The 239585-nt window shown below is 41.7% G+C and overlaps 1 protein-coding gene across 4 annotated transcripts; it reads left to right on the top strand.

Moving 5' to 3' along the window:
* The first annotated feature begins 69131 nt into the window (after positions 1–69131).
* BICC1 (BicC family RNA binding protein 1) lies at positions 69132–231413 on the top strand. 4 transcript variants are annotated; one of them, XM_069979074.1, is made up of 21 exons: positions 69132–69462; positions 141043–141089; positions 172199–172268; positions 201618–201697; positions 202220–202378; positions 206080–206133; positions 207946–208140; positions 209508–209759; positions 211570–211701; positions 212145–212319; positions 213546–213707; positions 215027–215223; positions 215934–216072; positions 217009–217165; positions 217252–217369; positions 220972–221011; positions 224005–224159; positions 224899–225052; positions 225802–225962; positions 227775–227874; positions 230675–231413. In XM_069979074.1, the coding sequence occupies exons 1-21, from the start codon at positions 69279–69281 to the stop codon at positions 230803–230805; spliced, it is 2862 nt and encodes a 953-aa protein (XP_069835175.1). In that variant the 5' UTR covers positions 69132–69278; the 3' UTR covers positions 230806–231413. The 4 variants fall into 4 exon arrangements, with proteins under 4 accessions (XP_069835175.1, XP_069835176.1, XP_069835174.1 ...); XM_069979075.1 differs by having other exon boundaries at positions 217249–217369; positions 225805–225962; XM_069979073.1 differs by having other exon boundaries at positions 217249–217369.
* The last annotated feature ends 8172 nt before the right edge of the window (positions 231414–239585 follow it).

Here is a 239585-nt window from a genome sequence, read left to right as displayed (position 1 = left end):
ATGTGACCAAATATAAAGATGTGATTCTTAAGCTAATATTACTGGCTAAGTTAACAGTGTTATAGAGCTGGATCACACCGAATCCACCATCATTTCTGGGACGGGAAAACCTTAAAGGACAACTCCGGCGGGCCCCCCCCCCCCCAAAAAAAACACAGACACACACAGACACCATACTCACCATCCCTCCGGTGACGATCGCCACTCCATTCGCCCGCCGTCCGCCTCACCGTCACCTGCGTCCGCCGTCCAGCGATGTCTCTTGCTTCCGGGTCCATGAGAGAGAAAAGGCTGCCAGTGCGCTTGCGCACCGGCAGCCTTTTCATTGGCTGAAGCGCATCACATGGCTTCCAGCAAGCTCAGCCAATCAGGCTGCTCCAGCAAGCTCAGCCAATCATGTGCACCAGCAGCCTTTTCTCTCCCATTCACTCTCAATGGAGACGCCGAAGAGGAAGAAGACCCGGACCGCCCCCAGCTCTGACGTCACCCGTCACCAGATGCCGCCCGGGAGAAGAGGACCGTGACGTCCGTAATAGGTAATGTATACATTCTTTAACTTCCGGGGTGGGGGGTCGGGGGTCAGAAAGTGGGGGAAGGGGCCAGACCGGGTATTTAACCACATTACAAAGTTATATAACTTTGGAAAGTGTGTTAAATAAGCAAAAAAAAAATTTCGCCGGAGTTGTCCTTTTAAGACAATACATGTCAAACACAGTATTTTTGCTCAGTATTTTGGTCAGTATTTTGCAACCAAAACCAGGAGTGGATTGATTTAAAAGTATTAAGTTTTTTGTATATGAAACATAAAAAACAGAGGCCTTTCTGTGTTTTCAATCCACTCCTGGTTTTGGTTTTAAAAAAATTAGCAAAAATACTTTGTGGGAACATAGCCAAAGGGTGTACTATAAGAGCAGCATTACCGCAACGCTGCCTGATCCTTACTGGACTGGTAAGTATATAATCTTTATTATTTTCTACATAAAGCAAGGGCTGCATGGATATTGCTAACAATGACTGTACAGCCTTAGCCACTTCATAATCGAGCCATATAAGAAGCGCTGTAAACGAGTGCCGATCTAGCAAAACGGCATTCACTTACCCTGCTAATTTGGCCTTCTAATACAGTCCATACCCAGAAGGAAGATAGTAAGGTTAAGGTCTTAAAGGGGTTATCCAGCGCTACAAAAAACATGGCCACTTTTCCCCTCTCTTGTCTGAAGTTCAGGTGTGGTTTGCAATTAAATAGGATGAACCATCAGGTACATACTCTTTAATCTGACCCAGGAATAGAACGGCACTGTCACAGGGAAGCCAGTGCCGCAGTCCGTTTTTTTAACCGCGGCCCGGTTCCCGTGTACAGCGCCGTTCTATCCAAGGGTACCGGGTCGGGGCTGAAGCACAGGAGGCGGGCCGTCTAATGAAGCCGCGTCATAGAGGTGAGGGAATTCCATCCTACTATCCGTGGGTCAGAATAAAGAGGATGTACATGATGGTACATCATCTTTAAGCTCCATTTACTTCAATGGAACTGAGTTTGAAACCCCACCCAATCTGGAGACAAGAAAGGGGGAAAAGTGGACATGTTTTTGTAGCTCTGGAGAACCCCTTTAAGGTAACCTTAGGCTATGTTCACAGCTGCATCGAAGGCTATGTTGGCTTTGGAGTCTGTCATAGACTCCATCCAAAATAGCAAACCTTTACTCCTTACTCCCCAATTACACACCTACCCTACATGTACAGTGGATGTCATCTTGGGTTTAGGTGTACATTACATAAAAGTGGAACGGTACAATTTTTAAATCTAAAAAACAACTGAATGCTTGGGGATGCATTCACATGTGACTTTGGAGAGCCATACTACTATTATAATGCAGCAATGCCAGACATAAATTCTTATCATTATAAGGTTATAACGGCATAGTACCAACATGTTACATTTGACATGTCAATGTGAAACTGAATGCAGAACAGCTCCAAACTACCATTTCATGTTAATGGATAAGTAATGCTGTCCTAATAATAAATAGAATATATAGGTGACTAGGGATCTGCAGGCAAAGGAGTTCTATTTAAAGATATACAGTACATTCATCATACTAAGAAATGTAAAGAAATAATAGTATTTCATGATGTATGTATGCACAATATTTTTTTGGGAAAATATACATTTTTCATTTTACAAGTTTATACAGTATTTCTTCAATATTTCAGAACCTGTATACATATATTAGCTCTGCGTATTGTATACTGCCATCCGGAGCACTCCATTAAGCCATAGACAATGACCATGTAAGTCACTAGACTATTGTGTTCTTCATAGCAAACCCTTTCTGCTCTCTTTCTACATTGTCATCCAGTGAAATAAGGCATTTTTGGCCTGTGCCTCTGCTTATCTTCATAGCAGGACATTAAGCCTTCAGAATTACATAGAAGACCAATTGTACTTTTTTGAATCTGTTCCAAGTTTCCAGTGTATTTTTAACTAGTGACCTCTTAAAATATTGATGTAACATAGTATTATTTGGATTGAAAGGTGTTTGCACAACAGATGTGCTACAGACATTGTGATCTATAAATTTGACTCCAAAAATACTAGTTTTGGCATTGTGTTAATGCTCTTACTAGAATACATTGATTCAGTGTTTCATTCCACGGATCCATTTCCGCTGTTTCATATTTAAAGTAAATCTGTCAAGTAGCAGGCTGATATTTTAGTATTTCGTTATTGAGTAAATCCCTAATTTGTAGATTTGGGTCGGTGCCATATAGTTTCTAGACAATTATTACTTATTCTGCTCTCCCACATGTTTTGCACGGGTTTCTGCTGGGTGCTCCAGTTTCCTCCCACACTCCATAGACATACTGATACTGGATAATTTAGAAATTAGACTGTGAACTGGAGATAGGGACTAATATAGTGATGACAAGCCTTTACAGTGCTAAGGAATAAGATGGCACTATAGAAGCGTAAAAATATAGGGGGTGATTTATGAAACATTGTGTAAAGTGAAACTGGCTCAGTTGCCCCTAGCAACCAATCAGATTCCACCTTTCATTCCTCACAGACTCTTTGGAAAATGAAAGGTGGAATCTGATTGGTTGCTAGGGGCAACTGAGCCGGTTTTACTTTACTCCATGTTTGATAAATCTCCCCCATAATGTTATTATATGCAGGATTTGGTCTTGTGACAAGAGGATTGTTCCTTCTTTGGACAATGTATTATTGGCATTTTATTCGACCTCCAGCGATCTCCATATCAGGCCCCGGCTCCCTTGTTTTAAGTACAGCCGTGAGTCGCCAGAGAACCCTTTTTAATACTTTCAGTCCATTGAAATCTGTGCACAGGTATTCTGCAGCGTACTGTTGTGCAGGTTTGTCAATATATACCATGGACTTGTATTATTTTCAGATGTAAAATAGAAATTTCACATTGTGGTTTTAACATGTATAGATCACTAAACAACAAGCCCTGATCAACTGCGGAACCTTTACACAAGCCAGTTATTAAGGAATTGGAAGTGCTTGGATGAACGTGCCTAATGCTGCATTTACACGGAACAATTATCAATTATTATCAATCAATTATCGAATTCGAACAATAATCGTACGTGTAAATGCAGCGAACAATCAAACGACGAGCGAGAAATCGTTCATTTTGATCTTACAACATGTTCTTAAATCGTCGTTCGCAAAAAATTCGCAGATCGTTCCGTGCAAACAGTCGTTCAACGGTTTACCCCTATGTGCGAGATACACTTAAGCGATTGCAAAACGATCGCAAAACGATTTTTCCGTACGATATATCGTTCCGTCTAAACGCTGATCGTTACAAAAAAAATTGCTACTTTGAAATTGTTAATCGTACGATCGGGCCAATTATCGCTCCGTGTAAACGCAGCATTACGGCGCTTACTTGATCTTGGTCCAACACAACGTTAAGTTAGTTATTCTTTTTTTTTTTGCACAACTTCTAAAAGACAAATACAATGCATTTCACATCCACACAGATTCTTCCTCAGGTAGCAGTGCAATGCGAACAGTTGAAACAAGATTTTTAAACAGAACCACCTAAATCACACAAGGTCAATGGTCATTGAAGTTGGTCAATTTTTAAAAAGTAACTGGTTTCAACTGTTCACCCTGCACTGGGAAGAATCTGGTTTGTCTTTAAAGATCTGCAAAATGTTTGGGAAAAAATAAAATAAATGGGCAGCCCAGCAATAAAAAGTATTTTAAATCAACTGGTGTCAGGAAGTTATACAAATTTGTAAACTACTTCTCTAAAAAATCTCACTCCTTCAAGTACTTGTCAGCTGCTGTATGTCCTGCAGGTAGTGGTGTTTTCCAGTCCGATATGGAGCTCTCTGATGCCACCTCTGTCCATAGCAGGACAGTTCTTTTTATAGGGATTTGCTACTGTTCCGGACATTTCCTGTCACGGACAGAGGGTGCAGCAGAGAGCACTGTGTCAGACTGCAAAGAAAATTTTTAAATTGACGTATCTTGAATATTCTCTTTTAAACTAGCAAATTAATAAAAGTTACATTTTATTATTTTATTAAGTTACAGTCCACAGAAATACTATTGGTAGTGGGAGTCATATAGATAGAGGGAGCCCTTGTGGGCTGATGGCCCTTTGTGTTTTGCAAGACTGCAAAGAAAACACCACTTACTGTAGAGCATACAGCAGATGATAACTACTGGATATATTGACTTTAATACAAGTAATTTACACATTTTTTATAACTTTCTGACACCAGCTAATCTGAAAACTTTTTTTTTTTACAGAGTACCCCTTTAAGAACTAACCCCACAGTGTATTAGAACATGATCAAGTAAGCGACAAGCACTTGTGATTAAGGCAAATTCATTGAAGTGTTCGAATTCCCTTAAGGTTTACTGGTGGGTAGTTGTCTAGCTGGAGAGGACCAGTGGCTGCTATTTAACCCCTTAAGGACAGAGCCTGAAATGGCCTTAATGACAGAGACAAATTTTATGAATATGACCAGTGTCACTTTATTCATTAATAACTTCGGGATGCTTTTACCTATCCGGCTGATTCTGAGACTGTTTTCTCGGGACATATTGTACTTTACATTTCTGGTAAATTAGAGTCGATACTCATAACAAATCTTTATGAAAAAAAACCAAATAATGTGAAAAAATGAATTTTTCCAACTTTGAAACTTTTTTGCGTATACAGAAAGTGGTTATACCACATAAATTATATATTAAATAGCATTAGCAACATGTCTACTTTATGTTGGCGGCATTTATTAAACTATCTTTCATTTTTTTTAGACGATAGGAAGCTTAAAACATTAGCAGCAAATTTCCAAATTTTCAGTAAAATTTCAAAATCAGATATTTTTAGGGACCTGTTCAGGTGTTAAAGTGTATTTGAGGGGCCTTTATGTTAGAAAGCCCCACAAAGCACCCCATTTCAGAAACTGCACCCCCCAAACTCTGCAAAAGCATATCCAGAAAGTGTTTTAACCCTTAAGGGGAGTCACAGAATTAAAAGCTAAATGTGTAAGGAATTTGAAAATTTTTATTTTCTGTGCAGAGACTTTATTGTAATCCAATATTTTTCATAATTATAAACCTATTACCAGAGAAATGCACCCCAATAATTATTGTCCCGTTTCTGCAGTTTATAGAAATACCCCATATGTGACCCTATTGCGCTATTTGACGCAACCATAAGCCTCCGTTATATTTGGTCATTTCTGACTGTACCACTTCAGGTTGGCAGAGGCGCTGGGGTGCCAAAACCTAAAAAACACCCCTAAAGGGACACCATTTAGAAAACTACACCCCTCAAGGAATGTAACAAAGGGTGCGGTGAGCATCTGGACCCCACAGGTGCTTCACAGATTTTCCGAACAATATGGCGTGAAAAAAGAAAAATTTATTTTTTACAGTAAAACGTTGTTCTAGCCTTCAATTTTTCATTTTCTTAAAGGGATAAGAGGCAAAAAAAGACACAAAATGTGTAGTGCAGTTTCTCCCGAGTACGGAAATACCCCACATGTGGCGATAAAGTGCCAAGGGGGCGCAGGACGAGCCTCCAAAGGGAAGGAGCGCCAATTGGCTTTTGGAAGCTGAATTTCACTGAAAAGGATTTCAAGGGCCATGTCGCATTTACAGAGCCCTCGTGCTGCCAAGACACTGGAAACCCCCCACAAGTGACCCCATTCTGGAAACTACACCCCTCAAGGAATCTAACAAGGGGGGCAGTGAGCATATGGACCCCACTGGTGACGGGCACAAATGTGGAACAATGTGACGTAAAAGTAAAAAATTTCATTTTTTCACTTTCATGGCACAAATGTGCCCGTCATCAAGGGGTCCATATCCTCACTGCACCCCTTGTTAGATTCCTTGAGGGGTGCAGTTTCCAGAATGGGGTCACTTGTGGGGGGTTTCCACTGTCTTGGCAGCACAGGGGCTCTGTAAATGCGACATGGCGTTCATCATCCAGTCTAGCCAAATCCAACCTCCAAAATCCAAATGGCGCTCCTTCCCTTTGGAGGCTTGCCCTGCGCCCACATGGCGCTTTATGTCCACATGTGGGGTATTTACGGACTCGGGGGAAATTGCTCTACACATTTTGTTTTTTTTTTCGTCTTTTAACCCCTTGTGAAAATGATAAATTCAAGGCTAAACCAACATTATAGTGTAAAAAATGTAATATTTCATTTTCACGCCACATTGTTCCACATTTGTGCCCGTCACCAGTGGGGTCCATATGCTCACTACACCCCTTGTTACATTCCTTGAGGGGTGCAGTTTCCATAATGGGGTCACTTGTGGGGGGTTTCAACTGTCTTGGCAACACAGGGGCCTTTTGAATGCAACATGGCCCCTCGAAATCCATTCCATCCAAATCCAGCCTTCAAAAACCAAATGGCGCTCCGTCCCTTCGGAGGCTTACCCTGCACCCGCATGGCGCTTTATGTACACATGTGGGGTATTTCCGTACTCAGGGGAAATTTCGCTACACATTAAATGTTTTTTTTTTATCTTTTAACCCCTTGTGAAAATGAAAAAATCATGACAAGATTAATGATTTAGAGTAAAAATTTTACAAAAATTACACTAAATGTTGGTCTAGCCTTGATTTTTTTCCATTTCCACAAGAGGTTAAAAAAGAAAATGAACACAAAACGTGTAGGGTAGTTTCCCCTGAGTACGAAAATACCCCACATGTGGGCATAATGTGCCATATGGGCACAGGGTAAGTCACCAAAGGGACAGAGCGCCATTTAGAGGCTGGAATGGAAGATGGAGGCCATGTCGCAATTACAAAGCTCCTGTGCTGCCAGGACAGTAGAAACCCCTGACAAGTGACCCCATTCTGGAAACTACACCCCATAAGGAATCTAACAAGGGGTGCAGTCAGCATATAGACCCCACTGGTGACAGGCACTTACGTAGAACATGTGCCGAAAAATAATAAATACAATTTTTTTCATTTTCACGTCCCAAATGTGGCCGTCACCAGGGGGCCATATCCCCACTGCCCCCCTTGTTATATTCCTTATGGGGTGTAGTTTCCAGAATGGGGTCACTTGTGGGGGGTTTCTAGTGTCCTGGCCGCACAGAGGCTTTGTAATTGCATCATGGCATCCTCTAATGGGAATGGCGGCCATACCTATTTAGCTGGGGAAAAGGGACAATTCTAATTTATTTGGGGGTATTAGGCCAATTATTGGTTTATAAGGTTGAAAATGACAGGTGTCCATCAAACTCAACCTGTGTTGATCCAGAGGAAGGCAAAAACCCCTCGTGAGGCAGACGACAGTAGCCTCATCACTGGGAAAAATTCCTTTCCGACTCCATAATGGCGATCAGAATAATCCCTAGACCAACGTGACCCCTGAAATAGGAAAAAGGAACAGAATTTAGACAATGTAGAACCCCAATGATGTGTGATGCGCCTTGAAGCGATCCAGTATGCAGAGGTCGGGGGGATCAGGACAGGTGTCACACTGGTAAATGGTGTCCTTCCTGATCCCCCTGTTACGCCACACTCTGCACTTCTTCTGGGGTCTCCTGTTCTCCAGTGTGGGGGACGTCACCTGGAAAATGTTGTCCTGGTGCGATACGGGGTCCCTCACATCCAGAAGCGCTGGGTCCGCTCCATGGCTGCTAAATATTAGGGCTCTATTACTGCTTCTGATATTTTCGGATCGTGCCGCAAGCTACAGTAGCTCAGGCAGCGAGGAACCGGAAGAGGGGGTGCTGGTATAAAAGATATCACCGTACAGGTGGTATGCTTTATCCAGCAGTGGGAAGATCAGTTCCCGGACGATCTTCCCACTAGTTTCGAGGATGGGGGGGGGGGGGGGGGGGGGAGGGGGCATCTGGGGGCTGCATTCGGGTGTCCCTTCCTACATACACTCTAAGGGTACGTGCACACTGCGGAATCGCGACAGATAACCCTTCTTGCATTCCGCAGTTGGCACCCTCCGGCGGACTGATGCAGGCGCACGTCTCCACACGTGTCATAGACTCCATTCTATGCACGGGCGGATTCCGCTCTCCGTCCAACGTGTTCATTCTTTGGATGGACGACGGATTCCGCCCGTGCATAGAATGGAGTCTATGACACGGGTAGAGACATGCGCCCGCATCAGTCCGCCGGCGGGTGCCAGCTGCGGAATGCACGAAGAGTTATCCTTTGCCATTCCGCAGTGTGCACGTACCCGAAATCTGTAAGAGTACCCAGAGGTATGCTCACAGAGTTTGTAGAATTTCACACCATACCGTGATCTCTTATTGGGACGGTACTGGCGGAAAAGACGTGTCTGGGGGGCAGCGTACGCTACGCTACCCCCAGACACGTCACTGGATGATGAGGATGAATGGAGGAAAGAAGGATCCCCCCCATTCATCCTCACTGGCTGTTTCGGTGTCGGAGGCAATAATAACGTATGCGTCCGACGCCGAAAACACCCTGGGGGCCATCTTTATACGGGGATTGGCATATGGGGTATGTAGTGGTGTAGTGTCAAACTTTATTCAATGTAGTGTGGTGTAATGTAGTGTTTTTTACTGTTTTTTTTTACAGTAAGTATAAAAAAAAAAAACTACGCCAACAAAGGAGTTGCTGATAAATGCCGCACTTATAAGCAGACCGTGGCAGTAGAATATAGAAAAAAAAACACCCTACGCCAAAAAGGAGGAGTTGCTGATTAGCAGCGCACTTTCGTGCGATGCTGATCAACACTCAGCGGCGATAGGGTGCGGAAAATAGAAAAAAAAAAATTTAAAAAAAAAAAAAAAACTTTTTCTACATTCTGAACATCCCTGTAGCTGCTGATAAGTGTATTACACATATCAGCCGCTAGAGGGCAGCAGAGCGCAAAATACGGAAAAAAGCCGACGCTGGAGCCGAAAATAGTCGAGAGAAGCCGAACGTGACGTCACGGAGGAAGCCGAAGACCTGAACGAACACGAGGACACCGCGAACCCGGAAGACGCCGATCAGGAGCCCGGGACAGGTGAGTAATGTACAAATACCTGCTGTGGACCCCTCGGCTACCTAGCTGAGGGGTCCAGGGCAGGTATTTACTATTTTGTGGGACTCTGATCGCCGTGCCACCGGCCCGATCGCCATGAACGGCCGGCCGGTACCGGACAGCCGTTCACGGCGATCGGGCCGGTGGCACGGTGACCACCATTACTTTTTACAGTAATGGCGGTCGGTGCCGTCCTCGGACAGCACTGACCGCCATTTTTTTCCGGGTCATCGGGTCACCGATGACCCAGAAAGGTTCCGATCGCCGCTATTGGCTGATCTGAATTGATCAGCCTATAGCGGCGATCGTAAGCAAGGGGGGTGTTAACCACCCCCCGTGCCGTGAAGCTAAGATGGCCTGCTATGATTTATAGCAGGCCATCTTCCCCGATCGCTGTGTGCGAACATGCAGCGATCAGGGAAACATCGGGCGTAAATTTACGCCCTGATGCGCCAAGTACCAGGGCGCGAGGGCGTAAGTTTACGCCCGATGTCGTTGAGGGGTTAATGGCCGAATAGGGTGATGTGCTCTAAGAGCCAATTGGATAGGTGAGTGCAACTGTACCCTTAGGAAGATTTTCAATTAATATCGCATCCTAAAGATGGAGTGTTCTCTGCTGTTTTATCGTTAGTATAAACAATATAATTATGGAGAGTAAATGGCCACATGAATAAATGACCAGGTAATGTGGCCATTCATTTTTTAATTACTATGGGTAGCACATTCCCTTTTTACCAGGGGATTCTGCCATATGTAAAGCATAATAACATCTTATTCTTACTGTACCTTTACATGCTCCTTGTTGTTCCGCATCTTATCCAGGTCGCTGACTGCTGCCGTCGCCATTTTCGGAGACAAACTCGTCTCTGCAGTGATAGTTCGCTCAGCCAAACACTGCCTGCGGTGTTGTCCCATCTCAGCCAGTGATTGGTTGTCACTGTCGAGTGACAGATGACTGAAAAAAGATAAAATGCCACATCAAACACTTGGTCTGTTTTCTTACAGGATTCTGTAGATAAGTTTGCTGTAGATAAGTGGGGCGCTGTTTTTGCCAAAAAGTAGCTTTTCTAATCCTGGATGTCCCCTTTAAATAAGGTGACAGTAACAAGACCACCATGGAGATTATGAATGAATGAATATATATATATATATATATATATATATATATAATCTGTTTGGTTTTAGGAGGGAAGTGCATCATTTTCTCTTACATTTTAGGCAAAAGAGCTATCAAACTAGAGGTTCCCTCTATTGTAAAAGGAGCACTTTTGGGCTTACCTGTTCTTCTATATATATATATGAACAAACATCTTTTATGGAGTTGGGTTAGTGTATAGATCAAGGGTCCATAACCGGCGGACCACTGTCTGAACCAGGGCCACGGAGGCCAGCTGTCTGGACCCCTGCTGCAGCTGCGCTCTGCACAATAATTATGAGCGCTTGTAGTGAGCGCTCATAGTTACCGTGCAGCAGCACTGACCGAGAGGGGGCCATCGGCTTCCTCCCTGTCAGTCAGCCCCTCACCAGCCGCAGCGGTCACAGGAGGCCGCTCTCTGTCTCTCGTGTTGGCGCTCGAGTCACGTCACTGCGCTAGGGCCAGGGCAAGGGGAGAGCGGCCTCTTGTGACCTCTGCAGTGCGGCTACAAAAGGGAAGACAAAAGGAGACGACGGACCCAGGTAAGTATAAGCAGTGTCGGACTGGGGTACCTTGGGCCGACCAGGGAGTTTAATTCTAGGTGCCCATCCTACATATACCAGATATAACCAAACCTTTGCACAGCGCTGTGTATGTGAACAGCAATGCTGGCTCACTGCTGGTAACTTGTCAGTCACTCTATGCAAACAGTATAGGATGCCACATAAGTATCTTGAAAGGAGAAGTCCCATTAAAGGGGAACTCCAGGTAGAGGTTAAAAAAATGAAACTTCCGCAGAAGCATAAAGCATTACTTACCTATCTATTCCATTTTTGAAACTACCAAAAATCCATTTGTTTTGGGGGGTTTTGTTCTGTTTTGCGTTTCTGCACTTCCTGGTTTATCAGTTGTACACAGTACTACAGGTTCCAGAATGCAATGCTTTCCCTCAGCTGTTCATCACAGTCCTCCAACCTGCCTATTCCCCGCCCAAAGCTGTTGCAGAACATCTAGGCTGTGTTCACACATTGCAGTTTCATTGTGTTACTGAATTATTTGCAGTAATTTATGATTTCATTGTGGTCCCACCCACACAGCACACAGTTACTACCTGTAACACCACACAGCACACTGTATTCTCTACCTGTAACACCACACAGCACACTGTATTCTCTACCTGTAACACCACACAGCACACTGTATTCTCTACCTGTAACACCACACAGCACACTGTATACTCTACCTGTAACACCACACAGCACGCTGTATTCACTACCTGTAACACCACACAGCACGCTGTATTCTCTACCTGTAACACCACACAGCACACTGTATTCTCTACCTATAACACCACACAGCATGCTGTATTCTCTACCTGTAACACCACACAGCACACTGTATTCTCTACCTATAACACCACACAGCACACTGTATTCTCTACCTGTAACACCACACAGCACACTGTATTCTCTACCTGTAACACCACACAGCACGCTGTATTCTCTACCTGTAACACCACACAGCACACTGTATTCTCTACCTATAACACCACACAGCACGCTGTATTCTCTACCTGTAACACTACACAGCAGGCTGTATTCTCTACCTGTAACACCACACAGCACACAGTATTCTCTACCTGTAACACCACACAGCACGCTGTATTCTCTACCTATAACACCACACAGCACACTGTATTCTCTACCTGTAACACCACACAGCACACTGTATTCTCTACCTGTAACACTACACAGCACACTGTATTCTCTACCTGTAACACCACACAGCACGCTGTATTCTCTACCTGTAACACCACACAGCACGCTGTATTCTCTACCTGTAACACCACACAGCACACTGTATTCTCTACCTGTAACACCACACAGCACACTGTATTCTCTACCTGTAACACCACACAGCACACTGTATTCTCTACCTGTAACACCACACAGCACACTGTATTCTCTACCTGTAACATCACACAGCATGCTGTATTCTCTACCTGTAACGCTGATATTGGAATAAAGTAAAGAACTTTTTGATTTTTTTTTTCTTTTCATTTCCACACACATATTATGATCAAGCATCTGTTATCTTTGAAGTTGAGCCCCACAATAAGGCTCTGATCCTCTCTGCCGTTTAGCATCATTTACTTGTGTTACTGCATCATTTTTGTGAATACGCTGCAGTACTGCAATGATACTCCAACATGTGTGAACACAGCCCTAATTTCACTGCACACTTCTGCACAATTAGAGAAATCAGTGCAACACCTGCTTCTGGACGGTCAGAGATGATGGATCACTCAAGGGATTGGGGGATCCAGCCAAGCCTCCTGGGACATCACGCCCTGCCCCCTGTCTGCATCATCAGCCTGATCTCAGCAAACACACACAATGTGAGACAGAGGCATGGATGATTTGTCTCCTAAGGGGACACTTCCTGGATTATTATCAGCTACCGGTGTGGCAGAACCATACAGATATGGTTATACATTGTATAGACACATATATTTAACTTTTAATGTATTTTTAATAGAAAACAAGTTTTTCTTATCCGGAGTCCCCCTTTAAACTGACAAATCTCAGGCAGGCAAAAACATAATACCCAAAGTATACTTACCTGTACCCGTGCCCTCGTATTTTTTTGCACTTACACTGTTTACTGTGCATGATCAGGAATGTAATAGTTTAATAGTTTGGGAGAATATGCAAGCGACGATACCAAATATGTTTATTTATTTGTATTCATAAAATAGAAAAAGGAGGGTGATTTTAAAAAAAGCAAGAATGGGAGGTATTTCAGTATGAATTTTGGGAGTCTATGTAGAACAGATGGTATAAAGTGGCCCCCATCATAATTATATGGGAAGGTATGGAGGTCATAGAGCAAAAAGAATAAAAACGTGGTGTGAACAAGACCTTAATATGGTGCATTTTTTTACACTGTCTAGTTTAAGTTTCCACTGTCAAGCTAATTAACTTTTTTATTTCATTTAAAGAGGTACTCTAGCAAAAACTTTTTTCTTCTCAAACCAACTGGTGTCTGAAAGTTATATAGATTTGTAAATTACTTCTATATAAAAGTCTTCCAGTACTTATCAGCTGCTGTATGTCCTCAGGAAGTGCTGTGTTCTTTCCAGGCTGACAGTGCACAGTCTCTGCTGCCACCTCTGTCCATGACAGAAACTCTCCGGAGCAGTAGGAAATCCCCATAGAAAACCTCTTCTACTCTGGACAGTTTGTGTCATGAACAGAGGTGGCAGCAGAGAACACTGAGTCAGACTGGAGAGAATACACCACTTCCTGCAGAACATACAGCAGCTGATAAGTACTGTTTTTTTTATATAAAAGTTAAATACAAATCTTTACACACCAGTTGATTTAAAAGAAAAAAAAAGTACCAATTTAATTCTACTGAATTCACTACAAATGTGAACTAAGATTAAGACTGTTGCACATCTTCCTGCTTTTTGGTTTTTTTTCTGGCACTTCTTCTGCTATGTTCTCATTTTAGTGTAAAGTTTAGTTCTAATTTTATCCCCTGTGGGTTTTTTTTTTGGTACAAGTCATGTGATTCCAGGTTTTATGTTGAAGAACTGGGAAAAAAACACTAATTTCCATATATACATGACAATATTCCCCCCTATAGAAGCTTGTGGCAAAACACAAAAAAACCACCATAGCAGAAAAATGTCCTATGGGTGTTGTGTTTCGATTTTCCCCACTGACTAACATCTGGTCCCTGCGTTTTTGAACCCCAAAAATGCCATATGACATATTTCTGAAAAACGCCTAGTCTGAGTCCAGCCATATAGTACATGAGAACATACCCCTCTCCTAGTTACTCACAGGATAAAGGATAACAAGACCTATAGAGAATTAATGGAGCACCATCCCCATTGGATATGTTTCCCACATTCTCATAACCACTGGGACCCCCAACAATCAGCTTGATATCCCCTATCCTGTGGATTTTGCAGGGGGGGGGGGGCAGCTACCTAGCCCACACCTGCATGTATGGGTGTGGGGGCACAATACTCTGCCTTGCCCGTGATCCTGCCCACACACACAAGAGCCACTGGGTTATGTATATACGATGTATATTTATGGTGGTGTCCCTGTTGCTATGATTGGTGTGACCCTGTCACTTGATAAAACCTTTTGCCAAGCCTTGTAGATGTAGGTATAAGCCTTGTGATACATGTTTTTGAGTGTTCCTTTAATCCAGGGATATGCACATACATGCAGGAGTTCCACCAGCCACCGCTCTATACTACTTTTGCGCATTGTGCAGGTGATAGATCTGTGTAGCAGGCAGATGTCCAGCTTTACGACTCTGCAATATGTGATGGACTCCCAACTCCCCCAAGTTAAACTAAAGAACACAAAATAAAGACACAACACATTGTAATCAGGTGTCAAAGGGTCCCAATTTTATTTAAAATTACATGACACTGAAAATGGCAGACCCCCGACTCACGAAGAGTCACCCTCCAGCACTCAGGTGAGGAAAAACCCCCTGTGGGGGAAACCTCGAGGAAGCCATGGCTGGAGAGCTGCCCCTCCCCTGGGCTTAGAGGGTAATACCATACTATAAGTATAATAAACTGGATGTGAGAGAGATGAGGCTGCAATATCTGTCACCTTATTGATGGCTAGGCGGCTGTATCTCTTCTCCTTCACAGATCCAGGTCCCCTGCTAGAACCTCCAAATTTCATCAAGGGTAGGGGGCAGTAAATTAGTCAAGCTCAAGGTCCTCTGGCGCATCCAAGATGGCACTGATCAGGGCGCGGTGCATTGCTTTATGGAACCTTCTTTATGACATAAGCGCTTGTCATCATAGTGCATGGTTGCCATGGTTACAGCAGGTAAACACATCTGAAGCATTAACCCATTAATGACTGGCGATGTGCTTTACTGCAGAGGTCAGTAAACACACTTGTGACCAAGCAAACAGCCTATGGTGAGGCCACACTAAGGACACTAAATAATATAGTTTGATGTGGCCCATAGCAACCAATCACAGCTCAGCTTTCGTTTCTCAAATTACTCTGGTAAAATAAAAGCTGAACTGTGATTGGTTGCCATGCACAATTTGGACAGTCTAATCTGCCCATAACAACCAATCAAAGCTCAGCTTTAATTTTATAAGAGCTTGTTAATATATGAAAGGTGATTTGTGATTGGTTGCTATGGGGCGAATCAGATTGTGTTTTGTCTCTGGCAGATGGATAAAGCTGCTCCATTGCTGTAAAATCTTATGCTGATGATGATGACTGAAAACACATGACATCAAGCTTCCCCATAATGCTTTGCAGTCAGCCCTTTTTGGAGGGACACTTGTGGTTCACAGACATTTCTATACACAGTTTAGACAACCACTGGTATACAGTTATATACGGCAGATTTGTTAACATGAATGAGACAGCTGACAATCTGATTTCGTTGTATGTGGAAAGGGCGACTAAAGAGTATTACTACATTTCCCGGGCTGTCATAGGAAATCGGTGATCATCCTATATGTGTTAAACTCCGGCCGGGGATTTACGTAAGTTGCGGCCAGCTACGTACGGTCCGCGAACTTACGCCCATAGTCTACTTACGCTTCCCGAGCGACGTACGTAGCGATCTGACAGCGGTCTTTTACTTGGATATCTTCGGCTAGCCCCGGACACCCCACAGAACCTTTTGGATCGGCAAATCAAAGTGCAAAAATGAAGAAATCACCACTCCATACGGGACTGCATGTTACGCTACGGGCGTAAGTTACAGCATTTCCGTCCTGAAACAATGGTCTGGTTCATTTTTTACGGCGCCGCATACGATCAGGATGTAAGTTCTTACGTAGTGTGAACTGTGCAGCTGTAGATCGTATACTTTCCATTGTACGCAAACTATGTAAATCTACGGCTGCTTATTCATGGAAAGCGCTGCGGCTGGAAACTTACGTAGTGTGAACATAGCCTAAAAGTAAAATAGTCCACAGTATTAAAGTACTCCGGCAAAAAAAATATTTCAAATAAACTGGTGCCAGAAATTTGTACTTTACTTCTATCAAAAAAATCTCCAGTCTTCCAGTACTTATTAGCTACTGTATGTTCAGCAGGAAGTCGTTATTCTTTCCAGTTTGACACATTAATATCTGCAGCCAAAGTAAGTAACTGTCCAAAGTAAGTTCCTGGCATGGACAAAGGTGGAAGCAGAGAGCAATGTGTCAGACTGGAAAGAATACACCACTTCCTGCAGGACATACAGCAGCTGATAAGTACTCTAAGGCTTGAGGGTTTTTTGGGCCCACCTGGGAATTTGATTCTTTGGGGGGCAGGAACATAATAAAGAAAGTATACTTACCCATCCCTGTGCCCCTGAAGCTTTTTTTTTTATGTGCCCGCTCAGCCAATCACTGGGATGGATACCGCTGCAGTCACTGACTGGCTGAGCAGGCAATCCATCAGGCGAGTATGTGACATTGAATTGAGGCCGTGACATACACAGAATCTGTTCTAAAATGACTGAAAAACTTCCAGCAGCTGTGGGAGAGAGTGCGGTCCAGGGGCACAGGGACTGGTGAGTATAGTTTTTTATTATCTTCCCACACTCCACTGCCTGCCTATCATTTGTTACGAGACTTCTGTAAGCTGTAATTAGCGTTCCAAACTGCTGACACTGTTAGGTCAAGAAGACACATGGTACCTTACATATATTTGTCTGTGCTTCTATAGCATAGAAATTGTTTTTATTCTCTGGTAGAAAGAGTCAGACAGGTAGGCCCACCGGGGGATTCCCCTGTTCCCCTGTGGGCCAGTCCGAGCCTGAGTATAAGTGTTTATTTTTTATGCTCTATGAGAGGGAGAGAGTGCACAGGGGGGCTATATGGGAGGGAGAGAGCTCACAGGGGGGCTATATGGGAGGGAGAGAGCGGACAGGGAGCTATATGGGAGGCGGACATCAGACAGAGGGGCTATATACTACAGGAGGAGAGCACACAGGAGGCCATATAATACAGGGGGAGAGCGCACAGGGAGGCTATATAAGACAGGGGGAGAGAGCACAGAGGGGCTATATACTACTGGGGGAGAGCGCACAGGGGCTATATACTACTGGGGAGAGCACACAGGGGGGCTATATACTACTAGGCTATGTTCACACTCCGTAAGTCTCCAGACGTAGTGCGTTCCGTGAATAAGCGGACGGAGACTTACATAGTTTGCGTACAATGGAAAGTATACGATGTACGGCTGCACAGTTCACACTACGTAAGAACTTATGCCCGGATCGTACGTGATGCCGTAAAAAATGAACCAGACCATTGTTTGAGGATGAAAATGCCGTAACTTACGCCCGTAGCATTACATGCGGTCCCGTACATAGTGGTGATTTCTTCATTTTGCAAGCTTTTTGTGCCGATCCAAAAGGTTCTGTGGGGTGTCCGGGGCTAGGCGAAGATTTCCAAGTAAAAGACCGCTGTCAGATCGCTACATAGGGTGCTCGGGAAGCGTAAGTAGACTACAGGCGTAAGTTCGCGGTCCGTACGTAGCCGGCCGCAAATTGCGTAAATTTAACACGTATATGTCCGTCCGCGAAAATATGCGGCCGGACATATACGTAGTGTGAACATAGCCCTAGGGTGGGTGGATCACAGGGGGGCTATATACTACTGGGAGAGAGCAGACAGGGGGACTATATACTACTGGGGAGAGCGCACAGGGGGGCTATATACTACTGGGGGAGAGTGCACAGGAGTCTATATATTACTGGGGGAGCAACGGGGGGCTATATACTACTGGGGAGAGCACACAGGGGGGCTATATACTACTGGGGAGAGCACACAGGAGGGGCTATATACTACTGGAGGAGAGTGCACAGGCAGGGCCGTCTTACCCATTGGGCATGGTAGGCGGCTGCCCGGGGGCCCTTGCGTCCTAGGGGCGGGGTCCCCTAGGAGGCAGGGGTCCCCGGGCAGCCGCCTCCCATGCCCAATGGGTAAGACAGCCCTGCGCCCCCCCCTTCCCCTTCTCTTGCGACCACAAGCACTTTTTAGCTTGCGGTCGCAAGAGGAAATCCGGCCCCGGCTGATGCGTCGCTCCCCGGGGGATTCTCAGGGAGCGCACGCATCAGGAACCTCAGTGCGCGTCGCTGGGGCTTCCTGTACCGGAAGTCCCGGCCTGGGCGCACAGTGAGCTTCCGGATGTGTGCGCTCCCGGAGAATCCCCCGGGGAGCGACGCATAAGCCGGGGGCAGAAGAGGAGAGGAAGCAGCGACGGGGGAGCGCTGGTAGGTGAGTTGGGTGTTTGTTTGTTTTTATCTGCTGTGCAGGGCGGAGCCATCTATAAGGGGGGAATACGGGGGAGCCATCTATAGGGGGGTATACAGGGGGGGAGCCATCTATAGGGGGGGAAACAGGGGGGAGCCATCTATAGGGGGGGATACAGGGGGGAGCCATCTATAGGGGGGGATACAGGGGGGAGCCATCTATACGGGGGGATACAGGGGAGAGCCATCTATAGGGGGGGGATACAGGGGGGAGCCATCTATAGGGGGGGATACAGGGGGGAGCCATCTATAGGGGGGATACAGGGGGGAGCCATCTATAGGGGGGATACAGGGGGGAGCCATCTATAGGGGGGAGCCATCTATAGGGGGGATACAGGGGGGAGCCATCTATACAAGGGGGGAAAAACAGGGGGAGCCATCTATACAAGAGAGGGGGGGATACAGGGGGGAGCCATCTATAGGGGGGATACAGGGGGGAGCCATCTATACGAGGGGGGGGGATACAGGGGGGAGCCATCTAAAGGGGGGGATACAGGGGGGAGCCATCTATACGAGGGGGGGGGGGATACAGGGGGGAGCCATCTATAAGGGGGGATTACAGGGGAGCCATCTATAGGGGGGATACAGGGGGGAGCCATCTATAAGGGGGAATACGGGGGAGCCATCTATACGGGGGGGGGATACAGGGGGGAGCCATCTATACGGGGGGGATATAGGGGGGAGCCATCTATAAGGGGGTACTACAGGGGGAGCCATCTATAAGGGGGTAATACAGGGGGAGCCATCTATAAGGGGGTAATACAGGGGGGAGCCATCTATAAGAGGGTAATACAGGGGGGAGCCATCTATAAGGGGGTAATACAGGGGGAGCCATCTATAAGGGGGTAATACAGGGGGAGCCATCTATAAGGGGGTAATACAGGGGGGGAGCCATCTATAAGGGGGTAATACAGGGGGGAGCCATCTATAGGGGGGGGATACAGGGGGGAGCCATCTATAGGGGGGGGATACAGGGGGGAGCCATCTATAGGGGGGATACAGGGGGGAGCCATCTATAAGGGGGATACAGGGGGGAGCCATCTATAGGGGGGATACAGGGGGGAGCCATCTATAGGGGGGATACAGGGGGGAGCCATCTATAGGGGTGAGCCATCTATAGGGGGGATACAGGGGGGAGCCATCTATAGGGGGGGGGATACAGGGGGGAGCCATCTATAGGGGGGATACAGGGGGGAGCCATCTATAGGGGGGGATACAGGGGGGAGCCATCTATAGGGGGGATACAGGGGGGAGCCATCTATACAAGGGGGGAAAAACAGGGGGAGCCATCTATACAAGAGAGGGGGGGATACAGGGGGGAGCCATCTATACGAGGGGGGGGGATACAGGGGGGAGCCATCTATAGGGGGGGATACAGGGGGGAGCCATCTATACGAGGGGGGGGATACAGGGGGGAGCCATCTATAAGGGGGGAATACAGGGGGGAGCCATCTATAAGGGGGGAATACGGGGGAGCCATCTATACGGGGGGGGGGATACAGGGGGAGCCATCTATACGGGGGGGGATACAGGGGGGAGCCATCTATAAGGGGGTAATACAGGGGGAGCCATCTATAAGGGGGTAATACAGGGGGGAGCCATCTATAAGAGGGTAATACAGGGGGGAGCCATCTATAAGGGGGTAATACAGGGGGAGCCATCTATCTTTAAGGGGCCAATACAGATGTGCAGTGTGTAGAGAGATGAGGATGGTGTCAGTGTGAGGAGCCTAATATGTCTGTCTGGCAGATTCTGTGGATTCGTGGCTCGGAGAAGTTCTCATAACGGCACAGGGCAAATGGAAAAGAAGATGAAAAGGGAAGAACTCCGATCAGAGAAGACGTCCCATGTGAGTCACTTGATGTATCTGCACTTGAATGTATATGGTGTACAGAACCTGTGTAGAGCTGGGTACCTCTATATGACTGGATGAGGTGATAGTGATCTGTGTACAGTGGATTAGTCAGTAGCAGCGGTGGTGTTAGTCTGTATGCGGTGGTAATATTTGTTGCTTGTTATCTGGCATATATATAGAGAAGGTCAAAACAACATGTCTCATATAGACAGAGGAGCAACAACATGACTATTATATTATATATGAACCATGTTGTTCCCCTGTATTCTGTATACATGGAAACAACATGGTTCTCATATATAATATAATATAATAGTCATGTTGTTGCCCCTCTGTATATATGAGACATGTTGTTTTGCCCTTCTCTATATATAAGCCATGTTGTTTCCCTGTATATTGTATTATACAGTATACATACAGGGAGACAACATGGTTCTCATATATAATAGTCATGTTGCTGCCCCTTTGTATATATGAGACATGTTGCACTGGTGTGACAATAAACCCTGCAGATTGCTGTTGGAAGTGCTGTCTCCATTGTGTTTTTTGGATACTTTGAAGCCAACCTGGTCTGGTTTGGTGCGGCGCGCACGGTTATTTTTTGTTTTTGCGCTGCTGAAAGACTGTGTTGTGAATTAAAGTTTATGTTAACAATAATTTGTATTTTTTATTGTACGTAATTGTACTGGCTAGAAGCGGGGTTGCAAAGATGGGGGGGTTTTGATGGCGGCGGCCGCGGGGGCTGGGGCCCAATTCGCACCTCTGCCCAGGGGCCCATAATGCTGTTAAGACGGCCCTGTGCACAGGGGTCTATATATTACTGGGGGAGAAACAAGGGGGCTATATACTACTGGGGGAAGTCACCCCCTTTGTACCTAATTTCAAAGGGCCGGTGAGAGAGAAAAAAATGCCAGTTTTCCCACTAATAAGCATCAATTCTATATGTAAATAGTTCAACAACGTTTGTGAAAAGTTAACAAAACACGTTTACTACTGATGTTCAGCTCAGACCTTCACCTGACAATAGACCCCGGTAAGTGGACCTTCACTAAAAGTTGTTGAGTACCTCTGGTATAGAGTACTTTACACATGATATACAATGTTCTTCCCTTTGCCAGGAGCTCTCTGACTGATCCTATAAAACTTCCTAATATACAGTCTATGAGTGGCCGTTTTAATGCTCTGCCGGTTAGAACAACAATAGTCTTTGTACGAAGCTGCATAATATATTTACCCTCTATAGATCAGGACAAATATCTACTTAATTACCTCTAAAGCTGTATGTATGATAGATAGTCATGGTCACCACGGTCAGCTCTCCAGATGATACAGGCCTCATCATGAGTAGTACCCATCCCCACAGATACAAAAACACCATTATCTTATGCACCATTGTCCATTGATCAGGTATATGTTATACATGGATCCATTGAAAGGTGAAGGTTTAAAGAAAAAGGTTGGTAGGACAAAAGGATATTTTAGAGAGCAGGAAAATGCAGTGAAAGTACTCCAGATTTATTGCTGCCGTGATTGAAAGAAGGGGGTTTCTTGTAACAGCTCTGGAGTTCTTTTTTAATTTTTTTTTATTTTAATAATTTTGACCATTTTGTTCCATCAACATTTGGATGCATAAACCCCTAATGATGAAAGAGTTTAATCTAAAATTATATAAAGTGAGTGGGAGTACCTAAACCATAACTTGTATTGAAAGTATATAAAACACACCGAATTGTGAACCCATCGCCAAAACATGGGTAAATATAGTTCTAAAAATATACCCTGCAAGTTGTACACAATAGATGACCAATCATGGTCACAAATACCTCAAATTTGTATAGGCAGGCTATGGGTAGTACATCACTGTATCATGTACATAGGTAATCAGCAGTGGTATGATAACTTACCACAGAATACCCCATCAATTTCTCCAACGCGTTTCTGCTGCTGTGTCATCAGTTGACAATAGGCGATAAATTGTACAACCATAGGTTGTCTCTTTAGTTTAAAGTAAATGTGGGACACCTAATCTATAAAAATACCATTCCTTGGGATGTATAACAGGGGTGCAGGGATTAATGGTGGTACAAGGGGTAACCGTTAGGCAGTTAGACTGGATGAATCACTTGCAGGCCACTGTGTGGCTACCCACTGTTCCCCCTGGATTGTAAACAAACAATTGCAGTTGTGCAGCCTCGTACTGTCCAGTATATGCAGGGTTAAACAATAATAACAGGAGGGTCCTGCGTGTGTCAGCTTAGAGTAGCGATTCTGAAGTGGCAGAAGAACTGTATGACTACTTTCATTGGCCTTTATTGTAAGCTATTAACTATTACTGGCTGAATACCTACTTATTATTTATGCCCATTTTATGTGGTATATTATGCCTAGGATTGTCTGCCACTACAGGATACTACGATGGTACTAGCTGGTACTATGGCTTGTACTTTACCTATACATTGTATATATAGCAGATATTTTATATCCACCATAAAGCAGAAAATGTATGGTCGAGTTTCCTCTGAGTGCTCCGGTTTCCTCCCACGCTGCAAAAACACTTTTAGATTAACTGATTTTCTATGAAACTGAGTCTAATTCTATTTATACTATAATAGTAAGCATTCATAAGGCTGGGTTCACACCACTTTTTAAGGGTACATTGAAGGTATATGTCATTAACATGTTAAAAAGGTATGCTGATGTATACCGCAGCATACTGGCAGCCGGCCCATTGAGTTTAAAGGCTACGGGCACTGATATTTTTAATCCTGAATAAGGAAAAATGAAGCTCTTTTCTAATTTCTTGTAAGAAATTTAGATTGGATAAGTCTGTAAGAGTTGGTGGACTTTCTGCCCTGTCAGTGTGAGAGATGAGAGTAGGGATGGTAGATCATTGGTAGACAATGATAATAGACAGGCGGTAGAGAAACCAAGGATGACAGCTCACACATGCTAGATGCAGTCTGCTGGATAGAATTATATAGGTTGTCTACAAGTATAGAAAATAATCAGATGTCAATGAGCACACTGTAGTGGGTGCACAAGCAAAAGTAAGCAAACGTTTTAATAAAACCTATATTTTTGCATCATAACAGTTAAAATGGTTTTCCTTCTATATATTCATATAATGCCAGCAGAATCCTACATTGGGAATACATACTGCACTTGGGCAATTATACTGGGCCTATCTTCCTTTACTGGTGCAACTTTCTATCAGTTATTCTAATAATTAATAACTTAATAAATACAGCCTTTTTATTTTCTGTTTTATTATAAACTGTAATTTATTAATCTCTTGTTGGGGTGCCTAGTCATGTAATCTTCTGGAGTTGGCACTTACTGTTGGGCTCCAGGCCCTAAACGTGCCTGCTACATCACGTCCCAGAACTCAGAAGTGGCCACACACCAGGGACCAGAGCAGCAGAGTATGGGCAGTAGCACCGGAGCTATGGAGATAAGTGTTATTGTGTTATTATTTTATTTTTACCCACCCCCTCCCAGGGCATTCCGCAAAAAGGGGTCATGACCAGACTACCCCTTTATTAGGCTGAATTAAGTCAACCAGTGACTGCATTCTGTACACTTCTTGAATGTAAAGTTGTAGACAATGCTCAAGTCCATGAGTTTATGATGCAAAGTACACAAGTATAATTTTTTTGAACATCAGCATGAAGTTGTATGTTCTCGTGCTTGCATTAGTTTTCCAAGGTTCTCAGGTTTCCTTCCATACTTAAAAAACATACAAATGGTTAAGTGGCTTCCTATCAAATTGTGTATGAGGAATGGGAAATTAGATTGTGAGCTCCGCAGGACACAGAAAGTGAGAATAGGGATTACAATTTGTGTGGAACACAGAAACACTATATAAAAAACAATAAACATGACATAAATCTAGTTTATATATCTTAAAGTGGTATTTCCATGTCAACTAATATAGTTAAATTTAACTATTTTTGCAATTACATTTATTTAGCAAACTTACCTCCTTCTCCTGATATGCCTGTTTTTGTTTTGTTTTTGTTTTTTTTTACTTCTGTTGTTGACAGCTCATTGTCTAGGTAACTGACAACCACTCTGCTCTAAAACCAGTGGTCTAGATGGTGTATATATAGGTATAGTATACATATTTATATATATTATATAGTATATTTAAATTATATTTCTATATCTACATTTTCCTTATAAATACACCCACCAGACCACTGCTTTTAGAGCAGAGTGGTGGTCGGTAACCTGAACAACGAGCTGTCAGCAATGGGAGGGAAAGAGCAGTATATCGGGAGAAGGAGGAAAGTTTGCTAAATGAGAGCATTTGCAAAAATATTTAAATTTACATAGCCTACAAGTTTAAAGGACAACTCCGGCGCTGATAAAAAAAAAAAAAAAACTGAATTGAAGCTCCAGTTGGTGTCTTCATTTTTTCTTCACTTCCTGGTTTGGGCTTTCCCATGAAGCACTTTGTCTCCTGTGATGTCTGACTGACTCTGCAGAACTGTTGGATGGCTTACAGCTTTCTCAACCAATCAGAGCTGAGCAACCTGAGTCATCTGACAAAGGACAAATGACTGTTGACCCCAGGCAGCCATTTTGTGACAATTACATCATCAAGAGGGAGGCTGGTCTAAGCCCTGTTAAGCCAGCCTCCCTCTTGATGATGTCATTGTTACAAAATGGCTGCCTGGGGCAAACAGTCATTAGATAAGAATAAGTTTACTTCACTTCCTGGTGGAGGGTTGAGGGGGGAAAAATAGGGAAGGGGGGCAGATAGGTAGTTGAAGCATATTACACAGTTCTATAACTTTGTAATGTGTTTTAATTAATGGGGGGGGGGGAGGAATTCGCCAGAGTATCTCTTTAACTATATTAGTTGACATGGGAATACCCCATAGACCAGCCTCCCTCTTGATGATGTCATTGTCACAAAATGGCTGACTGTGGTCAACAGTCATTAGATAAGAATGAGTTTACTTCACTTCCTGGTGGAGGGTTGAGGGGGGAAAAATAGGGAAGGGGGGCAGATAGGTAGTTGAAGCATATTACACAGTTCTATAACTTTGTAATGTGTTTTAATTAATGGGGGGGGGGGGGGGGGGAGGAATTCGCCAGAGTATCTCTTTAACTATATTAGTTGACATGGGAATACCCCATAGACCAGCCTCCCTCTTGATGATGTCATTGTCACAAAATGGCTGACTGCGGTCAACAGTCATTAGATAAGAATGAGTTTACTTCACTTCCTGGTGGAGGGTTGAGGGGGGGAAAATAGGGAAGGGGGGCAGATAGGTGATTGAAGCATATTACAAAGTTATATAACTTTGTAATGTGTTTTAATTACTGGGAAAAAGCTTTTTGCCGGAGTATCCCTTACAACTATATTAGTTGACATGGGAATACCCCTTTATGTAGCCAACATAAACAGCGTAAAGAACTCCACAATTACCTAATGTCACAATTTTTTTATTACTCTAGTAGACCCCTTTCATAGTGACTTTGTCTTTGAACACCGTTTAATTCACTCTTAGACCATAATTTAGTTGTCCTGACTTTGCAAACATTACAGTAGTAAATGGTAGTTTTTGTATTTAGATTTTTTTTTTACATTTTGAAGAGAATTGTACAGCTGCAGCAACGTGGTGCTCAGAAAATGGTTACATATGTCTAATGGAATCATACTGGAAATAGAAGTATTGTCAGACAGATGTAAAGATCGATGGAAAACAAGAATCCAGCTATGTAAGTGCCTGAAGACATGGTCGTTCCTACTTAGGAAATGAATATTTGTCCAAGTCAAGGGCCACCTCTAAAAATATATTAGAACATTGCATAACACTGAATTCCCTAATATGTATATTTTTCTCCAGTTTCTCCCTTGCCAAATGAAAACAGTTGGATAATAGCAGAGAAATCCCTGGAAATGCCTCTCCCAAGCCAATACAGATAGGAGGGATGGCCGTGTGTTCTGACTTTCCATGTTACCACTAAAGGGTGGGTATCATTAATATGGAAAGTTTACATTTCTATGGATATTTTATTACACTTCACCTGACAGAAGTATTAGCAATGGCATAAACAGCAGATCTCTCATATATTGTTACTAATCCCTTAGGCTCTGAGGACATTTTCTATTAATCAAAAAATTTTTGCAAAATGAATGGAATGAGCATGCCTGGTATATCAGATGCTTACCATTAACCTTCACCTGTAAGAAGGATAAACCTTAAAAGGGTTTGCCGGAAGAAAATTACTTTTTTTTTTTTTTCAAGTCAACTAGTGTAGTTGTAAATTACTTCTATTTAAAAATAAAATCTCAAGCCTTCCAGTACTTATCAGCTGCTGTATGTCCTGCAGGAAGTGCTGTATGCTTTCCAGGCTGACACAGTGCTCTCTGTTGCCACCTCTGTCTATGACAGGAACTGTGCAGAAGAGCAAAGATTTTCTATTGGGATTTGCTGCTGCTCTGGAGAGTTCCTGATAGGGACAGAGGTAGAAGCAGAGAGCACTGTGTCAGACTGGAAAGAGTACACCACTTCCTGAGTACCCCTTGAAACTGTTAGAACATCCATTTTGCTTATTGTCAAAGTATCTCTGTCATTTCAAAGGTTTTTTTTTACACTTGCATAGATTTGTTAGATTAACCCTTCAGAGTGCTGACAAAGTTGACAAAGTGATATTAGTGCTCTCACTGCTGCTATTGAGCTCCTGAAAGCCCCCCTCCATGGTGCACAGTAATTTAATATTCTTCCCATTCTCAGGCGGCAAGACAAAAACTGGGCAGTTTGCCAGTAGTACACAGTAAGTTACTTCCTCTCTTAGTTGTCTAGTTGATCACAGATCATAAGCACAGCATTTATTCCCTGCCATGTCATAGTGCTGGTGAAAATGGGCTGGACTGAACAGGAACTGAACTGTATCCCTGTTTTCCAGGCGGTACTCGGGCTGTCTCCACCTTCCCCGCGGAACAGGAAGGCAGTGGGAGTCAAATGCAGATGGTTCGGGTTTGTACGAACCTGAACTTCGGCCTTGTTCGATCATCTCTATCCGTGATGCAGCACTTATAGGTTTACTTGCAGCCCGTACCAGGGAGGCAGGGGTTAAAGCTATTAACCCCATACCTCCATACCCCAGGCTGTGTCTTGAAGATGCAGACACAGAGGAGCTGCTTTCTCTCCCCTGTGCCTGTAACTTGCACTGCACCCAACCCAGGGAGCAAGGGAGAGGCCACTTAACCCCCTTCCTTGCTGGTATGGGCACAAAGTGAAATGACTGTCCCCCAGGGGGTTGAGTGTGGATGCGATGCATCCATACTTAACCCCTTGGGTGCCAGACTGCAAGCAGCTATCTGTAAAGATGCTGCTACTGTAAAGAGTAGAACACCTGTCACTCCTGCCTTTTTTGTGCATCTCTTTATTTTTGTTTTTCACATATCAGTATCCAAAGGATTAAATTGGATTCCATGGACTATGTCGAGGACCGTTTTTTCCCCCCTTTCAATAAGATGGTCAAAGAAGAGTTTAGGGGTGTTTTTTTTTTTAAATAAAAAATATTTATCAATTGTGGGTTTGTTTATTTTTTACATTACAGGCTTAGTAGTAGAAGCTGCTGGCAGCCATGATGGGAGTTGTAGTTTTGCAGTCTGTGTCTCTCCATGTTGCAGAACTACAACACCTATCATGTCCTGCTGACAGTTTATGATGGGAGATGTTGTTTTTCAGCTAATGAGTCAAAGATTGGGAAACATTGACTAAAGAATCAGTCCATTAATTATAGGGTACAATGGCACAGTACATGAGGGGGACACAGTGACACAATACAAGAGGTGGAGGCAGTAGCACAGTACATGAGGAGGACAGTGACAGTTCATTAGAATACGGTGGCACATTAGGTGGCACTTTTAGGAATGGAAAAGTTCAGGAAAGCAACAGAGGCAGGGAATAAACATATCTCACCTCTCCCTGTCCCGGCAATCCTTTTAATGCCATCACTAAGCTTTCAGAGCCATTATTAAATGAAGTATGCACAAGGTTTTTGCACATACTATGTCTGTCAGGTAATTGCTGCATCATCTTCTAAACCAATGGGCCAAGGGGGTACCCATTACACCTCCATTTTACCCCTCTTATACACCCATGCTTGTTCTTGTCTCAAAAAATAAATAAATAAATAATGAATGCACAACCACTTAATCTAACACATATTTTCGACTTTTATGTCCTCCTAGATTAAAATTACATAAAAGTAAAAATGGGCTCGTCTTCCATTAAAGGGGTTGGCCACTTTATAGTCAAATTGTTCAGGGTATGGTATCAGTAAGTGTACCCACAGCACTTACTGACAGTAGCTCCCTGTGTACCCCATAGAGCTAAAATCAGACTCCCCTCGAGGCTGTGCTGTCCTGCTCTGTCGTGATTCTGTCCATAGGATGTTCGACATGGAGAAGCATGTGACCGTGCCTCATCCCCTAGTGTCCACCACTGAGTCTGTATATGCCTATGGAGGATACTGGGGGTGGGGCATGGTCTCATGATCCTTCGTGTCGACCATCTTACGGACAGACTCATCACACAGCAGGGCAGCACAGCCTGGAGGAGGCTAGTCTGATTTTAGCTCTATGAGGTACACAGGAAGTTGCTGTCAGTAAGTGCTGTGAGTACAGTTACTAATACTGTACACTGTGAAATTTTACTATAAAGTGGCCAACCCCTTTAAGATCTGGTATGAAAGTATTTAAAGGATTGATTGCTGATACCCATGTTTACAAATACACAATAAAGGCAATTTGTGCAGAATGTACATTAACATATACAGCAACAATGGTGTGGTGCCCTAAGACTTTTATGGCCCCACCACCATTAACCAACTCTTGTAGAAGAGAATGGTGGCTTTTAATAACATTGAGTGGCATGTAGCAGAGGAACGATGGCAGCCTTATCCAGGCTTCTCATAGATGCCACAGCAGTAGCATTGGCTGCCTATATGTATAATGTACTGTACACATTCAGCCAACCAACACAAGACACGTAACAAGGTAATAGCTATAATAGCCTGAAGACAATATGATTGCGCCTTTAACAGATGTAATTGATGTTTATGTTAATCAGAAATTCCTGCGCCAGTCTTCAAAAACTAAAGCTTCCTTTTCCTTTAAAACTTTTCACTCAAAGTAGGAGTAAAATAATACAGATAATTTCCATTTTGCTTCCACATCCAAAAGTTACTCTTCCAAGAATTTCCATGACACGTGACTTTGTCTGGGGAATTTGTTTCGTTATTTCTTTCAATCCCAAAGTTTCAAATTACCAACAAGAAAACTGGCAGAGCTGCTCAATTACTTCTTATAAGTTCCAGTCAAGAACAATTTCAAGACACCGTGGAGAAAAGTGCCTGCAATAACAAGAACCTCTGACAAATTAAACTGTAAATAAAGTCTGAAGAACATTTACATATTATATCCAGAGAATTTTGTCTCACTGTACGAGATGTACTTGGAGCAGGAAATGTGCTTTTTCGGCAGACTACCAACACTTGTTTCAGCCATGATAAACTAACAGAAACACACTTTTAGTACAACGGCAAAACAATCACAACAGCAGGCTTGATAAATGGGCTTGATGGGTAGACGTTCCTTCAAGGTCTCTTCATGGGTTTACTCTAGTTCAATTTTTCTTTTCGTCACAGAGTATGATAATCAGGAGAAAGAGAGAATGTCCTTCTCCTCATTTAGTGTGTGAAAAAAATGGCAGGGTTGCTGGGTTGGAAGGAGAAGAGATGGTTTACTCCCTAATTTGAGAAAGTTCAGGGCTTGGGTTGTTTAATGGGTTTCATAGAAATACCAGATTTAGCATCTTAAAGGGGTATTCCAGAGCCTAAAAGTCCAATAAGTGAGCATCAAATAATCGGTTGGCCATCAGTTGTCTCTCCTGCCCTGTCAGAGAGCTCTTGCTGCAGCTTATTTCTCTCGAAACAAAGGGGTCAGCTGTGATTTTTCATCACCCCTTTCACCTCCAACATCATCTGTTAGTGGTTGTTCTGGAGGGCCCCATATACCTTAGTTTGATGGCCAAATCCATCATGAGTGGTGGTTTTGGCCGTCTAAAGTTTAAAGTGTCACTGTCGTTATAATCAACAGTAATAATCTAAATCAACAGTAGATGTGATATAAAGCAAGTTTGCAGTATACAGTGGTCCCTCAAGATACAATATCAATTGGTTCCAGGATGACCATTGTATGTTGAGACCAAAACTCTATGGAAAACTGGTAATTGGTCCTAAATGAGAAAAAAAAAATAATAATTTTAAAGGAAAATAAGCAGCTAACTAATATAGATACAGCAAGTCCTTACATACAAAAGTCACTGAGAAAAGACACGGAGAATGGGGACCTGGCAGGGGTTCTGTAGAGAGCATGCTGGCTGGTGTCCTTCCTCTACAGAGTCAAAAAAAGACCCTACACTTCCTCTACCCATATGACTTCCTACCTACAGCCCCTGTAAGGTGTGCTGTGAGTGGGTGAGGAGAGTGCGTGTATGAAGTAAAGAGAGAGATTATAGGATAAAAGAAGAACTCTCATTGGCCTACAGATCCATGTGACATACAAATAAACAATAACTGAATACACACACTTGCAATAGCAACATCTTGTGGTGAAACTTTGGTACTACTACATCACCACTTACACTGAAAAAGTACAGGCTTTTACGAAGGGTGTAACCAACAGCAACACCCTTAGTGGGACACCACACATACAGGAAGCTGAAAGCGTTGTACGTTCTCTAGTGGCTACTCTGGGTTACTGCAGCTATTTACTTCAGTAGAAGCTAAGTTGCAGTAACCCAGCCCAGCCGCTACACAATGTACATAGCTGTCTGCTTCCTTCAGCCAAGCCAAATTTTCAAGCGTTATGGAGGAATTGGGAGTGATAACTGTAAGTAAAACAAGTTTTGTAGGTATATAGCCACCTTAAGATTATGCGGAGACTGTCAGACTTTCTAAATATGAACAGCACCTACAGCCCCCAATGACAGAGTTCTTCTTCCCGTCTCTGTCTCCAGCCTCCCTTTCCCTCACATATCTCCTTTTATATATGGTATACAGGGTATTTTGACAATAGTGAATAAAAGTAAAAATGGGGGGGGGGGGTGGAGGGTGATCAGACAGACAATTTTAAATTTCAGTGAATTAAATTTTTGTAAATTTTAACCGATCCTTTTTCTGATTTATAATCAGTTGTTTCCTATGCACAGGATAGTGGAAAGGTATGAAATTGCAGGGGGTCAGACCACTGGGCCTCCCGGGGATCTCTAGACTATTCATTCCCTATGGAGATGTTTGGAGATAGCTGAGCGCTGTATTTGGATATCTCCAGCTGCTTCATAGAGAATGAATGGAGCTGTGGGTCAGGTGCTGACCTGTAGCTGCACTGAAATCAAAGGAGATGGGGTGCTGATCTAGAGATCCCCGGAGCATCTGGGGATCAGAACCCCGTAATCTCATAATTGTCCCCTTTTCTGTGCATAAGGTAATATTAAATCGGAAAACCCTTTTAATATTGTAAATAACAATCCATGCTTGACCAAACAAATGTGCTAATATCTATCATATGTGAGGCAGAAGTTATCAAAGGCATTCCCGCAGCAATATTTTGATACACTGTGAAAATATTTGAAACATTTGCGATAAATATTTAGAATACTGAAAAAGGTGTTAGTTGATCTGATCATTTCATCATTGCAGGAGTAACAGTGATGGGTGAAGGCTTTTGTGCTTCGTCTTCACATAAAACATTTTTATGAGACATGAAATATGTATTACTTATATTACTACATACGTAAACAAACAAAAGGAAAAATAATTACAGAATGATAAAAAGAAAGCAAATAAGATATCAAACTTCTAAAATTCCAATAGACACTTGTGCAGAGTGTATTGTATTACATAGAGTACACGTAGAACAGGGGCCTCCAACCACCAGGCTGTGGACCAATACCAGGCCATGGATGATTTGGTCCTGATCCACAGCTCGAGCTCAGCTTATGCAGCAATAATTAGATGTTTTCATTAATTGTTCATTTCCCTGCACATAAGATTGTTAGCATTTTAGCTTATTTCTTCATACAAAACAGCTTCATCTCTGCCATGTTGGTGGATTTTCTCCCATGAACTGCTCACTTCAGGTTCTTTCCTATTGAATTAAGGTCAGGACTTTGACTTGGCTGTTCCAAAACTTTGCCTATATTCTCCTCTAACCATTCTTTGGTAGAATGTTATAATAATAATAATAATAATAATAATGATGATAATAATAATAATAATAATAATAATAATAATAATAATAATTAGTACAGCCTACAGCAACCTAGAAGCCAAGCCTGCAAGAGACAAAGTATCCATTCAAATAGCAAATGTGCCAGCATGCTATACATGGTCATGATAAGTCTTGTGTATTGCCACCTTAAGGGTAAATTCACACGGGCGTCTCGCATAAAAAAACCGCAGCTAATCCGCAGCTAATCCGCAATACACGTATTAATAATAATAAGAATAATAAATGTATTGCGGATTAGCTGCTGTTTTTTTTATGCAAGACGCCCGTGTGAATTTACCCTTAAGCAACATTATAACCACAGACTATTCATTAATGTATTGTTTTTTTGTGTGGAAATGAATAAGACGACATAGACTGTTTGGTGTAGACCAGTTCCTCTAAAACCATGAAGTGACCTTACTGGTCAGACGTACCATAGAAGTCACTGACCTGTAACACACACATAAAAGCAACATCTATTTGGACATCCCATTATAAATCCATGGTATTTTGCAGGTATAACAGCTTTCACACTTCTGGGAAGATTTTCTACAACATTTTGGAGATGTCTTCACTATTAGAGCATTTGTGAGGTCAGACCCTGATGTCGCCTGGCTAGGTTAAGGCCAGAGCTTTGGGCACCAGTCAAGTTCCTCCACACTATACTCACCCAACTATGCTTTTCTAGACCATGCTTTGTGCACTGGGCACAGTGCTAGAACAGTTCCCCAAATTGTTCCCACAAAGTTGGAAGTATACAGTTGTCCCAAATGTCTTGGTCTGCTGAAGTACTAAGAATCTTTTTCAATGAAACTAAAGGGCCTAGGCCACCATCTGAAAAACAGTTTATTGCATTTCTCCTTCACCAAACTTTACACTGGCACTGTACAGTCAGGCAGGTAATGTTCTCCTGGCATTCACCAAGCCCAGACTCATCCATCACACTGCCAGACGGAGAAGTGTGATTCGTCACTCCACAGACCATAATTCGCCTACTCTAGAGTCTAGTGGCGGTGTGCTTTACACCATTCCATCCTACACTTGGCATAGTGCTTTGTGATGTAAGGTTTGCATTCAGCTGCTCAATCAGGGAAACCCATGCCATGAAGCCGCTGGCAAGCAAAGTTTTTGTACTGATTTTAATGTCAGATAAGGTTTGGAGCTCCTCAGTTATTGGGTCAGCAGAGGGTCAGCTTTATTTTCACTATGAGCGTCAGCACTTGCTAACCCCGCTCTGTAACATTACATGGCCTCCACTTGTTGCTGTGGTTCCTAAAAGTTTTCACTTCTCAATATTACCACTCACAAGTGATGGTGAAAGATTCAGGAGGGAAGACCTATTGTAGCAGTGATGTCCTATTACAGTACTACTCTAGAATTAAGTGATCTCTTTAGAACAACCCATCCTTTGACAAATGTTTGTAAAGGCATACTGCATTGGTGGCTGCTGGACTGTATACACCTATGGCAATGGGAATGAATGAAGCACCTTAATTCAATGACTAAAGCCATGTTGAAAGACAAACGACTTAAACGATCAGCCGACATGAACGATGTCGGCTGATTGTTGCCTCCTATTCCACGGGACGACTAACGGCCGATAATCGTTTCGTGGAATAGGGCCTTTAGGGTTGTCTCATGATGCTGTTGTTTATAAAGTGTAGCTGTGCTTATTTTTAAACTATGTTTTAAATATATTAATTGAATGTTTTTTGTTTGTTTTTATTACATTACGACTAGGTACCACCATGTTCTGGCTGTGAAAATGGGGAAAATACGCAATTCCTTCTCTAAATCGAACCTATGGCATTGACAATGGGAGGTACCTGTGCTACCCGTTAAGCTTCTATGTCCTCCATATAACTATAGTTCTAGAAAAACCACAGTGGGGGGATTTATGAAAGGGTGTAAATATACACCTGGTGTAAACTGCCCACATCAACAAATCAGAGTTCAGCTTTTAGCTCTGTTAAAATATAAGAGGAGCTGTGATTGGTTGCTGTGGGCAGTTTACACCAGGTGTATATTTACACCCTTTCATAAATCTCCCATGTGTCGGCTCCAACATGCCATCGTTTGCAAAACAATCAGAACTAGACTAGATTTTCTCTGATGTTCAATCCTCTTATTTTCTATATTTTTATCGGGGTCCTCTCCTACGGCAACAATAATGTTATATTTTAATAGAGCGGACAGTTCTGCATGACATGATATGTAATATGTTTATTTATTTAGTTTTTACATATTTTTATTTTTATCATGGGCAAGGAAGTAAATTAAACTTTTATTGGGGGGGGGGGGGGGGGGGTTATAAGGTTTTTTTTTTTAAATATACTGATCTATGCTATGCCATACTGTAGCATAGCACAGATCAGTGTTATCGGCGATCTGGGCATAGAGCCTGTCCGAGAGCAGACTCTATACACAGATCGCCCAGCCGACAGGACAGAGATAAGTGGCTTACCCCTGCCTGTCGGTATGAGTGATCATCGACCGGGTCCCGATCAGTCAGTGACAGGTGCTTAACCTACAAAAAAGAACAGAGTGGGGGGCGCCTCCTAGTGTAATATGTACAATGGGGTGCTCATTTAGGATGAGTGTGAGGTTAGAACCACTCACCATGTATATTCTACCGCAGCTCCTTCCGGGAGACACCGAGCCCCAGGCAAGGTGTATAGACAACGCAGTGATGAATCCAGAAGACCCGAGGACCTCATATTTCACGGATACAGCGGGCGCAGGTAGATTGAAGAAAAGGTTCCAATGCTGGGTATACACTGCGGGACATGTGAATGTAAGCTATTCCCATGGAATAAAGTGCAAAGTAGGGTTTTATTTCGTGCAACGCATTTCAGCCATTTAAATAAGAAGGGGCCTTTCTCAAGCTTACAAAACTGCTGTGTGGCATGGTTTAAAAAGGTTACATCAGATATCTAAGGTCACTTCCGGGTTCAAAGTCCCAATCAATACAGCTTTCATGTAGACAACAAACATTTCTAAATACTTCAATCATAATAAAATTTTTATTTTATATTTTATATATATATATATATATATATATATATATATATATACATATATATATATATATATATATATATATATATATAAAGATACTCTTACTTGTACTATATTGTCTACTCGGTAGTGTCTGTTTGAGACAAACCATATTCAGACGCTCTGCGGTCACTGATCTCCCCATGTTGCTAATGCTATCCATAGTGTACAGAGTCCAAACATATATAACAGAGTGAAGGGAGTAACGTCCGTCAGTGACCGCACCCTGTTTCGTGATACTATGTTCAAAACGAAGCATGGTATGAATGATATGATATGAATGAGTTCCTGACTTCCTTAAACTCCGCGATCGGCGTTTAAAGAGTCATTATCTCCAGCCTTGGCCACACTGATGGGTGCAGGACCGCTCTCACTGCAGCGGTCCCACACACATCTAAAGCCTATGAAGTCAGGAATGTTTATATATGTTCCTGCCACTTCATCTTCAGCAGGAACATATATAAACGTATTGCTGATGTGAAGGGGTTAATATTTAGTTTGTACAGATGGAACTTAAATGTTATGTTTTTTTATTCCATTGCACAGAGAGATAGTAAGTTAGAAGTTGGGTACAGCTGCTCTTGGCAACAAGTGACATTGATGGATGAGGAGATGCTTGGATGACTAAACTAATTCTCACTCGGAACCAACAGGACATGTGGTATCCAAGCAGCTGTCAGGTTAGATAAAGATCCTACTCAGTGAAGCCAGTAACATTTTGAGGCCATTGATCTCTGCTTACTTATAAATGGTTGATAAATGTTCTTTTGACATGTAGCGGGGGCGCATGAATTCAGAGGAGTATTAAATAGTAACATTGTAATGGTTTACAAAGATCTCTATAGTTACTATATTGAGTATTGAGTGAGTGGTTCATCGGGCACGTGCAGGTTTCAACGTAGCACAATTATTTGCTGAAAGGAAATTACTGGAAAAAGGTTACGCACATGTTGAGTGTAATGGGTCTATAAACTCAGAAGAGTTCCTGATTTATAAAGATTATTGATTCTTGGCTTTTCAAGTTAGTGGGGCTGATTTATTAACATGTTCCTGGCATCAAATTGAGTTTTTTTTTGTCTATTTTCCCTGTCGATTTAGTGTTCTGACATATTTACTAAAGGGGTGTGACACAATTTTTCCAAAAACCCCCAAAACCTGTAATTTTTGTTCAAAAGCCCAGGTGGACGTGTCGTGGATGTGTCATGGATAGGTCCTTTAAAATCCTTGACAACCTACATATTTATTAAGCACACCGTATATATATATATATATATATATATTTTTTTTTTTATTTTATTTTTTTTTTACGTGTTTTCTGTTCTAAAAATCTGCCATTTCTAGTGTAGTGGGATGGTCGGGCAATGGGACACCTTAGTGAATTTGACACTACCATCAGCAAAACTAAGTAAAATTGACGGACTGTTAGTAAATGGGCCCCAATGTCATTACACAGGTAAAACCATCAAATGTTGGCATGTATATGGTGATCTCCTGACCATCCCCCGAGAGCAGATGGGAAGTAGGGATCTGGCATGTTTGGGTGACAACTAATGGTCCTTTTAGACTTATCGATCTTTGCCGTCCTGAAACTTGTTTGCAGTGCCTTTAGAAGGAACAATGAATTGAGCAGCGGGGCTGCATGAACAATTACTGTATTGTTCTTGCGGCCATGTAAATGTATTGCTATCAGCTGCTCACCCCTTGTTCATACAGACTGATTATTGGCCAGAACAGCATTTTTGGCAATGCTCCTAGCTAAGAGCTGCCAGTGTAAAAGGGCCTTAAGAAGTATAGTCAGCTTTACCCCTATATCTCATATATGGAGGATCATACAAAAATAAGACCTGTTCCAGTAAAATAAAAAAAAACTATTTTCTGCTGTGGCCTTCTGTCTTTAAATGGGTTATCCAGTGGTACAAAAACATGGCCACTTTCTTTTAGAGACAACACGACTCTTGTCTCCATTTAAGGTGCGGTTTGCAATTAAGCTCCATTCACTTCAATGGAACTGAGCAGCAAAACCCTGCCCAAGCTAGAGACAAGAGCAGGGCTGTCTCTGGAAGAAAGTGGCCATGTTTTTGTAGCACTGGATAACCCCTTTAAGTATTTGATGAGTCTGCTGTGAGATTCTACAGACCCAATAACACTTTTACAAGTGGACAAGTATCACAGTGAATAAGCAAACCTCATAACTAAACAATTCTTACCAAGCTTTTTTCATTCCAAAAATTTACATGAATTGCCAAAGTGCTAAATAGAAAACATAAAAAAATGTAAAAACAAAAAGTAGTCTTTATTTCAGCAGTGTGTTAAATAACAGTATTGGTTGGTGGACTTGTGCCATAATAGACGTGTGGTAGATTATTACATGATTACTGACACATATTTGAGCAATAAATTGCCCAAATCCTGTTATTATCCTATCATATTCTACTTCAACACTGACCCAAAATACATAAGTTATAAGCCAGTGTCCCTAGGAGAACTCTAGGGCATGATAACCTGATCTAGCTTACAATTTTTCTCATACTTTTGTCTAGTAAATTGGTTTTCATCACTGGTGAAATGATGGAGAGTGTGTGGTAGGGTGAATAGTAGAGGCTTTATTTATTATTACGTAGGCTTTTATTTAACAATGGCTTGTGCACCCCTTGGTTTTTAACCTATTGTGCTACATTAAAACTAGAGATGAGTGAATCGCTCATCTAAGTGAATCGGTTGGTTTGATCAGCCGTCCGCTCATCATGTCACCGGCCTTTTAGCATTACTCCGATCCCTGCCGCTCCACCCTTGGGGCCGAGGAAAAGCTGGATCCAATTCTGGGAAACTGGGAGAAGTTTCCCAGGATTGGATACAGCTTTTCCTGGCCTTTCCGGTTGTATCACTGGATTGGATCCAGTGATACAACGGCCTTATCATACGGAGCACTACATTAAAACTGCACAGGAACGGCACCAAGGATAAAGATAAGAGTCATACCTTCATCCTCAGCAACCTGTGCACTCTAGGGAGCTATCAGCAGCTTAGATTCATCTAACCTGCTGATCGTTCCCTTTTAAGCAACTAACCAAACAATACCATGAACACCAAGGAGATCTCCAAACAAGTCAGGGACAAGGTTGTTAAAAAGTTCAAGTCAGGATTGAGTCATAAAAAATATCCAAATCTCTGATGATCCCTGGAGCACCATCAAATCAATTATTATCAAATGGAGAGAACATGGTACCACAACAAACCTGCCAAGAGAGGGCCGCCCATTAAAACTCTCAGACCAGGCAAAGAGGGCATTAATTAAAGAGGCAGCACAGAGACTGTAAACTCAAGAAGCTGAGACTCACTGAGACAAGAAGCTGTACACTCCTGTCTCTAGCGCAAAACCAACACATCTCATAGAACATCCCCAGAACACCATGCCCACAATGACACATGGTCGGGGCAGTATTATGCTGTGGGATTTTTTCTTACTAGCAGAGACTGGGAAGCTGGTCGGGGTTGGGGGGAAGATGGATGACAGGTTTTGAGGTAGCGAAACACAAAAAAATTCCAAGGCAGGTGAATACTTTTGCAAGCCACTATAGAAACATGGTTTTAGGTAAACAAAAAGACTCAGTTGCTTTAAACAGGTAAAGTGCACAGAATATTAGGCCAATATAATTGGTTAAAGGCACATGGGTGGCATGGTCCATGCATTTGCTCAGAGCCAAATAGTACCTGTGCTTACTGTATTGCACCGCCGGTTGCATAGATACTGTAGATTGTCGCTCCTTCACAAGTGCACAGGCTATGATTGCAGGAGGCCCATACATGACACTTTGTGGGCTGTCACATATAATAAAAAAAATAATAAAAATAATAACCCTTTCCCTTGGGCCAGGACTTGTTTTCATTCATGAAAAATAGAAAAGGGAGAATAGATCCCTGACACAAGTGTGAACTCTGGCTTGTTCCCTTACTAGCTTTAGCATGCCACCAAACTGTGCCTTGTGCCTCTCTATCTAAATTCCCCATTTTTTTGTTCCATATATTTGGTCAATCTTTGCAGCAAATAATGTTTGTTTAGTTAAATTGTCTCTCTGGTAATCAGTCACGCAGTCAAGTCCAAACGGCATTGAATACCGACCTCTAGGGGTCAGCAGTGTGCAGTGAACAGAGCAATGCTGGTAAGAAAACATTTACGAGAAAATTATTATTATTTTTTAAAAGGCATCTCAACTTTTGACATTTCTTAACTTTGGTCAGCCACAACACATCAGGACTCACTCAGGGCAATGCAGTGATCTTTGGTATAGTCCCAACCTAAGTAACTAAGGTATAAATCAAAAGGATTTTTAAACCCATTGAAAACAATGGACTTTTATTTCTTACTGGAAGATAGTGTGGCATGCACTGCACAAAAAAAAAAAAAAAAGGCTCCCTCAGATGCACTCCATCTCAAACCTTAGAGCCACCAGTCTATTTGACCTCATTTACACCACTTGTTTTTTGTTTTTCTTTTGCTTTCAGTGCATTATTTTTAGACACTTTTGGTAGCTCTTTGTGACTGCATGTCTAACATAGATTTCACAGAATTTTTTCAGGTCTTATAGAGCAGTGCTTTTCAAACTTTTTGTTCTCCGCTCTCACCAGGCGATCTATGTTGATGCTGGGGACTCACCAACAAACACATACTACTGTCCAGATACCGTCATGTTGTGCATATAATATCCCAGAACAGCGTCAAATCTGTTTCAAAGTGCAGAAATAAATAATGTTTCACCTGTAGTAACCCAACACCAAACTGAAGCAATAAATACTGCCCCCTGTAGTTGCCCAACACAGTAGTTACCTCATTATTTCCCCACAGTAGGTAATCCCCTAATAGTTCCTCATAAAGTAGTAGTTAATTTCCCCAATAGTACTCCACAAACAGTTCATTCCCCTTATAATGCCACAATAGTGCCCCACAAATAGTTAATTTCCCCTTAGTGCCCCACAAATAGTTAAGTCCCCCATTAGTGCCCCACAAATAGTTAAGTCCCTTATAAGTCTATTAGTGCCCCACAAATAGTTAAGTTACCCATAAATAGTTAAGCCCCATTATAGTGCCACAATAGCACCCCACAAATAGTTAGACTCCCTCACCAGTGCCAAATAGTTCCAGAATCACCTGCACATAAATAACACCCACATGACACCAGTAATCTGCCCAGTTGGAAAGATGGTTTGTCCAAGTCTGTTTACTGTAATACTCCTAGTACCCCTGAAGATGTTAGTTTGCTGCGAAACATGCAGGAGGTACTTCCTACTTTTAATGTGGTAAATTATTCTACCCTAGAAGATCCCACCATGCAGCATTTGTCAAAGCTACACTATTTCAATATTGCAACATCAGCTTATAACACAGAAGCTAGCATTACTGTATGTGAATACCAAATACACATTTCATTGGTCCATCATGTTGGCAATGCAGAGCTTTGGTCAGCTGATCATTATTTCAAATCACTATTCTAGACTTCTTTGTAAGCTTAAATTATGCTTTAAAGCGTAACTGTCATTTCAGGGTCATTTTTCTGAAAACAATAAATATCTATAGTACAAGCGATTTTAAGAAACTCTGTAATAGGTTTTATGTACTAAAAGAGTTTCCTTCTGGACTGAAAAAGCTATCTCCCAGCGTCCCCCCTCACATCAGATGAAGCAGGATTTCTGTGTCCATTATGTGGCTATGGAGAGGGGAGGGGCTGTTAGGAGTGACTAAGCACGGAGGATTTCTGCAAAGCACAACACCCTGCAATCTTCTCTCAGTAAGTTCATAGATAAGCACTGACCTTTCTGACCCCAAAATCCTGCGGTTTAGCTGCCCAGAGAGTCTACAAACAGCTGACCTTCATGTCACCTCTTCCTGCTCCCTCATCTCCCTCGGCCCCTCCCCCCTTTCATAGGCTTACAATGGAAAGAGCAGAACCCGTCTTCACTGGCTTCTCTGTAATGAAGACGTGTTTGCCTGATAATGCACAGATAAGAAGTCAGGGGGGAGGCTGGGAGATTGCTTCTTGAGTACAGAAAGAGGCTTTTTTGGCTGATGAAACCTTTTACAGAGTTTCTTAAAATCGCTTATACTACTGATTTCTACAATTAAAAAAATGTGACAGTTACGCTTTAAATTGAGTTGAAACAGGGGTCATACAATTTTGATTACTGTTAAAAGACTAAACCCTGATGAGACAGGAAGCAATGTTTATGATTGACAGATATGAAGTGATTTTTTTTTTACTGGGCACCTAAAATAGTTAAAACGGAAGAAAAACACTGTAAAATGTATTTCTTTGTGATGTATTAGGTTTCAAATGTTATTGCTAGGATCTGTAGCCCAGCCTTGATTCATACCATAATATCAATTGCATTGCCCATTCTATAATTGTATGTTATTCAGCTTTTTCCTGATCTAAAGGTGACTACACCTATAATTTAATAAAAATGTTATCTTACTCCAGTGGTTCCGAATATTTGCCAGTGACATTCTGGTGGAAATCCAATGTTATGTAAGATTTTAATAGATGAAATCATCTGTTGATGGTTATAAAAGGTAAATCTAAAAATCATTTGAGTTTCAAGGAAAACATCCTCAAAGAGTTAATGGACAACGAATTATAAAACATTAGAATTGTTATCACTCCTGGCTGAACCACCTGACCTCAATCTAAAGGCTTTCTTCAGTATTTTCTATGTTACAAGTTCGTTGTTTGTTCTCATGGAGTTATTACTTGTTTTACATCTGATTCTTGTCACCACTATTATCTTTCAAACATTTGGGGAGATTTGCAATTTTAATTTTGGTAACTTGTTTTCACTAGCTAAACAAATGTAATTGACAAGTCTGATAATGACATAAACTATGTACTAAATATACATAATACAAGTTCATTTTGTATGATAAACAATACAGGTGAGCGCAATTCGAGCATGTTGAAGTCCGATTTTTTGGCTGTGAATACTGGTGGCTAAATAAGTTGGATGCAGCCCTAGGGGTTTCAGGAAAACATGGATATGGCCATAGACTTGCACAGGGCACCATCCAATCAAAGGCCAAAACCTCTGATGGAAATTAAATATAGGTCTTTATTCTATTTTTTTTCTCATTATTGTATAATTTTTAAGGCTATGCTCCCATGCAGTATATTTGCTCAGTATTTTGCAACCAAAACCAGGAGTGGATTGAAAACACAGAAAGGCTATGTACACACACTGTTAAAATTGAGTGGATGACCGTCATTTAATGTCAAATAATGGCCATTGTTTTAAAATAACGGCAATTATTTGCCATTAAATGACAACCATCCACTCAATTTCAATGGTGTGTGAACATAGCCTTTCTGTATTTTGAATCCACTCCTGGTTTTGGCAAAATATGGAGCAAATATACTGCATAGGAGCATAGCCTTAAAAATGAGAAAAAATAAATAAAGACCTATATTCCATTTCCATCAGAGGATTTGAACCAAAGAATGAACTGCTGCTGGTCTCTAGACAGGTGAATTACCCCTAGACCACAGCTCCTACATATTTGGGCTCAGAGATTCAACTATATCTCAGTGTTTCTTTCACACATAAACTGCCTACAGAGAACATTAATTATTCATGAAGAAGAGGGAAGAGGAAGGAGTGGTGAGGTGTGCCAGAGTGAGGAAAAAACAACTCCTCTTTGACACTTCATTATAGTAGGAGACCTGAGATTACAACAGATTACAAAAAGGTACCATGCTTACTACTGGACTGCCAGCTACAGCACACTGGCAGCACCTCAGATAGGGCCTAGGTGCTAAAAGATTCTCTTTAAGGGTGCGTTCACACCTACAGGATCTGCAGCAGATTTGATGCTGTGTTCAGTTATTTAAATGAAATCTGCTGCAGAAAATCAGCTGCAGATCCTGTAGGTGTGAACGCACCATAAAGGGGTTTTCCCACCATTTAGTCTTATCCGCTCTGTCCACAGAATAGGGGCTAAGGGGGACATTTATGAAGTCCAGCGCTTTTTACACAAAAATACAGTTTGCAAATATTTTTACGCCAATTTGCCCCATCTGCGCCTAAAAAATGTCCGCCTAAGTGTATAAATGTGTGTGAGTAGGGGGTGGGGGGGGGGGGGTCTGACTGCTCAGACACCTTTACTTTACTATCTCTATCAGTTCCCATAGACAATGAATGGAGCAGCAATGTGCACACAACTTCATTCTGGTGGGGGACTTGAGTCCTTATTCTCAAGATTGCAAAAGGTCCCAGCAGTCAGACTCCACGCAATCATTCCTTAAACCAATATGTTAGTATAAAGGAAAGTGTTTATAAAATAAAGCATACACCTACAAAATAGGTGTAAAAACCAGTAAACAAGTAATGAAGCAGCAATTTATAGTGAAATACTGCACAATGGCCCCAGCGGCACACAGTGAATGCTGCTTACCAGAAAGCACAGCGCTCACAACCAACTAATTACTTTGCTAAAGAAAAAAACCTTTTATAGCTTTCATTAAAACACTGAAAAGAGCGGCCACTATGTCACTTATATTGGGGGAGAACACAATGGTCCGGCATTCCTTCAAGTGCATTTCTCAGAAAGTATTGTTTGTCCTCTTGGGCACTCTCATGATTCCGCTAAGTTAACTGCTGGAAAATCATTTTATTACATCATGTTGTTGATTATGAACAGAAATACGAGAAAATTAATGTGTACATAGTAGATGAGGTATACCACAAGTAAATGTGAGCTAAAACTGGTTAAAATAGGCAACTGTATCACTTTTCCTGACTGCCAGATTTGGTAAATGTGTGCTTGTAATTGTAAGGCTGGGTTCACACATCGCATGTTTGATGCAGTTTTCTTACATTTATGCAGTGATTTTGCTGATATTTCATAAAAAAATTTATATAAAAAAATTGAGATTTTACTGCAGTTGTGCAAATCACAGTAAAATAGCACATTTTTCATGAATGATGACACCAGGAACTTAGACGTCCATTGCATAGCACATTGTTCGTATTTGCAGACCATGCATGGAACATGTGCTCCCTAGCTCTGCATCTCACAGTTGTGATTTACTGATCATTACAGGTTACATCTGAACAAGCCTAAAGCCCGCCTGTAGTTCACAACCACGTGCACTGAATGCACTGCCGGTAGGTCCTGCTACTGGCAGTCTGTACTATAAACTGTGCTATAAACTATAATGATTGGGGAGCTCTTTTTTTATGTAGGGTACCTGCAGGACAAAGAAATATGACCTGGTGGCTATGGAATTTAATGGATGTTGGTGGTCCTAAACAGCTGTAAACCAAGCTTTATGTTGTTCTTAGCTCTGGGTACTAGAAAGGGATCTTGATCTTTCTATATTGGTTTTAAAATGAATTTAGGGTTGGTTCAAATGTTCTGAAATCGCAGTGGATTCATGCATTCCGCAGCGAAATCCGTGCGGTACTGTCAGTTTGAATAGGTTTATATATTTGCAGTAGATTTCTCATTCCACTGGGAGTATGTAAAGCACCATCCCCCTTAACCTGCTGCGGCCCGGTAAATACCTTACCCATCCGTGCTCCGGACAGCTCCTGTGGCTGCTGGCATCCAGACATCCTAATTGGCTAAACAGAGCCAACAGGCTGGAACACAGACGGGTAAAGTATTCACCGGGCCGCATCGGGTTAAGCGGGATGGCGCTTTACATACTCCCAGTGGGATGAAAACCCACTGCAAGGCTATGTTCACACAACGTGAGTTCAGTGGGAATCACGGCCGTTGTGCTGCCTTCTGAGGAAATCCCGACCGAAGTGTTTACACCTAGTATACACTCCCGGCTAGGATCCCTCATGGCGCCGTAGAAACTGACATGTCAGTTTTCTGCCGCCGCTATTCAGTGAATAGCGGCCACAGAAAACCCTATCAGGGCACACTATGGAGCAAGCGGCTCTGGACGCATGCTCCATAGTGTGTAGTGAGGAGTTCTGATGCGGCCACTCACAGATGCGCCTGCATCAGAACTCTGCGGGGCTAAAGATCATCTTTTCAGATCTTTTCAGAGACCGGCCTTTCCGTGACCTGGCCGGGTCACGGAATAGCCAGTCTCTTACAGAATGTGAACATAGCCCAAATATGTAAACCTATTCAAACTGACAGTACCGGGAATTGCAGCGGATTTTGCTGCAGGACTTGCAGGGATTGCACGGTACGGTATGTGTGAACCCACCTTTAAAATGAAAAATGAAACTTCTGTGTCTAGTCTTGATTAAAGTTCTCCAACCATCTCTATGGTTACAGACTGCAAACACTGGGCAGTCCAATCTCATAGTCCTACTCACTTGCACCTGTCCTAAGATTGTTGCTAATCTACATTCTGTATATACAAAAGTAGGTGAAAGATAGGGGGGAGTATAGCAGCAGGCTCAGACTACACAAGATGATCTAGTGTCACTGGTACTGGCATTGTATGGTTGATAAAACTTACTGAGAATTAAAAAAATAAATCAAGTGTAAATGCACGCACTGTAGATAGGGCAGTAGTTTGGTTGTTACATGGTATCAATACTTGTAAATCAAAGCCAAGATTGGGCCTAAAACAATGTAGAGTTGCACAATGTGCCTACGTTTAATATGTATAAAAAAGTATGTAAAAGTGTGTAGACTTTTTTGAAAAGTGCTGATATTGATATAGTGCTTCAGTTGCTATTTTTTATTCACTTTAGCTGGAGTTGGGCAACACCGCTAAACAATGAAAGGCACACAGTTTCCGACCCTATTCACTGAGTAGTGCGGGGAACCAAGCTGCTGATCAGCAAATAATGGCCAATCATGAGGACAGACAATGAACCATTTCAGCCAGGAAAACCTTTTTAAAGGTCACTTTATTAAAATAAGGATCACATAGACTGGTAATCATAGAAATAGCGTCACACTTGGCCTGTACCTTCTAACTTCTTAAAACAGACAAACCCCAAAACAGGGAAAGAGAAATGAGGCCCCATGATGCCCTATGGCTTGCATCCCACCTATTGAAGCACCCATACCAGTAAAGGCAACCCTGACATTTAGACTTACCCTTCTTTCCCTTGTTGCAGTGGAAAACAAATGAAAAATCCTTATGTCATGGCCGCCCGCTCTTACTGGCCAGCCCACTCCCCCTCCGGTGTCGCGGCCCCCGGCTCACTCGCCCGGTCCGTTGCGGCAGCCCCCACGTGTCCCCCCAGGCTGCTGCAGCTGTCTCCCCTCCGGCTCCTGTCTCCTGGTCTCTGCGCCGCAGCGTCCCGGCATCTCTGAGCCAACGCGACCTCTCTGCCTGTCCCTGACTACGTTCCTACCTTAAGTCCTTGTACTTCGCCTCTCCTCGCCACCAACACAAGCAAGTCGTGCCAGGGGTAACGACCTAGGGGTCGCCTGCCGGAGCAAGCCCATCCTGCCTTGCGGCGGGCTCTGGTGAAGACCAGCGGCCCCTTAGACTCCGCTCCCTGGTGCGGCTTTACCGCCATCGCTTGTGTGGGCTACGCGGATCCACTACCTCCGGTCATTACAGTTAGATCCGGCCATGGATCCCGGCAAGGTGCCAGACATCTGAAGCATCACCCGAGTGGTCGCTCAACAGAGCCAGCAGATCGCCCAGCAGTCCCAGCAGATGCAGCAACTTTCTGCCATGGTGCAGCGGCTTCTTGCGGCTCCACAGCCTCCAACTGCATCCGTGTCTCCACCTCCAGCGCAACTTGCAGCATCCGCCCTGGGGCCGAATCTTCGCCTGGCGCTCCCCTCTAAGTACGACAGGGATCCCAAGTTCTGCAGAGGCTTCGTGACACAGTGCTCCATGCACATTGAACTTATGGCCAACCAGCTTAATACCGAGCGTTCCAAGGTTGCGTTTATTATCAGCCTGCTCACCGGGAAGGCCTTGGCCTGGGCCACTCCTTTGTGGGACCGGGATGACCCCGTTATGGCCGACCTACAAGCCTTTGTGTCCGAATTTTGCGGTGTCTTTGAAGAGTCAGCCCGAGCTTCCTCCGCAGAGACTGCCCTCCTGAACTTGCGCCAGTGAAGATTTTCTGTAGGCGAATATGCAGTTCAGTTCCGAATCCTGGCAGCTGAGCTCGATTGGAACAATGCCGCTTTGGTCGCCACTTTTAAGAATGGGCTAGCCAGTCATGTCAAGGATGTGTTATCCAGCCGAGACTTGCCGTCCTCCTTGACTGATCTTATTCATCTGGCAACCTGTATTGACATAAGCTTCTCTGAGAGAGAAGATGAGGTTCGTCAAAAACGTGAATTGGCTCGTCCCCGTTAAACCTTCTGTTTGGCGCCAGCTTTCCAGAGACCTCTTTTTCCCTTGCCACAACCCTCAGCCGAGGAGCCTTTGCAAGTGGACTGAGTTCTCTTATCTCCGGAAGAGAGGACCCGTCGTCGGGAACACAACTTGTGCCTGTATTGTGCCAGTCCTGACCACTTTCGCCTGAACTGTCCCCAGCGCCCTCAGCATCCGGGAAATGCTCGTACCTAGGTTACAGGGGAGAGGCCATCCTAGGTGTGTGTACCACCTCTCCTCGTTTATCTCTACCAGCTGTGATTACCGTCCCTTCGGGTCGGCAGCATCAAGTCTCCGCTTTCCTGGATTCAGGCTCCGCTGGCAACTTCCTCTATGCTGATTTGGTCCGTAGGTGGCAAATAGCCATAGAACCCCTTGCCAAGGCTCTTAGCATCTCCTCTGTGACCAGAGAGCCTCTCTCGGAGACCATTAGTTTCCGCACTGTACCCGTCACCCTTCAAGTAGAGGCTCTACATAAGGAAGAAATTAAAATTTTCGTGTTGTCACACTCTTCTTCTTCTGACATCCTTCTGGGACTCTCGTGGCTTCAACAGCATGCGTCTACTCTGGACTGGAAGACAGGAGAGGTGTTACGTTGGGGACCTGTCTGCTTATCATGATATATACAGGTTCCTCGCCCCCGTGTCTCTCCTTCCACCCCTTCCACGGCTCTGCCTGGTTTACTTGCATCCTACCAGGATTTTGCTGACGTCTTTTCCAAGAAACAAGCCGAGACCCTTCCACCTCATCGACCTTTCGATTGCCCCATCGATCTGCTTCCTGGTTCTACTCCTCCTCGGGGTAGGGTGTACCCACTGTCTGTGCCTGAGACCCAGGCCATGTCAGACTATATCAAAGAAAATCTGCAGAGGGGCTTCATTTGTAAATCCCCTTCTCCCGCCGAAGAGGGTTTCTTCTTCGTGCAAAAAAAAGAACAGACCATGCATTGACTATAGAGGTCTCAACGAGATCACTCTAAAAAATAAGTATCCCCTTCCTCTGATCTCGGAGCTGTTTGATCGCTTCCAAGGGGCCAGAATTTTTTCCAAGCTCGATTTGCAAGGTGCCTATAAATTAATTCGCGTTTGTGAAGGAGATGAATGGAAGACGGCCTTTAATACTCGGGATGGCCACTATGAGTATTTGGTCATGCCCTTTGGACTCTGCAATGCCCCAGCTGTTTTTCAAGACTTTGTGAACAAGATATTTCGGGAACTGCTCTATTCCTGTGTGGTCATATATTTGGATGACATCCTCATCTTCTCTTTCAACATGGACTCTCATGTCAACCATGTCTTCCAGCATCTTCGGGAGAATCACCTGTATGCCAAGCTAGAAAAGTGTCTGTTTCATTAGTCTAGCCTCCCATTCCTAGGCTACATAGTCTCTGACAAAGGCCTACAAATGGACCCAGCCAATCTTTCTGCTGTTCTCCAGTGGCCTCGTCCCATTGGGCTGCGTGCCATCCAGCGCTTCCTTGGCTTTGCCAATTACCACCGGCAGTTCATACCACACTACACCACAGTGGTAGCACCCATTGTAGTGCTCACCCGGAAGACTGGCAATTCTAAAGTATGGCCCCCAGAGGCAGAAGAAGCATTTCAAAGGCTTAAAACGGCTTTTGCTTCTGCACCCATACTTTCACGCCCCGATCCTACCAAACCGTTCTCCTTGGAGGTAAATGCATCCTCACTCAGAAAGATGCGAAAGGGAAAATCGGAACCTGTGGTTTCTTTTCAAAAACCTTTTCGTCAGCGGAGAAGAATTACACCATTGGAGACCGAGAGCTCTTGGCTATCAAACTGGCCCTTGGAATGGCGCCATCAAGAATGGCGCCACCTGCTGGAAGGAGTTAGACATCCGGTAAACATCTTTACGGACCACAAGAATCTCCTGTATCTCCAGACGGCTCAACACCTCAACCCCAGTCAGGCTCGGTGGTCTCTCTTCTTTTCACGCTTTAATTTTTTTTATTCACTTCCGCCCTGCAGAAAAGAACATTAAGGCAGATGCCTTATCCCGTGCCTCTGATGTTATTGGCCAAGATATTACTCCTCGTCACATCGTACCACCCGAACGCTTGGTTCCTGTGGCTTCCGAGGATCTTCGCCGCTTACCCCCTGGGAAAACGTTTGTCCGACCTGCCCTCAGGAGACGGATCTTTAAGTGGGGGCATATTTCCTTACTGGCAGGACACCCTGGAGTGGATAAGTCTCTTTGCCTTATCTCCCGCTACTTCTGGTGGCCAACCCTGTTGAAGGATGTTAAAGACTTTGTGTCTTCCTGTGCTTCCTGTGCCCACAACAAACCGTCATGGCAGAAACCCCCGGGTCTACTCCTTCCATTGCCGGTGCCAGAAGCCCCTTGGTTGGATATTGCCATGGACTTTGTTACGGACCTGCCCTCCTCTGCAGGCAATTTGGGTAGTAACCGACCGATTCTCTAAAATGTCTCATTTTATTCCACTTCCTGGTCTTCCTTCTGCTCCTCGATTGGCTAACCTCTTCTTCCAACATATTTTTTGTCTGCATGGCCAACCCCTCAGCATTACATTTGATCGTGGGACTCAGTTTGTCTCTAGATTTTGGCGTGCCCTCTGCCACCGTCTCCAGGTGAAGTTGAACTTCTCCTCTGCCTATCACCCTCAGCCCAACGGGCAAGTTGAAAGAGTGAACCAGGTCCTGGGTTGTTACTTACGCCATTTTTTGTCAGCTCGTCAGGATGACTGGACCAGCCTGTTGCCTTAGGCATAGTTCTCATATAACCACCTAGGTTAGCTCCACAGGAAAATCACCATTTTACATCATGTATGGACTTCATCCTCGTCCACCTCTACCTCTGCACTCTCCTTCGGATGTTCCTGCTGTTGATGCACTGGTCCAAGACTTCTCAGCCATCTGGAAGGAAGTTCGCCACACCTTGCTGTAAGCCTCCACTCGTATGAAGGTTCAGGCAGACAAAAGGTGAAGACCCGCAGTTTCCTTTAACCCTGGGGACAAAGTATGGCTCTCCTCCAGGTACATTCGCCTGAAATTACCCAGCTACAAGCTGGGCCCTCGCTTCCTAGGTCCTTTTGTCGTAACAAAACGTATCAACCCTGTGGACTACAAACTCCGCTTGCCACCGTCCATGCGAATACCAAATTCTTTTCATGTTTCTCTTCTGAGACCGGTGGTCCTTAATCGCTACTCACGTGGACTTGTCTCTCCATCACCTCAAGTGGACACCACTGAGGTCTACATTGTTAAGGACATTCTTGCCACAAAGACCGTCCAAGGTAAACCCTACTTCTTGGTCGATTGGAGGGGTTTTGGTCCAGAGGAGAGATCCTGGGAGCCTGAAGGTAATATCCTAGACAAAAACCTTATTAAAAATTTCTTACAGGCCAGAAAGAAGGGGAGGCCAAAGGCGGGGTACTGTCATGGCCGCCCGCTCTTACCGGCCGGCCCGCTCCTCCTCCGGTGTCGCGGTCCCCACCTCCACTCGCCCGGTTCGTTGCGGCAGCCCCCACGTGTCCCCCCGGGCTGCTGCAGCTGTCTCCCCTCCGGCTCCTGTCTCCTGGTCTCTGCGCCGCAGCGCGTCCCAGCATCTCTGAGCCAACGCATGTCCCCGCCTCCTAGGGCACGCGCGCCGACTATGCTGTGCCTTAAAGGGACCACGTCCCAATTATTGGTTCTGGCCGTTCCCTGCCCCAATAAAGCTCAGCCCCTTCCTGTTCCCCTTGCCTGATCTATAGTGCCGGATCAGAGAAAGCGTTCCTCTAGTTACTGTGATTTCCAGTGTACCAGTTCTTTGCTCACGTTACCTGACTACGTCCTTGCCTGCCGCCTGCCCTAACCTCTCTGCCTTTCCATGACTACGTCCCTGCCTTACATCCTTGTACTTCGCCTATCCTCGCCACCAACAGAAGCAAGTCGCGCCAAGGGTAGTGACCTGGGGGTCCCCTGCCGCAGCAAGCCAATCCTGCCTTGCGGCGGGCTCTTGTGAAGACCAGCGGCCCCTTAGGCTCCACTCCCTGGTGCGGCTTTACCGCCATCGCTTGTGTGGGCTACGCAGATCCACTACCTCCGGTCATTACACCTTATTCCCCTCCAAGTGTGGGTGAGGAATAGGCAAAGAATTGGAGAGGAATCCACTCCTAATTTCCGCTTGAAATTCCTCCCGTAAAATATGAACAGAGCAATGTCCCATTGTGTTCAATGGAATTTCTGCTCTGTCAGTCACACTACAAAATTTCTTAGCAGAATTTTCTGCCGCAGATCAGCTTTCGGCCCAAAGAATTGACATGTCAATTCTTTGGACAGATTCTGTTAGAGGATTCCTATAGAAGTCAATGGAGGCTTAAATTATGCTTGAACTTTGCTCAAATTTTGCTCTTACTCTGTCAGAGCTGAATAGGTGAGGAATTTCAAGCAGAAAACTTTCCTCTTCAATTCCTCAGTGTGAACCTACCCCAAGAGTACAAAAAAACAAAAGCATTGGTATGACTGCCAACTAAGTACACTGTCATTATGCCCTTGACACCCCTACAAGATTTTTCATGTTTTGAACGCTGGGTTAAAAAAGGAGGCATTTTCATTTGTATTCAACAGAGACAAGAAGGGATAGTCTTCAGGTCAGGGTTGCCCTTTCTGGGATGGGTGCTCCGATACAACCCCTATTGCATTGCAGGACATATCTCCTTGCCCCATTTCTCCTCCCTTCTTGTGCTGGACTTACTCATTCTTGTATTTATATAATTAAAGACCCCAGATATTGTTGTGTATTGCAGTGGTCTAAGTAAAGACCTATAAAGAATTATGAGCAAGGTTGCCTTTTAAAGAGATTCTGTCAGTAGGTTTATGCTGCCTTGTCTAAGGGTAATATAAACTTGTAACAGAGAATAATGTATCACTTAAATTGTTCTGTGCAGCTCTTTCGTACATAACCTCCAAAATAACCTGGACTTTGAACACTGCACACTAGTCCTTATGTACATGTGCTCAGTTGTCCCCTATATATATGAGCCACAGCTCCTTCCTCGCACCATCTATACTGTGTACAGACAGATGGCTGTCAATCAGCAGATCATTAGATTGCATATACTGTTCATTGCTATGCCATTGTACAGCATTGATCAGTTCTATCAGTGATCTGCACATAGAGCCTGCCTGAGGCAGACTCTATTAGAAGATCACCAATCGAACCACACAAAGGTAAGTATAACTCCTTCACCAGTCAGGGAAAACGACTGGGACCCCAATAGTCACACTGCAGGGGTCCCAATCGGACAGTGAAAGGAGCGCAGCTCCTGTCACTAACAGATAAATGCCACTTAAATTACAGAATTTATGGATGTTTATGGCGGGCAGCAGGGCAGTTGCTAAGTCTTGTCATTAACAGTGACAACCCAGCTGCTGAGAGCAGACGGTCCTCACTTTCTATGAATCATGCTCAGCTCCTGAGCTCACTTCATAAAGCCCCTGCAAATTATGATGTACCTGCTTGTCATGATGCGCAGGGGTTGATATCTTTATATGCTATCAATATTCTGCTAATCAAATAAAAGCAAGTCATATTAAACAAACAAACAAAAACGAAATACCCCTCTCCCTAAGCTAAAAATGGAACATGACTTCCTAGTCTCGTTTTGTTCCTCAAAAATTATTAAAGGGTAGCTTCACACGTACCGGATTCGCAGCAGTTTTCACACTGCAAGTTTGCAGCAAAATCCGCTGTGAATCGTTGTACTGTGAAGTTCAATGGGGTTACATACCTGCAGTGGAATTTTCATTCTGCTGCAAGTATGTAACCCGGCCCCTTTAACCAACCACCGCCCGCAGCATACATTACCTGCTCAGTGCCACGGCTGCATGTGAGGCTCCCGGTTCCCGTTGGTCCCACTCAGCCAATCAGTGCTGCCGTGCACTGATTGGCTAAGCGGAACAATGGGAGTCGGTAGCCTCACATGCACCGTGGCACTGAGCAGGTAATGTATGCTGCGGGCGGTGGTTGGTTAAAGGGGCCGGGTTACATACTTGCAGCGGAGTAACCCCATTGAACTTCACAGGACAAGGATTCTCAGTGGATTTCGCTGCAAACTCTCAGCATGAAATCCTCTGCAAATCCAGTACCTGTGAAGCTAGCCTAAAAGATGATTACTATCACTTCACATCTCCATTTCGAAGGAGACTTTAATAGAAATAGTGTAATTTTCTCAGGTTTCCTGTTTGTAGTAACAAAATTTCACTAAATGCCCCATTTACACAACCTTATCGGGCAGATCCAGGAATGTCCTCGTCTACCACCCCGGAACAAATGGTTCAGTATAATTATTCATCAATTTACACAGTGGTTCTGCAAAATATAAAGAGCTTTTATTTCACAAAAATGTGAAACAGTCTTTTCCAAAAAGCTTGATTGTATCGTACTATGATCTAAAAATATACAGAAAAAGCTAATTTTGTGCATGGAACTTGATCTGGATCTCGCCTCTGGTACTGGGTGTGGGCCAGGACCTCCTCTCCTTATTCATCTGTTTCCATGATGAATTCAGACCAATGCAGATCTTTATCCCTAAACACACCTAGAGCATCTTATTGCTTTGAGAGTCTTGTGCTATTTAAAATGCAAAAAAAAAAAAAAAAAATAACAATGCACCCAGATGGAAATGTCAGATTGCTGAAAAACTCATGGAAGATATGTAATGATACAGGTGTGGGCTGATTAGACACTGGATAGAGAGGGCTGTTTGATCCATTGACAAACCCAAGGAGATCCCACCATCCTTACACATCTCTGTCTCTGCTCCATCTCTGAAGGAAGTTTGGGGTTCTAGCGCCCATTACATGTCCTGCCATTGACAGCCAGCTACTATTACCATTATTCGGAGAGGTGTGGTGTACAAGAAGCCTGGACTGTTATAGACTGGAACCATATGGTCTTTAGCAACATATCCAGGTTCTGTTTTGGATCCACAGAGGTCTCTTAACCCCTTTGGGACCAGGCTAATTTTCGTTTTTGCGTTTTTGTTTTTTCCTCCTTGTGCTTAAAAGGCCATAGCACTTGCATTTTTACAATGCATTTTATAAATTTTTGCATAAAGTATACCACGAAACCAGAAAAAAATTCAAAGTGTGGTGAATTTGAAAAAAAAAAAAACGCATTTCTTTTATTTGGGGGGAATGTGTTTTTACGCCGTTCACCCTATGGTAAAACGGACTTTTTATGCATGTTCCTCAAGTCGTTACGATTAAAACGATATATAACATGTATAACTTATATTGTATCTGATGGCCTGTAAAAAATTCAAACCATTGTTAACAAATATACGTTCCTTAAAATTGCTCTATTCCCAGGCTTATAGCGCTTTTATCCTTTGGTCTATGGGGCTTTATGAGGTGTCACTTTTTGCACCATGATGTTTACTTTCTATCGATACCTTGATTGCGCATATCCGACTTTTTGATCACTTTTTATTACATTTTCTCTGGATTTGATGCAACCAAAAATGCGCAATTTTGCACTTTGGGATTTTTTTGCGCTGACGCCGTTTACCATACGAGATCAGGAATGTGATTAATTTATAGTTGGGGCGATTACGCACGCGGCGATATCAAACATGTTTATTTATTTGTTTACTTTTATTTATAACCTGGGAAAAGGGGGGTGATTCAGACTTTTATTAGGGGAGGGGGCTTTTTACTATAAACAACACTTTTTTGTTTTTTTACACATATACTAGAAGCCCCCCTGGGGGACTTCTAGTATATACACTTTGATCTCTTATTGAGATCTTTGCTGTATAGATAAACAGCAAAGATCAATGAGATCGGCACTCGTTTGCTTTCGGGTGCCGAGCTGGGGACGGCGCCATCTTGGACGAGTCCCCGGCTGGCATCAGACAGGGAGATCGCTCCTCCGGGACAACGTCCCGGAGGAGCGATCTCCGCCACTAGACACCAGGAAACGGCTGTATCCGGTAATCGGATGCAGCTGTCATGTTTGACGGCTGCATCTGATTACTGTATTAGCGGGCATGGCGATCGGACTGTGCCCGCTAATACCGGCGGTCCCGGGCTACAAGCGGCACCCGGGACCACCGCGGTTCAGAGCGGGGTCGCCGCGCAGCCCCGCTCTGAACGCCCGCACCCGCGCAAGGACGTACAGTTACGTCCTCGTGCGGGAAAGGGTTAAGGGTACAAACACACACACCGTATATGCAGCAGATACGCAGCAAATACGCAGCAGATCTGCAGCAGATTTGATGGTGCAGATTTGATTCTGTGTTCAGTTATTTAGATCTAATCACTGCGTATCTGCTGCGTATTACCGGGGTTTGTGATCCTATGCAGTAATGCCGATGCCGATGCCTCTCATGGTTAATATATTTAATTAATAAAACACATTTTCGTTGTTATAAAGTCCCTTTCGTTGTTCAATAATTAAATTTAAACGAATCCATCATTGTGCAATTAAATATACTGTTAAAATAAATATATATATAAATAAATGTATATTTATATATATATATATTTATTTTTTGACAGTATATTTAATTGCACAATGATGGATTCGTTTAAATTAAATTATTGAACAACGAAACTGATTTTATTACAACAAAAATGTGTTTTATTAATTAAGAATTAATTAGTACAGGAAGCTCCATTAAGCCGTTAATTCATATTCCCGGTAAATAGAGCATTCTGTACTAATCAACACTTTACTTTAATAAAAACATCAAATGTTTCTTCTAATTATGTTATCACAATAGCATTATTAGAAGAAACATTTGGAATTATATGTGCGCTCAGCTGATTGGCTGAGCGCACATATAATGAGCCGGTCCGCAGCACAGTGACTTCATTGTGCTGCGGACCAGCGAAGAGGACACATCGGGGTGAGTATACAGCTCTCCCCACCCCCTCCCCAGCAATGCACCCATCCCAGTAAGAAAGGGGGGTCACTTAACCCCTTCCTTGCTGGGATGGGTGCAGTCTGACATCAGTCTGGCCCCCAAGGGGTTAAGGGGGATGCAATACATCCTCCCTTAACCCCTTGGGGGCCAGACTGTAAGCAGCGATCTGTAAAGATGCTGCATACTGTAAGGTGCACAACACCGCTCACAATGATGGGTGTTGTGTTCCTGTTTGTGTGTTTTTTGTGTGTTTTTCCCTTTTTGTTTTTCAGATATCAGTATCCTGTGGATTACGTCGGATTCGGTGGACTACGTCGATGACCAGCGGTTGTTTGGTGTGTTTTTTTTTATAAAATGGTCAATGAGGGGTGTGGGGGTGTTTTTATTTCAATAAAAAAAAAAATTTCCACTTGTGTCTTGTCTTTATTTCCTAACTTTATAGACTTAGTAGTGGAAGCCGTCTAATAGACGGAATCCATTACTAAGTCGGGGCCTAGTGTTAGCCGGTATAAAATGGCTAACACTAATCCCCTGTCACGGCCGCGGCGGCTTCCCGCGTTCCGGGTCGCCGCCGCGACCGCCTCCTGTCCCATGCAGCCGCCGGGGTCCTTGTGTAGGGACCCGGCGCTGCTGCTAGTTCGGCCCCTGGGGCGCCTCACCTCTCCTCCGTTCCTGTCTCGGTCTGTGCCGGCCGGCGCGCGCGTCCCCGCCTCCTAGGGAGCGCGCGCGCCGGCTGTCTCAGATTTAAAGGGCCAGTCCGCCCTTAATTGGTTAGTTGCACCAATCACTCCCCTATAAATCCCAGCATGCCCTGTCCTTTGTGTTGGAGCCTCTACATGCTTCCCATAGCGTTTGGCCCAGCTCCCTGTTGTTCCTGACCTTAGTCCTTGTCCCTGGTTCCTGTCCTTAGTCCTTGTCCCTATCATTGCCCGCTGCCTTCCCATTGTTCCTGAGTCCTGTCCGCCACCTGCAAGCACGCCTTCTGTCCTCTGCCTGCACGATCTCCTGCCTACTGCTCCTGCCACGCCTCGCCTGCCGTCACCAGCAACCAAGCCAGGGGTAGCGACCTGGGGGTCGCCTGCCGCAGCAAGTCCATCCCGCCTTGCGGGGTGAAAACCAGCGGCCCCTTAGACTCCGCTCCCTGGTGAGGTTAGTGCCATCGCTGGTGACGGTCCAGTGGATCCACTACTCCAGGCGTTACAGTAGGCTCCAACCATGGATCCCGGCGAGGTGCCTGATCTCCGTGACGTCGCCAGAGTGGTCGCTCAACAGGCTCAGCAAATCCAGCAATTGACTGCCGCCCTACAGCAGCATACTACAGCCCAGCGCCTATCACCACCTGCAGCTACCTCGAGACTTCTACTGGCTCTCCCAAGCAAATACTCTGGTGACTCCAAGTTGTGCAGAGGATTCCTGACTCAATGCACTATGTATATCCAACTTCTAAGCAATCAGTTTCCCACTGAGCGCTCTAAAGTGGCTTTCATCATCAGCCTATTAGAGGGTAGAGCTCTGGCCTGGGCCACGCCGCTGTGGGACCGAGATGACCCTGCTGCTGCCAATCTCCGAACCTTCTTATTCGAGTTTCGCTCCGTCTTTGAGGAACCTGCCCGTGCTTCTTCAGCTGAAACTGCTCTCCTCAACCTCTCTCAAGGGAGCTCCTCTGTTGGCGATTACGCCATCCAGTTCCGTACCCTGGCGGCTGAATTGGACTGCAATGAAGCCGCTCTAATAGCCACCTTCAAGAAGGGCCTGTCTAGTCGGGTGAGAGACGTGCTTTCCGCCCGAGACCTACCCACCTCCCTGAACGAACTCATCCTACTGGCCACCAGAGTTGATACTCGTTTTTCGGAGAGGGAGGAGGAGGTTCGGCAAGAACATCTACTAGGCTTGCCCCGTCGCCATCACCAGCTGGCGCCGGTTTTCCAGAATCCTGACTTTCCGGTGCCCCAGCCCTCTCCTGAGATTCCCATGCAGGTGGAACGGGCTCACCTGACGCCTGATGAAAGAATTCGTCGTCTGGAGCTGAATCTCTGCCTCTACTGCGGTGGTTCGGATCACTTTCGGCTGAGATGTCCCCTACGTCCCCAAACGTCCGGGAAATGCTCGCACCTAGGTCCGGTGGGACAGGTGTCCCTAGGTGTGAACGCTACCTTTCCAAGTTTGTCTATGCCGGTTTCCATCCAGACACCCTCAGGACAAAATCACCAGACTACTGCCTTTCTCGATTCTGGGTCAGCAGGCAGTTTTATTGCGGCAACATTGGTCCAAAGATGGCGGCTACCCGTGATCCAACTAGCCAGGCCCTTGACTATCTCCTCGGTCACGGGCGAGATTCTTACCGACCAGATATATTTCCAGACCGCACCTCTAGTCCTCCAGGTGGGTCCTTTACATCAGGAAAAGATATCCTTCTACGTCCTGCCCCATTCATCCCCCGCCATCCTCCTGGGACTCCCTTGGCTGCAATTACATGCTCCTAAGCTGGACTGGAGAACCGGGGAGATTATCAGTTGGGGTCAGGACTGTTCCAACCAGTGTCTCAAGTCACCTCAGACCAAGTACTCGGTGTCGTCACCTGACCCCGCCAAGCCTCTATCCGGCCTACCGGCAGAAGACCAAGACTTGGCGGATGCCTTCTCTGCCGAGAAGGATCTCATCCACAAACCCACATCCCCTCGCCACAGTATACCTCCTGATCGCCTAGTACCAGTCGTCACCTCTACTCTTCAGAGAATACCCCCCGGAAAGACCCATGTTCACCCTGCGCTTCGAAGAGGGATTTTGAAGTGGGGACATTCCTCATTGGAGGCCGGGCACCCTGGAGTCCGAAAGACCGGGCAACGGATCTCCCGCCACTACTGGTGGCCCAGTTTGTTCCAAGATGTCAAAGACTTTGTGGCTTCCTGTGCCATTTGCAGGCAAGAAAGAGGGGGAGGCCAAAGGGGGGGGTACTGTCACGGCCGCGGCGGCTTCCCGCGTTCCGGGTCGCCGCCGCGACCGCCTCCTGTCCCATGCAGCCGCCGGGGTCCTTGTGTAGGGACCCGGCGCTGCTGCTAGTTCGGCCCCTGGGGCGCCTCACCTCTCCTCCGTTCCTGTCTCAGTCTGTGCCGGCCGGCGCGCGCGTCCCCGCCTCCTAGGGCGCGCGCGCGCCGGCTGTCTCAGTTTTAAAGGGCCAGTCCGCCCTTAATTGGTTAGTTGCACCAATCACTCCCCTATAAATCCCAGCATGCCCTGTCCTTTGTGTTGGAGCCTCTACATGCTTTCCATAGCGTTTGGCCCAGCTCCCTGTTGTTCCTGACCTTAGTCCTTGTCCCTGGTTCCTGTCCTTAGTCCTTGTCCCTATCCTTGCCCGCTGCCTTCCCATTGTTCCTGAGTCCTGTCCGCCACCTGCGAGCACGCCTTCTGTCCTCTGCCTGCACGATCTCCTGCCTACTGCTCCTGCCACGCCTCGCCTGCCGTCACCAGCAACCAAGCCAGGGGTAGCGACCTGGGGGTCGCCTGCCGCAGCAAGTCCATCCCGGGCTCTGGTGAAAACCAGCGGCCCCTTAGACTCCGCTCTCTGGTGAGGTTAGTGCCATCGCTGGTGACGGTCCAGTGGATCCACTACTCCAGGCGTTACATCCCCCCATTATTACCCCAGTACCCAATGCCACCAGGGGTACTGGGAAGAGCCGTGTGCCAGTGGTCCCGGAGCATCAAAATTGGCGCTCCTGGACTGGGGCGGCAGCAGGCTGGTAAGATTTAGGCTGGGGAGGGCCTAAACCAATGGCTCTTCCCACCCTGGTGTTACCAGGCTGCTTTTGCTTGGTTTTTAACCCGGCTTGTTATAAAAATAGGGGGGACCCTATGCGGGTTTTTTTTTAAATAAATAAATAATTTTAAAAAAACGCATAGGGTCCCCCCTATTTTTATAACCAGCCGGGTTAAAAACCAAGCAACAGCAGCCTGGTAACATCAGGGTGGGAAGAGCCATTGGTTTAGGCCCTCCCCAGCCTAAATCTTACCAGCCTGCTGCCGCCCCAGTCCAGGAGCGCCAATTTTGACGCTCCGGGACCACTGGCACCCGGCTCTTCCCAGTACCCCTGGTGGCATTGGGTACTGGGGTAATAATGGGGGGATAGTGTTAGCCATTTTATACCGGCTAACACTAGGCCCCAACTTAGTAATGGATTCCGTCTATTAGACGGCTTCCACTACTAAGTCTATAAAGTAAAGAAATAAAGACAAGACACAAGTGAAATTTTTTTTTAATTTAAATAAAAACACCCCCACACCCCTTATTGATCATTTTATTAAAAAAAAAAACACCAAACAACCGCTGGTCATCGTCGTAGTCCATGGAATCCGACGTAATCCACAGGATACCGATATCTGAAAAACAAAAAGGGAGAAACACACAAATAGGAGCACAACACCCATCATTGTGAGCGGTGTTGTGCACCTTACAGTATGCAGCATCTTTACAGATCGCTGCTTACAGTCTGGCCCCCAAGGGGTTAAGGGAGGATGCATTGCATCCCCCTTAACCCCTTGGGGGCCAGACTGATGTCAGACTGCACCCATCCCAGCAAGGAAGGGGTTACGTGACCCCCCTTCCTTGCTGGGATGGGTGCAGTGCTGGGGAGGGGGTGGGGAGATCTTTATACTCACCATCCGATGTCCCGATGTGTCCTCTACACTGGTCTGCAGCACAATAAAGTCACTGTGCTGCGGACCGGCTCATTATATGTGCGTTCAGCCGATCAGCCAATCAGCTGAGCGCACATATAATTCAAAATGTTTCTTCTAATAATGCTATTGTCATAACATAATTAGAAGAAACATTTGATGTTTTCATTAAAGTAAAGTGATGATTAGTACAGAAAGCTCTATTGCCGGGAATATGAATTACCGGCTTATAGAGCTTCCTGTACAAATTAATATTTAATTAATAAAACACATTTTTGTTGTAATAAAATCAGTTTCGTTGTTCAATAATTTAATTTAAACAAATCCATCATTGTGCAATAAATATACTGTCAAAAAATAAATATATATATAAATATACATATATTTATATATATATTTATTTTAACAGTATATTTAATTGCAAAATGATGGATTCGTTTAAATTTAATTATTAAACAACGTAAGGGACTTTATTACAAAGAAAATGTGTTTTATTAATTAAATATATTAACTATGAGAGGCATCGGCATTACTGCAGAGGATCGCAAACCCCGATAATAGCGATTCATGTAAACTGTTTCCCTGCTTTCCCAGATGCATCCAGAGGTGTTTGCATCACTTTCAAAAGATTTTATTTGTTATTTTTAGTTGAACCAGATTTCCAAGTAAATGACCGTATGTTTTCAGCCGCATGTCTATTTTTTCCCACGGCCGTAGTTTCAGCCGCACATTTTCAGCCGCACATTTCCAGCCGCGTAAAAACTACAGCCACACAGATACATAGTGTGAACATACCCTCAAAGGGGAAATTTTATTTCAATATGAGAAAATATATTATTGGTGGGTGCAAAACTACAACTTCCATCATGCTAAAGCCTTGGCTGTTCAAGCATGTTGGGAATTGTAGTTTTGCAACAGCTGGAGAGCCAAGGTTTCCTACCCCTGCTCTAAAGTATTCCAACTGTAACCGTGCAATAGGAATACATTTGATTGAATTAATTGGTGGTAGAAACAATATCTATCTATCTATCTATCTATCTATCTATCTATCTATCTATCTATCTATCTATCTATCTATCTATCAGAGAATGTGACATCAGAATACCATGAACATCTCACCAGGCCAAAGGCCGTTAGTGTCACTGCACTGAGCACAGTGGGCTTTTGTTCTGCAGATCAATGAGTGTCCTAGAACTTGTGAAAAGGTAAATTTTCTGTCTATTTCAGACTTCAGACTTAGAAATACAAAAGAAAAAAAAACATAGACGCTTCAGGTTTCCTCTTTTAGTTTGTGAAGTGATACCATGTACCATGTACTGAAACCAGCTAATGAAGTGTTTAGTATGGTTATTACCTTGACACATGGTATGTAGCTATAGTACCTGCAGGAATGCCATCATTAGCATATGAAGGTGCTAGCTCTTGGATGCCTATGTCCCAGTCTTGGGACTGTTAGGTCTAAGTAAAACAACTGTGTAAACAGAAGTAGACTTAGGATAGTAATGTAGTTGAGTAATGCTCCATCACCTCAACAGAAAGTGTTCCTTTCTTGACAGAGCGGCACCATACATGTAATCGGAATGAAACTGGTTGTTATTGGCGACAATGCAAACATTCCAACTGAACCTTGCCTCCCAGATCAACATTATAACCCTATTCAGAACCTGAAAGGTCACAAGTGCTTGCATTTAACCCTAATATCCCATTCCAGCCCTGTCCCACTCACAGGGGTTCAGTTCAGGAACCTTATATACGGGGAGAGCTGTTGTGTTACAACTATGTAATTTGCTCCATAAATAGTTATCACCTAATGTCTGACTATGTAAGGTTTAGGGTGGATTTACATATTTCACAAAATTATGGCCACAGTTTGTACAAACAGCTGACTGGCAGGGGTGCCAGGTGTCTACAACCCAATGACCAAATACTGAGCACAGGCCATCAAATTCTGAAATTGGAGAATCCATTAAAGTTGTGGTGATTCCTCACTCTGTGGGTCCATTTACACAGAAAGATTATCTGACAGATTATCTGCCAAAGATTTGAAGCCAAAGCCAGGAATGGATTTGAAAAGAGAAGAAATCTCAGGCTTTCCTTTATGACCTGATCTCTGTTTATAGTCTGTTTCTGGCTTTGGCTTCAAATCTTTGGCAGATAATCTGTCAGATAATCTTTCTGTGTGAATGGACCCTAGGTCACACCAATTTAATCACCAATAAGTTAGGTTGCTGATGCTTTGGACACATGATATGCTTATATGCCTTTTCTATGTAATGAACCTTAGCGATATCCGTGACTTCTTCCATTACACCTATAAAAGATGCTTAAAAAAACACAAACTTAATAAAATCATGACAACCTATGATAAAATGCACAAGGTTCTTAAAATATTATTTGCCTGCATTTAAAAACACATAAAAAGCAAAAAAAACTGGCCATACATATTGGATAAGTGTCTGATGAACCCACCAGTTTTAATGGGACCACCTAAACATCTAATGTGTATAGAGGCTTCCCGACTCCCCAACAGCAGAGAGTAGAGAAGGATTGGGCATGTTGGATTCTGACTGTCTGATGCTTTTGTTCTTAAAGGGATTATCCAGCGCTACAAAAACATGGCCACTGTCTTCCAGAGACAGCCTTACTCTTGTCTCCAGCTTGGGCGACGTTTTGCTACTCAGTTCCATTGAAGTGAATACAGCTTAATTGCAAACCGCGCCTGAACTGGAGACAAGAGTCGTGTTGTCTCTAAAACAAAGTGCCCAAGTTTTTGTAGCACTAAATAACCCCTGACGCATGACGTGCCTGAGAGACAACCTAGGATAGCTATTCCAAGCCAGTGGCTGCAGCCTCACGATGTAGACAACTTGGAGTAGATTTGCGCTATGCAGTAGAGATGAGCGAACCTCGTTCGAACCCAAAATTTCTGCATATGATTACTGGTGGCCGAAGACGTTGGATGCAGCAGAGCGCTTGGTTTGGTCAAATCTAAATGTGTTTCAGGTTCATTCATCTTTACTAAGCCGCCACCAGCTATTAGTCATCGGGGCGGTTGCAGAGCTTAGAGGCAGGCAGAATAACAAGTGTCAGTCCTGGTGGGATTTGGCATTTTATTTGTTTGGAAGAAGCATTACCCCCCATATACATAAAATGAGTGCACTGTGGACTGCATGTCAGGACGTGGCTAATAACAATCATTTATCAGTGTGTATTTTAGAGATAATAGTGGTTTGGTCGGCCATAAGTCCCCTGGCAGTCTTGGGTCTTGGGCGCTCAAACAAACTCCTCATATTTTTTGTAAGTCTTATAGTAAGTACACTGGAACGATAAGTAAGTACACTGGAAAGAGTTGACATCTCCAGTAAATAAAACATAATGCTGGGTTGGAAAGCTGACACTGCAGTTTTTGAGGTAAAGCCAGAAGTGGATCCAAATGGGATGGAAAATATAAAGAGAGGACTTGTACTTCACTTACCAGTTGGATCCATTTCTGGTTTTGGCACAAAAACTGTAGTGGCAGTATTCCAAATAACTGCATTGTGTGATTCCAGCATAAGAAAATTTTTATTCTGTGATTATCTTTTTTTCCCCTCAAAAGCCACCTGTAAACAAGACAGAATTTAAAGAAATACGATTGCCTTCCATCATTTACATTCACACAAAGACAGGCATAAATTAGATTTTTTATGTTGCAACTAGGACTCTGTTTTACAAGTTACATTCCAGCATGTAAAATATATTTATCATTTCCATTTTGTTTAACCTGGTACCAGGCAAGGAAGTGTCTATTTGCAGGTATCTGGAAATCTATGTAAAAAACAAAGTCTATGTATAGTGTATGGGAATGTTCCTGGTGTCTAGGCCTGAAGCATTTTTTTTGTATAAATGCTGAAAAGTTATTGGGGGTGTATGAAGCCTAAAAGTAGCCCCTGTGACTCAGACCTTTTGGGATCTAACCTAACTGTTAGAGTGACTGAGGAAAGAATTAGTGCTGTCTCTAGGTCCATAGGCTAGTAATTTGATGAAAATACATAATATTTCAGCAGCATTACATTGTAAGTTAATATACTTTTAAATCTCATTTGATAATGGTGAGTTATTTAAGGTTTTAAAAGTAGATTCACTTTAAAGGGGTTTAAAAATAAAATAAAGTTACTCTCTACTCCAGGTGTCTGTCGAATGGTGTCATCTTGCTTCCAATGCTGACAATGAATTTGGGCATGAGCGCCCTATGGAACCAAGCGATCGGACTCAAGCATGTTTGAGTGGCGCTCATTTCTACTGACAACCCCACCCATCTCAGTAAACAGGGGAGAAGGGCTGTGGTAAAAGAGGTGACTAAGAACCCCATGGCCAGTCTGGCTGACCCCCAAACATTCTGCATGCAGATTGGAGAAACTTCCAGAAGGTCTACTATTATTGCAGCCTCCCCCAAATTGGGCTTTATGGCACAGCGGCAAGAAGGAAGCCTCTCCACAGTAAAAGACACATGCAAGCATGTCTATAGTTTGCAAAAAATACCTAAGGGACTCTCAGTATTGGCTTCAATATCAAACATCATATGTAGCGCATAACCTGCCCGATAGCATCCTTACAGTGAAAACCGGTGAACTAGTGGTGGCAGCATCATGCTCTATGGGGATTTTTTCATGGGAGACAGGTTTGAGGGAAAGCTAAATTGAGCAAAGTACACTGGCTGGGGGGTCGTTGTTAAGGGGGCTGCTTTTTACATACTCTGCTGCGAGTATGGAATACTATTGAAAGTGACAGTTAAAGAAGAAGTCCAGCGAAAATTTTTATTAAAGTATTGTACTTCCCCCCCGAAAAGTTATACAAATCACCAATATACTGTACACTTATATTGGTGATTTGTATAACTTTTGGGCGGCAATACAATACTTTAATAAAATATTTTTGCCAGACTTCTCCTTAAAGAAAACTTCCAGAGTGCCCAGGACCTCAGAATGGAAGGGCTTCACCTCCCAACAAGGCAACGAGCCTAACCACACAGCCAAGACAAAAGAGGAGCAGCTTAGGGACAAATCTGTGGATATCCTTTTAGTAGCCCACTCAGAACCCTGACTTAAACACAATAGAACATCTGTGGGGAGACCTGAAAATGGCTCCACTGAGGGTCCCTATTCAGGGTTTATTAGGGTACCTATTAAGAGGCTCTGTGGAGAGAAATGCAAAAAAAGGATCCAGATATGCAAACCTTGTGGCATCAGGCTGGAATCACTGCCAAAGATGCCTCAGGTACTGAGGAAAGTCCTTTGTCATTGTGGGATATTGAGTGCAGAATGATGGGGAAAATGTTTTTTTTTTCTTATTATTATTATTTTTAGAGATGAGCGAACCAGGTTCGGGTTCGAGTCCATCCGAACCTGATCGTTCGGCATTTGATTAGCTGGGGCTGCTGAACTTGGATAAAGCTCTAAGGTTGTCTGGAAAACATGGATGCAGCCAATGACTATATCAATGATTTCCACATAGCCTTAGGGCTTTATCCAACTTCAGCAGCCACCGCTAATCAAATGCCGAAAGTTCGGGTTCGGATCGACTCGAGCATGCTCCAGGTTCGCTCATCTCTAATTATTTTAGTACAAGGCTGAAACATAAAGGGGGGATTTATGAAGACCCTGCCACCTTTCCCCCAGCAGGATTCACTAAGAGGCGCACGGGGCCGGGACGCCCATAGAGAATGACAGCTCCAGTCTTTCGCGGCTTCGGACGGGGATATCTCTGTGGCGGGATGGGCTCTGAGGCCGGGACTTTGTGGAAGCAGTAAGTTCATGTGTCTGCACCGCAGGGTCGGCTGGGCTCTGCCTCAGCACGGGGGGGGGGGGGTGACAGGTTCTCTTTAAATTAATAATGAAGCGCTTCATTAGAGATGAGCAAACCGGGTTCGGGTTCGAGTCGATCCGAACCCGAACGTTCGGTATTTGATTAGCTGGGGCTGCTGAACTTGGATAAAGCTCTAAGGTTGTCTGGAAAACATGGAGACAGCCAATGACTATATCCATGTTTTCCACATAGCCTTAGGGCTTTATCCAACTTCAGCAGCCACCGCTAATCAAATGCCGAAAGTTCGGGTTCGGATCGACTCGAGCATGCTCCAGGTTCGCTCATCTCTATGCTCCGCTCATCTCTACGCAATCCGCTCATCAGCCAGCTGCCTTCTAACTCACTGCTGCTCTGTGCCGCTCCTCCCCGGGTGCTGGGAAAAGCTGGATCCAGAAACTGTTAGAAATTTCCCAGGACTGTATCCAGCTTTTCCGGGCATTTAGAGAGGAGCGGCAATTAGTTGAAAGGCAGCAGGCTAATGAGCGGATTGCTGAGATATTACTTTATTACTGTAAGTTTGCTCATCTCTAGATGCACACTATGCATGCCTCTATAGGATTTGAATGATTTCACTATGTATCTGGACACTTTGGGATCTATTATATAAAAGTGTAAGTGTGCACCATGTTCTCTCTAGAAAAAGGTTTATACAGAAACGCGGCCTGGTGTAAATAACAGGGGGCTTCTGTCGGATAACCAGAGCTGACAACCTTTGGGTCACGGCTTGCGGCGGTTGCATGTTTGCAAAAATGCAGCTATTGGCTATGTTCACACATAGCATCTTTTTTCAATCAAAACCAGGAGTGGGTTGAAATCACAAAAGCTGTACACATCTTTCCATTATCATTTTGCCCTGTCATTCCAGCTCCTGGTTTTGGTTGAGAAAAGACTGATGGAAATACTTTGTGTGAACATGGCCATATTATGTGGACCCTAGGTCTACCTTGTTTGCCTTCTATAGCCCACTTTCAGGAAATTCCCCAGAAAATAAGTTGCACCAGTTGTGTATAGCTATTACATGGCTGTCACTCACAGTAAGTGATTAACCAACTTTTCCTCTGCTCCCTTGTCTGAGGAGAAGTGAGTGCGGCGGCTGTGACGTCATCCGCGGGTGAGCGCACATGTGTGCCTGCCCTCAGCGAGCGCTCCATGTGAAGTGCGGCCGGTGACGTCAGCAGAGCTCCCTCTGGAAGTTGTCTGTGTGTGTGTGAGTGTGTCAGCAGCCAGAGAGGGAGCTGAGTGAGCGCTCACAGCCTGCAGCTCGTCTCCCGTCCTGCAGCTAGCGGTCCCGGGCGCCCTCCGTGCAGCCGCCGCTCCGTGTATATGCTCGGACGCTGGAGGCGCTGACTGTAGCGCATTTACCCTGCGGCACCATGGCAGCTCAGTGCGACTCCATGAGCGGATACATGAACCAGTCAGACCCGGGCTCCAACAGCGAGAGAAGCACCGACTCCCCGCTACCGGGCTCCGAGGACGACTCTCCCGCCCCCCACGACCCGGAGTGGGGAGAAGAGAGGTTCCGAGTGGATAGGAAGAAGCTGGAGACCATGTTACAAGGTAACGGAGAACTTCAGCGAACAATGCAGCCCGGAGCCCCGTATACCGCGAGCGGCTGACTCATCCCCCTCACTACAGCGCTCACCGACCACTGACTATAGAGAGCTCAGAGAGGGGACCACTGACTATAGAGAGCTCAGAGAGGGGACCACTGACTATAGAGAGCTCACTACAGGGACCACTGACTATAGAGCGCTCAGAGAGGGGACCACTGACTATAGAGAGCTCACTACGGGGACCACTGACTATAGAGAGCTCACTACGGGGACCACTGACTATAGAGAGCACAGAGAGGGGACCACTGACTATAGAGAGCTCAGAGAGGGGACCGCTGACTATAGAGAGCTCAGAGAGGGGACCACTGACTATAGAGAGCTCAGAGAGGGGACCACTGACTATAGAGAGCTCAGAGAGGGGACCACTGACTATAGAGAGCTCAGAGAGGGGACCACTGACTATAGAGAGCTCACTACGGGGACCACTGACTATAGAGAGCTCACTACGGGGACCACTGACTATACAGCGCTCACAGCGGGGACCACTGACTATACAGCGCTCACAGCGGGGACCACTGACTATACAGCGCTCAGAGAGGGGACCACTGACTATAGAGAGCTCACAGCGGGGACCACTGACTATAGAGAGCTCAGAGAGGGGACCACTGACTATACAGCGCTCACAGCGGGGACCACTGACTATAGAGCGCTCAGAGAGGGGACCACTGACTATAGAGCGCTCACAGCGGGGACCACTGACTATACAGCGCTCAGAGAGGGGACTATAGAGAGCACACTACGGGGACCACTGACTATAGAGCGCTCAGAGAGGGGACCACTGACTATAGAGAGCTCAGAGAGGGGACCACTGACTATAGAGAGCTCAGAGAGGGGACCACTGACTATAGAGAGCTCAGAGAGGGGACCACTGACTATAGAGAGCTCACTACGGGGACCACTGACTATAGAGAGCTCACTACGGGGACCACTGACTATAGAGAGCTCACTACGGGGAATATAGAGAGCTCACAGCGGGGACCACTGACTATAGAGAGCTCACAGTGGGCACCACTGACTATAGAGAGCTCAGAGAGGGGACCACTGACTATAGAGATCTCAGAGAGGGGACCACTGACTATAGAGAGCTCAGAGAGGGGACCACTGACTATAGAGAGCTCACTACGGGCACTATAGAGAGCTCACAGCAGGGACCACTGACTATAGAGAGTTCACTACGGGGAGTCGGGACTATACAGCGCTCACAGCGGGGACCACTGACTATACAGCGCTCACAGCGGGGACCACTGACTATACAGCGCTCACAGTCGGGACCACTGACTATACAGCGCTCACAGCGGGGACCACCCTATATAGAGCGCTTACTACGGGGACCACTGAAGTCATTATAGGGGTCACGACTGTTTACCACTATAGGGAAGACTCACTAGATATATACTACTTTAGTCACTAGAAGAGACTCGCTAAAGGGACCACCGCATTCACTCCAGAGAGAACACACTATATAGAGACCTCACTATATGGACCTCTTTATTTACAATACAACCTCACCATCTAGGACCCTATGCATTCACTATGGAGACCCCCTGTGTATTTACTCTAGTCCCTGTCAGCGGTGACCATTTAGACCGGAGGTTCCTGGTAAAGTATTTCATAGCTTTAATAGCATAAGTATCAGGTGATGTGGATGCGGCTAATGTGTAACGGCCAATGTTTCCAAAAAGAGGTAATGTACTTGTATACAGTCCAGTGCTGGTGTAAGAACCTGAGCCAGGAGCCTATGGCCAATGATATGGTTCTTAGCCCAATGTCATCTGGTTTGATCCTGCTGTCAGATGTGACACCTGTAGTACCATGTGTAGCTTGCAGCAGCTAGAGAGCGACATGGGTCTGAGAGTCCTGTGAGTGGTTTCCAAGCTAATGTATGGAAGACGTTACTGTATCATCTAGGGAATAAAAATGGATGGCTGCTAGTCCAATGACTTTGGCACCTGTCAGTATAGTGCTGAGTTCCCTTTATAACCAGTGGGCAGTCTCACTGATGTGCACTATAATCCCATCGCTGCTGTTACTTTGACATTCTTGTTTGTTTCTATTCTGGTCGTCTATGATTTCCTTATTGCTTATACTAAGCGTACAGATGAGTATACATTAGCAGTGTGACATCACTTACAATCTGCCTCAGCTTCCTCTCCGTAGGTCAGTGAGACTTCAGGTACCTGGCATTGAATTGCCATGTGGTTCCAAGTACCTGAGACACCTCTGGCAATGAAAACAATTCTTTTTTATGTTATGTAAACATGGCTTTACTTAAAGGGGTATTCCACTCAAACATAACTTTTGATATTTTGCTTCCCATGGTGAGACTTACAATTCCTTCCCTACTTGTAATCTATTCAGTCTCCTTCCCCAGTTCTGAGCTGCTGCTTTCTGATGAAGACACATAAATCTGTGTGTAAGCTTTTCTTTCTCCCCCTCCCTCCCTTTCTTCTGAGACAATTGATGTATTTAAGTCCCTGGCAGGCTTTATCTGCAACATTGTAGCTTCTTTGTAATACTGGGAGGGATAATCACAGTAAGTTCATCTGCAACTTGACCTCAGAGTAACCCTCCCAGCATTACAAAGAAGATACAATGTAGCAGATAAAGCCTGCCAGGAACTGTTTACATCAGATGTCTCAGAAGGGAGGGGGAGGAGGGGTAGACAGCGAGAAAAGCTCACACAGATTATTGTCATGAGCAGAAAGCAGCAGCTCAGAACTGGGGGAAGGAGACTGAATAGATAACAAGTATGGAAGGAATTTTTAGTATCACCCTGGGCAGCAACATATCAAAAGTTATGTTTGAGTGGACTACCCCTTTAAGGGATATCTAGTTGGGAGGCTTTATACATGAACTTGTTGTCTGGACAACCCCTGACTATTTGCTCTATTAGGACGTTTAAATGACTGCATGCAACGCTAAGGGTGCGTTTACACAGAGATTTATCTGACAGATTTTTGAAGCCAAAGCCATGAATGGATCTGAAAAAAAGAAAAATCTCAGTCTTTCCTTTGTGACTGGTTCTCTGTTTAGTCCGTTCCTGGCTTTGGTTTCAAAAATCTGCCAGATAAATCTGTGTAAAGCCCCCCCCCCCCCCCCCCCCCCCCCAGAGGACTTTGCTGGGGAAATTAACAGGCAATGAAAACTTCCTCTGTGAAGATGAGCTGTTTACTAGGAGTCATCTGATCACTAAAGGTAGGGATGGTCCGAAACTGACGAGGTTCGGGTTTGTATGAACCCGAACGCTCGACATCAGATTCCCGCTGTCTGCCCGCTTCGTGCAGCGTGTGGATACAGCGGGAGGAACGCCTGGAAAACTGGCATACAGCCTATGGCTATGGCTGTATCCCACTTTTCCAGGTGGTCCTCCCGCTGGATCCGCCAGCTGCATGGAGTGGGCAGACAGCGGGAATCTTTGGCGAGAGTTTGGGTTCGTACGAACCCGAACCGAACTCTGTTTGGACCATCCCTAACTAAAGGCCCTATTCCACGGAACGTGGAATAGAAGGCAGCGATCAGACGACATTGTTCATGTCGGCTGATTGTTGCAGTCGTTTGTCCTTCAGCCATGTTGAAAAACAAACGACTGTGATAGCAGCGATCTGCTGCCGTCGGAATAGGAGCAGTAGCAGCAGACCACCACTATCCCCTATGGGCTGCCCGTACAATCTAGCAATCACTCGTGCAGCCGCCCCCGCACTCACCCACTTGCTGCTGCTGTGTGTAATAGTGGTGACAGCGAGCAGGGAACGAGGAGCAAACAAGCGCTGACAGCTTTAGGGTAGCTTCACACACACCGTATCGCAGCAGATTTGATCTAAATAACTGAACACAGCATCAAATCTGCTGCGGAGTGTGTGAAGGCAGGAGGGGGGGGGGGGTGTTGTGAAGGCACCCTTAAAGGGGTTATCCAGCGCCACTTTCCCCCTACTGTTGTCTCCAGTTTGGGTGGAGTTTTGAAAGTAAATGGAGCTTAATTGCAAACCGCACCTGAACTGGAGACAACAGTAGGGGGGAAAAGTGGCCATGTTTTTGTAGCGCTGGCTAACCCCTTTAATCCGCACTAATAGTAAGGTCAGGGCTGCAAGGGGACTTTGGCCATGCAACATGAAGATCGCAGTGCCATATTTTGACATTGCATTAATGATGTGGTCGTCTTGTGACTCATTGTGACCTTTTAGGTTTGCATGGGACCCTTGACAGTAGCAGAAATTCCCTATGTCCTAGATAAATTTTGTATAGAATTCTTCAACCCAATGACTATAGTGCACTTTGTGACCTGAAAGTGTTTGTGATCCTGTAGTTGCAAGATATTGGGTTACAGTGTGCCCCCCCAATGCCCTCACACTGACTGCTATGCAGCGTTATCATTGTATGGGGACCAGACAATCCTTGGTTGCATAGCCCTGTCCTCAGGATTACAATATACATAATCTCCATCACAGTTGTAGTACAATGGTAATTTATTTCCTGTATTCATGTTTGGACATAAGGACGTTGTGTAAACTGTATCTGTTATACAGGCAAAGAATAGAATCGATACATTTAAGTGACCTTGTATGATAAAGACTAAGAGGAATATTTATTAAACATGGTGTAAAGTAGAACTGGCTCAGTTGCCCCTAGCAACCAATCAGATTCCACTTTTCATTCCTCACAGACTCTTTGGAAAATGAAAGGTGGAATCTGATTGGTTGCTAGGGACAACTGAGCCAGTTTTACTTTACACCATGTTTTATAAATCTCCCCCTTAAGTGATTTTCTGTAGCTATAATCAACTTTATTTCCCTAATAAACAGTTTGCAGCAGTTCTGTTCCTTAGCGCAGGTCGCTGCAGTAACCTTGGTCTCCATTGCTTTCTCTTCTATTCATGTTAATATATTTCTGGAGAATCCTTTTAGTGCATAGAGCAGCCTCTTCAGATATAGTAGAGAGGAACAAGGTTGGGAAGAAAAATATTTTTACATGAATGTGGTTGTTGGGACCCAAGAAATCTATTCACCATAACCTCATTTACAAAATGAAGAACATCTGCTTTCAAGCTAGGAGCTTGGAGCGAGCGAAGGAAAGAATGCAGCCTGTTTCAGAGCTTTGCTGAGCACAGATGAGAAAGAAAATGACTTATGTTACAAAGGAGCTCGGCTAAAATGTGAGTATTTATATAAAAGTGCAAGTTGTGGGGGTGGCGGGAGACGTAACAAAGACGGATCTTAAGTGTTACCACTGTCAGGAAGACTGAGGCTTGCTGGGAGTTGAGTGAATCATTTTGCCTGCCTATATTGTGTGATTTGAGGCTGGAAAAGGGATGAATAATCTTCCTCTGAGCCGCCAGAGTCTGGAAGGAAAATCTCCTCGTTTCAAACTGAAGAACTTCCTGTATTGCGACCTCCTCAACCCTGATCCAAGTTGTGCTGTAGTTCAGGCAGTGTTGTGCGGATGTTGTGGCTGCTGATTTCTCCATCAGTCGGGATTGTTTCTAAATAGTTATTTATTAAGTTGTCTTGATGAAGAACTTTAAACAGTGTGTGTGTGTGTGTATGTATGTGTGTGTGTAATATATATATATATATATATATATATATATATATATATATAATATAAATTGAGTTATGTTGGTGCTAATTAATAGTGGGGATCCTGACGTTCAAGACTCTCAAGCGAAAATCTTTTTCCTTTAAATCAACAGATATCAGAAAGTTATGTAGATTTGTAATTTACTTCTATTAAAAAATCTCAAATCTACTTTTTAGCTGCTGTATGTCCTGCAGGAAGTGGTGTTTTCTTTTCAGTCTGACACTGTGCTCTCTGCTGACATCTCTGGCCGAGACAGGAACTCTGTCTTGGTTTTCTATGAATCCTAATAGACAACCTCTCCTGCTCTGGACAGTTCCTGTCTCGGCCAGAGATGTCGGCAGAGAGCACTGTGTCAGATTGAAAATAAAACAACATTTCCTGCATGGCATACAGCAGCTAATAAGTATGGGAAGACTTGAGATTTTTTAATAGAAGTAAATTACTAAACTATGTAACTTTCTCACACCAGTTGACTTGAAAGAAAAAGATTTTTACTGGATAACCCCTTTAATTCTCTGAGGCCATTGACCATTGTCAGTCACTGTTGTGGTGGTTTTTTTTTGTATTTGTATACCATTAAGGAGCTGATAGGCATTAAGATATCTTGAGTTTTATACTATGCAGTGAGAGACCTAAGCAGTGCAGATCCGTTCCTGCTACAGTCAGGACAGTAAAGAGTGTAGTATTGTGATGTTGAACATAACTTTGTATTAAAACATTTCAAATATGTGACCGATTCTTTGCAGATTCTTGGTTATCCTGCTGTGTGCATATGATATAGGTGGGATCCAGGGTTCCTCTTCTTACACTGATCTGTTTAGTTTAAATATCAGAAAATAAAAGTTTTTCTGAGAGAATCTTCTTGCTGTTGACTTTGAAATGCTCAGTGGAAGGTCACCAAAAGAACTCCATTGTTCTACTTTTTGCTTTTGCTGTGAATCCTGTAAAACCTTTACTTTTGCAATAAGCCCTTCACTGAGTGCCCCCCCCCCCAAAGTCCTGTTGAAAAAAAGATACATGGTGCTGCACACATTTTTCCGCCAAAAAAGTGGAAAGTACTTTAATAAAAAAGAAAATTTATTCTGATTTTGGTAAAATACTGACGTAAAAGAGGCTTAAAAGGCTCTCAGAAGGCCCCTTGCACCCTGTCGTGTTCAGTCTGTGAAACACAATCTGCATGCTGGGGTACTTCGAGAGGTACTCTGGCCCTTATATTTTCTTATATAGAACATAATAAAGAGCCCTTTCTTACCTCACCACATTCCCCGGGATCCTCCTGTGGCGTCTTCAGGATCCCTGATATTGCCGCCACTTCTGAGACTGACTTATTTCTGCAGTGACAACCTGCTCAGCCAATCACTGGGCACGGAGCCGCCCCTCTTCAGTCAGTGAAAAACTGTCACTGCTGAGAGAAGTCTGTTAGAAGCGGCAATGGGATAACAACATAGGACCATGGTTAGGTAATATTAGGCTCTTATGTTCTATATATGCCGCGATATATATATATATATATATATATATATATATATATATATATATATATATATATATATATATATATATATATATATATATATATATATATATAGGCCGGGCTACCCCTGTAATGTATCCCTATGAATAGGATTCGCTGCATTGAAATGAATTATGATGAATGACTGATTGACATGACTTTTTGAAATGCAACCAGCATATGTTCAGTGCATCACGGATTGAACACGACAATGTGCAAGGGGCCCGAGTCTTACGTTGTGAAATTGGTTTTCAAAGAGTTTTATTAATTTTTCAGTATAGGTATGCATACAAATAGCCTAACATAGGCGAACTCAAGGCCAAACAGTAGGCCAACAAGAAAAAAATCAAGGCAGAAGCCGCAACAGTAATAAAGTGTAAAGCAACAATGAACATGCACTCATTCATTCAAGACACCAACAATCATAAAACAAGGGAAGGGGGAAAAAAAGGGGGGAGAGAGATCTCATCACTAATGCCTCATTCCACCAAATGTAGGATCCAAGTATGACATCCAGGGCTGCCAAACCTTGCCAAATAACTCCTCTTTATTGTTAAGGATAGAATGGAGGCGATCATTAACCACTATCCAGTTTAATTTGGATTTAACCAAATCTAGGGGTACCATCGCCTTTTTCCATGTGGTGGCGATAGCTGTTTTAGCAGCTAAGAATAAAAAAGAAGCAAATCATTGGGAGGTTTTTCACGTTAAGAAATTGGGATGGAAACACTTGCAGATTCATAACGGAAATTTTTTTTTTTTTTGTCAAACAGTGTTATAGAAACATAACTTTACATTCTGGAGATGTATAAATCAATAATGGCTTTTGCGGTCTTTAGGCCACTTTTGCAGCTTGTCCTCTCTCCCCTATGGTCTAAATTTGTGCATTTTTCAATGCATTTTTTTTTTTTTTGGGGGGGGGGGGGGGTTATATGTGTAAAGATGAGCACAGCTAGAGCATGCTACATGTGTCCATGTTCTCCGCGACTCCCTAGGGCTGCATCCAACTGCTTCAGCCACCGGTTATGTAATGTTGATGATCAGACTCAAGCATGTTCTAGTTGTGATCATCTCTAGTCATCTGTTGGAGCTTGCAATGTGAAACAAAGGTCCAGCTTTAGGGTGCGTTCACACCTACAGGATCTGCAGCAGATTTGATGCGGTGTTCAGTTATTTAAATGAAATCTGCAGCAGAAAATCGGCTGCAGATCCTGTAGGTGTGAACGCACCATTAAGGTGGTATTCTGTATTGTTTTTAGATGCTTGGAGGGTATCTTGGTCCTTGTGTTCAGTAGTTTCAGTAAGTTTGGTGTTTGCTTTTATATATATAATATATAAAATAGAATATAAATCTATCCATACCATGTGTACATCTGCAAAAGTAGTTCCATCACGGCAAAGAGGGAAAGCACAGGTCCCGAGTGACCACGATTGGATGATACTTGGACAAAGCTGCTGAGAGCTGTTTTCATCATCACACCACCTCTTGTTAATTTTAACACTTTGAACAATATATCACTTTCTATACCGTGCTGGATCTCAACCTTTTGTATAAAATATGGGTTTTACTTAGGGTACAATTTAGCTGGGCACCTTTATATTTCTTTGCATTTTAGTTGTTCATCATTGTGAATACAGCCTTTATCTATGGAGGCTATTTGGAGCACAAGTTTCTTTTTTTAAGTATTACGTAACAGCTGTAGTTTGGAGGAATTGTGTCCAACTCAGTCCTCCACTTGTACTGCAGCTCTTACTCCAAAGTTAAAATTGGAAAGTTAACCTACAAAAACTCTCCACATGGCTTTAGAGATAATCATGCACAATGCTTTTATTATGTTTATTAAAGGGGAGCTCCAGCTAAAATGAAAATTCAGCTGCAGGCAGGGGGGGTGCAGAAACATAATAAAGAACTTTTACTTACCCATCCCTGTACCCCTGCAGTGCCATGTCACAGGCTTACTGACCACTGCTGGGCTTCAGTTTCTCCCTTGTTCTGTTGTCGTCACGACCCGGTGGAAAGAGCCGCCCCACTGACTGGCTCAGCAGACATTTCTGAGCCCGGGTCATGACATTCCAGCAGCCCGGTGGGGTCTAGGAGCCCTTAGGGTGTGTTCACATGTACAGGATTTGCAGTAGATTTGATGGCGCAGATTTGAAGTTGCAGATTCAAAGGAAATCAAATCTGGGCTATCCCATCTGCTGTGGATCTGTGCACACTATGAAACCCCGGCGGTTCACCCCCCATGGATCCCGCAGCTTGCCCCTGCTCGCGTCTCTGCCTGTGCCGTAGATTTCCCCTTCATTCTTCGGGTAGATGGCGGAATCTGTCTGACCATAGAAGGGAATCTATGGTACAGTTAGAGATGTGTGCGGCCGCGAGCTGGGGGTGAGCTGCAGAATACGCAGTCGGTGATCCGCCCGGGTTTTGTAGTGTGCACATACCCTTAAAGTGAACCTGTCACCTAGAAATTAAGTACTAAAGTACATAGTTCTTGGGAAGAGGATGCACATTACCTTTCCAAGTGCCTGGCACTTCACTGCTGCATGAATCACACATTTTATTGAAGCCCACTGCAGTCAGAAGGAGGTGTAGCCCAGGCAGTTCAGGGCTCTGATCGTCCTGGGCCACTCCTTTTTGGCATTTTACAGCAGCATAAAACCATGTTGTTTTTTTTTTTTTTTTTTTTAGCACATTGCAGTCACAGACAGCTAAACGAAATAACAAATAAATGTATGTTCTTTCCCCTATAATCATGTAACATTGTCAGAACTTTGGTACTCAATTTCTAGGTGATATATTCACTTTAACTTCCTTTGAAGCATTGGTTCTAGGGAAATAAAACTCTTATGTGGCAGCTGATGAGACATTCCACAGCAGCACATGGTATTCATGTATGCCTATAATATAGAGCCACCACTATACATCCTCTGCCATGTGCGAGAACTACATACAGGCAGCCACACGTCCTAAAACAGTAGCTATGGTGAGCGCAATACCTCATCCAGACTCGTGCTGTTTGGGGGCGACCTTCTCTGCCGGCGGTGCTGGCCGGGTTTTGGTGTGGCATTTTTGGGTCTGGTCCTGTGATATGGGGGTCGCAGGGCCGTTCCGTGGCCTCCCTTCCCTGACTGTGCATGCCTGCGGGGGTGGTGGTCACTGACCGGCACAGTGTGGACTTAGTGTACGGACCCATGCGGATCAGATACCTGCACGCGGTACATGGGGCAGTGTGGCTTGATCAATTCATACACAAAATTCTGATGTTTTTTATGCAGCCGAGAGGCACTAGTGTCAGCCGTAGGTGTGAGGTGCAGCACTCTTTTCTCTCCTGTATTGCATGTCCTACAACACCTGCAGCTTTGCAGAACTGAATGTGGATCACCATAGTGCTATAGTCATCTAGTTTCTGTATGATCTTAAAGGGGTTACCCAGCACTACAAAAACATGGCCACTTTCTTCCAGAGACATCCCCTCTATTGTCCCCAGCTTGGGCGGGGTTTTGCTGCTCAGTTCCATTGAAGTGAGTGGAGCTTAATTGCAAACCACACCTGAACTGGAGACAAGAGTCGTGTTGTCTCTGAAAGAAAGTGGTTTTTGTAGCACTGGATAACCCCTTTAACACCCCCTGTCCTCTCTTCATCTAACTCCATTTCATCTAACTCCATATTATAAGTTCAGAGGAACCCTATAGTTTAAGTGAGTGATATCACGGTTGTCTATGCGCTTTGTGGTTCTACACAATGACAACATTCTACTGCAGTAAACTGAGAACGATGCAAAACCTAATTGTTTCCCCTTCAGAGCAAAGTTACGCCATGGCCGCAGAAACATCTAACTTTTCTGCAGCCAGCAGTCGCTCCCGGCTTTAACAGTTCAAAGAAGATACGCGGCCACTCCATGTATTAGATATGAGGCTTGTTAAAGGTTTGCACGCCCTGATTGTTTTCAAGTAACTATATGAGGCACACAGAGATGGTCTCATTGTGTCTCTTTGTCTGTTGGTTCTTCTCCTGTGTTGTTGTTCATTGAAAAGCCAGATCAGTTGTCTAGGTGTCAGTCTTGTATACAGAAGCATCTGAGTTGGGTTCCAGCTGCAGCAGCTGAGATTTATTGTGCTTCCTAAGACAATGGAGAGCAGCTGAAATGTCAAGTCTCTAAACTTCATTGGAAAGAAACAGCAATTAATATGCCCCTAAGTAACATTGACTGTATCCTTAAAGGGGTTGTCTGGGTAGCACTATACATACACTTATGTAAGTTAACCTTTCTTGCTCCTGCGTCACCACCTATATTATAGAACTCCAGTCCCAACTGTGCAGTGCTTCCGGGTTGAGGAAAGTGACGTCACAGGTCTGCTTATCCAGGCAATGGGCACAGTGTTGTCCCTTCTCAGCTACTGATTGGCTTAGTGGGCCTGTGATGTCACTTCCCTAAACATGGGACTGCTGCACAGTGGAGCCCAGAGACCCAAGATACAAATGTCAGCACAAAAGTGAGTAACATGGACAGAGGTGGCAGCAGGGAGCAGTGTTTTGCACTGCAAAGGACTAGCTTTGCTTTGGCTGTCCAGGCGAGATGGGAGTTGTAGTTTTAAGAGAAACAGATCGCTGATCTCAGGGAGACCAGCCAAACTAGAATACTGCCAGCTGTTAGTGAAAGCGCTCAATGAAGTGAAATCCTAGGTGCATTACCCCTTGGGAAACATGAATATGCAAAAGAAAAGCCCGTGGAGCCTCATTTAAGATTCTCGAAACATAGGACTAGCCAGATATCCCTCCGGGAAGGACCCAGCCAAGGGGTGGCTCCTGTAAGGAAACCACCAAAACCACCATATTAAGTGGCCCTATAAGTCAATGTAATGACAAAAGAAAAACCAAGGCCAGTTATTTATCCACAGACAGCTGTTTCGGGGTGTTGCCCCTCATCAGTGTGGAGCAGGATTCTGGCTAGGTGGGAGCAATGCCTAGTACAGCCATAAGAGAAACAGATTGCTGATCTCAGGGAGACCAGCCAAACAATAATACTGTCTGCTGCTAGTGAAAGTGCTCAATGCAGTAAAATCCTAGGTGCATTGCCCCCTGAGTCCTTACCCCTGCTCTAGGGCTTTATTTTACTTTATTTTATTTATTTACTTTTAGTTTTTTGTTTTTTTTATTGCAGTAACTTGTTGGCGGCTATTTTTTATTTTTTCAGTTTTTTTTCTTTAGAATACCCCTTGTTTTATTTTTTACAGGTGAATCTAAATTGGTTCAATTCTAACTTTTTTTTTTTAAAGGGTAGCTTGTAGAATCTTGCTGTACTATAGCAACTCCTACAGTAATGTATAGTATGACTGCTATTTAGAATTCCCTAATATTTTTAACATGTAGGACGCTGGAGCTTTGCTTTAACAGTTTTGTGCCACGCATGTATACAGCAATTAGTATTGTATATATCTACTCTGCTTAATAGTCTCAAGTTAGCTGTAAACATTGCGAAACATCTGCGGATTGTTAGATAACAGGTGCAATGGAAAACAGAAGAGGAATGTCACAGGAGCTTAGAATAAACCAGATGTATCACAGAATAAATCAGACTTTTACAGATGACTAAAGACTTGTTGCCATTGCTTATATTTAGCTCTTGCATTTTACTATTATGATTCCCCCCCACCAAAAATAAGTGTGTATTTAAAGGGGCGAGCTTGATATGTTAAAATGATGACCTGCTAGACGTATTTATTTATTTGTTTTTTAAGCACCCTTGGTTCCAGAGCGCTATACAAGGGGTAGGAGGTGACAAACAGTACATTACAAAGTCAAAACATGTTACATGAAAAAGGTAAATGGCAGACTGGTACATAGGGGTAGAGGACCCAGCCGGCGAGGGCTTATAGTTGTACAGTAAGTGGAGGGAGACAGAAGGTAAAGGGCTGGAGGGATAAACTAATAAAATTCAATGGTGCCTTGGATTGCGAGCCTAATTCGTTCTGGGACTGTGCTTTTAATCCAAATTCCCACTTAATCCAAAGCAAATTTTCTCATAAATTATTGGAAAGAAGACAATTTGTTCCACACCCCAAAAATAATAATTTATTCTGAATAGCATGTAAAACAAATTAAACATTTAGAAACAGCTGAATATGTCATAGTATAGTATAAGTTACTATACAGTATAGGAATCAGCATGTGGAATATAATGTATAGTATGTGCATAAACCTGGAAAAACAATAGCAGTTTGTATATACAGGATGGAGGTGCAGATCCCCATAATGCAGTAGTGGAGTACAACAGGCTAGAATAGAAAAGCAGGGCTGCTGTCAGAGGTCTGTGTGGTCACATGACTGCAATGGGGAAGGTGGGGTGTGTTAAGCCTGGACCAATCAGGAAGTGAGAATCAGAGTTATGCAGGAGGACAGTGACAGAAACTTTATATACAGCAGTGTGAATGGCTGAGTGTAAGTGCATGCACATCATCAAAGCAGTGTATACAGCTGAGTGTAAGTGCAGACACATAGCAGCAGTGTGTATAGCTGAGTGTAAGTGCAGGAATAGAGAGGATGGGAAACTCAAGGGCTGACAGACTGCAGGGAGCATGAAGATTTTAGCAGGACATATGGGTGCACAGTATAGCGGCACCCTCTCTGTCCGGACATTGAGATTGTGCCACTGCAGGGGAGGAGAGTAGGCTTCTTTGGAAAGAAGGTGGGTAAGGTTTATACAGGAATCAAGAGGCTAGAGATGGTATAAATACAGCACTTTGTGAGATATATAGATAGATAGATATATACCTATCCTCCAAGAATTCTGCAGCACACCGAATAGTGAGAAAAATCAAAGCGTTTATTCCATATTGGTAGAAAATTCCATGCAACGTTGCATGGAATTTTCTACCAATATGGAATAAACACTTTTTTTTTTTTTTTCTCACTATGGTGTGCTGCAGAATTCTTGCAGTATTGACGGGGAGACGTGGATTCGGTCTCCAGCTGCTGGCACCCTATTTACTGTTTGAACAGAGTGCACTCCATTGTGGAAGTTTTATATATAATATGAGAAATAGTTCCCTATGTATGCACACCTTTTTATTTTTTTACTATTTGGGTGGGGTTGCTGTAAAAATAAGACATACTTACCTGCCCCAATCCACTGGCTGTTCTGAATGGCTGCTTCCTGTGATATGTTGACCCCTACAGGAACAGCCCACTCAACCAATCATGGAAGGATCAGCGAGGACTGGGAGCTGTTAGAGCAGCTAACTCTGATAACTATGGCTGCTATCTATCTATTTATTGATACCATTTACAGTATGAAGCACTGTTGTTGCCGAGTCATCTATCTGATAATGGCATTTATTGTATACACAGTCTTTCTTTTGCTAAGTTTATTTTACTTGAATAAAGTGAGTAACTAAACTTCTCCCTGTCTACCTACCAGGTCGTCATACAATGTAACAAGAGGAATCCATTTTCTTCTTTGCACTGTCACTTTTTGTGCAGATGTCTCTCGGTTTGTGTGAGGACATGATGTTGAACAAGCTTATCCCTCTGTTTTGCTGACTAGGTTTCTGAAGTATGTGTTTTAATTGCAAATTTAATAAAATGTAACATAAACCTAAAAGTTGCACTGGTGACCAGTGTTAGCAGAGCTGGGTTTTTGGCATCTTGTCTTGGCACTGGGTTTGTAAGATTATATTCAACTTTGCTATTTAACCTACATGAATTAAGTTTTTCCCTAGTAGAAGCTTTAGCAAGGAATTGTACATCATGGGGCGTTCTATTGTTCCAGTGGATGGAATTTATGTATGGAACAAAGCAAATTACCAGTATAGCACATGTACATATCTTTTCTCCAATCCTATCTGTATGAACCTAAAACCATAGGAGAACAAGAGGGGTGACATAATAAAGTGACTGCATATGGCATCACAGGGACGTATACCTATTGTGGGGCTTTGTACAAACTGCTATAAAAGACAGTCATTCATTGTGATGATATGTATAGGAATCCTGTAACAGTGTAATATTCTAATAACATGTAAACTGTACAGCCAACAATATAGAAGATTTGTACATTACATATGTCTTGCATTTCTTTCTCCAGCCTTCGGTGTTTTTGAGCAGTTAGATAAAAAAAAAAAACATCATCATCAGATATGTGCCTTGTGACTGTTCTCTGGACCCACTTACACCATTTTTACAACTCTGAGACATTGATCAATCTGTCCTCTGTTTTGTGACCCTGAAAATGCTCTTTTATGGCCCCTTTTGTTTGTTGTGCTGTGTACTAATGGGTTGGAGCTTTCTGCTTGCTTTGTGTTGGGTTTGGTGGTCCGGCTATTGTCTGAGCTATTCATGGCATGTGAAGGAATCCAGGAGTATGGAGCAGTTGTTCGTGAATTGATAGGTGGCTCGCCATCACCATGGTACTTTATTGACTACAGAAGCATTGTACTCGGGGGTTACGCCGGCAACACAAATATGACCGTAAAGGATTTTATTACTGTGTGGCAACAAGCATAGGTGCCGCGTTTGCCATTTTTGCTTCAGTAAGGAGAACGTTTTCTATTTGGTCCTTGGGAAAGGGGGAGGAGTATTATCGGTGATTGCACTTCTAACTTCTCAGGAAATCTTATTTTTATAGAAGATATAACAATGATAGATTTGTTTCTGTTCATGGTGGTCCTGCCCAGGTTTTTCGTTCTCTTTTGATAGAACATATCATTATCGTTAGAGATGTCCATGCAGCTCTTGCTTTAAAGTTTACCTTTCCACACTCCCTGGTGTTCTCCTAGCTCCTGCCTGCTGTCTGCAGCCTCAGATGCAATTTCAGAGCCGGTTTCTGAAGTAACAGACCGCTCAGCCAGTCACTGGCCATAGTGCTCTTGTCCCAGCCAGTGATTGGCTGAGCAGCCTGTAACTTTAGAGACTGGCTCTGAAGTTGTAAAGGAGGCTGTGGGCAGGAGTGAAGAGAGCACCAGAGAGCGTGGAGAGTTATTGTGTGTATAATTGTCGTCAGCCGTCTGCCACGCATCGCTATTACACGTAGCGATGTGCACATGGCGACCGATGATTCTAGGTCTGGACCTAAAGACATGATCAGCCAATGATCGTTGTCTTCCGCCAATTGTTGTCTTTATTACACGGAGTAGTGATCTGCTGACTTGGCCTGTATTGGCAGATTATCGTTCTGTGTAAAAGGGCCTGTACTGATTGTTTTCAAGCTGAAGAGCCACGGCCATACACAATACTCATCAATAAATGGGTGACCAAATATTGGGTGACCTTATACTTTACTTTGTAAACCTCCCACCCACTGACTAATTTACTATTACTTGCACCAGAAAAGGGCACAAACTATAGGACACTTCTGTCTACTCATAACTGGTGTATGTTTGCAGCCTCTTTGGGGGGTTGTGTGCCAGTAAAGCAAAGTGTGCAAATTAACTTTTCTTATGTGGGCATGTAATCCTCTCTGAACTCGGAAGTGTTCAGTGGTTTTATAGAGAATGAATGGTGTGCTGAATGCTCCATTCACTGCAGGAGGATTGGGTATTCATTTTCAGGATTGGTGGGGATCTTGTAATGTTGGAGCCCCAGTGATTAGCTTGTTATCTCTTGGCCTATGAATAGGGGATTATGTGCCCAGATAAGAATAACCACTTTAATAATCATTCCCCCACCACCACCTTTCCCCATGAGTTTAGAATGCGGTCTTCAGTATTCTATAACACTGTTTTCAGCTTCAGTTTTTTTCAATCAGTAGTGGTCTCTGCATCTGGATCCTCTCCTCTGCAGTCCTTAGGCTGCATCCATCAAATACCGGTAGTTTGGCTTTATGTCAGCCCAAACTTAAAGTAAATTCGCCTTTCTCTAATGGTTAGATTTATTTGACAGATTTTTTATGCCAAAGCCAGGAATAGATTCGAAAAAGAGGAGAAATCTCAGTCTTTCCTTTATGGCCTGTTCCCTGTTTATACAGTCATGGCCAAAAGTTTTGAGAATGATACAAATATAAATTTTTTACCAAGTCTACTGCTTCAGTTTTTAAAATGGCAATTTGCATATACTCCAGAATGTTATAAAGAGTGATCAGCTTAACAGCAATTACTTGTAAAGTGAATATTTGCCTAGAAAATGAACTTCATCCCCCAAAACACATTTCAACATAATTGCAGCCCTGCCTTAAAAGGACCAGATAACGTCGTGTCGGTGATTGCTCCATTAACACAGGTGTGGGTGTTAATGAGGACAGGGCTGGAGATCAATCTGTCATGATTAAGTAAGAATGACACCACTGGACACTTTAAAAGGAGGCTGGTGCTTGGCATCATTGTTTCTCTTCTGTCAACCATGGTTATGTCTAAAGAAACACGTGCAGTCATCATTGCACTGCACAAAAATGGCTTAACAGGGAAGAGTATCGCAGCTACAAAGATTGCACCTCAGTCAACAATTTATCGCATCATCAAGAACTTCAAGGAGGGAGGTTCCATTGTTGCCAAAAAGGCTCCAGGGTGCCCAAGAAAGACCAACAAGCGCCAGGATCGTCTCTTAAAAGTGATTCGGCTGCGGGATTGGGCTACCAGCAGTGCAGAGCTTGCTCAGGAATGGCAGCTTGCAGGTGTGAGTGCATCTGCACGCACTGTGAGGTGAAGACTCTTGGAGCAAGGCCTGATCTCAAGGAGGGCAGCAAAGAAGCCACTTCTCTCCAGAAAAAAAATAAGGGGCAGACGGATATTTTGCAAAAGGTACAGGGAGTGGACTGCTGAGGACTGGGGTAAAGTCATTTTCTCTGATGAAACCCTTTTTTCGATTGTTTGGGACATCTGGAAAACTGCTTGTTCGGAGAAGACAAGGTGAGCGCTACCACTAGTCTTGTCTCATGCCAACTGTAAAGTATCCTGAAACCATTCATGTGTGGGGTTGCTTCTTAGTCAAGGGAATCAACTCTCTCACAGTCTTGCCTAAAAACACAGCCATGAATAAAGAATGGTACCAGAATGTCCTCCAAGAGCAACTTCTCCCAACTGTCCAAGAGCAGTTTGGCGATCAACAATGCCTTTTCCAGCATGATGGAGCACCTTGCCATAAAGCAAAGGTGATAACTAAATGGCTCAGGGAACAAAACAGAGATTTTGGGTCCATGGCCTTGAAACTCCCCAGATCTTATTCTCATTGAGAACTTGTGGTCAATCATCAAGAGATGGGTGGACAAACAAAAACCAACAAATTCTGACAAAATGCAATCATTGGTTGTGCAAGGATGGACTGCTATTAGGTCCAGAAGTTGATTGAGAGCATGCCAGGGAAAATTGCAGAGGTCCTGAAGAAGGGTCAATATATAAGGGGCAAATATTGACTTGCTGCTTTAACTCTCAGGCGACCCTGGATGTACTCGTATGTCCAGGGCCGCCTCACCGCGTTCAGAGCGGGGCCGCGGTCCCAGGTGCCGCTCGTAGCCCGGGACCACAGTTATTAGCGGGCACGGTCCAATCGCCGTGCCCGCTAATACAGTAATCGGATGCAGCTGTCAAAGTTGACAGCTGCATCCGATTACCTAATGCAGCCGTTCCCTGGTGTCTAGTGGGGAGGATCGCTCCTCCGGGACGTTGTCCTGGAGGAGCAATCCACACATCTTACCCCTTCCGGGGTCAGTGCCGTAATGGCGCTGATCCCGGCTCAGCACTCGATTGCTTCCGGCTGCAGCAGCGGGAAGCAATCAATGTGCCTATCTCATGGATCTGTGCTGCAAATCTATGCAGCACAGATCTCAATGAGAGATCAGTGCACTTATACTAGAAGTCCCCCAGGGGTGCTTCTAGTATAAGTGTAAAAGTTAAAATAAAAGTGTGGTTATTAGTAAAAAGCCCCCTCCCCTAATAAAAGTCTGAATCACCCCTCTTTTCCCATGTTATAAATAAAAATAAACAAATAAATAAACATGTTTGCTATCGCCATGTGCGTAATCGCCCGAACTATTAATAAATCACATTACTGATCTCACATGGTAAACGGCGTAAGCGCAAACAAATCCCAAAGTGCAAAATTGTGCATTTTTGGTCGCATCAAATCCAGAAAAATTGTAATAAGTGATCAAAAAGTTGTATATGCGCAATCAAGGTACCAATAGAAAGAACACATCATGGCGCAAAAAATGACACCATCATACAGCCCCATAGACCAAAGGATAAAAGCGCTATAAGCCTGGGAATGGAGCGATTTTTAGGAACATATATTTGTTAACAATGCTTTGGATTTTTTACAGGCCATCAGATAAAAGAAAAGTTATACATGTTACATATCTTCATAATCGTAACGACTTGAGGAACATATATAACAAGTCAGTTTTACCCCAGGGCAAACTGCGTAAAAACGAACCCCCCCCCCCCCCCCCCAAATAAAAGTGTACTTTATGCCAAAATTCAGCCTGTCATTGCAAAGTACAATTAGTGACGCAAAAAATAAGGGCTCATGTGGGTTTCTAGGTGGAAAAATGCAAGTGCTATGGCCTTTTAAGCACAAGGAGGGAAAAACGAAAATGCTAAAATTTAAATTGGCCCGGTCCTGTAAGGGTTAACTCATTCTAACTGTCAATATAAGCTTTTGTTACTCATAATATGATTGCAATTATATTTCTGCATGTGATAAAAACATCTGACAAACACACATAAAAACCAGAGGGCAACAGCTCATGTGAAAAATATGTCATTCTCAAAACTTTTGGCCATGACTATAGTCTGTTCCTGGCTTTGGCTTAAAAAATCTGTCAGATAAATCTGTGTAAACGCACCAGTAGGGAGACACCATCTACAGAGAATTACATTATAGCTGGATACTATGCAATTGCAGATTTACAATTTATTATTTTTTAGGAAATCTGCAGTGACAGTCCAAACAATTTCATGTGGATTTTAGTTGGAATTACTGCAGAAACTTTTCAGTACAATTTCATCTTTCAACTGCACAGACAAATTGAATCAAATGTGTTTATGACCAAGGCTTGTAAGTATGTTGTTATATTATTATTTCTGTCTAACTCTTTACTTACAAGCATATAGCCTTTAGCAGGTATAGAGTATGCTCTGTATTGCCTGGTGATTAGAAGCTGTGGAATTTGCCTGAAATGAGCAGTCTGCTGGGGGTCAGTTAATCTTTAATAGATCTGTATTTTTGCTTGCTGCAGGATTTTTACTTATATAAGGGGTGGTATATACCGCCAAATAGCTTGTTTTTCTACATCCTTTTGTCTTCACCTACTACAGTCCATCATTAGAGATGAGTGAATTTACAGTAAGCCCAGGTTTGCGTAAATCCGAACACTCTCTCTTTAAATTCCGGTGGCTAAAGAAGATGGATGCCGCCATATGCTGTGAACTCATTGCTCTCTCATCATCATCTGCCTTGCTGGTAAATCAATTTAGAAAATGAGAAAATGTAAGGGCCGTCAGAGGTTTACACAGAACTTGCATCAGTTCATTCGTGGGTATACAGTAATTTTGTATGCGATATAAAGAGAGCGTTTGCATTTAGGTTCACACAAATTTTTATTTATTTTATTTTGCTTTGTCATTGGTATATTACAGAATGGTATATTACAGTAACCAATTGCAGCTCAGCTTTCATTTCATACTGACACACACGGGCACAGGGGCCAAACTGTGGCCCTCCAGATGTTGCTTAATTATAATTCCCATCATTCCCGGACAGCTAAAGCTTTGGCTGTCCAGACCTAATGGGAATTGTAGTTTAGCAACAGCTGGAGGGCTGGGAGAGTTTGACACCCCTGCGCTAGGGCATCATATTCTCTTATGCCTATCTACATACTCTAAGGAGCAGCAACAGCACTGAAGACATTATAGAGCAGTTACCCATCAGTGTTCATATCAGGGCTGATATGACACCTTCTACAAGCTGCTGCAACCTCTCAATGTGTGTGTTCTTCTTCTGTCCTCAGCCATTTCCCTTCCCCCTCCTTCTCCCCTCTCCATACAGAGTAAGTAAAAAGTTTTGATGGGGGGAGGAAAGGTATATTTAAAATCAGAGAAAAATGCCTCTTAAGGCTTTCTTACATTTGCTTGTACTATAGATTTATGCAAAGTTTCTGTTAGATTTTCTGTACAGAAGCTTGGGTTGCATTTATTAAAAAGCCAAATGTCTAGTCAGGATTCTCCAGTGGTAGTATTTTTGTATTCCACAATCATGGCTGAAGTATGGCCATGTACATGGCGCTTTAGGGTTATACTAAATAATACAATAATGGATTTTAGCGTTATTATATTGGTATGAAGAGGGTCCGCCTCTGAAAACTAATGCTAGTCCTCTCAGTAGCTACCAGGTCTGCAAATGATTCTGTGTTTTGAGGAGTTTATCCGAGTGATCTTGATGAAAGTCTAGACTTTTCTGGCAGATGTTTAACTCTAAATAAATGTAGTGGCATTTTTTTTCCTGTTTAATTTAAAAAAAAAAATCTTTTTATCTTTTTTTTTAAATAAATTCTATGGAGAAGCAATTCGTCTGACACTAGAACTAACCCTTCAGGTTCTTCAGCTGTTCTTCCACAGATTTCTATCAGGGAAAATATTTATTTTATGCCCCAGAAGTTTTAGTGGCCAGTGAAAGCTTGCCAATGCGTTTTATTAGTTTAATATGAGTTTATTTTTGCGGCATCACTGCAAGGTTTATTCACTTTAAAATTTCACTGTTTTGAATATGGTAGGTGGAGATATGAAATCTAGATCTTGTTACACTAAAATCTTTTGTAAAGTATTTTCACTTGGGGTTTTGGTGCAGATTTAAGATGTATTTAAAATCTTCTCTGCAAAAAACAAAAATATATAGATAACACTGCTGTTTTATCACAGGGGTTTCTCATCGAATCAATAAAGTAAAATCCACAGCATAATCTGACATTTCTAATCCAGATTTATAATCTGCACAACAGGTCATTTTCCCCACAAATGTTTTGTAGGTTTTTACACATTCCATCCACTTTTCTGGAGTTTTTCCAGGAGTTAATACACAGCTAAAAATTTGCAGAACATATTGTACAGTTCAACTCTGTAGCCCTCTGTACATCTTGTAAGTATTTTTTGAGATGGAAAGGGGGTTTACCAGTTGTGATTACCATATGGCGGGGAAACTAAGCCCAAGTAGTGACCAATACTTGGTCAGCACCAAGCACAATGTTGCCGATGTGATTTCCTGTAGCTGTTGGTCATGATGGTTACTGTCTAGATGAATGCTCGGACTGATTGTTTTCTAGAATATCACACAACCTCTGTGGGCATACCTTCTCACAGTGCTTCCTGGTGCTACACATCTGGCCATCCATATTATTCAGAAGATGGATGGGAAGAAAAGAAAATGTTTCTTTACACCAGGGCACCCATTTCCCTTGTTCCACAGTCCAGTTCTTATGTTGCCCATTCTAGGCAATATCGGTGGAAGACTGGGGTCAGCATGAATACTTACTACTTTCGCTATACAGTCTCATATACCCCTATACTTTATGTGCTCTGACACTTATTCATCATGGCCACCATTAAAGGGGTTATCCAGCATTACAAAAACATGGCCACTTTTCCCCCTACTGTTGTCTCCAGTTCAGGTGCAGTTTGCAATTAAGCTCCATTTACTTCAATGGAGTTTCAAAACCCCACCCAATCTGGAGACAACAGTAGGGGGAAAGTGGCCATGTTTTTGTAGCGCCGGATAACCCCTTTTAACTTTCTTTAGAAATTTGGGTCACAATAGCTCTTTTGCCAGATAAAAGCAGACAAAGTTTTTGCTCCTCGTATGCAGGAGTCTGCCTTGGGGGCCATTTCCACTTTCCTTTTCTAAACCACTTTTATTTGGTACAAACGGTTTCCCAGAAATGCCACACAGGACCTGCCACTTTAGAGATGCCCTCATCCAGTTGCCTAGCCATATTTGATCCTACCCAAAGTCACTCAGATGCTTACACTTGTCCATTTTCCTGATCTTAACACGTTAAATGTCACCTGATCATTACTGTGTTTTCATTTAAACTTTTGTTCAATATTTTAAATGACTCCTTCCTATTTTCTGCATTAAGTATGAACATTGCACAACACTGGCACATTCAGCACTATCAAAGATCTGTAACTCTTATTTTTAAGTGCATCTGGCTTTAAGTGGTTCTACCAGACCTTCATAAAGTACTTATTTCTCCATAGAACAAAGCAGCACCTGTTAAACCCCTGGCCGCAGGGCAGATGCTCAATTTGGCCTCCATGGTCCCTATTTGCATTTCTTGTAGTGTTGGCTTGATCGAAGTCATGTGACAAATGCATCCAATCTCTAGCATGTACTGCGCAAAAAGGCTAAGGCCAGTGATTGGTTGCATGGGGCTCCATGTACATTTACTGTCAGACCACTTGTATAAGAAGCATATGTGCCAGTTATGCTCTGCGTGTGCATAATTATTTGGATAATTACATTGAGTTAACCAGAGCAGAGCACACATGGAGAAAGTATATACAAAATAAATGCTCGCCTGTCAAATGAAGCCAGACGTGCCGTCCAATTATGTCCAGTTAACTCTCTTGGCACAATGCAGGGCACGTTGCACATTCAGCAAACAGCTTACGCAATTTCAGGTTCTTATCTCATGCTATGCTCCATCCAAGATGGCTCTAAACCAAGGAAATGTACCAATTGACAGATAAAATGAAAAATGAGCATCCTCGTGGAATTTTTACATCATTAGCATTGGGAAAAGAAATATGCTAACACAAAGCTGTTTTTAACAAATAGTCTTGCGTTTTAGAGCACATTTGTCTCCCACATCCAAAATGCTGATTGGAGTATTGGATAACAAACTTTCTGGACTGATTATCTTAGCAGAAAGTGAGTGGGAGATGGATCTGGATCCACTAAGTGTTCTGTGGAATGTGTTTCTGGAGTAAATGTACAGTATTAGTACTGGAAACAATGTCTTTATAGCTCCAAACAACCCAAGTGTTATGTAGATTAGGAGTGTAATTTCTTTGTTACACTGGCTTTGCCAGGTCATATGTGTTGTGTTTGCGCATTGATGTAATAGAAAATGTATAAAATAAAAATTCCTATAACTTTGAAGTTAAAGACAAGCGCTTTTTGAATTAAAGTCTCCCAGTAGATCCAGTTTCTCTAAACTCCGTTCTAAACGATCAGTAACATTAATTGATGGAGTGGGGGAAGAGGGGGGAGTTTGTCAGTAATTTAGCTGAATGTTTCAGTGAAATAGCCAAACAAGTTGTGCTTTTCTCTCGCCATCAATTTATGCAACTTTTCCTTGTGATTTTGTCTTTTTTAGGTGCTGCTTTTATTTGTAGTAATTTTTCACACATAATAAAATATACACAACAAATCCATTACTTCCCTGTCCATAATGTCCGCAAAATTCTAGACAGGTGAATGCAGCCTAACTTTTGACATTTCTGATGACATGTCAAAAGGTACTACGCATGACAGTGTAAAAGGTGAGAAAAAAACAACAACCTGTGCTTACTAACCCAGAGCCTCGATTGACGCCTTGCCTCTGCTGCGCTCTGCTTCCTGCTTGCTTGAGACATTGCTGCTTTGGCGGGACCCCACTGCGGCCAGTGATTTGGCTAAGGGACAGTGTCCCATGCCAGCAACAGAGTAGAGCACAGCAGAGGCCAGGTGCTGGGGCAGCAGAGGTTGTGGGGGAGTGAGGCTCTTTTCCCCTCTCATTTCATAGCCTGGACACATGAATGTCACAACTCAAAATACATTCAGGTCTTTAAAAAAATCCTTTTAAAGTGGAAACCTTAAAATGTTTTTTTTTTTTTTCTTTCATGTGTAAGCACCAAAAGCTTTGCAGATACTATCGGATGTGGAGGTTGTGCGCTGGTGGGCGACCGCACTGTGCATGCTTTACTATTATTGGCGGTGAGCCAGCAGCTAAATGATTGATGCTAGCATACGTACATTTTTGTATATATTTATGTAACTGGTGTAGCCATTTCCCGCTGTTGAACATGAAGTCAAATCTCTATTTTTATTATCCCTAATTTTTTTTCTCTGCTTTAGCTAATTTATTGACTGTCTGATAAATGAACTTTTAACTCATTGATGCCTCGAACACGAATAATTTACAACCTTGACTGTGTGCTCGCGTAACAGCTTATGAGAAGGTAGAAAACATTTCTTGAAAACACTTGTCTGTAATAGCAGGAGTAGATCAAAGATTTCTGCTTAATTTTCATAATAGAAATCTATTAATTCAAGCTCAAGTTGCAAATGTCTGGAACACCTGCTAAACATGAATTTGAGCTGTATTAGACCCGCCAAGCTGTTTTTATATGTACTGCTCAGTCATTGTGAAGGCAGGGCTACATAAACAGTTTTTGCCATCATTCTTTCTAGGTCCTCTACTTTTTTTTTTTCACTTTATCCACCCCCTATTGGATTGGCAGTAGATCTGGCTCTCAGTACAATTTCTACACTTATCTGTTTTGGCAGCACCCTTAAATGGTCACTGTCATTTCTTGAGTATACTCATGTCAGCAGCAAATTCAGCTGTTAGTATGGGGGTGTGTGGGGCTCTTCCGACCATTCACCTACAAAAGATGTTGGAGATAGGGGTCAGGCGTGGTGGAATATTGCTGACCAATGCTGTTCTTTTGCAAGAGAGCTCTCTCTGGCTGTGGCTTAAAGGGCTAATCCATGGAAAATCAATAAATTAGCTATGGAAAGGGTTAACACTTTCCTGATATACTTGTGTGTCCTTAGTTAGCTGACCATGGCGATCACCGGTCCGGTCATGTGATCTTTTGGCTGCCGATATTCTTACTTCCTGTGACATCCCAGATCCCCTCTCCGTCTGGTCCGGTGACGTAACCATATCTATACTGTACCTATGCTCAGTTCTCCATCTTCTCCTTGTCATCAGAGCACTGAACCCTTATAGGCTGGCTAGTGCAGGCTAGCCGGTCAGGGTTCAGTACTCTGTTGCCAATGAGAAAGAGAGCCAGGTGCAGTAATGGTACAGTGACGTCACACACGTCACCGTACCCGGAAAATGTCATTAATTCTGGAAAACCCCTTTAAGCTAACTGCTTAATGATGGACCATCAGTTATTGTAGGTTTCTGGGAACCTTTTAGTGCTTAGCGTTTTTTGGGTTCAGTGATTGCTTTTACTCTGCTGATACTTTAATTTCTGCTCACATGGCACCTTGCAAAGCCAGTGCATTAGTAATTTCTTGGGGCGCGTTCACACTACCACATGTCGTCATTTGTTTGGATTTTGTATTGTGAATGCCACCCTAATGACGCTGACTAGAGATAAGCAAACTTATCAAAAATTTGGGTTTGCATGAACCCAAACAATTGCCATTTGATTCCCCACTGCCTGGAGAAGGCAGATGCCAGATAACTTTTTTTTTGATACTTAGAGAAAAAGTTATTTTGCTACCAAATTTATTAAACACTCAGAAAACCAGTCGTAGATGGAAAATAAGTCTATGCAATGGATCATAGCACTAAATACCCTGTGTTACTTGGCTAAATATTTTTCTCCCCCCTCATGCAGCACTCACCTAAAATGCGACTGCAAAACCTAATGGAGAAACTGTCTAATATTCTGTTACACATCTCTTGCTTGTCCATGGGAAAAAAATAAATCGCTGCCCAAAACCTGAGAGTGAGAACTTGTAAAATGGCGAAAGTAAACAGTGGTCTCAATCTTAGGAAAAATCCGAAACTCTGATTCATGAAAGTTATTTTTTTTTCTTCTTTCCAGTAGTAATCCAAAATTGCAGTGCTGAACATAGATTACCAGTGTTGGCATTTATCCTCAGGCCTTGTGTTGGAGCGCCTGATTTATGATATATACAGGATTCTTGGCCCCTCTGCTTTTAACTTATACCTAACCTTTCATACAATTTCTGACATGAAATCGTGACAAGTTAGAAGTTGTAGATGGGTATCCAGATTATAAGACCTCTACCAAATAGAATAACTAAGTGTTTTATCTTTTTTTTTTTTTTTTTTTAATTCTGTCCTTACTTCCTTAAGTCAAACGCATGGAGTATAAACAACTTGGCTGTGTCCATGTATCTCGTAGACTGTCCTGGTGTCTGTACTCAGGACCTCTGGTGCATTTCTATGACATGTCACAAGTTGTATGAAAGTTTAGATACTCTTTTAATAGAGCAGTGCTGTGAATTTCCTAATTGATATTGATGATCTTTTAGTCGTGTTCTAATAATGTGGAACAAGGCAATTCAAATCAATTTTGGGGGCTTAAAGGGGTAGTGCGGTGTAAGACATTTTTTCACTAAATAACACACATTACAAAGTTATACAACATTGTAATGTGTCTTATTTAAGTGAATGGCCCCCACCCCTGGCCATGAACCCGGAAGTGTGATAGAGTATACTTACGGAATCACTGTTGACCCCGGCCGCCATCTTGGGACGATCATGTCATCTTCAAGAGACCGGCCTGACTGCTCCAGGCCTCCCTCATGCCGGCCCCCCTCCAACGCGTCATCAGCTGCTCAGCTGCGATTGGCTGAGCTCTGTTATACTCAGCCAATCACGGCTGAGCAGCTGATGACGTGTGAGGGAGGGCCGGAGTAGTTAGGCCTGCCTCCTGAAGATGACATGATCGTCCAAAGATGGTGGGCGGGGTCTACAGTGATTCCGTAAGTATACTCTCTCACTTCGGGTTCACGGCCGGGGGTGGTGGTGGTTGGGGGGGGGGGGGGGTTGAGGGAAACATTGGGAAGGGGGCCATTCACTTAAATAACACACATTACAATGTTGTATAACTTTGTAATGTGTGTTATTTGTTTTACACCACACTACCCCTTTAATTTGTTGCAGTGCTGCACTGTTTTATTTACATGGTACTTAATAGACCCTATAATAGTTAATCAAGGTCCCGCAGATGCTGGTGTCCTGCCATGGAACAGTGGATTGCAGTATCTGATTATGATAGAACCCACATTGTTTTAAGGTGGCGGTATATAACTTTAATAGTTGTCAGTGGGGATCAGATGGCGGTTATCTTTTGTCTTCCCCATACAAATACACGAGTGGCGGTATGGAAGCGAAATCATTGTTGCACTGAAGGAACTGTAGTTAACTCCCCCCAACACACACACACACACACACACACACACACATACATACATACATACATACATACATACATACATACATACATACATACATACACAAACACATTTGTCTGTGACTTATTGGGACATATAGATTATCATACAGACACTTTTGTGACACTGATTCCCCATCAGAAACAATGGGAAGGGGAATGCACATGTTTTTCATACAGATTCAGAACTGAAATTGACATGAAGAAAAAAACTTGTGCTTTACCTTTGCCTTCATTCTCAATGCCCCATACGCTACCTGCTGCTAGCTTCCCTTTAAGTTTGTATTCTGTTTGTTTGTAAGGGTACAAACCCACTTGACGTATTTGCGTGAATCAGTCTTAAAAATAAGCAGGCAAAACGCAGGTTGGCTTTATACGATTGTTCTGCGTTAAAATACGCAATTGCGTATTTTTGAAGCCTGAAGCTTGTTGTTAGCAAAGCATCAGTTGTTAACAACCTGTGCGAAAAACGCATGTAGCTTCATGCTTCAAAAATACGCAATTGCGTATTTTAACACAGAACAATTGTATAAAGCCAACCTGCGTTTTGCCTGCTTATTTTTAAGACTGATTCACGCAGCAAATACGTCAAGTGGGTTTGTACCCTAAGTCTGTAATTTTTAGGCCTTTGGATATAAACTAGTGCATTGACCACAAGCAACAATCCATGAAAACTTGAAATTGGAGAAATAAAAAAATAATTGGAAGCATGGCTAGTTTCTCATTATACAGGTTGAGTCTCTATTTGTATAATTTTATATCACCCCTTGAAGTGCACTGTAGGGCTTTGCCCTGAGTCTCTATACAGGTCCTCTTTTCGGTTGCTTCAATGATTTAGTCATAAGCAGAAAACTCTTTTAAAACTTCAGAGAAAACATGTAAGACAAAATAAATTAAACCACTTTCATTGAACCAAGGCCACTAGCTAGGGATTTTACTCCATCTACTTAGTGCAAGTTTTTTCATCTGAGGATTTCGCCAGTTTATAAAGTCTGCCCCCTGTTTATAGTTGAACCATTTGTCCAAGCAAACAACGAGCAGTCAAGGTATTTCAGACTTTCTATTATGTTATTCATTCTTAGGAACGCTATGGGAGGTAATCATAACTGGCCACATGTATATGCTGAGAGAGAAATTTCTCTGGTCAGTCTAAACATTTAACCACCATATAATATCCCTTGTCCATGTTTGATATAACAAGTCCTTTTCATAAACTATTAAGTAATTCAGTAAGTAATTCTTGATTGATAATAGCAATGTGATTAGTCTTATGCTACTTTATTCCAGTTTGAGTCATTCTGCATTGTGTATTTTTAGGAATGTAACCATATTGCAGAATGGCAAAAGGGTTTTATTACAAATAAACATTGATGGGCTAGCGCGCCACAGCCAGTGATTGCCTTGGCGGCCTGTCACTTCAAAGACTGGTGTAGAAGTTTCAGTAGCGGCAAGCGGGCAGAAGCGAAAGGGTGCAGGGGAAACTTGGACAGGTATGGATAAAGTAAATTATTTCTTTTAACAGTCATCAACCATCGGTCGCGCATCGCTATAACAAGTAGTGATGCGTGGTCTGCAGCCAATGATTTTTAGGCAGGACCAAAAGACACAATCAGTCAATCGTTGTCTTTATTACACGGCGTGGCTTTGTTTAATAGGGCTATAAGAGGGCACTGCTAGATGTTTATCCATTAGGATTAGACTCTCATTGATGAAATTAATAGGTCACACATTTTATAGTTAGTATACCCTTGTCATTGTCAGATGTCTTTCAATGGTTCTTGGTGCATTCTTGATAGCCAATAAGTACATCTAGTATGATAAATATTGGCACCAGATTTCCAGACCCCAACAGTCTGCCCCTGGTCACATACTTTGAGGTCACCACAATCACCCATGGCGATTGCTTTCTGCTGTGCAGAGAAAGAGATCAGCACATTACTACTGCATACTACGGAATACGCACGGAATACAACAATTTTTTAATTGATCAATCATTCTCTTTAGGAACAGCTGTCACCTAACGTTACGTGAACAGTAAGGGTATGTGCACAGTACAGAATATGCGCAGAGACTTCAAGTGGATTTTGCCAAGTGGCCACCGCGTGAAGTTCCACCCATCCCATAGACTCAATTCACCTCGCAATTCTTTGGGCGGACAGCGGAATTCACTGGTGAGTTTTATTGAGTCTATAGGACAGACGTGACTTCAAGTCGATTCCACCGCGTGGCCTCCACTTGAAGTCTCTGCGCGTATTCCGTAGTGTGCACATACCCTTACTGTTTACGTAATGGTAGGTGCCAGCTGTTCTTAAAGAATGTGATATGTCTACAACCTTTATATTTGAATGCACAAACGTCTCTCCTAGCATTTGAAATGTTACTCATAAGTCATTTTGATATGCCATAACATAAGTTAGGAATACCCCTTTAAGTGTGTGTTTTTATCATGGCAAAGTAAAACATTGTTCCATTAACAGGAAATAGGTATTTTATTACATTAAATGAACTGTTTGAGGTATACGTGGTAAAGTGCTCTTCCTCTGAAATGTAGTTTTTTCTTCCAGGATCGAGCTCTGTTTTTCATCTGGGTGACGTCTACAGTCTTTAAACTTTACAATTTTTTCGTCTGAAATTCCTTACGTGTCTTGCATTAAACAAGTACTGATGCTGTCAGCCTTACACTGTTGTATATTCCAGAGCTGCAAACAAACTTCAGCGACCTTTAGCAGGCCTGTATAAGAGAAGTAATCGAATTCATGATTTGGCGTAATGGATGCCAGCCAGAAGTTGGTGTAAAAAGAAAAAACTTTCTAAAATGTTAAAGGTGTCTTGCATTGGGATGGTCATGGTTGGGCTATCCCCAGGATAGGCTACTAATAGCTGATCAGCAAGGTGCTAACATCGTTCAGCTACTGGAAGTAAACCATGTACTGGAGCTAGAAGTGCTGGTAATGTGGCATACTACTATCCTTATGGCTGATTGATGATGCCGTAAGTGCTGCACATGACCACTGAGGCTACCGATTGGCTGCAGTGGTCACATGTTAGCTACTAGTAAACTGAGACTGGGGTGCCCACCAGAGCTGCTGTGTTGAATCGGACATGTCTGATGCTTTACATTTTTTCAAAGGGTAAATAACCCCTTTTAATTCCCCTAAATATACCCTTAATCCATGAATTAGACACCTGCAGAAATACAGACCCCCCCTTATTTCTGAATTTATATTGTGTTGAGCTGTACTCGTTGCTGTAACCTTTATTATATCTCACCACCGACTATACCGCCTAGTGAATTTTTTTTTGTCTATGCAAGTACAAAGTGTTTGATGTCTATACATTTAATAACTGTAAATCCCTTTATATGCTGAGTCAACAATCACAACAAAAATGTTAAGTGGCTTTGTAGGATTGAAGGTTAAGTAAAATCCTCCATTTTCCCCCCACTTATCCTTGCACAACAATTGTAAATAATCACACTTCCTTGAATTTCAGGGCAGAAATAACTGCACTGTGCTATCATGGTTTGGCCCCAGCATCCAGGTTAAATATTGCTGCTTAGCACATTCCACTTGGTTACATTGTAATCCTTTCTTCCAGTGGAAAGTTTGCCACTTCTATACATGTCTCCGAGTCTGTCTGCTTCTGTCCTCCATGCTAGTTTAGCACTGATACAAAAGAATGTGTGTTTCTCATTTTCATTGACACATGTATTTATTTTATCGGGAAGTAAAGACCTTTTACGTCGCTTGACCTCTGTGCATATGTGCAAGTTTCTTTTCTTAACATATCCTGCTTTCTTATAAACCACACAGATTCTTGTATGTGCATATGTTACATTAGAAATGGGGAAGTGGCCTGCTTCTATAGTAATGATGGGCAATGTGGTTATTCTACCCATGTCCTTGGGTAGAAAAAGTGACAGCAAATTGTCTTGAAGAATAAGCTCTGTTTTTCCTTTCCTAAGTGTATGCGTTCTTGATGATATCCTTTTTTTTTTTTTTTTGTATTTTTAACAAATGTAACACTTCGATCAGGATAGAGTTTATGGAGGCATCCATAGTATATTGCAATAACCGTAGAGACTGATGTACACAACATACATGATGTAGGCTATATTGGACTTCTTAGAGGATTGGAATTTCGGTTTTATTAACCACAGGCTTATAACATACATTTTTATGTTTGTAATGCCTTGTTCTCTAGAACACTTTAAAGCACCTAACCCTATTACAGAATGAAATACTTAAGGTACCATCTTGGCAACTCCCTATTACACTAAATGATCATCTGCCTCACTAGTCCGATTACTCAGCTAATAGTCGTTACGTGTAATAGCACATCTAGAAAGGCAACGATCAGCCAGCATGCACAATGTCTGCTAATTGTGGTCTTTAAAACATTTTGAAAGATCATGATGTTGAGAGCGATGAGCTGCAGTATGTCACTCCATGTAATGGGAGTGGTGGCAGCAGACCACTTATGACTGCAATGGGCCATCCAAACGATGTAAGCATTGTTTGGCCCCTCCCACTGCACCCCACATGCTGTCTGTAAGTGAAATAGCACAGCGCAGTGTGCGGGAAGTGAGTTCAGAGCTGCGCTCGCCTCACCGACACACAGGGTGGTGTAATATGGCCCTTAGTCTGCACAACAGTTTTGGCTGTGACAAAGATCGCTGTATTGGTCGTAGTGAATGAAGTTACATTGCAGATGCAACCTGCATCTGTGCTGCATATCTTGTGACTGGTTTCAGTCACTGCCACTCATTGTGACTCTTTACTGACCCTAGCTGTGATGCAGCACAGGCCACATTGTGCAGAATGGCAATTTTTTGTTGTGTGACAATCAAATCAATATAACCCTAGTCTTAAAAGATCAACATTGGTTGCTGCCGTGTTCACTACTGCCGGAGACTCTTATTGCATGCATTCGGGTGGAGTTGGGGTACTGGTGCTCACAGAGCAGGCTTTGCTGGAGTATGAAGACTTAGGGCCCTATTACACGGGATGTTTATCGTGTGAAAAATCGTTACATCGTTCAAATTTAAACTATAATCGTTCTGTGTAATTGCAGGCAATGATCGAAAAATCTTTCGTGTGTCCTTGTTTGTTGAATTAGATCTGAACCTAAAATTATCGTTCGCTGTAATATGGTAAAGCAATATGGTGAATATCGTTTGCAATTGTTTGTTAGTCGTTAATTGTTAAAAAGCGCTCCGGGTCATAGGACCCTTAGTAGCAATGCTCCATGACAGAAGACAGATCAATTGCATCCACTCTTTCTAGTGTCATCCATAGGTAGTTAGGGCCCTATTACATGGGACGATTGTTGTGCGAAAAATCGTTAAATCATTTGAATTTAAACGATAATATTTCTGTGTAATTGCAGGCAACAATCGAAGAATCGTTTGAATGTCGTTGATCGTTGATTTAGTTCTGAACCTAAAATTATCGGTAATGGTTCGCTGTAATTCTACATTTGTTCACTAATGGTTCAGTGTAATTGCACATTGTTCATTGTTTTGCTGAGATCAGAAGGAATAAACGATCATAGTAATGATCACAATAACTATTCTAGTAACGATCGTAAATAACGATTATTCTGTGTAATATGGTGAATGATTTCAGGTTAACGATAAACAATCTCGTTTGCGGTCATTTATCATTAGTCGTTAATCGTTAAAAAACGCTCTGTGTAATAGTCAATGTCCAACCCATGTAGGAGAATTGACATGACTAAAGCTAGCTAACCAATACCAGCTCTATACTGATGAGGGGCAAAGACCCCTTAACATCAGGCTACACATTGGGTGCCATCTCCTTTTGAGAGGAGACTGTTTTGGCTGATATTCATAGTGTGTATCCCAAAAAATATAATTGGTATTAGCTAGGAATGTGGGCAACTTGAGCATGCTCGAGTCTGATCAGCATTTGAATACCAGTGACTGAAGAAGTTGGATGCTGCCTTGAACGTCCGGGAAACATGAATACCGCCATATTTTCCCAGATTCCCTAGGGCTGCATCCAGCTTCTTCAGCCGCCCAGGTTCAAATGCCAAACAATTTGACTTGAGCATGCTCGAGTTGTGCTTATCTCTAGTATTGGTTTTTCCTGTGGCTACGTTCCCACGCAGTATTTTTTTGTCCTGCGTTTCTGTCAGTATATGTAGACAAAATTAAGTGGAGCTATTAGGGAAAAACTATAATGTAAAGATTTGCAGAGTTTCTGTTCTGATCAAGATACTTTGTGGCAACATAGCCCTATAGTGGAATTGCAGTTTTGGATCTTTTAGATCAGCACTCCCTTAAAGCGACTCTGTACCCACAATCTGACCCCCCCAAACCACTTGTACCTTCAGATAGCTGCTTTTAATCCAAGATCTGTCTTGTGGTCCGTTCGGCAGGTGATGCAGTTATTGTCCTAATAACTCTTAAACTTGCAGCTCTGTGCCCTAACTTTGCACAACCGCTCTGTCCCTCCTCCCTACCCTCCTCATCATTAGGAATACTCCAGGCAGATTGCCTCCTATTCCCCACCTGTGTCAGCCTGACACATGGGCTGGATAGTTAAGCTGCCTGTGCAATGTTCAGTATGGAGAAAATGATCCAGTGGCATTCCTAATGATGAGGAGGGTGGGGAGGAGGGACGGAGGGGTGGTGCAAAGTTAGGGCACAGATACTCCCATTTGGCACAGGCTGAGAGTTTAAAAGTTGTCTTTTAGAACAATAACTGCATCACCTGCCGAACGGACCCCAGGACAGATCTTGGATTAAAAGCAGCTATCTGAAGGTACAAGCGGTTTGGGGGGGGGGGGGGGGGGTCAGATTGTGGCTACACAGTCACTTTAAAAAGTCAATTACAAGACTCCACTATCGTTCTGGCAGGGCTGCTCAATTGCTTGATCAACTCTTTGCCTCCCAAATTCACCTCACACACACATCCCCTATTACAGGGAAATGGCATGCAAATATGCATTTGGTCATTCATCGACTGATTGCTAAACCCATTACTCAGGGCAACATCAGCTTGTTTGGCCGATAATCACCCTGTGTTATAAGAACCTTAGATAGCAGAGATGAAAGAGGAAAAACAAATCCGCCAGAATTCTTTTAAATCTATTTTAAACTGGACCTGTCATAGTGATCTTAAAGCCAAAACACTCCTTTTGTATAGCCATATCCACAAATACTAAGAAGTGTATCGTTGGCTGCTTTTAGAGAATTAGTGACGTTCAGTAGAAATCAGTTTTATATTAAAATACCTAGATTTGATGCTAGTATGTACCAGACCTCAGAGTTCAGATCTGTAAATATTTAACATAGCGAGCAGGTTATGTACCATTGCCTGGGAAGATGCGAGTTTACATGTAGAAAGCCAAAAGTATTTTTAACCTTGAAACATGTTTGCGCAAGCCATGAGTAGTATTACTGTTGGGTTTAGCAGTATTAAGGGCTAAAAGTAATTCCCCTTCTAAAATAAAGGTTCCCTTCTTCGTTTTCCCTTGAGAATTTCTTATCATTCATTGTCTCAAAGACTACAAAAGCCAGGAACATTTACCAATCCTCATCCTAATCTGTTCTCATTTAGAGGGCCGGCCTCGTCTGTCCCCACTTTTGTTTTAGTTTTGTATTCAATAATATTAATTTCATCCATGAATGGTTTGGTCATACAATACTTATTCCTTATTTTATTGGAATGTTTCCAGCAATGATTAAAGCAGTTTTTAATGTTTTCCACAGAACGCAATGATAAATTGTGGAGATTTTATTGTAAGTCTGCTATAGAGGGTCATTCTAGGTTTTGAAAACCAGTAGACCTAAAGTATAAAGCTTATTACAGTAAAGCCATCTTCACACAGTGTTGTATACAAGTGAGTGGTTAGTGCAATATGAGCATGCTAAAGTTTGATCATTCCATTCGGCTTTGAATACCGTTGGGTGCAGCCCTAGGGAGTCTAGGAAAACATGGATACAGTTTGTTTTTCAGGGCTCCCTAGGGCTGCACCCAACAACCTCAGCCACCAGTACTCAAATGCCGAAAGATTGGACTCATCGCATGAAGCATGCTTGAGTTGCGATCATCTCTACTACTAGTGTTTAAGCCAGGGGTAAGAAACCTTGGCTCACCAGCTGTTGCAAAACTACAACTCCCATCATGCCTGGACATACATAGCTTTAGCATGATGTCCAGGCATGATGGGAGTTGTAGTTTTGCAACAGCTGGAGAGCCAAAGTTCCCTACCCCGGATTAAGGCAAAAAGGAGTAGAATTTACTGAAAAGAAATGAGTTAGGAAGATTAAACGGGTATTCTCAGAATATAACTTAATTAAAATATAAACACTTTTTTCTATGAATACGATCTACATTTCTGTAGCGGCAGTATGGTGCGATACAGGCCTCTCTACTGCCATTAACGTTTGTCAGGAACTGCAGGGCTGCTCAAGCCCTGCAGTTCCGAACCCCAGCTTTAAAGTGCCGCTATACAAAGCTGAGTCCCCTGCCCATCACTATACCACATCGCAGCAGCCTCTGCACAACAAGCGGTAATAGCAGCTAATTTAGGGTCCTTTTACACACATCTGGCAGGTTTTTGAAGCCAAAGCCAGGAATGGATTTGAAAAGAGAAGAAATTTCAATCTTAACTTTAATGACCTGTTCTCGGTTCATCTGACACTTTGAAGCCAAAGGACCCTTATTCTGCACTATATTCTTACAATTCCCTGTAATTTTGCTTATTCTTGCATTTTTTTTCTGACTGCTTTGTAAACCTGGGCTCTTTTTTTGGAACCGTATTAAAGGGTGAATTATATTCAGTAAATGTATATTCTATACTTCCCCCGGCTGCTCTGCCTCCAGTCTTGTGTATCTGGGATTGTAGGTTGTGCAGTTTCAAAAACTCCTTCAGTTACTAATACCTTGGCTTTATACATGTCTTCCCAAGCGTTACAATGTGTATTATAGAATTGGAATTGATGCATTGGTTCCAGGGCTTGAATGCTTCACTGATGTTTTTAAATAAAAAGTGAGGAAGCAGATATTATTGCAAAGATACAATTTCATTCTTCATTATTTTACTTCAGTCCGATTTTTAAGGAATCCCAATGGTTTTTATTGGCTTATAAGGGGGTCTGTCAGGTTTCTTTTGAGGGTGAGGGTTCTTGTATTATGGATTGGAAGAATTGAGCTAGAAGCCACTGCAGTCTTGCTATCAAAAATACCAGCCCAAAATAGGAAAAGTGTGAACAGAACCTTTCGGAATGTTATGGTTACACATTAAGTTTTTAACTCTAGCTCCAACGTACCCTGATATAGGAGTAAGCTGCAGTGTATTCTCAGGATCCATGTACAAGACAAATCTGATGAATGGCCTCTTTATGTATTTAAAAAAAAAAAGTTTCATTTAATATCAAGGTCACAGAATGAGCTGTAATCTAAATATAGAATATGGGGCAGATAGAACCATAGTTATGAATTCTGACAAAATAACTGAGCTTCCTATATAAACAAATATACTTCATGGCCTATATGCACGACTACATCTGCTTCAAATTACAGCATATGGTTTTTACGAGACTGATTTTGTATGTAGAAATCCATTTCTATTAGGAAAAGTTTTCACTTCATGATATAAATACATAAATACACTGTAAATTCCATCAATGACCCAGCTAAGACCCTTCTTAATGAAGATATTTAATTATAAACATAACTGTTCAATGTTCTGTCATGACTACCGGACCTCCATGTGACGCCACTGGTGGGCGGCCTGGACTTAACACATGAAAAACATTCCATCAAGAAATGTTGGTGTTTTTAATATCGACCTGTTAAAAACTTTTACCTTTCAGTTGAATCTGAGCGAACAAAAAGTATGATAATACCCTCAGGAGCCAAATTTCTAAATGTGTTTGTATAGTGAACAAAAAGGTGTGGAGGAGGTCATATATCTGACACCCCCTAACACCCATGGGTTCTGCCCATAGGATCATATGGGGGCATGGTCTGTCTTAGACTGTTTTATCGTTGAGTATGGTTGGCTGTGTAATGGGATTATGTAACAAGTTAGAATTCTTTTTTTTCTGGCTTGAGAGTTAGTGTTCTCATTATTTATTTATTTTTTTTATTCAAAATGGTGATCAGTGTTTGATCACAATTCTGATGCCATGAGTTTTCTGAAAGTGTGGGGCATTCACCAATGAGCCTAGAGTAAACGTACAGGTCTACATTTCTAATTGTAACTATCCTTAAAGGGAATCTGTCACTAGGTTTATGCTGTCTGACATGAGGGCAGCATAAACTAGCGACAAAAAATGCTAAATAGGACAATGTTTTACTTACATCATTCTGCTCAGCCATTCTCCTAATATGCAGGAGAATAGGATTGTTTCCACACCACTCCCCCTGCCCTCCAGCTGCTGATTGACAGTTTACTGCCTATACATACATGAATAAATAACTGCCGATGAGCAGCTGGTATGCAGAGTTTTCTGGTGCTCATGAATATCCAGGACTACTGGGCTCACGCACATAATTGAGAGGACAAATTATTGTCCATCTTATTCAGGAGGATATATCTGAACCAGCTGCACAGAACAATGTAAGTGATAAATCATTCTGTTCAAGCTACTCTGTACCTACAATCTGCCCCCCCCCCCAACCACTTGTACCTTCAGATAGCTTCTTTTAATCCAAGATCTGTCCTGGGGTCCATTTGGCAGGGGATGAAGTTATTGTCCTAAAAAAACAACTTTTAAACTGGCAGCCCCGTGCCCAGCGACCAGGGCTTAGATAGTGTATGCATTAGGCTGGCACAACCTCTCTGTCCCTCCTCCCCACTTCATCATTAGGAATGGCACTGGAGCATTTTCTCCTGTCTGAACGTTGCACAGGTGCCTTAATAATCCAGCCCATGTTCAGTATTCACACAGCTGATCAATCAGAGACAATCTGCCTGGAGCATTCCTAAAGATGAGGAGGGCCGGGAGGAGGGACGGAGAGGTGGTGCCAGCCTAATGCATACACAATCTAAGCCCTGGCCATTGGGCACGGGGCTGCCAGTTTAAAAGTTGTTTTTAAGGACAATAACTGCATCACCTGCCAAACGGACCCCAGGACAGATCTTGGATTAAAAGCAGCTATCCGAAGGTACAAGTGGTTTGAGGGGGTCAGATTGTGGGTACACTTTAATTGTCCTCGTCACTCGTTTATGCCACCCTAGGTGGACTACCAGCGGCTGTGTCAGTACACTAGTGCAAACTTTTAAACTGTTTAGGAGCTCCTGACATAATCATGATGCTTGGAGCTTTCAAGTTCAGTCTGCAGAACACCATTCGTGTATGGATGGAATTCTACAGACGTGTAAATGGACGCCTAAGTCTATGGGACTCTCTTGGTCATGCACACAGAGAGCAGGGTACAAAGCACTTGGCCACGCACTTCCTTCCCTTCTTGTTTTAGTAATTGGTCAGGGTCTGAACTCCCGAGTTGTATAACTTTCTTCTGGTTAACTTTTGTGATAAATGTAAACGGAGACATAGTTTTACGAAATTTAGGCTTCATTTTTCTATTTGTTTTAATGTAGTTATGTTGTTGGCTCTGTTCTACAGTATAGAGTATGAAATGAGCTTTGTCATTGCTGTAGCTGAGATTATTCTGTAAATCATTCTGGAGTGGCAGAGGGTTTAGTGTCGCTTGGCATCGCTGTGGATGTTGTCAGCTTATGTGCTATGTAAAGACAAGAGATTGGCCTATCGATTAATATATTATATGACCACGCTAGTAAGCATCTAAGCATCTGCTCCTCCATATGTTCACACTCTTTTTAAAATATTTGCATTTTAAAATATCAATTTCCTTAATTTCCGAACAGATATGGCGGCCACGTTTTATCCATGTTGGCAAACTTGGACAGGTGGTATTTATCGGCACTCCTGAAAAAAACAATTGACTTGTACTGTTAGTCTCAGTGCGTTCGAATGTGAAGATGAAGGCCATTTAGGGGCAATAAAATAGGCTTCTTATTTAGTCTATCAACATTGAAAGGCAGAATGATCCCGGGTGATCTGAGTGTTCACAGATGTTGTACTGTAACAGATGCTTCTAGCACATACTACAGTACAGGTGGCATTGGCTTCACAGTCATAGCCATCTTTATTGCTATTAGACAAAACAATATAACTTAATATTTTGAATGTTTTCCATTACTGTCATTATTGGCGCTACTTCGGTTTCTTCAGCGACACACATTTTTCACCATTAATCTAAATAAACTTTTCATACTATTCAGCATTTTAGTTCTTTACTACTTTTTTGGCATTGTGAGCACATCCACTCTATAAAGGGTCATGTAGGGTTGACATATAGATGCAAAAGGCAGCATTTGGGAATTTCAAGCCGTGTGTTCCACCAGTGCCTAAATGCACAGCTTGAGTTTCACGAGTGCTTCGTCGTGCATCTGTTTGTCTTTTATTGCATGGTCCAGGAGTGGTGGGATGTGCTCCAGGGCCTACAGGCCTGGTCATACATAATATTTTAAAGCGTGTTGCTACAAGTGGATTGATATGAATGGCGGAGGAGGACCAAGCAGCTGCATAATTTGGGGAGACTATTTAATAGGTGGTGTTATACTGGCTGGTATATATAATTCTATAGGCCTCAGGGCTCATGTACAGAGGCCATAAAGACCCTGTAAGCGGCCATATGTAGTTATATTGTTGCTCCCACTAGCCAGAATCCTACTCCACACTGATGAGGGGCAAATACCCCGAAACAGCTGTCTGGGGATGGATACCTTGCTTGGGTGGTTTCCTTGATTGGAAACATTACTTGGCTTGGTTGTTCCTTCCCGGAGGAAGGTCTGGCTAGTTCACGGACATCGAGACATGTGATGGTGTCTCTGCAGTCGTCTTTTGCATATGTAGTTATATCATCACAGACCACAAATTATGTAGTAACCACACTATTTTAGAATCGTCACTTCATAACACATATGCAGTTCAGATATGACCCAAAGCGATGTTTTAAAAACAGAGCATTCTTTCCTCAGGAGACTGCGGCCTTCAAACTAATTTTTTTCATTAATGTTTTTCCAAATCAAGTAGATAAAAAAATTTGGAATCCCTTAGTTGTAAAAGATTTAATGGAAGCACCTTGTAATTTGTATTTCCCAAATACTTCAAGTCTAAAAATAAATGAGTACAGTGTTGTGCTTACAGCAATTTATTCTGTATCAAATCCAGCTGTGGCTATTTACTCAATCTTTGTACAAAAATAGTGCAAACTGTTTAAAAACAAACAATAAAAATGACTATAAAGATGAAGTATTTTGAATAATTATATATTCGGAATAAGGGTCTGTATTACTGTATGGAATTTATGAATGATATGTTCATAAAGAAGTATTTGGACCTGCAAAACTCTTACATGCATCTCTAGGTGTCACATCTGTGTCTTGTTTAGGCCTCCATGCAGTCATATGGATGGCAGACAGACAAGCTATGGGAGAAAAATCTTCACTTTGCTGCATCTGCAACACGACATAACTTGTACGTATACTTGTTCCAAAGCTGGTGACTGTAACCATGCATATCCAGTGACTGTCACAAGGTGGCACACTTATGGTACAAGCTCCCAGCATCAGGTGCACACCAGTGCAAAGCCAAGGACGTCAGAGATTTTATTTCTTCTGTGATTTTTAGGAACATAAACTTTAGGCGTCTCAAATAAAATCTAATAATACTGGTGATACTGCATTTTGCTGAAAATAGTGAGGAAAGCTCAGATATGCTATGAACCATGCCTTTAAACTGTGTGCCCTGTTCTTGATGCCAGGGAACTCTCTCTACACACCCTACTGAGCACTTACGTAAATGATTGTGTTATAGACTGACTATACAATAATTTTTAATTATTTCTTAACGCTTGCTCATTGTATGTTAGCAAGTAGTTGGATGTTATCTGTTGCATCTAAGGGTACAAACACACACTGCATATACGCTGCATATTTACTGCTGCGATACGCAGCAGATATGCAGCTGATTAGATCTAAATAACTGAACACAGCATCAAATCTGCTGCTTATCTGCTGCGTATCTGCTGTGTGTGTTTGTAGCCTAAAAGCCTATTTTATTGCTCATCATCTTGAATGCTTTATTGTACTTTTGAGTCTATTGATTTGGGAAAACACAATCTTAAATAACCGTAAATATTTGTGTTCTGTAGTTAGGGGATGTAGTGGGATGCACACTATGGGATAGCTAGTTAAGGTCATCCTGACTGGGTAAGGCACGTGCTTGCCACGTTTAGCTGTGTTGTTTTGACCTAAGCTACATTTTAGAAATTTTAAATACCACGATTTATGAGAGAATCCCCGGTGGAGGGAAACTTGTGCATCTAGAGCTAGCCAAACATTACTCCCAGTGTATCCATATTACCTATTGTTGAGATGTTTATGTTGTAGAATAAATGTAGTTGCCAGATGACTAATTTGGTGGAAAGCGGTGGTATTGAAACTTGTTTTAGTGCTCACTTTTATTGGAAGTATTCAGTCACTGATATCCCAGAAGATTTTTTTTTTTTTTTTTATATTCAACTTTGTAGCCAAAACCTTTCTAATGAGAAGCACAACTTCAGAAGTGAGTCACGGCCTTACAGAATTTCATTATTGAAACAATAGTCTCTACAGTGACAGGAGGCTACAGGACTCAATTTGCCTGGTACTGTTCAATAGCTCATCGTTCCCATATTTGCACTGAAGATCTGGAACAAATATGTAATGTAACATTTTAGTTTTTGGCTTTGTTGTGATCAGACAGTCAGACAGGTTAAAGTGTCACTGTCGTTATAACTTTAAAAATCTAAATCAACAGTAGATGTGAAATTAAGCAAGTTTGCAATATACATTCATTTTGTTGTTATAGACTTGTGCTGTTGGGGAAAAAAAAAGACTAAACACAGGAATTCTGGCCAGTACAGAGAGTCATAGTTCAATGTGTCCATCAGTCACATGACTGCCTTGTCTCTGAGCACTCAGATGGTCTGGGATACACTAGACTTCATGTTTTCTGACAATTTCCTGCTCTTTAAGAAAAAAAAAAGAGAGAAAACAGAAAGTGCTGTGTTAAAAATGAAATAAAATAAAAAAATGTAAATTGCAAACTTGTATTTTTGGTTTAGATTTTGAAAGTTATAACGACGGGTACACTTCAAAGTAAATTTGTCAGCTGAAAAAGACACAAGGTAGCTTTCATATATTCGTCTGTACCTCCTAATGTGTAAAACTGCTTTTATTCTCCTGTGCAAAGTGTTAAAGGGGTACTTTTCTCTTTTAAATTAACTGGTGTCAGAAAATTATATACGTTTGTAAATGACTTCTATGTAAAAATGTCAAGTCTTCCAGTACTTATTAGCTGATGTATGCCCTGCAGGAAGTGGTGTTTTTTTCCAGTCTGACACAGTGCTCTCTGCTGCCACCTCTGTCCGAGACAGGAACTGTCCAAAGGAGGAGAGGTTTTCTATGGTTCTCCACTGCTTTGGACAATTCCTGACACAGACAGAGATGGCATCAGAGAGCACCATGTCAGACTAGAAAGATAACACCACTTTCCTTCCTACAGGACCTTTAGCAGCTAAAAAGTACTGTAAAGCTTGATGTTTAAAGGGGTTATCCAGCCCTACAAAACCATGGCCACTTTTCCCCCTACTGTTGTCTCCAGTTCAGGTGTAGTTTGCAATTAAGCTCCATTTACTTCAATGGAACTGAGTTTCAAAACCCCACCCAAACTGGAGACAACAGTAGGGGGAAGTGGCCATGTTTTTGTAGCGCTGGATAACCCCTTTAAATAGAAGTAAATTACAAATCTCTATAACTTTTTGACACAAGTTATTGTGAAAGAATTTGCTGTAGTACCCCTTGAAAGATGAAACGTCTGCTCGCTCCCCCTCCCTTCCCTGTTAAGTTTGAGCTGGAAGTTGAATCCTAAGCAGGAGAATAAAAGCTCATTTTTGCATTAGAAGGCACAGACTGACAAATGAGGGACAGAATGTGTCGTTATGCTCTAACAGTGTCAGCAGTTCGTTACGGAAATTAGCTGACGAGTTCTCTTTAAATATTCCTTTGCATGTAGAATTATTTTTTCTTGATAACTATTCAGCAAGTCAACACATTTTAATATATTTAAAGCATTTATGTCTAAACTTTTGATCAGTCTGGGTGTTCAGACCCAAATGATCAGAAGTCTGTGCTCAGTGTGTTCTCTCCTTGCATTGTCACATGACCTGTATGGTCATACAATGTAAGTCTATGGAGCCGTCCAGCTCAAACACACAGCGGGGAGTGGAGCACTGGTCCCTCCCTCTTGGTTTGCGATCTGAACACTCAGACCCCGACCAGTCAAAACTTTTGAGGTTTCTCTCTGACAGGAGAAAAAGTATAGTTTTAATGCACTGTTATAAACTCTCCTAGGGCATATGGGCCTCATAGAAGAATCTGTTCAGGAACCCAGTGAGAGAGAGCATGCAGCAATTCTGGTTTACCAGCTTGGCCATACATGACATGGCAAGCCATTCATTTATACCGAGTTATCGTCAAAGGTTGAAACTTGCTTTTTGCCTCAAACGTTATATTTTTGCATAATGTTACTATGTTCTTTCAGCAAATTGCTTTTTTCCATTTCAATGCCCTTCTGCCGTTGGTTTTGGAGAACCTGTTTTTAAGCTAAATACGTCACTTTTGAAGTGTTAGCAATAAATGTTTGTGGGAATGTTAGTGCATGAACTGTGTCTTCTACTAAAATTGTTAAGGCTTAAAATGTTTGAGTAGGCCCCTTTTTCTGACCGTTGTTTGTTAATTTTGTAATGAAGAATGAAAATCTGTTTTCAATCAGAGGTTCCGTGTGCAGAAAGTGCTGTCCTGGGCAAGATTTTTGAATACTTCAGAGCTTGATAAAACAAAACCTGAAAGTGCACATGTAAAATTTCTTTTCCGGAGTTTTGATAGAATATAAACGGGAAGAAAAAAGAAAATTGTTGAATCAGAAGTATGTGTTTTTTGGAACCTGGCAATGCCGAAAAGCTGCTGTTCTGTGTATTTTCTTTTTTCCCCCCACTTCTTTCTCCTTAACTCTTTTTAGGCAATATACAGTTCAGTTTATTTGTATTAATATTTGATAACATTGTGGGCCTTGAGACATTTTCAAGTCTGTACAGGCATAAATGTAAGACCACAAAATAATTATACAGATTGTAGCATGGAGGAAATTTATTTTTTGCACAAATATATGCAGCATGTATCTAGAAATGGTCGTAAAAAATTATAGTAGTCTGTCAAATTCTAAGTAAAATTAAAAGAAAAGCTAGGCAGACTAAAGTGTGCTGAAGATGATTGCCTATATGAACCTTTTATTGATCTTCTTACATCAGCTGTGCTGCGACTACAGTTTTCAGTTTGGATCTGCCATTACCGAGCTGAGCGAATTTACTGTAATAACTAAGCGAAGCATTTCGTTATCTCTGCAATCCGCTCATCAGCCGACTACGTTTAACTGACTGCCGCTCTGTGCTGGATACAGCCTGAGGACCGCCTGGAAAACTGGGATACAGCCTATGGCTATGGCTGTATCCCAATTTTCCAGGTGGTCCTCAGGCTGTATCCACCCTCTCCACGGAGTGGGCAGACAGCGGCAATCAGAAGCCGAGAGTTCAGGTTCATACAAACCCGAACCTCGGCCGATTCGCTCATCTCTAGTGGTCAGTAACCTAGACCAAGTGCTGTCAACAGTGCGAGGAAAAGAGCAGTATATCAGGAGGAGGCAATTTTTCCCCCCCCTTTTGGTATGTCCCCAGACGACCCCTTTTAATAGTATAGATGCAGGTAACATTATGTGAACAGCCCTTACAGAAAGTCAGTCCTCAAGTTTTTAAGCAAAATGCATGTGTGTGCCAGAGCTCAGGCTTTGTCGTTCTTCACTGTCAGTGAGTGTTCATGTGCAAAGAAGCTGGGAGAGGTGTTGTGGCCCAAGGCACCCTCTTTGACTCTTCAGACTGGCAAAAACAAAAACATGTTTGGGCCCAAGAATAATCAAACTACAGATAATATTACTCTAATTACCTCATTACCTTATTCTTACATTGTCATCAGTATATGGGTGTTGATGCCAAATGGAAGTTGAGCTGCAGTAACCTGGCATAGCTACTACACAGTAAATGGATTGTTCTACATCTGGCCCAATTTAGATCCAGTTGTGGTGCCTGTGCTGAACAGCTGATCAGCGGGAGTGCTGGGTGTTAGCTCCTCTCCAATGATCAATGATTTAACTAGGCCAAATCGTCCTCAATGTTAACCAGTGTTTGTCCTTGCATATTCCTTAAAGCCACAGTGTTGTCCCTTTAAAGTCACGTGGTTTTAGACCATTACCAATCCAATACTGATGGCCTGTCTGTAGTATAGATCATCTGTTGCATCGCTCTTTAGTAGATTATCAGATTTTAACACATTTTGGGGCAAGTTGAGAAGGAAATCTAAAAATGAAAAGGTAAAACCATGGCTGTGACCATCAAGAAGCTGCCAAAGGAATGATAAATGTAGAAGAAGAATTTGCTCATTTGGAAAGTGATTTCTGCTGATCTTGAGAGAAACCTTGCTTTTATTTCATTTTGTGCTGTATAGTGTTTTGGCGCATGGAGTTGATCCCAGTTTCATTTTGGCATAAGATAGAAGCACAATTATGACATGATGGATAAAATGCATACAGCGTGTCATTCTATAGCTTTCCATGATAACTTCCCTGGGCTGTTCTTGCCAGCTTTCTTAAATTAGAGATGGAGTTACACTTATCTACATATATTCTGAAACTATCTCTAAGCCTCCGGATTGTTGTGTGTTTCCACTATACAGTCTACTGGCGATAGAGTATCTCTCGAAGTTATCTATAAGTAGATTTTATTTAAGCCTCTGAATGAATCATTTAACCATCACCTCATATTGTGAAAATCAAAAGTTTACATACACGTCAGGCGCATTCAGTAAAACTCAGTTTTTCACAATTCTTGACGTTTAATCCTAGTGCAGATTCCTTCTCTTACGTTACATTTGAACACTGCTGTGTTATAAATTTGAAATGTCAGACTTTTACTAGAGACCATTTTTTATTTCAGCTTTTATTATTCTTATCATGTTCTGGTGGCTCATAAGTTTACATACACATGGTTGATATTGGGTAGATTTTCTTTTAAATTGTTTAGCTTTGGTTAAACTTTTTGGACAGGCTTCTTCAAGCTTTTCACAATATGTTGCTGAAACTTTGGCCCATCTTTTCTGATGTAACCATTAGGTTTGTAGGCCACCTTGCAGGCACACTCCTTTAGTTCTTCCTATTGATCATCTATAGAATTTAGGTCAGGGCTATTTAATGGCCATTATCCCTTGTCCATAAAGGGCTTTCCAGACTTAAATTATCCTCTGGATAGGTCAGCAATATCAGATTTTTGGGGTACCAACATAAGTATTGTGTTAAGGGGTGCTAAAAGCGGACTGGACTATTATTGAGTAGTGGCAGTGATGGGCTTCTGCAGCACAGCTCCCATCCATTTCATTGAGCGTTAAACTGCAGAAACCCAGCATGGTCATTGCACAATGTACAAATCTGTCTGCTGTCAGGTTGGTTCTTCATGTATATGGGCCCATGCACACTACGGAAATCACACTGTAAACTTTCCTTGGATTCCATGCGTGCTTCCGCTTGACTCTCTGCCAGTCCCATAGACTTCATTCTATGTTTGGGCGGATTCCGTCCACCCAAAGAATTGACATATCACTACTTTGGGTGGACAACTGAATCCTCCTGACCATAGAATGGAGCCTATGTGACCGGCGGAACTTCAAGCGGGGGTGGTGGGGAGGTGGGATCCATGGCAAGTTGTCCGTGTGATTTCATTTGCAAGGCTTTTGGCTTAAGTCTCACAGATAAGTCTCTGTGTAAAACGCACCATTAGTCTAAAGTCCCGTATTTTCTTACAGCAGGTTTTATCTGTTAATTGTTGCACTTATTTGTTTTCCTTTTGTTAGAGTATAATTTCCTCTGTACTTTCTTCTTTCGTAGCTACTTAATCTGCTGAAACACTTTGGCTCTATGAAACAGTAGAAGCACTTGAATGTTATGTTTCTTGAAGTAATGCGCCTATGCTCCATTTATGAATATGTCAAAGAGGTCATGATTCAAAGGCCATGTCCTTTATGGAGTGGTTGGGACATATGCACAGAACATGCTGAAGTAGACTGGAGCCGAAGCCTATTCATGTGGCCAGCTGGTTTCAGTTTACTGTGTATTAGATCTGTAATGTTTGGAAAGTCCACTATCCGGTTATAAAGTCAGATTGTGAAATTGCTTGGATTCGCAGTCAAATATGCAACAGTTCCTTTCTTAAACTGGGAAAACATAGTACAGGAGAGCCGTAACTCTATGAGGAGGAAGTGTTGGACGGCCCAGTCTTCACAATATTAAAACGTGTATGGTTTTGGAGCCACATTAGAGACAGAGTGTCTTCAGAGGATAAGTTGTCAGGAATCATTCGGATGTGTAAGGAATTTGTGAGATGTGGTATGATTAAGTTGATTAATTGGCCTGTATCCTGTAAGGAATAGAAAAGCTTTAACTAAATATTTGAACAAGCTTTGGTTTCCATTCTTGCTATTCCCAATTTAGCTCCGTAAGGCAATTAGCGCCGAGCGTCAGATGTCCGTGAAAATGATTCGCCTGCTCACCAGATTTTCCAAGCACACGTTTCCTCTTTAGTGCTCTCTTGCCTTCAAACTACATTTGTTCAGTGTTGCCTTACCAGTATTTATATACAGTATATGTTATATTTTTTTGTGTGGGTTTTCAAGAAGTTTTTAACTGCAACTTTTTATTACAAAACTGAGAATGGGTTTGAAAGAAGGTAAAGTCTCAACATTTTCTTTAGGCAAGTCTTAAAGGCGTTGTAAAGGGGCTGATTATCGCTGTGCAAGAAATGTTCCTGTGGCCGATCGGCCTAATGAAAAGTTAGTGTTCCTTGGCTGATTGTGTGTTTAGAGCAGGGAAACTGACAGCACAGATACACATATATCTATGGACATGAAGAGAAAGGAGCTGCTGCACCTCACACCTATGGCTGACACTAATGACACTAATGCCTCTCACTGCCGCTACTGTACATATAAAAACCAACGCCAGGATGTTGGTATATAATTTGATCAAACCATATTGCCTCATGTACCATGTGCGGGTCCCCTGGCCCACATGACCATATTGCCTCATGTACCATGTGCAGGTCCCCTGGCCCACATGAGTCCCTAAACTAAATCAACACTGTGTCAGTCAGCGACCACCCCACAAAGCGAGCGCAAGCAGGGAAGGGAGGCCACTGAATGTCCCTGTAACCCCACTGTCACAGGACCAAACCCCAAGGGCCCCCTAAAACCAAGAAGTCGCCGCTTGCATAGAAAGCAGCCACCAAGCAACACAAGTGTAAACTAGGTCTTAATGCTCAACACTGCACCGAAGGTAGAATGGAAGAACTAGGAGGTACTTCTTGCTAATTGGGGTCACATGGGTCTTACCAGGAGGAGTGCTAGCCACTCAGAAAAGGGAGAAAAGTAAAATACGGACAAAAAGAGAAAGGAGCCGCTGCACCTCACACCTACAGCTGACACCAATGCCTCTCGGCTATATCTATGTTGTCAGTTAACGTATCAGCATATCAGTACCGCTACTGCAACCTGGCATCCTATTCTCCTGCTCTCCTGTCTAGCCCTGTCTTCAGGCCCTGCCTCCTCAGACTGTCAGTCATTCTGAAGGAGGCGGGGCCTGAAGACACAGTAGCTGGACAGGAGAGTCGACGAAATGGGATGCCGAATTGCAGCAGTGATAAGTATGTACTGCTGTGTAATATGGTGACTGACTGCATGGATATATGCATATCTGTGCTGTCAGCTTCCATGGCTGCACAAGCAATACATGGTTTGTTTGTGCAGCTGGGCCACTAGATTCTTGTGCCTTGTAAAGCCACTGCAGACAGTCAGTACTAGTTGGTGGTCGCCCACAGCTGAGAAATCTTTGTGTAAAAGGTCCCTCACGCTTTTGGCTTCCTAATGTTTGAACTTTGGGCAGGACCTGGATTTGACGATTTTAAACAATGACAAGTCTACATGCAGCCTGTAATGATTAGTGAAGGCATATACTAGTACCCAGTGATTGTTATGGAATACACCTGGACTTGCCACTGTTTTTTAAATTTTCAAGTCCTGGTCTGGAAGCAGTTCACATCCTGTAGCCATAGCCACTAGCACAATGTACAAGAGTTGTTCTATGTGGCCTCCATTCATAGTCTGTAGGGTTGGCACAAGGAACCCTGGTATCTTAGTACTGTGGGGCTGTAGGCACTCAATGTGCCATTATATAATGCTTCTGTAGGGCACTTTTGTATTGATAGTAGTATTCTAGAGGACAATACATTGGTAACATGGTTTTAAATGGCTCTTATTATTATTTTTTATTATTTTGTGTTTGATTCCATATTAAAAAAAAAGGGGCTTGGTTATTTATGCCACATCAATCCATATATTCGGCTGCATTGCAGTATTGTTGAGCTTTTCTTTCCATGTCAATGTAAATACCATATGTACGAATATAACCTGATTGTATGTTATCAGTTAGTGGCTTTTGTAACAAAACCTCTGTTCTCTGAGTATTTTCATCTGCTTACAATGAATCTCTTCAGTGGAAACTCTTAATAAGCACTTTGCATAAAGTGAAGTCCGGGAAGTTGAATGCACTTTTTTTTCTTATGTATTGGAAATAAAAAATGTCCAGCTGCTTTCTACTCCTACTGTGAACAGTTCTTTGGGGAATAAGCTTGAGTTATTGTAAAGAATTAAAAAAACAAAAAACCTTTTGCTTTGCAGGTTATGCAGGCGGACGTTTAGCATTGCAAAATTAGTTGATAATAGATTTCATATAACTGCTGTTGCCAACTGAATAAATGACTGGATAGTATACTTTCAGGAGTGTTATACTGTGGCTACAAATATATGTATGTTTTGGATTTTTATCTTTCATTCAGACACTAACATTGCTACAGGATGATAGTACTTAGCTGAAGATTTATCATTGTTGTGCCCCTGGCGTATGCCAGGGAGAAGGTGCAGATTCTGGCCTTCTCCTTGTCATATGCCAGTAGTAACCTCCGCAGGGTGGAGGACGCAGCAAGGTGGGAAGGAGACGTAGCCGCCTCCTGTGCCACATTTATTAAGGTTTCCAGGCGTAAACCAGGCAAAAATCTTAACCTGCTCTGAGCCGGTGTGGACTTATGCACAATGCCTGCGCAGGGTCGGCCGGCTGTATTTAGAGACATTTTTTGTTTGTTCAGTTTCTTTTCTATCTATATTAAAATTCATAGCTTTTTAAAACAGGCTTTGGCTTGGCTCACAACTAGGATAGGTTCCTAGTTTTATATGTGTAGGAGTTGACATCATCATTTATAGTTATCAGGATTACAGATAAGCTTAGTTATCTCTGCAATCCACTTATCAGCCAGCTTTCTAAGGGTATGTTCACACTGAGCAAATATGGCGGAATTCCGCCGTATTTGCTCAGTGTGAATCCTGTCGTGCTCGGTGTCCTACAGTGGGTGAATGAGAGGGCGCACGTGCGTCCGCTTCCTCCCCTCTCCGCTCAAAGAAGTGACATGTCACTACTTGAAGCGGAGAGCCATGGCAGCGGAGGAGCGCGCCCTCCCATAGACGGGCAATGACACACTGAGCACGGAGGGATTCCGCCGTATTTGCTCAGTGTAAATAATTGCTGCTCCGTATCGCTTCTCCCTGGGTGCTGGGAAAAGCTGGATCCAGTCCTGGAAAACTGGGAGAACTTTGCCAGGACTGGATCCAGCTTTTCGCAGCAGTGAGTTAGAAGGCAGCAGGTTGATAAGCCGATTGCAGAGATAACAATGCACTATTTCTACACTGTAAACAGGGAGCTAACCTATTAATATAGTGTAATATGGGATGCTACCTTAGGTAAACCAATACTACACAACGCAAAACAGAAGACAAACCCATAGGTGCACCCACAAATCAATCTAAAAATATAAATTTTATTTAACATATATTCATCCTTTACATAAAGCTAGACACACAATTAAAAACATTTAAAAAAAACACCCATAAGGGTAAGAATGTACAAAGAAGCAGATACAATAAACTGACTTCCTCAATAATATTATGGGATTCACAATATATAAATACTCAAAATAGTTTTTTTGTAGTAAATGTTTGCAAAGGTCTTGATGCTATCTCCCACTTGTTCCTAATAACATGCAAATGCAAAATACCTTAATACAATAGCATGGCCAAAAATTTATGCAGTAACTTCATATGCATGCATGAACCAATAAATCAAGAAATAAAGTGCTAATAAATGTGCATATCAATATTCAAACCATATTTTCATATATATGCATGAACCAAAAGACCAAAGGATAAAGCCCTAATGCAAATCATGAACCACCTGCAGTGATAACACCCCAAAATATCCTATATATATATATATATATATATATATATATATATATATATATATATATATATATATATATATATATATATATATATATATATATATAACTAGTGGGCACCAATAATAATCATGGAGTGCTAAACCAATGCATATAAGTAGTACATCAGCCTCTCAAAAGAAAAATAGCATATGCACTAAAAATGGTAGCACATCACAAAAATCTTTATTATAACACTGACATAGATACAAAATACCACATAAATAAATGAATGTACAGGAGTAGTAAAATGAGGAAGACAACACCCCAAATACTGCTCTAGCAGTATTTGGGGTGTTGTCTCCCTCATTTTACTATTTTTACTCTTTTACTATGAGGATAACACCCCAAAATATAACACCAAGGAAAATTTTAGACCCCCTACAATAGTGCAGAAAATCACAGTAAGGAAATAAGCAAAAAGGACCCTAATAGCAGCACATAAGGTATAAAAATTTAAAAGATATCACCAAGGATCCCTGTGGGCTACTCCAGACCAAAACCCTACGCGTATCGTCACTCCTGTATGGTGACTTTGTCAGGGGAAAAGTCACCATACAAAACAAAAACAAAATGCAGCACATGCTACTTTTATCCGTTGGAAAATGTACTTTGAAGCTTAAGTAAAGGGATTGAGATTTGCATGTAAAAGTATTTAAACCATGTTATATCCTAATTTCATCAGAAATTTTATCTGTTTTGTATGCTTTTTTTTTTTTTAAGTTTAATTTCTTATGTAGAAGACAACACCTTTTGTGTTTAGACAGAAATGGTAGTATGGTGTGCTCAACTGAAAAAGTCTATGGGCGATCTGGTATATGTCAAAACCTTGAGTGCACTAACTAGTTCTGCACCTGTTAGAACTATAATTGATATGTGGTATAGAGATAAAAAGTGATAGGCTCTCAAAAGGCGATAGACATAGATCAGAATAGTATATACAAATATAGTTGGATTATGACATAATGGATCTCATGATTATCGAATTTATGAGTTTAAAATCTAGTTTTATATATAAAATAATACAGAAATATTACAAATACAAAAAATACAAATATATATATATGAAACAAAAAATAGAAAAAATGAAATTGTATCTCAATGTGCTATGATGAACTTTTCAGATGCAGTGAAGCAGCTATATACGGTCTTGTTCATAGTCCGTCTGCATACTTAATCGGTATTGACTTACTTATGATTATTTTACCATGCGGTATAAGTTCATATGCAGCAATAAATATGATATAAAGTATAAGAAGATGATAAAATGTTAAAAAGATGGAATAAATATCGCCACTTTTAAAATAGAGAAAGCGGTGCAGGGCCCTTGCTTTACCGCATTTGCAATTGTTTGGTTCCCGTTTACATATCCCTTATATCCTTAGATAGGACAAATAAATAGAGTCAAGTATATAAATATATTTTTATGTGGTGGAAGTCCACCTCTCACCAGTCCTTGTCACTGCAACATTCTCACAGAGGAAAGGATAAGTTATACATCCTGAAACGCTTCTGAGGGGTTGCAGGACAATAGCAACATACAGCCACTGAAAACTTCTTTCCCGCTGCCTATCCCGCATGCAAGACACACACCGCATGCAAAGCTCTTTATACAAAGTACCTTATCTGAGAACCACGGGGGGGACGCCCCCTGTCCACTTGGATCTGCACGATAGAGCGCTATAGATTCAACCAGCCTTTGCCGTGGAACACCAAGTCCAACATAAGAAACAGTCCAACAGTGAAGGGAGGGGAGCACGCCAGCTGCCACGATACTATCACCGTACAGGTCCGTCAGCTGCTGCGATATAACTACTATACAGGAGCTCCTATAACCCACAAGGACTGGTGAGAGGTGGACTTCCACCACATAAAAATATATTTATATACTTGACTCTATTTATTTGTCCTATCTAAGGATATAAGGGATATGTAAACGGGAACCAAACAATTGCAAATGCGGTAAAGCAAGGGCCCTGCACCGCTTTCTCTATTTTAAAAGTGGCGATATTTATTCCATCTTTTTAACATTTTATCATCTTCTTATACTTTATATCATATTTATTGCTGCATATGAACTTATACCACATGGTAAAATAAACATAAGTCAATACCGATTAAGTATGCAGACAGACTATGAACAAGACCGTATATAGCTGCTTCACTGCATCTGAAAAGTTCATCATAGCACATTGAGATACAATTTCATTTTTTCTATTTTTTGTTTCATATATATTTGTATTTTTGTATTTTTTGTGTTTGTAATATTTGTTTATTATTTTATATATAAAACTAGATTTTAAACTCTTAAATTCGATAATCATGAGATCCATTATGTCATAATCAACTATATTTGTATATACTATTCTGATCTATCTATGTCTATCGCCTTTTAAGAGCCTATCACTTTTTATCTCTATACCTTTTGTGTTTACTTTACATTCATTTTTCCTGAAGCAATACTGGTATTTCATGCGTAATGTTTCTGTATTAGATGTATACCCATACACTTGTTAAAGGGGAACTATCAGCAGGGGTTATTTATCAGGGTGGTGTGGTGCTCTCCCCATCGTGGAGGCACCCCGTTGGCAACAGGCTAGAGATATCTGGCTATCCCGTGTTTTGAGACTCGTAACTGAGGCTCCACGGACTCTTGTTTTGAACTATCAGCAGGTGGGCCTGATCAGCACTTTGGGGGTAGACTGTGCTCCTAACGGTTGACCCAGTGCTCCTAATGGTCTCACCGGACTGTGAAGCAAAAGAATAACTGCATAAGGGATGGCACAAAGGAGGAAGGTAAGACACAAACCTTCCTCCCCTGCATCTCCTGTGCACTAGGGACGTATCAGCAGGTTAGAAAGAAAGAAAAAGGAAGTGCCGAAGCCATGAAGACACCGACCAGAGCTCCAGTGACCAAACAAAAGATGGACCCAGGAGTGAGGGTAAGTATAAAATATGTTTGTCAAATGTTTTTTTTTTTCTTTTTTGTATAAGCGCTGGAGTTGTCTTTAAATTTTTATGTAAACGAATGTATTCCAATGTCAAAGCTTACTATGTTAAATGAGCAGGAGAACTGATGTCCAGAGCAATTACTAGATTATATATTCACTTAGAAAACCAATCAGAATGATAGACCTGTTTGTACTATTTAGCTTTTCAGTGGGATTTACAATTTTACTTGATGTCTTATATTCGTGTTTTCTGGCTCACTCAACTTTAAGGTCCTTAAGCCTGCGTCCACAAATAAGTGCCGTTCAGCAAGATTGGTGCTCGTTTGCAGTGCCTTTTCACAGCATGACAAATCGAGCGGTCGGGCAGCATGAGCGATCCATGTATCGTTCGCGGAGCCATGAAAACTGACAGCAAGGATATACATATATCTGTGCTGTTCGTTTCTAAGATTAAACAGCAGTTCATACTGGGGGTATGTTCCCACTATGGGACATGCAGCAGAATTTTAAGCAGAGGCTGCGTGACTCCGCTTGAGGTTTTGGCTGTCCCATAGACTTTATGATATTCTCAAGCTCAATCTTCCGTCTGCCCAAAGAATTGACATGCAAATTCTTTTGGCGGATGGCGGATTTCGTTAGAGGATATTAATGAGTCTAAGGGACATGCAGAACTTCAAGCAGAGTCCACCACACAGCCACCTCTTGAAGTACCACTTGAAATTGTCGCATATTCCGTAGTGGGAACATACCCTTGCCTAGTGTACTGCTGCGGTCCGGCATGCTGTTTGAAGGTCCTCACTTTGGTGCACACAGCAGTTGTTACAACTAGTAAGTAAGAGTGCATGAGCCACAAAATTGACCTATACTTCTTTTTTTTTTTTTTTTTTTTTTTTTTTTCAAATTTTTATCCAATATTCCTTTTTTTGTTAAGAAATGGCACGTTCCCTATACTTCAATTCCAGTTATTTCTTTGTTACCAGTACCTTATTCAAGCGAATAGGGCTCATCTCTGCAGTACCAAACTTGGACAACTGTGAACCGGTTTCTTGACGAAAGCAGCTGTGTTACTCTAACCTTGTATAAACCCTTAGGGTACAAACCCACTTGACGTATTTGCTGCGTGAATCAGTCTTAAAAATAAGCAGGCAAAACGCAGGTTGGCTTTATACAATTGTTCTGTGTTAAAATACGCAATTGCGTATTTTTGAAGCATGAAGCTACATGCGTTTTTCGCACAGGTTGTTAACAACTGATGCTTTGCTAACAACAAGCTTCATGCTTCAAAAATACGCAATTGCGTATTTTAACGCAGAACAATCGTATAAAGCCAACCTGCGTTTTGCCTGCTTATTTTTAAGACTGATTCACGCAGCAAATCCGTCAAGTGGGTTTGTACCCTGAGGGTACAAACCCACACAGCGTATACACAGCAGATACGCAACAAATACGCAGCAAATACGCAGCAGATTTGTTGGTACAGATTTGATGCTGTGTTCAGTTATTTAGATCTAATCTGCTGCGTGTTTGCTGCGTGTTTGCTGCGTATTTGCTGCGTATCGCAGCAGTAAATACGCTGCTTATACGGTGTGTGGGTTTATACCCTTAAACCTCTTCAGGACTGAGGATGTAACTGTACCTCCTTTTTTGTGGTGAGCTACTTCTCAAGGACGTACAATTAGGTTCTGGGATAATGCAGTCCCAGAAGCTGCACCCGTGCCATCCAATGGCGGGTCCCAGCTGTTAGTGTTAGCCAGGGACTGGCCACAGCTGTTAGCATGGGAGCCGCGGATGGCAGCATGGGAGGCAGATTACAAATTTTGAAGAAAACACACTCAAAAATATAAAGTACAAAACACACAAAATCCCCATAGCCCCCATTGCAATAATAAATGTAAAAATAAATACAAAAGTACACATATTTAGTATTTCCATGCACGTAATGATGCTGGCAGTAAAATTAGCACATAACTAAATGCTAATCTAAAGTACAATATGTCATGAAAAAAAAAGTCTCAGAATTGCTAGGATAAGTTATAGCATCACGGAGGTGTAACCACATAATGTGAGACTGGTCAGATTTAAATAATGGATCTTTCTGCATTTTCTGTACCAGTCCTAAAAGGGTTAAAGGGATTATTTAGCACTACATAAACACGACCACTTTCTTACAGAGACAGCATCACTCTTGTGTCCAGTTCATGTGCGCTTTGCAATTAAGCTGCATTCACTTTAATGAAACAGAGTAGCAAAACGCCGCCCATGCTGGAGACAAGAGTGGTGCTGTCTCTGGAAGAAAGTGGCCATGTTTTTGTAGCCCTGGATAACCACTTTAAAGGGGCTGTACAGAAACAGATGCACAACTGCCCACAGGTTGTGTGTGGTATTGCAGCTAAGCCTGTTCCATTTTGCACACCTGTGTAAGTCTGAATGAGTAAACTCCACTTTAATAGTTAACCACACAATACTATATAAGCATTTTAAACTCTGTGGTTTCAGAAAGATCTGAATATATGCAATAAGGATCATTTTGTGGTTTATGCGGGTGTAACTTATGGCTTTTCGGTGTGTGCACTTAATGACGCTTACTATATAGTTGTATTGACCATGTCATAGGTTGTTTTTTTCTCTTCAACCTTTCTTACAATTGAAATTCAAAAATCATAGACTAGTTTTCAAAGGGTATTTTTTCAGCTGGTAACTTTTACAAAATCTTTCCAGTATGGTCTGCACTTATGGTGCTTTTTGTTCTCACTACTTAAACAATGATTTCATTTCCTTTTTTGAGTATCAAGTCCTTTAAGAGGAAGAATTCTGAATCATCTAATGCTACTTTGTGAATTACCTTATGCTTTTATGGTGGATTTCCATTTCTTAGTTTTTCATGTTCTGGAAACTATAAAAGTCAAAGCAACAAGTGCTTTTTTTCTGAATTGCTGATTATTATTAGTAAGAATTTCTACTATGTACTGTACTGCATTTTGGTTTTTAGCTGAGTAAGAATCTGTAGGAATCAACATCAAACATACACTTTTTTGTGCGTTTTTGTAGTGGTAGAGGAACCTAACTGAAACAAATAGGTTAGGCCTCATTCACAGGTTCAGGGATTTTTTTCTGGGCTATAAAACCTCCCCCTAATTTTTTTTTCTCAGTGGAAAATCATCCGTATTTGCATCTGTAATTACATCCGTAAAATGTGAGTAGTATTAGTTTGTATAGATTTGCTGCATGTTTTTTGACGATGTCACTGATGCGGATCCCATAGACTTTATTGGTAATCCATAAGGCAATCACAATCCGCACTAGGACATGTTGTGTGTTTGTTTTTTTTTTGTTTTTTTTTAGGAATGGATTACGGATTTAATATTAATTTAATTAATACGAACTCTATGAATAGCCAAATATAAATCAATGTGCTTGAAGTTGAACCTTGATTAAGGATCTGCAATTACTGACAACTCAATGGGACGTGTGAATAAGGCCTTGGTATTTTGGTGGTTTTGAAGTAATGATTTGAGACTAGCAGCATGTTTTAAAGGTTTAGAACATTGATAGCCTTTTAACAAGATAGGCTATCAATGTCTGATCACTTATCTGGCACCCATGCAAAACGTGAACATTCTCTTAAGCTTTCTAGCCACAGAGACGGTTACTGCAGCTCAGCTCCTATTGAATTAAGTGGGAGCCAGCTTGGAGGTGTCGGGACCCCACCAAAAGACAATGTTAACCTATCTTTTTGGTTAAGCCATCAATAGTATAAACCTCGAAAACCCTTTTAAGTATTACCACTTGTAGTATCTACCAGTACCTTTATGCAACTGAAGATATAAGTAGCACAGCAAAATGTGGGTTGTGTTAATTGATATCCTGTTATGAAAACATTGTGAGGACAAGGTTGCAAAATGTTGTTTTTTTTATTTTTTATTTTTTTTTCAGCTTGCTGGGAGCAGTGGTTCTCTAGTTTGTTGGATGCAGCAGTTACTAATTGGAATCCTAAAAGAAGGGTTCTGCAGCTGCTGAGATGCAAAGTTACTGTAGTGTTTCCGTAGTAGCTTAGTGTTGCACTTGTATTGAGTCTACTAGCTATACTGCTGCCTGTGTAAAGGTTTCTAGAACATATATTGATGACCTAACCTGAGAATGTTTATAAAGTGATGGTGACTGTCATAAATGTGGTTTGTATAGGGGTATAGTAGCCTCTGGAGCTCACTATGCTCTTTCATGTAGCGGGAAGGGTCCCAGGAGTTGGATCCATAGCAGTCAAATGTATAATAGCAGTCAAATGTATAATAGGACATCATTGTATTTTCCAGGAATATTACTTTAAAATGCTGCCATCTTGCATACAACTTCTGGCAAACATTATGAAATAACCACACCTAGTGGAGTTCACCTAACGTTTTCACTTTGAAGCAAATAAGCAATTCACAGATATGACACAAAACAATGTGTTTTTAATAGCGGAACATTCTGGCTTCATGAAACATACCTCAACCAAGTGCAAGGAAATGATTTTAATTAATGTCATATGCTTCTCCGGATCAAGTAAGAGGAAAAAAATATTAATTCCTTCAATGTTAAGGCGCGATTATGAAATCCTCAAACAGTTACTACTTGTTCTTGCCCTTCTTTAGGCGTTCTTGACTGCATGCACTTCATTAATGATAAATATACAAATTATGTTTAAACATATTAGATATGACTGCTGAAGAAAAGCTTTTATACCTTTTTTGCTTTGAGGCAATATGCATCAACATTCTAAAAAGGTGTCCTCCTTACACGTTTCCACTTTCATCCAGTCCTCCATACATAATCGGTTCTCTTTACCAAAGGAAAGGTTAGGTCATCACTAGCTGCAGTAACTTGGTGCATCCACTATACAATGTACAGAGCCAAGGCTTTTGGCTCGTTCCATTGTGGAAAAACTGTTGATCGGTGGGGTTGCCAGGTATGTACTCTGTTGACTTATATCAAAAAAACAACAAAAGATAAACTGGTAGTATATTGACATAAATTCAGTCACTATATTTAAGTATTCATGTAAATACTAGAAAAGGCCCACAGGTGAAAGTGGTCATGTTTTCAGACCTTATTTTACTTTATAGTGAAGGCCTATGGGATCACATACCCGCAGCAGAATTTTCATTCCGCTGCAGATATGTGACTCGGCCCCTTTAACACCCGCCACAGCGCACTGATTGGCTGACCGCTGGGAGACCCCGAAGTAAGCAGGAGCCTGGAGCAGGTGATGTATGCTCCAGGGCTGCCCCTGACCCGGAGCATACATTACCTGCCTCTCCTGTGAGCTCCCCACACTGCTTATCAGCCAATGTATGCTCCGGGTCAGCCCTGGAAGCATACATCACCTGCTCCAGGCTCCTGCTTACTTCGGGGTCTCCCAGCATCTCCCAGCGGTCAGCCAACCAGTGTGCTGTGGCAGAGCACTGATTGGCTGATTGCCGGGAGATGCAGGGAGGCCCCGAAGTAAGCAGGAGCCTGGTGCAGGTGATGTATGCTCCGGGCAGCAAAGGTTAAAGGGGCTGGGTTACATATCCGCAGCGGAATGAAAATTCCACTGCGGATATGTAACCCTTAGACCTTCACACAACCAGGATCTGCAGCAGATCTAGTTGCAAACCCACTGCGAGAAATCTGCTGCGGATCCGGCACGTGTTAAGGCACCCTTAAAGTGCCAACTATCACATAAAGTGTGGAATCTCTCCAGATACTTTGATACCAGAAGATCTGAGATGAGACTGCATGGACAGTATGGTTTGCTTGGCAAGTATCCCTCCTAGTCTGTAATTGTGTCTCTCTATGCCTGATGTCAGATAGATGTCAGGGAGATAGAGATTCCATGGAGGTACATTAAACATGCCACACGTGTTTTTCATATACTGGTCATTCCTGCATATTTTCTTAAAACGTGGTTTGTGAGGGCTGCCTTTATGTTAGTTTGATAGAATTCTTAAAGTGCTTTTCTCAGACCAGTACTTGAAACTTTCCAAATAAGTTTTTTTTTAAAATCTCAAGTTCAAAATTATTCCTAGCTGTATCGCTGGTGCGTGTAGAACATACACATGATATCAACCTATTCCTATTATTTTGAAGCAATTTTGGCCACGTATAAATTTGGACAGCGTTCAGCATTTCTGTGGTGAGACACCAGACCTGGCTTTCTAATTAGTCCTAAAAAAGATTATTGGGACTATAGGAGCAGAAGAATAGCCAAATCTCACAAATGGGTTAACGGGAATCACAATGTTATAGATGGCCCGCCCGGGAAGTGGTGGTTGTGCTGTAAAGACAATTCTCTATTTTTAGACTTATTGTTTCAGATCCAGGGAGAAAATCTGCTTTGGGTAACAGAACACTGGATTCTTTTGGACATCTGTTGGGGAAGGTGAATTACGTTAGAGGACGGGGTCTGACTAGTTCCAGATGTCCAGTTCTGCTTGTAAAGAATACACCACATTCACCCAAAAAAATCAGGAGGAAAACAGCTGACTTAGCACATTTTTATCGACTGTTTTGAGCATGTTACCATGTTTTTCTGGCCTTTCATGTGTATCCGTTATTAGAATAAGTAACGTGGGCCTTTTTTTTTGTTTGTTAGTGATCTTTTTGCACTGACTCTCCAGTGTGTAATTCCAGGAATTTTGAACTCTTGAACTTGGTGTAAATATGCAAAATCCCAATGGGATGTAGCTGTCCACATTTCTGTTTTAGGAAAAATGTAGGCTTTAATTATGTTTAGGTATATTCAGGGGGAATGTTTGCTTTCGTTCTATGAAACATAAAATATGGACTTCATTGACATGCTGAACACCATTATCTCATCATCAGTGAATTTGTAAATAGGAGTTCTAGGTTAGAGGGACACATTGCAAAACGAATTTCAGAGGCCCACTTACATGTGTTGAGGTTTAAAACCATTATAAAATAATAAAAGGTTTGGCTCTGATAGTCTTTTCCATCACTAGGGGACCAATCCTTTTCTAGCGATCAGTGAGAAACGATGTTACCTAGGTAAGGCATTTAGAGGCTACGCTGCCAGTGACTACATAGTCTAAAACAAAAATTCTTAAAGGGGTTGTCTAGTATTTAAAAAAAAAATTGTATGGCCTCTCATTCTCTAAAATGACAACGACACCTGTTTGTTCCCTTCTTGTAGACCTTCCTGGCTCTTCCCTTTGTCTTCACTCCCTTCCCCCCCATAAGTACTGTAGCTTCGATCATTGTTTAGCGTTTAAGGGGCTGTCTATTCATTAGTCATAATGAAAGATGGTGCTAGGGCAGTGGTGAATATATACTTGCCTGTCCCGCCTCACTGCCACGTTCCTGGCAGCCCTAATGTCTGCCACCACCCTCTTCTTCAAAACATCTGTTGATGTGCTGTGCTCTGCAAAAGAGGGGTTACTGCTACCTTTTAAAATAATGTCATTTCCTTGAGATATAAGAATTGATTGGTAGATTCTGACCTCTGAGAACCCGCTGATCATTAAATAAAAGGGACCTAGATGCAGTTATCTGCACAGCTAGGAGTGCCACTCTGCAGGGAAAAAGCCTGAGAATTGTGATGGTTTCTGCAGTCAGACCCCGTTGTTGATCTATAAGCAATGTGCCAACTCATTATAGGATGGCAGGATGTGTCGCCTGAATTTTTTTCCCCACTGATTTAGAGTCAGCTACTAAACCATCTTCTTATATTTTACTTTTTGTACATTGTTACTGGGGCTGTCATAGTGCCTTACCTGTTTTTAACAGCATTTAGTGACTTGCTTTACAGTAAACCTCATGGACATAGATGACAATAGACAGTCTGTCCCCTTGATGAATGAGAAATATTACTGAGTGCACTCTGTGTCCTGCGAAGAGGTCATTCCACAGGAAACTACTATTCTCTCCTCTATCTACTGGTGTCACATGTCACTGTAATACTGTACAGCAACCTCCTCTTATCACTAAAGACAGAACAAAGTCTCAGGTTAAGGCCCTATTACACGGAATGATAATCGGCCGTTACGGACGATTATCGTCCCGGACTCACCCACTCAGGGGGGCTTTTAGTATAAATGTAAAAGAGAAAGTGTTATTAATAAAAAGCCCCCTCCCCTAATATAAGTTTGAATCACCCCCCTTTTCCCATGTTATAAATAAAAATAAATAAATAATCATGTTTGGTATCGCCGCGTGCATAATTGCCCAAAATATTAATTCATCACATTCCAGATCTTGTACGGTAAACGGCGTAAGCTTCAAAAAATCCCAAAGTGCAAAATCAAGGTACCGATAGAACACATCATGGCGCAAAAAATGACACCTCACACAGCCCCATAGACCAAAGGATAAAAGCGCTATAATGGGAGCGATTTTACGGAACATATATTTGTTAACAATGGTGAATTTTTTACAAGCCATCTCATACAAGAAAAGTTATACATGTTACATCTCGTTGTAATCGTAACGACTTGAGGAACATGTATAAAAAGTCATTTTTCCATTGGACACACGGTGTAAAAAATGAAGCCTCCCCAAAGAAAAAGAATCGTGATTTTTTTTCTTTCAATTTCACTGCGCATATAATTTTTTACTGGTTTTGCAGCATATTTAATGCAAAAATTCAGCCTGTCATTGCAATGTACAATTAGTGACGCAAAAAATAAGAGCTCATGTGGTCTGTAGGTGGAAAAATGCAAGTGCCATGGCCTTTTAAGCCCAAGGAGGAAAAAACGAAAACGCAAAAACGAAAATTAGCCCTCTCCTGAAGGGGTTAATAGGGTTCATGTTGCCTGTCTAATGTCTTATAACATCTGTTCTTCCTACAGTGGTTGATTGAAATTTGTCAGGCATCCTATCATGGAATGTGAGTTGTGTGTTACTGTGGGTATTCAGAGTAGCCTTTTTTTTGTTTGTATTGCATTCCTAATAGATGATGTATGTGCCATTTATTAGGATTGCATAATTGTGTACAATGCTAATAGCTTAGTACATTTTGCACATATATCCCCCTGCTGTCATGTTAAAGACCTGAACCACATAGTAACTTATGGTTCGCTTAAAGCAGGTCTGAGCACAAGGGTACTCTGGAGAATAACATTGTTTTAAATTCAACTGGTGCCAAGTTATACAGACTTGTAAATTATTTCTACTTAAACACAAAACAAAACACAATCTCCCAGAACTTATCAGCTGCTGTTTGTCCTGTATGTTTTCTTTCTCTCTGCTGCCACCTCTGCAAATGTCTGGAACTGGTCCAGAGCAGTAACAAATCCCTATAGAAAACCTCTCCTGCCCTGGACAGCTCCCTGATATGCAAAGAAGTGGCAGCAAAGAGCACTGTGCTAAAATAAAAAGAAATCTCTGCTTTCTGCAGGACATACAGAAGCTGATAAGTACTGAAAGACTTACATTTTTTAAGTAGAAGGTTTTTGTTTTTTTTTACAAATCTGTAGAACTTTTAAATAGCAGATCATTTAAAAACTTTTCCTTCTGGGTACCCATTTTAAAGTGACTCTGTACCCACAATCTGTCCCCCCAAAACCACTTGTACCTTCGGATAGCTGCTTTTTCTCCAAGATCTGTCCTGGGGTCTGTTCGGCAGGTGATGCAGTTATTGTCCTAAAAAAACAACTTTTAAACTTGCAGCCCTGTGCCCAACGGCCGTGGCCTAGAGCATCCGTGCCCTAACCTTGCACCACCCCTCCGTCCCTCCTCCTATTCCTTCCTATTCCTCTGCAGTGAACACTACACAGCTACCTTAACGATCCAGCCCAAGTGCCGTCTTCTCACAGCTGATTGGAGGGGTCAGATTGTGGGTACAGAGTCTCTTTTTAAGAGCCTTGTAGCCTGTGATATGCATTGTTACTATAGCTCCCTTTCTAGCACCATGACTTATTTTACTTTACTGCAGTCCAAAGGAATACAGTGCGATTTATGCACTCTTATGGACTGCAGCTGTCAATCAATAGCTAGAATTAGTCGATAGCGCTACAGAAACTCTCAAGTGTTGATCGTTTACATCTATTTTGACAGTTAAGTTGTAGTATATTTTAGAAAATAGACCAAACTGTATGCCGATGTATACCACATTGTAACTACCTCACATCCATTGATCTCATTGGAGTGACTACATTAATCGTATACTTTTTGTTTACAGGGCCTTAAAAACTGTGTATAAAAAGTGCAAAAAAAAAACTGTATATGCCAAAAAAAGACTGAATATAGTCACTCTTAGACTACCCATTGAAGTTAATGGATTTAGTGGATATGCTGTGGTATATCTCAGCATACCGTTCCTCAAGTTTGACACATACCACATAAATATTACAACAAACGTGAACAAGGCAGCCGCTACATTACCTTTTTTGCTTTGTTTCGTTGGTATGCATGGAAGCTTCTTGTAACAAGTGTGTGTGTGTGTGTGTGGGGGGGGGGGGGGGAGATACAAAGCAAAACTGACGCACCGTTTCAAGTTTAGTGGCGTGGGGAGGTGCATGACACCTGAATATACACAGTATCTATACATTATGCTCCACCCCCATACATCATGCTCCACCCCCTCTGGCACAAGGCCTGACGTATCAGACCTGTCTGAAGTGTTTCTGTAAAAGTAAAATCAGACAGTAAGCAGAAATACATGCAGCCGTGTAAATAGTTTTTTCCTTCATTAATTTGCCAATTATTCAGTCCAGAATGCAAAGGTTACACACAAGAGACTGTGGAAGTTGGCATTTGTGAAAGGGTTACTCTCTGTATAATACGATTACTTTTAATGTCTTGTCTTCAGTATAATAAACACCATACTGGCTGTTTCTTTTGGAATGGCTTTGCATTGTATTAGTGGTAAGGAAGGGGATTCCAATGTTGTTTTTTTACAGATCTGCACCACAGCTGTGGAACTTCCTGCATACTTTCCTAGAACACTAATTGGATATTGAGCCTTGGTAGGAAGGTACGGGAGACGGACACAGGCGGATTGTCTAGAGTTCATACGTCTGTGATCATGATGCTCGTACTTGAGCTGACTGTGTATTTATTTATAATGACCTATGTCTGGATGACCTTTATTAAAAGAGACTCCTGATTTGGGGGTTAAGTGGAAATGAAGGTGCGTAAGAAGGTTAACATGAAATATGTCATGTGTAATCCAGTACATCACTGTAGATTGTTGGAGCTTATTCAATTACTGTTTTTTCATTGGCTTTGGTTGATAGTTTTGCTACCATTGACAAGGTATGTTTAAAGGGGAACTCCAGGTAGGGGTTAAAAAAAAAAGCTTCTTCAGAAGCATAAAGGGGGAGGGGGGTGTTGTTCTGTATTGTCTTTCTGTCCTTCCTGGTTGAGCAGTTCCCAGAATGCAATGCTTTCCCTCAGCTGATCATCACAGTCCCCGACCCATCACAATCAGTAACATTTGTGCTGCACCTGCTTCTGGCCATTCAGAGATGGTGGATCACTCAGGGGATTGGGGGATCCCAGCCAAGCCTCCTGTGACATCACGCCCTTCCCCCTGTCTGCATCATCAGCCTGTGCTCAGCAAACACACACAATGTGAGACAGAGGCATGTAAGACTTGTCTCCTAAGGTGGGAGAGCAGAAGGAGCAGGAGACAATGTGAATTGGCACAGGGGCCATTTTTCTTCACTTCCTGGATTTCTATCAGCTACCAGTATGGCAGAACCGCACAGATATGGTAATACATTGTATAGACACATCTATATAACTTTTAATGTACTTTTAAAGAAACAAGTTTTTCTTATCTGGAGTTCCCTTTTAACATATTAATCGGGAGATGGTATTTTAGAATTTATTCATTTTAGCTGTCCCAGCCTTTAGTGAAAGGGGCTTGACTACTGTTTCACCATTTTTAATTACTATTTCTGTTTTCTCGACCTTATGTTCACACTGAGTAAATCAGGAGGAATTCCCCCTGCCTCCGTGTGCCATAGCCTGTCTATGGGAGAGCTCACGTGTCACCGCTCTCCGCTCAAAGAAGTGACATGCCACTACTTTGAGCGGAGAGCGGTGGCAGTGGAGGCGTGCCAACTCTTCCATAGACAGGCTATGGCACACTGAAACAGGCAAGATTCCACGTCGGAGAGTTCCGCCGTGGAATTCCGCCTGATTTACCCACTTGAAAAAACAAACAAAAAGAAAAGCATAAGGGGGAGTGGAATCTTTTCTTTTGCCTTCAAATTGCTTAATAGAAATGCATTCACTTTGCAAATTCTATACTCCGCAACAAGGAGGACAAAGCATGAGAGAGTAGCAGGTGTCTCGAAGTTCTGCAAATGACCACATTTTCAGGCATCTAGCACCATTGCTAGAGTGAGAATGCTAGAGTAGGACCATGTCTCTGAGGACACCTTAATGTGGTGACATGGCACACTCTGTTTTATTAAAAAGGTGTGTGTAAACCAGGGGGAGTATATACAGTGAGCTGTTTTTTTTCCCCCTGTTTTATCCCTGTGTCAGGTTAAAAAGGACATACCTGGTGGTACATCCTCTTTAAGCCTCATGCAGCGTGCAACCTACAGCGTGAACAGAGGCAGAGAGGTGCTGCCAATTTATGCTTTTTTTGATGTTGAGGAACTGGGAGACATGACTTAAATCAATGTATCCTCTATGCATTTTATTTTACTAGATGGCAATATCATGAGTCTGGGTAAGGGTGGCAGCGCTTAGTTGTTGGTGATTTTTATTTTTTTTAAGTCCTCTTACATCTGTGCTGTACACACACTCTGTATTTAAGAAAGGATTACATTTTCCACAATTTTTTAATTATTCATTCCAGTAATTCCAGCGTATGTAAATGACTTGATCAAATGCTCCGCGTGGAGCTAAAGAGGTTAAAATATTTAAAAAATGTTAAATACTTAGTCAGCTTTCATTACTCACTGAAGTTAATGGGTGATCTAATCATTTCAGCGCCCCCAGAAATTTCTCCACAATCAATGAGTAACTCGAACTGCTAACCATTAACATGCTAAACTATGTGAACACAAAATGGCTTATTCCAGCTACTGACCATTGTGTTATAAGAGAAGGACATGGTTTTACTGTCAACAGTTAGGTATGGAATGTTGAAAACATATGGTGCCTGATTCATCTATAAGATCTTTCGGTGTGGGGCATTGAGTACAATGTGCTTTTAAATTAGGCCAATGATACAGTATATGCTTATGTAGTATCTGTGTCTTATTCTCCATACCTTTTGTAACCTGTGATCACTTTCATGCTGCCCGAAATACGACTCATCAGGGCAGTCCTGGCAGCTTCTGCCTGCTTTACTGTCCTTCATTTTTACAGTCCTAAAAAAACTTTACGAGGCCATACAAAGAGACTTTTTGAAGGGAAATATGAAATAGTAGACAAATATAGTTACAGTATTGCCCCTATACATTTTTTTTTGGGGTGCCTTCATTATGGTTCCATAAAACTTGGGTATTGTAGAGAAAAACAATTTGGCCATGCCCATGAGGACTTTATATTATATTGGCAAAGTAGGGCATTCCGTATTTACGATTACGGTTTCTCTTTAGAACCATGAGCCAGTGTAACTATTTTATAATGGTGTGTTTTTTTTATTTTTCAATATTTAATTTTTTTTCAAAATTGTAAAAAAAAAAAAAAAAAATCCGACAAGTGCCATGTTGTAGCCCCTGTGATGAAATCCACCTCTACACATGCTTTCTTTTGTAATTAAGAAAGTCAACTTGAGAATCACTAATGTTAATGGTTAACACCTGTTAAAACCAGTAGATATTTTTATTGGAGCACACGGGTAATTCAATAGTTGTTGCAATGAAAAAAACTGAAAGCATATATGGCATACTACTGAAGGAACATTTGGATGAGAACTCTAATAAAGGGCCAAGGACCAAATGGATGTGTGAGGATACATTTATGGCACTGAAGAAATCCACAGGGCGGTGACGTGATTTTGTCTGAGCAATCAGTTTTCTGAGTCTTTTGGCGTAATTTATAATGAAGAGGGCTTGTATGTACACAGCCATGCTTGTTTGGTTAACTTTGGTGGTTCTTAGCAGAGAAAAGATTGGCAAATCTTCCTGACAAGATTTCTTCTTCCCTCAGTGTCGACATGAACATGGACTGTAAAATGGCAATTTTATATGAAATTTCTTGTCATGTTCCAGTCAGCTAAAACATTAAAATCTAATATGTATAAAGGAGAGGGTTCTGTACAATATGTATATGAATACTTATCGGGTGACACAAATGGTTATCTTTCCAAGCTATTTATAGCACCTATTTTTTATGTCACTATGGTTTGCTGTTGGTGGGATTAACCTTGGGGGACCAACAGTTTCCGTAATTATTCTTACATAAATCTGCTGTACAGTTGTATCCATTGCCCTCTAAATTATGCTACTAACCACTGCTACCAGACACAGTTCAGTTGTTCACCAGATTTGCTGCCCAGCATGTGAAACACAATCCCTCAAGACTCTGAGGGAGGCGGGAACAAAGCAGGAAGGAGTGGAGATGAAGGGCATGTGTAGTGTGATCTCCTGTACTACAGGGAAGATAACTAAGTGTACAGGACTTAACACAAGCAAGAGAGATACAGGAGCAGGGTCATGTTAGTGCGTGAGACCTACTTTGAGGACAGTTTCACTCGTACCACATTGCAACGGATTTCACACTGTGAATTCCACAGCAAAATCCACTGCGATATACAGTAACTGTCATTTTCTATGGCTTTACATCCTCGAAGCGGGTTTTTCATTCCTCATACATTACCTGCCCACACTCCCGCTTGCTTCTCAGGGTCCTGGCGCCCTGACATCCCACTACGCCAAACAGTGGCTGCGGCGGGACGGAGCAGAGAGTGGGACACTAGGGAGCCGGGAGCACAAGCTGGTAACGTATTAGCCCGGCAGCTGTGCATTAACCACTGCTCACTGAGAAAACCTTACAATACCTAAAAATTTGGAGATGTTCTGACCCAGTCATCACAATCTGGCCCTCATAGTCATCAGATCCTTAAACATGCCCATTTTCTTTCCCTGCTTTCATCATATCAACCTAAAGATCTGACTATATTCACTTCCTGCCTAATATCCACCCCTAAACAGGTGTCATTGCAAGAAGATAATCTATATTTACTAGATGAGCGAGTCTCTAGCAATGCTCTGGCCAGTCCAAACCGGAGCATGAGGCGTATATTTAGTGGTGGTTGCAGAAGTTGGATGCAGCTATGTTTTCCAGGTACAGTAGCCTTAGGACTGCATCCAGCTTATGCAGCAGCTATACAAATGCCACGTGCTCAGTTATGCTCATCTTTCATATTTACTTCACCTGACTGGTTTTTGTATTTATAATATGTGTGTGTGTGTGTGTGTATATACATATCCCTCAGGCTCCATTCACACTTGTTCATGCTTTGCTATTCTTGACACAAGTATGTGCATTGTCTAGTTGTTAATTTCTCTTGTGGCATATTCCTAATGCGCCATTTTAGATGTGTATGTGAATGTCACATGGCTGAGATGTGAAGACATAGACTGTACATTGTGCTAAGTGCAACCCTTATGGCCGAGAGAACCAACAATGATGTATTGGTTTCCTCGTTGTACAATGTCATACGTTGTGCTCATATGGTTATATATACATTTGTTCCACCTGTATTCCTTTGTCACTGCTTATGCCCCTTACTTTACGTAGACTGCCTACTTGCTTTTGTTGCCCGCACTGCTTACCCCTGACGTGTATATAATACTTATGCAGCTGTCTTCTTTATTTTACAGCAGCGGCAGAGGGAAAAGGCAAAAGCGGTGAAGATTTCTTTCAGAAGGTGAGAGGTTTTAATATTCATTGCTAATGTTTCCCCTTTGTTCCTGTCTTTGAGCCTGTGCCTGTGTCTGTGCTCTTGTTTTGCTATAGTGTTTTCATTGCAGTAAAATGCTGCTTTTAAAAATTCATGACCATTTGACTTCCAATGTCTTGCTGTGCGTTCCTGAAACCTCTCCTTTATTAACATGGCTGCCAGACATAGGATGTATTATTTTCATTTTACACTCCGATAACATCAGCTTCCTGAGCGGCGCAACTCAGACTCATACTTAACAAGCCAAGTAACCATGTTTTGTTTTATTTTTTTTTAAAGGTGAGTCCCACAAAGAATAATGCTCAGCTATAAACATTTATCACTCCTCTGTTTTTTTTTTTTTTTTTTTTTTCTTTTTTAGCTCTTTTTATTTAAAGATGATTCATATGCTTTATACAATAGGTTTCATCTGTTTCTAATTTATGAAGTGAATGCATGTATTGCTAGTTTTAGCCACTAGGTGGCCAGGAAAGGAAATCTTTTGCAAAGAACAACTTTATTATGTGTAAGGTTTTGTTTTATTTTAACTGTTAATATATTGGTGATTATTTTATCCTCATATTGAACAGCTTTGACTTTTTTATATTTAGGATTCAAAGGGTGGGATGTTGCTCTAATGAAAAGGGCAGTCTTTTTAGAGTATTTTTTTTTTTTTTTTTTACAACATAAGTTTTATATATGAAGTTGTTCACTGGTGTATCTTATAGTTCAGCGTCTGTAATTAGATGTATCAAAATAGTTGGGAGTCCCCTGAGGCAGCCAGTGTTTTTATAACAAATGGGAGTTATATAGCTTAATCTACTTAGTATGAGGTGTAGAAACAGCCGTTGCCATTCGGCCCCAGTACATGCTACCTTGGCAATGGAAAAATCTTAAGTAAGTACACAACTAAATAGGCATGCTAAGGGTTTGAATTTGGATAAAAAAGGAAAATTTAGTGGGATTTATCCACCTAAAACAAGTTAACGATTCACAGAAAATAAATAATTTTTAATGTTTCCTAAAACCTTGTAGGGATAATTTTTCAGCAGTCTCCCCTTTATCACAGACAGCATTACAATGAACAGTGATACCAGTGTATAGATAATACAAATCTTCCACCAATTTAATAGCTGAAGTTCACAGCGCAGTCACCCAATCTTTGTGGAATTTCCACTGCACAGGTCACAGAGCATGCCTAATAAACTGTCATGTCAGTAGGGTCTGTGCCAGTCTGTTGTGCCTGTCCATGGACCTTGTCTTAGTGTTTTTCTCAACATGCTGTTAAAAACTGCTTGTTGGCTGCCCCCTCCCCCAATTATGTACTAAATATGAAATAAAAAAAAAAAAAATAGAAAAAAACCTATATTGAGCTCTTATTGGTAGAAAAAAATCTAGGTGATGCATTCACTTTTAAACAGCGTCTTTAGTTCCCTCCCTCTAGGTGCTCTTGTTTCTTATCAGTGCTGTTAGTTTTGGCCCCAATAATGTTGTTTAGCTTATTGGGGACAAAACTAACAATACAGATAGCTGAAAATAGTAGGGCCTGAGTCTGGAGTAAATAACTTAAGAATACTGCTAGGTTAGTAATATCCGATCAGTGGGATTCGTCCACCATCACTAGTTAGCTGGTAGGAGGGGCCATGTGCTCTTGGGTGAGAATTAACAATCAATATTCTCCTCTTTATTTATAGTTCAATAGAGTTTTAAAGGCCCTTTCAGCTCTCCAGACATCTGTTTTAGTGAACACATGTATTGCTCATAAAATAAAAATGCAGGAACAGGTTTTTTTTCTTATAACTTTATCTTTCTCTTTCTTTACCTCCTGAAGTTAGATGAAATAATTGACAACTGGGTATTCCAGTTCCCCATACTAATAGTTTGGGTTCCTCCACAGTCTGTTAAGGTCTCAACGCTGGAGAGTGTAGGGACACAATCCACTTACATGATCAATGGCGACACCCACTTAGGCCCCCTTCTGTGGCTGTTTTTACAGTCAGGAATCGGGAAGAATTTAGGAAATCATCAGTGTTTCTTGACCATAAAAACAGAGTGCAAAAACCCCCCAAAAAACAACATACTCACCTGCTGCAGGATGTGGCTGTGCTCCCGATCAGCTGCTTCCTCTGTTTTCAAGTTCTGTGAGTGCAAGATTGATGTCACTGGTACACCTCAGCGCTGCGGTGCAGAGAGCGGCCTCTTGTGGCCAGCGGCATAATGCCGCCTTCAGCCAGAATCCTGATAAGAAATCTGGATAGATTTTCCTGAACTGTGAAGGGGGCCCTATTCAAACTTTTCTAGCAGTATAACAGCAGGTAAATCTATAACAAAGCACATAAGCCTACCACTACATTGTGTAGTGGTCAAAATATAGTTTTCTTTTCCTAAGCCGTTCCTATAGGAAAATGTCTAATATTAGAAATAATGTTTTGTCTGTGCCTTTTTCTTTTTTTTATTGGTACAGTCACGTGTCTGGTATCTGCTGCAGATATCACTGTAACTCAATGATTGATCACTATCAAATCTGCTGCAGATTCTGTACATGTGAATTTACCCTTTCTCCGTATGCGCTAGGTATGACATTTGTTTTCCTGAGCTTGCTTAGGTCATACAAATGTTATAAATTGATTAAGAACACAAATGCTTGTTTAAAAAAGATAATATATATATATATATATATATATATATATATATAAAAAAAAAATAATATATATATATATATATATATATAAAAAAAAAAATAATAATATATATATATATATATATATATAAAAAAAATAATATATATATATATATATATATATATATATATATATATATAAATAATATATATATATATATATAAAAAAATAATATATATATATATATATATATATATATATATATATATATATATATATATATAAAAAAATAATATATATATATATATCATACACACATACACATACACACACACACACATACAAACACACGCACAGACAAACACACGCACACACACAGACACCTAAAAAAAAGCGAGCGAGAAGAAAGAGGGTTGAGTCTTATGGCATTTGTATATTAAATATACCAAGATTCTCCTTGTTCTCCAAGTTTACAATGTGTCTAATGATTTAATAGATTGGCCTATACTTTAGGCCTGCAGTGCATCAAACCTTATGTAGTCCTGGTCTCTATAGTTACCGACACTAAACAAAAGAAAGAAATAACACTGCGCTCATCCATACGTGAAGAAAGACAGAGAATTTGAGCACGTTTTCCGATAATTCTATGCTAATCTTTGTATAGTTATTGCTTATGTAACACTTTTTTTTTTTTTCTCTCTCTTTTGGTCATCTGTCAGATATGGGGAGTAGATGAAATACACTCCGCTTCCCTGTATAAACAGTGTGCAGCAGAACAATGTTTCATGGTGATATAATCCAAATGTACAACTTTGTTGTACAAGAGTTGAGTGGTGACTAGGTCAGCTATCCCCATTGTGGAGTCATACATCAAATACTTGTCAAAAACTTTTAACAAGGCAATCTTTATTTAAAGGGACACTCTAGTTTAAATACACATTTTTTACATGTAAATCTTAACATAAGTTTTATTTGGCATCAGAGTAATTTCATGTCAGACATAGTGTGCCTGGGCCTTTACATTGCAACATTCCAGATACGGGCAAAAACTGCAAATTTTGATAACATAACTGTATGTTATATTGTTAGTAGGCCCCCTTTAAGCAGCCTTATATTCCCTGTTGGGTATAACGTGAGGCAATAACATTTTTTCCCCCTAGATTTTTCACACTGCTTGTGACATACTGCTTGATGTTCCACAGGGAATGGTATGTAGCCTCTTGTAGCTGTAAGTAGCCAGACTCTGGTGGATGACTTTTTAGGAAAGTTAGCATACTCACGGATGAAAATCAGCCATGTCCTATGGCAGGATGTAGAGCTAGCAGAGATTTAATGTGTTAAGGCCCTATTACACGAAATGATGATCAGCCGATAATCGTCTTGTGTAATTGTAGACAACGATCAGCCGACATGAACAATGTTGGCTGATTGTTGTCTCTCAACATGGTGAAAGACAAACGGCTAAGAGCAGCAATCTGCTGCCGTCGCCCCTATTCCACGGGGCGACGGCAGCAGACCGCTGCTATCTTCTATCGGCTACCCGGACAATCTAGCGGTCAACCCCCCCATCGCACCTTCCCGCGGCCTCCTGGCTCTTACCCGCTCACTGCCAACGCATGTAAAAGCACCAGCAGTGAGCGGGGAACAAGGAGCAAGCCAGTGCTGACCTGACAGGTTGGCGCTTGGTTTCTCCTCAGCATCGCCCCATGTAATAGGGGCTTTAGCCACTGATCTCTGGTCCTGATCAAAGGCCTATGCTATCGTAGGTACCAGATGAGCAAAGGGACACTTGTGAAAGCTTCTCCCCTCTGACTATATTCACTTCACCTTGGAGACTGAAAATGTATTTAACTCCTTGCAGGCAGGCAAGAAGGTTCTTTCTTGGAGGTGTCGGGATATTAGGTGCTCCCTCAGCAATTACTGTATTAGTTTCTAGGGGAATTAAAGGGGTTGTGCTGGCAGCAGAATATTACTTCTGTCCCTCAAACAACCCGTTGAAGTTCTTCACAGAACTCCATACAATATCCATGTGCTTCCAGGCAGGGAGATAAAGATTTGGACGTAGCCATATGGAGAGCTGGGCTAGGCAGAGAGAGAGGCTGGTCTAGAGAGTCTACAATTCTGGTAACTTCTGCCATTTAAGTAAATGCTTTGATGAAAGCCTATGGAAACTAAATTCACAGGGACTTTACTTTGCCACCATCTAAGTGGAAACTGTAGAGGCGCATAGCACAGCGTATACCAATGTACAATGATTTAGAAGGCATTATTCATGGACATTACATATTATACAACGTTATGACATCACTGCAAGAATCCAGCATTATATACTACTTTTGTTTTGTTCTGGAATACTGTAGAATAATTTGTGAGATGTTTTGCTCACGTTGGTTTTTCTCCAATCTGTTGCTGTATGATTTGTGGTCCTTCTTCCTGTTGGTCTAGACATCTGGCTGTAGAAAAACCATAAAGCCATAAGTGACTTTATACACATTAATATCAAAATGTTCCATGTGCCGAAGTGGCAAAACAACCGCATATTTCACCTGTACCATTGTACGTCACGTGTTTAGTTTTTATTTCACGGTTAAGTGCGCTGGATATACTCCCGTTCATGCTTATTTTAAGACCAATGAAAGCAAATACAGAAGTAGAGGAAAGAATGCGGTCGGTACATGTTTGCTGATACTATCTTACTAGAAATAAAGTAATGGGTTTTTCTGGTAATTTAGGAAAAGCAGATGGTGGAGTATGCCATTTAGCCCCTTCAAGGAAGGTAAATATACATGATCAAATGCCTTTCTATGCTTTCTATTAGAGAAAGGAAATCTGCTAGTTGTAGCAGTATTGATATTCAGATAATGCAAGCCCCTATTATCGGGGTGGTTAGAGTGCATTCTTGTTTGGGATATTGGGATTTTTCTATTCTGTTGTGGTGGCCATTTCTGTGAAAGTGAAACCAGTTGCAGACGTGGAGATCACCATTGAATTGGCTTTGCAGAAACTGAAGGTTACAACTAGTGATGAGCGAGCATGCTTGTCCGAGCTTTGTACTCGATCGAGTATTAGGGTACTTGATGTTACTCGGACGAGTATCTCGTGATACTCGAGAAAATGTCATCATCCGTTTCCTGTAAGTTTGGGCGCTTTTTCTCAGCCAGTAAACATGCAGGAGACTCTTTGGTACATCCTGCGATCACGTGGGACCCATACATGTCGATAGCAGCGGTTGGTTGGCCAGATCAGATGACCCTGTCATATAAAAAGCGCAGCCAGTAGTGCTCGCTTCAGACGCATGCTGTGAGAGATCAGGGACAGAGCTGCTGCTGGTCAGGGAGAGCGTCAATGTAGGATTTAGCATTCCAGTAGGCAGGGAATACTAGCAATATAAACAAACAGCTCTTTTAAGGGCTTCAAATAGTTTTTTAATAGTATTACTACAGACTGCTGGCTGGGACTTGCAGTGCTGCTACAACAATTTTAGCAGCACACTGTGGTGATCGGCTGCTGGCAATAAGGGGACATTAGGTGTTGCATACAGACCCCTAAGAAGTGCTCAGTACTCTTTTTTTGATTTTGTGGCTGGTGGTGCTGCTGTACTCCATTGTATTGCTGGGATTTGTAGTACACCTGCATCAAACTTCACTGATCATTGGAAGGGGGTATCACAGAGTGTGTATAGTTCCAGCCACTACCAAGTTGTATAGCACAGCCCCCCAAAACTAGTGGGACCACAAGTATTTTTCCTGATTTCTATATTTCATACGAAAGGTCTATCTGAGTTGACAACTGCTTGCACAGAGTAAAGGTGGTTTTACAGTGGCGTCCATGGCATCCACGTTGACTACTGGTGTGCCTGCCCTTGCCTCCATGTTGGCTACTGCTGGGCCTTAATTGGCATCCATGTTGACTACTGCTGGGCCTTTACAGGCATCCATGTTGACTACTGCTGGGCATTAACTGGCATGCTTGTTGACTACTGCTGTGCCTGCCCTTGCCTCCATGTTGGCTACTGCTGGGCCTTAATTGGCATCCATGTTGACTACTGCTGGGCCTTTACAGGCATCCATGTTGACTACTGCTGTGCCTTCCCTTGCCTCCATGTTGGCTACTGCTGGGCCTCAACTGGCATCCAAGTTGACTACTGCTGGGCCTTTACTGGCATCCTTGTTGACTACTGCTGACTAATGCTGTGCCTGCCCTTGCCTCCATGTTGACTACTGCTGATCCCGCCTGGCCTCCATGTTGACTACTGTTGCTCCTGCCTGGCCTCCATGTTGGTTACTGTTGCTCCTGCCTGGCCTCCAAGTTGGCTACTGCTGCTCCCGGGGGTTCTTTGTGTGCTCAATTCCATGCAGTGTCTGGCCTAATTTTGGGGAGGCTCACTTGCTTCCTCACTCACTTTTAATGGTTCTCTGTGTGCTCAATGCCATGATGTGTCTGCCCTAATTTTTGAGAGGCTCACTTTCTTACTCACTCAGGCTGAGTTTTTGGGTGGTCCATATGCCTACCTCTGTTTTAACCAGGCTGTTGCACAGAATTAGGCATAATGGTGCCATTAGGCAGCCTCAGAGGCATGCATACATGCTGCCCCTGGTGTTTCCTGTCCATTTCCGTTGTGTTTCCATTAATTTCTGAGCTTGGCAGATTTTCTCATGACCTTCCCTCTACCCAACTTGAGTCTCCTGCAAAAATGCTCGAGTCTCCCATTGACTTCAATGGGGTTTTTTTACTCAAAACGTCTCGAGTAACCAGCACCCGAGCATTTTAGTACTCGCTCATCACTAGTTACAACATATCGACACACAGACTGTTTACCAAAAACAGACAGTCATAGTCTCCTGACAAAGTGATTATAAATACAAGGTGCAAATCTGCTTTTTCAATGCCAAAACTAACATAAAGATATAGGAGTTATATGGAAACATGTTTTATGACCCTAAACTTTGTAGTACAGTCTAAGGAAGATGTGCATACAGTATGTTGCAGTATGACTTTGACACTAAACGTTTGGGTGTTCATTTGGCAAATGAGGTTTAATGCGGATGAATGTAAAGTTATGCACCTGGGTACTTATAACCTTTTATGGATGATATGTCCTGGGGGGAGTTACTCTGGGAGAGTCGCTGATGGAGAAGGACTTGGGTGTACTTGTAAATAATAGACTACAGAACAGCACACAATGTCAGTCAGATGCTTCTAAGGCCAGCAGGATATTGTCATGCATTAAAACAGGCATGGACTCTCGGGAGAGGGATGCAATTTTACTGCTTTAGGGTAGCTTCACACGTCAGTAGCGGTTTACAATAAGTCTGTGTCGGGCAGTAGCCGAGGGCCCTGAGCTCCTGGGGGGCCCATGGCCACCCAAAAAAACTTATATTTTCAGTGGTGTGTTGGCCCTGGATGCAGTTCTGCCATGATTTGCAAAAAAATTGCTGTTTTTCTACCACAATTTTGCACAAATCACGGCATCATGACATTATCTATCCTGTGCTATGAACACCACTCTGGTGCTGCCATAGTTACAGTAGGGTTGGGGGCCCAAGGCTTGGTGAACAGCCCGGGACCTATGGTAAAGTTAATCCGCCCCTGTCACACGTACTGGATCCGCAGCTGATTTCACGCTGCAAGTTTGCAGCGAAATCCACTGTGGATCCTGGTAGTAAGAAGTTGAATGGGTCACATACCCGCCATTGAACTTGTAACAAAGGGCAGCAGGCACGTGGGGATTAGTAAGTCTATTTTCTCTCAAACAGTTGTTGTTGTTGTTTCCTGCAGGAAGTGGTATATTCTTTCCAGTCTAAAAAGCAGTTTTTGCTACTACTCTGGACAGCAGAGGCAGCAGAGAACACAGTGTCAAATTGAAGAGCATACACCACTCCCTGCCTATGTAGGCATAGGGGTTGTCCTCAGTTGCTATCTAGTCGCTAACTAGTCTCTTCTGTTGAGAATCATCTGCGGCAATCTGGCCTCCCTGGGAGCGTTGCCACTCAGGTACGGCCCTTCTGTGACGCTACAGGCTCCTATATGCTGACACTCCGAGTGAGGTGAGTTTGCCGAAGAGGATTCCCACCAGCTGTAACTAGTAAGCAGCTGAGGACCGCCCCCCTGTCTACAAAGGATTTACAAAGTGCATTTTGGGACCATATAAGTAACGCTAGAGGCCATATAGCAATGTATTTATAGTTGTAGGGATGATTTTCTGGTTCCTTTTATTTTCCCAGTTACAGTTTCCTCCATTAGGGGTTTGATATGTATTAGGTTTGTTGGGACTTAAGGACCAGATCCCATTGTGAATGGCATCCGTCCCAGCTGTCAATAGGTGATCCGTTCCAATCAGTGGTTTGTACAAGATTTGCTGGTCTTTCCTTTGAAGCCCTCAGTAATGCATTGTGCTTTCACGCTAGTTTATAAAGCATTATTACATAGTTCTTTATTATAAATCCATCTCGCTATGGAATATTTTATAGTCAGGTCTGTATTATTGCTTTTGTTATCGCATATTTTTATAACTTTTTATAAGACGGCAATTTTATGGGATGAAGTTCTTGGTTCGTACGTCACTGTAGTACAAACCCAGTCCATGGGGTATGCTCTCCAGGATGTTATTCTTTGACTATTACTCATTATAAAGCAATTCATGTGCAGTGCACGTTCAAGGTCCTGTTACCTGACTGCGAGTTTAGTGTATTGTACATTACATGTGCTGAGACATCCAAATGTTTTTCATTTTCAGCTCTAGTATTATATTTCATCAGGCAATCTAGCCCAGAGAAAGAATATGCCGTTTGGGCCCAACTATATTATGTTTAAAAGAAGATTGCATCGTTTGGAATATATTAGTGTAATTTCCAGAGCAAGAATTGATGATTTTGGAATGTGACAGATTTTCCATGTTCTGTTTATTCATCTTTGTAACAGAAGTAAAGGAGAAATGTTCCATTTACAGATGTTGAGAGGACATTGTAAACTGCCAGTAGACTCCCCTGGGCAAAAAAATGCAGTTTTTAGTCAAGTATACTATACTTCCATATTTTAGACCCACGCATTTCTGGTTTCATAGCTGTGCTGCTGCCTGTATTGATTTACCTGCTTGTCAGGTTAAATACATCTTTGGAAAAGCTGTGATAAAAAAAATAAATATAATATATATTCTCCACCTGCCCTCTCACTGCAGCCGCTACTGGAACTACTTAGCCAGGGGAGACAGGAGAAAGGATTTATAAAATTTGTTCTTCATATTTTTGATGTGCAAAGGTCACAAAGCTTTTTACACCCAGGTTTGCAACTTTTTACCCTTTTTCTACACTGCGCAAAAATAAGTTTGCATAGTTGAATGGGTTTCACCTTCTGGGGCATGAGTGGGTTTACCATAATGCAAGCCATAAATTGCTATAAATTATGGTAGAGATTTTCAATTCATAGCGGACGTAGATTTTAAAATGTGCATGGACAATGAGACAATTTTTTAAGAGGCCTTAGTAAATTTGGCGCACAATTCTTCAGTGTGCTTACTCATTACACCAAAGTAAGTCCAAATCCGCCCATATAGTAGTTACTGTGGAGGTGTGCTCTCCCTGATACGCAGAGTGATTTAGACATCCATATAAAGAATAGGAAGGGCACTCGTAGTCTGTGAGTGCCCTTCCTATTCTTATGGGTTTGAAAAAACAAATATGTTGCTTTCATTTAGTAGGGGATTACCTTTCTGGTGCTTCTATACTCAGTCATCTGGTATGGGAATACATTTATAGTTCTTCTGTCTTCCTAATTGACGACATGAGGATTTCGGTCAGAAACCTTTTTATAGTTAAGAGCATGATGTTGTAAATGTTTCACTCTGGCTGTTCTTGGCCCATGGGGGCTATGGCAGATCAGTCTGCTATGCAATGTGACTCTCTATTTCCTGCCTAGACTGTTAAGATTCAGATCTCTGTCATAAAAGGATGAGAACCTCTCCACGCTGTTACCACCCAATCTCCAGGAGTTTTTAATTCTCTTTAGAAGTTGTATTAGTTACTGTGAATACATTTGCCATTGAGTGACTCACATTTGGCTTGCACAGCAAACTTCGGGAAAACACCAGCTGAAATATTTTAACTTACTTCAACAGTAGACTATAAAGGTTCTATGGACGTGCGCATTTTTTATTATTGTTGGCTCGAATGCAATCTATTTTAAGAATACCAAATATTTATCTCTTATATTAATATCGAGGATCCTAAATCTAACATATCTTGCCCTTAGGGCCCTTTCATTGCAGATTTTGTTTTGAATTAGTTGCCAGACGGAGAAATCTATAAATGACCTGTAGTTGTAATGATTTTGAGTGAACTTTTTGGTAATGGTTATACAAGGCTAACCCAAAACGGATTTTATAGTAAGCTATTATATAAACTTGCCTTTTAATTCTTTAGTGTTTAACCCCTTAACGACGCATGACGGGTAAACCCATCATGCGGCCGTTAAGGGGGATCAGAGAGGGCTCCCGGCATGCCCTCTCTGCAGCCCGCGGTCCCCGGTTGCTGTGTGTAGCCAGGGACCGCGAGTATTAGCCGCTGCGGTCGATCGCCAGGCATAATGGGGGAGATTTATCGAACATGGTGTAAAGTGAAACTGGCTCAGTCGCCCCTAGCAACCAGATTCCACCTTTCATTACTCACAGACTCTTTGTAAAATGAAAGGTGGAATCTGATTGGTTGCTAGGGGCAACTGAGCCAGTTTCACGTTACACCATGTTTGATAAATCCTCCCCACTGTGTTTCTTAGAAATTTATATGGGTACTTTAAGCCCACATATAAAAATGTGTGGATTTATATGATTGAACATGGGCACATGCATCGACCATGCAAAAGGGGAAGGCTCAAAATTGATGGAAGGATCATGCAGAGGAGCTAGATGTGCATGCCATGTGTGTGTCCATTTTAGTTCATGTGGCATGCATGAATTATCTGTAGTGTTTAGTGAGCATGCTTGGTTGAGCATAGTGCTTGATGCTTGACCAAGCACTTAGTGATGCTAAGGTAAAGGTGACATGCACATTTGTTTGGCCGTCGATTATATCTCCCCCTCGCTGCAGTAACCTGTCGCTGCCTTGAAAATAGACTTAATCTGTGGGAATCAAATGCTGATAGTTTGGGTTCACACAAACCTATACTTTAAGCTTTCTCATCTTTACTGTCCAGTATATAGATATACAGTAACATAGAAAAAAGGAAACAGGGGATGCAGTTATTGTCATAAAAACAACTTTTAATCCGGCAGCGCTGTGTCTAATGGCCAGGGCTTACATTTGTATATGCATTAGGCTGGCACCACCTCTATGTCCTTCCTCCCCACCCTCCTTATTATTAGGAATTATCTAGGAACATTTACTGCTGTTTGAGCTTTGCACAGGTGTATTAACGATCCAGTCCATGTGCCGGGCTGCCACAGGTGGGGAATAGGAAGCAATCTGCCTGGAGTATTCCTAATGATGAGGAGGGTGGGGAGGAAGGACAGAGAGGTTGTGCCAGCCTAATGCATATACAAATGTAAGCCCCGGCCGTTAGACACAGCGCTGCCGGATTAAAAGTTGTTTTTATGACAATAACTGCATCCCCTGCCGAACGGACCCCAGGACAGATCTTGGATTAAAAGCAGCTTTCCGAAGGTACAAGGGGTTTTGGGGGGTCAGAGTGTGGGTACGGAGTCGCTTTAAGGTTCACACAAACCTAAACTTTCTGTAAGTTCACAAAGCTCTACTGGAGAGCAATGTCAGCTCTATCATGGAATCAGTCCTATGGTGAGAATCTGCTCAGTGGGAACAGGGGAATTGTACAACTACTAATTATAATCTCTACTACAATATCATTGCTCTTTTGTAGGGCAGATACAAATTCCCCAGAAGCAGTCTACGTGTGCTGTTACACATTTGGCACACATAGCTTTCTGGTTCTTAGACTGGATCACATGACCCGGGTTCAGTAATAAAGTGTACATATGCTGCTGAGCTGGGATGAAACAGATGATACTGAGGGTGAAATATCATATGGGCAAAAAGGACAAAGTTATATGAATTTAAAAAATATTTTTGTGTAAAATACCTATTGCATGAATAAAATAAAAGCTGCACTAAATATTTGTGCATTCTATGTATCATACAATATAAATGCAGCATTTTCTGCTGCCAGCAAACAGTACTGCAAATTCATTGTGACAGGTTAATTTTGAGTACTGAAACATTGCCTACCCATTTTTAAAGTGTCACTGTTTGTAAAAACTCTTGACATGTCATAGAGAAAAGTGTTCAAACCGGAGTGTTCAGACCCATACCGATTTGGCAAAACGAGCCAGGCTAAGTGTCAAAACTTTTTATTAATGACAGTGACACTTTAATGGAAATTTGTCATCAGAAAATGACTTATTGTAGTAATGTTTTTCTGTTTAAACATTTTTTTTTTTTTGTTTACATTTTTCTCATTTTCCGTTTTTCCGGATATAAAATAATCCTGAGATTTTGCATTTTTTATTTTAACTACTGAGTCTAAAACTAAGCTTAAAAAGTGTACATATGAAAATTTAAAATATTCATACTTATATTATATAATATATTCTATATATATATATATATATATATATATATATATATATATATATATATATATATATTGAATTTCGAATTTTCAAATGTGCACTTTTTATTTGTTAATACTGCTTCTGCATTCTTTGGGTACAGATTGCCTTTGTATGGTCTGTATATGAATATTATGATTGCCCCCTCCTGGTTTGCAAAGAAACTTTAAAAAAATGCAAACTAAGCAGTACTTTGCCAGAACAGACTGTGTTTCTGTAAGCCTCTATTAAGTGAGCATGGAAGGAAAGTACCAGCATGTACTGTATATTCCAGTTACAAAGCAAACACTGGTAACATTTGCAGGCCAGAGCCCAGAGGTCTATGCTGTACTCTCGTGGGGAAGGGCAGAACTATGAAATGCCAAACTGTAATTAAACCTGCTTAATGTTATTGTTGAGTAGCTTCTAGGAGATGTGAACTCTGAGATTTAGTGTAACTTGCTGCAGGGGCAAAATGGGAAATATGGTGAAGGTCCACTGGCTTTTATTTAAACTAGGAAAAGACCTGTTCAAGTTTTTCTCCCTATTACACATGGGGTGCCGAGGATGAAAGTAAGTCACGCCGTTCCCATGCATTTTGTAGTATAATCAGTTAAGCCCCCAGAGCACAAATTCGCCCCCGGCCCACTCTTCCTTTTTAATTGGTGTTCTGGGGCATTACTGGACACAGCATTGCAATACAAACTGCATGGCAATGGTGCAGAGGATGAAGGCAAGAGACTTAGGGAGGTCTCAGCAGGTTGGATTCATCTAGCAGAGGGTGGACCACACGGCAGCAAGGAGATTGGGCCCAACTGATATGAAGCCCCCCCAGGTGATGGTGTCCACCGAGGAAACAAAGCAAGTATAGGGGGTGGTGGTGACAGTTTTTTGCCCATATTGAAATGTTAATAGCATAAAACATCAGCATATGACCACCCTTGCCTCAACCTTACACCAACTAGTCGAGGGGGCCTTGCAACAAAAAAAGGCAATAACAACCTAAGCTGTCTGCTCTAACATCAGATCTACTAATTTTAGTTTTTCATTTTATTATATATTTTTATATTGAAAATAATGCAGTTTTCCATTATGTTTTTAATCAGTTGTTTACATCATTACCTGCTGTTAATCAGTATAAATAACACCTACAGCTCAAGCATTCCCCTGCCCTGTAGCCACAGTAGGCCTCATTTACATCTCAGTATATTTTTGTGGATTATATTCTGCAATTTTCTGTCTGCAATCCGCCAAAAATATGCCTCTTTCATAGTATCAGCCCTATTGTCCACATTTTTTTTTCAGATCAGTAAAATTGGAAATTACTTGAAAAAGGAGGAGGAATGTTCAAAATGATGAAACTAGTAGGAATTGTGCTTCTGTACTTTTTACAGAGGTAACGGTCCGCACTAAGACACGCGCCCTCTCACATTTACTTGTCATAAAACACATCTATGTGTCATAAAAACAATTCATCTTCAGGCAGACACATCAGAATGAATACCCCTAACCTCTCCTATTAAAAAAAAAAAAAAAATATATATATATATATAATTTACCCCAAGCTAGGTAGCCAGTACAACTGTAATAAGATCACTATGGCACCTATACTGATCACAGCCAAATAGCATGCACATATAGGGCCTGATTTACTAAGGTGTTCCTGGCGAAAATTTCAGATTTTTGTCAATTTTTAGTGGACCGAAACGTTTACTTAACCCCTTAAGGACCGGACCTGAAATGGCCTTAAGGATCGGAGCAAATTTTATGAATATGACCTGTGTCACTTTATTCATTAATAACTTCAGGATGCTTTTACCTATCCGGCTGATTCTGAGATTTTCTCGTGACATATTGTACATCACATTTCTTGTAATTTGGAGTCGATACTTAAAACGAATCTTTATGAAAAACCCCCAAATAACGTGAAAAATTGTAAAAAAATGCATTTTTCCAACTTTAAAACTTTTCTGCTTATACAGAAAATGGTTATACCACGTAAATTATATATTAAATAGCATTAGCAACATGTCTACTTTATGTTGGCGGCATTTATTAAACTATATTTATTTTTTTTTTAGACAATAGAAAGCGTAAAACATTAGCAGCAAATTTGCAAATTTTCTGTAAAATTTCAAAATCAGATATTTTTAGGGACCTGTCCAGGTTTAAAGTGTATTTGAGGGGACTGTATGTTAGAAAGCCCCACAAAGCACCCCATTTCAGAAACTGCACCCCCAAAACTCTGCAAAAGCACATCCAGAAAGTTTTTTAACCCTTTAGGGGAGTCACAGAAATAAGTGTGTAAGAAATTTGAAAATTTAAATTTTCTGTGCAGAGATTTTATTGTAATCCAATATTTTTCATAATTATAAACCTATTACCAGAGAAATTCACCCCAATATTTATTGCCCCGTTTCTGCAGTTTATAGAAATACCCCATATGTGGCCCTATTGCGCTATTTGATGCAACCACAAGCCTCAGATATAAAGGAGCGCCTAGTGAATTTTAATGGCTCCGTTATATTTGGTCATTTCTGACTGTACCACTTCAGGTTGGCAGAGGCTCTGGGGTGCCAAAACCTAAAAAACACCCCTAAAGGGACACCATTTAGAAAACTACACCCCTCAAGGAATGTAACAAGGGGTGCGGTGAGCATCTGGACCCCACAGGTGCTTCACAGATATTCCCAACAATATGGCGTGAAAAAAGACAAAAGTATTTTTTACACTAAAACGTTGTTCTAGCCTTCAATTTTTCATTTTCACAAAGGGATAAAAGGAAAAAAAAACACAACATGTAGCGCAGTTTCTCCCGAGTACGGAAATACCCCACATGTGGACATAAAGTGCCAAGCGGGCGCAGCACGAGCCTCCAAAGGGAAGGAGCGCCAATTGGCTTTTGGATTTCACAGGAATGGATTTCAAGGGCCACGTCGCATTTACAGAGCCCTCGTGCTGCCAAAACACTGGAAACCCCCCACAAGTGACCCCATTCTGGAAACTACATCCCTCAAGGAATCTAACAAGGGGTGCAGTGAGCATATGGACCCCACTGGTGGCGGGCACAAATGTGGAAAAATGTGATGTGAAAGTGAAAATTTTCATTTTTTTCACTTTCATGGCACAAATGTGCCCGTCATCAAGGGGTCCATATCCTCATTGCACCTCTTGTTAGATTCCTTGAGGGGTGTAGTTTCCAGAATGGGGTCACTTGTGGGGGGTTTCCACTGTCTTGGCAGCACGAGGGCTCTGTAAATGCGACATGGCGTTCATCATCCATTCTAGCCAAATCCAACCTCCAAAATCCAAATGGCGCTCCTTACCTTCGGAGGCTTGCCCTGCATCCACATGGCGCTTTATGTCCACATGTGGGGTATTTACTCGTGGGAAATTGCTCTACACATTTTGTGTGTTTATTTATCTTTTAACCCCTTGTGAAAATGATAAATTCAAGGCTAGAGCAACATTATAGTGTAAAAAATGTAATTCATTTTGACGCCACATAGTTCCACATTTGTGCCCGTCACCAGTGGGGTCCATATGCTCACTACACCCCTTGTTACATTCCTTGAGGGGTGTAGTTTCCATAATGGGGTGACTTGTGGGGGGTTTCAACTGTCTTTGCAACACAGGGGCCTTTTAAATTCAACATGGCCCCTCGAAATCCATTCCAGCCAAATCTAGCCTCAAAAAAACCAAATGGCGCTCCTTCCCTTTGGAAGCTTACCCTGCACCCGCATGGCGCTTTATGTCCACATGTGGGGTATTTCCATACTCAGGGGAAATTGCTCTACACATTGTGTTTTTTTTTTAATCTTTTAGCCCCTTGTGAAAATGAACAAATCAAGACAAGATCAATGATTTAGAGTAAAAATTTTTTAAAAATTACACTAAATGTTGGTCTAGCCTTTTTTCAATTTCCACAAGGGGTTAAAAAAGAAAATAAATGCAAAGCGTGTAGGGTAATTTCCCCTGAGTACGAAAATACCCCACATGTGGACATAATGTGCCATATGGGCACAGGGCAAGCCACCAAAGGGACAGAGCGCCATTTAGAGGCTGGAATGGAGGATGGAGGCCATGTCGCAATTACAAAGCTCCTGTGCTGCCAGGACAGTAGAAACCCCCCACAAGTGACCCCATTATGGAAATTACACCCCATAAGGAATCTTAACAAGGGGTGCAGTGAGAATATGGACCCCACTGGTAACAGGCACATAAAATAAAATACAATTTTTTTTCATTTTCACGTCCCAAATGTGGCCGTCACCAGGGGGCCATATCCCCGCTGCCACCCTTGTTAGATTCCTTATGGGGTGTAGTTTCCAGAATGTGGTCACTTGTGGGGGTTTTCTACTGTCCTTGTCGCACAGAGGCTTTGTAATTGCTTAATGGCATCCTCTAATGGGAATGGCAGCCATGCCTATTTAGCTGGGGAAAAGGGACAATTCTAATTTATTTGGGGGTATTAGGCCAATTATTGGTTTATAAGGTTGAAAATGACAGGTATCCATCAAATTCAACCTGTGTTGATCCAGAGGAAGGCAAAAAAATCCTCATAAGGCAGACGACAGTAACCTCATCACTGGGAAAAAATTCCTTTCCGACTCCATAATGGCGATCAGAATAATCCCTGGATCAACGTGACCCCTGAAATAGGAATAAGGGACAGAATTTAGAAAATGTAGATCTCCAATGACGTGTGGCGTGCCTTGAAGCAATCCTGTAGGCAGAGGCCGGGGTGATCGGGACAGGTGTCACACTGGGAAATGGCGTCCTTCCTGATCCCCCTGTTACGTCACACTCTGCACTTCTTCTGGGGTCTCCTGTTTTCCAGTTTGGGGGATGTCACCTGGAAAATGTTGCCCTGGTGCGATACGGGGTCCTTCATATCCAGAAGTGCTGGGTCCGCTCCATGGCTGCTAAATATTAGGGCTTTATTACTGCTTCTGATATTTTCGGATTGTGACACAAGCTACAGTAGCTCGGGCAGCGAGGGACCAGAAGAGGGGGTGCTGGTATAAAAGTTATCCCCATACAGGTGGTAACCTTTACCCAGCAGTGGGAAGATCAGTTCCCGAACGATCTTCCCACTAACTCCGAGGATGGGGGGGGGGGCGCATCTGGGGGCTGGATTCGGGTGTCCCTTCCTTCATACACTGTAAGGGTACGTGCACACTGCGGAATGGAGAAGGATAACCCTTAGTGCATTCCGCAGCTGGCACCCACCGGCAGACTGATGCGGGCGCGCGTCTCCGTCCATGTCATAGACTCCATTTTATGCACGAGCTCCGCTCTCCGTCCAATTTGTTAATTCTTTAGACGGACGATGGAATCCGCCCATGCATAGGATGGAGTCTATGACATAGACACACGCCTGCGTCAGTCCGCCGGTGGGTGCCAGCTGCGGAATGCACAAAGTGTTATTCTTCGCCATTCCGCAGTGTGCACGTACCTTAAATCTGTAAGTGTACCCTGAGGTACACTCACAGAGATTGTAGAATTTCACGCCATACCGTCATCTCTTATTGGGACGGTACTGGCGGAAAAGACGTGTCTGGGGGGCAGCGTACGCTACGCTACCCCCAGACACATCACTGGATGATGAGGATGAGGATGAATGGAGGGAAAAAGGATCCCCCCCCATTCATCCTCACTAGCTGTTTTGGTGTCGGAGGCAATATAACGTATGCGTCCGACACCGAAAACGCTCTGTGGGCCATTTTTATATAGGGATTGGTATATGGGGAATGTATTGGTGTAGTGTAAAACTTTATTCAATGTAGTATAGTGTCATGTAGTGTTTTTTAACATTCAGTATAAAAAAAAAACCTACGCCAAAAATGGTGTTGCTTATAAATGCCGCACTTATGTGCAGCACTTATCAGCAGACCGTGGCAGTAGGATATAGAAAAAAACGCCCTACGCCAAAAAGGAGAAGTTGCTGATTAGCAGTGCACTTACGTGCGATGCAGATCAACACTTAGTGGCGTAAGGGTGCGGAAAATACAAAAAAAAAAAAAACATTTACTACATGCTGAACATCCCTATAGCTGCTAAGTGTATTACACTTTTCAGCCGCTAGAGGGCAGCAGAGCACCGAAAAAAAGTCGAGGACATCCGAGGGGCCAACGGAAAAAGCCGAAGACCCGAACGGAAGAAGATGATGTCACGGAACCCAGAAGACACCGATCGGGACCCCAGGATCCGGTGAGTATGGCCAAATACCTACTCTGGACCCCTCAGCTACCTAGCTGAGGGGTCCAGAGCAGGTATTTATTATTTTTGGGGACTTAGATCGCCGTGACGGCCAACCGGTCACGGCGATCGGGACGTGGCACCGTGGCCACCATTACTTTTAATCGATGGCCCGGAAAGGTTCCGATCGCTGCTATTGGCTGATCCGAACTGATCAGCCAATAGCAGCGATCGTCGACATGGGGGGGTTAACAACCCCCCATGCCGACAGGGAGAGAGAGCCTGCAGTGTATTTCAGCAGGCCATCTCTCCCGATCGCATGCGGCCGGTCCGCTGTGCCCTCTTAAAGGACCCGCGTACCGGTACGTCATGGGTCCTTAAGTGACAGTGATCCATGACGTACCAGTACGTCATGGGGCCTTAAGAGGTTAAGGTACTACAATTTGTCCAAAATAGGACAAACCCATCATTTTTGTCCAAAAACACAGAGTGGGTGTGTCCTTTAAAACCCGCCACGTTCGACATATTTACTACGCAAACTGTCATTTTTTTTTTTTTTTTTTGCCAAGTTTTCTATTCTAAAAAGCAGCCACTTCTAGAGATAGTCAGGTTTTAGTTTTGTCCTGTAAAAAACCTTACAGATGAATTTGGCGCCAAAAAGACACCAACTACAGTATAACGGCTTAAAATTGATGCATTTTTAGTAAATTAGTCTGTGTCAATAACACAAATCTTATGTCTGTAGTGGACATGCTGAGGTATACTGTACTTCTCATGAGTAGATTTGTCTTTGTGATTAATATATATGTGTATTGAATAGGTTATGGATGAGTATATAAGTCAATATGAGCTGTTACTGTTACTGTTGTAGGAAATAATCTGTTTCCAGGACATGTAATGGTTACACAGGGGCAGGGCTGGTTATTAGAGGATCTGCTTTCCATCTGTGTTGTGCATCATGTGACCAGGAAAGCAAAAAGTTCCTGTTAAATGATGGCAAGCAGAGATCTTAAAAACCTTTAGGAATTAATACAGAAAGTAATTGGGTAATAGTATAACTGTGTTAGCGAGGCTGCCTTTTACATACCCCGCAGCAATTATGTAATCCAATTGAATGCGTCAGTTGAGGGATTTGCAGCAAATTTTTCTGCGAATTTGCCATGTGAAATCCACTGCGGATCCATCCTGTGTGAATCTAGCTTTGAAACATAAATTGTATTTACTTTAAAGGGATCCAAGTTGTTTATCTTTCAACATGTTGAAAGACAAATGACTGCAAAGATCATGAACAATTATCGGTCGACAATCGTTTTGTGTAATAGGGCCATTAATCTCTATTCTCTTCAGTGTAACTGAGCTGCAAAACCACACCCAAACTTGAGGATATGAGAGGTACTGCAGCCATGTTTTACTAAGCCTGGACAACCCCTTTTTAAAGGGTATGTTTTGGATTATACTTTGGACTGAACTGCAGTACCAAACACTACTACTTGTATATGGATACATGTGCTATACTGTGCTAAATGCTAGGATAGACCAACAGTCTAAGATTGTGGAAAACCCCCTGAACTCCTCCACCCTTGGTTTTGATGTGGTTTTCCTCCCTGTATGCAAGTTCTGGCTGTGACTATTACACGAGAAATTAAGTCAAAGGGTATATGCCAATCCTGATATTTTAGTTGGTACTGCCTACCTTTCTGTTTACAATGGGACTAGAACTTGGTGATTAGGTCACTATAAGAAAACCAGCTGTGCCCTTTGCAGATAGTCTTGCTGCCAGCTGCCATGAGTCTAACTTGTACCTATTGCATAATTTTTTAAAAATGTTTAAAAGAGACAGACTTGGCTCCGGCTACAGATTAGTGTTGATTCCTCTTTGGTACTATGTTAAAGAAAAAAGGGCCGATGGCTGATTAATAGTAATTCTATTTTGTCCTAAACTTCATTAGGAAAATATGATGCTGCTATTGCTAAAATCTGAAGTCTTTTTTTCCACTATGGCAACTGAATGTTGGGAAGCTCTGACTGGATGTTTACATAGTTTAATTAAAAGGAATGGGTGTCTTCAGAAAATGACCTATTGTTTAAATTAAAACGTATTGTAAATTAGATTTGGTGTTTTTCATAATTATCTCTTACTTGTGTGTATGTATATATATCTATCCTAAAATTCAATCCTTTTCATCCTCCATATAAGAGCGAGTTCACCGCACGATCTATGAATTAGAGGGCTTACGCGCCTTCCCTCTCCGCGCCTTTCTGCTTCCCATTCAAAGACATAGCAGGAGGGATTCAGCATGGAGTCCGCGGACGGAGGTTCCCGGCGGAATTTCTGCGCTGATTCTGTAGTGTGAACGAGCCCTAAGGCTGATTGATTGGTCTGTAGTGATAAACAAGAGGAAGCTATAAAGTGCTTTGTACAGCATTAGTGTATATGCACACTAATTGCGCGGATAACTTGCCGCAGATTCTGTCGCTCTCCCCTCCGCGCTCCCATTTGAAGTTCCGCTGATCCCATAGCCTCCATTCTATGCGCAGGCAGATTCTGCCGTCCGCCCAAAGAATTGTCATGTCAGTTCTTTGGAGCGGAGTCTATGGAACGGGCGGAGAGTGAAGATGTGGAGATTGCAATAGATGACGCTCACAGTTTAACCTCCCCTACCTGTGAAATGACCCTGTAAAAGGCCGCCAATAATCGTACAATCGGGACAATTATCGTTTTGTGTAAACGCAGCATATGGGTCCATATACACAGAAAGATTATCTGAGAGATTATCTGCCAAAGATTTGAAGCCAAAGCCAGAAACAGACTATAAACAGGGAACAGGTCATAAAGGAAAGCCTGAGATTTTTTTCTTTTTTAAAATCCATTCCTGGCTTTGGCTTCAAATCTTTGGCAGATAATCTTTCCGTGTAAATGGACCCTAAGAATGTGGATTGCAATTTACAGATAAAAACAATGGTCTCCCTTTTAAAGAGATTTTGTGATTATTAGAAACATATGGCTGCTTTTTTCCAGAAATCTCATCACTGTTGCTAAAAAATTCTGGTTTTGTGAAACATACATCAATCACGAATGAAAGAAAATGATTTTAATTAATACCATATGTTTTTCCAGATTAAGTAGAGGAAAAAATTATAGAATCAACAAAATCTTAGTTACTTTGATAGTACTTTTTTGTTTCTTGGGCTGTTATGATGGTTAAATCTTTTGAGGTGTGGAATACACTAATAAATCTACACGAATGTGCTTTCTTATTTTTTTATATATATATATTTTTTTTTGTCTGTAAAACTTGTAGAATCAATCGTAAAGAAAAAATTATAGGATCTCTAAAAATGCGAATTAGTCTCCATTTAAAAGGAAAAGTGCTGAGAAACCTTTCCTCACTGGAGCACTTGAAGGAAAGCATGGCCCCAGCAAGATAGTTGTCAATGAGAAGAATGTGAAGAATTATAAAACTCCAAGACACAAATTAAACACTAAGGGGGAGATTTATCAAACTGGTGTAAAGTAGAATTGTCTCAGTTGCCCCTAGCAACCAATCAGATTCCACTTTTCATTCCTCACAGATTCTTTGAAAAATGAAAGGTGATACCTGATTGGTTGTTAGGGGCAACTAAGACAATTCTACTTTACACCAGTCCCCCTAAGTGTGGCAAAGATGTTGGCTAGACCAAAGAAGACATCAAAGCATCAAGAACTCCAAACATGCTGCTTCAATATGGCTTAAAAGTAGATAATGTGCAATTGACTTAAAAAACATTTTATTTGATAGAACAGAAAGATCAGTTGGATTAAATGTTACGTATAGAGAAGCCAAATAAAAACCACCTCTAACACCTAAACAAACAAAACAAATAGGCTGGAGTGGACCAACCACAAAGTGTGGACCGTTTCCTGATGAATCCCCTATCTGCATAAGATGATGATGGAACTTTTGTCAGGTGCCATTCTAATAAACATAAAGATGCCGCCTTAAGGAAATAATAATTTATTATATTAGGTTATTTGTCAGGTGAAATACCAGGGGAGATGACGATCATTACCGCTACAGTCGTACCCTTTTCACTTTTTAACAATAGATGGTCATTTTCAGGATCATAATGCATCTTTCCACAGAGCAAACAGTATTAACGCTTTTCTTCAGAAAAGGCACATATAGACAGCTGTCAATCACTGATAAGCACCACCCACCTGACTACTTAGCCCAGCATGAACAGAGATTTACATGAATAAATGATGTTATCCTTGAGCTTTTCCCCAAAAAACATATATCAATCGGTTCAGCTCCTCCTGCTCTTTAATATGATGCCTACCGGTAGAACTCCATTTATAATGTGTAAGGTTCCCATTAAGACCTAATCTCTTAATCAACCTACACCTCAGATATAGGATATTGACCAATGAGTACTTTATTACTAAAATTATCAACTACATCTGTAACTGGATTACTAGGACAATGGTATTGAATACAGGGATAACTTATTAGCTGGCATCCTTTAATACACTATGGATAATAATTAGTCTACATTCAGGTTTTCAAAATAAGTAAAATTCCTTAAGTGATAACAAATGAAATCCTATGTGTGTTAGTAACAAAATAAGCATGTTCTATCACAAACACATTGGCATTCTGGCAGGTTTTTGGACATGCAAATCCCCTTCCAGGAATGCCAATTGTTGCTAAGCAAAGATAAGTGGTTCAAACAATTAGTTTTCTGGAGGAGAAATTGGTCTCTAGCCCATAGTCATACTGGTTGGACATCTGGAGAGCAGCAGTGGTGTGTTCTGTGTGAGGTTCTTTTAGAAATACTCCCAATTGTTTACAAACTGGGCGACTTTTCCAGCATGAACCATCCAGAGATTTCCATCCCCGAGTCTGATGGACGCTGTTCAGAACTTGCAGCACTGCAAATTTCAACATCAAGCGTGTATGGGTGGCCATAAGTTATATTCATGAATTCAAATTAGTGAATCGTGACAAAGCTTGCTTTTCTTGGTTTCTCAATATTCTTGAAAACTATTCATTCTGGTTTCTGATTATTGGTGTGTATACTGTTTGACAATATATAAAAGGGTAATAGCCCCATGTTTAATATTAAGGTATAACATCTACTGTTCACTTGCTGCCATAGGATAAATGTAGTCTTACCTGTTAACATTCTTATTGCTGGTTTTCTGGCTCACTGAGAGGGGGGGTTTACCTGGCGGAGATGGATTTGCTGAGATGAGACAAATTTTTGTGGCCAAGTCACCCTCTTTTTTTGCACAAATAGACACAAAATGGACTGGCGCTGGTGCGGGGATGCTGGTGTCGTGGTCCTTTTTTTTTTTTTTTATAACCGTGAACCGGTTCTCGCCCACAGCACCAGTCTATTTCCGCTTGTCGGCCCAGCCTGAAGGACTGGAGGTGGTCCGCCCGCCCCCCCGTGTGACATTCTGCCCGCCCCCCCCCCCGTGTGACATTCTGCCGCCCCCCCCCGTGTGACATTCTGCCGCCCCCCCCCCGTGTGACATTCTGCCGCCCCCCCCCCGTGTGACATTCTGCCCGCCCCCCCGTGTGACATTCTGCCCGCCCCCCCGTGTGACATTCTGCCCGCCCCCCCCCCGTGTGACATTCTGCCCGCCCCCCCCCGTGTGACATTGTGACCGCCCCCCCGTGTGACATTGTGACCGCCCCCCTCCCCCCCCCCCCCCCCCGTGTGACACGTCTCTATTAGAATCAATGGAACTGCAATACAGAGGGGAGGGATTTCGTTACTCTGGGGTGGGGCTTACCTCCAGTGCTTCAGGCTGGAACAGCGACCGGAAATAGATCAGTATCTGCGTAGGAACTGGTTCAAAAAAGGACCGTGGCACTGGCATCCCCATACTGTCGACAGTCTATTGACTTAAAGATCTTAAAGTGACACTGTCACCTCCTTTTTGCATTCTGACATCTCTACAGAGGTGTAAAAGGTAAATTTTGCGGTTTTCATACCTTATTTTATATCATACGTCATGGTGCTTGTTCAAGTAAAAAGTCATCTTTTATCAACTGCAGATTGTGTTAAGTGGGTGGGGCCTCGCAGCATTAGCGCCATTTAGCCCTGCCCACAACGCCACAGGCGTGGTGCCGTTGTGGGCGGGGCTGTGTCGCCAATGCCGCAAGGCCACGCCCACTTAATACAATCTGCAGTTGATAAAAGGACACTTTTTACTTGAACAAACACCATGACGTATGATATGAAATAAGGTATGAAAAACACTAAATTTACCCTTTACGCCTGTGTAGAGATGTCAAAATGCACAAAGGGGGTGACAGTGTCACTTTAAAGCAATGTACCTGCTGATCCATTCACTTTAAGGCTGGGTTCACACTATGTATATTTGAGGCTGTATTTGGTCCTCATGTCAGGTCCTCATAGCAACCAAAACCAGGAGTGGATTAAAAACACAGAAAGGCTCTGTTCACACAATGTTGAAATTGAGTGGATGGCCGCCATATAACAGTAAAAAACTTCCATTATTTCAATACAACAGCCGTTGTTTTAAAATAACAGCAAATATTTGCCATTAAATGGCGGCCATCCACTCAATTACAACATTATGTGAACAGAGCCTTGCTGTGTTTTCAATCCACTCCTTGTTTTGGTTGCTATACAGCCTCACACATACAGCCTCAAATATACGTAGTGTGAACATAGCCTAAAAGTGCGTTCACACGTACAGGACCCGCAGCAGATTTGATGGCACAGATATCAATGTAACTAAACTGAACACCGCATCAAATCTGCCCCATCAAATCTGTTGCAGATCCTGTTCGTGTTCACACTAAATCAATAAATGGGTCCTCCTCTAAATTTGCAATGCATCATATTGCGGCCATTTTTTATTATCTTGTGATGACTGATTCCACATTCAACATCCCCCCCACCCCCACACGCACACCCCTGTCTTTTTTATTTTTTTTCTGAGTGACTCCTAGGTTGATGCTAGAAATTATCAACATCTGCTTTATATTTACAGGCACATGTGTTATTTCAGCAAAAGCTATAGATAATGATGAGTCACTGGAGCTCAGTTGATAAAATGCTCAGACGTCTCCTTTGGCGTTGTACTGGCAGATGAAAAAATGTACCATTACCATATTCCCCCCCCCCCACCTCAACATCCAGCTGTGCTGATTCATGTCTGAGTATATTAAGGTGGCTCTGTTCATAAATGCAAACTTTTACTAAATTTAAAAAGCAAAACAAAAAAACTGTGTATATTTGCAGATCTACAATATTGAGAAAGTTACATGCAGAAGTTTATTTAAGATGATGAGTTGGGAAACCAGCATCTGCATCTCCTGCAAAGCTTGGTAAAACCACACAATCACATTTTATAGGCGTTGCATTGTGGTTTATAACAACATCATACCTTTTCAATAGTAAGTAGTGGAAGAAGTTTATTGAAGTATTGGAAACTCCCAACGCAGTGATGGAAGTTGCAGGAGAGGCTTCTGACTGGCTACAGGCAACCTAGTCTCCATAAGCAATCTATTGCTGGAAAATTGAAATGTAAAGCACCCTTATCTATCTCATAACTGGAGGTAAAAATGAAAGCACGTGCCAGGGTTATATTGTCACATACAGTACAAGAAAGGGGTATGCAAACAGCACCTTTGTAGCTTGTAATATACAAGAGAAGCCATTATAGCAAAACGAAGAGCCCGAAGGATGGTTTTATACAATTTTTGGCCGCAAACCATCAAACTGCGGTGGTGAATTTAAAGGAAATGGGAAATATTAAAATGAATATACCACTAGATACACTGCTTTTTCTTTTTTACATAAACAAACCTGCACTGGCGCAGGGATGCCGGTGTCACAGTCCTTTTTTTAACCGCCACCTGATTCCCGCGCATGGCACCAGTCTATACTCAAGCATCGGCACAGCATGAAGCACTGGGGTTGGGGTGGGCCCATCGGCCTCCAGTGTGATGAAACCCCCTCTCTCCTGTGAGGCTGTTTTATTAGAATCAATGGAGCCATGTCGCTGGGTGAAGGGGAGATCGTCACAATGGGAACCAATGGGCCTGCCGCTAGTGCTTCATGCCAGGCCGGTGCCTAGAAATAGACCAGAGATGTGCGTGGGAATTGGGCGGCAGTTCAAAAAAATAAAAAGATTAAAAAGAAATGCGGCACTGGCATCCCCGCACCCATCTGTTCATGTAAAAAGCATACCGATGTACCTGGTGGTGGTACCTTCGCTTTCAAGAAGGACTTCGTGTCACTTTTATAACTTTTAAAATCTAAATCTGTAGTTAATGTGATATAAAGCAAGTTTAGAATTTACATTCATTTATTTTTTTTTAGTTGTCATGCTGTAGAACAAAGCAATACTTTTTACCCAGGTCCAGTCGCCTGAAGGCAGGTTTTTAGTCGTCTTCTGATTGAAAAAAAAAAAAGACTAAACACATGAAATTCCGGCCAGTACAGAGAGTCACAGCTTAATGTGTCCGTCAATCACTTGACTGCCTTCTCTCTGTGAGCACAGATGACCTGGGTAACACGGCAATGCCTCTGTTTCGAAAACTGTCTAACTGCCATGTTTTCCATGAGTACTAAAAAAAAAAAAAAAAAAAAAAAAAGTAAATTACAAACTTACATTATTTCACATGTGTTTATTTAGTTTTTAAAAGTTTTAACGAAATATCTCCTCCTTGCTTTGCTGGATCCACTTCTGGCTTAGGCTTGAGAAACTGCATAAAAAAACACTGTGGTCTGGAAAATATTTTTGTAACAAAAGGCAATAAAGCTGCCACAAATCTTTCAATTTGTTTGCAGACACTTTTTGAAATTATCATCATAACAAAAGTCTTTCCTTCTTGAGGTCTCCTATGTGTCATTTATGTGCAGCTAAAAAATGGCTTCTAATGTTCCAAAGTGTTTAATTTGTTTATCCCCGTCATTTGCTGCATATCCTACTGTTAAATAAGTTGGGGTTTCTCACTTTGTATTAGGATTTGTTCCTAAGCTTTGGCTTGGCAGAGACTTGTGCTGTTGAGCTAAACTGGCTTTGTTCTGAACTCTGGACTGTATCATTTGAATTTCTGAAGCAATAAGTAACGCAAATAATAACTTTTCTGTTATTGTGATTGTACATGTAAGTGTCAAAAAGTTAAAATACTTGCTCACTTATGTACCTATTTCAAGATACGGCCTATTGAGGACATTCAAAATGTGGTACTTGAAGGGGGTTTGAGGCACATACAGCTTTCTCAAATAACCATGGGAATGCATTGGCACCTCAAAATTATGTGCGGTCTTGCTTCCCTCTCTTTGTGAAAAATAAATAAAAAAGATGTTAGTATAATAAGTTTATGTCCAGATCGGCACCCGCTGGGAATGGTTTGTTCACGAACACTATTCTAATAAATAGAGCTCATGTACAGAACTTGTCCAGTGTGGGACATATACACGGCAGCACCAACTTACACCATCAGCTGGAACTAAACACTCATTTGGATGTAGACCATTGTGACTGGTACTTTTCAAAAAATAAATCGCCTTATTTGTTACTACTAAAAACTTCCACAAATGTCTGAAGCGGATCTGAATGCTATGGAAATGTATATATAAATATATAACTAAATGTATATCTGCTTGTTGTCTGTTTGTAAAAGGAATACTGTATTAACTTGCATGAATGGCATTGTGTAATGTATGAAGAGCTTCACATGAATCCATTACTTTGTAATTTGTTTAAAAAAAAAAAGGAAATTGACAGTTTTTCTGCCTTTTGTATCGATAGTCAAATTGCCCATGTGAATGATTCTGAGCAATGTCTCAGGTTTTATCAGTAATTCCTCCCGATTGACAGGTTCTCCGTACCAGTTTACAACATCCTCTAAATTTATCACATTTCCCAACAAACTAGCAAGCTTTTTTTGGCATGTTTTCTCAATTGTGATCTGTAAAACGATTGTGTAATTACCAACATTTTTTTTCCCATCTAGAGGCCTTAGAGATCTGTGGGATTTTAACTTTTGGCTGTAGCCAAGACTCATTTTTTACATATCTGTGTCTAAACTAAATAGATTGTTTGGCCACCAGTTAACTCTCCTGTCCGGCAACCATTCTCCCCTTACTTGTGGAGAGCACAGCTGAGCGTTCCTGTCCCCTCTATTGGGAGGGGGGAGTTAAGCCGCAGCCAAAGAGCTCTGACTACAACTTATGTGTCCGTAAACAAAAAGGTTGGGATGGTGATTTTCTATAACAGCCAACCCCTTTCTCCATAAACATTATCTGTCAGTGGAAGGTCGAGAGAGCCCCATATGCTGTATACTGACAGTCGATAAAAGAGTGAGGTGTGTAAGGACTTGTTTACCTACCTCCTTGTTTATTTCAGCTTCAAGTTAATTTATACTTGCAAATGCTGAGCTCTTGCAACAACAGTACAGGGCACCACAGTCTTGTCCCATTCACATTAAAGGCCCTTTCCCATCTTGTAAAATTAGGTATTCCCCCCCCCCCCCCCATCCTATGGATAGGAGATAATTATCTCACCCACAGTCTTGTGTCCCTATGGGATGAAGCATTGGACTGTTTTTATATAGCTCATAACACACTTGCATGACCCACCACGTCATTGTAATAGGAATACTTCTTTAGTTTAAGTTTTGACCATCTGTTGCCATATTGAATTAACATATAAAGATATGTTTCCACTGACTACATGCTGAAAATGTTTAGCGTGACTCTTTATTTTGTCGACCAACGTCATTTGATCACCATGATTAAAGGGGTTATCCAAGCTTAGGAAAAGCATGGGCAATTTCTTCCAAGAACAGCACCGTTTTTTCCCTCCTTCAGTTTGGCTGTGGTTTTGTAGCTCAGTACTATTTAAATGAATGGAGAAGAATTGTAATATCACATAGAACAGGGTTGGCTCTGTTTTTCAAGAAAGTGGCTGTAGTTTTTATTATCCTGGATATCCCCTTTAAAGCAATAATTGCACAAAATGCTTGCCTCACCATGCACTCCATAATCTTAGTAATGAATGTAGTAGTAATCGATCAGCAATCGGCCCGGGACCCGGTGCACGTTCATAGCAATACTGATGAACAGCAAAACTCTGAATTCAAGGCTTCACAGGTTTACTCAGCAACAGCTGTTAGTAAGACATCTGTGTGTGTGTATATATATGTGTGTGTGTGTATGTTAATGAATTAGTAGTTATTTTGGCCACATGTGTTTCTAATGTCTAACCACATATGGTTTTTAGTTAAAGGTTTACCACTTGGCTATTGTACTTGTGGTATACAGAGGAATCTGATATGATTCCCATCAGAATTATGGGAATTTGAGAAAGAGTTGCTATGTGATGAATTAAACAGCTGTGTTTATGGGGCAACCATTGACCATATAGAAAATGGGCCCTTCCTAAAAGCTCATCCTATTAGGAAGTAAATTATGTAAAGTAATACACAAGTCTAGTCACATTGAGAGAGCTGACTTGCCCTGAGTGTCTTGACATGGTAAAGTAAGTAAAGGTCAGTGTCTGTGTGATCAGGGCTGGTCGTCTAATCAGATGTTTTCATTAGAGCGGTGTCCTGACCAGACTTTGAACTCAAGATGTGGTGGTGAGAATCTTGCTGGAAACCAAAAGGGAACTATTAAATTACTTAAGATTCACTTTCTCTCTGCAGATTATGGAAGAAACGAATACGCAGATCGCATGGCCATCTAAACTGAAGATAGGAGCAAAGTCAAAGAAAGGTAATGTTTGTTTTTATGGAATTTTATTTTTATTCTTTCGGGAATGAAATGGACCTACCACCATGAACTAAAACCATGCGTATTTACTTGATCCAAGTCTTTCTGGTAGATACATGCACATTCATGGATTTCTTACTTATTTTTTTTTTTGTGGGACCACATGTACTTTGTAACAACATCCTTCACATTGCTATCAATTATGATACAAAACCGAAAACATTTGTAAGGCTAAATTTAAAACAAAACCCGAACCTGATCAGCCATTGAATCATGCTGCCTGGAAAAGATGAATGCAACCCTAAGGCTGCCTGGTAAACATGGATACAGCCTTAGGTCTTCCATCACTGTGTCCATGTTTTGCAGGCAGCAGGATTCCAATGGCTAAGCGATCAGGCTTGGGCTTGGCCATACTAACTGTAAGTTCGCTTATCTCCTTTTTTTTTTTTTTTTTTTTTTTTCCCCTTTACATTTTTTTTATTTGGCTTTAAATGTAACAATGGCATAAAATACAAAAAGGGATATGAAGTTTTACAATTTAGCATAGCATACATAATCTGCTCAAGTCGTAACAATATTCATCCCCCGCCAAACAACAAGTTCACTTTATCAAACATACAGCCTTGTATTACACTTCATATAAAACCAACTTGTTGGTTGCAAGCCGCATACGGGTTCCTACGTGTATTTAGGGCGACTTTAAAGCACCGCTAAATTAGAGCCATTTCTTTTCCCCTTTTTCCCCTTTCCTCATACCATCCCCCCCCCCCCACACACACACAAAAAAAAAAGGCCTATGTCCTCCACTATTCCACATTACCGATCGGGTGGGCAGAATGGGGGACCGTGTAGTACAGTAGTACTAGATTTGTTCATATTGGCTTTAACACTGAGTTTTCCCATTCCTTAATTGATGGGGCTTCATGGTTGATCCACGCCCTCATCAGAGTGACCCCAAGCTAATTGTAACTGTTTCATAGTAATCGGTTTATTGCTTATTATACTCAGCGAAGAGCCCAAGACAGGGCAGACCAATGTATTTGGGACTTCTACCCCAAGCCTCTGTTCCAAGATTCCCACTATACTTCTCCAGTATCCCTGTATAAGCGAGCAACTTCACAACATATGAATGTAATCTGCTTTCTCCATACCGCACTTCGTTCAGCTGGAATCCACCCTTAGACCCATCTAAGCCAATTTATCCGGAGTATAGTATAGTCTGTTTCTAATTTTAAATTGAATTATCCTATAATTTTAGTTTAGTATTATGCACTTAGTATTTCCTACTATATTCTACCATTCACTACCTGTAATAGGTCCAGTTTCTCTCTCCCGCCTAGTGCCTTCTCTAACAATCATTTTATACAATCTTCCTAAATCAACTTTTTGGTTCCCTTTCTTGGAATGAAAGTTTGCTTATCTCTAGTATGGTGTTGTCTTTACACTGCTCATTGTGCAGTAAAATTGATATCTTCTTTGGTAGGTCGGTACAATGCAAACGATACTCAATTGTAAACTTTTCATCAAGTTTTACTATTAAATTTTTTTTCTTAAACCTATTGCTACTTTGACTCCTATACTGTTTTAAATTTTCTGTGTACAGAGATATGTTTTTTGTATTTTTATACCATAATCTGTAGTTTTTATCATGTTTGCATAGTTCTTTTTTATTAAATTTTTTACGTGGTATAGGGTGGGACCGAAAAATGTAATTTTGAAACTTGTTCCTCCCCCCCCCCCCCCCCCCCCCCCATTATTAATAAAGTGGGATAACACAGGAAGGCAGAGCATTTTTGCCTTAACCTCCACAAAAAATGTATAAGTCAAATAGTATATTGCATGTATTATAAAATGCTGGCATTGGAAAATAAAACCCCCCAAAGTTTGGTCCAGTGAAGATGACAATGAGAAAAAAGAGAATTGCTTAGCTGTTAAAGGGTTATTCAGCCTTATAAAATTGATGTAACAGCGGCACTCATAGAAGTACTGTAGGCCCTTCAGGGTTTACCCATGCTTGTTCTTGCAGTTGTTGCAGTTGTATCAGTAGTGGTGGTGGAAGGTAGTGTGTTGTCCTCTTCGCTTTCATGTGACATTGCTGTCGTACCTTATACCGCTGCTACTAATACTAGTACATGCAGAGGTAAACATGGAAGAGGCTGCAGTGCTCACACAAGTGTTGTGGCTCCTCCAAACAGCTGATGGTAGTTGCTGAGAGTCTTTCCCCACCAATCCAGCAGTGATGGAGAATCTTGAGGATAGGCTATCGATAACCTCCTAAATGGTTGGTTTTAAGAGGCTTTTGGATAGTCCTATAGACCATTCCTACAGTTTGTGGGTGGGTTTCGGGGACATTTAGAATTTTGTAGAGGTACAGGGTTTTCATTTATTTTTTTTAAATAGCTATTGTGCTCTGACATTGTGAAACCTAGACACTTTCCTATCTGTTGCCTGTGTATTTACACTTTTCATTGCCAGTTTAGTGAAATAGTTCTGATTTCACAAGGGGGTGGGGGGGTAATGTGATTGTTATGGCCTTATGTTCTCCCTCTCTAATACATTTTTGTACAGGCTTCAAGAATTTCCATTATTCACCACAAATTCACTTAATTTTGACTTATTTGCCATGATAGAATGATTTAAGTGGTACTTGTATTCAGATATTTTATGGGGGTGGTAATATGTTGGCTTTTTTTATGGTGTGTGCTGGAAGTAAATAATGAAAATATTTCCTGTGTGCCCTAACACAGAAAACAGCAATTTAATGAGGTGACACTTTATTATAGCAAGCTGAAAAGTGATCATTGACCTGGGCATCCAGTGAGCTTTGGACCAGTAAGGAATAGGAGTTGTTAAAGGGAACCAATCACGCCGAAATTGCCCCCATTGATAAGGAAGCGTGCTGGTACATCAGCCAGCACGCTTCCCAAACATCCCCCTGTCCCCTCTGTCCCCTTTTTTGTTAGCCCGTAATCTTACTTTTGTGATGTCCCGCGCCGTATGCTAATCAGCCCTAAGTAGTCCGGGTGGGCTGAACTAGTCAAGGTGGGCTGTACTAGTCACGGGCCTGGGCGCTGTAATCACGCCCAGAGGGGCGTGATTCAAAGACCTTCGCTCCACCGACGTCATCTCTGGCCCGCGTTCACGTCGGCGGCGCGCCGCGTCTTTCGCATGCCGCGCATGCGCAGTACGGCGGGAGAAGACGCTGACGTACTGCGCGTGCGCGGCGTGCGGAAGACGTTAGCGGCGCTTGCGTTCCAACGCCGACGTCTTCCGCACGCCGCGCACGCACAGTACGTCAGCGTCTTCTCCCGCCGTACTGCGCATGCGCGGCATGCGAAAGACGCGGCGCGCCGCCGACGTGAACGCGGGCCAGAGATGACGTCGGTGGAGCGAAGGTCTTTGAATCACGCCCCTCTGGGCATGATTACAGCGCCCAGGCCCGTGACTAGTACAGCCCACCTTGACTAGTTCAGCCCACCCGGACTACTTAGGGCTGATTAGCATACGGCGCGGGACATCACAAAAGTAAGATTACGGGCTAACAAAAGAGGGGACGGAGGGGACAGGGGGATGTTTGGGAAGCGTGCTGGCTGATGTACCAGCACGCTTCCTTATCAATGGGGGCAATTTCGGCGTGATTGGTTCCCTTTAAACACTTGTTTAGGGGGTTAAATTGAACAATTTGGGGACAATTCCCTACAGTGAAATCTCTCAATTTTTCCTTTAGACATTTGAATTGTAAAAGTTAATTGTCAGATACAACTCTGAGGCTGAACGACTCATGCAGTTTACATAATCTCTTTTCAGGATAGCATCGCTGCTTGCCAGTTCTCCTCAAAATAACTGTTTCTACAGGCACCTCATAACTTAAGCCCTTATTCTCCAGAGGCTTACATCCATTGTGTGTGCATATATTTTTGTTATTAACCAAAGAAAAAAATATATTTTAGTTAGTCTTCAACCTTAACATTGAATTCAGAATCTACCTGCATTATTTACAGGACCTTTAAAGGGGTACTCCAACCATGGAAAACCTTTTTATATGTTGCTGCCCTTCCATAGAACATTCCATTCCATAGAACTGACTGACATCTGACCAATATCTCACAGATTATTAGAGCCAAAGCCAGGAATGTATTTGAAAAGAGGAGAAAACGCAATCTTTACTTTATGACCTGTTCTGTTTATAGTCTGTTCCTGGCTTTGGCTTCAGTATGTCAGGTAAATCTGTCTGTGTAAACACACTCTTAGGATGTCTTAAGGTCCCCCGCTGCCACTTGGCATTGACAAGTTTGCTCAGCCAATCACTGACTGAGATGGAACAGCACCGCAGCCAGTGGTTTGCTTAGTGGCCTGTCACTGCTCAGATGAGTCCGTCTCGAAAGTGGCATCTTTTACTATGTTCTATGGAAGGGCAGCAATATATAAAAAGTTTTCCATGGCTGGAGTATCCCTTTAAGATTTATAATGAGGCAATGTAGCTATAGCCCCAGTAGAAGTTACTGTCATTGCTAGCCCATGGATTGATTTGGTGCTGTTTGTCAAAGAAAACAGACTCATTTTAAAATGGTGGACAATTACAGATGAGTGAACCTCGAGCATACTAGAGTCCATCCGAACCCGATTGTTCGGCATTTGATTAGTGGGGGCTGCTGAAGTTGGATAAAGCTCTAAGGTTGTCTGGAAAACATGGATACAGCCAATGACTATATCCATGTTTTCCACATAGCCCTAGGGCTTTATCCAACTTCAGCAGCCACCGCTAATCAAATGACGAATGATCATCAAGTACAAATAAAAACTTCTTAAAAATTTTTCTCATTTAAAAAAAGTTAAAAGAATTAACAAGCTTTTTAAAATTAATGGACAGTCACGATTGGTCACAGTCTGTGGCACCAAAGCTGATCAGCTGCCCAAAAATAATGCAGCAGTCTCTGCCAGTGCTTGTACTTATGACCGTATTGTTATGTAAGTATTTTATACATTGCAATTTAAGCTTGATTGTCATGTTTCTTGTTTTTAACCTAGATGTTACCAACATTATTATTTACATGCATGCCAGTAGTGTTGAATTTGCTAGAATTATAATGAAAACTGAGAAGCAGAATGGATTGACCTTATGTGAGTTCAGGTTTGGGGGGCCGCCTTGGGTGGTCTCTGGTCCTTATTTTAGCTTTTTAAGTACTGGTAACTATGTAAGTATTTCCTCTGTATTTAATGGCAAAGCTTTTTCTCACCATGGTAAGTTGTCACTAGTTAATCTTTCTTGTGTTATTCACACTGTGGCTTTTGTTTCCAAATTTTTTATTTTTCCAAGTACTGGCTCTGACAAGTGGAGTAGCAGACTGCATGCAAGATAACTGGATGCTGTCCGGGTCTTATTGGCTTAGAATATGACAAGCTGTGCTACGCTAAAAACCAAATGTGGCTGTCTTGGTTGTTTCCTGCCTTGGGAATTTTGTTGAGAATATGCTGTACATATAATACACCTCTACAGTAATGAATTGGTTGGTCGTACATGAATATTTAAATTTTGTAGTATTGGGTGCCTTAATTCTAATTTTTTTGCCTTCTTGCCGCACCCCTGTTCACGTGATATTGTAGTTTTACTTAAGTCTTAACTTTTCATAGATTTGTCAGATAGGACAAGGAACTCTTTGTGGGTAGGTTCACACATAGCAGAATTGCAGTGGAATTTTCATCCTGCTACGAGTATGTATGTCCCCCTTAGCCCGCTGTGGCACAGTGAATACTTTACCCATCTCCGCTCCAGCGTGCTTTTCGGGCTCCCGCCTCCCTGACGTCCCACTCAGCGCGCTGTCATGCCGCAGTCACAGATTAGCTGAGCGGGACTTCATGGAGTCCGGAGCCACAGAAGCACGCTGGAGCATGAACTGGTAAAGTATTCACCGGGCTGCATCGAGTTAAGGGGGGCAGCGTTTAAGTACTTGCAGCAGGATGAAAATTCCGCTACGAGTATGTAAACCTATTGAAACTGACAGTGCTGGGAATTGCAGCAGATTTCTCTACAAACATGCAGCGTGAAATCAGCTGCACTTAAGATACATGTAAAGCCACCCTAAACATTTGTGATGAACGCTAGGCTCATCGGTTGTGATCCGGGGACTGTTGGGGCATGTTCAGGGGCTGTTTTTCTACACCCCACTTTTTTAAATAAAGTTCCTGCTCATCTGACAATTCAGTCAAACATCTCCCCCCCCCCCCCTGCATTTAAAGCGACTCTGTACCCACAATCTGACCCCCCCAAACCACTTGTACCTTCAGATAGCTGCTTTTAATCCAAGATCTGTCCTGGGGTCCATTCGGCAGGGGATGCAGTTATTGTCATAAAAATAACTCTTAAACCAGCAGCGCTGTGTCTTAACGGCCGGGGCTTACATTTGTATATGCATTAGGCTGGCGCACCCTCTCTGTCCTTCCTTTCCACCCTCAACATTTACTGCTGTTTGAGCTTTGCACAGGTGTATTAACGATCCAGCCCATGTTCATTATACACACAGGTGGGTAATAGGAGACAATCTGCCTGGAGCCTTCCTAATGCTGAGGAGGGTGGGGAGGAAGGACAGAGAGGTTGTGCCAGCCTAATGCATATACTAATGTAAGCCCCGGCCGTTAAAAAAAGTTATTTTTATGATAATAACTGCATCCCCAGCTGAACGGACCCCAGGACAGATCTTGGATTAAAAGCAGCTATCTGAAGGTACAAGTGGTTTGGAGGGGTCAGATTGTGGGTACAGATTGTCACCTCCAACCCACCTTTCTCAAAACCCTAACTTAAAGCCATCTGTAAGGAGGATAAAGGATGCTGATTCCAAATGGAGAGGGCTACTTAGACTCCTTCATTTGTGGCTTATATAGAGGAATGTAAGAACATAGAAAGATAAAATGTGCAGATATAGAATCAGCGTTGTATACTCTACTGATGTATAATCTACTGATAACTTAAGTTTAGCGCATGTTTTGCAGGTGACAGAGTCCCTTTAAGTTCAGTGGAAAAATAGCTGATAGTTCATGTGTAGTTTAAATCTACAGACAAAATTATACCAACCATAAAGACTGGTTATTGCAGATCAGCTTCTGTTCAAGTGAACGGGAGCTGAGCCTCAGTAACCAGGAATGTTCACTATGCAGTGAGCGGCACCAGCTGCATCCAGCCATTGTCTGCACCCTGCCTATTAATGACTGATCCTGTATCTTAACGTTAGGTAATCAATCATTTTAGTCTGGAAAACCCCTTTAAGTTCTTTTTGTGTTGCCTAATATAAGGACAATGTTTTATTTTTCTTTACATTGTTGATTTATTTGGTATCTTATCCTAAATAAGACATTTAGTTATTTGGATGATTCAATAAAAAGTTTGCCGAATGAGTCATGTATATGGCATGGTCTACATTTACAGTATCTGGCACACCAAGGCTACGGCATGCCTCAAACTCTCCATATTTCATCTCTTCTTGGGAGATTTACATTTTACTCATTTTACTTTATGATTGCTGGTAAAAATATAGAAAGAAAAAAATGGATTATTCTTGACACAATTCCCATTCCCCACCGTGATCATCCTAGACATTTACTGTTATTTATGAGTGGCCTTAGCGGCACGAGCCCAATGAAATACAGGTTTAACTGATCATTAATCTTTTTTAATAATTGCCATCATCTGGATATTATACATTTGGAAGTTCCCTATATTTCCAAAACCAATAGTTGGGTTACTGGAAATTAGATCCTGTTGTGGTTTTGGAAAGGAACCATTGTTTTAGAGACAATTTTGTTCTTTTTAAACCTTGTGTTTGACAGGATACCTTCCAGAAAGTGATCTGTTTGCTTTGTGTTCTAACTACATGAGTTCTTGGAAATCATATTAACAGTATTTTAATATGAGTGTATGGGATTGATTTTACTCAGTTTCTTAATTTACCTTAATTTACCTACTATGGCCTGGGATATGGTTTCTGAGAAGCACTTCCCTATTATGTTTCACTATAGAAAAGAAAGATGCACAATGTACATACAAACATACAAAGATGTTAAAATTCCTTTAATCCTGCCTCACTGATGCCAGACTCTGAGACCTCTATAGAACAGTAAGGAGAATGAAGGTGGTGTTCAGAAAGGTTGCTCATAGTCTGTTAATGCCAATCCTTATAATCGGTTAGGTTTTCTGATTGTTTCTTTTTTATTATTGTACTGAAAATTCCACATTTATATGCTGGAAAACTATTTCTTGCCTTTCAGGAGTGGGACTATTAAAAAAAATAAATAAATAAAGCTATAAGGTTAAAAGGGGTAACTGGGTAATGTAATATAGAAGAAATGGGCTAACATGTCACTTTGATACAACAGCCAAGTCAGTAGAACCTTAAATGACATGCATTGCTGCCCTGGGAAAATTTTTAAATTCGCTCTGCTCTAGAAGGAAAGGTATGTTGTCTGCTGCCACTTATTGTTCATGCCTTCCCTGTAAGTCAGGGAAGTGATTATCTAGGCTTAGAGAAACATGGCCGCTTTCTTCCAGAAACTGGACCACTCTTGTCCTCAGTTTGGATGTGGTTTTGCAGCTCCATTCCAATTAAGCAGCTTAAGGGGGTTGCCCGAAATAAAATTAGAACTTAATATGCATGTGATGTATGCATACATACATCACCTGCTCCGCACTTCAGCTTGCTTCAGGGATGTCCAGCTGGGAACCCCGAAGCAAGTCGGGGTGCGGAGCAGGTGATTATGCTCCGGCCAGTGGGGGGTTAACTTACTCACAGTGGGATGTCAATCCTGCTGCGAGTATGTATTCTCATAGGAAAGAACTGGCAATGGATCTGCAGCAGATTTAACGCTACGAGTTCAGTGTGTGTGAAGACACCCGTAACACATTTTTCAGAAGGAAGAGACCTCCAATAGGTGGCATCAGAAAGGAATCTTCTATTTGGAGAAGAGCGCCTTGCTTATAATAGTAGGCATTACTTTAATTTTGATCAGGCATGCTGCTTAAAAAATTTTCAGTGTCCTGTTGAAAGTTTTTGATCAGCGATGGCTCGGGGGCGCTGAAGCCACTAACAATTGCTAAAACGCAGGAGCACTCAGTTGAGCAATGTGCCCCTTTTGGCTCTTTTACTCTCTCCTCAGAGAATAATAGCTTGGTTAGGGGCTAGATCTTTCTAACTTTATACAAGTCATGTTTATTTTCCGTTTGGCAGCATTCTGGTTTGAATCTGGCAGCTCAGTTGCTGAAAAGAAATACAGCTATTTTTGGTTACAGCTCCAGAAATGCGTGCCACGTTTCAAAGCAATTCATTTTCTAACCCCCAAAAGGTATTGTAGTGGATGCTCATTTACTTGTCTGTCCTTGATAAATGTGCACTCCAGAAGTGTAGCTGTGAGGTTGGATGTCAGAAGAAACGCCAGGCTGATGAACTGCCATAGCTGCAAACCAACCACGTTTAAGTTAGAAGTTCAAGTGATCTCAAGTGTAATTTCCAATGGAGTAAATGTCATTAGTAGTTGGACTTTATTTGCAGGCTTGAAGATGATGTGTGAAGTAATTTTATAATTCATTTCTATATGGATCAAAACTCAATTTTTACCTCAGAGCACTCTAAATAGACATAACAGTCATAGCAACAGATGATGCTATACCAGGTTAGCCAGAAAAATGACCAAACACAGAAGAAATGTATTGGCAGTGCTTTCTGTCTGGTGGCCTCCTAATACCATCTAAGGGTAGCTTCAAACTTACCGTATCACAGCGGATTTGATGGTGCAGATCCGCAGCAGATTTGATCTAAATAACAGAACACGCCATCAAATCTGCTGCGGATCCTGTGCGTGTGAACACACCGTAAAGGTGCAAACACACAGGCTGGATCCGCAGGAGATTTCTTGCTGCGAAATCTGCTGCAGATCCCATGCCTGTAGTTTGTATGGAAAGACATACTCGCAGCAAGTATGTAAGTGACAGCCCTGTTAACCCCCTGCCGGCCGGAGCATACTGTGCCCAGGGCTGTATCAACAGCTGCTGCCGCCCTAGGCACTAAACCTGAAGACACCCCATCTTAAGGGAGCGTGGGGGAGAGTGGTTTCAGCCACATGCATTTCTCTACATGTAGAAACATAGTCTGAATTGTGTTTTTCATGGTTTTTAACTGATTAAAACATAAACTAATTTCCACTAATCGAATCAATGTTTAAAACCGTCTGCATATTGTCTGAGGGAATTCTCACCACAGGATTGGTAGGTTGGTAGGAAATACCTCCAGGCGACACTTTACCACTGCCACACCAGACCTGACCAATACTGCCATACTGTGACTGGGTAACACCACCACACCGGACCTGACCAATACCACCTTACCAGACCTAACCCATACCACCATACTGTGACTGGATAACACCGCCATACCAGACCTGACCAATACCACCATAACCCCCCCACACACACACATACACACACACACAAACACACACACACACACTCGAAAAGACACCAGATTTACTGTCAAGTCTGAACTGGAGGCGGGAGACTAAAAAAATTAAAAACAAAAGTTTTTTCTGTACACTGCTCCCTGGTGCTGCCCTTCTGCCCCCCCCTCCCAGGTACTGGACCATGAATGCCTAGTGGTAAATACGGCCCTGATTGTACCTGCTCCACGCTCCGGCTTGCTTCGGGGGCTCCCAGCGTCTGGATGTCCCACTCAGTCAATCAGTTGCAGGGCAGCATGCTGATAGGCTGACCAGAATGTCCAACCAGGAACCCCCGAAGCAAGCCGGCGCGTAGAACAGGTAATGTATGCTCTGGCCAGCGGGGGAAGGGCTGTCACTTACAGGCAAGGGATCTGCATCGGATTTGGCTGCGAATTCACAGTGAAAAATGCGCTGCGGATCTAGCCTGTGTGTTTGTACCCTAATAGTGTGTTTACACAGACAGAATATCTGACCGATTTTTGAAGCTCAAGCTGGGAACAGATTTGAAAAGAGGAGAAATCTCAAGTCTTTCCTTTATGACCTGTTCCCTGTTTATAGTCTCTTCCTGGCTTTGGCTTCAAAAATCTGTCAGATAATCTGTGTGTGTAAACACACCATAACTCTTCCGGACTGCCCTCCATAAGAGGTCTTCATGGTTGGCTGCATCTGTAGGAATCTGCACTGAATTAAAACCATTAAATTAAAAGTCTGGTGAAAATGTTTATTAAAGTATTGTATTGCCCCCCAAAAGTTATACAAATCACCAATATACTCTTCTTACAGGAAATGCACATAAAGTGCTTTTTTCCCCTGCACTTACTACTGCATCAAGGCTTTACTTCCTTGATAACACAGCAGCCACAGCCCGCACAGCTCTTGGAGCCTGGTCGTGACATCACCATGTTATCCAGGAAGTGAAGTCTTGATGCAGTAGTGAGTGCAGGGAAAAAAGCATTTCATGTGCATTTCGCATAGTGTATATTGGTGATTTTTTAATTTTATATTGGTAAGTTTTTTGGGGGCAATGCAATGCTTTAATAAAATATTTTGCCTGACTTCTCCTTTAAATAGTGCAAAGTATTTAAAGCTAGACATATCAGTGACTTGTGTGGTGTTTTTAGCTTGTTAAATGCTTTTTATTTCAAATTCAATGGCAGTGTTTTTCCCCATTGGAGAGGCAGGGGTGACACACAATAGTTTCAAGAATTAAAAAAAAAAATCTTGGTGCGAAACCTGTCAGTTGATCCATACAGTTTAAGAACATCATGTGTTGCGCCACTGAAAATGGGTACATGATAGTACCTTCACTCAATATTTTCGGTGTAAGAAGCTTTGTGTTTTGCTACCATGCCAGTTCAGTGCTCTTTCTTTTTGATCTGTAAAGCAGCTACTGAAAACCCATTCTTGGCCATACATTTTAATAGCTCAGTGTATGCGATTGGTCCGTAAGTAAAATGCACAAATGGCATTATATTATTATGTTATCCCTTGTCTAATTTGGGAGAATGTTTCTCTCTTGGCATAACAGACTTAGCTGTTTCTCCTCATACATCACCAAATATACATTCAGTGCCGCCTCCTTGAATTCCCCCTGCCCCCCCCCCCATTGGATTTCCCCCATTGTTGTTAAGTCCTAGGGTTCCTGCTGTTCTTTGATCTGTTTGAGACAGATCATAGGATTCCATGGCTTCAAATACCACTTTTATGATGATGACACTCAAAGCTACCTCTCAGGTCTGGATGTAGTGAGGGCACAATTCTGGTGCATCAGGCATAGCAGATGTGATCTAATGGCTCCAAAAGCCCCCACCAGTCCCACTGCTTTGGGATAACCTTTGATCCTGTTATGTCTTTCAAACCACACAACCAGGCCTTCATCCCTGTCTGCTGCCTCTACCGCAAAAATATTTCTCAGATTTGTTCATTTTTCAACTTGGACATGACAGAGATGCTGGTACATGCCCTCATCATCTCTAGCTTTGACTACTGCAACTACCTTCCCATCTCCTGCATGACTATTACACACCTTCCCTGCACTCCCTCCTCCTTCCCTTCTGCCAGTCCCTTCTCTTGGCTCCTCATTGCCCAGAAAATGCAGCTGAAACCAATCGCATGTAAGATTTTACTCGCCCTATTCCCTCTTGACACCTCCTGACCTGATCTCCCGATACATCACTCCAGACAATCTCCAATTCTTACATCATCTTAGTCTGTGTTCTTTCCTTGTCCACTCCACAAAAAAACATCTGCAATATTTTTTTATTTTTTTTTTGCTTAGTCTGGAACCCACTTTTCTGCCACCTGCCCATGTATGTCAAGTATTGACCCATGTAAAGTAACTGAGAAGTAGTAGGGTGTGGCTTTCTGTGGCTCCATACATTTCTAATAATTGGTGTACATAATAGCAAAAATTAGTCAGTCTTGATAAATACCTTTTCCTTCTAAGCTATTGCTATTGCTCCCAGGGGAAAACACGCACATAATATGGCATGTGATGGAGAATTCACCTTTTTCTTCCTGTACATTTTATTGGGGCCGTACTACAAGTCTGTAGCACACATGCTGTAATATACGTACAGTCATGTATATAAAGAATTGTGAAACTGCAAATATTGGATAAATGAAGATTGCCGAGCTGCATGTTTTCTACAGCTGTGAAAACACAAACCAAGTGGCATCATTACTGGCCGGTCACCCATCTCCATTATAGGCATTCTTGGGGCATGTGTTTGTGTATCCATAGTAACTCCGCGGCCATTGAACAGAACCTAACTTGCTAGCAGTGGAGGAATTTGGATGGCAGGTTTATTGAGGCCTGCGTTCCTTTTGTCTGCTCACTCATATAAAGCTGCTCTGTCTTTGGTTCCCAAGGTATAAATTGTAGGTCTGACTTTGTTACTACACAGCGAGGGCTTTAAAATATCTGGTATTTAACTTTTTTTTTTATGGCGATTTCCATGACAACAGGACAAGCGGTATAGATATTTCGTGTCAGAGGATTAACTGTGAAGTAAAAATTCCTTTATGGCTCTGCTGGTGTGTCTGCTCGGCCTCCTTTACACACTGAGCTATGGATTACTTTAACAAATCGTGTTCCAGCTACCGAGCATTGTTTTAATTAGAAGCGGCTAATGCATATTAAAGCATACCAGCTGATACCACTGCCCAGTCCTGGCTAGGCCTCAATTCTCGAAGGGGATAAACATGCAGAACCCAAGTATCAACAAGCTTTCACTAGTTTCTGAAGTACTACAATTTATTTAATCAAACAATACATTTAGGGGACATTCACAGCAGCTACAGCTTTTGCTGCACATCACAAAGTTCTTTTTTGTCCTCCATGTCCTGTGCAGCTTTAAGGTTTGTTCACACTGAGTAAAACAGGCAGAATTAAGTGAAGAGCCCCTGCCATGGACTCCGCTCGGGAACCTGCCTGCCTCAGTGTGTCAATACGCGATGCCTTGCTCTCCTCCGGTCAAAGAATTGGCATGTCTGGAGCAGTGGCGCCTCACAAAATTCCTCCTGTTTTTACTCAGTGTGAACAGACCCTTAAGGTTAAACGCCTTTAATAGTTGGTGGACAGTGTCACCAAGGAGGGGCTTCTTGGCCAAGTTCCCTATCCCCAACTTGATTGCTTTGCTAGGTTCAGCTCCCCATGTGATGTCACAGGTTTGGGGCTTGGTAAATTATAGCACTGGACCAAGGTAGGGGACTCAGCAGCTGAATTCACTCCCTGGTGACACTGTCTATCAACGATTAAAAGTGTTTTTTTACCTGAAAGCTGCACAGGACAACATAAATTTTGTGATGTGTAGCAACCACTGTGGCTGCTGCTGCGAACATCACCTCTGCCAACGAGGTTGACAGTATCACTTTAAGGGTACGTTCACACTTACCGGATCCGCAGCAGATTTCATTTAAATAACTGAACACAGCATCAAATCTGCGCCATCAAATCTGCTGCGGATCCTGTAGGTGTGAACGCACCCTAAAGGGGGAACTGTCAGCAGGTTAGACAAATCTAACCTGCTTATAGCCCCCCATTGCGTTTCCTCCTTGGCGCCATTCCTGTGCTGTTTGTAGTGTAATCCTTGGTCCGAAACACTGTTAGGAGCACTGCCCTGCTCCCATAATGCTGATCCCGTAGACCTGCCCGCTCCATTGATTATCATTAGGAGGAGTGGGCTGCATGATGCTCTGGGGGCAGGGCAGTGTTTGGCCATTTACAAACTGCTGGCTATATAAAGTGTGAATTAACGAATTTATGTGAAATGATGAAGAAAAATTTACCACGTTTTTAAAATTTTGCAGTTCGCAAATCATCACTAAAGGTATTATACAAAATGTATCACAAATATAAAGTTAAATGTGTCAAACATTCACAGAATCACATGGATAAGTTAACGCATTGCAAAGTTATTACCAGATAAAGTGAGACAGGTCAGCTTTATACAGAATAGCCTGATCCCTAAGGAGTTAAACTTCAGCAGCAACTTGGGGTATGTTCACACTATGGACTTCGCACGGAAATTTAAAGCAGATTCCACCACGCAACCTCTGCTTAAAATTTCTGTGCATAGTCCGTAGTTTGAACATACCCTTACTGTGTTGAGCACACAGATTAGCCAGCAGTTTGGGGTACAGGGGTTTCTATGGAGGTAGATTTGATTCCTATCACATATACTGTTAGGGTGCGTTCACACCTACAGGATCTGCAGCAGATTGATGCTGTGTTCAGTTATTTAAATGAAATCTGCTGCAGATCCTGTAGGTGTGAACGCACCATTAATAATTTTTCGTAAAATGTAAATATTACTATCGATGAACATTTTAAGCATAATATGTTTATGGTTTTAATTATTCAGCGGTGCACGTTCAAAGATTTCATAAAAGTGATTATTGCTCCCTAGTGTTTAAAGTTTGTATTGCATCCAGAGCATCTAGATTTATGTAAGTTCCTATGTAGAGAGAATAACTGTTTTATTTGTCGTTTTGTCTTAATAAGAATGTGGTCTTCCTCAGAGCATCTGGAGTCATACCTTTCCTTTTCAGACATGTAAACCTGTAGCTTGAACAGCAGTTGCAGAAATTGTACTTTAAGACTGGGTCCACGTGTTTTTGCAATCCGTTTTTTTTTTTTTTTTCATCCGTTTTTGTAACAAAAAAAAAAAGAAAAATGGATGGAAAAAACTTGCATTATAAAAAAAAACTGATCAAAACGCATCTGTTTTTTTTTACATAAACAAAAGTAAGGTCAGCCATGTTTTTGTGTATTTAAAAAAAAAAAGGATGCGTTTTGATCTATTTTTTTATGATGGAAAAACAGATCAAAATGGATGCACACAACTCCATCTTTGCTTTACAACCCCTTTAAGGAATGGACTGACTGACAAGTTCTAGCTTTAAGATTCTTAAATCATTCTCCCCAAATATTTGATATAATGCATGATGTAAATAGAAAAGTTAGTCTTTTGGTCTTTTGTTTAATGGTCCTTTGCTCGTAGAGATATAGGCTCAGTTCAGAACAGAGTAGATATCGCCATAATAAAGGCACCAGTAAACAAAGGATGGGCATTTATATTTACACAATGTAGTGTAGTAACAGGCCAGATTATAAATGTGTCGGTGGAAGTGCCTCTTTAAGGGGAAAAGAAACACTAACATGCGTCCTTTGTTTTGGTCTGTTATAAGCCATGCCACTGTCATGCTGGGGAAAGGTGATAAAACGACAGTGACCTTGCCAAGCATGCCCACAACAGGATAGATGATTTTTGTACTTCTCTTTGTAAAATTATGATTTGGGGGTTGTTTTTGTCTTTTTTTTATGTAATTTTTTTTGTTCCTGCTGTAAATGAGATTTGTTTTTCTTTTCTCCCAAAATTATAGCATACACTGTGGCCTTATCACATCTGCTCAAAACAACAAATCTTGGAAAAAAAGTAAATAAATGTTTGGAATGAGACAATCACACCCACGCACATAACTTGTGGGGATTAATGAAAAGCAGATGTATTCCACATTACAATGGCTGCATGCATTTCAGTCCATCTGGCAAATCCAAACAAAACATATTATGTCAGCAAGAGAGGAACTTTAAACCTTGCACTTCAGGAAGTCTGTAACATCCGTGTCATCATTTGCATCAGCAGAGCTTGCAATCTAATCTTAAAGGGCATGTATAACCTACTTTTTCTTTTACTGATTAGGGTAAAATACTAAAACTTGTTCTTTTATTCTAATCCGTTTCTATTTTCTGACATGTTATAAGGGATGTCATCTTCCATAGGCTGCTGTTTACAGCATTTAGTAACCTGCTTTACAGCAATTAAATCATGGACATAGATGACAATAGACAGGATGAAAGTGAAACATAATTGAGAGTGCTCTGTGATCTTTTAAAAGGTCATTATATTTGTATCTTTTGATCCTCTCAACCTCACTTTTTGACTTACCATTAAGTTTTGCAACAAAAGTGTCACTGTCATTATAATTTTCAAAATAGATGTGAAATGAAGCAAGTTCGCAATTTACATTTATTATTTTTATTTTGTTGTTGTTATGCTGTAAAACAAAGCTGAACTTACCTGAAATCCAGGTCCAGTCTCCAAAAGGCAGATTTTCTGACTTGTTCTGGTTGTTAAAAACAGACTAGAGGAATTCTGGCCTGTACAGAGAGTCACAGCTCAATCCATCCGACAATTTCATGACTGGCTTCTCTCTGTGAGCGGTCAGATGGCCTGGGATACAAAGGACTTTTTTCTCTTAAAAAAAAAAAACAGGAAACAGAAAACAAAGGGTCAGAAAACAGGAAATGCCGTGTTTTCCATAACTAAAAAAAAATTATGAATGTAAATTGTAGACTTGCTTCAGATCACATCTACTGTTGATTTAGATTTTTAAAGTGATAACCACAGTGACACTTTAAAGGGGTTATCCAGCGAAAATCTTTTACTTTCAAATCGGCTGGTGTCAGAAAGTTATATAAATTTGTAATTTACTTCTATTAAAAAAAATCTCGTCTTCCCATACTTATTAGCTGCTGTATGTCATGCAGGAAATATTTTATTTTCAGTCTGACACAGTGATCTTTGCTGCCATCTCTGGCCGAGACAGGAACTGTCTCGGTTTTCTATGAATCCCCATAGAAAACCTCTCCTGCTCTGCACAGTTCCCGTCTCATTCAGAGGTGGCAGCCGAGAGCACTGTGTTAGACTGAAAATAAAACATTTCCTGCATGACATACAGCAGCTGATACGTATGGGAAGACTGCATATTTTTTTAATAGAAGCAAATTACAAATCTATATAACTTTCTGACACCAGTTGATTTGAATGAAAAAGATCTTTGCTGGACAACCCGTTTAAGGAATGGACTGACTGGCAAGTTCTAGCTTTACTTTTTATACTGTGTGTGGAACCTACTGGTTAGTGTTCATGTAACTTTTCACTTTCTATAGTTGTTACCCTTTGTGTCTAGATATTCTCATCCTTACAGAAGTAACCTATCTACAGTATGCTACTTCAAATTATGCGACCCTTTGTAGCCTTATAAATGCTATGACTGGTGGAAATGGCTTATGTAGAGCACTTTAATAGTGTGAGAACTGTGTTTGGGATGTACACCAGCCTATCGGTAGAAAGTGGTATGATTTGATACTACTGTGTACCAAAAAATGGACCAAAGGCAGTCAACAGTAGCATGGATACATCAAGATATACTGCCAGTAGACAAACATATACGCCAAATGTGTACTTTAGCAGAGTGAACTGAGGCTGGATTTACCAAACTGCCTCTAACCCAATCACAGCTACGCTTTCATTTTAGCAGAGCTTGTTAAGATGTAAGCTGAGCTATGATAGGTTGCTATCGGGAAAATCAGATATTATTGGTGTCAAGCAGATATAAAACTATGGCCCAGATTTTTTCTAAGTTTTATAAATCTGTATGGAAAACAGCAACACCTTTTGGATTTTTAGGAAGAATACATATACAGAACCACATAACCTATCTTGGAAGTATTTTTGCAAATGGTCCTAAAATTAGTTTTGTAACTATTACAATTTCAGGTTCATTGTCTAAATGTTGTTGTTGTCGTATGTATTAATCTGTTTTGTTGGGTAGAACATGAGGTCATGGTTAAGTATAGAGAGATCTTATGCAATGTTGTAGTGGAATGGATAGTTTGCTAATGTCTAGTGTAATTACCAAAACTGGTACACGTTAATCATTGTGTTCATTCTTTTATTTGGATCTTGGCCTTTTTTACTCGCTTTTAAAAAAAAAAATAAAAAAAATAAAACTGGCTTGTAAAACCCTTGTGACCAGTTACTCACCTCTTTCCCGTACCTATGTCTTTAATTTCTGTACATGACCTAAAAGAAAGCTGTGTGGGTGGCTGGGATGCCTGTGGTCCGCATGCTCTACATTTGCTTTTCTAAATAGTCATGCTGTGGTTAAGCCTGAAGTAGGATTGGGAAACTGACCTGATATCTTTAAGAGACAGCGTGTCTATTCTTTGTGTTTTAAAAATGTAGGATCTGTTCAAAGGGCTTGTGTAATATGCCAAAGTTAAAGGCTAATGTTTTAATAAGAGAAGAAGAGAAGAACCTTTTTTGAAATTGAATATACAAACCTTGATGGGTCAGATGTCTCTCCTAAAGTTCCTCAGGATATGTCAGGTTGAATTTACACAGATTAGACACCTCAAGTCACAAGGGACAGCAGTATGAATTAGCAAATTTAAGGTTGGGTTTTTTGTATATATTCTTAAAGGTTTTGTTTTTTTCTTAGTTGCTCAAAAATGTTGCAATTTTGTATATACAAACTTTTCTATCCCCATGGTTACAGACTACAGTCAAGCCCATTGTGTAGTCTGATCTTTCAGTCATTCGTAACCTGTCCTATCTCCTTGCTAATAATGGCCTTGGTGTAGCTATAGTTATTTAAAATCCTTCAATCAACAGGATGGAAGTAGACAAATGGATGGCTTCCAAAGGCACTTGTACCCTTCGGGATCCAAGCAAAGCTGAGCCCAACGGAAAGTGAACAATAACTCTTATTGGTAAAATGGACAACACGTTTCAAGGGACTTATTGGTGCCCTCTTCATCATTGATGAAGAGGGCACCAATAAGTCCCTTGAAACGTGTTGTCCATTTTACCAATAAGAGTTGCTGTTCACTTTCTGTTGGACTCATTTTTTCTTGGGTCCTGAAGGGCACAAGTGCCAACCCAACCTTAAATTTGCTAATTCATACTGCTGTCCCTTGTGACTTGAGGTGTCTAATCTGTGTAAATTCAACCTGACATATCCTGAGGAACTTTAGGATAGACATCTGACCCATCAAGGTTTGTACAGTATATTCAATTTAAAAAAAGGAACCTTTGGAAGCCATCCATGTGTCTACTTCCATCCTGCTGATCACTTACCTGCCCCAGGGGGCTGTTTCGGAGGGTGGCGGCAGCTCCCAATCTACTTTCACACTGTATTTTGACAAACAACATGACTGATCCAGGCGAACAATACAGAGTTGTTTTGATTCTTCATAAGTTTTTAAAGGATCTAGCTGCACATGCGAGTGTTTTTTTTATTTTATAAAATCCTATAATGTAATAGGTGTTATGATCACTTTCTAATGTTATAAATAAATGTGTTATAGAAAACATTTAGGGAATTGCGTTATTTAGATTTGTCCTGCTTTCTCTGAGTAATCTGGAATGTACAAGAGGCTGAGCTGCTTCCAGTAATTTATAGATTTGTGTATCCTAGCCACAAAAAAGCAATTCATCTAATTTGTCTCTTATATGCATTTATTATTCACATATACACTCAGCGGCCACTTTATTAGGTACACCATGCTAGTAACGGGTCGGACCCCCTTTTGCCTTCAGAACTGCCTCAATTCTTGGTGGCATAGATACAACAAGGTGCTGGAAGCTTCCTCAGAGATTTTGGTCCATAGTGACATGATGGCATCACACAGTTGCCGCAGATTTGTCGGCTGCACATCCATGATGCGAATCTCCCGTTCCACCACATCCCAAAGATGCTCTATTGGATTGAGATCTGGTGACTGTGGAGGCCATTGGAGTACAGTGAACTCATTGTCATGTTCAAGAAACCAGTCTGAGATGATTCTAGCTTTATGACATGGCGCATTATCCTGCTGAAAGTAGCCATCAGATGTTGGGTCCATTGTGGTCATAAAGGGATGGACATGGTCAGCAACAATACTCAGGTAGGCTGTGGCGTTGCAACCATGCTCAATTGGTACCAAGGGGCCCAAAGAGTGCCAAGAAAATATTCCCCACACCATGACACCACCACCACCAGCCTGAACCATTGATACAAGGCAGGATGGATCCATGCTTTCATGTTGGTGACGCCAAATTCTGACCCTACCATCCGAATGTCGCAGCAGAAATCGAGACTCATCAGACCAGGCAACGTTTTTCCAATCTTCTACCGTCCAATTTCGATGAGCTTGTGCAAATTGTAGCCTCAGTTTCCTGTTCTTAGCTGAAAGGAGTGGCACACGGTGTGGTCTTCTGCTGCTGTAGCCCATCTGCCTCAAAGTTGGCCGTACTGTGCGTTCAGAGATGCTCTTCTGCCTACCTTGGTTGTAACAGTTGGCTATTTGAGTCACTGTTGCCTTTCTATCAGCTGGAACCAGTCTGCCCATTCTCCTCTGACCTCTGGCATCAACAAGGCATTTCCGCCCACAGAACTGCCGCTCACTGGATGGTTTTTCTTTTTCGGACCATTCTCTGTAAACCCTAGAGATGGTTGTGCGGGAAAATCCCAGTAGATCAGCAGTTTCTGAAATACTCAGACCAGCCCTTCTGGCACCAACAACCATGCCACGTTCAAAGGCAAATCACCTTTCTTCCCCATACTGATGCTCTGTTTGAACTGCAGGAGATTGTCTTGACCATGTCTACATGCCTAAATGCACTGAGTTGCCGCCATGTGATTGGCTGATTAGAAATTAAGTGGTAACGTGCAGTTGGACAGGTGTACCTAATAAAGTGGCCGGTGAGTGTATAAGTAAATGTATTTTCTTATCTATCTGACTATCTGTGTCTATATATGCACAGAGCGAAAGAGAGACATTGGGGAGATTTATCAAACATGGTGTAAAGTGAAACTGGCTCAGTTGCCCCTAGCAACCAATCAGATTCCACCTTTCATTCCTCACAGACTCTTTGGAAAATGAAAGGTGGAATCTGATTGGTTGCTAGGGGCAACTGAGCCAGTTCTACTTTACACCATGTTTGATAAATCTCCCCCATAGTGTATGTCTAACAATTGTCTGGATAGTCAGATTAGTCTTTCTTTAGTAATACATTGGTTTGTGGATATAAGCAATTCTTTGTGTTATTGTTTGTGTACCATTACATCAACTCAAACTTTGATGAATCCTTAGAAGTATGCTCCTATGTCCTTGAAGAAGTACCTAGTAGTTTCTTCCTAGCTCGACGAGCCCAGTTAAGTCTACTCCATGTCCTCTTTATCACTGTTCCTCAGCCTGCCTATGTTGTTTAAGACTACTGTATATAGGGAGGACATAGCTTGGACTTACGTGGGCTGTTGCTGTGCTGGGGAACGCCCCCTGGGCACTTGAGCCTCAGGTGCATAATAACCAAAGGCTTATATCTCAGGACTAAAGAAGAATTTAATAATGAAAAGCTATAGCTGCTTCCTGCTGAAATGTCTGCTTTAACTTGAAATTGCTATTTCTCCATCCATAAATTCAAGGGTCTTGATCATACTGCATGCCACCTTTTACCATTTGATTAAAAAAAAAAAAAAAAAAAAAAGTTGCATTTAAATGCCACCAGTAACAGACTTAATTTCCAGAGTCTCCTGGAACGAAGATAGAGGGGGATATGGGTGAAGAACACAGATACCCCCTCTGCTCAGTCCGCATACATTTATTATACTTATCAAGCATAAAATGCATAAATTACGCAGGCCCAGCAAGAGCCTAAATGCACCTGGCCCAAGTTGAGTTTTACCTTTTGTGGCCTCATGTGGGACAGCTACATGATTTGTGTTATGCGCTTAATTTTAATTAATGGTTACAGTATGTCAAACGTTGTCAGCCTTTAGAGGACATGCACAAGTTATAATGTATTATGTTCTTTAATATCCCTAAAACACTGGCAAATATCCAGTCAACATTAAAGGAGAAGTCCGGCCAAAATTAATTTTTGATATGTTGTTACTTATGAAAAGTTATACAAATTTCTAATGTACATTAATTATGGGAAATGCACATATAGAGCTATTTCCCTTAATTTAGTAGATCAGGAAGTGTTAGAAATATCTCTGAAGAAGTGACGTCACGACCCAGGGTGTAATTCCTATGGAGTGTCCAGCAGGGGGCGCTCTCTATATAGAAGTCTATGGGACTTTATTGTTTCTATGGGTTTCTATGTAATGTAATGTAATGTAATGTAATGTAGTGTACAGTGCTTTATTGAATGAATACATCTATGGAATACTTTGGGGAGCAAGTGTCCTTGCTCCCCAAAGTATTGCATAAATGTATTCATTCAATACACAGTAAGCCCGCCGATCCGCCGCATTTCCGCCGCATTTCCGCCGCATTCCCGCCGATCCGCCACACGCTGATCCGCCGCATTCCCGCCGATCCGGACCATATACATTGAACTACAGCTCCCATCATCTGCTTCTAGTATGAACAGGTGATGGGAGCTGTAGTTGGGTAAGGGATATCACATGCCGCCGGGCGCAGGGGGGAGCCGCTCAGTACACAGGAGCGCTCCCCCCTCCTCCTCCTCCTTCCGTGATAACTTCCGCCTATAGCACTGCTGACTCCCTGCCTGGCCGCCGCTCTCCGCTCTCCCCCCCCATACATACCGGCTCCCGATACATCCTGGTGTCCGCGCTGATGCCGGGAGCCGGTATATGTGAGCGGAGAGCGGCGGCCAGGCAGGGAGTCAGCAGTGCTATAGGCGGAAGTTATCACGGAAGGAGGAGGGGGGAGCGCTCCTGTGTACTGAGCGGCTCCCCCCTGCGCCCGGCGGCATGTGATATCCCTTACCCAACTACAGCTCCCATCACCTGTTCATACTAGAAGCAGATGATGGGAGCTGTAGTTCAATGTATATGGTCCGGATCGGCGGGAATGCGGCGGATCAGCGTGTGGCGGATCGGCGGAAATTCGGCGGAAATGCGGCGGATCGGCGGGCTTACTGTGTATTGAATGAATACATTTATGCAATACTTTGGGGAGCAAGGACACTTGCTCCCCAAAGTATTCCATAGATGTATTCATTCAATAAAGCACTGTACATTACATTACATTACATAGAAACCCATAGAAACAATAAAGTCCCATAGACTTCTATATAGAGAGCGCCCCCTGCTGGACACTCCATAGGAATTACACCCTGGGTCGTGACGTCACTTCTTCAGAGATATTTCTAACACTTCCTGATCTACTAAATTAAGGGAAATAGCTCTATATGTGCATTTCCCATAATTAATGTACATTAGAAATTTGTATAACTTTTCATAAGTAACAACATATCAAAAATTTATTTTGGCCGGACTTCTCCTTTAATCAGTCAAAGGTCAATAGTCTGTAGGATAGTGGTCGGGACACACCAAGTTAAACATTCCATCTGTGAAAAGGAATTTTAACTTTATGTAAAGTACACTCTATTATCTTAATGATGTCTTTCTTCATTACTTGTTTTCCTTAAAGGGGAACTGCAAAAAATTCATTTGGTGTCAGAAAGTTACACAGATTTGTGCATGCTATTTAAAAATTCTCAAGCCTTCCAGTACTTTTCAGCTGCGGTATGTCCTTCCTGAAGTGATGTATTCTTTCCGTTCCAACCTTGTGCTCTCTGCTGACACCTCTGTCCATGACAGGAACTGTCCAGAGTAGTACAAAATCCCCATAAAAAACCTTTCCTGCTTTGGACATAAAATATATACATATATACAGTAGGGAGACCATTGCTTTTACACCAGGGGCATGATAGGTAACCTAGTCAACGAGTTGTCAACAATGGGAGGTAAAGAGCAGGTATTTCAGGTAAAGGAGACAAGGTTGCACAATAAATATTTTTGCAAAACAAAGTTCATGCGCCTACAATTATATTAGTGGAGATGGGAATAACGCTTTAAAGAGTAACTGTCATGTTTTTTTTTTGTTGCAGAAATCAGTAGTATAAGCGATTTTAAGAAACTCTGTAATGGGTTTCATCAGCCAAAAAAGCCTCCTTCTGTACTCAAGAAGCAATCTCCCAGCCTCCCCCCCTGACTTCTTATCTGTGCATTATCAGGCAAACACGTCTTCATTACAGAGAAGCCAGTGAAGACGGGCTCTGCTCTCTCCATTGTAAGCCTATGAAGGGGGGAGGGGCTGAGGGAGATGAGGGAGCAGGAAGAGGTGACATGAAGGTCAGCTGTTTGTAGACTCTCTGGGCACCTAAAACGCAGGATTCTGGGGTCAGAAAGGTCAGTGCTTATCTATGAACTTACTGAGAGAAGATTGCAGGGTGTTGTGCTTTGCAGAAATCCTCGGTGCTCAGTCACTCCTAACAGCCCCTCCCCTCTCCATAGCCACATAATGGAGAGAGAAATCCTGCTTCATTTGATGTGAGGGGGGAGGCTGGGAGATTGCTTTTTCAGTACAGAAGGAAACTCTTTTAGTACATAAAACCTATTACAGAGTTTCTTAAAATCGCTTGTTCTGTTGATATTTATTGTTTTCAGAAAAATTGCCCTGAAATGACAGTTACGCTTTAAGTAATAATTTCCAGGGATGCATTTCCTTTAAATATATTTGTAGAACACTTGCTTGCTAACAAAGTTTGACACATAGTGACAGGTAACATTAAAGCTTTTATGTGATTATGAAAAATTACCATGAAAAATATCCTAATTTTGTCTGACTTTTTTCCTTCTTCAAATAATCTCGTGTCAAAGTCGAAACATGACAGTTTTCGTAGGTGGATGTGTTATTAATACCGTACATAGTACCTGACATTTAACTCTCTAAATAAATTTTTTTGAAATGAAACACATGTGGCAAGTTTCTAGGCACTTATAAATATTTCTTGTGTTTTGACGTCTTAGTGATTTAACTTTATTCAAGTCTTTGAATCCTTTGCCGACATGTGCAAAATGTCTATTGATTCTTGTAAGCGTCGCCTGGCAAATGGGATCTAAGCACTTGAAACTCAAGTGGAAATAGCATGTCGCTTTGTACAGGTTCCCAATGCGTACTAGACTAAATTACTTCAAATGGCCAACTACATAAAGAATACACTAAGGAATTTTAAAACCTGTGTTTTAAGCTCACATTATGAATAATTCATCCTGGAAGATCTTGCCATTTAAAAATTCTGCTTCTGCCTTTCATTACCAGAATGTCTTTAGAAAGAAGGCTTCATCCTGGCCTATTACTCTTAGGCCATTTTACGGCTCTGCACTGCATAGTAGAAGTTGGTATGCAGAACTAATTTATTTTATTCATTTTAAGTCGTCTTGGAATCTCTTGCACATTAGCTGGCTCCAGATTTGCCCCACCTTCCTGTATTTTGGTTCGTAAAGTAAAAGACAAGTCTCCTAGATCGTATTAAGTTGACTGTTGGTATTACGTCGGTAGGAACTTGAGCATACAAGAATGGAACATTATTATATGTGCTCATGTAAGGACGGGGAGGAAGGGGGGGATCTGGTTTACAGTACAGAATTAAGTAGGTTCATAGTGTTATACCAAGAATATTCTGGAAACCAAAGTAGAACATTCTCAGGATGCAGTAAATTTGTGACGCTCCATATAGCTCAATTTGGATAATCTGTCACCAGTAGGGCGGATTTGAATCTGGATCATTGCATCTGAATACAGGAAATCTAATTTTCCAGAAAATTAAAGCCCAACTCCACCCAATGCCTAGAATATCTGGTCTCGCAGCGGTTAACCAGATCATACCAGCGGGTCCATATGGCTGACATCTGAGCTCCTATTTATTTATTTTTTTTGGTTTGTTTTTAAGCCCTGTAATGTTGTGAACAATGAAACCTACAGTCATTTTTTTGCCTGACCAACTAAACAACTTTCACTCCATAAAGTTGCAGAGCCTCCTTTTTATTAGCAGGAGCTAATCACTTAGCAGTTAAGAGACTCCTGATATAAAGTGCCATCGACCTTAACTTCAGTGAGGAAGGACCTAAAACAGCTTGTCACTTTCTTGATGTGATCATTTATTTTATAGTGACGAGTTAGACAATCATATCACCATTTTTAATACAATAACACCTAACAATCCCTGAAGAAACACTTGGCTTGTCCAGCTTCTTCTCTAATTGGGGAAGCTGAAGAAAAAAAAGCAAAATAAACCCAAATACTGTTCTTGGTGTAAAAGTAGACCAGACAGTGTGCCGGGCGCCAAAGAGTGACTCATCTAAGGATGCACCAGATTTTCAAATATACTCATGTATGATTGGGCCATTTCAGAGATGTGTTTCAAGCTTGGTAAATTTCTTGGTGCTTTGTGCTGTATTAAGCTGAGCTTCATTTAGAGATTTATCATCTGAAAAAGACCACTTGGTCTATTTAGAATGCTCTTGTAGTATTTCCCTTCTTATTATCCTTAGGGTACTATTACAGGGAACGATAATCTGCCGATTCGGCCGGTGCATAATAGCGGTGCGTGGCCGGCGACTGACTATATGCATTACCTATCCACGCTCCAGGGCTGCTCCTGCGGTCCGCTTCTCCCTGGGTCCCACATGCTCCAGCTTCAGAGCGGCCTGTCAGCTGACAGGCCTTTCAGCCAATCAGTCCCGACCTGTGATTGGCTGAGCGACCTGTCAGCTGACAGGCCGCTCTAAAGATAGAGCGCACGCGGGACCCTGGGAGAAGCAGACGACAGGAGCAGCCCTGGAGCGTGGATAGGTAAAGTATATAGTTTAAGCAAGGGCTGCAAGGACATCGGTAACGAGCTCTTGTTAATTATCGGGCCGTGTAATGCTGCATTTACATGGAGCGATAATTCGCCCGATCGTACAATTTTTTTATTTTTTTTTATAACTATCAGCAGTTAGACTGAACGATATATCATACGAAAAAACGTTTTGCGGTCATTTTGCAATCGCTTAAGCCTCTCTCGCACATAGGTTAAATCGGTGAACGACTGTTTACACAGAACGAACTGCAAATTTTTTACGAACGACGATTTAAGAACATGTTGTAGGATCAAAATGAACGATTTCTTGCTCGTCGTTTGATCGTTCGCTGCATTTACATGTATGATCATTCGAATTGGATCGTTATCGTGCAAATTCGAACGATAATCGTTCTGTGTAAACGCAGCATTATAGGCCCAGTAAACGAGCACTGATCTAGCAGACCGGCGCTCGTTTTCAGCTATTTTTGGGCCCCAATCGGCTCGTGTAATACCACCCTTAGGATAGATATATGTTTATCCCAGGCAGGTTTAAATTCTTTTGTTGTAGATTTACCTATAACATCTCCGTGAAGTTTGTTCCAAGCATCTCCTACTCGGAATAAAACAGCCATGCTTGTCGAGTGTAGCACAGATTTCCATAAGGATTAATAAAGCTTGCCACAATGTTGAATACAAATCTGACAAAAAACACTGTGAAACTTGTGACTTGCGATATGGTATCATAGACTTATAATGGAGTCACCTGGACAGAGATTAATTTACGCTGGGGTGTGCACTGCCATACGTTTCTCGCAGCTTGTTCTAATGATCAGGGGGGGGGTCTCTGGAAAAACCCGGACCGATCAAAATCTTTAGCATTTTTCCTTATTACTCAATGAAAATTATGTTTAAATACTATTATGGAGAACTTATACTCTCCATGCTCCCCCAGTGTCCTGACTGCAGCCGCTGCCACTTCAGAGACTAACTTGTCTTGCGAGTGACAGCCCGCTCAGCCTGATTGAGAAGGGACAGAGTTGTGGACAGTAATTGGCTGAGCAAGCTGTCACTCCCAAGACAAGTTAATCTCTGAAGTGGCAGCAGCTGCTTTTTGGCGAGGAATACCAGAGATGCCACAACAGGACACCGAGGGAGCATGGAGAGATATAACATTTATTTATTTAAGTTTTTGTGTAACGTGCACATAATGTACACGAAGTTGCATCGGGCTCGATAACTTTGATCAGTCTTATTTCAGTGCTATAATATGTGGGGGAAAAATAATTTCTGGATGAATTTCTGGCGCTGCCAAAAACTTTCACAGCTATTGTAAAAATGAAAAAAACTGATTTATTGATAAAAAAAAAACTATAAAATCATGAATAAAAACTTCAATGTGTTTTGGGAGTTATAACTCCCTTCATCAGGTTGTATAAGTACAGTGAGTCAAACAGTCTTATTTTAGTGCTAACTTTGTGTAGATTTGTGCAAAAAGCTACGTATAACAAATGAAAATCACCATACATATGAGTTCTTGCTGCCCCACACATTTTTCACTTGGAATGCGAACCAGGAACCAAAAATTGTACATTTTTGTGCAAACTGTTATGAAAAGATTTGCGACTAAAACACAAACCCAAAACATCACCAACGATAAATTGCTATTTCCAGTATTGTGTTTTGGTTACCATTTATTTATTTATTTATTTATTTTGCTTCTTCCTTTTTATTTCATGAATACATTTACATTTTAATATTTACCTGTCTTTCTAATAGTTACCATGTTCCTGTATTTGGCAGTCTTTGTAGTTTTTTTTTTTTGTTTAAAACGTATCTGTTGTGAGCAAAAATTTTTGTTAATTTAGTGCAGTTTTTCTCACATGTATGCCTATTTTTTATTGGATCTGAACAATTATAATTATATTCTTCCTCTTTACAGACCCACATATAAAAGTATCTGGAAAGAAGGAAAATGTGAAGGAAGCCAAAGAGAGGATCATGGCTGTACTAGATACAAAGGTAAAGTGAATAAAAAAACTCTAATAAAAGTATAGAATTCTAATTGTCTATATGTATATTTAAAGAGGTTTTCCAGGAAAAATTCACTTTTCACCTATCCACAGGATAGGGGAAAAGTAGGAGGTCGCAGGGGGTCTGCCCCCTGCCAATCGGTTACCAACTATTTTTATCCCGAAAATGGTTTAGTGTAATAGCACATGTTGAAAGGCCATGATCAGCCGACATGCCCAGCGTCAGCTGATTGTGGTCTTTCCTTATTTAAAAAAAAATCTATGCAGCACGATCTTCTGCGCTTTGCTCTGTGTAATAGGAGCAGCGGCAACAGACCACTGCTTACTTCAATATGCCCTAAGGATCATTTAGGCGTCCCCTCCCGCTGCTCCCTGCTCGCTGTCTGTGTGTGTGTGTAAAAGCCCCCTGGAGTATCAGGCCATGTAATATGCTCTTAACTGTCCCTAAACCATTCTAGTTTTCTAGGAATAGTAGAGTAATAGATCAACCGTGCCTTTTGTTTTCATTTAGAGTAACAGAGTTACTTTGAAAATGGATGTGTCCCATACCGAGCACTCGCATGTTATCGGTAAAGGTGGCAACAACATCAAGAAAGTAATGGAAGAAACTGGATGCCACATACATTTTCCTGATTCAAACAGAAACAATCAAGCAGAGAAAAGTAACCAGGTACTAGCCTTTTGCTTTGTGCAACAAAACTTACATCTTTCAGTTGCAACCATGGGTCCGCGTGACTGCAGGAAAGTTGCCTGCAGTTAAAAAGGTTGTCGTCATTTGTAGAAACGGTTCACGTTTTTTTCAGACGTGTCAAGAATTTAGATCGCATCAATCTTGAGACCTACTGCAATCCTTAGTTATAGCCGAGTAGCTGGCTCTGTAGACCTATGTTTGAGATGGAACCATCTCCTGTAATAAGTCACATCAGTCAGCTGGCCGCAGAAAGTAACACTTTTGGATTTTGATAATGTTTGTAATGCACACACTGTAAACACTTTTTATTGATCTTCACAATGTATATGTATGATAAATATGCAGTGTGAGCACAAGGTATGAGCGCAACAACTATTTTGTATGCATCACATTAAAAAGACAAGCCATAACATGGTGTAAATTGAGGAAGATCTGCAAATGATCAAGCTTTAAAGCAGCTAGCTCCAGTCTGCTAGCAGCTTCTATGATAAAGTCAGCTCGAAAACAGATTGATTCAGGCACATTAACCCTTAGAAATTGAATCAAGTCAGTATATGGTTTATCACAGTGCTACACGTGTAGGTTGAAATGTCAACATTGCATGTCTCATTGGTTGGCAGAACCTCTGCGTGGTTGGGTCATTATATTAAAATATTGGCATGTATTGCAAGTGAAATTGGACATTCGTGTCTGCATGAACCATTAGAAGGCTCTTGCATCAGTTTGGGTTATGAGCTAGATGTCAAGCTACAGGTGTTCCACAGACATCACACCTTAAAGAAGCAGTTCACCAAAAAATTGGTTCCCGTCTCGCAGTGCCGTTCAAATCTGGTGCGCGCTCACTTCAGCCGGCGCTGTGAGTCCTCTTCTCTGAGCTGTCATTATAGGCCGGAAGTCACTCGCTTCCATGCATTCTCGATGGAAGCGCGTGACTTCCGGTGTTCAAATTACAAGGGAGAGAAGAGGAGTCACAGCGCTGGCGGAAGTGAGCGCGTGCCAGATTTGAACGCCACTGCGGGACGGGAACGGAGCTGCGCCGCGGGACATCGATCACCTTCCGTGAGTATACATGCCAGCGGATACCGGGGGGGGGGGGCTTTGGCAAAAATTTTTTGGGGTTAACTGCTTCTTTAAAGTTGTATTGTTTAGTAACAATGCATAGAAATATTCTTCTAAGATTTTAAGATGTCATCTGACCATCTTCTGATATTACAATAACTGTGTTGCAGTACAATATCTGAGCAGTTGGGGCCCCACTTTTAAATTTTGCCCAGGGCTGGTTTTAGTGAGGCTGGATAGAAGGTCTATCCTCAACGATTATTTACAATTTTGAGTGCAATAACAGTCAGAGATTTGGCTGGAGACCACGTGAGCAATGACTTGAAGAGGCCTTTATTAGGAAACATGACACTAGTCCTACTCCTGAGATGCCCAAGTGCATTCAGTGTCCTTGAACATCCCTCATACAACCATTAATAAACTTACTCTTGGCATACCAAGGCATAGAAATGTGTGTATTTTGGCATGTGGTGCCAAATACCCTATACTAAATAAAAATGTCCTAAATATTTTATATCCATTTTTTATCATTTTTTAATCATTTGCAAGTTTATTGATATTGTGGTTTCCATAATTCCACAGCTTTTTCAGCTCTTATTAACTCAACACCGGTGCCGGCTTGAAAAGGGGGAATCTCCGGTCCACTGATCCTGTGTGGGTCACTTCTTCACATCTCCTTAGTTTTGCAACTAAGTGTTGATGAGAGTATTTTTCCAGGTTCACTTATTTAGTGCCCTAATCCTTCCTTAGAGAAGTATGAGAAATTTAAGGTCAGACGGGTAGGGTAGTAGTCTACTATCGTTTGACTTCATGTCATGGTACCTTTTAATACTCAACATGTGAGATGTGAGTAACTATTCTCTATATAGAACTTTCAACATGTCATATGACTGAATTGATGGTTATGAAACACAGTAAGAACCTTTGGGAATTTTTTTCCCCCCATCTTTCAGTAAAACAACTTCTTGTACACATTAAAATTTTAGAAATATTTTCCATAGTGTTTTGTGGTTATGTTTTGTCCGTAGTCTTCTGGTCGTACTATAGTTTACCATGCCTTATAGCCACAGACATTTGTAACTTGTATATGTAACCACAGATTAATAGTTGTATAGCGCAGTGTGAGACACAGTTTAGACTTTTTATTCAGAACGGGATTTTAAACATGTTATTACATCAAACAGAAGAATTACCACTGATTGCAGACATAACATTTTAGTTGGTTTTAGATTTTTTTATTTTTTTTTTAAATTATCCCATGTGTGATATGGAACTCTCTCAGAACAAGGTGTGGTCCCATTTAGTGTTTATTTCACATAGTCTACAAAGTCTTTGGAAATAGAAGTTACATCCTCTCTCCTGGAATGAAAAGACATCCGTGTTCGCAGTGACTTCATACAACCAGACAAATGCATTCCCAGGACACTAGACTTGATCACGTTTTATATTCTTCTTGTTTTGATTTTAAATATACACTTTATGAACACAAGCATTAGGACACTTGCACACTTCACACATTCTGGAATTTAAGACCTCCTTAGTTGCCCCTCCTTTGGAGTTATAACCACTTTTACTCTTCTGGGAAGACTTTCTGCAAGTTTGAAGTGTGCCTGTGGGAATATTTGCTCATTCATCCAGAAGGTGCAGGTCAGACACTGTTGCTGGACAGAGGGCCTGACTCACAATCTTGGGGCTCTGTGGGGGTCTCCAAATCTTGACTCAACCATGAGACTGACAGAAGTTTTTCTACACCAAACTCAACAGCTATGCCTTTATGGATGTTGCGCAATCATGCAGGAACAGAAGAGGGCTGAACCTAAATTGTTCCCACAAAGTTGGAAACATTGTCCCGTTATTTGCAAAATGTCATGGTGTGCTGAAGTATTAATATTTCATTTCAGTGAGACTAAGGGGCCCTAAGCCAACACCTAAATAAGCCCTCCTTCACCAAACGTTACATTCACCTCAATGCAGTCAGGCAGGTAACATTCTCCTGGCAGTCTCCAAACCCAGACTCAACTGTGAGACTGCCAGACAGAATCGCATATCGCCTCTCTATCCAACATCTAGGAAGAAACTTCATGAACTAAATGGTGGCAATCGGGGCATCCTATCCACACTTGGATTCAGTGAGCTCTTGAGGACCATTAGTTCTTTCACAGATGTTTTTAAAGTCAGACTGCATTAACAGGAGCTGGATTTTATACACTTGTGGTAATGAAACACCTGAATTCAGTGTATAAAGGGTTGGTACCAATATAGTTTAGTGGTATTAGGTGATAACATCCACCCCACTGATTTACCTTTGGGTTAAACTGGAATGCAGGTTGTGATCAGGTAATGGACGTGATTATACAACCAGGGGCTTAAATGTATTACACTGAGGGAGATGTATGCCTAAACCCCCCCCCCCCCTCATTTCAATATATTCAGGCGTATCACCTGGTATTCACTCCCATTATTAAAACTAAAGGAGGGAGAATGTATCAATAGTTCTTGTGTAGGTTTTGGTGTAAAATTGTAAATTGTAGCACATTAAAAGCATTGATAAATAGTTTGTATTTCGATGTAAGTTTATATCCTAAATGTGTTCATTAAAACATTACAATCTTTCTTTGCAGGTGTCGATTGCTGGGCAGCCTGCTGGAGTGGAGTCTGCAAGAGTACGAATACGAGTAAGTTTAAACTTTTCTATCGCTTTATGTACAATATAGAACATACAGTATAACAAGCCCTCTTTGCTTATAACCTAAAAGAGCATCTGACATCTGCCGTGCTCTAGACAGAACTGTTAAGCTATGTAACGCAACGTAACAATTGGACTCGAGCATGATCGCGTTGTGCTAATCTCTAAATGTAACTAGTTAAAAAAAAAAAAAAAAATCTATAAAATTATATAAGTGTACAACAAATGGCCAGTTACAGCTTTTCTAAGAGGTGCTTATCTACTTTGCCTTTTAATAGCTGATTTTCAGTCTCTGAATCTTAAGATCCATAAGAAATTACATCCCCCTCTTTTTCCATATTTTTCCTGGCATTTACAGTAATTATTAGATTTTCCAGTAGTCTGATTTAAAGCAGACCATCCTGGTTCAGTGCACCGATGCCCTTTCACATTGATTAGATTTATGTTTTGGCTTGGTGAATACCATTGTGCTGGTTTGGAAAAAAAACTCTTAAAAAATGGTTTGGCTGTTTTAAGTGACATTTTTCAGATTTCCTTCATTGCTTTGTGGTTTTCAATTCAACAGTGTTTGAGACATTTTATAGTTTAGACTAAACCACCTTTCTGCATGCAGTTATTCCATTCATCATTTATTACTGATCGCCTGATGACTGCTAAAGTATACAGACAGGCAATAATATTGAAAGATTATTTGCTTTAGAGCCTGCATTTATGCCCCATCTAACATTCCTTGGACTTTTACACCAAACCACTCATTCATATAGTCATTGAAGAAATAAGAAAGTCACTTTTAAGTATGCACTACGCTTGTAAGCTATACTTTTTTTTACATTTATATATTTTTACAATTTTACTATTCCTCACTACTTGATGTATTATATCTGTGCAGACATTAGAACTAGTTGACAGTACCTACCCAACTCAAAACAAATATTGTAAACAGTGGGAAAAAATTGCACTCCTAATGGTTAATTGTATTGGAAGCTAAAGCATACTTGAATCACCCTGTGAGTGGAAAGGTCCTCTTATAGGACATGTGCAACATTCTAAGAAGACTCCCTTTTGTTGAGCATTTGATCAGCAGTGCTCTGAGTGTTCAGGTGTCTAGACCGAGGCTGAAGGGGTTTGCACAAGTGCATTTTCACCCAGCTTTGTGCTACGTGACCAAGAAATCCCAATGTAAATTAATAGGACTGTTTCAGTCATAACAACAGGGTGGGGAGAGAAGTGCTCAGATGTGCAAACCTCTCTACTCCCAGTTATATTAGGGGGCATGGGGGGTTAAAACAGAACCTGACCAATCAAAAAACATTTTACCTAACACATGAGCTTTTTTCTTAAAAGGATCATTGTTGGGTCAAGACTTCTAATGTAAATGAGTTTCTCCAGAAGTATCTTTTTAGTCTACTGAGTCTACTTATGCGTATTTTGGGTTGTTAGGGCTTGCACTCCCTTTAATTATTTTGCTGCATGGTGCCAGACCAAGTGCTATACCCTTAGCATAGGCCATCATGTAACTGGTGGGGTTTGACTTCCAGCAGAAAGAAGTCGTAGCATTTTCTGGTATTTTTCAAAATGGTGTTATTCAAGTGACTATAGACCGTAAGTAAATATTTTATAAATTATCCCTCAAAATTTGCCACAACATGCCCTTTTGATCAATACCTATTGTTGTATTATTATGGTTTAGATTTTGGTGCATATTCCCACTGTAGTGTGACCCTAACTCTAACTTTGCAGTTTGTACTGTAAGAATGCATTGTGTGTATACTATAATAAATATTTTTTTTCTCTCTTCTAGGAGCTGCTGCCATTGGTGTTAATGTTTGACCTGCCCATAGCGGGTATTCTGCAGCCTATTCCTGATCCAAACTCTCCCACAATCCAGCACATCTCCCAAACCTACAACATAACCGTTTCGTTTAAGCAGCGCTCCAGAGTATACGGTGCTACTGTGATTGTAAGAGGGTCCCAGAATAACACCAGTGCTGTAAAGGTAATCCCCTCCTACCCATTCGTTAGAAAACTTTACCCCATGGCTTTACGATGAGTCAGGCCCCTCAATAAGCAGCCAGGTCCATTCCGCAATCACGCTTATGTTTTTCCAGCTGCGAAACAGTTCATCCTGAAAGAAGAATTTGTGAAAACCATAGGGAGAGTTCATTTCGGTGTCATATACCAATGCATGCTCTCGTTACAATGCTAAAACCCTACACATGGCATCAGAACTTTAATTAAACAAATCTCCTGGAATTCAGATGGTTCTAGATGCTCTGTCATATTAATGGGCTGATTCAATGGAACCCACTTTTGGTGGATTTTCTTTGCAGTTTAGTGTCTTTTAGACAGCTTTAAAGAGAACATAGCATCATTAGAGTGCATGAATTAATCTATATTATGACCTATACCAGAGCTGCGCTCACAATTCTGCTGGAAGCAGTTGACCCTAACCACTCCAGTGCATGCTCTGTGTAGGCTTTTTTTTTTTTTTTTATAATAATCTCCGTACTGTATGAGTGACAGTATTATTCATTGTGTAAGAACGTGTACAGTAATTACGATAAATGGATTTTGCGTCTATTATTGTTATTTTACCTACTCTGCAGAATGTTTGAGCCATTACGTGTAACTAGCAGTCGTTTCCAGTTTAGCCATGAACCGTGTATACGTTCCAGATGCAGGCACATCTTCTACCTCATATGAAATTCCTTCACTTATTTCTCCCCTGCTCAAATTTAGCCTCCATAAGAAGTACTGGGAGGTCTCTAGTGAATTTTCGCGTTGGATTATGTGCACTTTTTTTTTTTCTGCGAAATTAGTAATACCATCGTTTTAATACCTTCCCATCCAATAAATGCATGTAGCAGTTATGTTCTTTGGACTATGTAAAAGCATAGATACTATGTAAACTGTATAGTTTGCAGAGGGATTCAACCTGGTCTCAAGCTATGTAATTATCTTAAGAAGTAACAGATGTTAGAGCTCTCATTTTTACAAATACATAGAAATCCATTTGTGTTGTATGGAATTCTAGCTTTGATTTTAGAACTCGGCGTTGGTGTTTACACAATGCGTCTTATTGGTTAAAGCTGCAAAATGTAAATGATCTTCCACATTCCTTTATGTGTAAATACAGCCATACAAATATTTTCCCTGGGATTATTTAGTAAGTTTTACATATTAATATCAGTCTGAGTATATTTGTGCTTAAGAGGAATAACACACTCCAAATTTTAGAGAATAGTTTGCTTTAGTGAATGTGGTCAAGGTGCTTTTGATATTCTGATAATATAGTTGGTTATAAGCAGTCAAGATTACATGATGCAGTAGTTTTAACTGTCTCTTTAATATTGTCTTTGATAGGAAGGCACGGCACTATTGCTGGAACATCTTGCTGGTAGTCTTGCCAACGCCATACCTGTCAGTACACAGTTGGATATAGCAGCTCAACATCACCTCTTTATGATGGGCCGAAACGGTGGCAACATCAAACACATCATGCAACGAACTGGTGCTCAGATCCACTTTCCAGATCCCAATAACCCTCTGAAGAAGTCTACAGTCTACCTCCAAGGAACCATTGAGTCGGTCTGCTTGGCCAGACAATATCTCATGGTAGGTATCACTACTGAGCTAACATTGGCCAACACTACTTATACACTCAGGTTTGTTGTAATGCCAGAGCCCAGTCAGAAGTGTCATCTGTTTCACCTGCCTATTGTACAGTGGTCTGTTTATTTTCTTCTCTTGCACAGTTAACTTTGAATTGTCTTAATTGATTTAATTATTTATATATATTAATTCCTTTATTTGTGTAGCGCCAACTGATTCCACAGCACTTTACATTGTTTTGTCAGCTTTGGCCCCTGTGCCCGTTTGGGCTCACAATCTAAATTTACGTATCTGTATGTGTTGGGTGTGAGAGGAAACCGGAGTACCTGGAGGAAATTCAGGCAAACAGAGAGAATACATACAACCTTTTTACAGATGTTGCCCTAAAACCCAGGACCTGAGCACTGCAAGGCTACAGTGCTGAGCACTGAGCCACCATGCTGCCCACTGATCTCATGTTGTATAAGAAAGTCCCTTTTAATATGTTCTTAATTATATACTTACACATATATTAAAATATACATATATTTTAGTAACATACCTTTTTTTTTTTTTATTTACCCTCCCTGGTCCCTTGATATTCTCTTGCAGCTACTATTCTTCTTCTTCTGCCCCCCCCCCTCCACTCTTCTCTCCTCTTCTTTGAGATGAGTGTTCTGAGCACCTTAGCCAATCACTAGTCGAGATGGGATACAGCAGCAGTCAGTGACAGACTGCATGCTCCTCTTTAAAAGTGACTCTGTACCCACAATCTGACCCCCCCCCCCCAAACCACTTGTACCTTTGGATAGCTGCTTTTAATCTTAAGATCTGTTCTGCATTCTGTTCAGCAGGTGATGCAGTTATTGTCCTAAAAAAATCCTTTTAAACTTGAAGCCCCATGCCAAATGGTAGTATCTGTGCCCTAACTTTGCTCAACCTCTCTTTCCCTCCTTCCCCACTCTTCATCATTAGAAATGCTCCAGGCAGATTGCCTACTATTCCCAACCTGTGGCAGCCTGTTGCAGGACCTGTGCAATGTTCAACATGGAGAAAATGTTTCAGTGGCATTCCCAATGCTGAAGAGGGTGGGGAGGAGGAACGGAGGGGTGGGGCAAAGTTAGGCCACAGATACTCCCGTTTGGCACAGGCTTCAAATTTAAAAGTATTCTTTTAGGACAATAACTGCATCACCTGCCGAACGAACCACAGGACAGATCTTGGATTAAAAGCAGCAATCCAAAGTTGTTTGGGGGATCAGATTGTGGGTACAGAGTCGCTTTAAAGCATAAAGAGAGGAATACCAGGAGGACCAGGAGGAGATGAACAGGGGTTGTTAGGGGCCATGGCTAGGTAAAGATGCCTTTTATGTCTTAAAAGAAAAAGATTTTGTGTACAGTGTTAGCCAGTGGATAAAAGTTAAAAAAAGAGTCCTCAGTAGTTGACACCTTTTTATTGGCCAATTAAAAAAAGATGATGACAAAATGTCATGACTACAGAGAGGATAAAGATCCCAAACGTGAATTGGAACTGCAGTATCTTCCACATTTACCTGCACCACTCAAAGTATAGTCTACTTGATTGTATGTACCAAATGTTCTTCTGGGGGTCTATATGTAGGTGAAACAGGGCAAAGACTTGAGGACAAGAATAAACTCTCATCGGCACACCATAAAAGCTAACAGGACCGATCTAACTGTTGCACAACAGTTCTGTAGACCAGACCACAACATCAGATATGAATGTATAGATATTAAATACATGTGTATACATACTGTAGATATAGATTATATAAATATATTTATCACTTGTTGCTTTACTGTCTATCTTACAGGGTTGTCTCCCACTAGTTTTGATGTTTGACATGAAAGAGGAGATTGAGGTAGAACCACAGTATATCACACAGCTCATGGAGCAGTTAGATGTATTCATCAGCATAAAACCAAAGCCCAAGCAGCCAAGTAAAGTAAGTTTATCTACTAAAATCATATTTTTTAGGAATTTTTCACATGTTTGTTAAGCGTTTTCAGCATCCACCTCCATTACCCTTATTGGATTTCTGCTATTTCCTCAGTGTATCGGAGTACTGTTATCTGTAAATACTGAGTATATTCTTAGCTATCATCTTCTACAGAAGTCAGATTCTGGGATGCATCAAATGGATGGTTGGCTGTAATTTCTAGTCTTGAAATTTTATGTCTCTGGTACTCTGAACTAGTACTAGTAATTTGCAGGATCTTATTAGGGTTGAAGAAATGTGTTTTGTTTTTTTTTGTTTTTTTAGTGCTCTATTAGCACATGCTCTTTATGTAGGTTCTTGCTTGTATGATGAGAAGATGGTCATGGACAGAAATGTACAACTAATAATTGTGAATTTAATTACTGTGTTTTAAAATTTTTCTTTTTCAGTCAGTAATTGTAAAAAGTGTGGAACGAAATGCCTTAAATATGTACGAAGCCAGAAAGTGCCTTCTTGGACTTGACAGCAGTGGAGTGGCCATTACAAGCCAGTCTACGTTATCTTGTCCAATGCCTTACCATGGACTTGATATTCTTACAGCTGGTTTGGGACTAACTGGATTAGGTGAGTGAAAGTTGTCATTTTGTTGCGTGTTTATACAACACAACTCAAATTTTTATGTTTTTATGATTTAATTATTTTTAATAAAGACTTCAGAAAGGTTTAGCGGTTGTGACCTCTGGTAACTTGGGTCAGCAGGACAACCAGGAAGTAGAGAAAGCTAATGGAATGCTGGGCTGTATAGCTAGAGGTATAACAGGAGGAGGGAGTTTGTGATCCTGTTCTACAGAGCTCTAGTGAGACCACATCTGGAATACTATGTCCAGTTCTGGAGACCTCACCTACAAAAAAAAGATTAAAAACAATGGAACAAATCCAAAGACTGATTTTAAAATTGGTGAAAGGTCCAAAGCATAAAACATTTATCATTCCTATTTGTTACTTTAAATACATAATTTCTTAGGGGCCTTCACACACACCGTGTCGCAGCGGATTCTCTGCTGCGGATTAACAGCAGATTTGATGGTGCAGATTTGATACTGTGTTCAGTTATTTAGATCAAATCTGTTGTGCATCTGCAGCAGAAAATACGCTGCGATATGGTGTGTGTAAAGCTACCCTAAAAAATATTTTTGTTCAGTGCCAACCCCAATATTGTCCCACTCCACCCCTTTGACCTTGCAGACAGGACAAAAACATAACATAACCCTAGTCACAGTCTATACCCAATAACAGTTACCTTGACCCTACCCAATGCTATCAAAGTTTCTAGGCCCTGTACACATTAGATTATTGATACATCAATATGCATGGTCATCCTCAGGTGCGTTATAGAAACCTCTATATTGAATTTAGTTGTGTGTAAATTGCTGGGAGAGGCTGTAATGGTCTTCATTGGGCCCAGAAACCTTTCTGCACTCATAATAACTACTTAACCTCATGTTTTTCCAGTTCTAAGAACAACCAGAACTGTTTAAATGGATATGGGTGCATTATATTAGCTTTTACTATAAACTTTACATTTACAATCTTTTTAACTGTGTTTAGAGGCCTTTTAATATTCACAATGTTAAAAACTTATTGGACTGACTAATAGCATGTTCGCCTTCTTGGGAGAATGGGAAAACATTCTGTGCTTTATTTAATAAACTTTATAGAGTCCCGGAGAACCTATTTAATATCAAATTAATTAATGATTAAATATTTCCATATAACGCTGAGATTTCTTAATACACAAAGCAATTGTAATGTTCTTAACACAATGCATTTTTTTCCCACTACTTCTATAGGTCTCCTAGGCCCCAATGCTCTATCGATTAATTCCTCCACAGCCCAAAATACTCTTCTGAATGCCTTAAACAGTTCTGTCAGCCCCCTGCACAGCCCCAGTTCTGCTGCACCAAGTCCAACGCTGTGGGCAACTTCACTAGCTAACACCACCAACGCTGCAGGTGACTTACTATCAAGTTTAGAAGTTTCATAAAAAATGTTTGACAAAAATATTACGTGTACTTTTGTTAGATCGCTAATTGTTCAATTAGATAAATGTGATTGATGAACAGTTGAGTAGTATTCTTGGCTCTTTATTGAGCAGTGTGTTCACAGGCTAAATGTCTTACAACAGTGACACCTACAGGTTATACTAGTAAAAACACAGAAAATAATTGGCATACCAAACCCTAGAACGGTTAACACTGCTAAATGTAACAGATATAACATCCTTGCACAATCTTTTGCAAAAATGTTAAATTTGATCTGAAAACCACGTCCCATTTTCTCCTCCACCAAGGGAAAACTCGGGGCAGGAATTAGTGTGGGGGAAAGGGGGTATTTTATAAAATACCCAATACCAGTTGCTAGATCAGTATTGGAAAGCACCTATATAATCCCTGAGAACAATATTACAGTTGTAATAAAATCAAAGGATGCACAATATACACTTGTGTAAACTGCCCACAGCAACCAATCACAGCTCAGCTTTTTTTTTTTTTTTTACAGAGCTGAAAGCTGAGCTGTGATTGGTTGCTGTGGGAAGTTGACACCAGTCTATATTTTACACCCTTTGATAAGTCTCCCCTAAATGTCTATTTTACACTTTTACTGACTCCTTGAAATCGAAAACCTGTAGAAAAAGGTTATTGCCAACAAAATTGTAAAATTATATCGGGCAAAGAAAAAGCTTTCTTTTTAAGTTCTCTTTACTTAACCCACAAATCCTAACCAAAATAAATTGCAGATTAATCCACGTAGAATGTTTTGACCTGTTTTCTCTTCTGACAAATTCCCCAAGTTATACACTTTCCATTAGGATTTGTCTTTGTGGCATTAGACATAATTATCGGTTGCAGTTCTAATCCATCCTGGGAAATAATGTTTTTCTGACCAACATTGTCTTTAGAATGGAAAATGACTTTGACTTGCCAAAAAAAGCTTGGATTCTAGGTTACTATTAAAACAAGAAACAACGGTATGAGACAAAATGGGCTCCCTTTAATAAGATAACATTTTTGGTTACTGTTTGACGCCCCCATTTTTAAATCGTAAGGTTACATAAGCCGGTGCACTATTAAATTTAGAGGGGGAAAGAGGGTATGACATTTTTATTTTACATAAAGAGCCACTTTTTTCTATAACTATGTCTGATATTGCAGCTTCACCCTATAGAACTAGTGCATACAAATGCATATGACAACTGCGTGTTGTTGGTATTGTTATAAAATTCCATCAGCTGCAGTATGTGGAAATGAACCAATTTTCTCTTTCTGTTCAGGGTTTTCTGCTATACCACATATGATGGTGCCATCTGCTGCACAAGCCACGTTGACTAGCTTTCTTCTATCTGGGGTTCCCAACTATGGTCAAAATACGCCATCTCCACCACCTGGACTGACCCCGGTTGACGTCCATATGAATGGAATGCATTCAGATTGCAAGAAAGTAGCATCTGCATTAAATGGTCATGTGAAAGTAGGTATACGCTATATAGGATAGTTTTTTAATAAAACAAAAAAACACACTAGTTATATCTAGTTAGCGTGCCGCCATGATACAAAACTGCAGTTGAACGCCATTGCTGCATCTGTCTATCTCCTGTCTTAACATACAGTAGGCTCGAGCCGCTTATGCTGTTTTACATCTTCACATTATATTATTGTAGTCAATCGGAACACATTATAACTGTGCACATAAATATAAATTATTCCTGAAGAAAATTGATCTAAAGCTTTCATACCAGGTGTTATTTCATGAATGCAACTTATTTCCTTATACCGTATTAGAGCATATGGACATTATAGTGGGGGGGGGGGGATCTCTCCCACAGCAAGAGGAGTAAGCTGCTCATAGAGTAGTTTTCACTGTGGCTTACCCTATTTCCTCCTCTTGCCTTTGCTTATAGCAGTGATGGTGAACTTTGACACTCCAGCTGTTTAAAAACTACAATTTATATCTTGCCTGGACAACCAGAGATGGCTTTGTCTGCCTGGGTATGATGGGAGTTGTAGTTTTGCTATAGCTGGAGTGCCAAAGTTCACCATCGCTGGCTTATAGAATGCGAAGTTTAAGTTAGCACCTGCCACTGATGATTTTAGTATAGCAGATTTATATGCCTTCAGTGTTTGTACTATTCTTGTGCATTGTACCTTTTTAATGTCCTAATATAATCTTCATTGTTGCAGTCCACAAACATGAAATATGGCACAATATCTGCATCATCTCTAGGAGACAAAGTGATGAACTCACACCTACCTGAATCATCCAGACAGTCCAACAGTCGCAGCTCTCCTGACCAAACAAGCCCAAAGTCGGATTCAGAAGGTGGGACCATAGTCCCATAAATGTTCAAACCATAAAGGGCCTTAAAGGGGTTATCTAGGGCTACAAAAACATGGCAACTTTTCCCCCTACTGTTGTCTCCAGTTCAGGTGCAGTTTGCAATTAAGCTCCATTTACACCCAATCTGGAGACAAGAGAGGGGGGAAAGTGGCCATGTTTTTGTAGCGCTGGATAATCCCTTTAAAACATGATTGATTATATACAGAGCCAGAGTCTCTTCCAAAAGGGAAAGTTACCTAGCTGTAGCAGCTGTTTGGGGACTTTTGTCCCTTGTCAGTACAGAGCAGGGTGGTTAGCTAGCTAGGCAAAAGCTTTTCAGTTTGTGACAGAGGGGGTAGTGTTAGAGGGAAACACATTGGGACTCTTTAATTTTTTTTTATTTTTTTTGTTCTGGGAGTAGTCTTTGAGGGTGGGTGACCATTGTCATTTGTATTTGCCTTGTTGCTTTCTGGTATCTTCCAGTTGGCACTTAATATTGAGTCTGGCATCTGTCACTTATTTCTTATTACTTGTGGACCCTTAGGGCCCTGTTACACCAACAGATTATCTGACTGATTTGTTTAAGCCAAACCAGGAATTAATTTGGAAAGAGGAGAAATCTCAGTCTTTCCTCCTCTTTATAGTCTGTTCCTGGCATTATCTTAAAAAAAAAATCTGTCAGATAATCTGTTGGTGTAATAGGGCCCTTAGGGGGTGTGTTCCTGTTTTCACATGTCTTATATTTTATTTAGTGTTTATTAATGCGTGTCTAATAAAGGTTAAATTTTCCAGGGATAGTCCTTATGTGTCTCCTATTGGTTTATGGCATCACTAATACATTTATATAGAATACATATACTTTATATTATGTAATTGTGTTTTTATAAGCATTTATTCATTCAATCAATCAATCAATCATTTTTTTTTATTGCTCTCCAGGATGTAATGATGCCTTTGTAGAAGTAGGAATGCCAAGAAGTCCTTCACATTCAGCAAATACAAATGATCTCAAACAAATGCTGAACTCTGCTAAAGTACCCTGTACAAAGAGGCAGACAGTAGAATTGTTACAAGGCACAAAGAACTCTCACTTACAGTAAGTTCTTACTTAGGATGTCTCATAGTCCTTCATTGAACACATGAATCTTGTTTGCAGAAATATTTTTCCTTCTGTTATAGTAGTACAGAGCGATTACTCTCTGATTCAGAAATGAGCTCTCCTGAAGGTCCTGTCACTGACAAGAAGGCCCCGGGAAGTGAACGAGCAGCTGAACGAGCCGCACAACAGAACTCAGAAAGGGTATGACTGTCTTCACAATAATCATACACTAACATGCAGGTAACCATTGCAGTGTAACCTGAGCACATGTATGCGAACACTGTGGTGGAGAGTCATCAGAACAAGCACAAGGTTAATGCGGAACATTAACCCATGCAGGGACAGGTAAATGCTGTGCATCTTCATTGGGGAAGGGAATCTGTCATCTGTGAATCATGTATTTTCCAGATATTAGGTAGCTATAAGGGCAAGGAAATCCATGGTACCTTTCAGATGATTGTCTGTTTCTCTAACCTAGAACAATACTTGCATTCCTGGGTATAAAGTGCCAGAGGTGTTCTCAAGCCTCTGAAATGCCTCCTTGCTCCCTCTTATCCCTATTCTTGCCTGATTGAGAGTCAGCTCTAAACTGACCCGAACTTCTAAAGCTCACACCTGCATACAGCGCAATAAGGATATTTGGACGCAGGGCTCAGTTTCTAGAGGACTGTCAATCAGGCAGAGATAGAGATAGGAGGTAGAGGTGTTGCAGCTTTTAGTAGCCTCGGAGGACCTCCTTAACACTTTGCACCAAAGAATTACATTTATTACTTTATGGAAGTACAGATGGGTCTATAAAAGGTACCATGTGTCACCTTGCCTTAAAGGGGAACTATCTGCAGGTTAGACAAATCTAACCTGCTGATAGTGCCCGTATACTGAGCAGGAAAGTATGTGTGTTACCTTCCTCCTCGGCGCTGGTCTCGTGCTGTTAGTCCGAGTAATACTTGGAGTAATACTCCGTTGTACTGTAAGGAGCAATGCCACTTCATCGGCCTGCTCCTTCTAATGGTAATCATTGGAGGGGGCAAGCTGGCTGATGCGGCGATGGTCCAGAGCAAAGATTATCCTGACTAACAGTGCGGAACCGGCTCAGAGGTGAAAGGTAACAAACATACCTTCCTCCTCAGCATACCGTCCGCTAGAGGGGGCTATCAGCAGGTTAAATTTGTCTAACCTGCTGATAGTTACCCTTTAAGTGCAACTTCACACACAACAGATTGCAACAAGTGTTTTGCAGCGAGATCCGTTACGATCCAAGGTCCTGTCAGTTCCCATGTGAATACATACTTGCAGTGGATCTTCCAGACTGCTGCGAGTATGTAAATCACGCGTCCCCTCAACTCACACGCTGCCGGCGCATACATTACCAGTCCTTGCTTTTGCTTGCTGCACGGGCTCCCGGCTTCCTTCTCTCCCACTCAGCTGTTCAGTGTAAATCCACATCATTCCTTCATTTGCTGGGATCAGATGGAGTAAACCATGGGTCTCCTAACTGCGGCCCATTTCCCATCATGCCTGGACAGCCAAATCCAAAGCTTTAGCTGTCTATGCATGATGGGAATTGTGGTTTTGCAACAGCTGGAGGGCCGCAGTTTGGAGATCATGGCGTAAACTATCGTAGCAATGTTTGTAACTAAATAATCATTATATCATTCACCTAAAATTGTCCAACATATTACACAGAACGATAATTGTTTTATGTAATATGGTGAAAGATTTCATGATAAACAATCTCATCTGTGATGGTTTATTATTAATCATTAAAAATCTCTTATCCTAAGAGCAGTGGTTCACTGCTCTTACTTGTAGAAGGAAAGGAGGTGTCTTAGAACCAGGACAACTCCAAACCAAACCATTAGTGTTCCCCAACCTGTGACTCTCCAAAAAAAATAAAACTCATTCCCTGACAGCATATCACAACATATCACAGCAGGAATAGATGTGTGTGTGTTACTTATTACTTTAGAATTACAACTTTTATTACAATAGTTAAATACATGAGATGAGCACCAATCAATATCAATAATGGTCAACTGCAGAAGAGCTTAGAAGGCACAACATATTTCAAGAAGAACTATTGTACTAATATAACCCGAGTAGCCTTGGCTGATAATAGAAGTCTGCAAAGAAGGACATTTTCCTGTAGCTTTTATTCTGTGTATAATGAAGTTGAATGGTAGCAAATCTTGACTTTTAGTGTACAAAAGCTAATTTTAATGCTGCTTTGAAGAGACTTATGTTTCCGGTAGTATTCTGCAATAATTCAATATATTGATTCTACAGTGAATTATGAAGCACATTCTGTGTGCAGTCTGTATGGAAATGGTATGCTGGTTTGTAACCTCCATAATTTGTATTTGGAGTATAAGAACAGCACCTCATCCATACTGAAACATATAGGAATTATTAGGCCTTAATATTTGACAAAGCCATTTGCCTGTCAGGGCTTACAGACATCACTAAGGATGGCTCTCTTGTATGAATCACGCCCTCACACTATGTGAGCCAGAAGGGAGAGCTAGCTAATGGGGGACAGGGGAATTAAAAAAAACGAAGGTACCAGTGTATATACATAACACCATATAGATAGCCAGGCCCTCGCAACGTAATATAACACAAAAGACAAGTACAAATAGGGCTATGCGTAATAAGATTTATTTACTGCTGCTAGTTAACAATCACTAATATTCAGCAGAGGTGATGAGTATCCAAAAATAGAAATATATACAATAATATGCAAAGAGTTGTCCAGGTTAAACCAGTGTCTGTTTGTCCTGTACGTTTCTAGATATGGTAGCTATAGTCACTACGATCCGTGTAGCGTTCAGTCAACTTGACCCCTGTCGGTCATAAAAGTCTCCAACAGCTAATGAGGAGTTGTGACCCCTGTCGGTTACTGCAGCCTCAAGCGGCTAAAATCATATGCAAACACCTGTACTCTTATATAGAGTTATGACCCCTGTCGGTCAGTACAGCCTCACACGGCTAGATAGATCTATCTGCCACTGCAGGAGAACGGAGCGCACACGTCTCCCCACCGTTGGACAAAACCGGCACACCACCGGATTCTCAGACTGCTACTAGACTCAATATACGGGGGACAATTGAGGGACTTAGATCGGTATTGGCCACTGCTAAACCGCTTCCATATGTTCCTTGTCCTACCCTCAAGGGATAGTGAGTACCGCCGCTGGGACCATTGTGTCCATCAAAATAACTACACTTTGCATAAGGATTACTGTTGCATATATTTCACCTAATACTCCTGATGATGTCTATGTTACAATTGACGGAAACGCGTTGAGTACAGGTGTTTTTGCATATGATTTGAAGCCGTGTGAGGCTGTACTGACCGACAGGGGTCATAACTCTATATAAGAGTACAGGTGTTTGCATATGATTTTAGCCGCTTGAGGCTGCAGTAACCGACAGGGGTCACAACTCCTCATTAGCTGTTGGAGACTTTCATGACCGACAGGGGTCAAGTTGACTGAACGCTACATGGATCGTAGTGACTATAGCTACCATATCTAGAAACGTACAGGACAAACACACTGGTTTAACCTGGACAACTCTTTGCATATTATTGTATATATTTCTATTTTTGGATACTCATCACCTCTGCTGAATATTAGTGATTGTTAACTAACAGCAGTAAATAAATCTTATTACGCATAGCCCTATTTGTACTTGTCTTTTGTGTTGAATTAAAAAAAAACATGTTTTTTTTTTTTATGTATGCTAATGTGACTACAGGGGAAGGGTTTAAAACTTGTCCCTTTTTGTAATTCTGTCTGCAGGCCTATGACTATGAACAAAAGAAGCTGTTGGCGACAAAAGGTATGTTCCGTGAAGTAGTTTTTTATTTTTTTCATTTGGTTAAGTTTCTATACAGTTTGGGCGCATTCTCATGTTACACTTAAAGCGTAACTGTCATTTCAGGGTCATTTTTCTGAAAACATTAAATATCAACAGTACAAGCGATTTTAACCCCTTCGGGACCAGGCTAATTGTCGTTTTTGCGTTTTCGTTTTTTCCTCCTTGTGCATAAAAGGCCATAGCACTTGCATTTTTACACCTACAGACCCACATGAGCCCTTATTTTTTGCGTCACTAATTGTACTTTGCAATGACAGGCTGAACTTTTGCATAAAGTACACTATGAAACCAGAAAAAAATTCAAAGTGTGGTGAAATTGAAAAAAAAAAAGGAATTTCTTTTATTTGGGGGGAATGTGTTTTTACGCCATTCACCCTGGGGTAAAACTGACTTGTTATATATGTTCCTCAAGTCGTTACGATTAAAACGATATATAACATGTATAACTTATATTGTATCTGATGGCCTGTAAAAAATTCAAACCATTGTTAACAAATATACGTTCCTCAAAATCGCTCCATTCCCAGGCTTATTGCGCTTTTATCCTGGGGCTGTGTGAGGTGTCATTTTTTGCGCCATGATGTTTACTTCCTATCGATACCTTGATTGTGCATATACGACTTTTTGATCGCTTTTTATTACATTTTTTCTGGATTTGATGCGACCACAAATGCGCAATTTTGCACTTTGGGATTTTTTCGCGCTGACGCCGTTTAACGTGCGAGATCAGGAATGTGATTAATAGTTTGGGCGATAGCAAACATGTTTATTTATTTGTTTACTTTTATTTATAACCTGGGAAAAGGGGGGTGATTCAGACTTTTATTAGTGGAGGGGGCTTTTTACTAATAACAAATACTTTTTTTTTTTTTTTTTATACACATATACTAGGGGACTTCTAGTATATATACTTTGATCTCTCATTGAGATCTTTGCTGTATAGATATACAGCAAAGATCAATGAGATTGGCACTCGTTTGCTTTCCGCTGCTGCAGCCGAATACAAACGAGTGCCGAGTTGGGGACGGCGCCATCTTGGACGAGTCCCCGGCCGGCATCATACAGGGAGATCGCTCCTCTGGGACAACGTCCCGAAGGAGCGATCTCCGCCACTAGACACCAGGGAAGTGCTGCAGCCGGTAATCGGATGCAGCTGTCATGTTTGACAGCTGCATCTGATTACTGTATTAGCGGGCACGGCGATCGGACCGTGCCCGCTAATACCGGCGGTCCCGGGCTACAAGCGGCACCTGGGACAGCCGCGGTTCAGAGCAGGGTCGCCTCGCGGCACTGTTCTGAACGCCCGCACCCGAGCGAGGACGTACAGTTACGTCCTCGTGCGGGAAAGGGTTAAGAAACTCTGTAATAGGTTTTATGTACTAAAAGAGTTTCCTTCTGGACTGAAAAAGCAATCTCCCTGCCTCCCCCCTCACATCAGATGAAGCAGGATTTCTGTCTCCATTATGTGGCTATGGAGAGGGGAGGGGCTGTTAGGAGTGACTGAGCACGGAGCAGTCCTGCAAAGCACAACACCCTGCAATCTTCTCTCAATAAGTTCATAGATAAGCACTGACCTTTCTGACACCTGAATTTAGCGTTTTAGGTGCCCAGAGAGTCTACAAAAAGCTGACCTTCATGTCCCCTCTTCCTGCTCCCTCATCTCCCTCAGCCCCTCCCCCCTTCATAGGCTTACAATGGAGAGAGCAGAGCCGTCTTCACTGGCTTCTCTGTAATGAAGACGTGTTTGCCAGATAATGCACAGATAAGTAGTCAGGGGGGGAGGCTGGGAGATTGCTTCTTGAGTACAGAAGGAGGCTTTTTTGGCTGATGAAACCTATTACAGAGTTTCTTAAAATCGCTTATACTACTGATTTCTGCAATAAAAAAAAAACATGACAGTTACTCTTTAAGGTGCAGCAATACAAATGTACAGTATGTACAGTCCGACGTAATGTTTAAACTTGACAATCCTCCTTTATCCAGTTACTGGGCTCTCAATATGTTCAGTGATGTCTTGTGTGATACCTCTTGATGGTGGCATCTGTATTTTGTACTGTCCTGCAATGTACAAAAAATAAAATATTGCTTTAAATTGATAGCACAATATAGTATGCAGCGATAACAAACAGTGTCATACAATTTCTTAAAAAACATTGATGCAACAGTCTAGCACTGCTAAAATGATTTATTGTATGGTAATACACCAAATGTAACAGTGCTGACCAAACAAGAGCTCCATGCTTAAATACTGCTAAGCAATATCTAAATAAAAATCATAGACAATTTAAGTATGCCATTTAGATTAAGCCTCCTTCCCTTCTTTAGATTGGGGCATGGAGAGATGAGGTCCACATTGGGTGGTCTGGATACTAAGGCAGCTGTATGACACCCAGTAAATTCCATGCTTAAGTCCTATTAACTAGATATGGACTTGTGCAAAGAACTTACATGGCATTGTATGGTCACCTCTGCAACCCACCCACCCTGTGTGGGATGTGTCTCTCTATGCCCAATCCAAAAAACAGAGTTCAGCTGTGGCGGTATACTTGAATATTAACATTGGTAGAGGCTGCTTGGCCCACCTGCCCATGGAGATAGCTGGTGCCTCCCTTGTCTCCCAGCTGTATGAGTAGATGCATAAAAGATAAACTACCCCTTCAAGCAGTACAACTATGGATTTCACTTTTCCATGCTTATTCATTGGAAAATCCTATTATGAGTATTTGAGTGGGATGTAAATGACCTGAAGGCAGCTGAGTATTTGTGCTTAACGATGATTTATCAGCAGTGAATGTACACTTCCATCAAAAAAATTGAATAAAAACTAATAAATTAAAGGTTTATGCAATGTTGACACATTTTTGCTTTTTTTTTTTTTGGTGCAAACTGAGAGTTGCACCAAACCGTGTAAACTTTGCTAAATTCCCCTAAATGTCTTTCCCTCTTCACCTCAGCAATGTTGAAGAAGCCAGTTGTAACAGAAGTAAGGACACCAACAAACACCTGGAGCGGACTAGGCTTCTCAAAATCTATGCCTGCAGAAACCATCAAAGAACTGAGACGAGCTAACCATGTGTCGTACAAGCCGACCATGAGTACAACATACGAGGTATCTCATTCATGTCAGGGTCTTTCTCTTGCGGCAGCTTTCTGCTAAACTGTATTTGTATTATTTTGGCTTGCACAGTGACATTGTCAGCGTTTCATGAGTTTCTGCTATAGTGTGTATGGAAAATCTAAGTCATGCTAATATACTAGCTGTAATAAAGTTTCTCCTGCTCCCATATGTTTATAGATTAACTATGAGAGCCAGAATGTTTCTGTATATTTTATTATTATTTTGGCAGATAATCCACAATGATCAGATATTATAGAGTCAAGTACATTCTTCGTGTGGTGCTAAGCAGAAAAAACAGACTCTTTGGAAAATGAAAGGTGGAATCTGATTGGTTGCTAGGGGCAACTGAGCCAGTTTCACTTTACACCATGTTGGATAAATCTCCCCCAGTGCCTATTTATTAAGCTGCTCATAAAACATAACATTAGTTGTGCTAAACCTTGGTGAGGGGGTATTTATCATTCCAACAATGTAAGTCTGAGACATGTCAAAACTTATTTTTAATGACAAGTACTCTTTAACCTTTAACATATTATTTTTTTCATGGGGTGTAAAGTAATGATTAATTACAGTGTATACTGTACAGCTGTGTTATGCAATGTTATATACAGTGCACATAATGCTCATATAATCCTAACTATAATCCTTTAGTCCTATAAATCTATAGCATCATAGCTATGTCACTGCTTTGTTAGGGGTGAACGTCATACTTAATATTTTTGTGTTTAAGGCGCCCTCAATGTCTCTCTCACGGTCAAACAGTAGAGAACAACTAGGAAATGGCATCGACTCTGATAACTGGAGGGACAGGAACGGGATTGACTCATCTCATAATGACTACTCCTCATCTATTGGAAGTCCCAAGAGGAAGCAGAATAAATCTGGTAAGCATTTATTATAAAACAAAGGTTGACAGCTCTATTCTTTTTTTAAGGGCTGTGCATGGTTCTGCTACTCAGTTCAAGTCAAGTGATGTAAGCTGCTGTAGCAGGCCCAGCCACTACAAAATATACAGAGCTGTGCCTAGTAAACCAGTGAATAGGCCTCAGTGCATGTCTCCTAATGTAAGTGTAAGTTATATAGTGTTTAAAAAATACTGTAACTGGAGTCATGGCATAAGTTTCCTACCTGGCCATACGTTAATCTAGACATTGTGCTGTCTGTATTGTTTCCAGAGCATTTCACCACTTACGTGTATATACTTTAGTGTTACTGTCGTTTGGAAAAACCTTTGACATGTCATAGAGACATTTCAGAAGTTTTGATCGGTCAGGGTCTCCGTGTTCAGACTGTTACCGATTGTGAGAACGAGACGTGTTCCTCTCCCGACTCTCGCACATGATCAGTTGGGCTCTGACTGATTTTCTTTGTAAGTCTATGGAGCCTGACTGATATCACAGACACACAGTGGGGAGTGGACCATGCTGCAGCACAGTCCTCTCCCTTCTCATTCTCACGATCGGTACGGGTCTGAACACTGTAAAACAATGTCAAAAGTTTTCCCTAATGACAGTGACACTTTTAAGGTGGATAAAATGCAAACTCTGTGACTGCTATATTTTCTTAATCATTTAGATTCTAGATGTTATGTAACCCTATATTAACCTCACTGTTCCTTTACGATGCTTCACAGCAGAACACTATCTGAGCAGCAGCAATTACATGGACTGCATCTCCTCTCTAACTGGAAGCAATGGGTGTAATCTGAATAGTTCATTCAAGGGCTCTGATCTCCCTGAACTGTTCAGCAAGCTTGGACTGGGAAAATATACTGACATCTTTCAGCAACAAGAGGTCAGCAAGTTTACAAATATGTTGTATTATGCATAAGCTTTCTGGTGACCTTGCCCTTTAGATCCCGGGAGTTGTCCTGTGTAATGATTCCATTATACCTTGTGGTTCATAAATATCAACATTTTGTCTTGTTATTGCTATCAAGAAGACATGCTCTGTATCACTTTAACCCACTGTGATATGTTTATGGAGAGTCTTTGGAAGGTTTCGCCTACTACTCGCAATAGATGATGTAGATATGCAATTTTTTTCTTTTTTTTTTTTAAGCATGTCTCTCCAACCATCTCTGAAATTCGGAATATCACCGTAAAAACTTCTTCCACCCTCAAAACAATGGTAGACGAGGGAATTATTTTTTTTCTCCATTGCATTTTCATTGCAGTTTCAATTGGCTGATTCATTCATTATGTTCCCACCACCCCTGCCCCACACACTGTATTTTTTGTTTTTGCACAGGGGTACCCCTTTAAAGTATATCTCTAAAATGGCTGCTAAAACTTGTTTTGGACTTTACTAATACAGATTTTAGATGATTCATGTCCATTTCACATAGTAGAGTCCAGACATGCTATCACAAATTTTTGATATGTACCAATCATAAACTCTTAGGGGTTTTCCAGGCAAAACAGATTGATGGCCAATCCACAAGGATAGAAGAGCAATCACTCATTGACAGTGTGCTGCCATTCTACAACCCCGTCGATCACCTGTTCAGTGCCCACAATATACAGTAAACAGGGCCAGAAGCAGCTGGATCCTTTTACTTTGTTGTGTCCACACCTGGTTACTGCTGCTCTACTATTGTTATAGGAGCAGAGCTGAAGTTACACCTCACTACCACTACACAGTGAATGGAGCCAACTGCTTCTGGACCCATTTACAGTGTAGTACGGGAGCTAAACACCTGATTAGTGGGGGGTTCTGTGTGTAAACACCCTGTTGATTGGTGATTGATGTCCTACCTTGTGGAAAGATAACCAATCTTTTTACCATTCTAAATAAGACAACCTTGTTGTCTAAATAAATTAGCTACATTTTTGCACCAATTGTAATAAAACATAAACCAGATAACTACAACAAAAAATAATAAAAGCATGATTCTTAAACTAAACCATAAACATATAGTAGGGCTACAGTTGTCATATTGACTAACCGCTTTAATAATTGTTGTATATTTGCATTTGTGTATTTGCCTTTGTGCCTGCTCCTTAGTAGAGGTCACACCTAGACGTGTACAATGGCTTTGCTTGAAATAAAAAATATGCTTGATCTTCCCAAAATATTTCAGAACTTTAACAAGAAGAGTCTGTTTGGTTTGGAAACCACAAACTTTATACCTCCAGTCTATAATAGACTTGATTTGACCAAATATTGTAGGTTTTTCCAAGTAGAAATCTAGTTTTGTTTCACTTGAAAATGACATGTTTCATGCATTCAAACCCTTGTTGGACGTGATCTTATGGTGTTAACCAGGGGACAAATTATTTCCCTGGCTGCACTGTGACTCGACCTCTCCAGGGTGTGTCTGGTGCAGCCATACGATTATATGCATGCAGAAATGTCTGAATGGGGAATTGCACTAAAATGTGTAATTGATTAAATAATCAGAAAGCTTTGCATCCTCAGTTATGCTCAGGTTTAGCTCATCCAAGTCACCTGATGTGTGAGAGAACACAATGCAACATTCTCATTGGGTTCAGGATACTAGCACTTTTTCTCAGGGACTTCTATGCTAACAACCTGTATGGAAGAAATATTGATATTGATTCATACTATTCAGCAACCACAATAACCTTATTTTTGCTGCCCTAGATTGATCTACAAACATTCCTAACATTGACCGATCAAGACTTAAAGGAGCTTGGTATCACAACATTTGGTGCGAGAAGGAAAATGCTGCTGGCTATCTCAGGTAATGCGCTCCTTTTCTTTCACTGATTTCATTTGGGCGGTGGTATTTGCCTTGTGCAAGTTCGGCTAAAGGGTCCAGGTGAGTTTCTGCAGCTATGCTCTTGATCTTGTAAAATTGCCTAGGTTGTTGTGTTCTAGGTACCATGATATGAAAGCCCACCATAGGTGCAAAAGAGTAACAAGTATTGTGGGGAAAGAGACTTTCCATGGAGATAACATTGCTTTAGAGGAAATTTTCCCCAGATCGTTTAATGGTGTTAGTAGGGTTATGCAGGGTTTCCGAGTCTTCACATCACAATCTGGATCCCCACTTTTGTCCCATCAGCATTTCTCCTCTATATTGACATTTGCTATTGCATGGAAGTACTGCTCAGGCCCTAATATTTTAAGAGTAACTGGGGGTCCTGGCAGTAATTCCCCCAATGAATTAGGCACAACTAGCGCATTCTAACTGTATGCTATCATGTACTATCATGGGAGAACCCCTATAGTCCTCCCATCCATCACCTGAAGATCAGTAGATTTTAAATGTAAATTAACCTCAATGCCACCTCATGGCACCTTTTTTTTTAAATTACGTAATTCCTGCTGCTGATCATCATTTTCTGCTTAAAGTTTGTGCCTGACGTATAGCTCTTCTTCGGGGTCTCTGCCAAGAAAAACTAGAAATTGTTCATTCAAATGAATGCCCAACCTCTTTCTTAGGGCACTATTACATCAACAGATTATCTGCCAAAGTCAGGAATGGATTTGAGAAGAAGCTAAATCTCAGTCTTTCCTTTATTACCTGTTCTCTGTTAGATAATCTGTTGGTGTAATAGGGTCCTTAGTGACTTTCTACTCTTATCAGGTCAAAGTTTGCTGTGTGTAATAGTGCACTAACTTAATACACACGCTTATTAGTTCCACTTAAGATTTTCAGTACATAAACTTTGGTGATCCTGTATTAAGAACATTTAGTGGTCCCTATGGTAACTAGATTAGAACGTCAAAGTCAGGGTGAGGCAACCTAGTAGTTAAATATTAATAATGATAGCATTAAAGGGGTAGTGCGGCGCTAAACAATTATTCACTAAATAACACACATTACAAAGTTATACAACTTGGTAACGTATGTTATGTTAGTGAATCGCCCCCTTCCCCGTGTTTCCCCCCACCCACACCAGACACACCATAACTGTGCTCAGCCAATCGCGGCTGAGCAGCTGATAGCGGCAGAGGGCGGACGGCACTAGGGACGGTCGGAGCGGTTCGGCCGTCCGTCCGAAGATGACATCATTGGCACAAGATGGCGGACTGGGTCGGCAAGAGGCAGGTATGTATAGAGCACTACACTTTGGGGTACACGTGCGGGGGTGGAGGGAAACACGGGGAAGGGGGCCATTCACATACATAACATACGTTACAACGTTGTATAACTTTGTAATGTGTGTTATTTAGTGAATAATTGTTTAGCGCAGCACTACCCCTATAAACATGTAACTTGGGAGTCCATCTTTTTTAGATTGCAATAACTTTACCCAAGCAGATTGGATAAATACATTGATTCTTTTATTTTAAAAAATATTTCTCGTTATGTTTTGCAAAATTAGAGATTTTTTTTATGAAAAGTTTTGAGTGAAGTTTTCAAAAATTCGATTCGCTAGGTTTGCAATTTTGGTGTAAAATTGAGCAAATTTGTGAACACAAATTAATCTGTCCATGCTCCCCCGGTTTCCTTTTCTGTGTCTTCAGTCGCTTCCAGCCCACTCAGCCAATCACTGACTACAGCAATGTCCAAGTCTGTCTGTAATTGGCTGAGCAGGCTGAAGGTGGCTGGAGACATAGAAGAGGACATCGGGGGAGCGTGGACAGGTAAGCATATGTCTGTATATTTCACAAATTTTTAAAATGACGCTTCCAAATATTTTCTATGTCAACTAAACCAATTTTTGTAAACTTCAATGCAACTCCTGCTTTGCTAGATTCACTTCACTTATATCTATTGAATTCTAAAGGATACTAGCTTCAATAATCTGTATAGTACAAAAACTAGTAGTCTTCTTTATCCAATTTCTAGGGCTTAGGCATGAGATACTCTGGCTCATTGTATAAGATCCATTGCCTCTTCCTCAGGGCCGTATTTTTCACGAGGCACCTGTGGTCCGGTGGCGGGGGCAGCACCAGGGAGCTTTATTTTTTGTCTCCCACCTCCCTTTCTGACTTGCCAGTAAATCTGTTGCCCTTAGGGGGGGGGGGGGTGTTGTGTTCAGGCGTGATTTCAGAGTAGAGTGAGGGAGACTGGTATGATGGTGTTGTTCAGTCACAGTATGGCGGTATTGGTCAGGTCTGGTGTGGCGGTGTTGATGCCTGGAGCTATTACCTACAAATCTACCAATCCTGTGCTGGGGTGTCTTCAATTTTAGTGCATAGGGCAGCAACTGCTGTTAATACAGCCCTGCTCTTTCTGCTGGACCGAAAAAATTGGTGCATTCAATTACTATATGTGCAAGATAGAGCCTGAAGAAGAGTGCAGCTGAAAGCTTCAAATCCCAGCTCGCTGTTATCCCAATCTCATCGCAGTAGTTGGTTGTACAGTAAGTCAATAGAGCCCAATACCTGTAACAAGACCAATACAGCAGCGAGCTGTGAGGTGAATCACTCAGATACGCATTTCTCTCTGCTCTAGAGATTAGGGGTCTGAACACTTAGATGTTAAAAAAAAGTTTTTCCTAAATTTATTTATATAAAAAAAATTAATACAAAAATAATCGTAGCTGGGATTATAATTTACTCTATTTTAAATATGTTTTTACTTTTAGAACTGAATAAAAACAGAAGAAAGTTATTTGAGCCAACCAACATCCGATCTTCATTCTTGGAGGGAGGAGCCAGTGGAAGGCTTCCACGCCAGTATCACACAGACATTGCCAGTGTCAGCGGTCGCTGGTAGCAGTCAGCAAGATCACTTGACCCGAAGTGCAGAGAACATCATGGCTGATCTGCGGACATAGTTACATATTCTTTATTTTTTAATACCATCAGCACTTTAACGTCAAGGTACCACGGACCAAAGTAACGTGTTCACACAAGTACTTGTTCAGAACACCAAATGTGGGATATGTTTTTTTTGACTATGTAGACTGGACCGAAATGCAATAGCAGAAAAAAAAGTTTAATGGTTTTATGTTTTAGTATTTTATGTATAACTATATTGTATGCACTGAAATTTTTACCTTTACTGAATGAAGAATTAATCTCTCAGATCTTCGAGGGCATGACTTAATGGTTTTATTGTGAAGGAATTTTCTAGTACTCAGTAGTAGTAATAATAATCAGATTTCTGCACTTTACACCCTCCCAACTGTGTCTCCTGTGGAAATTTCACGTTCTCTCCTCTTCCTCCATGTAAACCGTTTGTTTTCACTAATCACAATCCTAGCCTGATGCATTTACAGCAGCAATAATTCATCCCCTGTAAGTTTTGTAAAATAATGCTATGATGCCAATGTAAGCTGGAAACTGGGAACCATATTGCAAATAGTGGTAGACAAACCTTTTTTTTTTTTTTTTTTTTTTTTTTTTTTTAATTCTGTTATTTAATATTCTCTAAACGCTTACAATGCTCACTGTAACAGATGAAAGGACCAGGGTGGACTTTGTAGTTTAGAATTTCTTCTTTTTGCACTCATCCCCAGAATGACAAAGCAAACTAAGCAGGAGATGAATTATGCATGTTATTACATTTTTGTATACCAGCTGATAACTTCCATCTCCTTGTCCTATGGCCTCTTATTTAAATAAGCAATACAAGCCGCTAGGCGAGTTTACTTAGGCAGTGCCTAATGGGAATACTCTTTGCATGGCAATAACCAAAGGTGAATAATACACCATCAACCGCATCCATCACTTTTATACTGTGAAGCCTCGAGTTACGCCATGTGACCCTAATCATAAATGAGGTCACACGTTGCCTTATTGTGATAATGTCTCAATGTGTTTGCAGAAGGGGAAAGCCGGGTTACATTTTTAGAGAACTAGGAATTGCATGTACTGTAAATTAGCTTAGACTGTAAAAATAGGAAGGTAGTTAATAATCTTTACACGTAAAGCCTTAAAGCTCTACATATAGGGCTATGCCAGCCGGGAGACATTCCACCTGGACAAGTGCTCTTGATTAGTGGCACCTTAGGGGTCTGAAAGCATGGTACACTCTACAAGCCACTGACACTCACACCAGTGGATGCTTTCTTAACTTGCCACACGACTATTTGCACACAAAGGGAATGTTGTTGTTTTTTTTGTTTTTCTTTTTGTTTTTTAGATTTATATATATAAAAATTTTATTTTTTCTTTTGCTGCACAGAGTTACATTTATGGGCATAGGCAATGCAGCAGTAAAATAACTATTGATTTCTAATAAGTCACTATTGAGTGGTGGTTTTGGGGCTATGCACACTACGTTTGGTGAACCACTTCCTTTTATAAATTTGTGGTGTTGATACTATAAAGCATTTTATGCCATACTGATCTTTTTTGATTCCCACATTTTAATAGAACACATATGGGTATTAAAACTTTTTTTTATAATTTTTTTTTTTTGTTTCCCTTCATGTAGTATTGTATTATTTTGTTTAAATTCTGTGACTTGTTCTTTGATTATAGTTTGATGTGACAGGGTGTGGCACGGGAATATTTTATATCACCCAAAGGTACTGCAAGAGTAACCGAAACATACATTGTATGTACAATAAACCTGTAGAGAATCCTTCTCAGTCTATTTTTTCCCTTTTGTCTTTATCCAAAAATGACTGTTTGCCAGATTACATTCATTCTGGTATCTGTTACTTTTATGTTGTGCCTTGAGAGTGACAAGTTATCTGTAAATGTAGAACAGATACAGATTGTATTTCATTCAGGGGGTGGGGGTCAACATTTTTTTTTTTTTTTACTTTTTTAATTAAATGTGGATTGCGACCATTAAAATGGAGTTTTTAACTAATCATGTTATTTTCAAGAAAATAAATTTATAACCCCCAACATGTTTGATGTTTTGTTATATAAGTAAGTTCTTTTTTTTTCATTTGCAGTCAAGTACATGTAACATAACCATGGTGAAAAGGTTCTACAATATTGTAAAAACTCAAGGGAGGTGAAGGCATTACAGTATAACACAAAAAAAATCCCTGCATAGAAAGGAACATTCATCACAGCCGAGCACTCTTGTGTACTCTATGGGGAGGGGAGGGTTAAACTGTAGCCAGAGCATCCTGGTTGTGGCTTATATCTTCCAGAACAACAAAGGTTGGGTGTTATGGAAAATTACTGCCTGTCCCTATCTCCACCGATATCTGCCTGTGGACGGTTAAAGCTTCATATACCAAGGCCAAATCCACCACAAGCATCAGGTTTGTCTGATAAAAGTATAAGGTGTATGGCCTTAAAGGGGAACTCTAGGTAGAGCTTAAAAAAAATGAAACTTCTGCAGAAGCATAAAGCATTACTTACCTATCTATTCCAGTTTTGAAACTACCAAAAATCCATTTGTTTTGGGGGGTTTTGTGTTTCTGCACTTCCTGGTTTATCAGTTGTACACAGTACTACAGGTTCCAGAATGCAATGCTTTCCCTCAGCTGTTCATCACAGTCCTCCACCCTGCCCATTCCCCGCCCAAAGCTGTTGCAGAACATCTAGGCTGTGTTCACACATTGCAGTTTCATTGTGTTACTAAATTATTTGCAGTAATGTGATTTCATTGTGGTCCCACCCACACACAGCACGTTTTATTCTCTACCTATAACACCACACAGCACGCTGTATTCTCTACCTGTAACATCACACAGCATGCTGTATTCTCTGCCTGTAACGCTGATATTGGAATAAAGTAAAGAACTTTTTGAATTTTTTTTCTTTTCATTTCCACGCACATATTATGATCCAGCATCTTTTATCTTTGAAGTTGAGCCCCACAATAAGGCTCTGATCCTCTCTGCCGTTAGCATCATTTTTGTGAATACGCTGCAGTATTGCAATGATACTCCAACATGTGTGAACACAGCCCTAATTTCACTGCACACTTCTGCACAATCAGAGAAATCAGTGAAACAGCTGCTTCTGGCTAGTGAGACATGGTGAATCACTCAGGGGATTGGGGGATCCAGCCAAGTCTCCTGGGAAATCACGCCCTGCCCCCTGTCTCCATCATCAGCCTGATCTCAGCAAACACACACAATGTGAGACAGCAGAAGGAGCAGGAGACAATGTGGAATTGCACAGATGCCATTTTCCTTCACTTCCTGGATTTCTATCAGCTACCAGTGTGGCAGAACCGTACGGATACAGTAATACATTGTATAGACACATATAATGTACTAACTTTTAATGTACTTTTAATATAAAACAAGTTTTTCTTATCCGGAGTTCCCCTTTTTAGAGTGATTTTTGATTGGGTAATAATGATACTGCAAATGAGAGGAGACAGTATGAAGCCAATCTCAATGGGTTTTCCTATGAAGATATTTAAGCGCTTATCTAGTGCTGTAAATTCGCTTATCCCTACTTATAATATTGTGGCAGTCACATGGCAGTATTTATGAGCATTTCAACCAGACAGCAGTAGCCATAGGGGTGGTACATGCAACCAGCAGCTTTCCTTCAGCTATAACCACATTCTAAAATGGATTCTTATTAAATGTTAGTAGACAGATATGGAAAAAGAAAATGATCAATGTGATACCTCTAAATTTCAAGTCTGATATTAAATCTGAAAAATTCTTAAAGGGGCTGTCCAGTGAAAAAAAAAATCTTTAAAATCAACTGGTGCCAGAAAGTTATATAGATCCGTAATTTACTTCTATTAAAAAATCTCAAGTTTTGCCATACTTATTAGCTGCTGTATGTCATGCAGGAAATATTTTATTTTCCGTCTGACACAGTGCTCTCTGCTGACATCTCTGGCCAAGACAGTTTTCTATGGGGATTCATGGAAAGCCGAGATAAAGTTCCTGTCTCCGCCAGAGATGTCAGCAGAGAGCAGTTTCAGACTGAAAATAAAAACACTTCCTGCAGGACATATAGTAGCTAATAAGTATGGGTAGACCTTAAATTTTTTCTAGAAGTAAATTACACATCTATATAACTTTCTGATATCAGTTGATTTGAAAGAAAAGAGATTTTTGCTGGACAACCCCTTTTAGGTTTTGCAGTTTTTATTCTCACCACTAAACTGAGACTTCCTGTTCTGTCTGTGGTGGTAAGAGGAGGCTGCTGTAAAGTGAACTGTACAGCATTATAGCAACATGTGACACCAGAGAGAATAGCAGCTCCCTTAGGTATGACCTCTTCAACAGTCACAGAGTATGCTCAGTAATGTTTCACATTCATCGCAATAAAACTGACCCTGTCTATTGTCATCAATGTCTTTGAGGCATTGTCAATGAGGCTTTCAGTAAAACATGTCACTAAATGCTGTGAAAAACAGCTTGGACAAGATGGCAGATAATGTACAAAATAAAAACAACAAAAAAACAAACAAACAAACTAGAGACTAGAAAAGAAGAATGTTTCAGTATCAGACTCTAATCAGTAAAAAAAAAAAAATCTAGTTGATACATTGCTTTTATGTTACTCCCCTAATGATGTGTTTACACAGAGATTTATCTGACAGATTTTTGAAGCCAAAGCCAGGAAAAGACTATAATCAGAGAACAGGATATAAAGGAAAGCCTGAGATTTCTCCTCTTTTCAAATCCATTCCTGGCTTTGCCTTCAAAAATCTGTCAGATAAACATCTCTGTGTAAACACACCATAAGCGACCTCTTATGCCGCTTCATTTGGGGCTCCTGGAAAAAATGTGCCAATCTAAAATTGCCTAATCCCTTTAATTTAGAGTGACCTTTCCATTACTTTTTGGAGGTCTCCATGCCCTACAAAGTTAGCAGTCAATCAATTCATCATGAAAAATGGGGCAAACAACCTTCAGCACTTCCTAATGTAAGAGGTAATGGTATGAACCAGTAGATGGAGAATGCATTGTAATCTTTGCTGTGGGACTCCCCACCCCCCCTTCCTTCCCCTTTTGTACACACTTCCATAAATTCCATTATTTTTAACAACTCACAGCGTAAACCTATTTATATGAAAACATTCTTTTGGTTTAGGCCCTAGGCGTGAACCAAATGATTTGGGGGAACTGAAAAAATGTCCACATCGCATTCAGGAACTTTAATAGGATGAATTCTGCCATTTCCTCTTTGGTTAGATACAGTATCACCACAATCTGTGTCTTAATAATTGGACCTCCCAAAACACCAATTCTAAACAAACTCTTTGAAACCACAGAGTTTGGGGGGTGCATGTTTTTATTATACAATAACATGAGACCACCCAAGATTGCACAGAAATAAATTAACTCCTTAGCGATGTAAAGCTTTATATCCTCATCCTACTGTATTTTCAAGTCTATAATTTTCAGTTTTTGAAAACAATTTGTACTTTTAAGGTAACATTTTGAGATGCACATAAATGTATATACTAGCATAAGAAACTCTAAAATATTTATATAAAATTAGTGTTTTACTCTTAACCCCTTCGCGTTCCATGACGTACTTCGTACATCATGGCGGTGCAAGGGGTGCTTCAGAGAGGGGTTATGCCAGGACTCTGCTCTGACCGTCGCCGTTCCCGACCGCTATCAGTAGCTGCGCCAGCTAATTAAGCATTTAAATGCAGCTGTCAAACATGACATTTAAATGCTCTAAAGAGCATGTCCCCTGGGCCTAAGCACCGCACTGCTGCTGATCCCGGCTCGGCAACACATTGCTCTGGGCTGCAGCAGCGTAGAGCAATGTATCACTGATCTAATGGATCAGTGCTGTATATATATATACACAGCATTGATATCTCATAGGGAAGTCCTTTAGGGGGACTTCTAGTTATTTAAAAAAAAAAAATATATATATATATAATCTCTTCCACTAATAAAAGTTCAAATCACCCCCATTTTATAAATAAACATGATCACATTCCTGATCTTGCACGGTAAACGGCGTAAGCGCCCTAAAATTCGAAAGTGCAAAATTGCACATTTTTGTCTTGTCAAATCCAGAGAAAATGTAATAAAAAGTACGCAAACAAGGTACCAATTTGACAGCTCAAATTATTTTATTTTTTTCTGGTTTCGCAGCATGATTTTATTGTGTGAAAATTGTGAGTCATTGCAAAGTACAATTGGTGTCGCAAAAAATAGGGGCTCCTGTGGGTCTATAGGTGAAAAAAATGTAAGAGCTGTGGCCTTAACCCCTAGACGACCCTGGGCGTAACCTGTACGTCCAGGGCCGCCTACGGGTGTTTTGAGTGGGGCCGCGTTCTGAACCGCCACGGTCCTGGGTGCCGCATGTAGCCCAGGACCACGACTATTAGCAGGCACAGTCTGATCGCCGTGCGCGCTAATTAAGTAATCGCATGCAGCTGTCAAAGTTGACAGCTGCATCCGATTACCTTATGCAGCCGGAAGCAATCGAGTGCCTATCTCATTGATCTATGCTGTATAACTATACAGCATAGCTCTCAATGAGAGATCAGTGGGGGACTTCTAGTATAAGGGTAAAAAAAAAAAAGTGTTATTAATAAAAAAAAAAAAAAAAGCCCCCTCCCCTAATAAAAGTTCGAATCACGCCCCTTTTCCCATGTTATAAATGAACATGTTTTGCATCGCCACGTGCGTAATCGCCCAAACTATTAATCACATTCCTGATGTCGCAGGCGCAAGGCACAAGCGCAAAAAAAAAATCAAAGTGCAAAATTGCGCATTTTTGGTTGCATCAAATCCAGAAAAATTGTAATAAAAAGCGATCGAAAAGTTGCATATGCGCAATCAAGGTACCCATAGAAAGTAAACATCATGGCGCAAAAAATGACACCTCGCACAGCCCCATAGACCAAAGGATAAAAGTGCTATAAGCCTGGGAATAGAGCGATTTTAAGGAACATATTTTTGTTAACAATGGTTTGAATTTTTTACAGGCCATCAGATACAAGAAAAGTTATACATGTTATATATCGTTGTAATCGTAACGACTTGTGGAACATATATAACAAGCCAGTTTTACCCCCGGGGCGAACAGCGTTAAAAAAAATACCCTCCAAATAAAAGAAATGCCTTTTTTTTTTCAATTTTACCACACATTGAATTTTTTTCTCGTTTCGCAGTGTACTTTTATGAAAAAATTCAGCCTGTCTTTGCAAAGTACAATTAGTGATGCAAAAAAATAAGGGCTCATGTGGGTTTCTAGGTGAAAAAATGCAACTGCTATGGCCTTTTGGACACAAGGAGGAAAAAACGAAAACGCAAAAAATAAAATTGGCCCGGTCCTCCTAAGGGTTAAAAAGAGGAAAAAGCAAAAATGAAAATTTGCTGCCCTTAAGGGGTTAATTACCAGAAGACTATGTTCACACACTGTCAAAATGATGGCCATTTTTTTAATTGGACAGCTAGCATTTAAAAACTGTCCTCATGCAAATATCAACTGTTATTTGGCATTAAATGACAGCCGTCCAATAAAAACAGCCATCATTTTGACACTGTGTGACCCTAGAATTGGGGAATTCCCCTATCAGACAAACATACCATGATTTTCTACTATAAGGGTGGGTTCACACTGAGGAATTCTTGCGGATAAATTCCACGTAATTCTGTCGGCTGTACACGCGCACGGCCGCGTGCCTATCCTCCGGCTCCATAGACACCATTCTATGGGCCGGCTGATGGAATGCAGAATCCGCCTGTGCATAGAACGGTGTCTATGGCACGGGTGGAGAGGCGCGCGGCAGTGAGCGAGTATAGGCGACGGAATTCTGTGGAGTTTATCCGCGAGAATTCCTCAATGTAAACCCACCCTAAGAATGTACACCATGGAGAGAAAAAAATAGACATGGTTGCAAATCCACATTGCTTATGGCTGACCATCTGCTTCTCAGCACCATTTACTACTAACGTCAGGAGTTAGTTACATTTTGATCAGTGCATAAGCCAGCACACCACATCAAGGTTCCTGATACATGTGGGTCCCTAACTTAAAAATGATACAGTGCCATGTGGCGACCACCACCACAACAACAGTTGCACCACAAAAGGGAGCTGCCCAGTTACCCAGCAGCCCCAATGCTGCCAGACATAGCCCCCTCCCCAAGGGCACTGGGCCACACCACCCACAGATAGTGTTGCCTCACTGGAGACTTACATCACACGGTGACTAGACACGGGCGGGGAGCCGCCCAGATTACTACTTCCCTGCCTGTGTCTGTCACAAGCCGGGGAAATAAAAGTCATTTTTCCCCGGTATTAAGCTCCTGCTGCAGCTGCGAATGGTACGTGCCGTGGGCTGCTGCAGGAGCTGTATACATTGCTCCAGGGAACTATATCAGCCCAATTGGGCTGATTGATTCCCTTTAATAAAAATGACTCCTTACCCCAGAATAGCAGCTATAAGATCCTGCCACTAGGTGTCTCAATTGCCTGAACACTGCTGTCGATTACCTGTCAATCTCAGTTAATCTCTTGCAGCAGAGAGACCAGGACATCACAAGATGGTAAATGGCTGAGAGAGAACTAAGATCGCCCTCACAGCCCTGGGTAACAAGCTATGCACACCAGACTACCTACATTATGGAAATTTCAATACTTTCCAAATGCATTGTATGTACAATTGAATTGTACAATCCCGGAGAAGCGA

The sequence above is a fragment of the Dendropsophus ebraccatus genome, chromosome 8, assembly GCF_027789765.1.
Source record: "Dendropsophus ebraccatus isolate aDenEbr1 chromosome 8, aDenEbr1.pat, whole genome shotgun sequence".
Classification (NCBI taxonomy): domain Eukaryota; kingdom Metazoa; phylum Chordata; class Amphibia; order Anura; family Hylidae; genus Dendropsophus; species Dendropsophus ebraccatus.
The sequence above is the reverse complement of the archived record's forward strand: the minus strand, read 5'-3'. Positions and strand labels throughout refer to the sequence as shown.

Bases quoted from the DNA above. Each gene is read 5' to 3' on its own strand.
- BICC1 (XM_069979073.1), top strand. From the start codon at position 69,279: ATGGCAGCTCAGTGCGACTCCATGAGCGGATACATGAACCAGTCAGAC. The intron at 209,760-211,569 runs GTAGGTATCACT...TCTATCTTACAG, and splicing joins TGGCCAGACAATATCTCATG to GGTTGTCTCCCACTAGTTTT. The intron at 224,160-224,898 runs GTATCTCATTCA...TTTGTGTTTAAG, and splicing joins CCATGAGTACAACATACGAG to GCGCCCTCAATGTCTCTCTC.